Source organism: Homo sapiens, chromosome 6 (genome assembly GCF_000001405.40).
Source record: "Homo sapiens chromosome 6, GRCh38.p14 Primary Assembly".
NCBI classification, from domain to species: Eukaryota; Metazoa; Chordata; class Mammalia; order Primates; family Hominidae; genus Homo; species Homo sapiens.
In genome coordinates this window covers 110,087,756-110,376,113 of record NC_000006.12, presented here as the reverse complement: position 1 = coordinate 110,376,113, position 288,358 = coordinate 110,087,756, and the positions used below count along the sequence as shown (strand labels likewise).

General features: G+C 38.6%; 3 protein-coding genes and 2 long non-coding RNA genes across 12 annotated transcripts, besides 9 other annotated features; 2 read left to right on the top strand and 3 right to left on the bottom strand.

Moving 5' to 3' along the window:
- Positions 15,134 to 15,428: an enhancer, noted in NCBI's record as "tiled region #3191; HepG2 Activating DNase matched - State 8:EnhW". NCBI's record gives its function as "activates a minimal TATA promoter and a strong SV40 promoter by Sharpr-MPRA in HepG2 cells {active_cell/tissue: HepG2}" and the evidence as "EXISTENCE:reporter gene assay evidence [ECO:0000049][PMID:27701403]".
- On the top strand, positions 17,765 to 132,174 carry METTL24 (methyltransferase like 24). Of its 3 annotated transcripts, NM_001123364.3 has the most exons (5): positions 17,765 to 18,159; positions 53,242 to 53,340; positions 60,633 to 60,772; positions 76,964 to 77,192; positions 129,854 to 132,174. In NM_001123364.3, exons 1-5 carry the CDS (start codon positions 17,842 to 17,844, stop codon positions 130,166 to 130,168), a joined length of 1,101 nt encoding a protein of 366 aa, NP_001116836.1. In that variant the 5' UTR covers positions 17,765 to 17,841; the 3' UTR covers positions 130,169 to 132,174. The 3 variants fall into 3 exon arrangements, with proteins under 3 accessions (NP_001116836.1, NP_001341523.1, NP_001341524.1); NM_001354594.2 differs by lacking the exon at positions 60,633 to 60,772; NM_001354595.2 differs by lacking the exons at positions 17,765 to 18,159; positions 60,633 to 60,772 and adding an exon at positions 46,056 to 46,141.
- LOC102724586 (uncharacterized) lies at positions 22,964 to 40,860 on the bottom strand. 2 transcript variants are annotated; one of them, XR_428004.3, is made up of 5 exons: positions 40,764 to 40,860; positions 33,693 to 33,869; positions 32,171 to 32,299; positions 23,392 to 23,500; positions 22,964 to 23,226 (listed from the first exon to the last, which is right to left on the bottom strand). It is a non-coding gene; the product is annotated as an uncharacterized LOC102724586 (long non-coding RNA). The 2 variants fall into 2 exon arrangements; XR_001744291.2 differs by lacking the exon at positions 40,764 to 40,860 and having other exon boundaries at positions 22,964 to 23,500; positions 32,171 to 32,307; positions 33,693 to 33,757.
- Positions 45,514 to 46,014: an enhancer, noted in NCBI's record as "H3K4me1 hESC enhancer chr6:110651303-110651803 (GRCh37/hg19 assembly coordinates)". NCBI's record gives its function as "activates a minimal SCP1, AML or CMV promoter by ChIP-STARR-seq in naive H9 embryonic stem cells {active_cell/tissue: H9 hESC(naive)}" and the evidence as "EXISTENCE:reporter gene assay evidence [ECO:0000049][PMID:30033119]".
- Positions 52,667 to 53,274: an enhancer, noted in NCBI's record as "NANOG-H3K27ac-H3K4me1 hESC enhancer chr6:110644043-110644650 (GRCh37/hg19 assembly coordinates)". NCBI's record gives its function as "activates a minimal SCP1, AML or CMV promoter by ChIP-STARR-seq in naive H9 embryonic stem cells {active_cell/tissue: H9 hESC(naive)}" and the evidence as "EXISTENCE:reporter gene assay evidence [ECO:0000049][PMID:30033119]".
- Positions 105,583 to 106,084: an enhancer, noted in NCBI's record as "H3K27ac hESC enhancer chr6:110591233-110591734 (GRCh37/hg19 assembly coordinates)". NCBI's record gives its function as "activates a minimal SCP1, AML or CMV promoter by ChIP-STARR-seq in primed H9 embryonic stem cells {active_cell/tissue: H9 hESC(primed)}" and the evidence as "EXISTENCE:reporter gene assay evidence [ECO:0000049][PMID:30033119]".
- Positions 120,481 to 120,681: a silencer, noted in NCBI's record as "peak6023 fragment used in MPRA reporter construct". NCBI's record gives its function as "represses an SCP1 promoter by STARR-seq MPRAs in K562 erythroleukemia cells {active_cell/tissue: K562}" and the evidence as "EXISTENCE:reporter gene assay evidence [ECO:0000049][PMID:32103011]".
- LOC105377937 (uncharacterized) lies at positions 128,339 to 132,044 on the bottom strand. Its single transcript, XR_942858.3, has 2 exons — positions 131,972 to 132,044; positions 128,339 to 128,584 (listed from the first exon to the last, which is right to left on the bottom strand). It is a non-coding gene; the product is annotated as an uncharacterized LOC105377937 (long non-coding RNA).
- Positions 132,175 to 143,881: 11,707 nt separating the features above from the next.
- CDC40 (cell division cycle 40) lies at positions 143,882 to 195,687 on the bottom strand. Of its 2 annotated transcripts, NM_015891.3 has the most exons (15): positions 195,481 to 195,687; positions 182,846 to 182,932; positions 174,427 to 174,556; positions 168,525 to 168,608; positions 166,891 to 167,030; positions 165,311 to 165,407; positions 163,842 to 163,981; positions 162,954 to 163,028; positions 160,783 to 160,828; positions 158,311 to 158,412; positions 156,635 to 156,750; positions 156,245 to 156,378; positions 149,871 to 149,947; positions 147,138 to 147,282; positions 143,882 to 146,160 (listed from the first exon to the last, which is right to left on the bottom strand). In NM_015891.3, the coding sequence occupies exons 1-15, from the start codon at positions 195,667 to 195,669 to the stop codon at positions 145,983 to 145,985; spliced, it is 1,740 nt and encodes a 579-aa protein (NP_056975.1). In that variant the 5' UTR covers positions 195,670 to 195,687; the 3' UTR covers positions 143,882 to 145,982. The 2 variants fall into 2 exon arrangements, with proteins under 2 accessions (NP_056975.1, XP_047274818.1); XM_047418862.1 differs by lacking the exons at positions 174,427 to 174,556; positions 195,481 to 195,687 and having other exon boundaries at positions 182,846 to 182,917.
- Positions 196,415 to 196,524: a silencer, noted in NCBI's record as "silent region_17466". NCBI's record gives its function as "represses an Ori minimal core promoter by ATAC-STARR-seq in GM12878 lymphoblastoid cells {active_cell/tissue: GM12878}" and the evidence as "EXISTENCE:reporter gene assay evidence [ECO:0000049][PMID:35858748]".
- WASF1 (WASP family member 1) lies at positions 196,444 to 276,295 on the top strand. 4 transcript variants are annotated; one of them, NM_003931.3, is made up of 11 exons: positions 196,444 to 196,675; positions 197,372 to 197,516; positions 215,382 to 215,479; positions 248,485 to 248,645; positions 262,654 to 262,788; positions 267,433 to 267,586; positions 268,920 to 269,037; positions 270,535 to 270,707; positions 272,557 to 272,736; positions 273,898 to 274,526; positions 275,435 to 276,295. In NM_003931.3, the coding sequence occupies exons 4-11, from the start codon at positions 248,513 to 248,515 to the stop codon at positions 275,590 to 275,592; spliced, it is 1,680 nt and encodes a 559-aa protein (NP_003922.1). In that variant the 5' UTR covers positions 196,444 to 196,675; positions 197,372 to 197,516; positions 215,382 to 215,479; positions 248,485 to 248,512; the 3' UTR covers positions 275,593 to 276,295. The 4 variants fall into 4 exon arrangements, with proteins under 4 accessions (NP_003922.1, NP_001020106.1, NP_001020105.1 ...); NM_001024935.2 differs by lacking the exon at positions 197,372 to 197,516; NM_001024934.2 differs by lacking the exon at positions 215,382 to 215,479.
- Positions 196,765 to 197,084: a silencer, noted in NCBI's record as "silent region_17465". NCBI's record gives its function as "represses an Ori minimal core promoter by ATAC-STARR-seq in GM12878 lymphoblastoid cells {active_cell/tissue: GM12878}" and the evidence as "EXISTENCE:reporter gene assay evidence [ECO:0000049][PMID:35858748]".
- Positions 259,079 to 259,622: an enhancer, noted in NCBI's record as "H3K27ac-H3K4me1 hESC enhancer chr6:110437695-110438238 (GRCh37/hg19 assembly coordinates)". NCBI's record gives its function as "activates a minimal SCP1, AML or CMV promoter by ChIP-STARR-seq in naive H9 embryonic stem cells {active_cell/tissue: H9 hESC(naive)}" and the evidence as "EXISTENCE:reporter gene assay evidence [ECO:0000049][PMID:30033119]".
- Positions 259,623 to 260,168: an enhancer, noted in NCBI's record as "H3K27ac-H3K4me1 hESC enhancer chr6:110437149-110437694 (GRCh37/hg19 assembly coordinates)". NCBI's record gives its function as "activates a minimal SCP1, AML or CMV promoter by ChIP-STARR-seq in naive H9 embryonic stem cells {active_cell/tissue: H9 hESC(naive)}" and the evidence as "EXISTENCE:reporter gene assay evidence [ECO:0000049][PMID:30033119]".
- Positions 276,296 to 288,358: the final 12,063 nt, after the last annotated feature.

Genomic DNA, 288,358 nt, shown 5'->3' with positions numbered 1-288,358 from the left:
CACTCGTTTTTAAGTCCTCCATATTTGCTATTAAGAATTTTAAAATCTGGGCTTGGTGGCTCACACCTGTAATCCCAGCACTTTGGGAGGCCGAGGCCGGTGGATTACCTGAGGTCAGGAGTTTGAGACCAGCCTGACTTAACATGGTGAACCCCACCTGTAATCCCAGCTACTCGGGAGGCTGAGGCAGGAGAATCACTTGAACCCCGGAGGCGGAGGTTGCAGTGAGCTGAGATCGTGCTACTGCACTCCAGCCTGGGCAACAAGAGTGAAACTCCGTCTCAAAAAAGAAAAAAAAGAATTTAAAAAATCTGTAACTATTCAGATGTAACTACAGCTTTGCTTACATATTCATCACGTCTTGCAGTTAACCTCTGCCTGAGTTCAACGTCCTTCTTGAAGTGTACTATTCTTTCCTCAAGGGTCCACGACTGTTAAACTCTCTTGGTAATTAAAAAGTCTTAATTTTGACTCCATTTCTAATGATGGGTGAGTTGTGTATGAATTCTGGGTTTGAAGTAATTTCCCTCTGCTTCTTGAAGATATTATGCTGTTTCTGTGGCTCCCATTGTTGCTATGGAGGGGTGTGCTGTCAGTCTAACCGTTGTCCTTTGGTAGGTGATTGGTTTTTCCTCTCTGATTGTTTTGAAAAATATTTTATCTTTGTCTTTGATGTTTGTTCTGCAGTTTATTTTTAAATAATACGTCTAGGTGTGGATTCTGTTTTTCTAGACTGCTTCTTCAACCTGGGGATTTAGGCCTTTATTATTCCAGAAACTTTTCATCCACTATTTGTTCAAAAATGTCATCTCTTCCTTTCTCTCTATTCTCTCCTTCTGGATCTCCTATTAGACCTTCTCCGGGCTGCATGCCTATTAATTTCATGTTTTAAAAATCTCTACCTCTTTGTGTTCCATCTGAGTAATTGCTTTAGATTAATTTTCCATTTTTTAGTCTGTTCTCGCCTGGGTCCAATCTGCTTTTTAACCTATCTAATTAGTTTTACGTTTCAGTAATTGTATTTTAATTTTAGAAATTGTATTTAATTGTATTAAAATTATTTCTTATTTCATTATATCTTATTCTTTTCCTGTGGTGTTAATTATTTCTTTTATCTCCTTAATCACTTTGAATATACATATTGTATAATCCAGTGTTCAAAAAAATTCTAGTTTAAAATTTATTCTATTATCTGAAGACTTTGGGGGAGGGTGCTAATCTTCCTATTTGATTTACATGGAAATTAATACATATGGTGGATTACGTCTTCATGTATTTTGTAATTTGGGAGTTGTGGGACTATCTTCAGTTGATATTTTCCACTGTGGAAATCCTGTAGCCTGGGTTGGGGAACTGCCTTTCCAGGAAAGTTTTGAATTGACTTCTGTCAACACAATCACCAATCTAAAACCAGTTTTTATATTAATTTCTGTTTGGGAATTTCTGCATCACAGGAGATGCCCAGAATCCTGTGTTGAGGTAAACTTCTTTGAAATTTTCCTCAGCAGATAGATAGAGTTTTTATGGTTCTCCTCACAGATAGGCCCACACTTCACGGGTTTCCCATGCCTCATGCAGGGATGTCATTTCTAATCCTTTCTTTGTGCAGCTTCAAGCCCTCTTCCCTTGAACCTTTCCTGGATATTGGAACCCAAACCCCCAGCCATGTAGCCATAGGGTCGTTCTCTGCACGTGTTGCTCTAGTATAAACAATCATTTTGAGAGTAGGACAGTCTACACCCAGAATTAGAAAGAAAATGATTTCTCTAATTCTGCAGGGACATAGTTCTACAAATACATACCTTTAATCTGTGAAACAAGACACTTCCATCATGCTAGGAATCTTTCTTCAGTCTCTAGAAGCTACTCCATTCCTTCCAGCAGGGAAAAGGGCTTCTTTGTGATGCTCACTGGTGTAACTCCAATATCTAGTCAGTGCTTGGTACACAGTAGGTTCTCAACCACTATTGTGGGATGAATAATGACCACCAGGTTAATATCTGTAAGACTGAGAGAGTCCTTACGAGTCAGTAAGATTTAAAAATGGGCAACCCAATAGAAAAATATGCAAATGATATGAACAAGAAAGTCACAGAAGACTAGTCAAGTGACTGATACATCTGTGAAAATATGTCCAATGTTACTTTTATTTAAATAATTATAGCTCAACAATGAGATTTAGTTTTCCACTTACCAAACCAAAAAAGATTATAGGGAAAGTTGATTTCCAAGGTTGTGGAGAAATAGACATTTATAAACTATAGGTGAATGTATAAATTACTTTTTAGAAGGAAATAGTCTCAGTTGTTTTAAAAATTAAAAAATATTTGTTCCCTTTGACCCTATATTTCTCTCCTAGTAATTTATCCTAAATAAATTTTGGTACATCTACATGATGGAGTGCTATGAAATCATTCAAAACATTGTAAATCTATATGTACAAATATGAAAATGTGACCAGGATATGCTAAATAGAGCAAGTTGCAAATAATGATGTACTCTAATATCTTTTTTGAAAAAATATTAATAACGAAGTATAAATATTTACATTTCATTGTATACCAAAGAAGAATTGGAGATATATCCTCAAGATGTTAACCTTGATTGTTTTGGAGAAGAATTGTGGGAGATGTTTGTTTTCATCTACACATAGATTTACCGTGATTACATTTTGTGTTATAAAGGGATGTTAATTGTATAATTTTTAAAAAGAATAATATAAAAAGAGAAAAAGACCTACTGTTTTTGGTATTTAGGAGGATACTGGGGACTTTGCCCAGTAGTTTCTCTGGGAGGTTGCAAGTGAGAACCAAAATGCAGGGGATTGAGGAGTGAATATGTTGTGAGGAAATGAAAACGGCAAACATAGCTCTTTCAAGAAGCTCATCTGTTGGTTTCTTTTTTTTTGTGAGATGGAGTCTCGCTCTGTCACCCAGGCTGGAGTGCAGGGGCGCAATCTCGGCTCACTGCAAGCTCCGCCTCCCGGATTCACGCCATTCTCCTGCCTCAGCCTCCCAAGTAGCTGGGACTACAGGCGCCTGCCACCACGCCCGGCTAATTTTTAAAAAATATTTTTAGTAGAGATGGGTTTCACCGTGTTAGCCAGGATGGTCTCGATCTCTTGACCTCGTGTTCTGCCTGCCTCGGCCTCCCAAAGTGCTGGGATTACAGGCGTGAGCCACCACGCCCGGCCCATCTGTTGGTTTCTATGGGAAGCAAGGTACAGGGAGAGCCATTTCAGATGGGAGAGACTTGAAAATGCTCAGATGCTGAGGGAAACAGGCCCTAGGATGGGAGAAAAGGAAGATCCAAGCCACAGAGGGTTAATGTGGGCAAAAGTCAAGGGACCTTGATGTACAGAGTCCCTTGGGGAAGGCAGGGGAGAAGATGGTAGAGAGAACTCCTCCACTGAGGCGGAGGAAGGCTAGCAAGGGGAAGTGGATGTAGGCACATTTGTAGGCATGTGTAAAGACTCTGCTGGAGTTCTCATTTAATGACCTTGGTTATTCCCTGTAAGGTGGAAAGCAGAATCATTTGCTGATAATGGGTGGGATACTGCAGGATGGAGAAGGAGTTTGAAGAGAGGAGTGAAGTTTTAGAAGAGCCATATGAAAGATATCTGACCAGGGGCACATGAAATTGATCACCAAGTAATGCTTGGAGGTTGGTGATCCTAGATTCGTGGTGCCCCAAGTCTGCAAAATTAACTAATTAATTAAACAAAGACATATTTATTAAGTGCCAGTGGTGAGGTCACCAATGTTTTCAAACAGGGGGAAAGAGTGGTGAATGAGACAAAAGTCTAGTCTTCATGGAGCTTATATTCAACTGGAGGAGACACCATACATAAGTACATACCCTAATTTGAGGTAGTGGTAAGTGCTGTGAAGAAAAAAATGTATTTTTAATAGGGAGAATCAGTGTCTGCTATTTTACATAGAGTGCTTTGGTTGGGCCTCTCTGAGCAGGTGGCACTTGAATAGAAGCCTGAGTGAAGTGAGGGAATTATGATCCATGTGAATATCTGGGGAAGGACATTCCAGGCAGAAGGAACAGCAGGTGCAAATGCTCTAAGAGAATGAGTGTGTTTGGCATGTACAAGCAACAGCAAGGAGGCCAATATGGCTGGGTGCAATGAGCAAGAAGGAAGTGGGAGAAGATTGGGTCAGAGATGTAGACCCAGGTCAGATCCTGCAGGATTGGGGCCATGGTAAGGCTTTTGGATTGTGTACTAAGCACAATGGGAGGCTGTTGGAGAGTTGAGGATAAAGAAATGACATGATCTCATTATTCTGGCAGCTATGTAGATAACTAACTGAAGATGGGGCAAGAAAATGAAAAGAGAGAAAGCAGTGAGGAGGCCATTGCAACAGTCCAGCAGGAAGAGGAGAATGGGTTGGCCTAGAGTGGCAGAGGGGACAAGAAGTGGCTGCATTCAGTATGTATTTTGAAGGTTCGAATTACAGGATTTGCTAATGGATAGATGTTGGATGTGAAAATAAAAAAGGAGGTAAAGCTGACTCCAAGGCTTTTGGTTTGAGCATCTGAATGAATGAAGCTGCTGTGTTCTGAGATGGAAAACATTGAGGGAGGAGAAGGTTTAGTGAAGGGGGTGGGAGGTACAAATAATCAGGTGCCAGAGGAGCCATCACCACCATTCAGTTCTCAGTGCCTTGGAACCATGTAACCCTGTAATCAGGGCCAGGTTAGCCTGCAGGCAGACTAAAAAGCACCCAAGCCCAGTGACTTCAGGGTCCTCAGAATATCCTCTGTTTCTTGACTTTACTGCCCTAAAATTTAACCTGAAATTTTATCTGTTATATGTAGTGACTTTTAATAGGAAGAGAATTTCCTCTCCGTTCTCACTGGGGGTAAGTTGTGGGAGAAAATATACAAGGAGACTTCAAAAAGTTCATGGAAAAACGAAATTAAAATGTAGAAAATATAAACTTGATTGGCATCAGAAATTTCATCAAGTTCAAGACACCTTTGTAAGTCATGATACCAGCCATTTAGTTCACCCCTAGAGAACTGGGGGCCCTGGGAATTTACCCATGTCAAGGCAGTCTATTTTACATTATTAACTGAGAAAAAATGCGTGCCTTTTACACATTTTTTTGAAGAATTAGGAAACAGAAAGAAGTCAGAAGGAGCTGCATTGTACTCCTAAGTCTAAGGGGGATGCCTAATGATTTCCCATCAAAACTCCACAAAATACCCCTTGTTTGATGAGAGGAATGAGCAGGAGCATGGTCATGGAGGAGAAGGACACTCTAGTGACGTTTTCCCGGGCATTTTTCTCCTAAACCTTTGGCTAACTTTTTCAAAACACTCTCATCATAAACAGGTATTATCATTCTTTGGCCCACCAGAAAAATGCCTTGAGCATCCCAAAAAACCATTGCCATGACCTTTGCTCTTGACTGGTCCACTTTTGCTTTGACTGGACCATGGCCACCCCTTGGTAGCCATTGCTTTGGTTGTGCTTTGTCTTCAGGATCACACTGGTAAAACTGTGTTTCATCTCCTGTTACAATTCTCCTAAGAAATGCTTCAGGATCTTGATCCCACTTGTTTAAAATTTCTGTTGAAAGTTCTGCCTTTCTCTGCAGCTGATCTGGGCACAACTGTTTTGACACCCATCAAGTGGAAAGTTTGCTCAACTTTAGTTTTTCACTCAGAATTCTGTAAGCCAGATCAATTGAGATGTCTGTGGTGTTGGCTATTGTTTGTGCTATTAATTGTCTGTCCTCCTCAATTAGGGCATGAACAAGATTAATTTTTTCCTCATAAATTGACATGGATGGTCTGCCGCTCTGGGTTTCATCTTCAACATCATCTCATCCCTTCTTCAAAAGAGTTATCTATTTATAAACTGCTGATTTCTCTGGGGCATTGTGCCCATCAACTTTTCAAAAAGCATCAGTGATTTCACCATTCTTTTACCCAAGCTTCACTGTAAATTTTATTTTTGTTCCTGCTCCAGCTTTAGCAGAATTCGTGTTGCTCTGATCAGGGCTCTTTTAGACTGATGTCTTATCCTTCTTAGTGCCTCATAACTAGATCCTGTTCAGTCATGTTATAACAAGTTAGTAGGAGTTGATTTTGGTGCAAGAAACTTTTGAAATTCATGCATAATTTTTTCATAATAGGCACTTTTTATGAACTTTTTGGAGACCCGTCGTACTTGAAGTGTGGAGAGGGATGGTGTGTCAGTGTCTGAAGGAGATGCATAAAAGGAACAATGCCTGAGAAGGCACAGCTCTTCAAGCAGACACTAGTGGGTTTACAACTTAATGTGAATGTGTTGCAGGTCTCATCTGAGAGTTGGCTTTGATAATGTAGAGTTGGAGATGAGGAGGGTTGTTGCAGTAAAAGGTGGAAATGTTTGGGAAATCCACATATATTGGCTCTCTGCTCAGGTCAGAAGAGTTTGTTTCCAAGGGGTGGTGGTGTGCTGAGCACAGAGGTATAGGAAGATACGTTTTGTTGAGGATGGGCCATGCCTATACCCATTAAGGCTTATGTGAAAGAGTAGAAAATACTGACATGTACAAATGTAAAGTGGGTATATGAACAGTAGGCAATGCATTTGCTAGTTCTTATATTTGGAAGTAGACAAAGGAAAATGTATTCAGAAGAAAAGATGTGAGGGGGTCACAGGGGAATACTTTCAATCCTAGACAAGGCAGGGCTGCTGAGATTTCTCTGTCGGATAACCCAGGAAGGGTTTGTAGAAACTATGTGTTTTGTTTTTTTTTTTCCTTTTTGTCAGTCATGTATTAAATACTTTTGGGCTATGAGTGGAATGATTTAAAAGAGCTATTCAGAGACGAGGGAAATGACTGCTTGATCAGCATAATCCCGGGCTTTTAACGGGAGAAGGCTGAGTTGGGTTCATTATGACTATTTTAAGCTTGCAACAAAGGGGTTTATCCACAAAGTATTTCTGCAGGCTTTCCTAGGAGAATTAGAAACTTTCACAACTATCTAATTTTAATCTTCCCAACATCCTTGTGAGGTAGGTAAGAAAGAATATTTTTACACTTTTGTTTTTTTTTTTAGCAGATCATAAAATTTCATGACAAGTATTTTCCAAAAAAACCATGTGGGGCCAAAGTGCAAAGCCAGTCAGAGAAGTCTGTCTTCTAAGATCAAAGCTGTTTTTCTTGCTGAAGCATTTTGTTTAGTGTATACTTTCTACTTTCTATTCTGACCTCATGGCTGTTGATGGCTTTCAATATAGTAATGCAGAGTTTAGCGTTGATCACCTTAGTTATAAAGGCTTCCTTATGGTTTTGAGAGTGGAATGTGCATAGTGTGTGTATATATATATGTATATTTTTTTGGCCAGGCATTTATAGGTTTCAGAGTTGCAGAAAATTTCTCTGATACATGAAGCTGTTGAACCTTAGGAGCAATCTTTTGTTCAGCAGCTCAAAAAGCCTTTCCTGGAACATGAACTGCTAATGAAAGGCAGAAATTTTTTTAAGTCATTGCTAGTCATTATCTTCATACTTCCTATTGTCTGAGGGGAGAACTAATTCTATTGATCTGCCCAGCTAAGTTTCACCCCTGTCAGTAACAAAGACTTAAGTTCTAACAATAGTGATGAATAATAGACAAACACAGCCAATTTATCCTGGGTTGTTAAAGCCTGAAACATAATGAAACTTCTCTCCTTTGTTTAACGTGGGATTTGAGGCAGACTACATAGAAATAGTTGTACTTCATTAAGGCATTATGGTCAAAAAGATAAAGACCTTTGTGTTAAAGAGGGTTTCTATGTTTTAAAGAGATTTGATTGTGACGGGTTATGGATTTAGCTTTCATTTTTATTTCTTATCAATGAAAGTTTAGGTACCTCCTTTTCACATTTAATTTGTTAACAAAGCTCAGGGCTGGAGGGCCCCTGTGAAGTCAACATCATTTTGCTGTTAATCCAGAATTAGGCAACATGAAGGATTTATCTGGTCATATTGTAATGCTTAATGCTCACCACATCCCCTGTTATGCTGAAATTGAGTGCTGGAATATGATGATGTGGCTTGCAAACAATTTTCATTATCATCCACCAAACTTAGGAAGGCTCTAATCTAATGTATCAAATGTACGAAATCAAGATTCCCTAGAAATTTCATCAGTGTAGCTTTTAAGTGCTTCAAGAAAGACACTTTAGATGTACATTATAACATTGCTATGAGGCTATTCTTGGTGCATTCTGTGAGGCTGCAAAAAAAAAGTGAGATGATTTATTCTGAAATAATTATGTTACATCATTATCTAATTTTGTGTAAAGAAAATGCACAGTTGGGCAATGGCCACTTTATTTTGTTAAATCTCTGTGTTCAAAACTTATAACATTCTGTAAGTTTCTGGTAGAATGTTCTATGGTAAAGAAAGAGACTCATTTCAGTCTTTGGTGGTAAGAAACAGAAAAAGGCCTGGAAAAAGGTTCTTCTTGGCTTCAGAAGGTCTATCTAGAATCAAGCTTTTTCAATGTCAGCATATCTGATGTTTTGTGTTTTACAGTTTGGTACTGTTTTATTTTGAATAATATAAGGTGGGGGCTTGGGGAGTACCACAACCTGCATTCTTGGAGTCCATGCAGATCTTAATGAGGCCCTGCTTCAAATCATGCCAGTGTCTTCTGCTCAGAAACCATCAGTGACTCCCCGTGGCCCATTTAATGCAATTCAAACTTCTCAGCCTGCTCTTTTCCAGACCTATCTAGAACCATCCCATTTCCATGGCAGGGCTCATAGTGTTCTTTTCAGGCAGGGGGAGTGACAAGTTTCAGAGGCAGGAAAGCACAGCAGGTGCTGGGGTACAGTGAATGGGGGCACCTGAAGGTCAGGTCCACATACACCAAGTTCAGCATTGTGGGTTTCCTGACATCCTCTGCTGCATCTTCTGTTCACTGAGCTCCTCTCGGTGCCAGAGACTGGTTACCAGCAGGGAGGCAAAATGAATAATTCACCATCCACATCCCACCCTGCATCTGCTGTGGGACTGAGACTGGTAAACAGTCACCGCAGAGGCAGCTACATGCTTTCATACCTGGTGGGGCCAAAGTTATAGCAATAATGGGAATTTGTTTCCTGAATTTTACATACTCTTTCCCCACATTAAGGCAGAATTTAAAAACCACAAAGACATTAAAATAAGGACTGCTGTTAAAAACCTTGCCAGTGATCTCATAGTCGGTGGTTGAAGCAGCTAATGTGCACACGCCGGCAGGAAAATAGCAAGACACAGACTCTTCCCCACTCTTCTTTGTCATCCATCCTACAGGGGCTTTTCTCCTGGATGCCCTTTCTGATAGGGAACTATTTCTTCTTCCTTCTGTCTTAGCGACAGCAACATTCTTGCAGACAGCATTTGCCTCCCTCTCTGAACAACCACCTGAGCCACTGGGGTGGGAGAGGCAGAGTAGCCCCTGGCCTTCTGTTCTCTGGGGAGGAAGCTACTCTTGTCTTTAACACTAGAAACATTTTTGAGGGAAGGATGGGGTGAAGTGTGCTCTGTAATTGGATTTGTATCAAATACTGATGCTGCTAACTCACAAATGATCAGGGCTGAAGCTATTCCAAGGGGCCAGTGATAAGGAATCAGGTGATAGAGCTGGAGCAGTGCCAAGAGCATGCTTTGAAGAGAAATAAAGTGTGAAGTGAGCACAGAAAACAGGAAGAGAAAGGTGAAGGAGAGAAAAGTGGTGTGGTTACATGGCACACAAACCCCACAGAAAGCAGAGATGAAAGGAAGAAAGGAGCTGTTTTAGAATAGCACAGGTCGAAAGGGAAGGGAAAGATCCGCTAGTTAAATAGGATCAATGTGCTTTCCCAGAAATAACAGAAACCTTAGTGAGATACTCCCTGGCATATGATGACTCCAAGGAAAAAGACTAGGGATTTGCTAGTAGCAACAGCAGCACAGCTCTGGTTTCCATTTATCTTCTCTCTTGCTCTCTTTTTTTTGTAATTGAGAGAGGGGTCTCACTATGTTGTCCAGGCTGGCCTCCAACTTTTGGACTCAAGCAATCCTCCCACCTCAGCCTCCTGAACAGCTAGGACCACAGGCACACACCACGGTGCCCAGCTTCATTTCTCCTCTTATTTCAGTTGAGTTGAGATCCATTAAGCCCAAGCCCCAAACAATTCAACCTGAAGGCAAGAGAAAAAGGAGCATAAATGGGTGCAAAACTAAAATAAATGTCTTTTATGATTTATAGAGAATGGCAACAATAACAAATTATATATGATAGCACCGTGTGCCCAGTGCTTCAAATATGTTAGCTCATTTAACCATCTCATGACAATACCTCAGTACCCTATGAGGAAGTTACTATTATTACTGTTATTATTATTCTCATTTTAAAGATGAGGGAACAAAGCACAGAGGGTAAGGGTAACTCGTGAGCGGATGGGCATTGCATCCCAGCTAGGGCACTGAAGATTTCTGGGTGCTACTGCCTCATCAGAATAATCAAGGGACAGGCTCTCACTGTACAAGCTACATATGGGTAATCACAACTCCTTCCTTTCACTCTACAGCTTTGGGAAATTCCCAGAGCAAATAGGGGAAGGAAGGAAGAAAGGAAGAAGGGGGAGAGGGAAGGAGGAAAAGAAGGAAGGAAGGAAAGTTCCTTTTGCACTCCCTTCACTTCCCCGTGAGGTTCTGGGGGGAGAACAGAATGGCTGCCAAGGGAGCTCCTGCTCTTTTGAATATGAAGGCCCCTTGTTAATGCCTAAAACTGCTAGTAACTGTGCTTAGAGGTTTGAGGGAGAACATTTGCACCCATGGGTACAAGGACACCTTGTAATAAACTGCTCCCTACATATTGCCCCCTGACCCTCAACCGTCACCATGGTGGGAGCCAGTGTGCCAGGGTTTCTAAAAGTTTGATCATGGACCACCTGTAGCTTAGCTTTGGGGGAGTCACCACTGACTTAAAACTCTCTGGAGGTGGGGCTTTTGAACCTGCCTTTGAATAACTCCCTGGGGTATTCTCATGTACACTTAAGTGTGAGAGCCTCCGTATTATGATCTGAAAATAATATAGTTCTTAGACTTTCCCCAGGGCAAAAGCAGTAATGCGATGAGAAAGAAAAATGGCTTTTGACCTCAGGATTTTTAGTACATTCACAAGCTAAGTTGAAATGACACAGCCCTGAGATTTTTGCCTTTAAGCATGCTGTGCCTCACTTTATCCTGTCAGTTGCCTGGTAATCGTTTCTGACCTTAAAAGGTTTTTTTAAAAGCCCTTGACTTTGGGAAAGTTTTAACCAGGAATGTTTTTGACTTCAAAGTGATCTGTAGCTGGGAGATTATTTCTGGCATGTGTTATAATGCTGAGATGAGTGGAAGGTGCAGGAGGGTCCACACTGTGTAGGTGGTCCTATGAAAAAGATGTTTTGATCATTCCTAACCTAAGCCCTTTCATTGTCATAGAATCCAGGAATGCCTCATTGTGGGAGCTAATGTTTGTAAATAAACCTCTCTAACAATGCCTCAGATGTGTTTTCCGAACACATCCAAGGAAGTGGGTGTGTGTGTCTGTCTGTGTATGTTGCGTCTTTCATCAGAACTTCCTGCCCAAGGGCTCCAAAGCCTAGGGTTCCCTCAGAGCCACCACTGCAGTGTCCACCCTGTCCATGCACTGTTCTCCCCACATCCACATCTTTGACCTTAGTTCTTTGTCCCCCAGTGGCTTATGTGATGCATTCCCTGATTCTTTCCAAGTTCCTTCAGGGAAACAAAAAGGTACCAGGTTGGAGGTATTATTATTTGTGAGCCAGCCAATATGGGTTTGACTATGATTCTTTTTAGGTTAGGATGGATTAGCAACAAGAACTGTGGTATCTTGAGTCTGACTCCAGCAGAATTGGGGTGCGATGTCTGTTGTCTGTTAACAATTCCAGAGACATGATTAAGGCCTGCCCCATACAAGGCATTGCTGGTGGTGCAGAAGTGATTAAGACCCCCATCCCAATGCCTGAGAAACATCCCCGGTAGAGGAAGGATAAAACAAGTCCACAAATGTTAGAGTAAGAATGGGAGAACACGGGTGTAAGGGGGAACTAAAAAGAGGCAGGGAAGCCTTGTGCTCTCTTTCCCTGCCAGGCCTGGGCATTAAGACATTCCCCAGGCATTTTCCATAAGACCAGCCCAGAGCCAGCCTTATTTGGTTGTGGAATAGGCAGTGGTGTGATTTTAGGCAGGGCTCCCAGCCTCAAATAGCAGTTCCAGTGTCTGTCATTCTATTATAACTTTGTTCTAGGTCTCGAAAGCTTTCATTGTGGTGGGTTCTTTCTTGAACACAGATGTTTCTGTTAGGGTCCTAAGTCATGGTGAGCTAGTATCTTTCTTATTTATTTATTTATTTATTTATTTATTTGAGACAGGGTCTGACTCCATCATCACCCAGGCTGGAGTGCAGTGGCATGATCTCGACTCACTGCAGCCTCAACCTCCCAGGCTCAAGCAATCCTCCTATCTTAGTCAGCCTTTCGAGTAGCTGGGACCATGGGAACACAGCACCATGCCTGGCTAATTTTTTGGTATTTTTGGTAGAGATGGGATTTCACCATGTTGCCCAGGGCGGTCTCGAACTCCTGAGCTCAGATAATCCACTCACCTCAGCCTCCCAAAGTACTGGGATTACAGACCTGAACCACCTTGCTCGGCCTGAGCTAGTATCTTAACATTTAGCTACACCTTTAGGGTGGAGAGGAGAAAACTAATTGACAGCCCAGTGAACACAAATCCTACCTGGGATGTGGCTTGGGATTGGCATTTGAGGGGAGTTGAAGAATGGGTTCAAGTGTAGCAACAGGAGAATAGGAGGAAACTAAAAATAAACTGTGCTTAGTTCATCCTTCTGTTAGGCGCTGGCTTAAGGCTATCCTTTGAGGTTTCCCAACAATAACAAAGGAATATTTGATGGCTTTAAATGGGATTAAAACAGCCTTTTTTGGTGGACTTAAAAATTAATGATAGAACTTCACACTGAAAGACTTATGATTTTGCCTTCATGTAGCATTCTACTCTTAAGAATTTAATGTGACAAAATAACTATGAATGCACACAGACTTGATTCATTCCTCACTCTTTAATTCAACAACTATTTATTGAGCATATACTACATGCCAGATACTGTTCTAGGCACCAGGATTATAGCAATAATCAATGGAAACAAAGTCCCTGACCTCGTGGAGCTTACATTCTAGTTGGGGAAGACATCATAAACAAGGCATTATGTTACCAAATCTCAGAGTCAGTTTCCAGTCCACATCTTATTAGACCTCTCAGTGTGTTCCTTCTAGAAATACTCTCTTCATTTGGTTTCTGGAACACCACATTCTCTTACCTTACTGCTTACCTATCTCAGTAGCCTTTGTTGGATGCTCATCTTCCTGACTTTAAACTGGTGAACCCCAGAACTAAGCCTTCAGATATTTCACACCTGTATGCTGACGATCCAGTTTTCTATTTCCAGCCCTCACCACTCCCCTGAATTTCAGTCTTTTAGATCCAACTGCCTATGCCACATCTCCATTTGTATGTCCAATAGGTTTCCCAAACTTAACGGGACTACCAAAATCTTACTGGATTTTCTACTCTAATTGCTCTTAGTTGAGTCTTTCCCTTCTCAGTTAACAGCAACTTAATTCTTCCAGTTACTCAGGAAAAAACCTCGGAATCATTCTTGACTTCTTTCTTTCTCTCACACTGCATATCTGCTCCATCAGATTTAGCTACAAAGATGTCCATCACAGCATTGTTTATAAAAATGAAAAACTGGTAATTATCCAACTGTTCGACAATGGAAGAATGGTTAATATGGTACATGTTGTAGTTAACAGGTTACTGTTTAAGGACATTTTCCATATGGAAAATTTCGTACATGCTCAAAAATAAAGAGCTGTGAACCCATCATCTAGCTACAACAATGATCAACTCACAGCCATTCTTGCTTCATTTTTACTCCCACTTCTCTCCCATCTCCCCACTAGATTGTTGTTAAGCAAATTCCAAACAACATATTATTTAATACATAAACTATATAACATATTATGTTACAAAAGCACATTATAAAGAAATATATATAATATGATTTCATTTTTGAAAACCATCTACATGTGTAGGATAGCTATATCTGAATCGTGTTATGAATGTTGGTATCTTCTTTTGCTTGTGTATATTTTCCACAGTGAGCATGTACACTGAGAAAAGGTGATGAGAGGATGGCGGATGTTGATGTCAGACATTCTAACTTCATTCTTTTGTAAATTTGATCACTTTAATTCAGACTGGGTGATATGGTTTGGATGTTTGTCTCCTCCAAATCTCATGTTGAAATGTGACTTCCAGTGTTGGAGGTGGGGCCTAGCGGGAGATATTGGATCATGGGGGTGGATCCCTCACGAATGGCTTAGCACTATCCCCCCTTTGTGATAAGCGAGTTCTTGCTCTATTAGTTCATGGGCGATCTGATTGTTTAAAAGAGGCTGGCAGCTCCTTCCTTTCTCTCTTGCTCCCATTCTCACCATGTGATGCACTGGCTCACCCTTTGCCTTCTGCCATGACTGTAAACTTCCTGAGGCCTCACCAAAAGCAGATGCTGGCACTATGCTTCATGTACAGCATGCAGAACCAAGAGCCAATTAAACCTCTTTTTGTTATACATTACTTAGCCTCAGGTATTTCTTTATAGTGACACAAAAAAGGACTAACACACTGGGTATGTCACATTGTGAGATATAAATAACCACTTGATGAAGGTGAGGATACTATCGGCTCTGTTTTCTCTTTGGACAGTCTATAATTTAAAATGACCACATTGGCATCTATAGTTACAGCAGGTTTTCTCAACTTAGGCTCTCCTGACATTCTGGGCTGGACAAGTCTTTGTTGTGGAAGGCTATCTTTTGCACTGGAGGAGGCTTAGCTGCATCCCTAGTCTAATAGGTAGCCATTAGACGCCAGTAGCATCCTCCAGTGGTAACAACCAAAAACATCTTCAGACATTGCCAAATGTCCCCTGGGAGGCAAAACCAACCCTGGTTGAGAATCACAGCACTACAGCAGGTGTCCAAGTTGAAATGCATGTTGTTTAGGAGATTAGAAATGTTCTGTTTCACACATTTTTCTGGCTAAAACCTCTAGGAGGATGTAATCTGTGATCTGATGAAAGCCGCTATTGTGGTTTACTGACCTGCTTGTTTAATTAACCAGCCTATGACACAGCGGTTAATGATTATCTGCATTTTTGAGACACATCCAGAAAGGACTGAGACAAGTTCAACTCTATAAGAAAAGCAAAGGTCGTGAATGAAAGATTGCTTGTCAGCTACAACAGTGATCCATTAGATTTGCCTCTTCAGCCCACAGACTGACCCATTTTACTATTCATTATCATCCACCACACAGGAAAACACTGTGTGGAAGTTAAAAATAGGTTTCTTCCAGAAAATTGATGCTACATACATATAAACGGTTCTTTTTTATTAGTAATAAACACATAGACATAAACACAACTGCAAAAGATAAAAGGCTATTTAAATATTCCATGTAATTTGAATTTTTTTCCATAATGAAAACATTTTATTAGAGAACTGTAGAAATGAGATAAAGGAAAATATGAGGTCATCCTGCCCATTCTCTTCAAGAGCTACACTGTTTTGTATGCACCCCCACTCCATCCTCCACCCCCAGCCCAGAGTCTTATTAAATATCCCCATTTTAATAATATAGGAGAGTGCTTATGCTTCCCCACCCACCCCCAGAGAGAAACTCAACAGAGGAGCAGAGGGTACGCACTAGTGGCACCATGATCTTCAAAATATGACTTCTCTAGTTAGCGGCACTGTGTTGACTGCATAGAAAATAAAACTTCCAGCAAAGTCTACATCAGACATTACCAATCCAGGTTTATCAAGCACCCTACAAACTCTGTCTTAAAGAGCCTTATACAACTTAACAGAGTTCGTTTCTTGATGATTAATTGTTATTTTCTTGAAATTATTGGGTACTCTGAATTCCAGAGAATGCTGTATAAATTATTTGTAAATTTCCTTATACTTTATCTTTGCCCACTTTGGAATCAATGCTTACCTTTTGTTTTTCATGACAACATCCAGGATTTTCTTCCATGGTAAATAACAAAATAATTACTATTGAGACCCTTCTGTGAGCCAGTATTATTTGGGCATGAAACATATAATATTTTATGCAACATTTATAATCCTGCCATATATATAGATCTGTTTATTCATGGGAAAACGGAAACTCAGAGAGGTCCAGTACTTCGTTGAAAGTCTCATAGTGCTTGAACGGCAGGGTCCTGGTTCAAACACAGTTCAAGTAAATAGTCACAGGATGTGAGGCTGGCTCTCAGTTTGTGTAAGGAAAAACTCGTACTTGTTTAAATTTGTTAAAATAGAACCCATCTGCAATATCCCCTGGACTCATCTAAGAAAAAAGCAAAAGTCAATCCTAATGGAACGTTCAGGAGCCTGAGGATCTGGTGTGGCCAGGGGGTGGACTAGACTGGGTGGAGATATTTTGTTACATGTAGAGAAACAGCCCAAGTGCTTTGTTCACTAGCAGGGAATAAATTGGGTCTTTCTTAAGCCAGGAAGAGAAGAGGATTTTAGAGACGAGGGCTTCCTACGGAAAATACCCAACATTCAAAAGGGCAGGGGGGTAGGGCCCCATATTTGTTCTCTCTTGTCCATGCTGTAGGCTGTTACGGGGGAAGAGGATAGGTCTACAGGCGCAGTCTCCCATGGAAGCATGGAAAATGCAAGAGTAAAGCAAGGAAAAAAAGAAAAGTGACTACAGCTTAAAAAAATCTAAACCCAAACTCAAACCTAAAACCCAAACCCACCCCAAATGGGTTGTGGGAAAGGATTCTACTAACAATTGAAAATGGAACATCCACCACTGGACTTCAGGCTGTGAGAGTTCAGTCTGATTAATTAAGGTCAAGGTGGTGATGGAAATACCAGCTGGGGAGCATTTTGCCGAAAGATAAATTTGTCCCTCTGTATTTCTGCGAGACAGCAGGGAGGTGTGTGTTTGGAGCTAAATTAATTTGATTTACATCATGCCATGGTAACTTCTGTTCTCTCTCCCCCCTCCTCACCAACCCGCTGTCAGATGTCTTAGCTGGCTTTTTCCCTCTTCTTCTTCACCCCCACACATTTCATAACACGGAAAGAAAGCACGAATTGGCTTCAGGCAGAATTTAGACATAGAATAACTCTAATTTGATTATTCTGCATTGAGTGCTATTCTCTTCGCCCCCCAATCCCTTTCTTTCTTGAGAGAGAGAGAGAAGTTGTAAGCCCGGGCATAAGTGCTATTTATTTTTATATTGTGCTTAATGGTGCAAACTGCTTGACTGTTCCTTGTATGCTCACCTACCCTCCTCCTGTGTTTCTCCAACAACACTAATACCAGAAAATGAAGTTATGGCCCGGGATCCCGTTAGGAATGCGCTTTTTCTGGCCCTATGTCTTTCAGCTCCGTCAGGCTTTGGAGGCCGGGGCGGAGGGCACCTCTTGAGGGACCCTGTACAGCCGGGCCCTGGCACCTCCGGAGGGGCGGAGAGGGCCCCCTGTGACCGCGTTCGGCCCACCACCGTTCCAGCGGCGGGGCGCGCTCGGCAGGGCAGGATAAGGTTACGCCGGGGCTTCCTCGGTCGGGAGGGAGGGAGGCGGGTCCGAGCCCGCACCCCGGCCCGCGGGGGAGTTCCCACAGTTGGCCGCTCCGGCCTGTGGGGCTACATCCCTGCTGCCGGCCAGGCGCGGCCCGCGGGACCCCGAGTGTAGCGCCATGGCCCGGGAGAGGCCGCCCGGGAGGGGCTGCGGCGTCCTGCGCCGGTGTCTACTCGGGGCTGTGCTGTTGTTCGGCCTGCGGCTCTGCGCAGAGCTGCGGCGCGCCGGGCCCGGGTCCCCCACCCGCAGCGCCCCGCCGGGCCCGGCCTGGCGGCCACCTGGGCCGCACCTGCCGCCCGCGCCGGGCCAGCCGCGCGGCGCCAGCAGGAGGCAGGTGACCTACGTGCGCAGCGGTCGCCGGGCGCCGCCGGGGGGCGGCGGGAGCGGGACGCCGGAGCCTGGCTGCTGTGCCCCGCGCGGGCGCCCCCGCCGGAAGGTCAGTTGCAAAGCGGTCGGTCTTGGGCCTGGGACCAGAAGCCCCCTCCCGACCGCGCTACGGAGCCCGGCGCTCAGGTCCCGCAGGCCGCCTCGATGGGACCTCCGGAGGCTTCCGCTTCTTCTCTTCCCCCTGTGCTCTCTTAGGCGGCTCCACGGGTCGCATCTTTCAGTGCCCAGATAGACTGAAGTGCGGCCAAGCGGAGTTCATTCACTATTCAGCCAGTACTTGGGGGTCGCCGTGGCCGGGCGCCCTTCTAGGCTCCGCGCATCCCGTGAAGAAGGACGGAGCCCTGTTCTCACGGAGGATACACTTTAGTAGGGGAGTGTTTGCGTGATAGGCAGGGAAAGGGAAAGGGAAAGGAAGGCGTTGTGGCTGCCATTGATGTGCTGTGCTGCTCCCAGCCTTCTGCTTAAGGCCTGGACAGAGTTGGGTGGGTATCGCCGTGAATGGCCTGTCCACGCCACTGCCTTCATCTCGCTGAAGATCCACCAGCTGGCCGAATTTCCCTGGAGTCTCATTCCAGGCGTTGGCTGGGGGCTGGGAGGCTGGCGCCAGTTGAGAAGCCGAGCACCCAGCCCCACTTAATGAGAAGTTAATTGGATCCTCGAGGACCCAAGTAATAACCTGGGTTTGTCTTATAACTCTCGACCGTGTTGTGCCTCCTACCTCATTAACTTCTTGGCTTACACCTCACTGATTAGTCCATTTTTAGCCTCTGATTGTTAAGGTTTTGGGCTCATCTCCTTTTTGGAGCTCGGTAATTTGCGTCGTACATGGAAATGAAAAGAACTACAGGTATGAGCTCTCCTCATCCTTTTACCCATCAACTCCTGCTTCCAGCCTCAACCACGTTCTCCAAAGCAACTACTTTCCGTTGCCCGGCTGTTCCTCGTTTCTTTTAGACATCCACCCCAACCTCCACCCCGCTTCCCATCACCGGTCCTGGAGGGGAGGGAACAACTCTTCCTTTGCCTCGCTGCTGTCTTCGGCTGCCCAGTGCTAGCCTACTTTTCAGCACCACAACCCAGCACTCCTGCCGGGCTTCACTTCCTCGCTTCCTTCGGGCCTCGCCCTCCGTTTTTCCACACCACTGCTGTTCCTTGCTGGGCCATCGTGCTAACTTCCTGGATAAACTGAAATACCTTTTTCTATCTCGCAAACCTCACCTCCTGTGTAAAGTCTTGATTAGATCTTCCAGAAGAAAGCAGCCACTTCCTCTCCAAGTTCCTAATTCACTGTCCGTGATACCATGTTAAACATTCAGCACAGTTTTGCCAAGGGCTTACCAGGTAGGCATCTGGTGCTGGAGGCACAAAACGAGTTCAGATTCTCGTGGGGGAGGCTCTTAGCACAGGCATCCGGTGATTTCCAATCCTGTAATTGAGGCCTTCAGCTCTGCCTGGGGAGTCAAGAAAGGCTGCTCAAGGCGGGGGACATATTTGAGTTACAATGTGATGTTTCTTTCTTTTCTTTTTCTTTTCTTTTCTTTTCTTTTTCTTTTTTTTATTTGAGCCGGAGTCTTGCTGTGTCGCCCAGGCTGGAGTACAGTGGCTTGATCTTGGCTCACTGCCACTTCCGTCTCCCGGGTTCAAGCGATTCTTCTGGCTCAGCCTACCGAGTAGCTGGGATTACAGGCGTGCACCACCACGCTGGGCTAATTTTTGTATTTTTAATAGAGATGGGTTTCACCATGTTGGCCAGGCTGGTATCGAACTCCTGACCTCAAGTGACCCACCCGCCTCAATCCCCCAAAGTGCTGGAATTACAGGCGTGAGCCACTGCGCCTGGCCAACACTGTGATGTTTCTTAAGAGTGGGGCTTCTTTTATTCCCCTCTGGATGTCCTCAATGTTCCATCCTTGACACCCTCAACCCCTCCCTGCAGTTTTCCTTTTAGATTCACTCAGCATCTGTTGTTTCTGCTGTCATCTGTCAAGTAATTACTCTTAACTCTTTGTCTGTACCTCAAACGACAGTACTGATGGCTGGAGCCTGTCCTACAAAGGACAGGTTTGGAATGCATAGACTCAGTGGGGCGCTGGAGGGGAGGTTCACACTCATCCCTGCTAGGAGCTAGGAGGCTGCCACAGTGATTCAGGCTGGAGATGGGGGTGGCTTGCTGTGGTAGGTGTGGAGGTGGTGAGAAGTGGTTGGTTTCTGGATGTGTTTGGAAGGTGGATGAGGAGGAGCAGTTATTTCTCTCTTGTTTGTTTTGTTTGGGGGATAGATGGAAAGCAGGAATTCAGTTTAAGATATCCTTCAGGCATGCATGTGAAAATGTCAAATAGGCAACCGGACGTGTGAGTCCAGAGCTTGGAGGAGATGTCCAGGCTGAAGGTGGTGATTTGAGAATCATCCAAGTACAAATGGCAGTAAAACTGAGAGATCGTATGTGGTCATCTAGGAAGTGAGTGTGGCTAACAAAGAGAAGCAATCCGAGCCTGTGGCCTGGGGCTCAGTTTTATTACAATTAAATTAGGGAAAAAAGTAAAGGAAATGTTTAGCTTTGTGCCTGGCATGTTTAGCTCTCAATAATGGTAGCTTTACTTTCTACAGTAGGCCCCAGGTTTTTAGCCTCAGCCAGTCTCCAAACGTCATTCACTGTAACCTACAAAGGTGGCTTATGCTCACTCCTCTACCTGCAAGGCCCCATCCCCCTTTCTTATGACTCCTGCCCTTTTCACCCTTGGACATTCCTCAGGTCAAGGTTCATAGCCCAGAAACCTTCCCATAGCAACCCTGCTTCATGCTGACCCCTCCCCCACTTGGAATGACAACAGAAAGAGTCTGATTTGTGCATTGCTTTGTACAAGTTGAGGCCTGATAATCCATTTCGGATGGAATGTTTTGTCTCCACAGTTGTTCTTGATGGGAAGGATTGTATTTCCCATAGTGACCCCTAGTAAATGTTTACTCCTGAGACCCCAGTATGTGAAAGTATAAGAATCTTACTATTTCAGCCTATTCAGTAACTGTAAATGTCTTTGGTTAAAAATTTATAAGAAATAAATGGGCCTTTTGCTATTTCTAAAATATTAAGTTTTTAGTCTCCTAAGGTAAACATTTTCTTAGATTTCCTTCTCGCTAGCTATTATTTTCGGGATATACATCTAACCTTCCCAAATCCCTAGATAGTGTTGATCTTGAATTTGTTTTATTCTCCCATTATTTCACAGTTGAATTAAAATATTCCTTAAAACTATAGAAAGATCAGTTATCTAATCCATCCTCCCACTTCTGGGAACAAAGCTCAATAACCCCATATCTCTCTAGGGACAAGTCTTGTTTCTTTTCTGCCTCACATCAAGACAGCACTGTAATGTAAGCTGAATGTACCATTAAGTAATTGAAATAAAATTAGGAAGCTATTTGTTAAACTCCTTGGATCACAGTGTATTTAGATTTTGTTTGTTGAGAATACTGATCAACAATATTCTTAGGTTCTTGGTTACTTTGCCCCAGGCACCTCCCAGATTGATAAAGGAGAAAAAGTTCCATTCTATTTTGAGGACAGCTTTCTGGGTAGATGAAAACCTGCATGAAATAATTGGGTTGCCAAGTATTTCTTGTTACTCTGCTTCCATTCCAGGTGTTAGAGGCACCAAAATTCTGCCACTTTAATCACAGCTTATGCTCCTCTTAAAGAAAACAATCTGCTATAAAAAAGAGTAGTGAAGTGTAGTCCTCATATAATTCTTTCTTTCCTCGTCCCCTTCTTCATGGAGCCATGCAAGAACTAGCTCTAAATATTTTCAGATCTTTCGACATCAGGGGTTCTAATCTTCAAGCTTTGCAAAATGAGAGCCAATGATAGATGATGGATAAATACTGCCCTTTTTGATTATGCCCACCCTGGAACCTATATATTCTTGTGTATTACAGATTCTTTAAGCATTCTGTCGGGACTCTTCATCTCCAAATTTCGCATACTATGCATGCATAAAAATACCACTGTGATTCTTTTATTTTCTCTCTGTTTTCTATCTGCATGTGTTTCTGTTTGGGTTTTTTTTCTTTCTTAAATGAAACAGACCTTTACTATGATTACAGATAAAGTTCTTTTTGAAGGGATTTATAGAGGACTAGATATGGTCTTCATGATTTATGCTTTTTAATGCAGCTCTTGGGTGGATGTTTTATCTCTTATAGGTTGGCAATCCACCTAAAAGACAGATGCAACATACAGGGCCCATTTGCAAAAGAGAGACACTCACTCAGTGGCCAAGCTTCCCGAAAAAGTTTCATCTCTCTTATCGGATATATTTTACTTGACATTTAATATGTTGGATAGAAAAGTGACTTCTGAGTCACAGAGCTCCAGAACCCAGCAATGTGCTGGCTTGGTTCGTTAGTTACAGATCTTTTGGAACCATGTGTCAGGCGGAAAAAAAAAAAAAAAAAAAAAGAACTGTTTCCTCTTCTCCTGAAAAACCATATGGCAAAATTTGGTTTTTCTTTCTCACTTCTTGTCATCTTCTTAGTTTTCTAATTCTGTGATTGTCATCAAGAAGAAAGAGGAAAAATGGTATGGGATGCCCCCTGATATGTCCAACTGCCTTAAGAGTCCTTATTCTTTACAAAATACTTGAAGATAGGTTTGAATTGCTTGTGAAACATGGCCCAGCAGTAGTTTCTAGCTCCTCAGGTTTTTGCCTGTGTACCTACACTTCTGTTCTTCAGGGAGCAACATTAATCAGTCCTCTCACACTGTCCTTAGGAGGCAAAGCATTTTCATTTTAAACAAAGTCATTGAGGGTAATTGAATAAGCTCCAGCAATATGTGGGTGTGAAATAGCAGTTGCTTAGTCGCACAAAGAAAAGCAGGTTTTTATTACAACTTTGATGTGTCGTGGATGAAGAATAGAGGCCTGCACTTTTTCCAAACCCCGTAGTTCCTCAGAGAGCATTCTGTGGGCAAAGGAACTGCTAATGGAGGCTCGATTGTTTTTCAACCACTGGTGGTGGAGATTTCAGCTTTTTGTGTGTAATTTGTCCCAGTCCATTTTCTCCAAGGAAAAGAATGTCTTGTCAGTTTTCTCAAATAGAATTGGATTTCCTTTTTAGTCTGTGAAGAGAATCAGGTCAAGTAGTTAAACCAAAGACTGTCAAGGGTAGGCATTTGAGTTTTTCCATCTGTGCTGTAATACTTTTGGAGTCCTTGTGTTTCTAAGGAGTTTGGCATGCTTTGTTCTGTGGTTCGTAGAAAGTAACATGAGCCTGTTTTACTTACCGTGGGACACACACCGAGGCAGGAATCTGCCAGCATTGATAAGCTTCTTTTAAAAACACCACTTGGGTCCTCTAGATACCTCACATGAGCTCCATTAATGTCTTATGTTCTGATAAAAAAAAAAAAAAAGATATGAAAATTTGCTGTGCAAGAAACATTTTTATCCTGTTCAAATAATTGAATGAAAATTGAATTTTAAGAGCCTTATAATCTAGACCCATATGTAATATAAACCAATAGCAAGGTGGGTTGCTAGTTGACAGTTCAGGAGGTAAATTTGGCCCACGAATTTTATTTGAACCACACAGTGTTTTAAGTATTTGAACATAAATATCTTTATATGGGGCATATAGTGAGTCCAGTGAGGTCCAGCTCACCATTCTCTCCATTTACCTCACCTGTCTGATCTCTGAAGGCATTTGAAGTTACAACTATAAGACAGAGGTTGTTAAAATTAGCAATTATTTTCCTAAAAAGTGACAATCAAGGCTAAGATTGCTAAGCTCAGTGACGGCATGGCACATGACTACTCGGTTCAGAAAAGCCAAAGGTCCTTTTAAATTGCTCCCGTTAAGGAAGATGAGTTACCTAAGGCTGTAGCTGGATACTGGGGAGGGTAAGATCGTAGGGGAATAGACTTAGTTAACCTAACATTCTTTTGGTTATGAACAGGAACTGGGCTCTAGCCTAACTTAAACAAAAAAGGAAGAAAAAAAGAATTAAAGAATAAACAACTGTATGTGCCTATAATAATTAACAATTAAATTTTTTTAGAATTAAATTTATTGGGAAACCTTGGGATTTCTCACTGAATTGGAGGAAGAGTTAATGACTGCCATGTGGAATAGAGAAGGAATAGGGCTGTTACGGAAATCCCAGCTTTCTGAATTCTTTGATCTTCTCCCTCAAGTGCTATTATAATACAGGTCACCTCACTGGATTCCAGGGCTTGGTCTCTTTGACATTCACACTGGACCAGCCGGCTCAGGCCACTTGACCTAAACAAAGGCCTAGGGCGCCTGCCCAATCCTGGAAGCCATTCTTAGAGAAAAGAGAAACTTTAAGTTACTCTAAGAAGTTAAGTCCTTGGCATGCCTTAAGTATTTGGTATAATTTTTATGCAGTTTTGCCCTTAGGTTTTTGTTTTTCTCATATTTTATTCTATTATTTCAACCAACCCTTGGACTTGAGCACCTAGAAACAGAGTATAGGGTAGCTTTGGTTTTACTAATCCTAGACCCTAACATCAATGTGTGTGTGTGTGAATATACATATGTCTATACCCATCTAGCTAGCTCTATCTTTCTTTAAACATTAACTATTTCTCTATCTACATGTAGTCTTATAGATAGCCTTATTTCCAAGTAGCATTGGCAATAAGTTGGCACTTTGGATATACTACTGACATTTTTAATTTAGTGAATATACGCCTACAAGATCTAGGTATATGTAATATTTTTTAAAGTAAAAAGTCATTTGTGAAGACATTGATTAATTTTTTACTTATTTGTTTATTTTTTTAGAGACAGGGTCTTACCCTGTTGCCCAGGCTGGAGTGCAGTGTTGCGATCATGGCTCACTGCAGCCTCGACCTCCCAACTCAGGCCTCCCAAGTAACTGGTACTACAGCACTGTCACCCGGGCTGGAGTGCAGTGGCGCGATCTCGGCTCACTGCAACCTCCGCCTCCCGGGTTCAAGTGATTCTCCTGCCTCAGCCTCCCAAGTAGCTGGGATTACAGGCGCCTGCCACCACGCCCAGCTAATTTTTTGTATTTTTAGTAGAGATGGGGTTTCACTCTGTTGGCCAGGCTGGTCTCAAACTCCTGACCTAGTGATCTGCCTGCCTCAGCGTCTCAAAGTGCTGGGATTACAGGCATGAGCCACTGAGCCTGGCCTAATTTTTTATTTTATTTTATTTTATTTTATTTTATTTTATTTTATTTTATTTTATTTTATTTTGTTGAGACAGGGTCTCACTATGTTGCTCAGGCTGGCCTTGAACTGCTGGGCTCAAGTGATCCTCCCACCTTGGCCTCCCAAAGTTTTGGGATTACAGATGTGAGTCACCGCACCCGTCCCCCATTTCGAGGACATTTAGTAGAGAACGTAAGTATCAGTATTTAGCCCATGATACCAATTAGGGTTCTCAAACGAAACTTAGAGTCTCATATTCTTTGATTTTTTTTTTTCTGTCATGCATAGTTACCTTGCAGGAAAAAAAAATCTGAAAATTTCTTCAGGGCATCTGAATATTCACAGCCCCCCTTGCAACTGGCTAGCCTGGAATTCTTTAATGCATGATTATTTCTGTATCAGTTAGGACTCTCTGGGTTGCAAGTGGCAGACCCAACTGAAACTAGTACAAACAGGGACTGATTGAAACCCTCCTGGAGAGAAAAAGAAGAGCTGCAGGGACCAGGAAGGCTCTGGAAGTTGATTATGACTAAAATGAGCACTGAAGACCTTAGTTGTCCATATTAGGCACTACCACAGATATAGTGAGTATTTACTATTCTTTTTGGTCACACCTTTGAATATCTTTCCCATGTGTGAGGAATTCTCTGCCTTTCTAAGAAACAAAACAAAAAATAATTGCCACTTGTCTTTGCACCCAAAGTGCATTCATGTGACCTAGGCTTCACCATTTAGACACACCTGCATGAGAGTTTGGATTGTACCCTACAGATGCAAAGCAGGTGGCACGAGGGCCACAGAGTAGCTCAGTGGCCGAGGTTCTATCAGAGGCATCCAGAGCTCAGGGTGGTGTCCATGCCCAGCAGTGAAGCTATGTCATCTACACTGGCATATCTGGAGGTGGTATTCCTGCCCTTGAGATTCTGTAAGCTAATAAATCTTTAATCAATCCTTTTCTGCTTAACTAGCCAGGGTAGTTTCTATTGTTTACAACTAAGAACCTTGGCAGACCAATAAATTAGAGCTGGCAGTTTGGAAGGTTACAACTGTAACTTTTCCTTTTCAATTTTGCTTAGGTCTATTTAATACAGATTTTGGAACATGGTGATCGGGGCCCAAGTGAACTATGGGCTGAAGGACCTTTCCCTGACAAGATAATAACATTTTACTTCAGATACTAAATTACACCAATCTGCTAACTTATTACTAGATCAACTCAATTTAATCAACACCAAGCCCTTTTTCATGGCACTATGTGCCTGAGGCATTGGGTGGGAGGGGCCAGTTTATGCTGTGGTCACAAACAATGCTCCGGACTCATGCTAGCAGAGGTTTATTTCTTGCTTGTGCCAGATATCTGTTGCGGGTGTGGGGTGCTGCTCTGTGCTGTCACTGCATCTCTCTGGACCCCATGCTAGCAGTGTGACTGCCATCTGGAACATTGCTGGTCACCTTGGCAGAGGGATGAATGCTCTGGAGGATCTTTGCATGGCATTATTAAAAGCTCTAGCCTGGAAGCAACACACATTGCCTCTGCTCACAATCCAATGGTCAGAGCCAGTTGCTCAGTCCCACCCAATGCTAGAGGGACCATCCTGCTGTGTGCCGTAGTCAGAGAGTTGGAGACGGGTAGCAAGCAATGCCAGCGGTCACCACAGTATAGTAACCCTTCAATCATCCGTGTCTAAATGGACATCGTCTAGGTCATGTTTCACGTTCGCTGTTTGGGATGCCTCACTGAATCTGCACATTTGACAGTATTGAATACAGCACGGGAGCCTCTTTTCAGGGGACCGAGATCTAAAATGAAGCAGACACCTGAATTTAGCAGAACAGTGAACTAAAACAAGACCCCATTTACATCTTACAAACAGTGCTGTGGTGCATCCTGGAGTTTGTTAAATGCAATGATTCTTGTTGACATTGTTTATGTTAGATTCTTTGCACAGAGCAGAGGTGGGATGATGGTCTGCTGGTCTTTTTCTCTAGGGGGGTGGAATAAAGCAAATTATTTGAATAAATAAAGCCATGAGTGTAAGTGGGCCAAAGGCCTCTGATGAGATGAATCAGACTCCAAGTCAATCCATCTTCACGGCCATCACTTACTCATTTTTAGTTGGAGCTGGTTGAACGACCTCCAAACATGTTTTCAGAATCCGTCCCCAAATCAGAGGCAATATTCGTGTTTTATAGCATTTGCTATTGTGCACAATGCGACAGCAAGTCATTTTAGTTTATTTTTCATGTACTTTGACTAGAGCACGATCACTTAAAAATCCTGATTAGCAAAATACATGCTCATTGAGCTCAGAGTAATTAGGCCATAGAAGGGGGCCTTTTCCTTCAGCAGTTTCGGGAGTAGCGTATGGGAGAAGTCAGTGAAAGTAATACGTGGGATCTAGGAGTCCTGTTTACATGGTTTTACAAATTTCATGAAAATACTTCAGTATGGTGCAGCTTCATCTATAAGATGGGCTCATATTTTCATACTTGCAGTCAGCAGTTTAAATTCTGCTCCCTTGCTTAGTGGATATGGACAAGTGGCATATCCTCTCTGAACTTGAGTTTCTTCCTTTGAAAAAAAGTTACTAATACTTAACTCACAGGGTTGTCGTGAAGATGAAACGAGAGCAGGAAGGTGAAAGCACCTTGCAGGTGTTCACATGGAAAGAGTTCAGTCAATGAATACGGTCTGTGTTCAGCCTTGTGTTTCCAGCTGGGGCACTGGCCTGTAAGTACCAAAAATGTATCGATGTGTGTGCTTGTGGTGGGTAAAGCCCAATGTTCACTGCAATTTTAAATATTTATTTTATTATTCTTGAAACGTAATGCATATATAATATGCTCAGGGATCAGAGGAGTTGGAATTTTTCTTTTTAATCTGAAATAAAAGCTAGCCATAACTAGTATATTTTTGTTAGTGTTTGTATTATAAATGTATTCCCCATATAACTCATTTATTATGAAATTGGTTGAGGCTTATTGTTCACATTAGTTTGTGATTTTTTTTCCTCTCAAAGCTAATTACAAATATCTTTTACAACATGCTGTTCAATGATTTTGGTCCATAGTAGGATTGACAGTATAAATGGGATTCCAGGCTTTTTAAATACCATTTTCCCTCAAAAGAATGTTTACAAATTTCCTATTAACTGGGTCACTTACTACCACTCTGTTACCTCTTTAGTTCAAGGGAGGCCAGTTGGAGCAATTGTGGGTTAAAGAGCTAATTGCTAAATTGTTTTTCCAGTCTTGTCTTCCACGTTTTAGTCAATTAAGTGCATATTATTATACTTGGTACTTTATATGCATTTTAAAGATAAACTCAGTCAACACAATAAAGTCTAAGTATCAGTGTTGCACATGGTTTTATGCAGAATATAATTCCTTCAAGCAGCTTATAATTTAAGAGTGGGGTAGGAGAGGCCTACTGTACTAGGAGAGTTGCATATATTTTTTCATTTAATTCTCAAAACAAAACCGTGAGGTAGGAATTGTTCTCATTTTGCAGACAGGGAAGTCAGGGCTCAACATTTTAATAAATTTGGGCAAGACACAGCTATAAGGCATGAAGTGAAGGTTTAAACTTAAAATCCAGGCTTTTTTCTATATTTGCCTGCTGAGAAGGGAGCTAACAACCAATTCTCATATACAGTGGATTCTTTACCAGATAAAAATTAAAATCTTGTAAACAAGAGGCACTACAAAGTTAAAAGACAAGTCATAGTCTGGGCAAGGATATCTACAATGTATAGCACCAATAAAGGATCAATGTCCAAAATTTTAAAAGAACGCCATCAAAGTGAAAAAGAAAACTGAACAGAAAAATAAACAAGAAATCAGTCAGGGATTAATAGAAGAGGAAACCTGAAAAGTCAAAAAAAATGTATTTACATATAACGATGATTAATAAGGGGAAGAAAATCAAAACACAGTGAGATTTCTATTTCACCTCCATCATACTGGAAAAAATACAAATGTCTGATTGAAAAAAAGGATTGATGGCCATGTGTGCTGACTCACGCCTGTAATCCCAGCACTTTGGGAGGCTGAGGTGGGTGGATGACTTGAGATCAGGAGTTCGAGACCAGCCTGACCAACATAGTGAAACTCTGTCTCTACTAAATATACAAAAATTAGCTGGGCGTGATGGCACATGCCTGTAATCCCAGCTACTTGGGAGGCTGAGGCAGGAGAATCACTTGAACCGGGGAGGTGGAGGTTGCAGTGAGCCAAAATCATGCCATTGCACTCCAGCCTGCTGGGTGACAGAGTGAGACTCCATCTCAAAAAAAAAAAAAAAGAGAGAGAGAGAGAATAATATAGGGACAAAGGAACTGCTTATTACACTGTATCACCTGAAGTAGCTCCCTATCCCTACTCCTCCAATATAGTCTCCTGTTTTCTCCATAGCATTACCGCTCTCTGACAATTTTTTCTTGCTTTAACTTTTGTTTGCAGTCATTCCCTATGAAGGCAGGGAGCTCATCTGTCTTACTCACCATGATATCCCCAGTGACTATGATAGTTCTGGCACACAGTAGGTTCTCAGGAAATACTGGCTGAAAGAATGGTTGTTTCTATCACTGGGTATAGACCAATGGGTTTGAGGAACAGCTGGATCTTTCAAGCGCTACTTGAAAGTCCATTTGAGGTGTCTAATTTCTGAATCAGGGTATTGCATTACAGACTCTTTACACAGATAACCCAGCATTCACTTTGCTTCAGGTAACAGTGGCTGCAGAACAGAAGTTGAGAACCACATGTAGCTTATGTATGGCCCATAAGCTAAGAATGGTTTCTACAGATGAACATTTGTAATCGGTTTGATGTTAGGAAAAACTAACTTTGTTTTTTGTTTTGTTTATAACTTTTGTTTCAGGTTCTGGGGTACATGTGCAGGTTTGTTATACAGGTAAACTTGTGTCATGGGGGCTTGTTGTACAGATTATTTTGACAACCAGGTACTAAGCCTGGTACTGAATAGTTATTTTTTCTGCTCCTCTCCCTCCTCCCATCCTCCACCCTCAAGTAGGTCCCAGTCAGTGTCTATTGTTCTCTTCTTTGTGTCTATGAGTTTTCATCATTAGCTCCCATTTACAAGTGAGAATATACGGTATTTGGTTTTCTGTTCCTGTATTAGTTTACTAACAGTAATGGCCTCCAGCTCCCTTCATGTTCCTGCAAAAGACATGATCTCATTCTTTTTTATGGCTGCCCAACAGTCCATGGTGTATATGTACCACATTTACTTTATCCAGTCTATCACTGATGGGCATTTAGGTTGATTCCATGTCTTTGCTATTGTGAATAGGGCTGCAATGAACATTCATGTGCATGTGTCTTTATGGTAGAATGATTTATATTCCTCTGGGTACAAACCCAATAATGGTTTTGCTGCGTTGAATGGTAGTTCTGCTTTTAGCTCTTTGAGGAATCGCCACACTGCTTTTCACAATGGTTGAACTCATTTACACTCCCACCAACCGTGTATAAATGTTCCCTTTTCTCCATAACCTTGCCAGCATCTGTTACTTTTTGACTTTTTAATAATAGCCTTCTTACTGGTGTGAGATGGTATCTCATTGTGGTTTTGATTTACATTTCTCTACTGATCCGTAATATTGAGATTTTTTTTTCATATGCTTGCTGGCTGCATGTAAATCTTCTTTAGAGAAATGTCTGTTCATGACCTTTGCCCACTTTTTAATGGGGCTGTTTTTTTCTTATAAATGTAAGTTCCTCATAGATGCTGGATATTAGACCTATGTCAGATGCACAGTTTGCAGGCATTTTCTCCCATCCACTACAGGTTGTTTGCTAACTCTGTTGATAGTTTCTTTTGCTATGCAGAAGCTCTTAAGTTTAAGTAGATCCCATTTGTCAATTTTTGCTTTTGTTGCGTTTGCTTTTGGCGTTTTTGTCATGAAGTCTTTGCTCGTTCCTGTGTCCAGGATAGTATTGCCTAGGCTGTCTTCCAGAGTTTTATAGTTATAGGATTGACATTTAAGGCTTTAATCCATCTTTAATTGATTTTTGTGTATGGTACAAGGAAGGGGCCTAGTTTCAGTCTTCTGTATATGGCTAGCCAGTTATGCCACAACATTTATTGAATAGAGAATCCTTTCCCCATTGCTTGGGAAACACTAACTTGGGGTATATACATTCCAGGTATATACCCCAATGGATTTGCTATCAATAAACTTCATTCTTCTCATTAACAGATCTGTATTACTAAAATTTGTGCACAATTATTATTTTTTTATTTCATCAATAAAAGTTGTAGAAATTTATCTTTTTATATAACTACCTATTTATTAATAATATTCTTGATTTTGCTTCTTGGCTCACAAAGTTTAAGTATTTACTGTGTGGCTTTTTTCAGAAAATTTTTGTCAACCCCTGCTACAGAAGTGGCCTCAGGGCCCCTTAGCTGTGACTGTTGCAGGAGGGTGGGTGAGAAAAAACTTCAGTAGACCCAGTCATGTCCAGGAGACTCTCGTGCTAGAGTTTTTTTCATCTGCAGCATGAGAACAGTCCTTGACTTCCATAGGGCACTGAGAATGTTTTGGGACTTTCTGACCATTTATGGGAATGGCACCGCAAAGTCTCGAAGGTCATGAGTCCATTGTCATGCAGTGAACATTGAAGGGGTAAATCTTGGATTTGCCTCCTACTCCGTTACCCACCCTTATAACATAACCGTTGCATTGTTGGGCAGATTACAGTATGAAAGTCAGGTGATCTCATCTCTTCCAGCTTCTGGGGTCACCCTTTCCCCTAATACTTAAAATGGCTTGAGCCATGTACTATAAGTTCAGTACCTTTTCTTCTCTCCAATATTCTGATAATAATGGGGCTTACCTTTCCTGGTCATCTTTCTTTGAATTTCTGCTGCTACCTCAGTGTTTCACCTCTGGCCACTGCTGTCTCCTCTTCGCTCTGCACTGCCCGCTTCTCTAATCTTCCAGACTGACACCAACACAGGCCTTACTGAAGGTCTCAGGGAAAAGGAGGAAAATATCAACATGGTTCAAAACAGAAATCAACTAAAACTGATTAAAGTTTTCTTGGCCATTGGGGTTTCTTACAGGCTGTATTTTCTTCTTAGGCCCCTGCTCCATTGTTCCTGCATTCTCTTATCTACACATCAATCCCTTTTCCATTTTCAGGCCTTCAACACCCCTACTCCCTACCTGACTCTAGCAAATAAATGTCATTTTCTTCCTCAGGCAATTTAGCTTCCTCTGTTTTCCCCTTTCCTTCCGGGCCTGTCCTAGGCATGAATTATGCCACTCTGGCAGAAGGCAGAATTGGCTGCAGTGAGTGTTTGTTTTCAATAATCCTGTTTCTCCTTTCCTCTCTACTACTAGACAATTCATAAAATGTGCTCAGCACAGTGCCTTGTCCATAGGAAGCACTCATTATATGTTCATTGTTCTTATTATTAAGAGGATTGTGCCAACTTAGGCCCAGTGCTGGTCCCCTCATCCTAGCTATGGCTACTGCTGTGTTATGGTACAGGGGAAATATATTATTAGTGGTACTTTGAGAGCAGCAATATATTGCTTCATGCAGAACCCCTTTTTCCCTTTCTTCCTGTCTTCATTTTCTCCTTTGGCTTTTGGGGTTCCTGATGAACTATATTTATTTCTATCTGCCATGGAAATGGGTACACGGAGGGTGATGACATAAACGTTAGGGTTCAAAAGTGCTCAGAAATGACCCAGCAATTGCATTCCAGGTATATACCTAAGACAACTGAAAACATGTTTACACAAAACTTGTCCATGATTATTCATAGGGTCATTATCCATAGTAGCCAAAAGTTGGAAACCATCCAAATGTCTATCAGCTGACGAATGGGTACACAAGATGTGGTATACCCATACAGGGGAAACTTACTCAACTATAAAAAGGGATGAAGCACTGATACATGCTACAACATGGATGGACCTTGAAACCTAATGCTAAGTAAAAGCAATCACAAAAGGCCACATATTGCATTACTCATTTTTTAATGAAATGTCCAGAATAGGCAAATCTAGAGAGACAGAAAGTAGATTAGTGGTTGCCAGAGGCTGGGGGTAGAGGGGAATGGGAAGCAACTGCTACTAGGAAAGGAGTTTCTTTTTGGGGTGATGAAAGTATTCTGGAATTAGATAATGGTGTCAGTTGCACAAGCTGTATATATACTAAAAGCCACAGTGAAATGGTAAATTTAAAATAGTAAATTTTGTGGCATGTGAATCATATCTCCGTTTTTCAAAAATGCTCAGAAGCCCATGGAATGCATGACAGGTGTGAAAGTACATGATATTCTCTGTTCAGATAAAGAGAAATGAACTGTGAGCGTACCCTGGGACCTCAGCCTGATGGTACTCACTTGTGGGCACAGGCGTCTTCAGCAGAAATGTGGAGCCCACATGCTGGCCTCTCTAGGTAGCACTTGGCTTGGCCTCTCAGGAATCTTCTTCTGGCTGCTGGTGAACTTCATGGTGCTCCCTCTCCCAACAGCTCCCCAGGCATGGCAGACGCATTGCAGAATCAGATACACACAGCCCTGCATTAGAAACATAGGAGCTTGCTGTTTGCCAGAGCAGAGAGAGCCTCAAGCTGCCATCGCTGTGAGCTTGCTGACCTCCTAGTGCATTAGCTTTTTGCACAAAGCACTGACACTGACCACCAGGGGGTTGTCAAAAGATGTGGCCAGGAAGCTGTCAGCCCATTGCACCTCTTATACAAGGGAGCGCTTGTTCTGCTAAGGATTTCAGCTACCTTGGCCCTTCTTTCTCACCTTCATTCTCACTCAGATGACTGTTGTCACCTCATTCTAATGACTTGTGTGCCAGAAGCATCCTATGCATTTTGGAGGGCTTTTGCGTTAAAAAGGGAACAGCAGCTACAGTATCTTGCTTTTAAATAGCTCCTCCCAGCCTACAAAGGCTTGCTCTGTTGTTATCCCAAGTGATTCTCATCATAGCCTTGTGAGTGAGACGGACGTTATGTCCATTCTACCAAGAAGAAATCTGGTTAAATTACTGGATTGAGATAAATTGCGATTATAATCCAGATCAGATGAGGTCAGATTTCATGTTCTTTCTGCTCTATACTGAGACTGCCTCTATGCTGAAATCTGGATCTCAGAAAAATATGTTGATTACTATACATTTTAGGTTTGATATTAAGGCTTCTTAGACATTTTCCAAATGAACGAATATATCTTAAAGCTTAATTTCAGCAATTTTGTCAGGTTAGAATTTCAAGTATATCTTACATTTCTTAAAAAAAATTTGAACTGGTTATATAATTAGGATAGGGCATGTCCTTTTGAATAGTGAATATTCATTTTGCTCAGAAATAGCAGAAAATGGCTTATTTAACTAATGTGCACTTAGAGGAACCTCAATCAGGAGCAGATAGCTACATCAGTTTTGAAATTGAAATGCTTGAATTTATTTGGATATCCTGGTTACAGAGAGTTGTTTTGGAAAATCCAAATGCCTGGGCCTTATTCCTGGACAGGGAATGTTCTTATTTGTAAAACCAAACTACCAGCACAGATTGGAGCCTGTTTAACACATACAACATTGTATCCTTTCTTGTTATGGTCATGTGTTGAGACAAGACACAGGAGAAAAGAGTGCCATCTATATGTATAATTTGTTATTTTAAAAACATAGGTAAGCCATGATGCTGACAATTAAAATAAATATGTGTATATTTGTTCAAGCCATTAACTTAATAGGAAAAACAGACATAAAGTGCCCTTCATTTTTTTGGAAAAAAAAAAAGTTTTAATAATAAAACCATACAGGAATGTGAGAAGTAGGGTAAGGGAAATTGGAAATTTACTTTTCTGTGTCTTTTATCTGAGGAATTCTTAGGTTATAGTTATTTTGAAATCCAAACTTTTCAATGTAAAAATAGAAGTGAAGAAAGAGGAACAGATTGGAGTCTGGAAAAAAAAATAGAGAACGTACAGCAGGAAGGCTGTGTACGGGGGAATGCTGTGTTCAGCCTCATCTCAGATTTCCTCCGTACTGTGGAGATAACCAGGACGGTGAATACTTGAACGGTGTTCAGAACAGTGGTTCTCCATGCTTTTGAGTTACAAAATTTTGATGAAAACAATTTGATGGAAGCTGTGGACAAGTGCTCCAGAATACTGAACATTTGCACACATGCACATTCATTTGCAGTTGATTTCAGCATATTCATGATCCTCATGAAGGTCGCTCATGAAGAGTGGGTCAGAATCGGCCATAGGAGTTTTCAGATTACAGATACCTAGGTCTCCCCTAGCCCAGGGCTCCTGTGATGGACCACTCTGGCAGGGAGGCATGAGTGCCAGGTTAAGACATGGCCAGGGATGGTTGTGATGGTTGATTTCTAAACTTGGGGTAGAGAGTTCAGTAACTGGTGTTCATCTTTAACTGAGAGCTGCCCCAGTGTGATGGGCTTCTCTCTCCCGGAATCACTTCACTGCTGGCTGGGCTGAACCCTCAGGAGGTGGGCCTACTGTCCTGGACAACAGCCCCTAGAGTCAGGACCCCTCCTCACCACCCCCATGCCCCTGCCCCTCAGCAACCCAGGCCTGGCCTAGCTCCATCCTCCTTGTGCCAGATGTGTGAGCGCCCTGGACTCCTTAAGTTAGACCTTGAAGAAGAGCTGTGTTTTCTTTTCAGGATAGTAGCCAGTTGTTCCTCCCTCCTATTGATTTTTGTGTTGTTTCATTTGTAAATAAGTGCCTGTTCTATGCTGTTAAAATGATGAATGCTAAAACAGTCTTTAAAGGTGGGAAAATTCATAGCTTCTTGAGAAAATAAATATAAAGGAAGTTATGGGTCATCTCTTCAACCTTGTCCACATCCTGGTTTATGTTCGTATTCCTCCAGCTAGGCACCAACATTACTCTGGCATCTTCTAAGTTAGTTAATAACATGGCACTGTCTCTAGCTATACACTTGTGTCATCTCTACAATCGTTTAATTGACAAGTTGAGTAGAAGCCCCATATCCAAAGTCACCAATCTGTAGTAATTGGTCAGTTATATACAATAAAGTATGATTGAAACAGTGAATCACAAAAACATATACATAGACCATCTATTTTAACTGAAAACATATACGTGTACATTTGTTTGCCAATCTTTTGTTGTGTGTATTGCCCCTGGCTGGAGTTCTGATCTTTCTTGCCCAAAGCCATCTATACTATATCACCCACCCTTCCCAGTTTTGGTTTCTTTAAAGTGGAGCAAGAATTTGACACTTGTAAAATAGTCTAAGTGCAGAACACCTCCAGATTTTAGTGATTTTGTTATTCTTTTTTGCAGTTACCTCACCCATACCTAATGCACAGTATTTAGAAATGGCACCTAGCCTTTATTGACTTGTTTTTTCTTAGGAAAGAGAACTCATTTTCTTTCTATGCACACATTTCATTGGTTTACCTAATTTTCAATTAAATTATGTCATTTCAATAACTTGTACAACTGATAGAAACTGGTTTGGGAGCAAGCCAAATGACTCCTAGCGGGAGAATGAACCAAGCTGTTAGCTGCAGGAGTGCACAGATAGGGAAAATTCTGAGTTGGTTTTGTAGAGACAGATTAAGAGTGCTTGTACTGCAGTATGTGTTGAAGAAAATAAAAGTTGTGGCACCATGTTTTAAGGTACACTGAAGCTACTTTATTTTACTTGTAAAATAAATTCCTATAAGGAGGAATGCACTTACTTAACTTTAAGAGAATCTGCACAACATCACTATCCAGGATGAATGATTAGAAGTAGACCAGAACAGTTATGACCAGGAGGTTATCTCTGGGAGGTCATCTCTGTGGGATCAACCTCCCATGACAAACACTGTTTTCATCTTCACCTTTACCAACTACTTTTTCTGCATTTAACCAATAAAATTTGCAGTAACAAATATCGATAGTTGCAAGGTTACATACAAACAGTCTTTGGAATTACGAAAGCTAACTTTCAATATTATAGACTAATTAGCTCAGTGCTGTTAAATGATTTGGACAAAACCTAACCTTAATGATTTCAAGTAGAGAACTTATACAGATTTAGCTTAAAGTTTATGATAACTGCTATGTAAATACTTAACTTTTTAATCTATTAAAACAAATGCTAATTTTTAATGAAGTGTTTTAAATTCTCAAAAATGCTTCCTTGTAGTTTTTCTCAGGGTTCCTGCTAAACTACTTGCCATCTCTGGTTTTAACTTTAATTTGAACAAAGCTGAATCGAAGACACGTTGGGGTTTTTGTTATTGTTGTTTTCCTTTGGCTTTGTTTTTTGAGACAGAATCTTGCTCTGTTGCCCAGGTTGGAGGACAGTGGCATGATCTCAGCTCACTGCAACCTCCACCTCCCAGACTCAAGTGATTCTCCTGCCTCAGCTTCCTGAGTAGCTGGTATTACAGGCATGCACCATCACGCCCAGCTAATTTTTGTATTTTTAGTAGAGATAGGGTTTTGCCCATGTTGGCCAGGTTGGTCTCAAACTCCCAACCTCAGGTGATCCACCCACCTCAGCCTCCCAAAGTGCTGGGATTACAGGTGTGAGCCACCACACCCAGCCAACATGTAGGGTTTATAATAATTTATTTCCACCCAAAGAAAGAGTATGTATATTTAGCTAGATTAAGGTATTACTATAAAGTCCAGTTAGTGAATTTCCCTGCTTTCTTCCAAAGTCATTAAAACAAATTGTCCTCAGCCCTGAGGATTATATCATGTTCTTTCCTCCCTGGCATTTAAATCAGTGTAAAAATGTCCCTTGGAATCATTTCTGTGGGGGACTGTAAAAGCAGCAAAACACATGGCATCTTCACAGAGCTTGTAGTCTGGTTAGAGAAACAAGATTGACACACTTGAAACAGATTTTACCAAATGTTTGATTAAGTATAAAATGGGAAGTAAAAGTAATAATTGCTGAAGCACCTGCTTTGCATGGTCTATTTTGCACATAGTAGAGGCTTGAAGGATTAAGAAATTTGAGGGAATATGTGGAACTAAAACTAGAGTCTGAAGAATAAGTGGAATCTGAACTGACTAGTGAATAAGCGGGAGAATTCTGGGCAGGAGGAAAAGTATGTTAGGGTCATGATGCAACAGGATTTGTTTTGTAACTGGAATTTCCTTATGGTCTATCTGGGCACTTCCTAACTTCCCTGAATCTGATCTTGACACTGACTTGTCCTTGGTTATACTTTTCTTTCCCTATCCAAGAATCTGCATAAGACCAATGGTCTGTTCTAGCCTACCATTCAATCTCTGATGGTGTGGCATTGGGAAAGTGCTGTAGGGGTACATTCATAATGATAACCACCTCTTTTTTATTATTCTGTGCACTCTTTTTTTCTAACTTTTATTTTAGGTTCTAGGGTACATGTGAAGGTTTGTTACATAGGTAAACTCATATAATGGGGGTTTGTTGTACAGATTATTTCATCACCCAAGTATTGAGCCTAGTACCCAATAGTTATTTTTCCATTCTTCTCCCTTCTCCAACCCTCGACCCTCAAGTAGAACCCAGTGTCTGCTCTTCCCTCCTTTGTGCCTATGAGTTCTCATCATTTAGCTCCCACTTCTAAGTGAGAACATGCAGTATTTGGTTTTCTATTCCTGCATTAGTTTGATAAGGATAATGGCCTCCAGCTCCATCTATGTTCCTGCAAAAGATATGATCTTGTTCTGTTTTATGGCTGCATAGTATTTCATGGTGTATATGTACCACATTTTCTTTATCCAGCCTGTCACTCATGGGTATTTAGGTTGATTCCATGTCTTTGCTATTGTGAATAGTGATGTGGTGAACATTCACGTGCATGTGTCTTTATGGCAGAATGATTTATATTCCTCTGGGTACATACCCAATAATGCGATTGATGGGTTGAATATTAGTTCTACTTTTAGCTCTTTGAGGCATCACCACACTGCGTTCCCTAACGGTTGAACTAATTTTCACTCCCACCGACAGTGTATAAGTGTTCCCTTTTCTCTGCAACCTCGCCAGCAAATGATAACCATCTTTTTGTTTTTTTTTTTTTTTTTTGAGGCGGAGTCTTGCTGTGTCGCCCAGGCTGGAGTGCAGTGGCGCAATCTCAGCTCACTGCAAGCCCCGCCTCCTGGGTTCACCCATTCTTCTGCCTCAGCCTCCCAAGTAGCTGGGGCTACAGGCGCCCGCCACCATGCCTGCCTAATTTTTTGTATTTTTAGTAGAGACGGGGTTTCACCGTGTTAGCCAGGATGGTCTCTATCTCCTGACCTCGTGATCCGCCCACCTCAGCCTCCCAAAGTGCTGGGATTACAGGCATGAGCCACCGCGCCCAGCTGATAACCATCTTTTATCGAGTGCCTTTTAGTAGGTGCTTGCATGAATCAGGATAGGCTAGGTTATGATGCAGTAACAAACATTCATGTGGGTGTTTGATTTCAAATTTCAGTGGATTAAAATGAAGAACTTTTATTTCTTGCTATGCTACATGGCCAGTGTGGGTTGGTAGGGATGAGAGGCAAGGCCTCAGCTTGTTGCTGTCATTCAGGGACTCGGGCTGGCCCCTGCCCCTACTTACATATACCACTGCCACTCATCAGAAAGGCCCAAATCCTTTCCCGTGACACATTGTAATCCTCCTTTCTAACTCACTAAGGATTTATCCTCCATGACATTTTCAGAACCACTAGTGAACTTTTTAGTGTGTTCTGTATCTTCTGGAGAAAGAATTTCATGGATTTCTTACCTGTTGCACTGAGTTTATCAGTGCAAGACAGCCATTTTGGTTTTTACCTGGGAATCCTTTCTGAAGTACTACTGGGCATGCCATGTCTATATTATCAACTAGCTTTGGGGACGATAAAACTCAGACCTGGGTTGGAGGCAGCATGGGGTAGTGGAGCAAGTATGGGACCAGCAGCCTAGAGGCCTGGGCCAGAATCCATCACTGTCACCTCCTACCTGGGTGACTTTGCCATGTCATTTCACCTCTCTGAACTTCGTTTTCTTCAATTATAATATGAAGCAGCTAGTCTTGATTATTATTAAGGTCTCTTTTAATGCAAAGACCCCCTACCAGTACAATAGGTGCAGTGTAGGCCCAGCTACTTGGGAGGCTGAGGCAGGAGTATTACTTGAGTCCAGGAGTTCAAGTCTAGCCTGGGCAATATAGTGAAACCCTAGTCTTAAACATTTTTTTCATAAAAAAAAAAAAAAAAAAAAAAAAAAAACAATGATTCCCTACAAGTACAAAGCAAGTAAAATTTAAAGCTTGAAATTGTTTGTGTCTTTTGTATTCTGTAACTGCTTTTTTCATTGTAAGTTTTTACTTATGGATGGAAGGTTGTTTTTCTTTAATGAAAGGAATATTAGTCATTTCTCATACAATTAAGAAATATATTCGAGATTTCATCAGCTTAGATCTGCTATGTTATACAGTTTGTCACCTGTACTCTCGTTATTTCCAATCTGAAATGGGGAGAGGGTCCTGGGCTGAGGTCAGTTGCCACTTTGGCAGCTTCGCTTCTAACTTTGGAGATTCTTGCTCCCATTCACCAAAGAATCCTGAGTCCAGAGAGTTCCACAGCAGCAAACCCAATCAGAATGGATTGACTTCCAAAAAGGTCTGCTTCCTTCAGCAATTCTTCATGTCCCTGAAAAAGGCCACTTCGTAATAAAGACTGTGGATTTTTCCTTCCATTTAGGGTTGAGGTTGAAATACTTTTGGTTCCAGAGGAGTCCAGTCGACTCTGCCTGCCTTGTTCTGCCCTGGTGGCAGCTTCCCAGAGATTCAAAAGAAGCTTTTATGTGGCTTCTCCTAACTTGTCAGCCACTATAACTTATAGTGCATTCAGACAGAAAAATGTTCTATAAATATAGAATCATGCAAGGAATGTCCTGGAACCAGAGCGTTATCTGTAATTGTCAGGTAGGATTTACTGAGACTACCAAATACTGTATCATTGTCAAATGGCAAGAGAGTAGGATAGGTCAGTATGAAACATGAACAATATGAAAATGACAAAAGAGTTAATGGATGAATGAATGCTGAGAACTGAGAAATACATATATGTATACCTGCACGGTTACGTGCAACCAATGACATATTCAGTGGGATGTGATAGCCTCATGAGGAAACCGCTGCTACTCTTTAACCATGTGATAAATGGTGTGTGGCTTTGCTCTCCCCCATCCCCCAACCCCTGGGCCTGTCTACTCGTGGCAGAGCACTTTATGTCCTGCTTGCTTTTGTCCTGTCTCAGAGGAGAGGATTCAAGCACCATCCAGTGTCTACAACTGGTTTCCAAGAAAGGCTTTGCTTCCCGTCAATGTCCTGTGCCACGTGTGGCCTCTGTCCCCTTGTCAGCCTTTGGGGTGGCTGTGGGATGCTGCTGCTCTGTGTTTTGGGTGCTCTCTGTGGCCTCTGGGATGCATTATTTCTGCCACGGTCCATGTTCTCCTGCGCTTGCTGACTAGGTGAGGCATTTTAATTCTTTTCCGTGATAAAAATGACTTCTGGTTTAAAGCCTGGAAAGGAAACACTTTCCCTGGTTTGAGTGAAGTTGAGACTGATGTGGGCTGAGAGCCACCAAAGAGACCTCGGGGAGCCCTGTGGGCCCCCGGGTTGCAGGTTCTCTCGTGGGGAAGATGGAGATTGCTGTGCAGGTGTTGCGGGAAGACCCCCCTTTCCTCTGTTTTCTCTCAGGCCCCCCTTTTCCTGTTCTCGTCTCCATTCCTCCCCCCACTTTTTTTCTGTCTGGCTTATTTACTTATAGAGAACACTACTCTAAAATGAAAATAGAATATATAACTTCTAAGTTACTCTTATTAAAAATGATGAAATACAGAAAATCTGAGAATGACAACATGTAGAGAGTGGATGGGAAAAATAAAAAGAAAAGCCTCAAAATAAAAGTATAAATAAAGTAATGTAAATGCACTTAAGTGTGTCAGTTATCAAGAAATATAACTATTGAAGGGAAAAGTTTATAAAATTAAATCAACTCAGTGCTGTATACAAAAGAAGTATTCAAAGTAACATAGGTTAAAAATCAAGGCTGGGCGTGGTGGCTTACGCCTGTAATCCCAGAACTTTGGGAGGCCGAGGTGGGCAGGTCATTTGAGGTCACGAGCTTGAGACCAGCCTGGCCAACATGGTGAAACTCCATCTCTACTAAAAATACAGAAATTAGCACCCACCTGTAATCCCAGCTACTCGGGAAGCTGAGGCAGGAGAAATCACTTGAATCTGGGAGGCAGAGGTTGTAGTGAGCCGAGATCATGTCACTGCACTCTAGCCTGAGCAAGACTCCCCTCAAAAAATACATAAATAAATAATAATATAATAAAATAAAAATCAAGTGAAAAATATGCCAATAAAATACAAATCTCAAATAAAAACACGGTTTACAAATATCGACAGACAAAATTTCAAGGCAGGAAGCATTAACTGGAGCAAACTGGTGGCTTTTATGTCCTCCCCACCCTCTGCCAACCCCCATTTCCCTTTGGTTTTAATAGCAACTCAGGATCCCAAGCATCTTTGAAATGGGTTTATAGGGGTGCAGCAGACCTTCCTCCTGAATACACTGACGTCTCAGGGCTGGTAAATGTTTGGGGGAAGGGTAACTGACTGAAGTAAGTCGATGAACATAGCAGATTGGTGTTGATTCAGATGATGTTAAACTTTTAGGATTCTGAGTTTCAGAAAGTCCAGGTAACCTTACGTATTTTGAATAGGGTGTGTATACATGTGGAGGCAGGGTGTGTGAGAGAGACAGACAGAGACAAGAAGAGGCAGAGAGAGAGAGATAATCCTTACAAATATGGTTAGTGTTTTTCTAAATTCCCTTTGCTTTCTTAGGCACACTTGCTTTTTTTTTTTTTTCGATAAATGTTGTCCTTCTGTTGCCCAGGCTAGAGTGCAGTGTTGCAACCATAGCTCACTGTAACCTTGAATTCCTGGGCTCAAGCGATCCTCCTACCTCAGCCTCCCAAGCAGCTGGGACTACAGGAGTGTACCACCACACTTGGCTAATTTTGTAACTTTTCATAGAGATGAGGGTCTTGCTTTGTTGCCCAGGCTGGTCTTGAACTCCTAGCCTTAGGTGATCCTCCCACCTCAGCCTCCCAAAACTCTAGGATTACAGGCCTGAACCACCGTGCCTGGCCGAAACATTCTTATATAAACTTACTTTCATAAGAAAACTGAAACTCGTCCCTCCTTTCCAGGTTGATGTGCTACCTCAATGAAACCCATAATTTGACATCTGAAACTTTACTACGTATGCAGACACTGTGTAGTTTCCACCTCATGAAAACAAGTGAAAATCTCGGCTTTCACTGGATCCACTCTAGGTATATGGCTTCTGTTTTTACTGCCCATGATAAAAATCTAAAATATATTACGTTTTATTCTCTTAGCCATCCCCTGGTGTGTTTCAGTCTTGCTCACATTTGAACCATTTTGACCTACACAGAAAATGTGGTGAATTTAAAGATGTCAATTTAAGAACAAACTCCAACTCAAATTTGTTTAGCCACTCTTTCCAACTTATCAAAATAACTTAGAGGATAAATCCAGAGTTGAGTGTTTATTCCTTCTTGTCTTATATTTTTTATTCCTTCCTAAAAGTTATCAGGACCTGCTTGAATTATAATGCATTTTTTCTTGTCAGAGCTGATTTGATTTCTGGCTCCCCTGCCTCCCAGCCTACCCTCTGTGTCATGCTGCAGAGGCGGCAGATTGGCGCTCTGGATTTGAATTTCAGCATGCCTGCTGTCTGCTGCCAGAGACATTTAGCAGATGGGCTTGCAGAGAGAGAGAGCTGGGTCTTGACAGGGAGGGGGCCTGAGGGGAAGAGGCTCCTATGGGACGGGCTGGCTCTGCCCGTTCTCACCTTGTTGTTTTGACCCTGGCCCACTACTGGGTCTGTCACAAGATTAGCAGAGGCTCAGTTTTTTATTGTTGTTGTCTTTAATATCCAGCACTTTGCTTATGACACATAAAGGTGTGGAATTCTTCGAGTTTTCCTCTGAGGGGTTTGCAAAGCTTCTTGAATCTTTAGGCTATATTTTCCATCATATTTGGGGGGTCTTTCAGTCATTCTTTCTTCCTTTTTTTTTTTTTTTTTTTTTGAGGCAGGGTCTCACTTTGTCAGACAGGCTGGAGTGCAGTGGCACAGCATGACTCACTGCAGCCTTGACCTCCCAGTCTCAAGCAATCCTCTCACCTCAGCCACCAGAGTAGCTGGGATTACAGCTGGGATTTACTACCATGCCTAGCTAATTTTTATATTTTTGTAGAGACAGGGTCTCGCCATGTTGCCCAGGCTGGCCTTGAACTCCTGAGCTGAAGTGATCTGCCCGCCTCAGCCTCCCAAAGGGCTGGGACTGCAGGTGTGTGCCATCGTGCCTGGCCTCATTATTTCTTTAATTTTTTTTTTTCCTGCACTGCATTCTTTCTTCCCCTCCTCTGGAATATCAGTGACATGAATGCTAGACCACTTGGTATTGCTGCACAGGTCCCCAAGGCTCTTTCCCCCCTGCCCACAATAATTTTTCTCTCTGTTTTTCACATTGGATACTTTCTATTGATCTGTCTTCAAGTTCACTGGCTCTTTCTTGTGTCAAATTCTTTCTGCTATTGAATTCATCCCCTGAGATTTTATTTCAGTTATTGTATTTTCTGTTCTGGAATTTCCATTTGGCTCCCTATGCTTCCTATTTCTTTGCTGAGACTTTCTATCTTGCCCTTGGTTTCAAGCATGTCCACCTTTACTTCATGGATTATTTTGTAAATGTTGCTCTTAAGTCTTTGCCAAAAATTTCAACATCTGTATCAGGCCTACATTGGCATCTGCTGATTGTCTTTTTCCCACATAAGTTGGGATTTTCCTGATTCTTCATATGCTTAGTAGTTTGGGACTGTATCCTGAAAATTTGAATATTATAAGGCCGAGTTTTGTTTAAATACTGTGGATAATGTCGATATATTTGTTTTAACAGGCAGTTATCCTGGTTGGGTCCAGGCCTCAAGTTCCCACCAGCCTCCTGTGGGTTGTAATTTCCATGTCAGCTCTGTTTTCAAAGGCTTGGTAGGGGTTTCACCTCTGTCCCATGTGTATCCCATGTATGCCCAGGCCAGTCTGGGGCTTGGGCAGAGGTCTGTCTGTCTGTTAGCTCCAGAGGTCCATCTATTAGCTCAGTTCTCAGTCTTTGCTGTGCCAGGCAGGATCAGATCCACACATGCACAGTTCTAGAGTGAGCCCAGGTGCTTTACAAATCCGTTAATGGGGCTGCCTTCCCAAGCTACTCCTTCTCCCCAGTTTCCCCAGTATTATCCAGTTCCCTACGGTTTTTGAATCTATGACCAGAAAGTTTGGGCTTTTACCCCTGCTTTGCCTACGCTCTGCTTCACACTTCCTGTGACTGTGCCTGAGTCCAAGGCCAAGCTGCGGGAAGAGAGAGACAGACATAGTCAATGAGGATTCACCCCACTCTCTGGGGTCCACTGCCTCAGAGAGGAGAGGAAACTTCCGTTTTCGCAGAGTTCTAGGTGCCTTCAGGCCCCCACTGTGGCTTCTACCATCTTAGTGGGATTACTTGCAAGAACGGAGAAAGGAAAAAAAAGGAGGAAAAGTGAGGATTTCCTCTACTATCCCTGAGCATCGGGAGACGCCCCGCCTCCTGGAGCCTGAACTGCGGGGCTGCTCCTGGTGCTTCCTGGCTGCGCCAGTGCCCACCACCGGTGCCAGGCAGCCTAGAGTAGGGCGGGCAGGACACCAGAAGGAAAAGCAATGGTGACCTGGCTTCTAGTTTCGAGGTACTTTGAATTCTGGTCTTCTTCTCCAATCTGCCTGCTACTGTTTACTTTTCAGATTCCTCAAATAACCGCTCTGTGCATTCTGTCCAGGTTTTACTGCTGCATTCCGTGGGAGGCGCGGGGTGGGAGTGTGCTTACCCAGAACGGAAACTGAGATCCTTTGTTTTTAAATGAAATTTTTGCATGGGTTACCTGAATTTTAAACATCACTGCACAATGTATAACTGATTCTTGCTCTTTCTGAAGCAGGGCCGGGTCTGAGAAACAGGCCAATTACAGGAGAAGGCTGAGGGGAAGGCACGTGAAACTGCACCCGGCACTCCCCTCGCAGCCTTCAGAAGCGCTGGGCACACACTGAGGGCGTTACAGAAACGTAACGGCAGTGCTCACAGCCTCAGCCAGGGCTAGAGTCATGTTCTGTCCAGATACCATTTTGTGCCTCTCCCTCCCCCAACTACTCCCACCCCCACCCCCTCTAAAAAGGAATAAACAGTTTCCTTCAGTCATTGTTTCCTGCCCACTAACAGATGCTCTTAATTAGCACAAAATTGCAGCAAAATTGCTAAATAAATCTATTTTACTTGTTTTGGATTTGTTTCTCCCAGAAAGCTTAGGCTTCTCCATCGTCAACACATCAACACACACTCACTTTATTGCTGAGTTGGAGTCGAGGACTCACAACCTAGTTCCTTGTTCATTTCCACGCACACAACTGTGATGCACAGAATTGATGGTTAGCCATCTTTCCCAGCAGAAAACTGCTGGTTTTAAAACCCTTCAGGAGCTCACTGGGGTGGGAACATGCATTTGGGAGTATTGAGACTTTATAAAAAATATCCCAAACACTCTATCAGTTATCTATTGTGATAAAGAAACTGATCATTTACATTAGTCATCATATAATTTCATCCTCCAAAGGACTGTAGCCTTGAAACACAGAGGAATGGGGCATTAGAAGCATCCTTTTGGTTTATTTTATACAAAAAATGTAGAAACATGCTTGTCAAGCTGATGGTGGCACCATTTTTTGGTAATTTCTTCATGGGCTGCCTAAGGTCATTCATGGGTGTGAGGATATGGTCTGTGAAGGAGGAAGCTGTTATTCCAAATTTTACAACAAAGAAAGCTTTTGCATAACACAGAATCGATAGCTCTCTTTTCTAGGTCATGAGTGGGCCTGCTTTTTTTCCTGTAAATTTTTTAAATGCTACATGGTCTTGAATTAATATATTTCTATTATGTACATGAGTGTAAGCTGGTAGGCAAAGGAGTATTTTAAAATATTCCCTTTTTTTGGCATTATCTTTTAGGAGTAAAATCTTGGAATTCAGCTTCATGGCTTGAGAGAATCACTTTCTTTTTTTCAAGAAACAAAACTTTATGCTGAGATCACAAATGACAAAAATATCCCAAAGCCTCATGGCTGTGCTTGTTGCAGTCTTTTTGAGTCAAATCCATTATCTCCATGCACTGAATGACTCAGTGATCACTTTTTACCCTTCGGGAAGTAGAATCTCAGATATCTGCAAAATAGCCACTAAATAACATGAACTAGTTGCGTATGGAATCTTCTGCTGTCCTTAATCTGAATTTTTGGAATTTTTCTCTAGTAATGAAAACATTTGCCTCTCATTAGAAGAAGCCTGCTCACTTTTCAATGCACATTGTCTGGACAAGGTGCCAGATAAGGCCTTTGCAAAACTGAAAGGAGGCTGCTTCCTTACATTGGAAATCAGGACCACGCCTGCCCTGAGAAATGCTTGTCTGAGGTGGGGCAGGCCCCTCTGTATGAATGCCCTGGTGGTTTAGAAATAGAGGGGGTCCCCACTCCTGCAGGAGCTCAGGAACAAAGCTGCTTCTCTGTGGCAACTCATTGTAATACCTCATTTGACATTTCAGCTCAGGCCTCCTGGGGACAGACAAACAGACCAATCCAAAATGATGTTATTTCCAGCCACCTCTGCTTAAGCTGCTGCTTTACCTGTCTGAAGAGGAAGTACAGGTGGCAGGCAGGATTGGGAATCCACGTTCCCACCTCCTGGGAGCAATAGGGGTGGCGTTGTTATGGCCACTTGATATTTGAAACACGTGGATGATAGGCATTTAATGTACCCTGGCATTTAGGGAATTGTTTGGAGTAAAATCACAATGATTAAAAAGAGGTTTTAAAAAGGGAAAGATGATTTTTGTCCTTTTCTATTTAACCTGCCATTGACGTTTTAAGGTGCTCAGAGAATTCTCTTTGTGGGAATTTGGGAAGGACAAATGTTGATGTATACACTAGAGAATTAAGACAAATGATAATTGAAAGAGATGATAAAAGCTAGCGGTTTCCATGGGGAAATAATCACAAACTGCTGTCAGACTGATTCCAATAAGAACATTGCTTTATGTGAAATGTTTTTTAAACAGCTCAACCAAAGCATTAAGCCAGAGCACTTCTGAGGGCATCTATTTGCGGTGTTTCTATTATATCCCCATCTGAGACTCCTCAACTTAACATTATTCACTGTTCCAGCTGCTGTGCTTAGCTTCTTTGTGGTCAACACTCAGTTGGAAATGAAAAATATTAGGTTGCAAGAAGAATACTATTTGTGGACCCTTAAGATCATTCTATAGTTTCACCATATTGATTTACCATATGGATTCTAAATTATTGATCTGTGAAGTTACTTTTGTATGTTAGCTCAGGTTAAATGCTGCTACTGTGTTTAAGATGTCTTTAATAATGCTGGAAAGACCTTTGATGTGCTTTTGGGCTTCTAGTAGTGGAGACTGCTTCCCATGCTCTGCCTTTGTATTTTCAGTCATTTATTTTGGAGTAATACTCAGGCGCTGTACCTTTTTGTGCCCCCAGTGTACCCTGTAGAGATCTCTGTCAGAGCCCCTATAACCGTTATGGCATTTATTGGTTTACACAGCTGTGGCCTATATTAAATTGTGACACAGAGCCTGGCATGTGGCACAAATGCCCACTGAATGAATGAATGACTCCTTGGTCAAGTCTCACTGCCTCTTTCCAAAGAATGCTGGAACAAGAAGCCTTCCATTTGCCCCTGCTGGCCCAACCTCCACCCTGCTCCACCCCGGGAGGCTGACCTGCAGGGACCAAGCACAGCCTCAGTCTTCCCTGCTTTCCCTTTGAGTTTGGCCAACAGGAGGCAGGAGATTGGTGGGTGGGGCAGACAGGGTGGAGTATGTAATAGGATTGGCTGTATTCCTGTACTACAGACTTCTCCATATAGTTCCCTTTAGACTTGTAAGGGCTCTCCGGTGTTACCAGACACAGGTATTGCATTATTTATTCTTTATTGGTTTCCTTAAGCCCTGCCCACACCTTTGTAAATAGACTTTTTGTTAAATTCTCTCAAATTAGCCAGTTTGAATGAGCCCACTGGATCCTGCTGGGTCCCTGACTGATTGCCCAAGTCACCCAGTTAACAACATTGGTTATAATCTAGGTGTAATACCTTTCCTCACTCACCATAAGCATACGGCCAACACTCTTAACAAAAGACAGGTGAACAAGAGAAAAGCATAACACATTTATTTAATCAAAGTTTTACATGACATGGAAGCCTTCAGAAATGAAGACCTAGAGATGCAGGGAAAATGATCTATTTTAATGCTTAGGTTCCATGAAGATGGACAGCTACGTGGAAGTGTGATTGGACAAAAGGGTCTGATGTAATGGTAATAGACTGAGCGGGGAACCCCAGCAAGGCCTGTCTGTTCAGCTTCCTCTTGGTCTCTCTGTGTAGTGTTTCTTCCTCCTGGGTATGGGGCAAGATCCCTCTGGAACAAAGGTATTTGGGGAGAAGGGAGAGAGTGACCTTTGTAGATTTTATGGCTTGCTTTGGGAAGAGGGTCTCCAGTTTCTCTCACCTGCCTTGCGGAAGAGGAATTCTGGTTTCTAGAACTCACTTTGGGGAAGAAAGAGGAGTGAGAGACAGGAGGGCCACAGAAGGTCAGAGAGAACTCGCCTTTGAGGCCCATCCAGTGTCTTTTTGAGACAGTCAAGTATAAAGGGGACCCCAGAGAAACTCTGACCAGCCTGTGCACTGGGAGGAATGCACAACGGGCCAGAGCCCCTGGGAAGTTTGCACCATTTGCAGTGGGGAGGAGCCTGGCCTCTCCTCTTCTGGGGTGGAAACTGGGATTCAATCTGTGAGGCAGGAAGCCAGCTAGCAGAACTTTTGCTTTGCTGAGAGTCCCTGTTTCTCTTTTTTCCTTTTTGCCCAGTAAATTCCATTTTTCTCACCCTTCAAAGTGTCTGTGAGCCCAGTCTCTCATGGTCATCTGACAAAGACCCCATTTTACCTGAACTAAGGAGAAAGTCCTACAACACTTTAAAGTTCATACCATGCCAAAGCACAAGACTTTGGGAAATCATATTCTGAGCCCCAACAACATCATAGTCTGTCTCCCTTGCATTATTTCAGTCAACCCCCCCTTTTAGGCCAGCCTACCTCTGAATTAGGATCAGCTGGAGCAGGAGTCAGCAAACTACAGCTTGCAGGCCCAATCCAGCCTGCTGCCTGTTTGTGTAAATGGAGCTTTATTGGAAGACAGCCATAACCATTTGTTTACTTACTGTCTATGGCTGCTTTTGAGCTACAACAGGAGGCAAAGAGTTGCAACAGAAACTGTGTGGCCTGCAAAGTCTAAAACATTGGCTATTTGACCCATTATAGAAAAGATTTTCCAACTCCTGATTTTGAGGAAAACCATAACATGTGAACTTCATCATTTTCATCCAGGGACTCCTGGGCCAGATGCTCGGGGCCCTTGTGAGTGGTCCATGACAGTGAAGTGGGAGGTTTTAAACCCCGGGCCTAGCTGAGTGCTCCTGGGACATCATATTGCTGTGCTGGCTGCTGCAGCAACCTGGGAAGCACTCACTCTGTCAATGTGACCAAGCAGGACTGGAGGCATTTGTGTTTAAATGTGTTGATAATTTATGATTTCAGAATCGAATAATTTCCTAAAGAGAACAACTCTCCTGAATATTTTAGCATTTTACTATCGAAGTTATTTTGTACATATCTGTCTCCCCCACCTGACCATGAGTGCCTCTTGGGAGAGCCTGGGTTTTAGTCATATCTCTATTTACCAGTGCCTGGCACAGAGTGGCTAAGGCTCAATAAATATTGTTTGACCAAATGGTAATCAACATCGAATTCAGAGAAGGAAAAAAGAAATGAGGGTGTGGGAGGCATTAACTGGAAAGATGTATGACTTAATGTTCTCCAGCTCTCTTACTAGAGTCTCTGCCTGCTCAGCCTGCACAGAACAAGAAGAGCTACAAGAAAAGGCTGTTCTTTCAGAAGGTGTCCCTCAGGGAAGACTGGCTACATGATTCGTGGGCCCAGTATAAAATGAAATGCAGGGCCTTTTGTTCAAAAATTTTTAAGAATTTTGACTGACTCTAGGCACACTGCCTGTGAGTTAGCCCTGCTCTGCAAGGAGCAGTAATAAAAAAAATAATAAAATTACTAAGAATTTCGAGACAGCATCAGCAGAGCATTAAACTGAGCATGGCCTCCTAAGACTGCACAGGTTGCATGCCCATACAGCTGGCCCTGCCCTATGGGTTCCTGAAAAAAGAGGCAGTCTGCGGGAAACCAGGGAGGCCTCCTTCAATCTAGAGGGACTGCGTGAGGCTCAGCCCCCACAAGGGTAGTACAGGCTGTGGGGATGTGAGACTGTGGGCTCTACAGGGATTCTGCAATGATGTGTGTCTAATAATGCCAAAACTGAATAACCCTTGATCACTTCCAAAGCGCTGGTATTGATCTCAGACGCCCAAGTGAGAATGGATTCCTCTTCCCCAAACCCAGACCGTCTGGCTTCACATAGACTAACCTTGTTCCCCACTACTTTCCTGTTTTCTATGTAACCCCGAGTCACCTAGGCCACCCCATCTAGGGGCAACAAACCACATTTGTACTAAAGCATCTCACGGCTGGCCTGTCTAGATGTTTCTTTCTTGGGTGCTGAGAGTTCCCACCACAGTACCTGACTGGAGAACACTGTGTATATGTGAATGATCCCTTTATCTTGCCCCCAGAACCCTCCCCTGCCTACTTCCTCACCATATAAAAAGGGGTTTAGGGGCCCATTCTCACTACACTGCAGGAAACCTATGCTATGACGCCCAAAGCCTTTCCTGGCACTAGACATTGACCCCGCCAGCTGCTGGAGCTCTCCCTTCCCCCAGCCCTTCCCTACCCTGCACGAGCCGTCCCCACCCCTGGGAATTGCAGCAAACCTCCTGGAGGTCTCTTGGTGTTGACAACTATAGGTGGGAGTTTTGAGCTCTAATAAGGATTTCCTGACTAGTGCCCCCTTTTTACTGGAGGGGCTACCATTTTTGTTTCCTCCAGACCATTGCATTCCCCCAACCCTTCATCCACCCATCCTTGCTACAAAAGGGGGCTGAGCGGGTCATCCTTAACCACTCTGTTCTTGGGAGCACCTCGTAACCTCTGCTAACAGGTGGTGGCTGCCTCACAGTGCTAGAAAGCCACCCTCCCCAGCCCTGGTGATGACAGTTCTGGGGTCCTCGCTCTGCCTGTGCAGGGTCCCAGCAGCCAAGGGCCGTGGTCCCATCTCCCTGCACTGAGGAAGATAAACAAATGCCCAGAACAAAGACAAGCCCCCAGCATTATGGTGCTTTGTTTAGAGAGGCACATATTCTTGAAGCTCTAAGCTTTGGGAGACTGTCGTCGATAAGGGAGTTTCTTTTCCCGGAGGAGCACAGCCTCATATAAAATAAGCTGCAGTTAAGGGAGAGCCCAATGGGGTCAAGTGGAGTTTGCCTTTGATCATACATGCAGAGTCAGACAGTCCTGGGGCCTTTGCATTCTCCTGCAAATTCCCCAACCTGGGAGTTGTGCTGTCTCCGGCCTCATTTGTCTCCCTGCGACTGATGTGGCCTTAATGACAGCAGCTCGCAAAGAGCCTCCTGCTGCCTGTGTGCATATGTGTGTGTTTTGCTGACAGCCAAAGCAGCCTTGCTTCCTCTCTGATACTGTGTCCTTCTCCTCCCACCCAGTTCCTCTTCCTTACACACAACCTATGTTTTCTGTCTCTTGCAGGGTCCCCGGTGGCATATAGATCTCCAGCCTTGGGCAGGCTCTGCTCAGTCCCTGGATGAAGAAGCCTGGAGGTTCCTGAGATATATCAGCACCACCCAGGTTGTGTTTCAGGCTCAAAGAAGTTAGAGAAGAATGTGAAAGATCCTGATTGCCTCTTTTGAAAGAAGGAGGTGGGGGAGGTTCTCAGCGACTCCTGATGAGGACTTGATGGGGAAGTGTGTTCAGAGGCATTGTTGCTTAAACTCATCCACTCACTTGGAGGCAGATAAGATACCTTCCATTTGCTAGGGCATGTTCCTTCCTCCAAGAGTGTCACCAACCTGAAATGTTTAAATGATTCATCCCAAAGTGTTTTAAAGATCCACTTTAGAAAATTGCTTTGGAAAACCATTTGAAATGACAGATTGGTCCCCGTGAGTAGGCAGTCGAGTATGTCACAAAACAAAACCATCATCTAGAGGTTCAAGCACCATTTTGTATTTGGAGGAACTTGCCTTTCCACTCTTCTGTCACAGATGCTTGGCAGCCAGGGATGTGCTAGGCAAGAGAGCAGAGGAGGCTTTGCAGGCAGTGTGCTGAGGAGTTAATGAATCCAAAGGCTCTCTATCTCAGAGCACTTGAAATCATTACTGAGCACGGGCCTTTATTAGTGACTTAACACATTGTGGTAGTTCCTGCCCAGCTCCAGGCTGAGCCAGTGCCCCGAGCAGGCAAAGAGACTGTCCATTAAGACAGTCTATGGCTCTTGACATGTTAATCAGAAGGTTCCATTCTCAAGTTGCCTGATCCCAGGGGGAAAGAGAGACAGAAAAGGAAATCAAGGCCCAAGGGAAATTTAGCCCTGAACTGAGAGGTGCTAGCAAATTAGCAGCTCAGACTGCCTGTGAGCTGCACAGAGGCCCACTCAGGAAGCTGCACAGTGGAGCTGGTGCTGCACGGGGGATCCTGGATTTTTAGAATCTCCCTCAAGCCCACTCTTGACATCCCTGTTCTCCTCCCCAGCCTCTCTGGCAGCAAAGCGCTTTTCCTCCGTAGGAGAGAATATATTTCCAGATCTTTAGGAGGTTAGTTAGTTTAGGGGTAAAAGAAAGTCTCATTTATCATATAATGCAGTGAGACAATCATAGGAATTTTAGTATTTGTCACCCAAACATGGACGTAAAAGCTTGTTGAATTAATCATGAGTGATGGGCTGTTGAATTAGTCCCTGTGCTTCTCATGATTTTATCTTATTTTGCTGCTGCAAATTAATTTGATGGACTTAGGCAGACTTAATTAAAATACTGAAATTTTAGTTTTGTAGTTTGATTTTACATGAACGATAAGAATCTGGACCTTTTAACTGTGATTTTCAAAAGCCCTTAAAGGCTCCAGAAGAAAATAAGAGGTTTTAATTTTATGAATCGGATTTGAGAACTATGGGCTTCACTCGCCAAAATAAATTTATGTAATGCAAGCTACCAAATTCCATTCTATATGTATTTCATGTTAATGTTCCATAACTTATAAAAGGCATGTTTGCTTAGAAGAAGCTATTGAGGCATGAAATGGTCATTTTTAGATCTCTCTTGGATCTTTCCCAGAAACTATGGGCTGAGAGGAGAAAATTTTTCTTTTCTTTTCTTTTCTTTTTTCAGAGACAGAGTCTCCCTCTGTTACCCAGGCTGGAGTTCAGTGGCACAATCTCAGCTCACTACAACCTCTGCCTCCCAGGTTCAAGTGGTTCTCCTGCCTCAGCCTCCCGAGTAGCTGGGATTACAGGAGCCTGTCACCATGCCCGACTAATTTTTGTATTTTTAGTAGAGATAGGGTTTTGCCATGTTGGCCAGGCTGGTCTTGAACTCCTGACCTCAGGAGATCCACCCACCTCAGCCTCCCAAAGTGCTGGGATTACAGGTGTGAGCCACTGCGCCTGGCCAAATTTTTTTTTTTAAAGCATCCTCCGTAGTCTGATCTTGTAAACCTGGGTACTTCACTTTGCTTCTCTGGCTCTCCTTGTTCTGATCCTGAAATGGAAGAGATTGTATCAAAATTATTTCTAAGGTCCCCCTCAGTTCTGTGAGCTTGTACTGTGCACAGAGCAGTATAGAATGGTTATTAACCAAGTATTTTTGAGTGTCTACAAGGTGCCAGGAACTGTTCTGGGCCCTGAGGATATAGTCTCTGCCCTTAAGGATCTAACCAACTCTTTGTGAAGGTGGATAACTGGATGTATAATTATTATTCAGCTTGATGAGCGATAATAGAGAATTTGTTGTTGAAGCTCACTAGAAGGATTTTTGTCCTCCAGAAAGAATGACGTAAAATTCCGGACCTCACAATGGTTTTTAATGCGGGGCCATTTTAGCCAGATAAGGTTCTGTGCTTTGATGTACTTCCGGGTTACTAGAAGGCCAGCAGATGGGAGTCACCAGAGATGACACTAAATGGTTCTTAATCAGAATCTTTTACTAACCAATGCTCCCTCCCCCTCCGTATGTAATGCAAAGCTTTATGGTTGCTTTTGGGGCTTATGCCTCATTTAGAACTCATCTTGACAATGAAAGCCTACGAAACTGGCAGAATATTAGAGTCACTGTTACCTAAAAATTTCAGTTAGCAGAAGTGAGTCATAATGGGCAAGGAAAAAAATAAAAGCTCTGAAGGTACTAATGCAAAATCCACCCCCATCCTCTTATGCTGCTTTTTAACATTAAGAAATATACTTCCCTCAAATCTGTGCTCAAGCTTGTACAGCAAGGCCAGCATTTGGTATGTGCATCATTGATGTATTCATTCCTCAATCCAGAGGGTATTTGTTGAACACCTGCTTTATGGCTGGCACTGTGCCAGGCCTTGGGATATTAAGCCTCAATAAAACACCCCTCCACACTGGTAAATAGGTAGGGTGCAAGAGAGTTGGGTGTTCTCTAACAGGGGGGAGACAGATGGATGGGGAAAGCTTCCTAGGCCAGAGGAGCCCGGGAGCAGAGGCATAGGGCATAGGACAGCATGGCATGAGACAGCAATGGGCGTGGCACCCCTAGACTTGTGCATTGTGGTCCTGGAGGCATGGTTGGGGTCATGCATTTTTAAATGAAATTCCAGAGGATATGGTGTTTGGGTAGAGTGTGCGGAACATCAAGCTCAGCTTAATTAGGTACTATTTTTTTTTTTCAATGTGAAAGACCATGATACACGACAGAGTTCTGTAGTCCGTGGTACACTGTCTGCTGCTAACAAGAAATAGTTAAATCATAAATACAGTGCTCTGTTCTAAGGGAAGTCTCCAGATTCAGCTTTTCATGGCAACCCCCAAACCATATGCCTCCAGGAAACATGCCTTGCAGTATAAAATTAATCTAAGCAACAGTGGCTGTTTTTAAAAAGAAAAAATAAAATATGTTTTAAAGCCTGTTTTTCTGTCTGTCATCTATCTATCTATCTATCTATCTATCTATCTATCTATCTATCTCTACCTCTCTACCTAGTTATCTACCCATCTATCAATTTGTAAGAATAACCTAAGAATAAGAACCCATGCTCTGGATATTCAGAATATAACTTTACAACAATAGTATCTGTTGTATTTACTGCTACACACACACACACACACACACACATACACACACAGGGATAAAAACAATAAGCATACAATTCTGCCCTCGAGTCTTTCAAAAATAGTGGTACTGTATAAACATAGAGCATAGAGTTGATCGTTCTGTAAACACGCAGATCATTGAAGTGATTCTTAAGTTCCAAAATTTTAAGGGCTCCCTTTGCCAGATTCTACTTATGGGTTGGCAGAAATACCATTCAAGCTTTTGGGATACAAAATGAAATGAAAATAAATTAGATCCCTTTAAGTTAAATAATTAAAAAAATTTCACAAAATATTTTTTCCTTTGTCTAGGCCTAATTTGCTTTATTTGGCTAAAATTACAAGGGGAATTAAAGAGAGACAGAGAACATAATTAGTTGAGTTGGAACTTAGCTAGAAGTTACTGCCCTCACTTATTTTGCTTACAAGAGAGCTTATTGAAGCCCTGGCCATAAATCTTAACTAGAAAGTTTGAAAAATCAATAATTAATTTTTAGGAGCAGAAGTTTATGGAGGACTTTCAGTTGTTTACAAAAGCTAATGTCTATCAATGAGGTGTTTAATAAATGGTTAAAATTGAATAATTTTTGTGTTTTATTTCTTTTCTTTTCTTTCTTTCTTTCTTTTTTTTTTTTTTTTTTGAGGTAGAGTCTTGCTCTGTTGCCCAGGCTGAAGTGCAGTGGCGCAATCTCGGCTCACTGCAACCTCCGCCCTCCCGGTTTCAAGCAATTCTGCCTCAGCCTCCCTAGTAGCTGGGATTACAGGCACATGCCAGTATGTCCGGCTAACTTTTGTATGTTTTTTTTTAGTAAAGGCGGGGTTTCACCATGCTGGCCAGGCTGGTCTCAAACTCCTGATCTTGTGTGATCTGCCTGCCTCGGCCTCCCAAAGTGCTGGGATTACAGGCGTGAGCCACCACGCCCGGCCCTTGTGTTTTATTTCTGAGCTAAGAAAGGAAGAGGGGACCTTATCAGGGGGAGTGAATGAAAAAGAATGTCTCTTCAATAGAGATATATCTGTCCAAGATGAAATCTGTAGAATAAGAAGAAATGCTTAAAGTAGACAAAGTGTCATCTTTAATAAAATAAAACCCTAGTTCCTGACTTTAGCAAAGGAGGAACTGCTGGACCTGAAAGCCCTCACTGCGGATCTTCAATGCCTACCTGACTTTTGGAGGCCTCTGGCTAACTGTCAGTGCTAACCCCTTCAACCCATTGTTAGGGTTGGGAGTCAGAGGGGCTGATGTTTTCAGTTTAAAGCTCTGGCCCAAGTATAGCCTCTTTTAATTTTCTGAGGCAGAGATGTGACTAGGCTGGAACCTTTCACTGGGGCTTTACAAAAGGCCTCCAGTAAACTCAAAAGGCCATCTGCATAAAAATCACCTGGGGGAGCTTATTAAAATGCATGTTCTCAGGTATCAGCCTCAAAGATTCTGAGTTTGTAGATCTGGAGGGAGGCCCAGGAATCTGCATTTTAAGTACCTCCCAGGTGATTCTGATGTAGGCGGACCGTATGTTGAGAAACACTGTGGGAAAGGTTAGAGCTAGGTTTGGATGGCATTAGGAGGGAATGATGAGCAAGGTCCTGCAAACATCACATCTTCATCTGTCATTATGGAGGTGTTTAGGGAGATACGTACACAAAGAACAATAGCAAATGGGGATCATCATACCATTTTAATAAAAATATCCCAGGAGACTTCCCCCAAGCAGATGGCTCTGGCTTATAAGGTCCAGGCATGCTTTGGGGGCACACACAGCTGCCCTGGACTAACTAGTTTCCCACTGGAGGTGGAGCTCAGGAAGGTGCCCATGTTTAAGACACAGTAATCTGTCCACTAGCAGAACAGGGTCCAATGAACACACTGAGTTCTGACTAACTAGATTAGCAACTTCTCTTCCCTTAGGTGAGTGGGTGGAGAATAGGAGGTGGGCAGGCAGAGACATAATTTCCATTTATCTGTGGGAGAATAGTAGGAGATGAATTATCAAATTAACATGTTGACGCACCCAGTTAATAAATGTATTCTGTAGCTGTTGCTTCAGAAAAGATTCAATTCCATTTTCTCTGATTATTTTGTCCTTTAAACAGTTGTTGGAGATAGAGAAGTAGAAAAATAGTGGATTCCAGGAAAAGATATATAGGGGTTTCACTTTTTCAGCTTTCCTCTGAGATGTCCAAATCCTACCAGAAGACTTAACATTCACTGATAAATAGTGCAGGATGATTTTGCCAGGCCAGCCGGAGGGGATAGCAAGAGTAATGCAGATGCTGTGTTAGTCGAATAGGCTCCACGTAATATGCTCTTCTTAGATTAAAATTTTGGAAAATCAGTTAAAGGATTAGGCAAGCCTAGAATATCTTTTTTTTCTTTTCTTTTCTTTCTTTCTTTTATTTTTTTGAGACAGGGTCTGGTCTTGCTCTGTTGCCCAGGCTGGAGTGTAGAGGCACAATCATGGCTCACTGCAGCCTCAACCTTCCAGGCTCAATTAATCAACCCCCCTGAATAGCTGGGACTACAGGCACATGCCACCATGCCCAGCTAATGTTTATATTTTTTGTAGAGATGAAGTTTTGCCATGTTGCCCAGACTGGTCTCGAGCTCCTGGGCTCAAGCGATCCTCCTGCCTCGGCCTCCCAAAGTGTTGGGATTATAGGCATAAGCCACCATGCCTGGCCCTAGAATATCTTCTTAGGAAGAAAATTACTTGCTGTTAATGTTTTCCAATGGATGAAAGCAATGAATCTCAAAACGTTCTTTGCATCTGGAGCGGTCTGTGGTCTATGCTGTGACAGCAAAAGCTGCTGCATTCATGGAGCATCATGATGACTATGAGAGTTCTAAGGGATTGGGGGAAAATACTGTTGCTCAGTAAGGTAAATATCTTGGCCACAGAACTTATTTTCCTTATTTTCTTTGGTTTCAACAGCCTCAGCTGTGCGAAATGTACTAGCCTCAAATACAAGTCAGAATCCCTTATGAAGTATATTTGCTTTGTGTGCAGTTGAAATTAGAGACTTGCTTTTGCTTGACTTACTCATATATTCCTTTGGTTTTCTTATCTAATTTTGATGGATGAGTTAAGAAAAGTGCTTCTGTTAGCTCAGGAAGAGCCTCCTGCCTGGGGCTGTTGCCCTTCTCCCCCAGGAGGAAGCGCATTAGAGCAGTGTATCACAAGGAACACTGCCTTATCAGCAGGGACTGCCTATTACTTTCACTTGACCCATGATCAGCTGTTTACCTTGGATAACACCTGCCATCCTTCTGGACCTTAGTGGCCCCACCTTATCTGCCTGAAATAAGGGATAGCTAATCTTGGGAGTATGCTTCTGAGATCTATGCCTATCATTGTGCCTCACATCTTATAGTAGGGACTCTGTGAGTAACGAAGACATCTATGCATGGTGAGCACTGTTCTCTGTGTCTGGACTGCCCTTCTTGGTCCAAGCCTCTCGGTTCATCCTCCAGGACTAGCACCCCTCTACAAAGGCTTCCTGACACAGCCGCTCCTCCCACCTTTTGCTCCTGATTTGTTCTCTCCTGCACACCCTGTGCACATGGCTACAGCAGCTCTTAACTTCTCTCCAAACCTGCATATAGTCTCCATGAGATTACTTATTATCTAGTAATTGAAATTTCTCCAAACACTTTATAGCAGTCTTGTGGTTCCCTGGGGAGGGGAGTTGTTAGCAGTGGAGGAGATTATAACTTTCCTATTACGGTTTTCAAGGATGGGGAAGCAATAAGTCCCTACCTGCTATTTATCATCCAACATTTCAAATTATTCACATTGATTTCCAATCTTTACAGATTGCATGCAATCACATGAATACAGACAGCCTGGCTACTGACTCTAGTCCTACACACAAGCCCTGGTCAGTGTGTCTTGACGACAGGTTCAATTTAGCTCATCAAATCCGCAACAAGCAGTGCCGCCTCTACTCCTTAGGGTGAGTACATTTTTTTACAGCAGAAGAAAACACAAACACTGCTTCAGGCAGCTCAGACCTTTTCAGCAATACAAAGTTAGAAATGGTTGCAGTTTGTAACAGGTGCCATGCTTTGCCTCCTGTCATCATTTCAGACTGATCTGTCTGTTGTGTAACTGGAGGCATGTATGGATCACCGAGGTCTCCTTGGTCAGAGGCACTTTCCCTCCCATTCTGCTGATAGCAAGTTGGAAGCCCCCGTTCTCATCATGTGGATAAACCTCTTGGTGAAACCAGTGATTTCCAGCTAGACTAAGAGCATCCTTAGTATAAAGAGAGAAGAATATTACTGCGTGCAGCAAAAAAAAAAAACACAAAAAACTTAGTTTTCTTTCTCTTGAAAGGGGATCTCACTCTGTCGCCCAGGCTGCAGTGCAGTGGCATGATCACGGCTCACTGCAACCCCTGCCTCTCAGGCTCCAGTGATCTTCCCACCACAGCCTCCCAAGTAGCTGGGACCACAGGCATGCACCCACCACACCCGGCTAATTTTTTGTATTTTTGGTAGAGACAGGGTTTTGCCATGTTGCCCAGGTTGGTCTTGAACTCCTGAGCTCAAGCAATCCACCTGCCTCGGCCTCCCAAAGCGCTGGGATTACAGGTGTGAGCCACTGCACCCAGCCATATGTTAGAAATTTTATGTACAGTTATGATGTATAACCCAAAACAAATAATGGCTATTGTTAGATTTGTATGTTTTATACCAATGATAAATCTATATCTAGTTACATTTTTAAAAAGGATAAAAGGGAACTCATAAAAAACTATGTCATTTTGTCAAAACTGTTTGAGAAAAATTGATATCGAGTTATTCAGGTTGAAAATGACCTAGATGTACAAATGAATTAAGTGAGCTTTTTTGTGAAAGGATGGCTACAAAGTAATGGGACTATTTCACCAAATGTACCCGTATTTATATAAAAACAGTTCTGAACTTACGAATGATATATGGCTTAAAAAAAAGAAGACAGGAGGAAATTATTTTTGTTTGGAACATCCTGTTCCATAGACTCTTTGTAAGGGCAATGTAGATTCTCAGGCTAGACCACTGAAGTCTTTTTACAAACAGTGCTGGGGACCCTAATGTGACATCGATCGTTTCCATGTCACATGCTTCCTCCTCACCTGTAGGTTTCATCACCTCTAGAGTCTACATTCAGGCCCAGGTATGACAACCACCAGCCAGAATCCTAGGTGGTCAGGGTTAGGGGCAGACATCTGGGTGATGTGGAGACCTACCCAAAGATTCCAGTGTAGAGAGGATCATCATCACTGTCAAACTATAACAAACAAGAATTACCGGTCATTGTGGATTTTATTCTTTAAAAAAACAAAATAAGAGTTTAAAGATAGGAAACATTCTCATATGGGTTAAATGAAGAGCAATGGTGTATATTGGTGGAGCTTGGCACATACTAGGCACACAATACATACTTGCCATGTAGAAGATCACTTGAGAGGAGAGACTAGGGAGGGAAGCTGGTTATGCTGTGATGAAAGTGTGGAGGCCGTGGATTAGAAGATGAGATGCTCAGCCAATTGATTAGAACAGAGCTCTCTTTCTGGAAGCCCACCAGCTATGCTTCAAGATTGGAGGGAGGATGGGAAGTTGTGAGAGCAGAATTTATTTCATGTCACATTAAAAATGTCTGAAAGTGGGTCATAAAAAATTGCATAGTACCACGTGCAAGTTGGTCCTATTTTCTTGCTCCAAATTGCCTCTATATTTTACTTAATATTTTACGCCCTGGGATAATTTCATTTAAAGGATATAACTGAGTAAAATCAAACTTAAAAAGCTGTTTGGGGGGAAAGTTTCTAAATTCCTTTTTGCTTTCCTTATACTTCAGAGCTGTTGGATAAGATAGCTCTGCAGTAAGAGTTCAGATTATTACATATAAAAAGGTAGTTTCCTATTTTAAAATATTTTTATTGACACATAATATTTGTACAAATTAATGGGGTACATGTGATATTTTGTTACATGCGTAGCATGCATAGTAATCAAGTCAGGGCATTTAGAGTATCCGTCACCTCCAGCATTGATCATGTCTATGTGTTGGGAGCATTTCCAGTCCTCTCTTCTAGCTATTTTGAAATATAAAATTTATGGTTGTCGACTGTAGGTAGTCACCCTACTCTGCTTTCGAATATTAGAACTTATTCCCTCTGAGGGAGGAAAATAGGCTCTGGAGGCAGGGAACATAAGGCCAATTCACACTTCAGCTATGACAGGGGATGTCCTCTCCATAGGGCATATGCCCAGTAAATGACTTTGTAACTTTACTTCATCCTCTTCATTTACATAGGGTGTGCACCAAGTAACCAATGTAAATCTCTAGAGGGAATTTAACCGCTCAAAAATTCTGTAACAGGGCTCTTGAACCCCTGTGCTCTGGCCTGTTCCCACACTGTGGAGTGTACTTTCATTTTCAAAAAATCTCTGCTTTTGTTGCTTCATTCTTTCCTTCCTTTGTTTGTGCATTTTGTCCAATTCTTTGTTAAAGATGCCAAGAACCTGGACACCCCTGCACCGGTAACACTTTTATCTAACTGTATGTTTGTACCTGTTAAACAACCTCTCTTCACTTCCCCTCAAACACCCTTCCCAGCATCTGATAACCATCATTCTACTCTCTCTACCTCCATGAGATCAACTTTTTAGCTCCAGCATATGAGTGAGAAGATGCAATATTTGTGTTTCTGTGTCTGATTTGTTTCCTTTAACATACTGTCCTCCAGTTCCAAACATGTTGCTGCAAATGACAGGATTTTATTCTTTTTTTATGGCCAAATAGTATTCCATTGTGTATATATGCCACATTTTCTTTATTTATCACTAATGGACACTTAGCTTGACTCCATGTCTTAGTTATTGTGAATAGTGCTGCAATAAACATGGGGATGCAGGCATCCCTTTGATATACTGCTTTCCCTTCCTTTGGATATATACCCAGAAGTAGGATTGCTGAATTGTATGGTAGTCCTATTTTTAGTCTTTTGAGAAATCTCCATACTGTTTTCCATAATGGCTATACTAGTTTACATCCCCAAAACCAGTGTGTAAAAGTTCCCTTTTCTCTAAATCCTTGCCAGTATCTGTTATTTTTTGTCTTTTTAATAATAGCCATTCTAACTGGGATAAGATAAGATCTCATTTTGGTTTTGATGTACATTTTCCTGATGATTAGTGAGGCTGAGCAGTTTTTCATATATTTATTCAAAAGAAAAATAGACAAATGGGACTGTATTAAACCAAAAAGCTTCTGCACAGCAAAAGAAACAATCAACAGAGTGAAGAGACAACCTGTTGAATGGGAGAAAATATTTGCAAATTATTTATCCATCAAGTGACTAATATCCAGAATATACAAGGAACTCAAACAACTCAATTGCAAAACAAACAAAAAAATAATTCCATGAAAAAGTGGGCAAAGGACAGGAATAGACATCTCTCAAAAGAAGTTTCTTATTTTCATTTAAATGTTTACCGTTGAAAATTAACTTTGGGGCCAGGCGCAGTGGCTCATGCCCACTGCTCAAGCCCACATGCTCAAGCCCAGCACTTTTTGAGGCTGAGGCAGGCAGATCACTTGAGGTCAGGAGTTCGAGACAAGCCTGGCCAACATGGTGAAACCCTGTTTCTACTAAAAATACAAAAATTAGCCGGGCATGGTGGTGCACGCCTCTTGTTCCAGCTACTCAGGAGGCTGAGGCTGGAGAATCACTTGAACCCAGGAGGCAGAGGTTGCAGTGAGCTGAGATTGTGCCACTGCACTCCAGCCTGGGTGACAGAGCAAGACTCCGTCTCAAAAAAAAAAAAAAAAAAAAAAACAAAGAAAGAAAAGAAAAGAAAAGAAAATCAACTTTGTAAAGAGCATCTGAATTCCACTGGGAAAAGCAATGAATAGATTACAAGGGCCAATATTTGACTAAAAACATGAAAGCACTTAATTGAAAACTGAAACTAAAGAAGATATTTCTGACGCCTAGAAAAAGAGGCTTTGGGTTGTGGGTAATTATGTTGATTGCACTTACTAAGGCTCCAGGACCCAGACAAGTATGCCCCTGTTCAGGTGAATTGCTTGCCTGGGGCACAAGTAGATAGCTGGCTGACAACACCTCAACTGATAGTGAGGGAAGAGTGAGACCCAGACCAGAATTGGTGGTCCTGAAATTAGGAGTGAGAACAGGGAAGGTGGCCCCGGGTTCCCAGCACCAGGGAGTGTTGGAACAGTTTTGAGCTAGGTGGGGAGGGCAGGTAGTAAGTGAATTCTGTGGCCCTCCATACAGGCAGTGTGTGCTCCTTGTCCCAGGGCCACAGCAGCAACAAGACCATGCCACTGCTATACCCAGTAATTCCCAGGCAAACCGAAGACAATGGATGCAGCTGCAGCTGGGAGTAAATTCCTGGCAGGAGGGAAAGAAGGGTTCCAAGGACACAGGGAGTCAGAAGACAGAGGCTGATGGCCCCACTTTCTAATCTGTCTCATCTCCTTTCCTCCACCTCTAAGAACTGAAGCAGATATCACCTCCATCTTCTCTTTGATGGCTGAAGTTTATTTACTAGGAGTCAAAGCTTTTTATTCCACAGTTAATGGAAAAGGCATTTGTCTGTGAGTGTGCACTCTGTGTCATGTTCAGTTGAAAATGAAAATTAGATCCTTTTCAGTTTTGAAATGAGGTAGACTAGACCAATTAAGATAGGGGAAGGCACTGAAAAGATACATATTATGGAGAAAGGGATAGAGAAGAGAAAAAAGGAGAGGCTGTGGGTTCAGATGACAATATCATCTACATAATAACTTCAGACAGGGCCTGGCCTGCAAGTCTTCTCATGTCTGGAGTGGGGAAGGGTGATGGTGGAGCAGTGGAGGGGAGGGGAGGGATGAGAGTCGTAGATAAAGTGAAAGGGGAAAATCACCTTTTCTCCTTTTTATGCCAAAGATTGTATTTTAGGGGTAGGCGTGGGCATGAGAGGAAAGATTTGAAAAGGGCTAATACATAGGTACATATTTTTTGTCTCTTTTTTAGTTTTGTAGTAGGTTGTGCCTTTTGTTTCAAGACATAAATTCTCAGTCTAAGATAGTAGATGATTTCATAAGTGATACATGGTTAGATAGCAAGAGCCCATATTTTATACCGAAAATCTGGGAACTTTGGTTACCATGAGCATTTCCAGAAGAATGAAAGAGCCAAATATTTTCATCTTATAATAGTTTAACACAGCAGGAAGAGTGTTTGTCTAGTGTATGTGAAAACCATGGACCTCAAGCTTCCTTTTTGGGCATGTTTCCCCAAATTACCCTTTTCATGAAAATTTAAAACCATAGATAATACTGTACATCTATTTATGTAATACGTGCATATCTGTGCTTCATACATAAAAAGAGGAAAGGGTTTTTTGTTTTGTTTTGTTTTGTTTTGTTTTGTTTTTTTTGCTCCTAAGAATACATTTTACCCCTTTGGGAGTGATATTGTCTGATAAGGTTTGGCTGTGTCCCCACACAAATCTCATCTTGTAGTTCCTATAATTCCCACATGTTGTGGGAGGGACCTGGTTTGAGATAATTGAATCATGGGCGCAGGTCTTTCCCATGCTGTTCTCGTGACAGTGAATAAGAGATCTGATGGTTTTAAATACAAGAGTTTCCCTGCACAACCTTTTTTTGCCTGCTGCCATCCATGTAAGACATGACTTGCTCCTCCTTGCCTTCTGCCATGATTCTGAGGCCTCCCCAGACACGTGCAACTGTGATACAATTAAACCTCTTTCTTTTATAAATTGCCCAGTCTTGGGTATGTCTTTATCAGCAGCATGAAAACAAACTAATACATCGTCCCTGTTGAGGATATGTTTTAGATGAAATGTGGCATTGCGTGTAAGTTTATTTAGTAAAAAATAACAATTATAAGTGTTTTTACCCACTAGTGTGTCATTTATGCTTTAGGAAGCCTATTTCTCCCCCTCTAATAGTTGGCAGCTTGAAGATCTAGGTAGTTATTTGGCCAGATTCTGTGGTTCCTGCTAGGATGAAGAATGGAGGACTGAAACTCCTAGGGAAAACACCAATTGTGTTACCTCTTCTAACCCTCTGCCTTCAATGGGAGGGTTAAAAACTTTCCCTGTCTTTGCTCTGAGTTCATTTTATTTGTTTTGTTACCTTTTAAAAAAATGCTTGTTAAGATATATTTCACATGCCATACAATTCATCCATTTAAAATATACAGTTCTATGGCTCTTTTAGTCACTATAGTCAATTTTAGAACATTTTCATTACCCCAAAAAAGAAGCCTCTGTACCCAGTAGCAGTCACTCTCAATTTCCCTCCAACCCTCTTCTCTCCATCCCCAGTCTGCCATCCTTAGGCAATCACTATTCTATTTTCTGTTTGTGTAGATTCACCCATTCTGGACATTTCACATAAATAAAAGCATATAATATGTGGCGTTTTGTGACTGGCTTGTTTCACTTAGCATAATATTTTCAAGGTTCAGCCACATTGCAGCATGTATCAGTACTTCATTCCTTTTATGGCTGAATAATATTCCATTGTATGAATTTTGGTATGGTTACATCACATTTTATTTATTCATTCATTGGTTGATAGACATTTGGGTTGTTTCCACTTTTTGGTGTTTATGAATAATGTTGCTATGAACATTCCTGTACAAGTTTTTATGTGGACTTATGTTTTCATTTCTCTTAGCTATATACCATTTTGCATTCCCACCAGTAATCTATGAGGTTTCCAATTTCTCCATATCCTTGCCTACACTTACTATTATTGATCATTCTGATTACAGCCATCTTAGTGGATGTGAAGTGGTATCTCACTGTGGTTTTGATTTGCATTTCCCTACTGACTAATGATCTTGAGCATCTTTTCATGTGCTTATGTTGTGAGTTTTTTGTTCCTGGAGAACATCAAAGCCCACTCACTTTAATACTTTTGGGAATATTTTTAAAAGAATAATCAAGGGCCTGAAACAGTGCCACAACCCACCCCTTCTGCCCTTCAGCAGTGTTAAAGGGCATGGGACTGCAGTACTACTTGCAGCTTGTCCAAAGAATACCTTCATACAATTTGGGAAAGGGCACCCCTCCCTCAAGAACTTTTACTGCTAGAAAATCATTTTTATGGTGATTATGATGGAAATGACATCTCCCAGAGTTGTTCAGTGCACAGTCCACACAACTGCCTGCAGGGATCCTGGTTGTTTTTCTTTAAGACATCAGAGAAAGAGGATCAAGATGGCTCCACTATTATTCTATTACCTTTGAAAATTTAGCCCTATAAATCTCCCCCTTCCTATTTCTTCAACAGCTCTCAGATTTAATGGTCCTTCTATGTTGAAAAGTTTGCAGTTACTTCTAACCCCAGCATTAATATATGCAGAACAATATTGTCAGGATGAATTACATAATTTTGTTTCTTCCTCATAGAGAGGGAGAGGTTGCTGTCTTAATTCAAAGGTATATAGCTTTGAATATACGTGTTAACTGCTTAATTATTTCAGAAATGGGTTGTAGCAGGAACTACTCATTGTCCCTCAATATTTATTCTCCCTTTCTTTTTTTGGTAACAGAACTCCTGAGATTAGCAGGGCGCATGGCCACCTTTCTGATGGCTGTATTTCCTAGCCTTCCATGTAGCTGTAAATGGCCATATGAATAGCTTTAAGCAGTGAGCTATGAATGGAAGTGATGTGTGCAACTTCCCCAAGAAGACAGGATGAGACTATCACTTCCCCTTTTACCTTTCCTCGTGGCCAAGATACAGACAGATTGGCAAAAAATGGACTAGTTGTCTAAGACCTTGAGATGGAAGCCATATGATCTATACTTCTTGCCTCATTAAATAAACATTAAATAAAATATTTCTTTCAAGCAAAATTTTCTATAATGTATTCTCCTTCTAGTTAAATAGCAGCAGAACATGATTTCCTTATAGACTAAATACATTTTTGCTATAAATAATGGTTGTCTTTTTATTATAATTATTTGTTCAAAAATCTTTCTTCATTACTACTTTGTGAACCTCTTCAGATCAAGGACCATGTTTAACTTATCCATTTGTCCCTGGTGTCCAGTGTAGTGCCTTGCACATGTAAAATGCTCTATAAATATTTGTTTATGAACATGAATAAGTCAGTAAAATATAGCTTACCACAGGCAACATTTGGATACTGAATATTGTACTGTGTGTTCTGAGAATTCCAGCCCCTGCCTCATAGTTTTATTTCACTTAGGGCAGCATTTTGTAGGTCTGTCTGTCATCACTCATCTATTCAGCACTGCGGACTTAGAAATGAGCAAGATTGACATAGCCCTTTTCCTCATGGAGCGTTATTGTCTGGTAACTGACAGTTCCCTAGACCTGAGATCACAAATATTCCTTCCATGATCCTGTGTCCTGTGCTCATCAGCAACGAGGTGGCATATAGAGAGCACGTGCTCTGGATCTACCTGGATTGGATTTGACTCCTGGTTTACCGCTTTGGGCCATGTTTTGTAACACCTGTGCATATTACATTTACTTCTCCTCTTGCTTTTTACGTGACCACAAACTTGACCAATTTCAACTATGCTTGAAGAAGTACCATTGCAAATAAATGAAAGTAAGAATTTTATATATCAATTAAATGAATATAGTTTATTACATTCCAATGTGGTACATGTTTATATATTAAGATTATAGTAAAAGTATAACATAAATTAATCCAAAAAATTACAAATAGTTTTATGTTATCTAATGCATTATATAAAAGTTTCCCACTATTTAATGACTAACTTATATGTGTATGTGTGTGCTTATGATATTTATAATAGAGAAACACTTGTATATAGGTAGAAAATTTCTGGAAAGATATATAAAAAACTGCTAAACATGATCATCTCTGGAAATTAATGGCTAAAATTTCTAGTGGTAAAAAACTGTTTTCTTTTTTTTAGTTTTATTTTATTTAAATAATATTTATTTATTTATTTATTTTATTATACTTTAAGTTCTGGGACACATGTGCAGAACATGCAGGTCTGCTACACAGGTATACATGTGCCATGGTGGTTTGCTGCACCCATCAACCCGTCATCTACATTAGGTATTTCTCCTAATGCTATCCCTCCCCTTGCCCCCCACCCCCCAACAGGCCCTGGTGTGTGATGTTTCCCTCCCTGTGCCCATATGTTCTTGTTGTTCAGCTCCCACTTATGAGTGAGAACATGTGGTGTTCGGTTTGCTGAGGATGATGGTTTCCAGCTTCATCCATGTCCCTGCAAAGAAAATGAACTCAACCTTTTTTATGACTGCATAGTATTCCATATTGGATATGTGCCACATTTTCTTTATCCAGTCTAACATTGTGGGCATTTGGGTTGGTTCCAAGTCTTTGCTATTGTGAATAGTGCTGCAATAAACATATGTGTGCATGTGCCTTTATAGTAGAATGATTTATAATCCTTTGGGTATCTACCCAGTAATGGGATTGCTGGGTCAAATGGTATTTCTAGTTCTAGATCCTTGAGGAATTGCCACACTGTCTTCCACAATGGTTGAACTAATTTACACTCCCACCAACAGTGTAAAAGCGTTCCTATTTCACCACATCCTCTCCAGCATCTGTTGTTTCCTGACTTTTAAATGATCACCATTCTAACTGGCATGAGATGGCATCTCATTGTGGTTTTGATTTGCATTTCTCTGATGACCAGTGATGATGAGATTTTTTTCATGTTTGTTGGCCACATAAATGTCTTCTTTTGAAAAGCGTCTGTTCATATCCTTTGCCCAATATTTGATGGAATTGTTTGTTTTTTTCTTGTAAATTTGTTTAAGTTCCATGTAGATTCTGGATATTAGCCCTTTGTCAGATGGATAGATTGCAAATTTTTTTTCCCATTCTGTAGGTTGCCTGTTCACTCTGATGATACTTTCTTTTGCTGTGCAGAAGCTCTTTAATTTAATTCGATCCTATTTGTCAATTTTGGCTTTTGTTGCCGTTGCTTTTGGTGTTTTAGTCATGAAGGCTTTGCCCATGCCTATGTCCTGAATGGTATTACCTAGGTTTTCTTCTAGGGTTTTTATGGTTTTAGGTCTTATATTTAAATCTTTAACCCATCTTGAGTTAATTTTAATTAATGCTTCCTTTAGGAGCTCTTGTAGGGCAGGCCTGGTAGAGACAAAATACCTCAGTATTTCCTTGCCTGTAAAGGATTTTATTCTCCTTCACTTATGAAGCTTAGTTTGGCTGGACATGAAATTCTGGGTTAAAATTATTTTCTTTAAAAATGTTGAGTATTGGCCCCCACTGTCTTCTAGCTTGTAGGGTTTCTGCAGAGAGAGATCTGCTGTTAGTCTGATGGGCTTCCCTTTGTGGGTAACCTGACCTTTCTCTCTGGCTTCCTTTAACATTTTTTTCTTTTGTTTCAACCTTGGTGAATCTGATGATTATGTGTCTTGGCGTTGCTCTTCTCAAAGAGTATCTTTGTGGTGTTCTCTGTATTTTCTGAATTTGGATGTTAGCCTGTCTTGCTATGTTGGGGAAGTTCTCCTGGATAATATCCTGAAGTGTTTTCCATTCTCCTCGTCACTTTCAGATACACCAATCAATTATAGGTTTGGTCTTTTCACATAGTCCCATATTTCTTGGAGGCTTTGTTCGTTCCTTTTCATTCTCTTTTCTCTAATCTTGTCTTCACACTTTATTTCATTAAGTCGATCTTCAATCTCTGATATCCTTTCTTCCACTTGATTGATTCAGCTATTGATATTTGTGTATGGTTCATGAAGTTCTCGTGCTGTGTTTTTCAGTTCCATCAGGTTATTCATGTTCTTCTCTAAACTAGTTATTTTAGTTAGCAATTCTTCTAACCTTTTATCAAGGTTCTTAGCTTCCTTGCATTGGGTTAGAACATGCTCCTTTAGCTCACAGGAGTTTGTTATTACCCACCTTCTGAAGCCTACTTCTGTCAGTTTGTCAAATTCATTCTCCATCCAGTTTTGTTTCCTTTCTGGCGAGGAGTGGTGATCCTTTGGAGGAGAAGAGGTGTTCTGGTTTTTGGAATTTTCAGCCTTTTTGCGCTGGTTTTTCCTCATCTTCATGGATTTATCTACCTTTGGTCTTTGCTGTTGGTGGCCTTCAGATGGAGTTTTTGCCCGGTCTTCCTTTTTGTTGATGTTGATTCTATTGCTTTCTGTTTGTTAGTTTTTTTTCTAACAGTCAGGCCCCTCTTCTGCAGGTCTACTGGAGTTTGCTGGGGGTCTACTCCAGACCCTGTTTGCCTGGGTATCACCAGAAAAGGTTGCAGAACAGCAAAGATTGCTGCCTGCTCCTTCCTCTAGAAGATTTGTCCCAGAGGGGCACCTGCCAGATGCCAGCTGGAGCTCTCCTGTATGAGGTGTCTGTCGACCCCTGCTGGGAGGTGTCTCCCCGTCAGGAGGCATGGGGGTCAGGTACCCACTTGCAGAGGCAGTCTGTACCTTAGCAGAGCTCGAGTGTTGTACTGGGAGATCCACTGCTGTCTTCGGAGCCAGTAGGCAGGAATGTTTAAGTCTGCTGAAGCTGCACCCGCAGCCGCCCCTTCCCCCAGGTGCTCTGACCCAGGGAGATGGAAGTTTTGTCTATAAGCCCCTGAGTGGGGTTGCTGCATTTCTTTCAGGGATGCCCTGCCCAGAGAGGAGGAATCTAGAGAGGCAGTCTGGCTACAGCAGCTTTGAGGCGCCGTGGTGGGCTCTGCCCAGTCCAAACTTCCCAGAGGCTTTGTTTACACTGTGAGGGGAAAACCGCCTACTTAAGCCTCAGTAATGGCAGACGCCCCTCCCCACACCAAGCTTGAGCATCCCAGGTCAACTTCAGACTGCTGTGCTAGCAGCGAGAATTTCAAGCCAGTGGATCTTAGCTTGCTGGGCTCCTTGGGGGTGGGATCTGCTGAGCAAGACCACTTGTCTCCCTGGCTTCAGCCCCTTTTCCAGGGGAGTGAATGGTTCTCTCTTGCTGGCATTCCAGGCACCACTGGGGTATGAAAAAAAAAACTCCTGCAGCTAGCTCAGTGTCTGCCCAAATGGCTGCCCAATTTTGTGCTTGAAACCCAGGGCTCTGGTGGTGTAGGCACCCGAGGGAATCTCCTGGTCTGTGGGTTATGAAGACCATGGGAAAAGCGTAGTATCCGGGCTGGAATGCACCATCCCTCATGGCAGGGTCCCTCATGGCTTCCCTTGACTAGGGGAGGGATTTCCCGACCCCCTGTGCTTCCTGGGTGAAGCGACGCCCCACCCTACTTCTGCTCGCCCTCTGTGGGATGCACCCACTGTCTAACCAGTCCCAATGAGATGAGCCGGGTACCTCAGTTGGACATGCAGAAATTGCCCACCTTCTGCATTGGTCTTGCTGGGAGCTGTAGACCAGAGCTCTTTCTATTCAGCCATATCTTGCCAGAAACTCTTTTCAATTTACATACTTCTTACAACTTGAGTATTTCTATGTGTATTTGTTTAATTATAAGCAACTAGTTTAAATAGAAAACATATGAATATATAATAAAGTGTCTTAAACAGTTACAGAATTGTATGTGGCTAATTTAATTACCTTTTTTGAGGCATATATGTGTATATATATACACACGTGTATGTGTGTGTATATGTGTATATATATACACATATGTGTGTGTATATGTGTATATATATACACATATGTGTGTGTATATGTGTATATATACACATATGTGTGTGTATGTGTGTATATATACACATATGTGTGTGTATATGTGTATATATACACATATGTGTGTGTATATGTGTATATATACACATATGTGTGTATATGTGTATATATACACATATGTGTGTATATGTGTATATATACACATATGTGTGTGTATATGTGTATATATACCTCAATATTGTTCCTTGAAAACAACATTCTGACAATTCAGAGGAAGAAATTATTCACATATTTCACTCTAGATTTATATACAAATTATATGTAATGAGTACTTTTTTTGACATAATGTTCTCTTTTTTTTTTTGATGGAGTCTCACTCTGTCACCCAGGCTGGAGTGCAGTGGCACGATCTCGGCTCACTGCAAGCTCTGTCTCCTGGGTTCATGCCATTCTCCTGCCTCAGCTTCCCGAGTAGCTAGGACTACAGGCGCCCACCACCACGCCTGGCTAATGTTTTTGTATTTTTTTAGTAGAGATGGGGTTTCACTGTGTTAGCCAGGATAATCTCGATCTCCTGACCTCGTGATCTGCCCACCTCGGCCTCCTAAAGTGCTGGGATTACAGGTGTGAGCCACCGCATGCAGCCATAACGTTCTCTTAATGAAAATATAAAATTGCCCTTTTCTGCTGGTGACCTAAAATAACACTGCTTTGTTCATCTAAGTTTTGACAAATTTAATTAAGTGAAAATTCCTTTTGGATAGGTGAGTTCTACAATATTCTGATCTATATAAAAGCAAATCTATCTACTAAAAAAATGCTTTGTAGTTTCAACTGCAACTCTTGAATTTATATTTAATGCCAGGTATATCAGTTAGCTATTGGTTGTGTAATCACTCTAAAACTCAGTGGCTTAACAATCACCGTTATTTACTGTTGCTTGTATGTCTTTACTGTTGCTTGTATGTCTGCAGGTCAGCTGGGCTTCAGTTGATCCAGGATGGGCTTAGCTGTGAGGCTTTCTTTACTTCAGGCTGAGATGGCTAAGGGAGGTTCTGTATTTTACAGAGGGCCGGTGGACTGGCTGGAGTGCAAATTCTCGAGGGCACGTTTTTATCATGATGACAGTGTAAGAGAGAGAACAGAAGCACTGAAGGCCTAGGATCTGGACTGGCACACTCCCACTTCCTTCCATAAAGCAAGGCACATGGCCAAGCCAAAAAGTCAAGGGGCAGGGAAGGACTCTTTCTCATCATGAGCATGGAGTAGTGTGGATGGTGCAGGGTTGAAGGAGCAGAGTCGACAAGTCAATCTGCCACACCAGATTAGATCATGGAAAACTGGGGTAGAGACTTCAGTGGTCTGAGCTGTGTGGATTCAGTAGGTGGTAGAAAATAGGGAATAGGAACTGTTAGGTGGAAGAAATGGAAGTGCTTGTGAGAGGAGTGCTGAATTTTCTCCAGGCAAAAAGTGTTGGAAAAGCTATGGCGGAGGGACATCAGAGGGCTGACTTACCATGGGATGCAGTCGGAAAAAGAGCAGTGTAGTTGGGTGAAGGGTGAGGAAGAGGCAAATAAGACTATAATCACCCCTCAGCACCTGTGGAGGTTGGTTGCAGGACCACTGCAAAGACCAAAATTTAGGATGCTCAAGTCCTGGATATAAAATGGTGTAGTATCTGTATATAACCAATGCACATCCTCCTGCATAATTTAAATCATTTCTAGATTACTTATAATACCTAATACGATGTAAATGCCATGTAATAGTGATTATACTGTATTGATTTTTATTTTTACTATTTTTAATGTTGTATTATTTTTTTATTTTTGTTTTTTCGAATATTTTCAATCTGCGGTTGGTTGAATTTGTGGATCAGATCTGTGGATACAGAGGGCTGCCTGTATTAAGAATGTCTAGGTGGGGTGCCATGGCTCATGCCTGTAATCCCAGTACTTTGGGAGGCCAACGAGGGTGGATCACCTGAGGTCAGGAGTTCGAGACCAGCCTGGGCAACATGGTGAAACCCCGTCTCTACTAAAAGTACAAAAGTTAGCCAGGCATGGTGGGGCACACCTGTAATCCCAGCTACTTGGGAGGCTGAGGCAAGAGAATTGCTTGAACCCTGGCGGCAGAGGTTGCAGTGAGCTGAGATCACGCCACTATGCTCCGGCCTGGGTGATGGAGCCAGACTCCATCTAAAAAAAAAAAAAAAAAGCATGTCTCGGTGGATGATCTCTGAACTGAAGGCTTATTTTAGTTAATTAAAATAAGGTAAATAATTATTATCCACTGAACTTGTGTATTTCCAGATTATGCAATAGTCAGTCATCCCTCCGTATGGGGTTGGCGGTTGGTTCTAGGCCACCCTCTCCCCACCAACGGATACCAAAATCCACGAACTATCAAGTCTGGGTGTGGAACTCACAGATACAAAACATTCGCCCTTCATATCAGTAGGCTCCTGCATCCTATCAATGCTGTATTTCTGATCCATGTTGGTTGAATTTGTGGACGTGGAACCCACAGCTATGGAGGGCTCACTGTATTTATTGAAAAACATCCACTTACAAAATACTTGTAGAATCTATGAGAATGAAGTATTTCTGCACTGGGTTTAGGTTCGGCCAAGTAGTGTAGCTACTCTGTGGGATTTTGGTATCCTAAATCACATATGAGTACAGTATTGGGGCAGAAAAGCCATAATCACCATTAAAAAAATCATTCTCAGTTAATTTCATGCTTTTCATTAAAACTGGTGTTTTAATCAAAGTGACGATCCTTGCACCATTAAATAGGGAATATTTCTGAGTCAATTCAATATTTGGAAGTTTATTATTTTCCGTATGGTGTGCTACCTATTGAGTACTTAAGTACAATTAATTCATAATTTCTTCCCCTTTTGATGTGAATTTAGGTGAGGAAACCGTCTGCTTCTTGAGTTTTGGATGCAGTAGAATCACATACATTTGCCTTTTTTCTTATTTGCACTATTTAAAAATATATTACATTTCTAAGAAAACAGCTGTTGTCTTTAAGTCAAATTGCATACACAACACTGTGGCCATTAGAATGGAGACAAATTACCTCATTAGTAGAACACATCTCTCCTCAAGAGAACTAATCCTGGGGCTTATATTTGTGGACATATTCTAAGAAAATCTAAGACTACTGGATAGTCTTCTTTGTTTCATTGCTACTGTGATTTACATCACTTAAAAAAAAAACAATTTGATGATGCGCCTACATGTTTGAGTATGTGATTCTCTGGTCTTTGTCTAGCAGATAATTTATCTTTTATCCAGAAGCTTTGAGCAATAATGCTTTTTTGTGAAAGAAAGTTTATTGAATGTGTACATTAGCCATGGGTTAAAACAGGAGAAGGCTTGATATAACTAAGAACCTTGGCCTTGGAACTGTCATCTTGTTAGTCCAACACTTTGCTTCATTGCATTTTTTGTTGTTGATTTCCGTCCTCTTTCTTTATAGGCTAGGAAGTGATGATACCCATTTTGAGGTTAGCATGGCCAACAACGGATGTGAAGTGCATCGTTTTGATCCTAGTGTCAAGTCAGCTCACATTCTGGAGAGTCAGCACCTTTGGTATCACCGCTTGTCCATTGACTGGCGGGATCCCCATCCAGCTGTTGCTGCCCAAAAACCACATAGCAACACCAGAAAACTGGGAAGCATTTTGAATGAATTTGGACATCACAAGGTGAGGTTTTTCATTTGATTTTATACTTGAATAAAGTAAACAAACCCATCAGCTTTTTAAAATGCAAACCAAGAATAGCAACATTGACATTGGATAGCTGAAGGTCCGATTTTAATCTTACTAATCACCCAACATTATTTATAGAGTCAACTCTAGACATAAAGTGTTGGCAAGGATAGAGATATTTAAGTTGATGTGAAGATTTTAGTTGCTGTTGAGTAATGTTAATGGTCTTGTCCAAGACTAGGCAAGAAGACTAAGAAACTTACTTCTGGCACAGGCTGAAGAATACCATTTTCATTTGGCAACTGACTTACACTTTCCAGAAAGAGCAAACTACTTATGTTGACCTCAAATACAAAAAAAAAAATCGGGGTTATGTTTACTAAGATATTGCTTGTGTATCATGTTTCTCACTGTTGTGACATGTTTCTCACTATTTTGAACGTCTAGGCTCTACACAGAAAATATATATAGCTTTGATTAAGATTTACTTTATAAAATTGAATGGACATGTACATTACAAATTATATAATTATACCAAAGGATGTCAAATCTCTGCAAACATTTTATTATGAATGGACAGCAAAAAAGAAACAATCTTTGAACTGTGTTCTTTGAAAGCAATTTTTAGTGTAGTATACCCGAGCTAACTGTATTCTGTAGGCAGATACTAGAGAATTTCTCCTGAGTGCAGTTGGCTTGTGTTTGATCTTCAGCCTTTCTTGGGTTTGGCTATTTTGGCCTGTGTTCCCAGCCAGAGATGCCATGTGATTTAGAACAGGTCAGAATGGGTGTTTCTGTTTGAGAAACAGTGTGCCTGAGACTCAATTTTAAACTTGAGTTGGCTTCTTGATTTTCAGTAAGAAGCTTTTCCCTGCATTGCCGTTCCTCCTCCTCCTCCCCTCTTCCTCCCTTTTCTCTGCCTCCTTTCTTCATCTTCCTCTTCCTTGTCCCTCCTCCCCCTCTTCTTCTTCCTCCTCCTCCTCTTCATCCTTTAAACAACCTTTAGATAGCCCATGCTTCTTCAAGAACAACTTCAAAGAATTTGCTGTTCTTTTAACACGCAATTAACTATTAATTTGTATTTTGCTTTGCCACCAAGGGTAACTGGTGGCATTTAATAGTCAGGAGCCTTAGTGAGACACATATAGGATTTTTGGGTAAAATCTCAGAAGAGAACTCCTTTTTACATGCTGTTAATGTTTTTCATATGTGTGGGAAGAAGCAGAAGCATTTTTCAGAACTTTATTTAGGGTTTTGTTTTTTTCTTTTTTGCCACTCGTTACCTTTGTAGATCTGTTTTTTACAGCTGAGAATTACAGGCCTAATTCTCTAATATGTCAACTTTAGATTATTCAAAGAGTTAACTACTTATTCTTTGTGTTCAGTTAGGAGTCTTGCTGTTCCTGCTTTATGCTCTTTACATCCTAGCCCTCTCCAGCACCACTCTTCAAAGAAAAGACTGAGTAGGAGAAAAAGAGAAACTCAATGCCATTTTGCTTATTTTTTTCCCCAATAATACTGTAGCAAAAGATTTGGTAAAGGTGAGGATAAAATAAGACTTTGAAAAAGTGATCTGCGGATATAATTTATCTAATTTTAGATAACAAGGTATGTACCTGAATTGTGTTTGTTTAGCTCCATGGGAGCTGCAGTGGGCCAACTTTTATGCTAAGGATAAAGCATGAGACCTTTTGCAATGCTGCTCCTGAGATAGCAGAAATATTTACAATGATGCCTAGAAAGGAGAAATGCTTATGTTTCTAAGGTTACTTATTTTTTAAAAAAATATTTACAATGAAAGTGATCTGGCACAGAATTGCCAGGAATGCATTTGCTCCTTTTTTGTTTTAATTCCTTGTTGAAGAATTTAAAAGATATTGATATTCTTCCATAGAGATTTTTTTTTGGTGAATGCTTTAAAACAAAAACAACAAAACTAAACCCGTCAGCGAGTGATTGCTTTCCTTAGGAAAATGCTTCTAGGAGCTATGCGGGGCTAGATAAATGGAAACCTTGTTTGTGTCGTGTAGCAAGCACGATCTGTTTTCATTTTTCTGTATGTACAGACAGTGGTAAATAGGATGTGGCTGCGGCAGGGGAAGCAAATAGTAAAAAACACGCTAACAAATGTCAGCGTTTCTGCCTTCACACCTTCACTCATTTATTCTGAAAGTGAGTGTAGAAACCAAAGCGTTTTTAGCTGTTTTATTTCAGAACTTTAAAATATCTCATATAGTTTTGTAGTAATTTCCCTATTCCGCTGTTAGTTTTCCTATTCTGTATATCCATACGTAGATTCCAGCCACTCAAGAAAAAATATGGGCAAAAATGAAAGCAGTATTCTGAGATAGTGACAGAAAGATGCAAATGGCTTTTGTACTGCTTTTAAAACTCTTTGGTAATTTTAACCTCAAACTATAAATCAAAAGCCTGTTCTAAAGCATCAGGCTAGAGCAGCTGCATCAGCAAAACCATGTGGATTAGAAGCCCAGTCTGTCAGGGAGTAATATCACTTGGATCCAGCATTATGTGAAATGATTAACTGTCTACTCTTTGCAGAAGTGGTTATTGTTAACTAAGCATACAGTTTTTTCAGAATGCAACTAGAAATATTGAATCTGAAGTTTCTGCTCATATTAATCATAATGTATAGTTTTTTTCTAAAGTCTTTCTTACTTTAGACTTTGTTACATTCAGAGTATCCTCAATGATCCGAGCTAGTTAATGAGGAATTATAGCTATTATTTTTGGTCTTAACCATGCTGCTGATAACTCTGAATAACAGAGCTGCCTGAGGGTTTCTCTATGTAAGCTCATTAATCTAGGTTTGAAGCATGGTCCTCTTATTGGCTTTTGGCGTTGGGCGAGTCATTTAACCTCTCTGGCACTCAATTTGATTGTCAGTTAAATGAGGACAATGATACTTTCTAAATTGTGGGTTTTTTTTGAGAAGTAGGTCTGAGAACATAGTGTGAAAGTCTCCAGCAGAATGCCTGGTGTGAATTAGTCACTCAATTGTTTTCAGTAAACTCAAAGGGTTTTTATTAACAATTTTAGTACATTTTATAGAGAACCTTCCTTCCTTCCTTCCTTCCTTCCTTCCTTCCTTCCTTCCTTCCTTTCTTTCTTTCTTTTCTTTCCCGGGGAAAATATATCAGACATTTCTCTGGAAGTTGCTAACCACCTAGTTCCACTCAAGAGTTTTTAATGAGAGCTTTGTGTGAAACTGAAAGGCAATTGGTCCTTCAGACTTGGTTGTAGAGAACTATTGTTTGCTGCCTCCAGGCGCTGAACAGCCTTGTGGGTGATTGTATAGAAAGTAAATACTGTGCTGTATAGAAATTAAATAAACTGCTGAGAATTAATTGAGATTCATGCCACACAGAACAGATGTAGACCTTGGGGCTGGGGCCCTCTGGTCAGACGCCCTGGGGGAGCTGGCCTCCCTGCCTGTCAGCTCAGGGAACTGTGTCTTCCTTCACCTGCCCTTGTCACCACCCAGGCCAAGGCTCAGTGTCCACTTGAACCCTCACAGGACTACCAGTTTCTGCCTCCCTTGGCTGGGAGCTCGCCATTGATTCCAGAACATCAGTTTTGTTGTGTGGTCACTATGATTACATTTGAGAGAATATGGGCTTTGAAATTAAATTACACAGCTGGGGCAACATAGCACATCCCATCTCTACAAAAGATTTAAAAAATTAGCTGGGCATAAGATTTAAAAAATTAGCTGGGCATGGTGACATGTGCCTGTAGTCCCAGCTACTGGGGAGGCTGACATAGGAGGATTGACTGAGTCCAGGAGGTGGAGGCTGCAGTGAGCCATGATTGCTCCACTGTACTCCAGCTTGGGTGACAGAGCCAGACCCCTCTCTCAAAAAAAAAAAAAAAAAAAAAAAAAAGAAAGAAAGAAAAAAAGAAAAGCAATTAAAGACTCACTTTTTGTTTTTCTCTTTACTTATCAAATTGGTAAATATAAACAAGAGATTGATACTGCCCTGTATTGTAATGCTTGTTGGGAATAATACACTTTGCTGCTGGAAATGGAAAATAATATACTCTTTCAGGAAGAAAATTTGACCATGTGTATATGGTGTGTCAGTTTTTATTCCTAGAAATATTTTTTGCCTTAAATTTTGTTTTATCTGATGTTAGTTCTGCCATGCTAGCTCTCCTTTGATAAGTATTTATGTGAAATAACATTCTAGATTCTTTTATTTCCATTATTTTGATATAGTTTTAGTTTATGTATAGCTTATAAGAGCAGTGCATTCAATATATGCCTGGATTGTATTTTTAAACCCAACCTGATAATGTCTTTAAATAGGTGTGTTTAATGCTTTTATATTTATATTTATTGGGATTACTGGCATATTGGGACTAACTTCTACTCTCTTAAATTTGGCCTTTGGTTTTCTGCAGTATTCCCCCCTCTTTTTGCTAAAGCTTATATTTCTATTCTTCATGGTTACCTTTAGATTTAAAAAGTATATAATTAACTATAAAATTTTAATATATAAAATTATCCAGTATTTCTATATTCCTTCTAAACATGATAAGGATCATAAAAAGTTAACTACCCATTCAACCTGGGTGCCCACATTATTATTATCTGGAGTTTTACATATTTTTATTTTCAAAAAATTTCAAATGCCAATGTTGCTGGAATATAATGAACCGTCACATATTTTTCACTGGAATTCACCATTTGTTAATATTTTGCCACATTTGCTTTCTCTCTCTCACTCTCTCTCACCATACACTTATCTCTGCAACATAAAAAAAATAAAAAATGCAATAGAAAGCAATGGATGAGTACTTCCATAATAAATCTATCTGTGTATGTGAGTTTAATCCATTTGTATGTATTGTTTTTGCTGATATAGTTGAATTAATTGCTTCTTATTTTAGTGTATCTCAGTCCAAGAGCTGACATCATAATTAATGTGGAAACAGTGGAAATATCCTTATTAAAGTCGGGGAAAAATAAGGATTTATATCATCACCATTAAAAAAAAAAGATTAGAGCTCTTTAAAAAAAAACTGCACATTTTGAGATAGATTCACATGCACTTGTAAGAAATGATACAGAGATTCCAGATACAGAACATTTCTGGCACTTTAAGGATCATGTTTCCCTTTTATAAAAACACCTACCTTCTTCCCCTTACCTCCTTCCCTAACCCCTGGTAACCACTAATCTGTTTTCTATTTCTATAATTTTGTCATTTTTAAGAATGTTTATAAACAGAATCATACAGTGTGTAATCACCATTGTTATTTAATATAGTTCTTAAGATAACAGCTAATACAATAAGAAAAAAATTTAGGAGTATAAATTAAGAAAGAGGTAAAAATTTTATTATTTGCAGATATTATTATTATTGAAGGACATATTAATTGAAGACAATATGATGGTATACTAGAAAACTCAAGATAATCTAATGAAAAACTATCAAACAATAAGTAAATTTAATGAGTTGTCTGAGTACAGTATACAAAAAAATTTTAACTACACTTTTGTGAATAAAAACCAGTTAGAATATAAAAAGGAAGCAAAGTTTATTTACAAAAGCAACAAAAATAAAGCTAAAGATAAACTTAATGAGACATGTGCAAGGTCTACAAGAAGAAAACTTAGCCACTCAAAGACTTAAAGGAAAACTTGAACGAATTCAAAGGCATAGTACATGCTTCGATGTAAATGCTCACCATCATAATGATTAACCCTTTCTTATGTTAATCTACTGATTTAACATGTTCCAAATAAAATTGCCAATAGGATTTTTTTTTCAGAACTAAAGAAGCTGATTCTAGAGTTCATACTGAATTAACAAGCAGAAATAACCAATCAAATTCTGATAAAGGAGTAATAAAGGTGGTTTACTAACCCAATGGGATAATAAATCTTCTTATACAACTATAATAATAAAAATGGTACTATTGCATGAACAGATAAACAGATTAATGGACAGATTTTAAAACTCCAGAAATAAATCCACATACCTCCAGAGTTGATATATGATAAAGGCACTATCTCAAATCATAGAGAAAAGATGGATGTGTCAGTAAAATTATGGATATTTATTTTAAAAATGTTTTTTCAGCTTTATTTGATGCCTTTTACCAAAAAATTTAAACCAATAAAGTTTTTTTAAAGACCATAAAAATATTAGAAAGAAAACTATGGGGATTTAAAAAAAAATTCTGGAGTTAGGAAGTCACAAAAGAAAAGAATAATTAACTTGATTACATACAAAATTTCCACATGGTAAAACTACCAAAAACAAAATTAAAAGACAAATAACAAACTGCGAAAATACTGACAATTCATTTTATAAGTAGAGAGTTAATTTCACCGGTATAGAAGGGCTTCAACAAATCATTAAAAAAAAGATCCACAACTTGATAGAAAATTGGATGAAGAAATAGTTGATGAAAAACAGTTCACAGAAAAGGAGATTCAGATGGCTTATATGAAAAAATATTAAAACTTGGACATATTAAGAGAAAGACAAATAAAACTATAGTTAGATACAATGTTTTCATCAGATTATCAAAGATAAAAAGTCGCAGGAATATAAATTGCTACAGCCTTTCTGCAGGGCAGTTTGGCAATATCTATCACATTGCAAATGCAAATCCAGCAATTCTACTTCTGTGAGTTTGCCCCAGTCATATCCCACATGTGTGAACAGATATATGAATAAAGTTATTGTTTTTTGCAGCATTGTTTGTAATAGCAAAGGGTAGAAAACAATCTGCATAGCCACCATTGTGGAAGTAGTTAAATGGAGAATTGTATATCTTTTCATGGACAACTTACAAAACCACTTAAAAAAACGACAAACAAATTTTTATGTACTGATGTGGAACAATTTCTGAGATACATTTTTAAGAAAGAGAATTTACAATGCAAAGCAATTGCTGAACAGTTTTGAAAACAAAGAACAAAGTTAGAGGCTTACGCTACTTGATTTCAAGACAATGTAAGGGATAGCAATCAAGATAGTCTGGTACTGACATAAAGATAGACATCAATGGAACAACAAGAGAATTTGGAGATGGAAACACATATATACATTATCCTTAGCAAACTAACACAGGAACAGAAAACCAAATACTGCATGTTGTCACTTTTAAGTGGGAGCTAAATGCTGAGAACATATGGACCCATAGAGGGGAACGACAGACAGTGGGGCCTATCAGAGGGTGGAGGGTGGGAGGAGGGAGAGGATCAGAAAAATAACTAATGGGTTTTAGGCTTAATACCTGGGTGACGAAATAATCTGTACAACAAACCCTCATGGTACAGGTTTATCTATATAACAAACCTGCACATGTACTCCTAAAAGGAAAATAGAAGTTTTTTTTAAAAATCTGCAATGAAGAAAAAAAAGAGAAACACGTATATAATTAATTGATTTTTATAAAGGCATCAACATAATTCAATGGGAAAAATTATAGTCTTTTCAACAAATGGTGCTGGAACAACTGGTTATCTGTATGGGAAAAAAGTAAAACCTGACTTGAATCTCACATCATCATGAAAATTGTTTTGAAGTGGAACATAGACCTAAACATAAAAGCTAAAATTATAAAACTTCTAGAAGAAAACATAGGAGAAAATCTTTACAACCTTGACATATGCAAACATTTTTTAGACAGTATATTTCTTAGCATAAACCATAAAAAAATTTTAAAAAGATAAATTGGACTTTATAAAGATCAAAACTCTCTGCTCATCAAAAGACATTGTGAAGAACATAAAAACTAGGAGAAAATATTCATCACAAATATATCAGAAAAGGACTTGTATCCAGAATACATAGAGAACTCTCACAACCACAAATGAGGAGACAAACAATTCAATTAACAAACAAAAGAGTTAAACTGGCACCCCACCAAACAAGATACACAGATGGCAAAAACACATATGAAAAGATGCTGAATATGATTAGTTATTAGGGTAATGAAAATTAAAGCCACAATGAGATATCACTTCATAACTACCAAAATGGCTAAAATTTAAAAGATTGATGTTACTAAGTGATGGTAAGGATATGGAGTAACTGGAAAGCTCAAACATTTGTAGTGGGAATGCAACCTCTTAGGAAAAGAGGTTGACAATTTCTTAAGTTAAACATATATTTACCAATTGATCCAGTAAACCCATTCCTAGATATTTACCCAAGATAACTGAAAACATATGTCTGCACAAAGGCTTGTAACTGAAAGTGTATAGAAGCTATATTCATGATAACCTCAACTGGAAACAACTCAAATGTCTGTAAATATGTGAATGGGTAGAGAAGTTATGGTATGATATATCTCTTAAATATACCATATACCTACCACACATCCATATAGGATGAAATACCACTGATCAATGAAAAGGAATAAGCTTTGTGACACATACTACACAAATGAGTCTCACAGACTTTATGATGAATGAAGGAAGCCAGATTCAAAAAACCACCTGTTATGTGATTCTCTAAATAAAGTTCTAGAATAGACAGAAGTATTCTATGGTGATAGAAATCAGATCAGTGGTTGCCTAGGGCAGGTGGTGAGGGAGCAGAGTTGGAGATTTATTGAAAAGATCACAAAGGAACTTTTTGGGGTGATGGAAACATTCTATATTTTGAGTACGTTATGGTGGTTACATGGGTATATACATTCGTCAAAAGTTGTCAATTGGCTGGGCATGGTGGCTTACACCTGTAATCCCAGCACTTTGGGAGGCTGAGGGGGGGTGGATCTCTTGAGGCCAGGAATTTGAGACCAGCCTGGACAACATGGCAAAACCCCATCTCTACAAAAAATATAAAAATTAGCCAGGTGTGGTGACACACACCTTTAGTCCCAGCTACTCAGGAGGCTGAGGCAGGAGGATCAATTGAGCCACTGCACTCCAGCCTGGGCAACAAAGCAAAACCCTGTCAGAAAAAAAAGTAATTGACCAATATCCTTAAACTGTACGAATTTCCTTGTATATAAATTATATTTCAATAAAAGCAAATTGCAGAAGAGTGTGTGTAGATTTCCACCATTCTACCACTCACATAATTGTTTTTGAAATTATATGCAAGAAACTAGTGATGCTGGGAAGCTCCAGGGAGAAGAACTAGATGGCTGAGGAAGAAACTCTGTACTCTATATCTTTTGAATTTTGTACCTTGTTAATATTCAAACAGTTAAAATATTTTCCATGTTTTCTTATCCATTTTTTAATTCTCTACTTTTGGAGTTCTTTTTAGATGTATTTTGGAGCCTCTAAGTCTATCCTTCTTGTCTCTTCATTGCTTTTTCATTCACTCTGACCTATGTTAGGGTAAATTCCTCACTACTAGCTTCCAATTCTTTAATTTTCTTTTTAACTATATCCAGGCTAGAGTTTATACCATTTATTGGTATTTTTACAAAAAAAAAAGACTATATTTTTCACTTCCAAGGTTTCTAATTGGTATTTTTCCTATCCATCTGTTCTTTTCTAGTTTTGCATGCTTTTATTTAAAAGTGTGTTGCCACTGCTTGCATGTTTGTGAAAGCTGATATTCTTCTTGATTGAGCTGAGCATCCTAAACATACTTATTTTAAACTTTTGTCAGATTTTTCAATAAAATTAGTCTTGGAATGAAGTAACATTCTAATTATTGCATTGGTTGACTGTTTCTCTTAGCCTTTGACTTCAGTGTGTATTTTGGAATTTTGGTTTACTGGTGTATTTTCAGTAGAAGGTTTTTGGTTTGGTTTTGCTTTTCTCTTTCTTTTTGGCTTGCCCTTCTCTGCCTAGTGACTTTGCAGTAACCTTCAGGACCTGGTCTTCTAGAAGCATTTGGCTCTTACTCTTCCCAGTAGTATGTGGACTATTCAGACACTGAACCATCAGAGGTCCAGCTCATTTGCTATTTGCTAGAGTGTGTCACTCTCCTCCCATCTTCTTAGGCCAGCAGCTAGTTTTATGCTATAGCTCCAGCCAGTGGTTGTTAGTTTATTTCAGTCTCCTTTCTGCAGCCAAGGAGTTCCACTCCCGCCCCTGGCTTTAAACAATGAATGGGCTCTGGCTGCTCTCTCAGGGGAGCACCTTGAGTTCCTATGTCCTGTAGGAGATGCACACCCAGCACCACTGCCACCTACTTTAAGATGGAAGCCCACCATTTCCGGCCTGCCATCCTGCTCACCGCCCTGTGTTCATTCATGGAGATGTTCATCTTGGTTTTGAGCTCTGCTGTGTCCTTTTTGTTTCTTTTTCTCTCTCTCTCCCTCTCAAATAGTTCTCCCTATTTTTGCTTTGTGTTTGGCATGGGGGAAAGGGGTGCATCTCACCTTCATCTTTTTCTTTAAATCAACTTTAAATAGAGTCACCTTTCTTACTTAGAATTATCTGAACAAATAATGTCCATAGACTTGTGAGCCAGTTGTCGTAGGTTTGTTTGTTACATTTTTAAAATACCTAACAAATGAAAGATTTTGAAATGTTGCCTCCAAATCATATTCAACACCATTATTTCTCAAATGTAATGTATATGTGAACCACCTTGGGAATGTAATTAACATGCAAGTAGTGATTCCGGAGGTCTGGGGTAAGACCTGAGGTTCTGTATTTCTAGTAAGCTCCAAGATGATGCTGATAGTGCTGGCTGGGAAGCTGTACTTTGAGTAACAAGGTGTGTACCACTCTTGGAGAAACAGGACCAGAGGAGAAACACATTGCCCATGACTATGGCTTCATAGTCATGGGCAGTGCTGAGACTTGAACGCAGTCCCTGCAGAGCACAAGCACTGGGCTACTCTGTGCCCTGTTGATGTCTTCTGCCTTCAGCCTGAGACCCTGGTGTGAAGGACAGACACTGTCATAGTTTCATTGTTTTTATTCCCATGCAGCCTATCGTATCTGATTTCTGTACTAGCTGTTGTACCGGAACACATTTTTTCTCAGGAGGGAAGCTCCTTTATAAAAGTGTTCCCTGCTGGTCTGCCACACCAGGTCAAGGTCCAGGCATGCCTGAGTCTTAGATAATGATTTATCCTCAAGCTGGAGCCTTGCTTCTGAGTTCTGTGTTCCTAGGTGAGCTGTGTGCCTCACAGGCAGAGACCCCTTATTGTACGGATTCCCATTCCAAGTACCTAGCAGGCACTCTGGAACTATACAGGATACATGTTGGCCTTTTTCTCCAGCACCTTGCTAAACAAAACGTACAAGGCATGAAAATTTGAATACCTTATCTTTGGGCACAGTCTACCCTAGAGTTAACCAGCAGCAGCCTTGAACGTCCAGAGACCTTAGCTCCTGATGTTTCAGAATGCTTGGGCAGGAAACCTTACCGAAAACCAGATATGCTGTGGTAAAGGTGGAAGTCCAGGTGATTCTTTCAGGTCCCAGGGCAATTTCTATCTAAATTTGTTTAAATTCCTTTTTCAAAGAGAGGTGTCTATCTTTCTGTGTATTTGAAGGCAATTTCATCGTGCAGAATTGTGATTTAATCAGGAAGGTGCTGTGTTTCTGTGAAATAAGCCAGTGGCAATTTAGCAGTAATGAGTCATTCATGGTGCTGAATTGCAATTTGAAATGCAGAGACATCTGTCGGTCTCCGTCAATCTGCAGTGGACCCTAAGGACAAGCCATCTTGGGAAAATGAGTCAAGAACTTCCGAACTCAACATTTAGGAAATGTTTGTTGTTTTTGTTTTTGTTTTTGCCAAAATTCATCCATAAAGGTGAGATTTGAGGTGTAGCAAAATGTCTTGGCTCTTCTGAATATTTTTCAAACCATTCAGTGTTTAACTAACATGGAGCTGCAATAGAGTAGAAAGCCCATCTGATGACAGAATTAACTACATCTGGATTTAGCTGTTGTATTAGAGTTCTCCAGAGGGACAGAGCCAATGGAATAGATACATATATATAAAGGGAAGCTTATTAAGTATTAACTCACAAGATCACAAGGTCCCACTATAGGCCATCTGCAGGCTGAGGAGCAAGGAGAGCCAGTCGGAGTTCCAAAACTGAAGAACTTGGAGTCTGACGTTCAAGCGCATGAAGCATCCGGCTAGGCCAGTCTCTCCTTTTCACGTTTTTCTTCCTGCTTACATTCTAGCTTTGCTGGCAGCTGATTGTGCCCACTCGGATTAAGGGTGGGTCTGCCTTTCCCAGCCCACTGACTCAAATGTTAATCTCCTTTGGCAGCACCCTCACAGACACACCCAGGATCAATTCGACATTGAGTTGACATTCAGTATTAACTATCACAGCTGTGGTGATGTTTTCTTTGAGGTGTTCTACCTTCCATTTTCCCTGGGCAGAAGCCATGAATGGCAAGGTTGTATGTACATGGTGTTCTGGAATCTGGAGACCACTCCCAGCTGTACGACTGTGTGCGGCTTAGACTCTCATGTTAGAATGGGGGACGCTGGACAACAAACCAAAACAGTATCAACAACACACCATAAGCAAAGAATTCCACCACAAAGGGAGCTTGATTAAAATGTCACTCAGGCAGGACCAACCCCAGAGATTGTGATTTAGTTGTTCTGAGATAGAGCCCAGGAGCCTGCATTTTTAACCAACCCCACCCATCTCTAACCCAGGTGATGTGAAGATCATCCCTTTGAGGAACCTCTGTGCGTAGAAAGGACTTAAATGGCTCAGCCTTCCCTTTGCAAATCCCGCACCCTCTTTTGTGCATAAAGCCCTTGAAACAAGACGGGGGTCAGGAGCCTGGCTGTCAGTTTCTGCAGCATCCCCTCTCTCTCCCCACCCAGTCGATGAGTTCCCCATTCCTCAGTTTCTCCTATTGTAAGGTGCATGATATGAACCCTTGCCACTGGAGAATGTTGTGGAAGCAAACGAGCACGTGTTAGTGAGAGAAAGGAGCAAGGAATTTTCATGAGACCAGATTTGTGATTTTATGGAGAATGATGACTGACTATGGCTTCTTTGAGATTTTTCAAAGGGCCCGGTATTATTACAAAAGAGGAAGATTTCACATATGGAAGGAATCAGCCCCCAGGGAGCTGGCATTTTTCTTTGTTGCTGTGTACAAGAAGTGGGTGTACTTGTCTGAGAATCTTGCCATTTTCAAGAAGTTTGGGGAATGAGAACCAAGTGCCTCTTGAGGGAGCAGAGGGCTGTAAGCCCATGTAGTTACCTGCGTTTCCCTTTGTGTGACTTCCTTTCCTAAAGGAGACAATGGGTCTGTAGAGGAATGTTACGTTCAGTGAGCACAGCTCAGATTTGCAAGGTCATGCCACTCTGCAATTCCTTTATGAGTGTTAAAAAAACAGCTAATGCCTTTTGACAGGAAGGGCATGAGAACCTGCTATCATATTAGTGAATTATCTGAGGGAAAGTGTATTCCTGAGCAAATCCTTCCAGGTCACACCCATGCTGGCCATTTCTGCCTTGGGAGCTCAGCAGTGCCAGTTTCATATGTACCCAAGCATAACAGACACACCCATGAAACAGGCTCTAGGTGCTTGGGAAAAGGCGATCATAGTTTCATTCGGAGGTAAAACCTGATTTATTTTCCAGCCAGTGAAAATATCAGGAAAGGAAGGTTTCATTTCCCCGTTTTTAGTTAAAAACATAAGCACCTTTTAAAAAACACAAATTTCCTAGCATGGAGTGGCATTCAACAGTTTTGCAGTTGAAATGATAATGAAACATTTCTTACAAGAACTTCTCTTTAAAATCACCATGATGGGTTCACAGCACACTATTAGAAGGAATTATGTAAAGCAGCCTCTCTGTTCCCAGTTTTATTTTAAGATTTAATTTATTCCAGATTCTGCAGGAAAAAACCACCCATGTGACAAGCCTGCTAACAGATGTCAATTTAGTTTTATAGCACATGCCTGCACTTCAGAGTCAGAAAATGGAGATTATTCTTTTTGCCTGCTGTTTATTACATGATGCAGCTTCATAACACTATGCCCCAGAGGCCAGCTGATTAATAACCTGTGGGCCACCAACTCATGCTTGCTTCTATCTGTCTTCTGCAGTGTTAAGTGTAAGCTTTCTTTCACATTACCCTTTTGGATTAAGAGAGGTGCTGGAAAGAGCAAAGGTGACAGAAAATGGATTTTTTTTTTGTTTTAATGTCATCTAGCTCAGAAGACAGATTATACTGTAGTATAAGTAGCGGAAGAGAAATAAGACTAAAAAAATAAAAATTATTAACTAGACAGTACCAGATTTATACTAAAATTTTTTTGTGGTGTTGGTGGGTAAAACAGTAAAACAAAGTAATTCTACATGATAAATATTATGTCAAATTCAACCATAATAAGAAACCTTCACTTCTTCATATTCACAGGGATCGTTTCTCTATGTTCCCATGATCTAGTAATTATCAGCTTATATGTACATTTCATTTCTGTTCACATCCCCATCCATCTTTCTCTCCATCTGTCTGTCTGTTCATCTATTCATCCATCCAATAAATATTTATTAAGCATCTTCTATGTGCAACGTCCTGTGCTTAAATAATAAATGTGGAAGGATAAAGAAGTCTCTTTTTAATTTTTAAAAATTTTAATTGAGGTAAAAATACACTTACCATAAAATTTATCAAAGTAACCATTTTTAAGTGTACAGTTCAGTAGTGTTAAGTACATTCACATTGTTGTGCATTCAGTCTCCAGAACTTTTTCATTTTGCAAAACAGAAATCCTGTACCCATTAAACAATAACTCCCCTTGCCCCACTCCTTCCTGGTAACCTCTAATCTACTTCCTGTCTCTATGAATTTGCCTAATCTAGGTACCTCGTGTAAGTGGAATCACACATTATTTTGTTGTTTTGTGTGTAGTTTATTTCACTTTGCATAATGTTTTCAAGGTTCATTGGGGTTGTAGCATGTGCCAGAACTGCCTTCCTTTTTAAGGCTAAATAATGTTCCATTGTATTAGGTTAGTACAAAAGTAATTGTGCTTTTTGCCATATGTATAGATTGCATTTTGCTTATCCATTCATCTGTCAATAAACACGGGAGTTGCTTGACCCCTTGACTATTATGAGTAGTGCTACTGTGACTGAGGTTGTACAAATGTCTCTTCAAGGCCATGCTTTCAGTTATTTTGGGTATGTTCCCAGAAGTGGAATTGTGGATCACATGGTGATTCTATTTTTAATTTTTTGAGGAACCACCATAACTGTTTTCCATAGCAGGTACATAATTTTACACTCCCATAAACAAGTCTTTTAAGATGTAGCTGAAAAGACAGAAGTATGTTGAGTGCTATAAAGAAAAAATACGGTGTGCTATGGAAATGTTTAATAGAGAAAGCTGGTCTCAGCTGTCATCGGTTCCCATATTTCTGATGCCTAGTCCACAGTGGAGGCTTGGTAAGTGTTGAGTGGGTGGGCGAATGAGCCATCCAGACCCTTGGTCATTAGACCTCTCTCCCTTGTTCCATTCCTGCTATTCAGCTGCCCTCCTTTCTATAGAATGGCTCTGGGGAGCGGTGAGAGGATTTGTTAGCTTCTTCTTGGTTGCCTCTGTTGTTTTCTGGCAAGATTATGGAAAAAATTTTTCTAGTAATTTTTTTTCTTATTCTGCATATGATGTAATATTCAGAGATGTTGGGATAGTTTTTACCAGATATGTCCCTGCCTTTTCTTTGGGGAGAAAAAGGGAACCTGCCTGTGGATGTAAGATGAAAGTGTAGTGTATGTAAGATAAAAGTGTAGTGGATATAAAAGTGTAGTCTTGTTAGGAAGAGGTGGGGTATTCAGGGAGAAAAATGTTCTTTCTATTCTTAGAGCATTGCTTCTATTTTCTAAAGAATTTTGTTCTTTAAAGACAGCAAAAAGGTCTCTTGCTCAGTTTCTCATTTGGCTTAAATCAGTAGCATTTTATGTTATATAGCTAGTTTAAATGGAAATTTCATTCTTGAGATTTTTCAAGAGAATTCCAGATATTTAAAATATATAGACATTATATTTGAAGACTTAAACTTCTTGTTCCTGATGTTATAAAAAAGAATCCGTTTATCAGATCCCCAAACTAATGAAAGACATAATTATTATTCTGTCCAATTTTTCATTTTGCTAGCAATTCAGGCAAAGAAAGAGGCTGGCCACAAAAAAATATCACAGCTCTTTCTTTAGAAACTTGTATTGGTTTTGAGGTTTGCTGTGGTGTTATTATTCTGATCAGCTAGAGGGATCAGTTGTTGGTCTGAAATGAGTCCTGAGGGTTTCTTATAATTACTCTGGTCTTGGTATTGGCACAGGAGAGCAATGTTAATGACATTTTCAAGATGCTGGCTTTGGGTCAGGTAGCAGGCATTGGGCCGTGGTGCCCAGTGGGAGTTGCTGGCTCTCAACCCAAGACCTGAATACCAACTTTACAACCTGTTTGTTGTGTGAATAGCAAGGTAAATTAAGTTCTTTGAGCCACATTCCATTTTTTCCATGAAATGGGGGTGATGATACCTTTCATGAAAGACTGTTGAGGGGATTAAAGACAAAAAGGACTATAAAAAAACTAGTACAGTGGCTGGCCAGTTACTCCCCACATGGGCACTATTTATTAAGTAGTTATTGGGTTGGATTTTTTTGAATTGTTTAAGGCCAATATACAATTACTGGGGATGAAGTATCATGGTATGGATGATTTGGTATATTTTATTGCCTTTCACTTTCTTAGTGATGGGGGAACTTCTATTAGTTTAACCATTTACTGCAGAAAGTGTTAAAGAGCGCCAATTTTCTGGATTGGATTCGGAAAGTATTTAAAACAGCAGCAGTGTGACTCTGATATCCAGACATCCCTTTAGTGCCCTTGGGACTCATCTTTCTCCATTGACAGCCATGGATGTAACTGGTGTGTGTTTCAAACAGTCCACCTGCCTCATGGCATTGGTAGGCATCTTGTTATTTAGTGATCTTTCCCCTGTGCATCTCCTGGGTGTAAGTATTTAAAGTCACACAGGCTTATTGAGGATATTATTGTGAAACAATGTAGGTGGTGAGTATTCACATCTTTGAAAATATTTTACTTAGTGACAGTTTGATACTTTTCACTACATTTGCCTTATGTCATTGTATTTCCCTTGAGGTTGAACTCCCTCTTTCTGATAACTTCCCTTATGTCATTTTGACTGCTTTTGGGGACATATCAAGTATAGCACCAAGTGTTGACTGAACTAAGTGCTCAGGAATATACTGGATAACCAAATTCTCTGACTACATGAAAGTGGTGTTGCTGCACACCTCTGTCTTTGTTGTTGTTACTCCCCCCGCTCCTTTTTTTTTTTTTTGAGACAGAGTCTCACTCCATCGCTCAGGCTGGAGTGCAGTGGTGTGATCTAGGCTCACTGCAACCTCTGCCTCCTGGGTTCAACCTCTACCTCCTGGGTTCAACCTCAGCCTCCTTAGTGGCTGGGATTACAGGTGTGAGCCACCACACCCGGCTAATTTTTGTATTTTTAGTAGAGACGGGGTTTCACCATATTGGCTGGGCTGGTCTCGAACTTCTGATCTCATGATCCACCCGCCTCGGCCTCCCAAAGTGCTGAGATTACAGGTGTGAGCCACTCAATGTGTTAAATGTAATCACCCCATTTGATGTGCAAGGTCTCAATTCAATTTCCCAACCTCTTTATTTTCCACTACTTTCCTATGGCTATCCTATGCTCTAACCTAACTAGATGGTTTTTCTTCCAACTTGCCTAAACTTTCTCATCTTATTTAGCTTTAATCATAAATCCTATTATCTTTAATATTTTCTCGTATCTGAACAAGTTAAAAAGTCACCCATCTTTCAAGTCCTATCCCAAATGCTGTCTCTTCCATAAAACCTTTCTCTAAACCATTTAATATTTTTAATCACATAAGTGGCATATGTTCACTGTAGAAAATTTATATAATAGAGAACTCCAAAGGAAAAAGGATGAAAATTAAAGTCACCTGTAATTCTGCTGCTAAGATAACTACTATTAATATAGATAATCTCAGGCCAGGCATGGTGGCTCATTCCTGTAATCCCAGCACTTAGAAAGGCTGAGGTGGGCAGATCACTTGAGCTCAGGAGTTTGAGACCAGCCTGGGCAACACAGTGAAACTTTGTTTCAACAAAAAAATTGAAACATTGGTTGGGTGTGGTGGCACAGGCCTGCAGTCCTAGCTACTTGGGAGGCAAGAGGATCGCTTGAACCCAAGAGGCCAATGCTGTAGTAAATCACAATAGCATCACTGCATGCATTCTAGCCTGGGTGACAGAGCAAGACCCTGCCTCAAAAAAAAAGAAAAAAAAAAAAGAAATCTCTGCTTCCACACTTTTCTCTCAGTGGTATATATATTTTAACAAAATTAAGGTGGGATGGCCATATATACTATTTTATAGTCTGAGTTTTTTTAACTTAAAATATCTTGAACATTTTTACATAGTATTAAACATTTCATCTACATATATTGCAACATTGTTTGTAATAGCAAAATTCTGGAAACAACATATTTGCTCTTTAATAGGGAACTGAATACGTGAAGTATAATAAAACCCATGCGATTGAATACCTGGTGACTATTGAAATACGTGGTATATATCTATATTTTGCTGATATGGAAAAATATCCAAGATAATTCGTTAAGGGCCCAAAGCAAAGGGCCAAACAGTGGGTTCATACAGCACATGCCTGTTTATGTACTCTGAGGCACAGGTCTTTGAGAAATGGTTTTGGGTAAAAGTGCTGATATAGTTTGGATATGTGTGTCCACCCAAATTGCATGTCAAATTGTAATCCCAAATGTTGGAGGTAGGGCCTGGTAGAAGGTAATTGGCTCATGTGGGCGGGTTTCTCATGTAATATTTAGCACCATCACTCTTGGTACTGTCCTCGCAATAGTGAGTTCTCATGAGATCTGGTCACTTAAAACTGTGCAGCACCTACTTCCTGTCTCTTGCGCCTGCTCTGGCCATGTGACATGCCTGCTTCTCCTTTGCCTTCTGCCACGATTGTAAGTTTCCTGAGGCCTTACCAGAAGCCAAGCAGATGCCAGCATCATGCTTCCTGGATAGCCTGTGAAACTGGGAGCCAATTAAACCTCTTTTCTTTATACACAGTGCAGTTTCAGGTATTTCTTTAGAGCAACATGAGAATGGACCAACACAAGTACTTTGGGTTTTGGGGTTAAGGGGTGTCTTTGGGTCAAGGCAATTTGGGTAAAGTTACTAGGGATTCTGGGGTGGGAGAAAGACACTTCATTGTCCTTTTGAAGAGTTTGAACATTTTTCTTACCATATGCACTAATATTTTATAGTTTTTCCATAAAATCTTATGAAATACTTATCTACAATGTAATTTGTAATGCCTACTTGTATTCTAATGAGTAAATGTATTGTACATTATTTAACCACTTCCCAATTGTTGGATATATAGATTATCTCCAGTTTTTTACTACCATAAACGGTACAGTCTTAAGGCTTTTTATATGCTTTGCTAAATTACCCTCAAGAGAGTTCGTACCATTTTACTCTACTGGGATTCTTCCAATGGATGTAATTGCTTACTCATTTGAATTCCCATAAAGCTTTGTTTTTGTGTCTTTTATCGAAGTTAGCTAGTTCCTTGCATCATAATTACCTGGGTACTTAGGGTATCTCTTTGATACACTATTTATCTGTCTGTATAATACACCATGTATCTATTTATACCAAACACTTTGAAATTTTTGAGATAGCAATTTTGTCATATTTGCCTTTTTCCATAGCAGCTCACAGCATAATGCCTAGCCCATGTGAAATGCACAGTAAATAAATACTGGATGCATTGAGATGAACTAGTTTTCATGCTGTTAGTGAGCATCTTTCTAAAATGAAATGATAGTAGTGAAACTTGTTCAGCTGGCTGAGTATGCTATGGTCATAACCTTGTTACAGACCACCATACTCTTTGTGGAACATCACTGTTTCCCAGGCTGAGTGCAAAGGCACAATTACAGCTCACTGCAGCCTTCACCTCCTGGGCTGAAGCGATCCTCCCACCTCAGCCTCCCAAGTAGCTGGTACTACAGGTGCATGCCACCATGACTGGCTCATTTTTCTATTTTTTGTAGAGATGACGTCTCACTGTGTTCTCCAGGCTGGTCATGAACTCCTGGGCTCAAGTGATCTTCCCACTTCGGCCTCCCAAAGTGTTAGTGTTTCAGGCATGAGCCACCATGAACAGCCTGTTTTTATTTTTAAAGTAAGATTTCCTATATGAATCTGTTCTCTTATAATGCAACTCCCTTATAATTGATCTGGAGAAAAAATTATTTTAGCATATTTTTAAGCAGTGTCCAAGGCAGTGCTTTGTGATAAGTAAGAGTTTTTCTATTATGGGTGAAATTCTGGTTAATTGTGAGTTTTCTCTTCAGCTAATGGCTATTATTTCAGACATGTTCTACTAAAGAATACATATTTGAGGACAAAAGTCTCTGGTCTCAGGCCTAGTACAGCCAGGCTCTAAAATTTCACAGAAAAATTAAACTTACCAAATTACCGATTATCACCACTATAGCCATCGCTTTCAGTCTCATCCCCTAATCTAGATTTTAATGCAAGCTGTTCCAAAGAGGAAAGTGCAGAGATAAAGTTTAGCCTCTTCTAGCTTTCGTGTAAAAAGTGATCATGTGTAGAGAAGCCTGAGGCATTAGCAAGGAACATAAACAGAAGGAATATTTCACCTGCAGGAGAGGTAGCATTCAGAATGCCCTTTTCACAATTCACACACGGGAACCAGAAATGAAAGACTCAGCATGCCTGTGAAATAATTACCTTGGCCTGAAAGAATTACAGAGCATAGGAAGGATAGGAATTTGGTCAATAGTGTTGTTACAAACAATGCTAAAAAACAAACACACTAATATCATCATCGGTGGCACTTTCAATATGCCTCTCCCTGACAATAACACAAACTTTTCTCTCTCATGGTTGGGCTTATAACAGGCAAAATTTGAGGAAAATTTATCATGTGAAGAATGCCAAACACCCTTCTTTTTGCTTCTTACACATTCCGTTATCAAGGATATTTTTTCTTGAATGTTTGGGGGTAAGCTGGAATAGTTTTGCATGGTTTAGTTCAGAATAGAATATTCCTATTTATAGTTTTTGACATGCTAAGATAAGTGTTTGTAATCTAAACAAATTGGTTTATTTATAAGAAAACTCTACATTGAGAAATCAAGATGTAGAATAAGAGATTATGGATTTAAAAAATCTTATATCCAAGTAGAAGAAGGTTTGTTGGGACAGCCAGACATATTAAAGGAACTTTAGATTTCTATAACGTTTTCCTGACAAAGATTTCTTTACTATAACTTAAACAGCACTTTCTTGAGGGCCTTTTCCATTTAGAGTGAATTTAACAATCATAGATTTAATATGGGGTAGCAATTTCCAAGAAATTATTGGACAGCAAAGGATAAATGAGTCCTGTTCCCTAGGCAACCTCATGGAGGGGTATAACATTCTTCAGGCTCCTAAAATGAAGTTTAGAGTTGCTACTATTTTTGGTTTCAGCTTCCTCTGGAAATGGTTTTTATTCCTTGAAATTATTCTTGTATATAATGAAGTCTGAGCTCTTTCCAATTCTTTTCCCTGTAACGTTAGTCCTGTATGTAACAGCATCTCCCTCCTTTGATCTCAGCATGTATGGCTATAAGAGGAAAGGCTGCCCTGGAAATAAGATCAAATTGGGGATAGCAACGAATCTCATGAGAAGCGAGGGAAGAGCAGGGACATTTGCAGCCATTTGTCAGGCTTTTGTAATTTCACGAAGAAAAGCGCTCTGGGCTTTTCTGACCCACGCAATCTTTTGTGATTTTTTTTAAAAGCTAATGTACTATAGGACACTCAGCTTTAGGTGGAAAACATTTTAAATAGAAAAAATGTTGGAATGGGTGCATTTCTGATTCTTTCAGTAGGCTTCTTGTGTGAGTGCCAAGTGCCATCTATTTGGGTGTGGCAGCTTCTATGTGGTTCCCCCAGGATTGTCATTCTTCTTATCTGCCACCTTTCTCTTGGCCCTTTTTCCCTTGTTCTTTTTGCCCTAATTCTATTTGTATTATAATGGTGTTTTTTTGTTTGTTTTTTGTTTTTCTTTTGTTTGTTTTTCCCCCACTAGGCTGGCAGTGAATACTGAGTGATTGCAATTTTAGGAACACTCATTCCCTAAGGAAGGTGCACTGGGAAATCCCTGCAGAAGGGCCAGGTGTCGGCAACCTTTCAGAAATGGGGGGAGGTCCTGCTGCTGACCCCCACCTCTTCAACATGTTGGAGCTGGTGGTATCTTGTGGCCTAGAAAGTCCAAGGGACTTCTGAAAGGCCTTCCAATGAAAATATCTCTTTAGCGTATTCTACCAGTTAGATTCATTTGAGCTATTGAGCTAATCTTTGAAAAAGATATTCCTCTCTGGGAGACTGAGTTTATTCTTGACAGAGTACAAGTCATGTAATGTTTTTTGTTTGTTTGTTTTTAAGACACAGCCTCACTCTTTCACTTAGGCTGGAGTGCAGTGGCGTGATCACAGCTCACTGCAACCTCAAACTCCTAGGCTCAAGGGATCTTCCTGCCTCAGCCTCCTGAGTAGCTGGGACTATAGGTACATACCATCACACCTGGCTAATTTTTGATTTATTTATTTTTAATTTTTTTTGGTAGAGATGAGGGTCTCACTGTATTGCCCAGGCTGGTCTCAAACTCCTGGCCTTATGCAATCCTTGGGCCTTGGCCTCTTAAAGTGCTGGGATTATAGGCATGAACCACCACACCTAGGAAATCATGTAATCTTATTGGTTTCTCACATAGTTGTTCATGATGCTTGGCTAAAAGAATGGAAGCTGGCTGAGGTGGAAAGGGAGAAATGTTGGTGTATGGCTTGGTGTGTGCATTCTACAATAACAGCTGTGGCCAGAGGGCATCTGACAATGAATGCTGTGGCTGGGAAGGCACAGGAGGTGGGAGAGAAATGCAGAGGAAAGGAGAGACACTTGGGGATCATTTGCCTTCTTTGCCATTTTGGCTGAGGATATAGACATGTCTGTCTGCAGAGGTTCATGGTATGATTTCCTCATGCAGGTGAACCATACATTGTTAATTAATGCTTGTTATATATTAACTACTATCTAGTTCATACTCTATGCCATAGGTAAAGAAGAGAGATTGAATTTTTTTGTTGTTGTTTGCTTTTACTGGATAATACTGAGAATTATTTAGGTATTCTGTAAACACTTTTTGAAGGCCTCCTGTCAGTCAGGAACTCAACCAAGGACAGGGAATGCATGCTGAAGGTCCTTGCCCAAAAAGACATCATGGTCTCTAGGAGGAGACAAACATTTGTTTGAAGATTATATAATAAAGTACTTGGTGCCACCACAAGGGAAGCAGAAGAGAGGTAGCTTATTTGGCTTGGGGAGTTAAGGAGGGGGCATAGAGGAAGTGATATTTCAGATGGTTCTTGGAAGTTGAATAGGAATTTACCAAAGGTAGAAGAAGGAAGGGGAAATGGTAAATGCAAGGGCATAGAGGCAAGAGAAAGAATGAGAAATTCTGAGAAAGGTAAAAAACTCAGCATGGCTGGCACAGAGGGTAATTTGTAGAGGGAGCAAGGACATGAGGCAAGAAAGGGGGGTTGGGCTTAGGTTTTGAAGAGCTGGAGTGGCTGTAAAGGCATTCAGATTCATATGCAGTTGCAGGGAGCCAGCAGGGGACTGAAATAACTAGGTTCAAAATTAGATAGATAATTCTGGAAACATTGTGGAAGGTGGACAATTCCAAGCTAAGATCTCTTGAGAGAGTAGACATAGGTCATTAAAAATATCAGGCAAGCAGACAGGCATGGTGGCTCACACCTGTAATCCTGGCACTTTGGGAGGCTGAGGTGGGAGGATCACTTGAGCCCAGGAGTTTGAGACCAGCCTGGGCAACATGGTAAAGCCCCGTCTCTACAAAAAATACAAAAATTAGTTGGGTGTGGTGATGTGCGCCTGTAGTCTTAGATCCTCGGGAGGCTAAGGTGGGAGGAATGGTTGAGCCTGAGAGGTGGAGGTTGTAGTGAGCCAAGATGGCGCCACTGCACTCTGGCCTGGATGACAGTGAGGCTGTCTCAAAAAAAAAAAAAAAAAAGAAAGAACGAAAAGGAAAAAAAAAAAAAAAGCTACCAAAATGTAAAATGTGGGTGGGCATGAGGGACCTTTACTTTTTGCTTTATACGTTTCTGCCTTAGTTGTATTTTTACAACCAATTATTTTTAACTTAAAAAAAATTTTTTTATGTCAATAGTTTTTGGGGAGTGGGTGATTTTTGGTTACATGGATAAGTTCTTTTGTGGTGACTTCTGAGATTTTGGTGCACCCATCTCCTGAGCAGTGTGCACTGTACCCAATATAGTCTTTTATCCCTTATACCCTCCTACCCTTTCTCCTGAGTCCCCAAAGTTCATTGTATTATTCTTATGCCTTTGCATCCTCATAGCTTAGTCCCACTTATAAGTGAGAACATCTGATGTTTGGTTTTCCATTCCTGAGTTACTTCATTTAGAATAATGGTGGCTCACGCCTGTAATCCCAGCACTTTGGGAGGCCGAGGCAAGCGGATCACCTGAGCTCAGGAGTTCAAGACCAGCCTGGCCAACATGGTGAAACCCTGTCTCTACTAAAAATACAAAAATTAGCTGGGCATAGTGGTGGGCACCTGTAATCCCAGCTATTTGGGAGGCTGAGGGAGGAGAATCGCTTGAACCCGGAAGGCAGAGGTTGTAGTGAGCCGAGATCATGCCACTGCACTCCAGCCTGGGCAACAGAGCAAGACTCCATCTCAAAAACAAAACAAAAGGCTCCAACTCCATCCAGGTTGCTGTGAATGCCATTATTTTGTTCCTTTTTATGGTTGAATAGTATTCCATGGTGTATAGATACCACATTTTCTTTATCCACTCGTTGGTCGATGGGCATTTAGGATGGTTCCATAATTTTACAGTTGCGAATTGTGCTGCTATAAATGTATGTGTGCATCTGTCTTTTTCATATAATAACTTCTATTCCTTTGGGTAGATACCCAGTAGTGGGATTGGTGAATCAAATGGTAGTTGTACTTCTAGTTTTTTAAGGAATCTCCATATTGTTTTCCATAGTGGTTGTACTAGTTTACATTTTCACCAGTACTGTAAAAGTGTTCCCTTTTCACCACATCCATGCCAACATCTATTACTTTTTAATTTTTAAATTATTGCCATTCTTGCAGGGGTAAGGTGGTATCTTATTGTGGTTTTGATTTGCATTTCTCTGATAATTAGTGCTGTTGAGCACTTTTGCATATGTTTGTTGGCCATTTGTATATCTTCTTTTGAGAATTGTCTATTCGTGTCCTTAGGCCACTTTTTGATGGGATTATTTGTTTTTTTTTTCTTGATGATTTGTTTGAGTTCCTTGTAGATTCTGGATTTCAGTCCTTTGTCAGATGCATAGTTTGAGAATATTTTCTCCCACTCTGTGGGCTGTCTGTTTACTCTGCTGATTATTTCTTTTGCTGTGCTCATGTTCTTTGCCCACTTTTTAAAGGAGAAAAATCAAATCTCATTGCAAGAAAATTTTGTGCTTTAGCAGAAAACACTTAAAATCTCCATTTGAAAACCTAGAAATAAAGCCAAATACTTACAGCCAACTGATCTTCAATAAAGCAAACAAAAGCATAAAGTAGGGAAAGGACGCTCTATTCAATAAATGGGGCTGGGTAAACTGGCAAGCCACATGTGGAAGAATGAAACTGGATCCTCATCTCTCACCTTATACAAAAATCAACTCAAGACAGATCAAAGACTTAAATCTCAGACCTGAAACCATAAAAATTCTAGAGGATAATATAGGAAAAACTCTTCTAGACATTGGCTTAGGCAAAGAATTCATGACTAAGAACCCCCAAGCAGATGCAACAGAAACAAAAATAAATAATTGGGACCTAATTAAACTAAAACCCTTCTGCACAGCAAAAGAAATAATCAGCAAAGTAAACAGACAACCCACAGAGTGGGAGAAAATATTCATGAACTATGCATCCAACAAAGGACTAACATCCAGAATCTACAAGGAACTCAAATCAGCAAGGAAAAAAAAATCCCATCAAACAGTGGGTGGTAAAGGACATGAATAGACAATTCTCAAAAGAAGATATACAAACGGCCAACAAATATATGAAAAAATACTCAACAACACTAATTATCAGGGAAATGCAAACCAAAACCACAATGAGATACCACCTTACTCCTGCAAGAATGGCCATAATTTAAAAATTGAAAAATAATAGATGTTGGCGTGAATGTGGTAAAATGGGAACACTTTACACTGCTAGTGGAAATGTACATTAGTTCAACCACTATGGAAAACAGAATGGAGATTCCTTAAAGAACTAGAAGTAGAAATACCATTCAATCCAGCAATCCCACTACTGGGTATCTACCCAGAGGAAAAGAAGTTATTATATGAAAAAGACACATGCACACACATTTATGGCAGCGCAATTCACGATTGCAAAAATATGGAACCATCCTAAATGCCCATCGACCAACTAGTGGATAAAGAAAAGGTGGTATGTATACACCATGGAATACTACTCAGCCATAAAACGGAATGAAATAATAGCCTTTGCAACAACTTGGATGGAGCTGGAGGCCATTATTCTAAGTGAAGTAACTCAGGAATGGAAAACTAACTATCTCATGTTCTCACTTGTAAGTGGGCTAAGCTATGAGGATGCAAAAGCATAAAAATGTTATAATGGACTTTGGGGACTTGTGGACGGGGGAATGGGTGGGAGGAGGGTGAGGGAGACAAGACCACATACTGGGTACACCAAAACTTCAGAAATCACCACTAAAGAACTTATCCGTGTAACCAAAAACCACCTGGACCCCCAAAAACTATTGAAATAAAATAATAATAATAAAGCTCTGTTGAATGATTTATTTTTAAAGGAAATACTCATTCCTAAAGTATTTAAAAATTCCTATAGGGCTTGGTATAAACAAAATTTGAACTGGGTTTTTGTCTAGAAAGAAAATGGACATATGTCTCATTCTCCACAAACAATGAAATCTGTTTTTGCACTATCAGCGATTTATTATTTCCCCAGGAATCCTATTAATCTAAATTGCAGATAACACTGAATAAATACTTTATATTTAGCTATGAACTGTGCATTTATAATTGCATTTAAATGTGGGTTTGGAAATCACCCCATAGATAACTGAAAATTGACTTTTTTAGAAAAAAATGTAGATTATATAGATTTTTTACATGGACTATGGACTCGCTTTTGTTGATCCTTCCCTGTGAACTGTTTTAAGTTCAAATGTATGTGTGGGTGAAAATTTTCAGCACACAGATCAAGAAGCTCACCATTAATATAACCTTATTCATCACACTGAATTTTTTGGAAACAAAAAATTGAAAATGTATGCTCTTAATTAGCCAGGTGTGGTGGCATGTGCCTGTGCCTATAGTCCCAGCTACTCAGAAGGCTGAGATGGGAGGGTTGCTTGTGCGAGGGAGGTGGGGGTTGCAGTGAGCCAAGATTACGCCACTGTACTCCAGCCTGGGCGACAGAGCGAGACCCTATCTCAAAAAAGAAAATAAAAAGACAAAGAACGTGTATGCTCTTAATTGAAGATACTAGAAAGCTGTCTTCTGCATGAACTTATTAGATAAACATCCACTTACAGTCCTTCAAAGTAAAGTAACCAAATTTGGCAACTGCACTTCAAAAGAACCAAGATGGCTGGACGCGGTGGCTCACGCCTGTAATCCCAGCACTTTGGGAGGCCAAGTTCGGTGGATCATCTGAGGTCAGGAGTTCGAGACCAGCCTGGCCAATGTGGCAAAACCCCATCTCTACTAAAAATACAAAAAAAAAAAGAAAAATAGAAAATAATTAGCCAGGCATAGTGGCGCACGCATATAGTCCAAGCTACTCGGGAGGCTGAGGCAGGAGAATCACTTGAACCCAGGAGGTAGAGGTTGTAGTGAGTCAAGATCATGCCACTGCACTCCAGCCTGGGCAACAGAGCAAGACTCCACCTCAAAAAAAAAAAAAAAAAAGAATCAAGATGGTGCTGTTCTTCCTCTCCTCATGTAATGTAAGACAAGACAATTAGAACTCATTTGTCTCTTTTAAGACATTTATGGAAAACAGTGGTATGAGGATCCTTAGTAATTTAAAAAACCTAGAGTAACTTAAACTTGCTAATATAACATCTTGTAAGAGATTTGGCTTTACAGGAAGTTCAAATATTATTATATGCCTGAAGGAAGCCGTTATTTAGGCTGTGAGGTAACAATTCTCATTCTATGTAACTAAATTCAGAGCTCTCTTTGGCGCCTGAAAAATGTCTGCCTGAAACCACCCACTCCTCAAAATGTAGTGCATACATTTTATTTTGGGAAGGTGTTCATGGCGACAGGTTAGCAACTGACTGTCTGCTTAGCCCCATAAATGGTGTACGCACACTGGGGAAGCTGCATTCTACCCTTTGTTTCCATTGAAAAAAATGCCATTGGAACCCCCACCCCTCCCCCCACAACCAGCTCCAGTAAAACTGCATTGCCTCATGGCTGAAACCTCCCAGGCATCAGCAATTCCTTTAAGGAAGGAGGATGAGTAAGAGGATAGAGGATCCTGGAAACCTCAGTCTAAAAATTTTAAAACGAGCCACCACTGAAGTCAAGTAAGATGACACAGTCCCTGGTTGACAACCCATAAAACTTTAATGATTATCTCTACTCTCTGTGTTCTGAGCCAACATATGCACTCAAAAAAATCCATTATATGTATTGATCTCTTCGATTCAGTTAGAAGTATATATTTTTGGATGATTTTCAAAGGATCATCGTTTGCCAAAATCCCCAGCATGTCGATTCATATCAACAAAGAAATAAAAGTGTCTTTTTACTTTAACTATTAGACAGCCATCCTACTCTTTTCTCTGTTGTGGGACTGAGGAAAAAGAAAGAATTTAGGGCGGTCAGAGAGGAGAAATCTCAATCAGGAGTCCTCTAGAACACTCCTCTTCCTTGTTCTTTTCCTTTATATGCTCTTCTTCTACCTCCTTCTTGTCAAACAAATGAGGCTTTTAACATCATATGAATATTTAGATTACTCATTCCTCCAGTCCTCCATCCCTTCCTTCCCTTTGAATTTGCAATCTTTCTGCTTCCGCAATTCAAAAATTGCCAAGTGTGAATCAGTGGATGTTATGAAACATGAAAAACAAAACAAAACAAACAAACAAACAAAAAAACTTCTTCCTAAATTCATATTAGCATAAAAATACAATGACCACAATATTTTTTCAGGAAGAAAGATCAGCTCTCATTTTTTATCATAGCTCTATGTAGGTTAAATTGTGTGGGTGCATTTTTACTACTATGGGATCAAAAAGTCTCGGGACAGCCTACTGAATTATGCCTAAGAGGAGCTTAGGCTGTTTGCAGTCATCAGTGGAATGCTGAAGTCAAAATGTTGAAATGATCTTTTCCTGAAATATAAGAGAGCTGTTCATGAGTATTAAAAAATGACGCCCTTTTAAAGGGAAAACAACAACAACAGCAAAGAACTCACCAGAAACAGATTTCAGAATTATATGTACTATTTGATCCCAACTATTAATATTTTCTAAAGTAGATAGAATACTGTAAGAAATATAACCAAAAGTTGATAGACATTTCCTCTTGGGACTGGGATTTTGGACAATGTTTTTCTTCTTTATATCTTTGTTACTTTTCTGATTTTTAACAATTACTGTATCTTAAACAGCAACCGCTTCCCAAATTACTGTCCCTTCCTAAGGAATGGAGAGGCTTGGGGTGGGGTTGGGATGTCATACGTTTGTTTCTTGGTATATTGGGTCTCAAATAATTTTTTCTTTTTGACAATTTAACATGTGATATGATGTGGGCTGTAGACCTGGCCTCTTACAATTAGACCTAATCCTGAATCTAAGAATGAAAGAGAATAGCATAATCCATTTTTGGTGTGGAAGGGGATGAGTTAGAGGGAGGAACCCCTGTGTAGCAGAACAGGGAGGGGCTTTGTGGCAGTTATTCCAGGTTCTACAGTTGAAAATGATGGCTCTCCTATTATGTGATTATATTAATTTGTATGGAGTTTTATAAAATGTGAAATGGCAAAGAAAATGTCCCAGCCCCAAATTATGCCATTTGGTCATACAGAACCTATGAAGTTAATAGGAATGGCAATGTCATTACTCTAAAAAAAAGTCCATGGAACAAGGAGGTGGGAGAGGAGGCACTAGTTCTGATGATGTAGTGAGCTACAACTGCTGAAATGTGTGTGTCTTGTTTGCAGCCAGGCTGGATTTCTGCCGCTTACCCCCAGGAATGGCAGCAAGCAGGCCATGCACATGCTGGAAGTTCAACAGAGACTCAGATTAATAGCTACTCCACATTTGCTTTTCTTCTATCATTTTTATCAAAGGAACTGTTAAGTTATGAACCCTCACCAATGTTGTATTTTGTGCTTGGATCCTTCAATATTATAGGGGTGTTAAGAACATGCTGCAAGAACCCCTGTTTTGAAGTCAGACCCAGTTAGAATCCTGATTCCACCACTTAATAGATATGTGTGATCTTGGTGGATTGTTTAATGTCTCTGAATCTCAGGTTTGTATGGACACTGTTTGCTATTGGTCTTGGCTTCAACTCTCACAAACTGTATGACCTTTTTGGGCCTCAGTTTTCCCATCTGTAACATGAGGATAACAAAAGTGCCTATTTCATTTGCTTGTTTGAAGATTGATTGAGGCATTCCATGTAGTGTTTAGCCTGCTGACTAGCTGGTTACATGATTTGGATGTTTGTCCCTTCCAAATCTAATGTTGAAATGTCATCCTCAGTGTTGCAGGTAGGACCTGGTGTGAGGCGTTTGGATCATGGGGGTGGATGCCTCATGAATGGCTTGGTGCTGTCCTTGAAATAGTGAGTGAGTTCTTACTGAGTTCACACAAGATCTGGTTGTTTAAAATAGTCTGAGATCTACCCCCTTGCCCTCTCTTGCTCCCTCTCTTGCCATTTGACATGCCTGTTCCCATTTTACCTTCCACCATAATTGTAAGTTTCCTGCAGCCCTCACAGAAGCAGATGCCAGTGGCATGCTTGTACAGCCTGCAGAACTGTGAGCCAAAATAAACCTCTTTTCTTTATAAATTACCTAGCCTCCAGTATTTCTTTATAGCAATGCAAAAATGGCCTAATACAGCTGAACACAGAGCAAATGCTTAAAGTTAGCTATTAGTTGTGTCATTATCAGTAGATACAAGATAAACAGATAAACATCATGTTCTGTGGAATGGTGCATCCAAAACAAATGTTAGGAACTTTTCAACAATATCCAGTGAGAGCTGATGAACGATTATTTCTGCAAGTAAATTGTCTAAGCATGTTTACTAAGATGAAGTTTTTTTATCTAATCTATATCTGATATCTGGTATATTTGTTTGGTTATCGTATGAGTGATATATATAAGTAATAGGTACTGGTCTTTCTGTGTAGAAAGTTTTTCCCCTCTCATTCTAATCACTACATAAATTTAACAGGAAGTTCAAAACTTGTACTGCTTGAATTTTTTCTTGCAGGTTTTTCTTTCTTATTTCATGGCCTTTAGCCATACATCTGTTTATAGTTTGCTTTCACTTAATCCTTCCTTTTCTCTTGGGCTGGGCCTTGTATATATGTGTTGATGATAAGCAGAGGGGACTTACCATAAATTTAGTGAAACTCAAGCTTTAGGGCCTGTCACTTGCATGGGCCATAGGCCCCTTCCAAGATCTTCACTTAATTCTGTATTAGATGTTATAATTTTGTATTTTTTTTTAAAAAAAAAGCAGGTCCCTCAAGTGAAGCTTGAGGCCCCACAAAATCTGGATCTGCCCCAATTATAACTTACAGCTTTTTTTTTCAGGTTAAAGACTTGACACATTCAACTTAAAATTGTTAAAAGTGAACGTTACTATGAGAGCATTATGAGACTAAGGATGTTTTTGTTTTCTTGTTCTACTTGAGGTCCTGATTACATTTTGCTCTGCTTCTTCAAGAAAAATAATCTATGCTTTCATTAAAGTCCTTTGGCTGGTCAAAATAATGTCAGTATCTGGCTGCTTAAGTATATTCCAGAATTTCAAATGAATAGATGAAGAGGACATCTAACTTTGTGAACATGCTGCCTCAAACTGAGATTTTTCAGCCCAAAGGAAGTGACCAAGTATGATTTTGCAGCCCAGTTTTGCTAAGCATTGTAGATTTCTAGAGTAAGAGAGGAGGGATAGGACAGTGTGGTGGTCATGAGAACTGTCGCAGGAGAACTGCCATGATCCTGGAGGAAAGGAGGAGGAGGCAAGAGGGAAGGATGTAGGGAATCTAGCCAAAGAATAGAGATCCCAGAATTAGAAAATTGCTTACCAATTTGGCAGTGCTAAATAAGAACAGTAGACGTTTAGGTGGGAACTTTAACCTTCAAAAGACACAGATTATTGGTCTATCGCACATCCACTAACCACTTCTTTACAAAAGCTTTGAAATCCCAATAATGTTTCTAATGTGGATATCACTCAATAAGTAGCCGAGAATACTAGAATATGTTGGATGTATTTCAGATTAGGTTGAGTTGCATGTGAAAAAAAGTAACAGTAGTTTAAAAATAGAAGCATTTTTTTTTTCCTGCCAGACACAGTGGCTCATACCTGTAATTGCAGCATTTTGGGAGTTTGAGGTGGGAGGATCGCTTGATGCCAGGAGTTCAAGACCAGCTTGGGTAATATAATAAGACCCCATCTCTACAAAAAAATTGTTTTAAAAAGAGCCTGGTGTGGTGGTATGCACCTATAGTCCCAGCTACTCTGGAGGCTGAGGTAGGAGGATTACTTGAGCTCAGGAGCTTGAGATTGCAGTGAGCTGTGACTGTACCACCACACTCCAGCCTGGTTGGCAGAGCAAGAACCTGTGAAGAAGAAGAAGAAGAAAGAGGAGGAGGAGGAGGAAGAGGAAGAAGGAGGAGGAGGAGGAGGAAGAGGAAGAGGAGGAGGAATAAAAAAGAAAAATTTTCTTCCTTCTCTTACATAAAAGAACTCTGGAGGGAGGTAGTACAAATCTTGTAAGGAGACTCCAGAGTCATCAAGAACCCAAGTTCCATCCAGCTCTCCCTACCTCCTCCCCTGGCATATAATCCTTCTTCTTATGGTTCAATATTACTGCTGGAGCTCCAGCCATTACATCCTCACTCCAGTTGAAATGATGGAGGAAGCACTAAGTATAGCCTTTTCCTTTAAGGAAACTTTCTAGAAATCCCACATGACACTTTTACTTATATCTTATTGCTCAGATTTTAGTTACATGACCACACAGTCATAAAGAAACTAGAAAATATAGTCATTTGTCTGCGCAGCATTGAGGTCAGCTAGAAGTCAGGGTTTTGTTGTTGAAGAAGAAGGAAGAATGGATACGTGGGCAAGCAACAGTCCTGCCATGCTATATTTGCCTTTAAACCACGGTATGTATTGCTGTTTTCTTTATTTTATAAAATGCTTTCCTCAGTACATTTCATAGGATCTGAATTTGTATTAATGTGCAAACTGGTATTGATCAGAAGTTAATTTAGAAAACACCAGTTGTGCTTTTCTGGGCACTCCTGGTGCAGAGAGATTCTTGGCATAGAGGGATATTAACTTTCTTTCTTTCTTTCTTTCTTTCTTTCTTTCTTTCTTTCTTTCTTTCTTTCTTTCTTTCTTTCTTTCTTTCCTTTTTTATTATACTTTAAGTTTTAGGGTACATATGCACAACATGCAGGTTTGTTACATGTGTATACATGTGCCATATTGGTGTGCTGCACCCATTAACTTGTCATTTACATTAGGTATATCTCCTAATGCTATCCCTCCCCACTACCCCCACCCCACAACAGGCCCCAGTGTGTGATGTTCCCCTTCCTGTGTCCATGTGTTCTCATTGTTCAATTCCCACCTATGAGTGAGAACATGTGGTGTTTGGTTTTTTGTCCTTGCAATAGTTTGCTGAGAATGATGGCTTCCAGCTTCATCCATGTCCCTACAAAGGACATGAACTCATCATTTTTTATGGCTGCATAGTATTCCATGGTGTATATGTGCTACATTTTCTTAATCCAGTCTATCATTGATGGACATTTGGGTTGGTTCCAAGTCTTTGCTATTGTGAATAGTGCCACAATAAACATACGTGTGCATGTGTCTTTATAGCAGCATGATTTATAATCCTCTGGGTATATACCCAGTAATGGGATGGCTGGGTCAAATGGTATTTCTAGTTCTAGATCCCTGAGGAATTGCCACACTGACTTCCACAATGGTTGAGCTAGTTTGCAGTCCCACCAACAGTGTAAAAGTGTTCCTATTTCTCCACATCCTCTCTAGCACCTGTTGTTTCCTGACTTTTTAATGATCGCCATTCTAACTGGTGTGAGATGATATCTCATTGTGGTTTTGATTTGCATTTCTCTGATGGCCAGTGATGATGAGCATTTTTTCATGTGTCTTTTGGCTGCATAAATGTCTTCTTTTGAGAAGTGTCTGTTCATATCCTTTCCCCACTTGTTGATGGGGTTGTTTGTTTTTTTCTTGTAAATTTATTTCAGTTCTTTGTAGATTCTGGATGTTAGCCCTTTGTCAGATGAGTAGATTGCAAAAATTTTCTCCCATTCTGTGGGTTGCCTGTTCACTCTGGTGGTAGTTTCTTTTGCTGTGCAGAAGCTCTTTAGTTTAATTAGATCCCATTTGTCAATTTTGGCTTTTGTTGCCATTGCTTTTGGTGTTTTAGACATGAAGTCCTTGCCCATGCCTATGTCCTGAATGGTATTGCCTAGGTTTTCTTCTAGGGTTTTTATGGTTTTAGGTCTAACCTTTAAGTCTTTAATCCACCTTGAATTAATTTTTGTATAAGGTCTAAGGAAGGGATCCAGTTTCAACTTTCTACATATGGCTAGCCAGTTTTCCCAGCACCATTTATTAAATAGGGAATCCTTTCCCCATTTCTTCTTTTTGTCAGATTTGTCAAAGATCAGATAGTTGTAGATATGTGGCATTATTTCTGAGGGCTCTGTTCTGTTCCATTGGTCTATATCTCTGTTTTGGTACCAGTACCATGCTGTTTTGGTTACTGTAGCCTTGTAGTATAGTTTGAAGTCAGGTAGCGTGACGCCTCCAGCTTTGTTCTTTTGGCTTAGGATTGACTTGGCGATGCGGGCTCTTTTTTGGTTCCACATGAACTTTAAAGTAGTTTTTTCCAATTCTGTGAAGAAAGTCATTGGTAGCTCGATGGGGATGGCATTGAATCTATAAATTACTTTGGGCAGTATGGCCATTTTCACGATATTGATTATTCCTACCCATGAGCATGAAATGTTCTTCCATTTGTTTGTATCCTCTTTTATTTCGTTGAGCAGTGGCTTGTAGTTCTCCTTGAAGAGGTCCTTCGCATCCTTTGTAAGTTGGATTCCTAGGTATTCTATTCTCTTTGAAGCAATTGTGAATGGGAGTTCAGTCATGATTTGGCTCTCTGTTTGTCTGTTATTGGTGTATAAGAATGCTTGTGATTTTTGCACATTGATTTTGTATCCTGAGACTTTGCTGAAGTTGCTTATCAGCTTAAGGAGATTTTGGGCTGAGATGATGGGGTTTTCTAGATATACAATCATGTCATCTGCAAACAGGGACAATTTAACTTCCCCTTTTCCTAATTGAATACCCTTTATTTCCTTCTCCTGCCTGATTGCCCTGGCCAGAACTTCCAACACTATGTTGAATAGGAGTGGTGAGAGAGGGCATCCTTGTCTTGTGCCAGTTTTCAAAGGGAACACATCCAGTTTTTGCACATTCAGTATGATATTGGCTGTGGGTTTGTCATTAATAGCTCTGATTATTTTGAGATACGTCCCATCAATACCTAATTTATTGAGAGTTTTTAGCATGAAGGGCTGTTGAATTTTGTCAAAGGCCTTTTCTGCATCTATTGAGATAATCATGTGGTTTTTGTCGTTGGTTCTGTTTACATGCTGGATTACGTTTATTGATTTGTGTATGTTGAACCAGCCTTGCATCCCAGGGATGAAGCCCACTTGATCATGGTGGATAAGCTTTTTGATATGCTGCTGGATTCGGTTTGTCAGTATTTTATTGAGGATTTTTGCATTGATGTTCATCAAGGATATTGCTCTAAAATTCTCTTTTTTTTGTTGTGTCTCTGCCAGGCTTTGGTATCAGGATGATGCTGGCCTCATAAAATGAGTTAGGGAGGATTCCCTCTTTTTCTGTTGATTGGAATAGTTTCAGAAGGAATGGTAATAGCTCCTCCTTGTACCTCTGGTAGAATTCAGCTGTGAATCCATCTGGTCCTGGACTTTTTTTTGGTTGGTAAGCTATTAATTATTGTCTCAATTTCAGAGCCTGTTATTGGTCTATTCAGTGATTCAATTTCTTCTTGGTTTAGTCTTGGGATGGTGTATGTGTCGAGGAATTTATCCATTTCTTCTAGATTTTCAAGTTTATTTGTGTAGAGGTGTTTATAGTATTCTCTGATGGTAGTTTGTATTTCTGTGGGATCGGTGGTGATATCCCCTTTATCAATTATTATTGTGTCTATTTGATTCTTCTCTCTTTTCTTTTTTATTAATCTTGCTAGCAGTCTATCAATTCTGTTGATCTTTTCAAAAAACCAGCTCCTGGATTCATTGATTTTTTGAAGGGTTTTTTGTATCTCTATCTCCTTCAGTTCTGCTCTGATCTTAGTTATTTCTTGCCTTCTGCTAGCTTTTGAATGTGGTTGCTCTTGCTTCTCTAGTTCTTTTAATTGTGATGTTAGGGTGTCAATTTTAGATCTTTCCTGCTTTCTCTTGTGGGCATTTAGTGCTATAAATTTCCCTCTACACACTGCTTTAAATGTGTCCCAGAGATTCCGGTACGTTGTGTCTTTGTTCTCGTTGGTTTCAAAGAACATCTTTATTTCTGCCTTCATTTCGTTATGTACCCAGTAGTCATTCAGGAGCAGGTTGTTGAGTTTCCATGTAGTTGAGCGGTTTTGAGTGAGTTTCTTAATCCTGAGTTCTAGTTTGATTGCACTGTGGTCTGAGATACACTTTGTTATAATTTCTGTTCTTTGACATTTGCTGAGGAGTGCTTTACTTCCAACTATGTGGTCAGTTTTGGAATAAGTGTGGTGTGGTGCTGAGAAGAATGTATATATTGTTGATTTGGGGTGGAGAGTTCTGTAGATGTCTATTAGGTCCACTTGGCGCAGAGCTGAGTTCAATTCCTGGATATCCTTGTTAACTTTCTGTCTCATTCATCTGTCTAATGTTGACAGTGGTGTGTTAAAGTCTCCCATTATTATTGTGTGGGAGTCTAAGTGTCTTTCTAGGTCTCTAAGGACTTGCTTTATGACTCTGGGTGCTCCTGTATTGGGTGCATATATATTTATGATAGTCAGCTCTTCTGTTGAATTGATACCTTTGCTATTATGTAATGGCCTTCTTTGTCTCTTTTGATCTTTGTTGGTTTCAAGTCTGTTTTATCAGAGACTAGGATTGCAACCCTGCCTTTTTTTGTTTTCCATTTGCTTGGTGGATCTTCCTCCATCCCTTTATTTTGAGCCTATATGTGTCTCTGCACGAGAGATGGGTTTCCTGAATACAGCACACTGATGGGTCTTGACTCTTTATCCAATTTGCCAAGTCTGTGTCTTTTAATTGGAGCGTTTAGTCCATTTACATTTAAGGTTAATATTGTTATTTGTGAATTTGATCCTGTCATTATGATGTTAGCTGGTTATTTTGCTCATTAGTTGATGCAGTTTCTTCCTAGCCTTGATGGTCTTTACAATTTGGCATGTTTTTGCAGTGGCTGGTACTGGTTGTTCCTTTCCATGTTTAGTGCTTCCTTCAGGAGCTCTTGTAGGGCAGGCCTTGTGGTGACAAAATCTCTCAGCATTTGCTTGTCTGTAAAGTATTTTATTTCTCCTTCACTTATGAAGCTTAGTTTGGCTGGATATGAAATTCTGGGTTGAAAATTCTTTTCTTTAAGAATGTTGAATATTGGCCCCCACTCTTTTCTGGCTTGTAGAGTTTCTGCCGAGAGATCACCTGTTAGTCTGATGGGCTTCCCTTTTGTGGGTAATCCAATCTTTCTCTCTGGCTACCCTTAACATTTTTTCCTTCATTTCAACTTTGGTGAATCTGACGATTATGTGTCTTGGAGTTGCTCTTCTCGAGGAGTTTCTTTGTGGCCTTCTCTGTATTTCCTGAATTTGAATGTTGGCCTGCCTTACTTGGTTGGGGAAGTTCTCCTGGATAATATCCTGCAGAGTGTTTTCCAACTTGGTTGCATTCTCCCCGTCACTTTCAGGTACACCACTCAGACATAGATTTGATCTTTTCACATAGTCCCATATTTCTTGGAGGCTTTGTTTGTTTCTGTTTATTCTTTTTTCTCTAAACTTCTCTTCTCGCTTCATTTCATTCATTTCATCTTCCATCACTGATAACCTTTCTTCCAGTTGATCGAATCAGCTGATAAAGCTTGTGCATTCATCACGTAGTTCTCGTGCCATGGTTTTCAGCTCCATCAGGTCCTTTAAGGACTTCTCTGCATTGGTTATTCTAGTTAGCCATTCGTCTAATCTTTTTTCAAAGTTTTTATCTTCTTTGCCGTGGGTTCGAACTTCCTCCTTTAGTTCGGAGAAGTTTGATTGTCTGAAGCCTTCTTCTCTCAGCTCGTCAAAGTCATTCTCCGTCCAGCTTTGTTCCATTGCTGGTGAGGAGCTGCGTTCCTTTGGAGGAGGAGAGGCATTCTGACTTTTAGAATTTTCAGTTTTTCTGCTCTGTTTTTTCCCCATCTTTGTGGTTTTATCTACCTTTGGTCTTTGATGATGGTGACGTACAGATGGGGTTTTGGTGTGGATGTCCTTTCTGTTTGTTAGTTTTCCTTCTAACAGTCAGGACCCTCAGCTGCAGGTCTGTTGGAGTTTGCCAGAGGTCTACTCCAGACCCTGTTTGCCTGGGTATCCACAGTGGAGGCTGCCGAACAGTGATTATTGGTGAACAGCCAATGTTGCTGCCTGATCTTCCTCTGGAAGTTTTGTCTCAGAGGAGTACCCAGCCGTGTGAGGTGTCAGTCTGCCCCTACTGGGGGATGCCTCCCAGTTAGGCTACTTGGGGTTCAGGGACCCACTTGAGGAGGCAGTCTGTCCGTTCTCAGATCTCAAGCTGCATGCTAGGAAAACCACTACTGTCTTCAAAGCTGTCAGACAGAGACATTTAAGTCTGCAGAGGTTTCTGCTGCCTTTTGTTTGGCTATGCCCTGCCCCCAGAGGTGGAGTCCACAGAGGCAGGCAGGCCTCCTTCAGCTGTGGTGGGCTCCACCCAGTTCAAGCTTCCTGGCCGCTTTGTTTACCTACTCAAGCTTCGGCAATGGTGGGTGCCCCTCCCCCAGCCTCACCGCTGCCTTGCAGTTTGATCTCAGACTGCTGTGCAAGCAATGAGCAAGGCTCCATGGGTGTAGGACCCTCTGAGCCAGGCGTGGGATATAATCTCCTGGTGTGCCGTTTGCTAAGACTGTCAGAAAAGCTCAGTATTAGGGTGGGAGTGACCTGATTTTCCAGGTGCCGTCTGTCACCCTTTTCCTTGGCTAGGAAAGGGAATTCCCTGACCCCTTGTGCTTCCCGGGTGAGGCGATGCCTCACCCTGCTTTGGCTCACACTTGGTATGCTGCACCCACTGTCCTGCACCCACTGTCTGACAGTCCCCAGTGAGATGAACCCGGTAGCTCAGTTGGAAATGCAGAAATCATTCATCATCTGCATCGCTCACTCTGGGAGCTGTAGACTGGAGCTTTTCCTATCAAGGGATATTAACTTTCAAAAGATATTGGGGGAAAAGAGGGACTGTGATTCTTTCTAAAATATTGTGGCTGTCTTTAAGTTTACCTAGCTAGCCCTTAACTTCCAAGGAGAATGAAGACTTAGAGTTGCAGACTTGCCTCAAAGCTGTGTTTTGTTTTGTTTTCTTTTGTTTTGTTTTGTTGTGTGTGTGTGTGTGTGTGTGTGTGTGTGTGTAAATGCATCTAAGACTCAGAGCAGAGGAATGATGTTTGGGATGTGGAATCCCTATCACTAATTAATTACTTTGTGATCTTGAGTATATTATTTGGTTTTATGTGTTAAATAAGGAGTTGGATCAGATTTTCACAAAGTCCCTACTGGCTCTAATCTTCCATAACCCAGAACCTGTGAGGTCCATTTAACCATCCACCTATCCACCCATCCACCTATCTACCTCTCCATCTGGTCTGTTTGTCCATACATCCATTCATCCACCCACCCACCCATCCATCTACCAAATATTTTTGAGCACCTGCCAAGTGCCTATAGTGTGATAGAGGCTAGGTATTCAAAAATAAATAATTATCAAGCATAAGGTCCAGTATAAGGCATAAGGAATATATACCTCTTTTGCCTCTTGTCAGATGTAAATGCAGTTGAAGAAACTGTTTTCAATTTCATCTGCTAATGTACTTATATAGATGGCTTTTGGCTATCATGTTTGAGATACTTCTGTATATTTCTTGTACCAAATTTTAATTTTGCCTCTGAGACACCTCCCAAAATATAGCTGCTGTTATTCACAGAAGGCACATTTTGATAGTAACTTAAATCAGACCATCTTAATATTTTTTGGATTATGGAGAATGAGTGAAAATAACAACAGCTAACACTGATGGCACTCTTACTCTGTGTTAGGTTCTGTGCATGGTGCATTTCTTGTTTAGCCTCAACACAGCCCAATGATATGGATGATATGGGTCCTATTGTTTTACTCTGAATCACTGAGGGTCTAAACAACCTGCCTGAGAGTCAAGGCCCCAGCCACCACACTGTTCTTAGAAAAGTGCTTATGTGCACAGACATACATTTTTGCACACAGTTCCAGAGACTATAAGCCTCGCTGAAACCTTGGCATGTGTTTAGGATATTCCAACCTCATTATATCATAATTAAGAAAGCAGCTGGTTAGAAAACTATCTTATACCTTCCAAGGCCAAAGATTACCAGCATGTGGATATTTTCTGCATCTGATCATGGGCTGAGGCTGAGTGCTGTGCGCATACACCATGAAAAGCTCACCTGGTGTTATCAGCCAAGGCTAGTGATTCACAAAGTGTGGTCGTTGTACCAGCAGCATCATCGGCAGCTGGGCTCTTAGTAGAAACACAAGTACTTAGGCTCCACTTCAGATCTACTGAGTGAGAAACTGTGTTTTTACGAGCCATCTCGGTGATGCTGCTGTGTGTGATCCTCTGAGTGGCACAGTCCAGTAGAACTTTGTGTGGTAATGTAGATGTCCTGTGGCTGCACCATCCAGTATGGTAGCCACTAGCCATATATGGCTATTGAGCACTTGAAATGTGGCAGAGAAATTAATTTTAATTTGATTTAATTTTAATGAATTAATTAAAATTAAAATGGCCATATGTGGTAAGCTTCTACTGTACAGGAGAGCAGCTCAGTGGCTTTCCTAAACATTCCAGTTTAGGAACAGTTCACTTCCTTGTACACACCCACAACAAAATAAAAAACTGAATGCCATTTGGAGAATTAAATATTGATATTATCCATTTCCTTATTTCAGTGTTGATCTCATTTAACTAGAAAACATATTTGAGATGGGAGCCTTGTAGTTTAATGCTAATGAAATATTCCATAAGATAAAACCAATTTGTATCTATTTCCAAGTCCTGTCAGAATTTATGTTAAGTCATCTTCTCTCAGATTATTGCCCCTGCTTTAGATCATGGTGATAAGAGTTTTAGAAAAATCCAACAATGCAAATTTCTTGATGCAGTGCAGCCTGTACTTGAAGGGCAGTTGTGGTGCCCTGTATGCTGTCAGAGGGGGAGATGACCAGCAGAAATTCCTGGTGTTCCACAAGAAGGAAGTGACATGAATAGAGAAACGGGCACACAAAAAGGAAGTGACATGAATAGAGAAATGGGCAGAAAGGTTTTAGTGGCATTTTGAGGAATGACAAAGAATTACATTTGGCTAAGTGTCGTGTGCATAAAGAGTTGAAAATCAAGACCCGAACACAACATTTGTGCCCTGTGGGAGAATGGAATTGATAACTGCTGTTATTCCTAACTCCCAACCCTTGACCTCTCTTGTCTCCTCTCTTTCCATCAGTGAGGTCTGAAGCAAGGTGATCACAGAGGTGGAGGATGGAAGGCCAGGGGGAGGGTGTTATGGAGGCAGAATAGGTGGGACTCGTTATCTGATAGGATATCATACCTGCTGTGAGCCAGGACCTCTGATAGGAACTTGATACCCAACAAGGAGTTAGATTCCTGCCCTAAAGGAACTTACAGCCCAGGTAAGGAAATCAAAAGATCAACACAAGAGTGACCATGCTACCTACTTTGCTAGAACTCTGCATGGGGTTCAGAAATGGAGGACATCAAGTTGACTCTGACAGGTCTAGCATGAGTCGTGCTGGGGTTAACTGCAGCACTGGGACTCATATCTTATATGACCAGGGAGGGAAAGTTGAGACTTGGAGATTGTTTAATTAGAGGTGATACTAAAGTCTGAGGTGAAGCTAGGCTCAGTGGTAAAAATAATTTCCTGTATATATTTTTCAAAGCTGCATTCCTCAGTCATGTGTGTGTGTTGTGTGTGTGTGTATGCACATGTGTGTGCACACACATCCCGAGACTTCTTAATGTTTTCTCACCCCCTCTCATTTCTGGCTTCTAACACTTGACCCCACTCACTGCTGATTCTTTCATTATTTTTATTCCTAGTTTCTTCTCACTTATATTTTAGTATATGCTTAAAACACAAGCAAAAACTAAATACCAAATGCGTTTGTTTTGTGTCCCTCTAAATTAGTGCTTGCTTTTTGCATTGGGGCTGTTTTTTTTTCTTTCTTTTCTTGCCTAAGTCACATTACTGGCTCCAGCATGCTCTGAGGTTGACCCAGTCCCACCATCTAAGGGCAAAGATTCTCCCACTGAACCCCAAGAACATGTCTTCCTGAAGATTTTATTTGGATGTTTACTTGGGTTATTTGTTTATACATCTATTCATTTAGGAATCATTTATAGATGTCTGAGTTTTATGTCCCATCTCCTTCCAAAAATACTTTGGAACACTTGCAAATAAATTAACCAGGTAATGTAACTTTAAGGCATTGAGTTCTGATCTTAAGATCAGAGATTTGTTTTCAGCTGCCCAGGGAAGTAGGGTAGAAATGAAGACAGAAAAGCAGCTGCCGGGAGCTGTCCGTGGTTCTGCCATTGCCCTTCTGCCTGACTCTGCCCTCGGTCAGGTCCCTTGCTACCGCCTCAGTCCTGCCTACGTTTGTGCTGCTTGGTTCCTGCTTAGTTCTTTGCTGTTGCATAGGAATCACCCTGCTGACCTCTGACATCTTGGCTGGTCACCAGCTCACCCATCATCTGTCCCTGACTTGGGTTTCTAGGCTGTGTATTCTATCACCTCACCCAGCTCAGGAGATTCTTGCTCAGCAGTCTCAGGTTGGATTATTTCATCAAGCTCCATATCTGGCCAGAAAAAAAGAGCCTTTGCTTGTAAATGTTTTCCTCATTTCCTTTTTAATTCATTTGTAGAGTGTTGTTCCCTGCAGGAGTCATTTTTGTGAGCTAATTACTACATAAAATTATTTTATTTTATTATTAGTTCAGAATTGGTCCTACATTAGCTTAGAGTGACCCTTCATATTTCTCATAATCTGTAGGGCAAACCTCATCTCTTTCTTCCCTAGTGATAGCAGAAGTCTTGTACCGTTACATTTCTGCCAGTTGACAGTGATAATTGAAACTGATTTAGGGTGTTTAAAGTCTAAGGCTCTCAAAAAGACTTTTACTATTCTTGTTCACATTCACAATAGATTAATTTATTCTATTTTTCTACAACAACAAGACCCTCTTTCTAATGCATTTAGCTTCTAGTTTTGCAGGTACACTTTAAGTAAACTTGATATATAAAAACCTAGATATATTTTATCATTAAATAACAACTTTTCACCAGTAGACTAAAAAGCAAGAAGTTGTATTGATGTAATTATTTTAAAATTGTGATTGAATATTGACCCAAACTGTAATGAATATGGAGAATGAATGTTGATTTGTTGGGGTGGTAGGGAATTGATGATAATTCAAATTTTTATTTATTTATTTTTATGTATTTATTTTATTTCTTTTGAGATAGTCTTGCTCCGCTACCCAGGCTGGAGTGCAGTGGCATGATCTCGGCTCACTGCAGCCTCTGCCTTCTGGGTTCAAGTGATTTTCCTGTCTCAGCCTCCCAAGTAGCTGGGATTGCAGGTGCATGCCACCATGCCCAGATAATTTTTGTATTTTTAGTAGAGACAGCATTTTGCCATGTTGCCCAGGCTGGTCTCGAACTCCTGGCCTCAAATGATCCACCTGCCTCAGCCTCCCAAAGTGCTGGGATTATAGGCGTGAACCACGCCTGGTTGATAATTCAATTTTAAAAAATATTCATAAATAACTAGATGATGTGGCCAAATAAATAACAATTCTTAAAATATGAACTCATTTACAACACTTCTTTTCAGAATTCTGTTTTACAAAATGACAGAACACACACACAAACTTAGTTGCCCAGTTTGTTGATAACATCAGTTTGTAACATCATCCATTTGGGAAAATATCTATATGGCCACCAGAAGGAGGACTGATTAAATAAATTAAATCATTACAAAAGCTGTTAAGAATAAATTATTGATAGAGGCTTTCATATTTTTTTTAAGCAGGAGAGCTCTTTTCCCAAATGCAAATTTGTGAGGGATTCCAAATATGTCAAGGAGATCAAAGGGGAGCTGCTCTTGAGTTGAGGTCTGGACCTTCACCCACTTGCCATCCTCCTCACCCCTCCTGGGGACCTGCAGTCACCTCCTTCAGATTCTGAAAGCTCTGAGGGACTCTGTTTGAGAGAAAATTTTAGAGGAAAATTTATTGACATGGAAATATATTCATAGTCTGTTATGTTAAAAAGCAGATTTGAAAACATAGGATAATTTCAATTTTGTAGAAAATGTGTGTTTCAGTTATGCTCGTGTGTTAGAATTTGTCTTGTGTGTTTGTGTGTGCATGTGTACGTGTGTGTTTACAGCAAAGAAAAATGTTTGGGAGTTCAGAAGTAAACTGTTTTAAAATTCTGGATTATAGGTATTTTACTTCTTTTTTTGTTTATCTATGATTTTAATTTTTAAATAATGACCATGTATTGCTTTTATAAGAAAATATTTTTTGGTTAAATGCATATTAATTTCTAGAACTCACAGCTTTAGAATATATAGTACTTGACACAATACAAGTAACTTTTACCTTTTTAAAAAAAGATTTTCATGAATAGCACTTAGTCTCTGTTCTAGTTATCTATTGCTGCATAATGAATTAGCCCCCAAGCTTAGCTTTTTAACCCAACAATTGATCCTTTGATGCTCTCTCGTAGTTTATGTGGGGCAGAGTTTTGGGAAGGGCTTTGCTGGGTGCTTCTGGCTCAGGGTCTCTCATGCAGTTGAAGCCAGTTGAAGGCTTGCAGCAGCTGGGGTTGGCCAGACATCTCTCTCTCTCTATTCCTATTGACTCAGGACCTCTTTATTGGTCTCTCTGCAAAGGCTAGTTTGGATTTTCTCATAGCAGTACCGCCTCGGGGCAGTCAGACACCTTTCCTGAGGGCCAAAGTTTTCAGGAATGAATATACTCTTGAGCAAAGTAGAAGCTGCATCACCCTTTACGGCCTACGCTTGAACGCCACTTAGAATCACTTCTACCAGACTGTGTTAGTCAATCAGTCATTCACAGCTCATCACAATTCTGGAGGATGGGCTACATAATTTGTGGGGCCTAGTGCAAAATAAAAATGAGGGGTCTCTTGTTCAAAACTAGTGAAGAATTTTAAGACAGTGACAGCAGAGTGTTAAATCAAGCATGAAGCCTTTCTAGGCTTGGGGCCCTGTGTGACCACATAGGTTGATCCCATGTCTCAGTGGTGGGGGTGTCAAGGCCACATGCAGAAAATCATGTTAGATGGGAGATAATGGTGTTACATCTTTGGAAAATAATACCTACTACAGTCTCTGTGACTCACCTCCAATTAATTTGATGGCTCACACTTTTACTAGCTAAAACCAGAGTTAGCCATTAACTATAGAGGAGACACTACAGGCTGCCATAATAGTAAAAGGATGTATTGTAAAAATGCTTATGGAGATAGTGGTTGCCTCTAAATAGAGCATAGCAAAAATACCTGTTTTAGATTTGTTATGGGTTGAAGAAATTCATAGATTGAAGCCCTAACTCCCAGTGTGACTGTATTTAGAGATAGGGCCTTTAAGGAGGTGATTAAGGTTAAATGAGGTCATAAGGGTGGGACCCTAATCCAACAAGACTAGTGTCCTTGTAAGAAAAAGTGGAGACACCAGGAATGCATGCAGAAAGGCCACAGGGACAAGGCAGCCATCTGCAAGCCAAGTCGGGAGGACTTAGGAGAAACCAAACCTGCTGACACGTTGATCTTGGGTTTCTAGCCTCCAAAGGTGGAGAAAATAAATTTGTTGTTTAAACCACCCGATCTGCTTTGGTTTAAATGTTTTTGTCTCCTCCAAAATTCATGCTGAAACTGAATCCCAATGCAGCAGGTTTTTTTTGTTTTGTTTTTTAAGGAAGAGTTTTGCTCTATCTCCCAGGCTGGAGTATCATGGCGCCATCTCAGCTCACTGCAACCTCTGCCCCCCAGGTCCAAGCAATTCTTCTGGCTCAGCCTCCTGAGTAGCTGGGATTACAGGAGTGTACCACCTCACCCGGCTAATTTTTGTAGTTTCAGTAGAGAAGGGATTTCGCCATGTTGGCTAGGCTGGTCTCGAAATCCTGGCCTCAAGTGATCCACCTGCCTTGGCCTCCCAAAGTGCAGGGATTACAGGCGTGAGCTACTGCACCTGGCCCAATGAAGCAGTATGAAGGGGTGTGGCCTTTAGGATGTGTTTGAGTCAGGAGGGCTCTACCTGCATGAATGGGATTAGGTGCCCTTATAAAAGGGCTTGATGGAAGGAGTTTGCCCGTTTACTCCCCTTCCATCCTTTCTGCCATGTGAGGATACTTAGGTGATGCTATCTCTGAAGAACAGGTTCTCACCAGTCACCAAACCTGCCAACCTTGAACTTGGACTTCCCAGCCTTCAGAACTGTATGATATACATTTTTGTTCTTTATAAATTACTTAGTCTAATGTATTTTGTTATGGTGGTGCAAACACACTAAGACACAGACCTAGCAGACTAATACAATATCTAACTAAGACTTACAAATATTTACTTTACTTGTCCTATTTATTATTTTCTTTATTAGTCATCTTAATCCATTGAATATCCCAGGTTCTATGTCAACTGTCAAGTAAAACCAAATCTAATAACAGATGCCATGTTTTATTAATATTCCATCTTTAAAAACATTCTGATGAATAAAGGCTTTATTATTCATTTTTTCTGGAGTATTATTTGTGTCCAGTAAAAGTTCCAGTCCACTGTACTACTGTAGTTGATTTATGGATTTAGATAAAGTAATATTGCTTTTAATTACTAGGGTCAATTGTTTGCAAATTTAGCCATGAATAACTTCTCTTCCCCTTTCTGTGTATGCCACTCCTCCTCTCAAGGGCTGGAGTCTATTTCACCTCCCCTTGAATGCGCGCTAGACTTGCAATTTGCTTGACCAATGGAATGCAGTGGAAGTGACGTTTGTGACTCCCAGAGCTAGGCTTTACTTAAAAGGTGTTGCATTTTTGCCCTCTGCAGGCCAGCAGGCATGTCGTAGAATCTACGTGTTTTGCTTGAGAGCCCTCTTAAAGGGGAAAAGGCTCAGATTAGAAACTGTAGATGTGAGGATATTGAGTAGTCTGAATGAGTTCCCATATAGGGAATGGGAGGGGGCCAAAGACAAAGTGCCCCTACTGGGCCTGATCATGTGGCTGAGAAGGAACCAAGGCATGAAGTAGAGGGGTTTCACGATGGTGGTTTCAACTGGCTTTGGAAACTTGTTGACCTGCCTTGGGTTTGGCACTTGGCGAGGTCAGAGCAGTCAGTGTTGGCTGATGTAAGGACTTATCCATTAGTCAGAGTGATAACCGTAATTGTCTAAGATGGTTGCTGGCCCTTGGATCTCTGGAGTAGGGCGCTTTTCCTAACTATTGGCCCTGGGAATTGGCTCCTAAACACATTGCAAAAGCCCTATTGCAAAAGCTACCCCAAACACTGTTATGGGTTGAATTGTGTCTCCCCCAAATTAATATGTTGAAATTCTAAACCTTCATACCTCAGAATGTGACCTTATTTGGAAATAGTGTGGTTCTAGATGTAATTCGTTAAAATGAGGTCATACTGGAGGAAGGTGGTCCCTATTCCAATCTGACTGATGTCCTTATAAAAAGAGGAAATTTGGACACACAGAGAGAACACCATGTGAAGATGAAGGCAGAGATCAGGTGATGCAGGAGCCAAGGAATGTTGAAGATTGCTAGCAAGCCACGGGAAGCCAGGCAAGCAGCACAGGACACATTCTCTCTCATGGCTCTCAGAGGGACACTTGATCTTGGAATTCTAGTCTTCACAACTGTGAGACAACACAATTCTGTTATTTAAACCTCCCAATCCATGGTCTTTTGTTACGGCAGCCCTTGGAAATGGATACAAGCACCCATGCCTCTTCCTCCCCTTTCCTCGAATCTCTGCAGTTCTGGGTGGATGATCACAGGGATAAACTTGTGCCTATGATGAGGAAGCTGCCAGATGGCATCAGGTCTTAATCCAGTTAAAAATGAAAATTCTCATTTCTTCAAAAGGTTTGTGAAAGTCAATTGATTGGATATTTCAGGTACAAGGAAAAGGAGATAATTTTTGATAGGAGGACCCCTTTAATACACTGGAAATCATACCAATTAAGTTGTTTCACCTTCTTTCTTTGAGACCTTTCTACCCAAGAATGTCTTCGCTTATTCCAGAGTTTTCTGGGAGTTAACCTTAAGTTGTTTTTCTCCACAAACCTGATTTATCCTAACTGTATTAGGATCGGCACTTGATTATTCCCATCTAATAATTTGTATGATTTTTAGTGGCATAATTGTTGAAAGCTGATATTAGAATCTTAAAAGTGGCATATCCTATTCAGCAATGTTTAGTGCTTTATAATAACAATAATATTGGATGCATTATGGAGTAATAATGGAAATCACATTTGCAAAATCATTGCAGTAATGGGACGTTTTAAAATGTGAGAAACAGAAAAAGCACACTGGAAGAGCAGAGCATGTTTTATTCACAGCCTTTTGGCTGCCTGCACTCTCAGGTCAGAAGGCAGAGAAGAGCTTCTGTGCTCCCCCTGGGCTGCATGATTTAGATCAACTTATACAATTCTGATTGAAGTGGGGGATTTTCAGTCACTGGAATCAAAAGAGGGTGGGAGTGTTGTTGTGTTTGAAAATACTTTTTGCTCTTTAGAATAGATTAGCATTTTATAAATGAAAATTGGATTTTCAAAGAAAGCCTATGTTTACTATGATTTAGCCTAATAATTTGGTTCCCTTTGATTTGCTCATAACTTCTGATTGATAGTTTATTTTTAAGACGTTTGGAATAAATATACAAAATATATTCCTTATACATCACTAATAGAGTTTTTAGGTTAATTTAAAGGTGATGAACTTTACTCTGTCTTTTTAATACTTCGATGTATTCCTCACATTCAACATAAGCAAACTCACAGAAAACCATGGTGAACATGAATCTGTAAGGAACCTAAGACATTCTTGGCTATGTGAATTGATAGAACAAATGCTGGTTTTGGGTTTTGGATACTTTCTGTACCAATTAGAAAATTTTACAAAGTTTTGATTAAATATTTCCTTTGGCAGCTTAATTCCCCTTAATTCAGGAGTATTCTGTTTAAAATTTGCCAAGATTAAACAAACCCATGGACATGCCAGGGCAGGAGAGATGGAAAAATGAGTGAATTAATTTCTTTATTAATAATGTTTTATTTTTATTTTTATTTTTTTTTGTAGAGATGAGGTCTCACTATATTGTCCAAGGTTGTCTTGAACTCCTGGGCTCAAGTGATCCACCTGCTGGGATTACAGGCATGAGCCACTGCACCTGGCTAAATTTCACTGTGTCTGATTCACAAGAATTATTTTAGCCTGGTGTGTATTCACATGCAACCTGTCTTTGCTCAGTTCCTCTCATGAAGAAAGGTTTTGTTTTGTTTTAACTTTTTCTCTTTGAGTTTGGAACTATTGAACGGACAAACTGGTTTACAGACACCCAGGCTTTCCTAAGGCACTCAGTATTCTTCGGGTATTACCATCACTTTTTCCTTGGTGGACCAGGAGGTACAATCCAAGGCAAGAATGTGAAACCATGTCCTACAGAGTCTCAGGCATCAGGACAGAGCCCATTTTCTTGTAGCTGTTATATGTAAATTCTGTGTACCTTCTCTTGCATTCAACTCTGAAATCACCCAAGGAATGTGTGTTAGGCTGTTCTTGTGTTGCTATAAAGAAATATCTAAGGCTGAGTAATTTATAAAGCAAAGAGGCTTACTTGGCTTATGGTTCTGCAGGCTGTACAGGAAGCATGGTGCCGGTATCTGCTCCTGGTGAGGCCTCAGGGAGCTTACAAACATGGTGGAAGGCGAAGAGGTGCCAGCCTATCAGATGGCAAGAGAGGGAACAAGAGAGAGGGGGGTAGAGGTGCCACACTCTTTCTAAACAGCCAGATCTTACGTGAACTCAGAGCTAGAGCTCACTCACTATCTCGAGGACAGCACCAAACCATTCATGAGGGATCCACCCCTATGACCCAAACACCTCTCACCAGACCCCACTTCCAACATTGAGTATCATATTTCAAAATGATATTTGGAGGGGACAAACATCCAAACTACGTCAGAATAGTTTGGATGTGGCACAAGGAGCCTCACGTTTGAGCCTCATATGAGAAACTTATCAAACAGACATGCAATGAGAAAGGAAAGAATGGGTAGCATACGTCTTGTTGTTTATCTGTTTTTCTAAACAAGCAAAGGTATTTTCACTTTCATGGGGCAGGATATTCATGACTTCAGTCAGCAGCTTCCTGAAGGGCTGCTTAAGGTTCTGCTGTCCCCTCTTGGGGCTACAGCCTTTGCTCTTTTGCAATGATTTCCTCCAGCCTCGTTATTCCAGTTTATGTCTGAATGCTGTCAGCTTTCCTCCATGTGGTAGAATTATCCCCCTTGAAAAGTGCTCTGCAAATGTAAAGTGGCAATATTGATAATAATACTTTACTCACTGACCCATATTCGCTCTCCAGATAGCACCTTATTTTCCAAACTCCAAACCTCTTTGAGACTCTGAGTTACCCATTTTTCCTCTTGGGTGTATTGGAAGAGGCAATGTTAGGTAAGGGTTAAGAACACAGGCTCTGTAGACAGACTCTGTTCAGAGTTCATCACTGCCTCTCTAGCCATGTGACTGGGAATGGGTTCCTCACTGAGTCTGGTTTCCTGAACTTTAATTAGGGATACTCACAGAATCACCCTTACAGCATTATTGAGAGGATTAAATGGATATTGCAAGGGGAAGCCCTTAGCATGGTGTCAGGCACATATAACTACTTGGTAAAAATGAGCTTTCATTGTGTTTAGGGTTCTGGTGTTCTAACGGATTTTTTGCACAGGCAGCGAAAAGGAGCTGATTCTCATAACTTGATTAATTTGCAAAATATTGATATTACAATCCTCTTCTTCCTTTATTCTGTCTCACTTGAATGTGAACTTGTGTTCATTAAATAAGCAGAGGATGGTGTTACTGCTTTTTTTTTTTTTAAGAATGCTATACTGGTATATACATTGTAAAGAAATCATAGAATAATAATATTATTTTTTTATAGTCCAATATTCAGATACTCAATAACTTTTTCATTGATGTCCAGTCTCGATGAAGTTGGGGTTGGGGGGATGAGGCCTGCAAGATAGTCCCTGCAGGCAGTAGCCCTTTGTCACTTCCTTTCTATAGACACCTTCTGTCAGGACTTGGCAGAGTTTCCTGGGGTGGCATAGTTTGTGGGGTACACAGAGGTCTGTGATACACTCACTCTAACTTCTCCTTCTCAGATATCCATTCCCACTGGGCAGAAAGCAAGAGGGTCTGTTGTGATTTTTGCCTGGTATTTCATCATTTGTATATTAACATATATTAACATAACAGGCTCACGCCTGTAGTCCCAGCTACTCAGGAGGCGGAGGCAGGAGGATTGCTTGAACCAGGAGTTTTATACCAGCCTAGGCAACATATCGAGACCCCCATCTCTTAAAAACAAGAACAAAAAACCAAAACATTTAGTAGGGAATGGGGTTAGAAATTCATGTCATAAATGCAAATGGCCACTTGAAAACCACCCTCAGCTCTAAAATTTTAAAAATTCTGTTTCCTTCAGAGGTAGCTATAATGTGAAACTCCTGATATCAAGATAGTTTTACTAAATCTGCTAATCTCATTTCATTGCTTTGTTACAGATTGACGTTCTCAAGGCAGATCTGGAAAGTGCAGAATGGAAAGTTTTGGAAAATCTTATTCTGGAAGATGTTCTTGAGCAGATTGGACAGCTCATCTTTGAGATCCATCTCCACTGGCCTGGGTTTGAGGTCAGTGGCAGTGACAGCAGCGTTGTGCGGTTCTGGTACAGCCTTCTCAAAGAGTTAGAACAAAAGGATTTCAGGCTTTTTCACAGTTACAAAGACTTATCTAAACCTCAGCTATTCTTGAAGAAAGACATTTTCAATGCAAGTAGCTGTTATACTCTGAGTTGGGTGAATACAAGATGGAAATAGGATGCAGGATGTCATCAAGAGCACAAGAAAATATTTGCAGAATGCAGCATGTCCATAATTCTAATCATGAGTTTACTCATCCAGTCTCCTGCTAGCCTGTGCCCTGCTTGAGGCAGGGAGTGTGTTATTGCGGGCATGCAGCCTAGTGCTTGGCATGTGATGGGGCACAGTCAATACTTGTTAAAGGGATAAACACAGTCACCCCTATTTGCCCAGACTCTTCCTTCACCTTAACTTGGAAGATTATCCCCAGCTCATCACAGTTTTCCCTAAAATTCTCTATGTATCTATAATCTATGAATTCACCAACATTGAAATGAAATTATATAAATTTCCTATTTTTACTAGGTTGGTGAGATTTTTAAGTTCTTCCCCTACTGTTTAAAATAGGGTTTTAAATTTGAATTTGACCCTCCTTTTTCAAGGTTTTTCTTATTTACCTTGTTAATGATATTCTTTACAACCTTGTAGATTTCAGTCATTCCTTCTCAGCCTTTGCTGAGGCCATGCTGTGGCTTTCTAAGCAGCAATACTTCTGATTTCTGGGAACTCGGATGCACCAAATTCTGTCACTGAGTTAAAGAGACTAGACTATCAAGAGCTTCAACACGAAGGTGTAAGTTCCAGTTCGAGACCAAGTCTGAAGGTCTTGACCTCACCAAGACCCATGTCCCAGCTTGAAGACAGCCAGACAGAGAATTAATTCTTCCTTACTGCCTTAGGTTCTATTCAGGCCTTCAACTGGTTGAATGAGGTCCACTTACACTGAGGTGAAGAATCTGATTTATTTAGTCTACTGATTTAAATATTAATTTCATCTGGAAATATCCTTACAGATACACCTAGAATAATGTTTAACTAAAGATCTGGACACCCTTTAGTCCAGTTAAGTTGACACATAAAATTAACCATTGTAGGTAGGTAGGTAGATAAATAGATAGATGATAGATAGATAGATAGATAGATAGATAGATAAGATAGATTTTCCTACTGGCATGTTTCACCATTTTCTTGACTCACATATTCTGGTTTCCATCTGGCTCCTTCGGTCTGTGCTCTCCTCACTGAAGTAAGGCCTTTAATGATTACTTCATTATAAGTCCATGAGTAATATGGTTTGGCTACGTCCCCAACCAAATCTCATCTTGAATTGTAGTTCCCATAATCCCCACGTGTTGTGGGAGGGACCTGGTGAGAGGTAATTGAATCATGGGGTTGGTTTCCTCCATGCTATTCTCATGATACTGAGTAAGTTCTCATGAGATCTGATGGTTTTATAAGAGGTGTCCCCCTTCACTTGGCTCTCATTTTTCTCCTTCCTGCTGCCATATGAAGAAGGATGTGTTTGCTTCCCCTTCCACCACGACTGTAAGTTTCCTGAGGCCTCGCCAGCCATGCTAAACTGTGAGTCAATTAAATCTCTTTCCTCTATAAATTACTCAGTCTCAGGTATATCTTCATAGCAGTGTGAGAATGGACTAATACTTTGGGTATTACACTTTTTAGATTTTACGTATTTGAAAAAGCACTTGCTTTTTATACCTGAATAAAGTTTATTTGTTCACAGAAAAAAAAAAGAGCTTCAACTCAAGATGCTTTTTATACTCAGCCTTAATTCCCCTTCACTTCCTATTAAACTAAGCACAGAGCAGAATCTGGGTATCTTTGCTGTTGCCTCTTCTGCCTTCAAACATGATTTACCACCCACAGACTTGCCTATGCTGTCAAATCTTTTTTAAAAAAATACATTATCTCTAATAATGTTAAGTGCATTTTTCTTTACTCCCAGTTGGCATCACTTACATGATTGTGGCCTGAAGACCATCGTCTCACTTTCGTAGGATAGTTAGACAGTTTTTCAATAGCACCGATCCTTTCTACATTAAAAGTTAAGTGGAAAGTTTAGGTTCTCAGCGGTTCAAATGCTCTCTCTCATTACTATTTACAGGATTAAACACGTGCATAATTTTCTAAAATTCTATTTCAAATAAATAGCATAAAAACCACATTATTACTTTATTGTCAATTAAATATATTTTTTGGCATTTTTATATCCTGAGTATAAAACTGTATGTACATTGCTCAAAAACTGGGGGGAGAGAGTAGAATGCCGATTATTACTAGACTTTACCCCTTTTCCCAATTTGTACTTCCTTCTACCCTCAGACATTCCCCAGGTTAGCTCTTTGTTTCTTGAAGTGGTTTGAAAATGCCATTCCTCAAGTGAGAAATCAAATCGTCTTAGACTTGGATGACCTCACTAGCTTGAGTTGAAAAGAGAACAGGACTTTCTGAGTTAGTTGTGATAATTAAAAAATATATACACATGAGCTTTTTATTTTAAAACTCATAGTCCACTAATAAAAGTTGTTGAGCTGAGAGGACTGGCTTGAGTAAGTGTGATCTGAAAAGGCAGTTTAGTCATTTCAATGTACAGAGGTATTTCAAATGTGCAGAAGGGTCCACACACACTCTAAATTGGTTTATACTGTTAGTTATATGGTGTCATCTCCAAAGCAAAGCTAACTTTAGCCCAGTTCTGTTTGGATTATATAACAGATTTATTTTCATAAAATGTTTATATACTGAAATATATAAACATTTTTATACATTAAAGTGTAGAAAGTGTATTCATCTTAAATGTCCAGTCTGATCAGCTTTTAGATATGTAGCACACCCATATTAAGATTTTTAATTCGTGGAATTGGAGATTTAGGGTATTACTGAAAGCCCCTTTGTCTACGGCAAGTTAACTATTTATTTCAGGTTGGTGGTGTTGAGCATTGACTTCATCATGCTATATGTACCTGAAGCATGAATGAATGTACTGTTAAAAAAGAATATATCATGAACACATCCAGCCACGCTGATTGACCAGGCAGCCTGTTTAATAGTTATCCATACTTATTTTATGCTTATTTCTAAAATGGTCCTTCATTCTCTTCATGTATAGTTTCAAATTTGTGATGAATATACTGATGGTTGTTAAGGTTTTCCTGCCTCTAGAGTTTATTATGTTTATCATAAATAAACATAATAAATTTCTTAACCTCAGCACTATTGCCATTTGGGCTGGATAATTCTTTACCGGGGGAGGGCTGTTCTGTGCATTGTAGGATATGTCCCCGAGGGGGCAAGATCACCCACTGTGGAGAACTACTGGTGCAGGCCATGAGAAGAGGACCAGGCTACTATAGCACTGTTTACTTGTGAACAGGCAAACACAAGATCCTCTTATGAGGAACGGGCAAAACCATAATCATCACCACCACAACCACCACAAGAGCAACACAAACAACACATAACAAACAAACAAAACCAAGAGTTACTCTTTACTGAGAGCTAACTGTCTGCCGGACCATGTGCATAGCTTATTCCTAATTCTCACAACAAGGAAGTTTATTTTTTTCCAACATCATGAGTAAAGAAATTCTGAGAGAGGCCGGGCGCAGTGGCTCATGCCTGTAATCCCAGCACTTTGGGAGGCCGAGGCGGGCAGATCACGAGGTCGGGAGATCGAGACCATCCTGGCTAACACGTTGAAACCCTGTCTTTACTAAAAATACAAAAAATTAGTGGGCGTGGTGGCATGTGCCTGCAGTCCCAGCTACTCGGGTGGCTGAGGCAGGAGAATTGCTTGAATCTGGGAGGTGGAGGTTGCAGTAAGCCAAGATTGCGCCACTGCACTCCAGTCTGGGCGACAGAGAGAGACTCCATCTCAAAAAAAAAAGAAAAGGAAACTCTGAGAGGTTAAATGGCTTATTCAGATTACTCAAGTTGTAGATGGAGGAACAGTCATTTACATTTTGGTCTGTCAGATCCCAAAAAGCTGGTGTTTGGTCCCATCCACAATGCAGCTTCCAAAGCCTGTACCAAACGTAAGATGCTTTGTCCAAAGGACTCATTTTTGCCTCCCTATTAGTAAAACGGGAGTAGGGGGAAACTACAAATAGAAAAGGCCTGCAAGTTTGAGTCAGAATTATTTTGTAGCATGCAGGTTTGCTGGACTTAAATCATCTACTTGATTAAAGTATGCCTGCCAAATGGAAGCTTACTGAAGAAATATGGAGACCCAACAACTTCTCTGTCAATATATTTAGGTTGCCAGAAAAGCTCTTGCAGGCCTGGAAATGACTCTTCTTCTGGCTTGTCCCAGTACTTGTCACTTCCCTCCTGGGTTTTAGAAATGGCAGTCACTTGGAGTTGCTTAAGCAAAGTAATTCTCCTTTGCTTAAAACTAGTCTTTGACTTGCAGATAAATGAGCTAAGATGTGAATATCTGTGACATGCATCTCTTAACATTTTTACTAGAGCAGTGTTCATAAATGATTCTGAAAATACACATTTGATAATGCTTTTATCAAATGAGTAACAATGCTCTTTTGTAGGTGTAAGGCATATGAGGATGAAAGAGATTCACAAGTTGCCTTTTAGCATAAACTCTGTATCATAATTTGTTAAAGAAAAACAATTTTCCCCTTCTTTTCTTACAGTGCTTGTATTTGATGCAGCTATAATATAAAAGGTTATCATATAAATATTTGTAACTATTTGACATGTTCAAATGAAGAACCAGGGAGAAGTGAACAAATTTCTACTAGAATTGACTGAAGGTCCAAATTTACCTCAGGATAGGGCATAAACAAACTCACGGGTTTACAGTGTTTAGTCCAAATCAGTTATTCATGTAAGCATTTCTGCCTTAGTTATAAGATCTTTTAGTAAGTATAAGAATTGCATTTTTTAAGCATTAAATGTTTAGATTTTGCAAAGCTTGGGTTAGTCCCAGGAAGCCAGGCTTACCATATTTTGCTAGTGTAAAAATGATGACTTCATTGGCCGGGCGTGGTGGCTCACGCCTGTAATCCCAGCACTTTGGGAGGCCGAGGTGGGCGGATCATGAGGTCAGGAGATCGAGACCATCCTGGGTAACACAGTGAAACCCTATCTCTACTAAAAATACAAAAAAATTAGCCGGGCATGATGGCTACTTGGGAGGCTAAGGCAGGAAAATGGCGTCAATCTGGGAGGCGGAGCTTGCAGTGAGCCAAGATCACGCCACTGCACTCTAGCCTGGGCGACAGAGCGAGACTCCGTCTCAAAAAAAAAAAAACAAAAACAAAAGACCTCATTTAAATAGATCATTCTACTTAACAATACAACAGTACCTCCAAGCTCAATTAGTGTAATTGTTCTTTTCTGGTGGAGATAAATTTATGTTTGATTCTTAAGCAGTAACATAATTCATTTTGTACTAGCCAATTGCTGATACTTTGTGGATTCAATAATACATTTAACCTTATGCTAAAATGTCTTACTTTTTCTTACATTGAAAGAGGTGCCTGAACTTATGAGATAAAATCATAACCCAAAGATTCAATATATTCTTAGAACTGCTTACATTTAGAGATTATTGAAATTCTTTAAATGACTTGATTATATTTCTTAAGAAATATAAATCAAGCATTCTTAATGCTGTCACACTTTATAACTATATGGAGGCTGGGTGCAGTGCCATGTGCCTGTACTTCCAGCTACATGGGAGGATCACTGGAGTCCAGGAGTTTGAGATCAGCCTGGGCACCACAGGACTCCATCTCAAAAAAAAAAAAGAACCGTGTGGAAAAATGGTTTCCAACACATTAAAATTTAATGCTTTCTTAAAACCAGCAACTTATTTTCTCAGACTATTTTAACTTTTTCTTAGTGATTAGTTTTGTACAATATGGCTATCTGAAATAATAAGGGATTTAAACTTGGGAGATCGAATTTGACTAAACTATTCAAGACTAGACTAGAGAATTTCAATAGAGAAACCAAGTGTGCATAGGACTGATATCTAATCAGTATGTACCAGTAGAGAAGAGCTATGTGCAACATGGTGATTATAGTTAATAGCAATGTATCATATACTGGAAAATTGCTGAGAGAGTAGATTTTAAATATTCTCACCACAAAAAATAAGTATTTGAGGTAATGGATGTGTTAATTAGTTGATTTAGTATTCCACAATGTATACATATAACAAAATATCATGTTGTGTGCCATAAATATATACAATTTGTTTGTCAACTAAAAAGTATGTCCCTTGGAATACACTGGACATATTTATGCTTTTTTGAAAAGTACCAGTAGAGATACAGTGGTTCCCCAGTGGTCCCTCTGCACTGGAGACCCTCTCACAGGATGCCCAGGCCTTTCCCCATGACTGGGCAATTAAAGGCTAATGCACAGCACAAAAGGCAGCTTCCAGGATCCTGACACAGCACTGTGGCTTGCTTCTATTCTAACTGGCCTATCTTCTGCCTTACTTGTCATTGGATATTTTGAATATCACTCCTGGGTGGATCTATATAATAAATAAAGGTCCAAGTGTGTTCTATAACATGAGAAACTGCAACTATGTGTCAATAAAAATTATCAGTACAAGAAAATATTATTTCTCAAGGTTTGATGTCAGATCAAACATCATTTTCTCAGGGACCCCTCTTATTTAAGGCTCCCAGCTATATGTCCCCACAATGTCCTCTATTCTTCCTAACAGTGTCTGTACTTTCTCTGCTTGTATAATGTCTGGTTTTCCCAGCAGACTGTATGCTCCATGAGGATAAGGGCCATGTCTACAGCCCCAGTGGCTAAGTAAAAAGGGCTCAATAAATTTTTGTTGAATATAAATTTAAAAAGCTATTTCCATATAATTTTTCTAAAAAATTATTTCATCATTTGTTACTGAAGTTTTTTCTGGCATTAAAAATACCTTTGGAATTTAGATGGACCACTGTATCTCATTTTGTTATTTAAATTTGGACACAATTTGTTCTTTTCTCGACATGGCTGTTCATTGCACTGCATGTGGTAGTCCCTATTCCTGATTAAAGGATGCCAACCTGGAAATCTTCTTGGCCTTGGAGAACTGAGAACCATAAAATAGTTGAATTGAATGAATACAATAATAATTGAAGGTTCAATTATTATTAGAAGATATCTGAGTCCTAGGATATTAAACCTCAATCTTTCTCATTGTCCTTTCTTTGTAGCAACTCCCCGCAGTCTTTTTTAGAGTCAGTATATGGAACCACAATTCATAGTATCATGGAGACATTTTTCAGTTAATGAGAGAAGGAAGGAAGGATGATGTGAGACTATTTCTACCAAAGATAGGGGTTAGTATTTTTACAAAAATGATTTAAACCATAGTTTTTATAGGACATGGAGTAGAAAGTGCATAATAAAAACAATAGTTGAAAGAGTAAAATCAAGGTGAGAAGAGGTACTGTAGAGACTGAAATATGAGCCAGAGATTTCCTTTTGGGCAAAGAGAAAGTGATGGGAGCACAACTCTAATGGAAGGAGCCATGAGAATGTCCTCAGTTACAGGTTTTGTTTTACTAAGGATGAAATAAACACTATGTAAATAGCTGTTTCTTTTAAATTACCTAGCTCAGAGACAGCAAGCCTAGAAGCCACAAAGGTTATAACACAAATCCAACAGTTTTAAAAATATACAATTAAGTGACATTATATAGAGGCAGGACAGTAGGAAGAAATAAGAGACTCTTGATACTGCTGCTAACTAGCTGTGTTATATCAAGCAAGTCTTCACCTTTCTTGAAGTATTTCCTTAGGTTAGAATATTTAATTTCTAAAGTTTCTTCTAGCTTGAAAATTTCATTATTTTGACTACTGTGATTAGATGAGGCTTAGACAATGGTAAGATAATTTCTTAATTTGTATGCTGCTATGGTCTGAATATTTTGTGACCCTCCAAAATTCATATGTTGAAATATTCCCAACATGTTGGTATTATGAGGTGGAGCCTTTAGAAAGTAACTAGGTCATGAGGGCAGAGCCCTTGTGAATGGGATTAGTGCATTTATGAAAGGCCTGAGGAAAGTTTTTCCCCCTTTTACAATGTGAGGACACAGTGAAAAGGCACCATCTTTGAAGAAGAGAGCTAGCCCTCATCAGACATTGAATCTGCTGGCACCTTGATCTTGGACTTCTCAGCCACCAGAACTGTGAGCAATACATTTCTGTTGTTTATAAATTACCTAGTCTAAGGTATCTTGTTACAGCAGCCTGAATGGATTAAGACAAGTGCTATAAAGGGAAGTCTTCTGATAAATTCAAAAGAATCCAAATGATGTGCTTATGCAGAAAAAGCCCAGATGAAAGGTGAATCCATTATGATGGTTCTCTGGTCATCAAGATGAAGTACCCTTAGGAAAGTACCTTTTAGTATCACACACTTAAACTCACATGGTTCTAAAAATCAGAATGTACGTTTTTTAGACTGCACTAGATTACATTCCTGTTTTTAGATTTTTCCAATAACATGGTGACATCTAAAGATACAAAATACAATCATACATAGATCCCTAGAGATCCTTCCATATATATACATGTATGTGTATATATGTGTTTGTATATATGCGAGTACATACGTGTGTATATGGTATATAAGTATGTGTGTGTATGTGTGTGTGTGTGTATGACTGAATGTCGAAGAAGAAAACATTTTCCAGATACAAAAGCCCAGAGGGAGGGAGCCTAGAGCCAGACAGGTAGACAGGAACCTACACTGTAGTAGCCCTTGGAGTTTAGTTACACTAACTCCAAGGATAGAGTAATGGATAGAGATAGTAATGGATAGAGGCCTAAAGCACAAGATAAGACCTGGTACTGGGGAGAAAGGATTGGGACTAAGGACACCTACAGCAAAGAGGGAGAGGGCTACAACCTCAGTGAAAAATGGACCTAAAAATTCTACATCCACCAGCACAAGGACGCTTATCTCTGCTTATAGCTCTGAGTACAAAGAAAAGTTTTCAAGAGAAATTGAAACCTCAGGCCTGTGCAAGGAGTTGAATAGTTGAATTTATCCTAATCACATGATGAGGAAAACCATAAGCTGAGAAATTAAGATAAAAACTGGTTCTACCTAAAACTATAAACACCCTATAAGAAAACCTAGGAAATATCATTCAGGACATAGGCACGGGCAAAGATTTCATGACGAAGATCCCAAAAGCAATTGCAATAAAAGCAAAAATTGACAAATGGGATCCAATTAAACTAAAGAGCTCTGCGCAGCAAAAGAAACTATCATCAGAGTGAACAGATAATCTACAGAAAGGGAGAAATTTTTGCAATCTATGCATCTGACAAAGGTCTAATATCCAGCATCTATAAGGAACTTAAACAAATTTACAAGAAAAAAACATTAAAAAGTGGGCAAAGGACATGAACAGACACTTCTCAAAAGAAGATATACATGTGGCCAACAAACATGAAAAAAAGCTCAACATCACTGATCATTAGAGAAATGGAAATCAAAACCACAATGAGATACCATCTCACACCAGTCAGAATGGCTATTATTAATAAGTCAAAAAACAACAGATGCTGGCACGGCTGTGGAGAAAAAGCAACACTTTTACACTGTTGGTGAGAGTGTAAATTAGTTCAACCACTGTGGAAGACAGTGTGGCAATTCCTCAAAGACCTAGAGGCAGAAATACCATTCAACTTAGCAATCCCATTACTGGGTATATACCCAAAGAAATATAAATCATTCTGTTATAAAGACACATGCACATGTGTGTTCACTGCAGCACTATTCACAACAGCAAAGACATGGAATCAAGCTAAATGCCCATCAATGATAAGCTGGATAAAGAAAATGTGGTACATATACACCATGAAATACTATGCAGCCATAAAAAGGAATGAGATCATGTCCTTTGCAGGGACATGGATGGAGTTGGAGGCCATTATCCTTCGCAAACTAACACAGGAACAGAAAACCAAACACTGTATGTTCTCACTTCTAAGTGGGAGCTAAGTGATGAGAATATATGGACACAGAGGGAAACAACACACACTGGGGCCTGTTGGAAGGTGGGGGATGGGAGGAGGGAGAGGATCAGGAAGAATAATGGATGCTGGGCTTAATACCTGGGTAACAGGATGATCTTTGCAGCAAACCACCATGGCACACATTTACCCATGTAACAAACCTGAACATCCAGCACATGTACCCTTGAACTTAAAAGTTGGAAATTAAAACAAACAGGCTCTAGGGGTGATACCTCAGGGGTGTATGGCAGAAGCAGATGCAAAGCCACTCTAAAAGGACTTTTCACCAATCCAGGCTACAAAGGATTTCCTTAGAAAAACAAAACCCATAATAAAATATTAGAACGGACAAGGAAATAAACAGTCCCCCATGAGGTAGAGTTAGCAGACACAATAAACCACGTGGTTTTCAGCCCAAGAACTTGACATAACAGAATAACAATCTTAAAGAAAGTATAATATACATGATTTATCATGATTAAAGGCATAAAGGACTATATATGAGCCATAAGAAAATACGACACTGTGAAAAAGAACAGGTAAATATAAAAAAGTACAAATACACCTTCCAGAAAAGAAAAACAGCCATGGAAATAAGAAGTTTAATGGAACAATGGCACCCTGGACACAACTACAGAGACGTAAAATGAACTGGAGGCGGGCGCAGTGGCTCACGCCTGTAATCCCAGCACTTTGGGAGGCCAAGGCGGGCGGATCATGAGGTCAGCAGATCGAGACCATCCTGGCTAACACAGTGAAACCCCATCTCTACTAAAAATACAAAAAATTAGCCGGGCGCGGTGGCGGGCGCCTGTTGTCCCAGCTACTTGGGAGGCTGAGGCAGGAGAATGGCGTGAACCCGGGAGGCGGAGCTTGCAGTGAGCCGAGATCCAGCCACCGCACTCCAGCCTGGGCGACAGAGCGAGACTCTGTCTCAAAAAAAAAAAAAAAAAAAAAAAAAAAACCTGGAAGACAGGCCTGAGGAAATTACCCAAAATGTAGCAAGAAAAATATGAGCATTTGTATTTTTTATATGAGATATTTTACGATCAGATTGAACCTTACAATATTTTTCAGAAGATGAGGCAGTATACTGAATATCTGAGCCACTCTTATGTAAAATGTGGTACTATAACTGTACTGTGCAATATGGCAGCCTCTAGAGGCATATTGCTACTGAGCACTTAAAACTGTGGTTAACTGAGAAACTAAATTTTAAATTACATTTACTTTTAATTAATTTAAATTAAAATATACAGTCACATACCACATAATAACCTTTCGCTCAGTGACAGACCACCATATGATGGTGGTCCCCTAAGATTATAATGGAACTATGCAATGGAGTAGGCTATACCACCTAGGTTTGGTACATACGTTAACTCTATGATGTTCGGACAACAATGACATCACCTAATGACACATTTCTTAGAACGTATCCCCATTGTTAAGCAACACGTGACTGCACTTGATTTTGTTATTGGAAAACTTCTAAGTATGTTTGAAACAATTTGGGCATGTAAATCTACTTTGTATGAAAGATAAAATACTTTGATGAAAATGTAGTGTCTGAATTGAGATGTGCTGTAAGTGTAAAATATATACCAGATTTCAGACTCCATATGAAAAAAGTAAAATATTAATTTTTAAAATAATTGAGTACATCTTCAGATAAAATTTTGGATATGTTAAAATATATTATTAAGTCCCTTTTAAACCTGGCTATTAGAAAATTTAAAATCACATATATGACTGACATATATCTATTGGACAGAAGTATATTAAAACAAATAAAACATGGAGATCTGAGTTGCTCCCCCAGACCTAAAAAGCTGGAGGCTGGAGAGTGGGGAATGAAAGAAACTCATTTGATGACAGCTATTGCAGATGTAAGAAGCTGTAGAATCAAGAGTTTCACTTTCACTTACTGTCACTAAAAATAGTCACTCTAAGGGTGCTGGCTGCAAGTCTGTGACTTCTTTTAAGTTCCAGATAAAATTGCAATTAGGTTTAGAAAGTTGTTTCCACAATTATTAAAGTGACTATGAATATGGAACATGTACACATATACTATGTGCATACATTATACACACATATACATGCACATACACATGTGTACAGTGCATATTTTTGACCAGCTAAATTTCTCTTTGACTTTACATGTCCCACATAGTCTAGTTTCCCAAATGCCCAAGATAAATTTGGGACTCTACCTCAGTGCTTCTCATTTGGGGATCTTGCTAAAAGTGCTGACTTTGATTTGAAGATCTGAGTTGGGAACAAAAATTCTACATTAAAAAAAAGCTGGCCGGGTACGGTGGCTCATGCCTGTAATCCCAGCACTTTGGGAGGCTGAGGAGGGCAGATCACCTGAGGTCAGGAGTTCGAGACCAGCCTGACCAACATGGAGAAACCCCATCTCTACTAAAAATACAAAACTAGCTGGGCTGTGGTGGCGCATGCCTGTAATCCCAGCTACTCGGGAGGCTGAGGCAGGAGAATCGCTTGAACTCGGGAGGCAGAGGTTGTGGTGATCTGAGATCGCACCATTGCACTCCAGCCTGGGCAACAAGAGTGAAACTGTCTCAAAAAAAAAAAAAAAAAAAAAGCTTTCTAGTGATTATTTGTGTGTCTACATATATATATAAATATATATTTTTAATTTGAATCTTCAGTTAGTTCGTTCATTTTACTCAGTGATCAAAGAAACATTTCATAACCTGAATTTTGAGCCCAGTGCTGCAACAGACACTTTCCTCCCATTGGATCTTCTCTTCTTCTCAGGCCCTTCGTACTTGCCTTGTTTTTACTGTATTTCATCAATTATTTTATGATATACTAAGAAAAAATTAAATGCTGCCCATTAAACTAGGACATTCATTTATTTTAACTAGAGCCCTATTCAAAAATGTCAAAATGTGAAAAATATGCATCTGTGATGATACATGGAATCAGTTTCCCCAGGTCTCACTTTGAGACCCACATTTAATACTGCTGAAGGATACTGGGTGCCTGGATGCCACTTTATACCCCTTCCCATACCTGAATTCACAATGGCTCCCCCAAATAATTCCTACTTTTTTCTGAATTCTACATCTCAGTAAGCAACGCAACCCCTAGGTAATTCAGATGCAGAGGTTCTCAGTCCATACCCTGAGAAACAATGTTCTCCAAGAAAAGTCTCTATAATTGTTCCCAGTGTTGTGATATTTATGGTTACCATCTAAGGGTTTGCTATTTCAAAGTCAATGTTTTCTTACAGGTATTTTATAAATATACCAAGGATACCAGGCAGCCCCACAATGTAGCCTCAAGAACTACTTAGAAATGTGGCTGTGTAACACTACTCCCGTTTTTTAATCTTAAAATTTGTTCCTTGTTTAGGACAAAATATTTCCAGCTTGTGACTCAATATTTAAATATTCATTCCAGTAAATATTTCACTAAAGCATCACTTTTATCGTAACTTTTAGGAAGGAAATCTGTCCTGGATATGACAAAAAGGCTGCAATAAGGAAAAGGAGCCAGATGGTAACCACCTAAGTCCAGTAACAATGTGATCTTGAGACTTTTTATGCTGAAATATAACCCCACTCATTTATGTACTCTAAAATGTTGTGTAGTCATGACTTAGTGCCACCACTAAATGAATATGGAATGTGTTAATGTGCTCTGAGGGTACTGCCATGTATTTTATTATATAATTATAAACCCACTGATATACCTGAATAAACCACATCCACCTCTAAAGCATTATTTCTCTCCATATGACCCATTTAAAACTGCAAATGGCTTAATCTAGTGTCTCAATACACTTAAGACTCAAAAGGAGACTAAAGATGAACAAGATGAACATTTTGATAGCACTTTCTACAAAAAATGCTTTATTTAAAAATATGATCTTTTTAAAAAGGAGACTTTTATACACACTTACTTTAGAAACAGTCAAAAACACAACAGAATCAATCCAGATTTAGAAATGATGATTTGTAACATACAATATTGGTATGCTGAACAAGACAGTTTAAATGTATGATTCTTTTTGTCCCTTCACATTTCAATAATTCACATTTGTTAAAACTAGTGGTTGGGACTAAAGAAAAGGTCATATCTGAATCCTTTCCCCTTCAGAAATCTGTCACCCTTCTGGGCAGTTACAGAAATGGCAGCAGCTAGGCAATGTTTGTATTTCTTTGGGTGCCTCTGTGTCAAAAAATATATCTCCGCTTTTATTCTTTTTCTATGAAATTTATATTTATGTGGCTATAGGGCCTGGTCGTATGTCCCACGCCTTTTAAAATCTAAATTTCTAAAAACAGACACTCCGTAAGGGCAAGGAGCATACACTGCTATGACCTCACTGGACTCAGAGCTTAATGCTCTTAGGTTATCAGCAAGAGACATGATTTTGATCTTCCAGTTAGCACTCCAAGCTGCTATCAACCAACCTTTTTCAGCACGGTAGTGAAATATTTCAAACCATATTCAAACATCTAATATAGATTTATAATAAAACAGGAAAAATGGCTTGCCAAATTAAAGTGCTATGAGCTATTACATTCAAGAGGTTATCTTGATTTTATTTTTTGAGGTGGAGTCTCGCTCTGTCGCCCAGGCTGGAGTGCAGTGGCATGATCTCAGCTCACTGCAACCTCCACTCCTGGGTTCAAGCAATTCTCCCTGCCTCAGCCTTCTGAGTAGCTGGAATTACAGGCGCCAGCCACCAAGCCTGGCTAATTTTTGTGTTTTTAGTAGAGACGGGGTTTCACTATGTTGGCCAGGCTGGTCTTGAACTCCTGACCTCAGGTGATTCACCTGCCTCAGCCTCCCAAAGTGCTGGGATTACAGGCATGTGCCACCGCGTCCGGACTATCTTGATTTTATAATCTGATGTTTTCAAAAACTATTTTTCACCATGGCCACTGCTTCTCAAACTGGGGAACCCTAGCCATCTTCCAGGAGTGTCATTTTTTTTTTCAGACATAGAGGTTTAAAAATTTTTTAATCTTAAAAAGTTCTGTTGTATATATTCACAGGTAAAATAAGAATAATTTTAAAGATAAAACATATGACTTCAAAGAAATTACAAGTTGACATCTTGGACTCTACCCCTCGTACTTTATCTCCTATGAGGAGGATTTCAGTAATCACAGCTGCGAAGCAATGACCTAGGAGATCCTGATTTCTCAAAGCGTAGCCAGGTCTTTACTGACAGTGAATGTAAATACAATTCAAAGTCTTGGTGCATTCTCCTGAGCTCCATCTTCAGATATAATGTAATTCTCTGATTAAATATATATAGTCCTGTCTATACTGATCAGGAATTAAGTCAACAAAAGAACTCTGGACTGATTTTGATTTTTCACTGTTTATAATTAGAGGAATGCTACAGTTAAAGATTACTGCTTTACAACTAAAAATATACAACATATATCATCAAAGGGAGTGGAACTCATGAAGCCAAAAGATTAAAACTTGACCCAGTGAAAATAATAGGGAGAGTAACTGTGGGTGATTTTATCCTTCTTCCAAATTTACATTAAAATATATTATCCCTATTCTTTACTGCCCTTTTGGTTGAAGAGGTAAATACATGCATTTTTCTGAATAATTAATTATAACACCTCCTCTAGAATCCCAAATCCACTAGGGATTCTTTCTTGACCCCAAAGAGATGCTTTCAGTATGTCATGAGTATAAACTCAAACTGCTTGCCAATTATAACTACTTGTCAAATAGAAAGTCAATAGCCACTTTCTGTATAAATAACATTTATAAAAAACAAAATGAAGTTGCAAATGAAATTATGTCAAATTTACAGTTTCTTTTTTTAAACAAAGGGTCAATGTCATCAACATTATCTGTAAATCAAGTTATCATCAGATACATTTAATAATTAAATATAAATATGACAATGGATCAAAAATGATCCCAGCTAGTTTAAGGATTAATCTCATTAATCCCACAATTTAATGAGACCATCCCAACCACATGTTATGACCTTAGAAGTTTCATGAGGATGCCACACTGCACCTATACACACTTTATCATGAGCTTTAAATCGACTGTAGAGTTTTGTGGTCTTCCAGTCCCAAATGTTTAATTTTCCATTTCCATCTCCTGAAATCACATAACTATAATGGGAAGAAAGATAAATTCAAATTATTAAAATACCTTAAATTGGTAAGGCGAATGAGGAATAGGGACGTTATCTTTTCACGTTAACATTAAAAAAAAAATCCAATGCAAATATACAATACTCAGAATAAGATGGTAGAACATGAAGCAGTCTATAATTTGAAATTCTATTAAAAAAACCTCCCAACCAATCTAAGAGTAGAAAATTATTTTTAACTGGGAAGACTGGGAGTCCCAGGAGCCACAGTGAATGAGGTTACACAATCAGTCTCTAGATAGTCAGAAACAGAGACTGGAGAACCAATTCCACATATAGCTAGGGAACACCTTTAGATCTATTCTATCACAGTAGGCTCTAACACTTTCATAATTACTTTTTGGCTTTAATATCTTTTGAATACATCTAAGACTGAATCAGAGGTAGGCCCAATTACTAGGCTAAACAAACAAAGTTACTGGGATTTCTAAATTACTTCTGCCTATACATTTTAACTAAGAACCATGCTGTAGGCTTCACAAATCCAGTGTGACCTAGAAATATTCAAAAGCTGGATTTGAGGTTTCAGCACAGACAAGCTGTAGTGAAGCTGTAACTGCAACACTGTAATACACAATTAATTCTTCTGGTGTTCATTCAATCATAGCAATACAGTGATTATAGCACTTCTAGTCTTGCTTAGAAAAGCAGAGAAAATAAGGCATTGGTTATATAGACAGGGATTTATTAGGTGGCTAAAGGGCATAAGCCTAAGTAATAGAAGGGAATATACTGAAGCAAGAACCTAAAAAAAGCAAAATGTAATTTTCCTAATTTGTTCTTGCCTTTATATCCAGCATTTTGACAATTTTGACAGATCATCGAGTTCTCATAAAAACATATTATGTGAGAGTGATGTGTCAAGTGTTATTTGTACAACAACAGTTTATATAATCATATTTGAATACGAGAATGGATTAGAAGATTTAAACTTACCTCATGTCTGGTGAAAAGTCCACCTGACAAGCATAGCCTGCTACCATATGGCCCTTAAAAATTTTTTTCTTATTTAATCTAAATCTGTTCTGTGCTCCAAAAATTAAGATTTGGTTGTCCATTGATTGGCATGCTAGCCATTTTCCTGTAAATTCAATAAATGAGGTATTTTAGAGGAAGACTAAAACAATTTTTAAAACTTTTTATTTTAAATATGTTCACTGTGATTAATATAAGTTTTGCTCCCAAATACTTTATAATACTAAAAAATAAATTTACTATACCACCTGTAAAATGTTATAAATATGTCACTGGCAAGAGGTATTAATATATAAACTAATGGCTTTTGCATATACGATCCTATATCATTGAGCACTCTCATATAAAAGTTTTTAAAAAAATAAGGAAATATAGAAATTCCAAGCTTAATGTTAAAGAAATAAGCTAAAAGTTGTGAAATGAAATTAATTTATAGTAAGTATAGACAACAGAACTATGGGAAATAGGAGAAAGAGACTTATCTGTGGTAATTACAGAATAAAGAAAGATTAAGGGGTGAGAAAGCCTAGGGTTATTAAATAAAACTATACAAAAAAAGATATATTAAAAATTATAGTAACTTTTTAAAAGGCTACAATGCTTTTCTCTACTTAGGATTCATCAAAGCCCCTAGAGCCTAAACTGCAGCGTCTATAGTCATGCACCACTTAACAATGTTTTGGTCAATGATGGACCGCACGTATGACAGTGGTCCCATAAGATTATAGTGCTAAATTTTAACTGTACCTTTTCTATGCTGAGATTTTACTGTACCTTTTCTATGTTTAGATACACAAATGCTTACCACTGACTACATTATTCAGAACAGCAACATGCCATACAGGGGTAAAGCCTAGGAGCAACAGGCTATACCATACAGCCTAGGGTAAGTAGACTATACCATCTAGGTTTGTGTAAGTACTCTGTGTGATGTTCACAAAATGACAAAATCACCTAACACTGCATTTCTCAGAAGTACCCTTGTTGTTAGGAATGCATGACTATACTTGCATCCTATATATAGTCATCCCTTGGTATCTGTTGGGAATTGGTTCCAGGATCTGCACCCCTACCCAATACCAAAATTCACAGATGCTCAAGTCCCTTATATAAAATGGCATAGTATTTGCATATAACCTACATATCTCCTGTATACATTAAATCACCTCTCGATTACTTATAATGCCTAATGCAACGTAAATGCTTTGTACCTAGTTGTTATGCTGTGTTGTTTTTAATTGTTGTATTGTTATTTTTTATTGTTTATTTTGTTGAATATTCTGGATTCGTGCTGGTTGAATCCCAGGATATGGTGCTCATGGATACAAAGGGCCAACTGTACATGTAAACATTACTTACTAAGGAAACAGACTTAAATAATGCCTGAGTGGGTAAATGGCCTTGTTCAAGATGGGCACAAAATCTGTAATAGGTGGTTTAAAAATACGCTACATGAAATATAGATGCACAGTGACGAAGTATATAATCTAGCAATGATCAAAAAAAGGTTCAGTTAGGTTTCTCTTCTCATAAAAATGATAGAGCATTTGACAACTATTACCATTTGCTTGTGTCAGAGGCCCTGATGGAACAGCAAATTCTTCCTTGCCCTACACTTGGAGTTAATTATGTGAATTGACAGTGGTTTCAATGACAAGGTCCCCCAAACATCAGAACTCCCACTTTAAGACTCTCATGTAAAGCTATAATTACATCAGTATATTGTCAGTATATCTGTAGCACAAATTATCTTGTACGTAAAAGACAATGGATTAAACAATATTAAATAGATTTATCTTCTTAATTTTTGCCTGAGAAAATCTTTTATAGTGAATTGCTAAAGTGTTCTCTCATTATGGAGAATCAGACCAAAACTTCCTATCCCCTGAAAGAGTTTACAGTAAATCACTATTACTATTTTTTTTTTTAGAGAGAAGGGTCTTGCTCTGTTGCCCAGGCTGGAGTACAGTCACATGATCATAGTCAATCTCCTGGCTCAACCAAACTGCCCATCTCAGCCTGACCAAGTAGCTAGGGCTACAAATGTGCACCACCATGCCAGCTGATTTTTAAAATTTTATTTTGTAGAGATGAGGTCTCTCTATGTTGCCCAGGCTAGTCTCAAACTCTTGGGTTCAAGTGATTCTTCTGCCTTGGCCAAATCATTATTAAATGATTTACTGAACGTGATTCTGTTTGGAAGGAGAATTAGAAAAGAAAACTCTGGCCGGGCATAGTGGCTTAGGCCTGTAATCCCAGCACCTTGGGAGGCTGAGGAGGGAAGATCACTTGAGCCCAGGAGTTTGAGACTAGCCTGGGCAACAAAGGGAGACCCTGTCTCGAAAAGAAGAAAAGAAAAGAAAAGAGGGGAGGGGAGAGGAGAGGAGGGGAGAGGAGGGGAAAAGAAAAAAGAAAAGAAAACTGATTGTTAAATAAAAATCTGATGTTCAATCAATGTTAGCTGTAAATCATTGTTTCTTTTATTTTTATTTAAAAAGAGACACAGAAAAGTAGGTGAGGTGACTTGCATATGAAAACCAGTAATTCTTTCTAATATTGTAAAGATTACCTTATACAAATAATGGCACAGTGACAAACTTCCCCAAGAAGGAAGGGGCCAAAGTTCTTTTGAATAAAGAAATCACACTGTATCTTAGAAGCTCATTTAAAAATACAATCTACATACTAACTCACCATTTGGAGACAAAGTCACTGCAGGCATTGAGTGCATACTGGGTTCTGCTATGTACTTGAAATCCACAGGGATATCCCTAAAAATTTTAAATAGCATATCAGAATAAGCAACTTTTAAAAAGTACCTTCAGAATTATCTCTGGAACAAAGGAATAATATGCAAATAAAAGCAAACTCTTGATATTATATATTTAATAAATCTTTCATGAAACTTTCTGGAAGAAGAAAAATCACAAGATGACACTGTACTGCTTATGGTAAATCCTGTACTTCATAAATCACTTTCCATGATCATTATAACAGTGGTGGTGATTTTGTTTTCTATTTCATTTAAACTTTGGCCTTTATGTTAAAAAATCTGTTACTGAAAGAAAGTTCTTTAATAATGTACCATGGTGATGGATACACTAAAATCTCAGAATTCACCACTATATAATTCATCCATGTAACCAAAACCCACTTTTACTCCAAAAGCTGTTGAAATAAAACCAAAAATTAAATTAAAAATGTACCATGGTAGGGTGAAGCAAGATGTCTGAGGTAAGCCTATGGGGAAGTGTTATTTACTGGCTAGCCTACCTTAACTTGAGGAGGTGAGAGTGTTAAACAGCCTGCAGCAATGCAGGTGGATGGCAGGCAAAGCTGTAGGGATCTGTGAGCTGATCTAGCCCATCCAGAAATGATGATAAATGATGATAAATAAATGCTTGGTACCTGGACTATCTTCAGTTTACATGTAAAGCATTTCAAATGTGTTTGGTGAAGGAGAAAAAACATAAAAAAAAAAAAAAAACCTCATGTGAGTGATGAAAGAATGAAAAAAAAATTAAAAAGTAGCCACCTAAATTTAGAACCATCAAAAGTTCTAAGTGCCTTTTCATTTTTAATATTCTCCATGCTAAAAATTCTTTTCTGAAAGGAGTTTTCGTCTTGTTGCTTTTCATGAGACCAGAAATATTTTTTTTGTAATCTGATGAATAACACAGATTATACAGCAGCAATTTCAATTTCAAACCCTGTTTCAAGTTCCAATACTTTGATTAACTGGAAAATAATAGTAATTTGCCTTAATATAAGGATTTTCTCTATTTATCCATCCATCCAGCAGAAGGAGGAAATGACTAGAAAAAACTTCTATCAGGGTCATGGTCAGAGGAAAACATTTTCAGGTATAACCTGGGGAATAACATCATTTGTCAGATCTCCAACCCTTTATACCTCTATGGTACCAATGAGAACTGACATTTATAATGAACCAAAAGTATTAAAAAGAGCTGCAAATGAAAAAAGGCTTGTTTCTTCCCTCCTCGTATTGTTAGTGGTTAATAATTTTACAACATGAATTAAAACATGAGAATTTTCTAAATTAAGCATAGTCCAGGTTCATATTGATCAATGTGTTAACAAAAGTAAACAAAAATATTCAAATGGATACCTTATTTCAAGGAATCTTCATACCAGGAGCTGTGGAAGAAGAATTTGAACTACCCGGTGGACTTCATTATTTCTAGCAAAAATGCCTGCTAGGCATAGTTATATTTAATAAACACAACATGGCTGGGCGTAGTGGGTCACATCTGTAATCCCAGCACTTTGGGAGGCCAAGGTGGGTGGATCACCTGAGGTCAGGAGTTTGAGACCAGCCTGGCCAACATAGCAAAACCCCATCTCTACTAAAAATACAAAAATTAGCCGGGTGTGGTGGCACATGCCTGTAATCCCAGCTACTTGGGAGGCTGAGGCAGGAGAATTGCTTGAAGCCAGGAGGTGGAGGCTGCAATGAGCCGAGATCATGCCATTGTACTTGACACTCTAGCCTGGGTGACAGAGCAAGACTCCATCACAAAAATAAATAAATAAACAAACAAACAAACACAGCACTAATTGGATACTGTAATTCAGTATAATAAGCTAGTAACTCATATCTTGCAAATAATCTCCAGTTTAAAAATGAATTCACGAAAAAAACCTAATAAAAGTCTGAATTTTTAAAGCTAAATGATAAACAGTAGTGTCAACTTCTATAAAATTTTATTTAAAAAATATTTTACCAAAATAAATGCCTTCTGGAAAAAACATGCCTATGATATTTCATGCATTTGGTCGATTAAAATACCACAAGTTGGCCGGGTGCAGTGTAATCCCAGCACTTTGGGAGGCTGAGGCGGGTAGATCACAAGGTCAAGAGATCGAGACCATCCTGGCCAACATGGTGAAACCCCGTTTCTACTAAAAATACAAAAATTAGCTGAGCATGGTGGCGCATTACTGTAGTCCCAGCTACTCGGGAGGCTAAGGCAGGAGAATCGCTTGAACCCAGGAGGTGGAGGTTGCAGTGAGCCAAGATTGTGCCACTGCACTCCAGCCTGGGTGACAGAGCGAGACTCTGTCTCAAACAAAACAAAACAAAACAAAACAAAACAAAACAAAACAAAACAAAACCCTACAAGTTGCTGAATATCTAATATAGCTTTTATTCTCCTTTAGAACATAAGAGTTAGTTTGTGTAGTATTATTTAAGAAAGCCGTTTCCTTTGTTTTCTTTTATCATTATGGTACTCTAAGCAGGTACAAAGTATAAAAGTTTGGCAAACACCACTTGTCTGAAGGCCCCAGTGTTGCTAATTTTCCCATAGAGGAGGTCAGCTGTCACTTTGAGGAGGTCAGGGCCTCCCTTCCTCTCCTAAGCAAGTGGCCAGTATCACTAGTAATTGCTCTTTGGGATGATTTATGCAGTGAAGCACAGTTCCGGGGATCCTGAGTTGGTTTTGCTTCCTATTTATCTTTGTAGCAGGACAGACCCTCACATTTATTACTTTCTCACTAATCAAATCAAATACAAGTTATTAATTAATACCTTCTCTCCTTACCAGTCCCCTCATTCATCTAACCATCCATTCATATGATCAAGAATTCAAGCTTTGTGAGGCCAGGAGTTTGTGACCAGCCCAGCAAACAGAGTGAGACCCTATTCTTACAAAAAATTTAAAAATTAGCCAGGCGTGGTGGCACGCACCTGTAGTCCTAGTCACTCAGGAGTCTAAGGCAGGACGATCGCTTGAGCCCAGGAGTTCAAGGCTGCAGTGAGCAATGACTGCACCACTACATTCTAGTCTAGGCAACAGAGTGAGATCCTGTCTCTTAAAAACAAAAAACAAAAACAAGCTTTGGAATCAGTTTGATCAGAGTGTGAACTCTGGCCCTTTCGTGTCCTGTATAACCTTGGGCAAATTACTTAAACTATCTTATTTCCTTATACATAAAATGGGAATAACAAATGTACCTATCTTATAAGATTGCTTTGCACACTAAATCAGATAGTTCACGTGAAATGCTTAGGATAGTGACTGGCATATAGAAAGAGCTCAATCAGTGTAACATCATTGATAATTACACCAATAATGACTTCTTTACAGATTCAGCACTATTGTGTGCCAGGCACTGTGCTGGGAACAGACAGTAAGCATGACTCACACTGTTCTTTCTCTCATGGTTAAGAACTTGTCAGGAAAGAGAACAAATAAACAAGTACTTGAAGTATGCTAAAAACTGTGGAAAGCCAATGACAGTGTGGGACGATGGAGAGGAGGCACCTAATCTCATCTGTGGGCTGGTCAGGAAGGCTCTCATAGTAAGGGTTAAACTGAAAACTGTTTTTTGTTGTTGTTGTTTGTTTTTTTTGTTTTTGAGATGGAGTCTCACTCTGTCACCCAGGCTGGAGTGCAATGGCATGATCTCAGCTCACTGCAACCTCCACCTCCCGGGTTCAAGCGATTCTCCTGCCTCAGCCTCCCAAGTAGCTGGGATTACACGCGCCTGCCACCACGCCCAGCTAATTTTTGTATTTTTAGTACAGACGGGGTTTTACCATGTTGGCCAGGCTGGCCTTGAACTCCTGACTTCGTGATCCGCCTGCCTCGGCCTCTCAAAGTGCTGGGATTACAGGCGTGAGCCACTGTGCCCAGCTTTTAATTTTTAATTCTTTTATTAAGATGGGGTCTTGCTCTGTCACCCAAGCTAGAGTGCAGTGGCACAAGCATAGACCACGGCAGCCTTGACCTCCCAGACACAAGCAATCCTCCTGCCTCAGCCTCCCGAGTAGCTGGGACTACAGGCCTGTGCCACCACACTAGCTAATTTTTGTATTTCTTGTAGAGATGGGGTTTTACAATGTTGCCCAGGCTGGTCTCAAACTCCTGGGTTCAAGTGATCCACCCAACTCAGCCTCTCAAAGTGCTGGAATTACAGGCATCAGCCACTGCACCCAGCCAAGTTACAGTAAAATCTAAAGAATGTCATCATTTGTAACAAAACAGTATCATGACTTTTTAGGAGTATTTCCTAAGATCTGAGAGGAAATGAAAAAAAAAAAAAAAAAGAAACATACTAACATTATCTGCTAGTTTAATAAAAATTCTTTCCTGACCAATGTTTTACTTCAGAATACCCACATACACATGTCCTTAAGCCCTGTAATTGCTCAATTATTTAAATATTTACCAACTTCTTTTATACCACTCTATATTTAAAATTGAAAATATCTGAAGGTAGAAACATCAGAAAGTTTGAGTATGATCAACCTGTTAAAGTATATAAAACAAAACAGAACATGTATATGCATCCAGAGTTTGTGCAAGTGATCTAAGGTGGCTCATATAAAACTTGGGGTCCATATTAGATTCTCTGTAAAAAAATATTTCTGAATTAAGAAAGATCTTAGCTGTAAGGTACCCTCTAACATGGGCTATATATTAAGACTACTCTCTACTAATTGGGGATAATCTGAAGGGGTATAGTGGTGGTGGTGGTGAGTGTGGGAGAAACTACAATTAAATTACATTAAATGCTCAGTCACCCAGATTGTCCTGACAATGGTTAGGGACCTGCTGAGGTCCCCAAAGGGACTTAAGTATAAAGAGGAAACCACTGGCTGTGATTCAAGGCTTTCCACTTGTTAAAGCAGAAAAGCTTCTGGGGATGGAAAGACACACTTTTTAGTCTTTGCTAGGAGGACTCATGGTTGAGCTGTGCTTCATAACTGACTGTAAAAACATGGCGGCTTCCATCCAATCATTCGTTTTAACAAAAAGGTTAGTAAGCATTTTTTTTGCAACTAAATTATAGAACACACTATGATATGTAATGAAACTAGTATATTGCTTAACTTTAGAAAAATATTTTTTCCCTAGTAAAGTACAATTAACCAATATAATATGACTATATTCCATAAGTAAAACATTTGTACCAGAGTCATGATATGGGGTGATATGGTTTGGTTCTGTGTCCCATCCCAAATCTTATCTTGAATTGTACTCCCATAATTCCCATGTATTGTGGGAGGGACCCTGTGGGAGATAACTGAATCACGGGGACAGTTTCTACCATACTGTTCTTGCGTGGTAGTAAGTCACATGAGATCTGATGGTTTTATAAAGTGAAACCCCTTTCACTTGGCTCTCATTCCCTCTCTTGCTGCCGCCATGTAAGAAGTGCCTTTCTGGCTGGGTGCAGTGGCTCACGCCTGTAATCCCAGCACTTTGGGAGGCCAAGGTGGGCGGATCATAAGGTCAGGAAATCGAGACCATCCTGGCTAACACAGTGAAACCCCATCTCTACTAAAAAATACAAAAAATTAGCCGGGCGTGGTGGCGGGCGCCTGTAGTCCCAGCTACTTGGGAGGCTGAGGCAGGACAATGGCGTGAACCCGGGAGGCGGAGCTTGCAGTGAGCTGAGATTGCGCCACTGCAGCCTGGGTGGCACAGCAAGAATCCGTCTCAAAAAAAAAAAAAAAAAAAAAAAAGTGCCTTTCTCCTTCATCAATGATTGTGGGGCCTCCCTAGCCATGTGGAACTTAAGTTCATTAAACCTTTCTTTTGTAAATTGCCCAGTCTTGGGTATGTCTTTATCAGTAGTGTGAAAACAGACTAATACATGGGGCATTTTCAGTACTGAAAAATCATAAAAAGTAGACATTTAAAAAATTAAGATATACACCACTATTTTCTTTGGGTGGTTCTAGGGCCATGATCTTATGCTCAGTCCCCCTACTGCTTGCCAGTTATTTTACAGAGATGAATAAGGTACCTAATAAAGAATGTAAGACAGCAAAATACAAATCTGTCATCCGTATAAGAAAAACAACTCAAGATACACATCCTTTGGAAAGACTATCCAAAGATTATAAATGGTAGCATGTTTGGATTTAATCTGCATATTGTCAGTACTTAAATAGTTAAAACAGTTTGATTGGCAAGCCAGGATCACAGTTGCAAAAAATATTCAAATGGTTGCATATTATCAGGCTTCATCTTTGTCTATATAATTTTTAACTGCTTGCTTTATGTAAATCAGATTTTCTACTGATGGAAACTCACCATTCCCAAACTCTTAGGCTTTTATCATCAGATGTGCTCACAAATCTCCTATTCTCATCCACAAAAACAATGGTGTTGACAGCTCCCAAATGCCGATCATATTCCTGCACAATTTCTCCACTTCGAATGTCCCACTGTGTATCAGGCAAGAAAAAAGGTAAAGACAGAAGTAGAGTGGATTTATGAAAGACCATAATTCTGGAAAGTGGAGAAGGAGAAGATCTTCAACACGATATTTTTATAAATGTAAATTTTTCTGCTAAGAATGGTGCATTAGCCGTCCCTAAAAGTAGCAAACATTAAATGAGTAATATTAGCTTATTAACTTATTCCATCCCCTTATACAACATAAAGCTTAGGAGTCTTAACAAAATACTGTGAAAGACTTACTTGCACAATCTTCTTATCAGACATCCCAGCCACAAAGAGATTTTGCTTATCTTCATCAGGATTGAATTTGACACAATAAGGTACTTTTCGGTTTGTAAATCTTGATATACACTGTCCTAAAACCAAAGACTCAAATTAAATAGGTAAAATAAATTTGACCACTTAAAGATGACTGTGAGATTAAGATCTAGAGGTCACCTGCTTAATACATTTTGAGGAAGGGCTGCCTGCTTGCTCTTTACTGTAAACTACATTTGTTCTTTTTCACAGATTTTTAATGATTAAAAATAATTTTTTCAAAAGTAAATCGGTACTACCAATTGTAGAATAAATAAATTATAACTTCATTCATATAATGGAATAGTGCAAGCAATAAAAAAGAACAAACTACTGGTACAAGCCATGAGGGAATCTCAGATATTATGCTGGAGCTAGAAACAAAAGAGAAAAAATGGTATGATTTCGTTTATAAGAAGTTTAAGAAGAGGAAAAATGAAGAGGAAAATGATGACAAAAGTGGTTACTATGGTTACTGGCAGTGGGCACAGACTGGAAAAGGGCATAAGAAACCTTTACTGAGTGCCGCAAATGTTCTAGATCTTGATCTTTGTGGTAGACAACTGCATAGATATGTTTACCAAAAAAAAAAAAAAAAAAATCACTGAATATTTAGGCACTTCATACATTTTACTGTATGTGTATTTTATCTTGATTTTTAAAAGAATCTGCAAAATAGTAGTCTCTCAGCCTTGGCTACACAGTACAATCATCTAGTCTATAGCCATACCAATTATATAAATACCTTTGAAGGTAGGACTCAGGCATCAGTAATATTAAAGCTCTTCAGATGATTACAATGTGTGGCCAGAATTGAGAACCACTGCTAAAGTGCTGAAGAATATGGGCTTTGGCATCAGAGAGAGCTTCGTTTGAACCCAAGTCTGCTACTTATTAGCTGTGTGACCCTGAAAAAGTTAGCTCTTTAAGCCTCAGTTTCCTTATCTATAATATAATAATAGTACTTACCTCATAGGGATAAATTAAGATTGAAGGAGACACTGAATATCAGTGCTTAGCAATTATGCCTGTTAAATGATGTTTAATAAACATTAACTATTATCATTACCCTTCAGATGCAGTAAGGGTAATGACAGTAAGACAATAAGATAGTAAGATAATTTTTATAATTACATAAAATTATACTAGCCACAACATATTAATGTGAATCAATTAATAAACAGCAATTAGTATGGCTGTGAATATATAAAACCAACTGGCCTGTGAAAGTTGAGACCTACATTTTAATCAATTTGCGCAAATACATTTAATTTTGTTCATTAGACATTTATTGCACTTCTGTTATGTGCAATGCACAGTGCTAGGTGATGTAGGGGAACAAAAAAATCAATTAGATGGCCTATACAAGATTTCCACTTTGCTTATTTGTCAGTACGTTTGCTTTATAAAATCTATCTGGTGGAAACAAGTTTCACAGTGAAAGAGCTACTCATGCTCAGTTTCGACTTACAAATGTATTTTGTGATATTTGCTGACAGTGAATGGTATGAGAATCAGCAGTTAGAGAAGGTGCCATTTTGCCACAAAAGACTACTCACACCATTTCAAATATAAATAACTTGTAAGATGAATGTGTATTAGCATAAGTGAACTCTTACCTGTCTCAGTGTCCCAGAGCTTAAGATACCTGTCATAGGCTGCACTGAGGAACTGTGTTCCTGCAGTATTGAAGCAGATATCCCTAACAGCCTTACTGTGACCTAAAGGTGGAGTCAACAGAAACAGCAATGAGGTGAAGTATCATATATCTTCTTCTCTTAAAACATTAACACCATAAAGACAAACAGCACTAAGCAGTGGTTCTCAGCTGTGAGTCAAGATCACTGGAATGCCACCGCCTGATTTACTGACTTAGAATATGTTATGTGTGGGCTTCAGAATGTGGGCGTTTTTTTCCCCTTGAAGAAGCTCCTCAGGTGATTCTGATGCATAACATCTTGGTTAAGAACCAAGAGGAAAAGGTTTAACTTTTCTTTTAAGTCTGCCATAGCAATTACTTAATATGCAGTACATACAAGTGATGACTAGCTAGCCAAGAATTTATGGAAATGTAAAAGACCAATTATTGCCAGTGAAAGAAATGGCTGCTGGAATTTTGGAGGTTCACTCTCAGAATGTCCACCAGGCTGCAAGTGAAAACAAAGTGCCCCAAACCTAAAGTTCAGGAAACTGTAGCCCTTGTTCAATAATTGTATATTTCTGTGATCACATTACCAAATTTCATAGAAACTGATTCAGAATGTAGGAGACTTTCTGAAAACTATATTAGCTTGCATGGTTTTTTATTTTTATTTTGAGATAGGGTCTTGCTCTGTTGCCCAGCCTGAAGTGCAGTGGCTGGATCTCAGCTCACTGTAAGCTCAACCTTCCTGGCTCAAGCGATCCACCCACCTCAGCTTTTCGAGTAGCTGGGATTACAGGTGCACACCACAACGCCTGGCTAATTTCTGTATTTTCTGTAGAGACAGGGTTTTGCCATGTTGCCCAGGCTACCTTCTTTTGCTTTAAGATGATATTTTGATAATACACTAATTTTAAGGTGCTGATTATTATACTTTACTTAAAAATGAATATTGCCAGTTCACTCAACTCTTTTAAAAGTTACAGGGAAAAATAAAATGTGGCTAAACAAAAGCAAAAATGTTCCTATTTTTGCCACCCCACCATGACCAAGACACGTACAATTGTGCAAAATGAGCATGGCACAAATTGTTAACCACATGCAGCAGCTCTAAACCATCACCTCCAGTGAACTCCCATCAGGAGGTACGTGTCATGGTAATTAGGCATCCTTTTCTACAGCTGGAGTCCCAGTCAGAGCTTCTATCATCTCCTTCAGGAGGAAAATTTCAGTTTTCCACAGAAAAATGGTCTGCCAGTAGAGGGGAGACAGATGCGGACCAAATCCACTCTATCTGATGGAGACATTTTGTTCCCCTGTACACAGCTGAGAGCCTTCCACAAGTCTTCCTTTAGGCTGCGGTGACATCTTAGGCAGTATTAATTTGTGCAGGGAGGCCTTAAAATCATAAAGCACTGCTGAACAGACTCCCACTTTAATCTAAAAACAGAGCCACTACGAGTCACACCGTTTCAACGTGGTACAGTTAAATTTGGAATGAGTAACTAGCCTTCACATGAAATCTGACAAAGACAATAAACCTTTCTCTACCAAAAATCTGGTTTGTCACAAAGCTGTCCTCCCTTTGGCCTTCTTTCTTTCTTCAAGGAGTTCTCTCAATCTCATCCTTTTTTTATGCTTTAGCTGTCAATTCCCAGTCTCTCTTCAAAGCTCGACCTCTGGCTATCTAATTGCTTACTGAACATTTTTACCTCAATATCCCAAAGGCAGCTCAAATTTGGTGTATCTAAAACCTTACCATCATCTTATGTTCCTTCTTGGTGAATGGCACCATCGTTCATCCAGCCTCATGGGAGTCACTCTAGATTCCTGTCTCACTGTGATCATTCACATGCCGTTACTAAATCTCACTGACTTTAACTCTAATACGTAGTTCCTTTCTTTTCTCTCTCTGCTGCTTTGGTTCAGGCGCTCATCATCTCTAAACCAGACCTATGAAATAACTGTGTAATTAATTTCCCTTCCTCCAGGCTTGCCCTACCAAATCATCCTGCATATTGCCATTTGATCTTTGTAAACTTCAAATCATGTTGCTTTCCGGCAAGAGCTCTTTAATGGTTCCCCAATGCCCTCACAACAGAGGCTAAACTCTTTATTAATGGCACAGGAGGTCTTCCATACTCTGGTCCCTCTCTTGCTACTTTTCTCCGCTTTTGTCTCTCACCATCCCCCATACTCTGACAATCCTGAAATGTACGTGGATCCCCTCAGCAGCACGCTGTCTCACACCATTTTTGTTTTGCATCCGCTGCTCTTGCTTCCTAGTTCTCTTTCTTTGTCTAACTGGGGACACTGACTCCTCCTTCCAGATTCAGCTGAAATCTATGAAGAGTTTACTTCCTATCGGTGTAGTAAAGTTATTGTCAATGATGTTATCTTACTTTAAAAATTCTTCCCAGATTTATGTTGGAGAGAAAAGAAGCATTACCAATAAATGTTCTCAGACAGCGCCGTTCTCCATAAACCTCCCATAGCTGGGGGAGAAAAAAAACAACACATGGAAATATTACATTTAATAAAGGTCCTTCAATTAATAACAACAGCCCTATGCTGGTTATGTGTGTGCACATCTGTGTGTGTAAACGCACAGCTTCAATCATTAAATATTAAACACTGAATATCATTAAATATAGCTTGGTGCTGCCAGTTTGTGTTATATTATTTGGAACACACACACACAGAGTCACACACGCTCAAAACTAAAGAGTTTTAAAGATATTTACATCAAAAAAGAGACTTAACTATAGATGGAGTTAATTCAGGTAAGTTTTCATTTTCATATTGTTCTTTTCTATTTCATACATTTTCTAGGATGAAAAGTTTCTACTTTTGTAGCACTACAAATGACGTTTAAAGGAATTGTTATTAAAACTGCCATGTATATAACATTTTGATACTGAAAGCCTTTTCTGTTTACTTTTCTGAATAACAAGTATTACAGAAGCTGTAAGAAAATGATGATCTAGACTAAAATAAAAGGCTCATAATTCTCAGCATATCTAAGGTGGATTAATACAATAGCTTCAAGGCTAGCTTTATTCTTGACTGCCTTGAATCCAATTCTCAACAATGTTGCTAGTACTCTAAAATAGAAAGCATTTCCTTGCCACTGGTGCCAATAGGACACAGTCTCAGTTACTGTAGCATACTAGGAAACGACCTCTGAGACCTGGTTTCTTGCTCATGACTGCAATCATTCCTTGTCTCTTAGATGTTATGCTCCAGCAAGCACAAAACTGTTATTTTCAGCACACACCATGCTGATCCATTCTCTTTTCAAGCATACTCTACTCCTGTTTCCTCATCCTTTACTTAGTTAACCAACTTACTAAGGTATGCTTCCTCTTTGAAACCAGCATATCTTGTGCTTGCCTCTATAATAATCATTTATATCATAATAAAATGATCATCCTAAGGGGAGGGACAGTGCCTTTATAAGCTTTTACTTTCAGTCCCCTGCACATAATAGAATGTTTATAGAAGTGAACTAATTGAATTCTATGCTTTTTTGGTTGGTCAAAGAAAAGACCAACATCTCAATTAACATGGTTTGTACAAAGTAAAAGTAAAAGTTAAGTAAAATGGGGGTTTTTACTCCAAAATGTTGGCCTGTCATTTTAAGCTATTAGAGACAAATGCCTAAATGGTTGCTCTTATAAAAAAAAGTGGCCTTTTTTATTGTTAATATCCATGAATTATTTACAAATGATAAAATTTTAATGACTCAACTTTTCAAGCCCCAAGAGCACTATAGGGTTGGTATTTATTGAACCATCATCATGGTCCGGACAAAGAGAAGACACAAAACTGGTAAGAACTATCCTTTCAGATTCAAAATTTTTTTCAAGACATCCTGCATATTCAGGTTGAGATGCATTGGCAACGGAGTTTTTTCTACCACACATTCTATGACTGAACAGAAGCTAAAGATGGAGCTTCCCAAGACTAGAAAAGGTGAAAAGAAGGGGCTGGGAGCAGTCCAGTTACTTGGTGTCTACTAGTATTTAGAAGAAAAAGGATGAATTACATTTTCTACTTTCTAAAAATGGGATTTCTAACCTATGTCCTCTCTATTTCATAAGGTTTGGAGAAACAAATAAACTATTACATATACAAAATCTCTATAATGATTAGTGATTAAATATTTATATGTCCAAAGCCAAAATGATTGGATTACATTCTCATCAGTTGTCTAAGCTTAAAAAGGGGCCTAGCCACCATGGGTGCCTGTAGTCCTAGCTACTGGGGAGGCCGAGGCAGGAGAATGGCATGAACCCGGGAGGCGAAGCTTGCAGTGAGCTGAGGTCGTGCCACTGCACTCCAGCCTGGGCAACACAGCAAGACTCCATCTCAAAAAAAAAAAACAAAAAAACAAAAAACAAAAACAACAACAAAAAAAGGGGCCTAGCCAATTGGACCACAGAGCCATAGTTGATTTTATGTTTGGAAGTAGTTCATAAATTGCTGCATTTACAGGATCTAAGAGAAAATAATTAGCTTCTAATTGCCTAACAAACCCAAATTTATTTATAATTAATCAAACAGATTTAAACAAAGAACTAGCTTTGCAGCACTCCTACTCTGTTACTGAAAACTCACCTTAATTTTACAGTCCATGGAACAAGACAGCAATAAATGGCCAGAGAGAGGAAACAATCTGACTGCACTGACGCCCTATAAAAAGGTATTACAGTTATCAACCAGAAGCATTCAAAAGATCAGCTCAAATGAAGCATCAAGAAAAGACAGTATATATTAAGCAGCCTAATTTGCTATTTTTCTTCATTCCAAAAATCTCACCCCAGAATAACTTTCATTAGCATTCCAAGAGCAGGCCTTATTGACACTAAGCTTTTGAAGATTTTTTTTTTAACCTTTAATATTGAGTTCCTCACCCAATGGAATCCTGAGTCAATCAAATTGCTAATACCCCCACTTCTCTTCCTTTTTTTACTTAGTCCTTTGCTCTTTGCAAAGAGTTGGAAATTATAAGTTGGAATAGTACAGATGACAAAGAATATCAACATCAAAATTTTTCATGACCCTTATCTCTGCATTAGTTTAAAAATTACCATAGTTTATAAACCAGGGCGCATCTAATCTCTGAAGTGTGATAACCACAGAGCTAAAGCAAAATTACTGAAGCTAAGCAGGAGACTTGGTGCTAGTACCAGCCCATTACTCACTGATTTGGTGCCCAAAAGGAAGAAGACTGTAGCAGGAGCTTGTGGGGAAAGGCCTGGCTACAAGGATACAGGACACTAAATCATGAATGCTATGTCATGGCCAATTCAGATGGCCTTGAAGACTGATTAGTCACTTGTGATGGATGTGTGGGCATCTCCAAAGCATAACTCAGGCTTACATTCAATTTGACTTCCCTGTACCTTTACCAGAAATACTAAATGTTCCACATCAACAGCTAAAACTTTACGTTGGCTTCATTATTATAACATTACAGCAAACAGAAACAACCAACTTGCTTACCTTTGTGTGTCCAGACCACACATGAATTTGTTTTTTGGGAAGATAACACTTCTCAGGTGGCATAGTTGACCGTAGATTAACACCAACATCCTGAGGTATGTGAAGATAGGACCTGCCTTGATAGTCATACATTTCTTTAACTGAAACAAAAAGGCAAAGAAAATCAATAAACAAATACAACCCATAGTCATGAAACCTAACATTCTTAAAATAACATTTTATTCACAGGTATATCATTCCATATTAAGGTTTAGGTAATAACACTCCAATGATGTCAAGATCATGAGTCAGCTAAGATTTAAGTGCTTAAAATAACTGCTATCATTTACAACTAGAGGTAGTATTTCGAAATTCCTAAATATCCAGAGATTATAGACCTTTAGATAATATCTATACTTCTTTTCATCACTTACACATCTTAGTGATCTATAAAGACTTCACTGTGGCATAATTATAGCAAGGGAAGATAATACTTGGGCCTTGTTAGTCACTGGTAAAGAAGCAGAAATAAAACAGGTTAAGAAGGAAGTTAAAACAAAACAAAATATATCAACTATCCTTTTCCCCTGCTTTCCTCTCTTATGCCCTTCCAGTTCCTTTTCATTTATCTTTTCCCACTTTCATCACAAATTTTACAATAAAGTCACCTGTGAGAATTAAATGACATAGTATATATACAGCAATTAGCAGCATGCCTGGCACAGAGTAAGTACTCAATAAATGTTATTTTTATATTATTGTTATTATAGTTTTAAGTACCATAGTACTAAATAGACTCCTTGGAGATAAAACTGAAGCTTGAAGAACCAAATATGGCTTCATCAAACCTAAATATCTGATGTAATATAACATTAGAATAAGCAACACTGTAAATGCTAAGCTATTCTTTACAGTTTTAGATAATCACTATGTATTTTCCTAAATATAACTAATTATTAACAGGTACATTCTAGAATACTTACGATTTGTTTTGGTGAATATGCATTTCCTTCTACAAGTCAAAATAAGTATGAGAGCCTTAAGCTCCATCTTTTCACACGAAAATCCAAGTTTATTCTGAATATAGCTGAATAACGATTATGAACTGTGAGGATACCTGAGTATTTGGCTTCATTAAAAACATTTAAAATGACTGGGGCACTATTAATACACCAAAAGAGTCAACTTTATCTTACGAAAGAATAGATTGTGGACTATTCAAGTTTCTTTTTATCTACCATTTAATAAAATTCATTCACACTTGGAAAAAAATTATCTGTGGCTATCATTAATCATGCTATTTTTTCTCCTTTATCAGTATACAGAAGTCTGCTGTAATTTCCTTGGGATACAAATTGTCCAACACAATTATACTTAACATAATGATTTTATTACAGCTGATAGTAAGGGTAATTGATATTGTATGAACAGCGAACAGAGTAAATATGAAGGTTTTTCATAAAAATGAAGATGTACAAAAAATATGTTACCATGTAAGATTGTCTTCTCCTCCCCAGGTTTCTCTTCTTCCTGTTTTCCTTTTTTCTGCCTCTTTGCTGTGATTTCATCCAATTCTTTTTGCTCTTCCTAAGAAAATTAAGGAGTGAAATTTAAAATGAATGTTCTAGAACCTCATTATACCTAAAGTTGGTTATAAATTCTTTATAATGACTTCTACATATCTGGTCCGAGTATGTTCCCAGGATAACAAGCTCAACACTTTTTTTTTTTTTTTTTTTTTCTGAGATGAGTCTCGCACTGTCGCCCAGGCTGGAGTGCAGTGGCGCGAATCTCTGCTCACTGCAACCTCCCTCTTCCTAGTTCAAGCAATTCTCCTGCCTCAGCCTCCCGAGTAGCTGGGACTACTCGGTGCACACTACCACGCCTGGCTAATTTTTTCTGTTTTAGTAGAGACAGGGTTTTACTGTGTTGCCCAGGCTGGTCTCGAACTCCTGAGCTCTGGCAATGCGCCCGCCTCGGCCTCCCAAAGTGCTGGGCTTACAGGCCCGGCCAAGCTCAAGTCTTCTATAAGCAGAGACTGATTACCTCTTCCACAAATTATGAAATGGTACTAAATACATAATGGATACTAGATAATACTTTTCAACTATATAAAATCAGTTTTCAAAACTTATCCTTCTGTGACACCTAGAAATAAATTTTAACATGTTATACTAGTTATACAAGTAAAAAGACAAGGCAATCAGAAAATCTAGTTTCAGAATGGAAACTGAATTTTAGCACATAATGTTGTTTTTCAGTTAATTGTTTTTACATACTCCTAAGGATATAAGTGATAGCTATACATTTGTGACACAATTTTTTTGGGAGGAGCTGGGGACAGAAGATGGGGTAGTAGTAAATCTCTATCTATAATAACAAGTCAACAGATAAAATCTAAAATAAAAAATAGTAGAATAAGTTTATTCATCTTAGATATCACCTGTTTATTTCTATTACTATAAACATGGATTTACTGGATGTAAGTAACAGCTAGAATATAAGCTTCATGAGGTCATGATTTTCTTGATCTTGTCCACTGCTGTATGCCTGGGACCTAGAACACTCTCTGGCTCATGGAGACAGTGAGATTAGGAGGTGAGGAAGGGAACGGCAGAGCATTTACTTTACAAACTTTATAGTAGTTTTTAAGATATATATAGAGATAAAATTTGTTGAAAATTTTAAATAAATTCATAAATCAATAAAATTTATAATCAATTCTAGTGTCACAGAAGGCTGATTTTGTAGTTACTATCTGAATGTCTAGTATCAGAAGAGTAGCTACCATGGCAGCTTAATAGCAATATCAAGGAAATCTTTATGAAAATTGTTCAATATTGTATTTTAATAAAAAAGCATGAGAGAAAACAAATCAGCAGAAAAGGTAAATAAAAATATCCCAAAGAAAAACAAATAAATTTTATTGTATATTTTCAATCAACTAAAGGCAGAAAAATTTTGATGAGTCATTTGGTTCTCTAAAGAAATCTCAAGTTTATTAATGTAGATATCCTTCATAGAGATACAGCGTATACCTGAATTGACAATTAAAAACATCAAAGCTTACTTCTGAAGGTTTGGCTACATCTTTTTCATCCACATATTTTGCCCATGGTCCCAAAAAACCATCAATATTGGATGCATCATTTTCTTTAAACTTTTTCCTCTTTTCTGTTTTCTTCTGACCAGTTTCAAATACAGTTAAACCTACGTTAACAAAAAAAAAATTAAAAAAAAAACTGAGAGATTACAAAGATGTACATTTTCTAAAGAAATATGAACATATGTTTAATTTTATTTTATATGGTTAAAGAAAGATGATTGTTCAAGTGACCCCAGAGTTATTAAAAAACAATCTACATGAATCTACCATATACGCTGACTCATGCTACAGAAAAAGGGATTCAACCTTCTGGGCAAAGACACTTAAAACTAATTCAATATTCTGCAAATTCTAATACTGTATACTTAAAGAAGAGACCCAAATATGTACTCCTACAATGGCGCACAAGCCTTTTATTGAATCAAAAAGCTGTGTCAGTGGATTTGTACGACTTTCTGGAAAAAACTCAGAAACTCATTATTGCTAAGTAATAATAAAGTGACATTTGGAAGCAAGAATAAACTGTAATTTATCATTTTAAAACTAAATTAAACTAAATTACTGTAAGTACTTAATAACTTATCTTCACTTCACTTGTAATGCAAAAATGTAAATCAAACAAGGTTTCACCAGAAATGGTATTCCTTCCAAGTGATTTCAGTCTCATCTTGACCTCTAATATCATTAACGTTAACAGTAAAAGAAAAGGAGAAGGAGGGTGTTTCTGGTTGAGATTTTGATTTGATTAGTAGGAGGTGGCATACTGTGTATAGTCATTAACTTGGAAAAAGAAAGGTTTGTGGAATCATAGTCACAAGTTAACTAAGAATCTAGCTACCTTTAGATGGGACTTGCAGAGGTCTAGCTTAAAGAAGAAATGTCTACCTATATTAATTCAGGCTATGTTTTATAGCAAAAGCCTGTTAAAATTCTATTTTAACAATAATCTAGCTCATATACAGAGACCAGCCAGATCACATAGGATCTATAGCTACTAAGCACAAATGTCCCATGCAACCAACCAGCAAATTACTTTTTAAATTGCATTTTATGGATAATATTCTAATGGACTGATGAGGCTTGTGACAAGTTAGCGTTTAGCGTATGATGTTTTGTCTTATTGTAAGTACAAAATGAATATGAATACAAGCATACATACAACACATATTCAAACTCAACCTTCAAAGCAACTCTTCAAAGACAATCTTCACAGACTTACCAAATAAAGTATTTCTACTCTGTTAAAATGAAGCTTGACATTAATGTTGAGAAATCAATTGCCAAAATTATCTATACATTAGTTGTAATTTATTGAGTGATTTCTACAGGGTTGGCATGGTGCCAAGTACTCAAAGTAACTCAAAGAGATATGTATCATTATTTTCCCTACAAGATTCCACAACTAGTAAGCGGCAAAAGCAAGCTCTAAACTGTAACATTTCTGAACTATATTGCTCTAAACTGTATCGCTCCATTGTTTCAACTTTAAAAAAAAAAGCGCTAAATACTATTTTTTACTGTCTAATTAAAGTCACTCTGCAAGACACTAATTATAGATGTGTAGGTATATATGATATCAAATGTTTCAAATAAATTACCTTGATTTTTTTCAGCTTCTTCTACAGAACCAATATATTTAGCAGACACTTGATGATTATCTAATGAAGGGTCTAATGCATAACCTGAAAGCAAAAAAGTGAAAATTATTAACTCCATTTTGCTGTTTAAATTCATTTTATTATTATAATACAAATATACACATTTCACATTTTCTTTCCCAGATGTCAAAAATGATCTCTAACTCAGGACCAATCAGGACCAATCATTCTGCCCTGAGCTATATTGCTTCCTTTTTTTTTTTTTTTTTTTTTTTGAGATAGGGTCTCACCCTGTCACCCAGGCTGGAGTGCAGTGGTGTAATCTCGGCTCACTGCAACCTCCGCCTTCCAGGCTCAAGCAATTCTCCTGCCTCAGCCTCCAGAGTAGCTGGGATTACAGGCATGCGTCATTACCCCTAGCTAACTTTTGTATTTTTTTGGAGAGATGGGGTTTCACCATGTTGGCCAAGCTGATCTTGAACTCCTGACCTTAAATGATCCACCGCCTTGGCCTCCCAAAGTGCTGGCATTACAGGTGTGAGCCACCACTCCCGGCCCCTGAGCTATATTTCTATTTAGAACCCAAAGCTATATTTTTCTATTTAGAACCCAAAGCTCAGGCTAGACTCCAGCATAATATGTTTCTTATAGGATGAATTTTGCATACTGACATTACATTACTAAGAGCCTCTCTGGCCAACACATCAAACTTTAGTTTTAAATATTCTAAGAGCTTGAAAATACATGTACATGATGCACTTGGAAATCTAGAAACCATTTTCCTTTTCTTCTTGGTAATAGATATTGCAGGGCTAAGTTTATCAAATTATGTAAATTATTAAATAAAAAAGGGTAAGAAGATTACATAAAATCTAGCTATTATTTTGAAAATACCATTTGCAGTAAGGACAGTCTTCCTTCCCAATCTTAATATATTTCTATTTCATCAATCATTCTTTATATTTCCTTAAGAGAAGGAAGGATATCTACCAGCATACGAATGTGCTTTTTAAACTAATTATAAAGTATGTAGCTACATATAAATGTGGTCTTCAGTGGTCCATGGGAATTTAAGGAAAGAAAGTCTACCTAAGTTAGCTCAAATCAGTTTTTTTCTCAAATGGGTGTGCTAGCACAGTAAATGTTTGGTAACATTAGTCTGGTATATTCACAAGAGTGCTAAATCACTGATCACTTTATGGCCTACAACTCATGTGTACGATAATAGAATACATAAAAAAGTACTAAGCCCATTTTTTCTAAAGGGCACATCCTAGAGGATAGACTTATTATTTTCATTTTTCATCCAAAGTAGTCCCAGCTACTCGGGAGGCTGAGGCAGGAGAATGGTGTGAACCGGGGAGGTGTAGCTTGCAGTGAGCTGAGATCGCGCCACTGCACTCCAGCCTGGGCGACAGAGCGAGACTCCATCTCACACACACACACAAAAAAACAGAATATAGGGAACTTCTTTTGGGGAACAGAAAAAGATTCATCATGAAGCATGCTTTTCAAACAAGCTAAGGATGTAAGTGCTGAACTCACCCTCATGATATGCTATAACAGAACCAACCACCTGGCTATTAGCTGATTTGCATATAGTTTTTTTCAGCATTAAAATATGTTCTTAACCAGAGGAGAGAGCTTGGTGGCAGAAAATCAGCCTTTGGAGTAGAATCTCTGAAATCACAGGTTCAAATCCCATGAGTTATTTTGTCTTTAATCTCTTTGATGTACAGAAGTGTTCTGCACATAACTTTTTCCAAAAAATGAGACTTTTATAAGCTCATACCATGTTAAAAGTTTCCATTTCAATAATAAAAAACGTATCTAGCTAGAATGTAAATTTCTACTTTGAAAGGAGACTTAACGTCTACATAAATAGCATTTCATGACGCGTCTGGAAGGGTGAAGGAGTAGACAGAGAGGGAAGAGGTATCCCTGGTCCTTGTCTCTGTGTAAGCACCATTCCCCAACTCATCTGGCCACTGTCTTGTTACTCAGAAAAATAAGTTATGCTTTCCTCTTGCTCCACATCCTCTGTGGTAAAAATCTTTACTGCCATACCACCATCCCCACTACTGCCTTCCACCCCAGGTGATTAGAAAACAGTATTATTTTCCTTTTACAAATAAGAGTTAAATATTTGGCCTTATGTCTTACTACAAATCAGCCAGTGATAGAACAAGATCTAATTCTAACACTACTAAATTTCAGTCCAATTTGTTTTCTCACTATCTTGTGTCTCAAATAAGTGAATATTTCTACATTTCTTAAATATTCTTATCTATCTTCCTGAAGCTTGTTTTCCCTTTTATCTTTTTAATGGAATTAATGTCTACTTTCTTCCCTTCGGCAGTCTTATTTGAAATGGCCATAATATTGATTTTATTATTATACCCTTAAGATTATTAAACTAATAATAATTATTAAAACTAATTCCATTAGGCAAATGAAAAGAGACTATAAACAATTTGCAAAAGAATGGTCATAAATATATGAAAAAACCTTCGACCTCACTAGTAGTCCGGAAAAATCAAGTTGCAATAAAGAAATATAATACTTTGATTATCAAGTAAACAAAGGAAAAACAATCATATGGATCTTTGATGAAGAGAAATAGGGCCGGGCATCGTGGCTCAGGCCTGTAATCCCAGCACTTTGGGAGGCCAAGGAAGGCAGATTACTTGAGGCCAGGAGTTTTGAGACAAGTCTGGCCAATATGGTAAAACCCCATCTCTACGAAAAATACAAAAAAAAACATTAGCTATGTGTGGTCGTTCATGCCTGTAATTCCAGCTACTCAGGAGGCTGAGGCATGAGAATTGCCTGAACCCCAGAGGTAGAGGTTGCAGTGAGCAGAGATCCCACAACTGCACGGCCTGAGTGACAGAGCGAGATCCTGTCTCAAAAAAAAAAAAAAAAAAAAAGAGAAATAGGACTTTTATACACTGTGGTGGTAGAGTAGGTTGAGAGAATTCTTTTGGAAAGCAATTTGATAATATATACCAAAAGCTTTTAAAACACATATTCTTTTACCTACGTTTGGGAACTCATTTAAGAAAATAGTATAAAATAATATAAGAACATGTAAAGTTTTATGTACAAAAATATTCACTACCATGTTTTAAAATGCACTTTGTAGCATAACATACATCACATTTTTAATAGTGAAAACTGGAATCAAACTGAAATCTAAATGATACAAGTAATTCTTTTAAAAATTATATCTTTGTTCAGTAGACTGTTTTTAAAAAATCATTTAAAAATGTTAATAAGGGCGGGCACGGTGGCTCATGCCTGTAATCCCAGCACTTTGGGAGGCTGAGGCGGGTGGATCACAAGGTCAGGAGATCGAGACCATCCTGGCTAACATGGTGAAACCCCGTCTCTACTAAAAATACAAAAATTAGCCAGGCGTGGTGGCGGGTGCCTGTAGTCCCAGCTACTAGGGAGGCTGAGGCAGGAGAATGGCGTTGAACCCAGGAGGCGGAGCTTGCAGTGAGCTGAGATCGCGCCACTGCACTCCAGCCTGGGCAAGAGAGTGAGACTGTCTCAAAAAAAATAAAATAAAAATGTTAATAAAGGATTTCAAATATTGAAGTTAAAACTCATGTTAATAATTATTGTGAGACTAAAAGTATTTATTTAAAATTCTATTTTCCACTTCTGTAGGTGGGTGTAGAGAAAATTCTAGATGAAAGTCGAACAAAAGGAAGAAACTTCATTGAGAAGCCCCAAGTAAGACTGGCAGGGGAGCAGGCAGAAAACAGGACAAAATTCACACAACCACTGAGGGGCTGAGAAGTCAGGAGAAATACCATAAATGCAAGCTAAAAGCAAAACTGTAGAGTAAGTAAACGGGATGACACAGTAAATGAGACTATTTTCAGTGATAAGGACTCTACAGGTGGGCTCTATGATAAACTAACTGCATTGTAGAATATAAATCTTCCAGAAATAATTCACTGAGATTATAACAATCTTACAACTTTTAAAAATGGGAAGAAAATTAAAATAAATATTTGTATTATATTCCAGCAGTGATAGCCCAGGGTTATGAGATTGAGGTAAAACTGAATTCATGTGTCACCTCCTGTATGTCTGTTAGATAACACCACTACAAGGTATAAGAAAGGTTTGCTTCCTTGCACTTTGCAAATGAGGGAAGGTAACGGAAAGGTCTCACAGCCTTACATTTCATGTGGAAAGATTAAAAAACAAGAACAACAACAACAAAAGTTGATAGGAATCTGGTATAGGAATTACTATCAGAAGTCAGATAAGAACTTTCTATAAGAAAATTATAGGACAAACTAATAGAAGTCATATACTTGCTCAGTACCTGGGGGCAAAGAAAAAACAGACAGTGTTAAAACTAAGGTTTAAAGAGACAGTTGTTAAAGCTTAGACAAGACTGATCTTATTTACTAAGTTCACTTATTAAGTTTACTTGAACTTAATAAACTGTCTCTTTAAACCTCAGTTTAAACCTAAATCTTACTAAGTTCACTTGAACTTAATAAATAAGATCGACCTTATCTAAGATCTATCATAAAGGAGACAAACCAAAATTTTCTTAGTTTTGTAACTGGCCATTCCGTTTATTTTAGGCTGCCTAATATACTATAGCCCCAAATTCATTTTTTGTCTTTAACTCAATAGTTCAACCTGTGTCCTAGCTCTCCACTTCCTAGTGGGAGAGGCAAAAATCTCCCACTTTATTTTATTTTAGGCTGCCTAATATACTATAGGCTGCCTTTATTTTAGGCTGCCTAATATACTATAGCCCCAAATTCATTTTTTGTCTTTAACTCAATAGTTCAACCTGTGTCCTACCTCACCACTTCCTAGTGGGAGAGGCAAAAATCACCAGATACTTAAAACAAACAAACAAACAAACAAAAAAACACAACCCATTTCTGAAACCAGGTCTAAAGCCAGCTGAAGAGTTTTAAATCCTTATTCTTGTTATAAGGTAATTTAAGAAGAAAAGTAGGTATCGGTATAAACTTACTTGGACTTTTGTTTTGTTTTAAAGGAAACAAGAGAACTAAATTATTGCTTAAGGTCCTTCTAAAGTCGAAGACAATAAGTCTTTAAAAGTCTCTTATTATAGGTTAGAATATAACAAAATCATGATGTAACAGTTTATTTTTATGTGCTGCACATTACTTTAGATTTACATGGGACCCCTTATACAAGCAATGGGTATAACATATTTGTAACCATTTTATTGGACTGGAAGTGTCATAGAACTGTTTTGGGTGATTTAAGTGGTATATAGCCTTGGCTGTGATATTTGGTACATTCTAAGTCTATTACAATCTTACCATGGTGAAGTATGATCTAATACATGATAATCCTCTATACAAGCAGTTTCCACGCACATTAAATTTTTAAAATCCCACCACTGGTAGGATGTAATTATTTTACATAATGAATTTTTCGCTATTCTCTTTCCTGATACCCTTCAGTGATCAAGAGAAAGCATTTCCAAGATAAGATTTGAGAAACAGAGTAAAGTTAAATAGCCTATAATAAGATAAAAAAGTAACCTCTTAACACTATCTTTTCATTTGCCAACTTTAACAGCAACCTACATGTAATGGATATAAAATAACAAATGTCCATTACCTAGTACGACAACAAAGAGCATTCTGGTTAAGATCACAGAATATTTCCAGTACTCAGAAATCACAGTGGATTTACAATGACAGCTAAAAATATGAGTTCACCTTCCCATTTATATAAATATTTAAGGATATGTATAGGAAGGCATACTATCCTTTCTGAAGGAATCCAGTGAATTTTAAAAGCCAGAAGATAAAACAGACTAACACACACAGATCACACTTCTAATAAAGCCAAAATTGAAACTGCTTAAGTCTTATCACCTTACCATATGTTGCAAAAGTTCTCCTTTGCTGCTCAAACATGAAATCATTGATATGAGCTGGTTCGGCATATCCAGAAAGCATATTTCTAGGGGCAGCCATTTGCTGTGTCCTAAAGGGATTTTCTGGTCCAAACTGCAATGTTACAAGAAAAAAAATAAAATAAAATAAGAAAGACACAAAAGTTCTGAGTATATGGAAGTTAGAATTACTGGAATAACTGTACAAAAAAAGGGCCTATTAACCTATCTGGGAACACATTAGCCTGATACGGTTCAGTGCAGCTGGGCAATGGCTGATTAGCACCATTTGTCAGCCCCTGGGACAGAAGGAGAGGAACCCCTCTCACTCAAATCTATATGTAGCTATTTATTTCAAGAGCTCAGTAGCCCCATGTGGTTGTCAGCTACTACATTCACATTATTGCAGAAGTTCTACTTCACAGTGATGCTCTAGATAATTGAGAGTTACTATAGTTTCCCCAAACCATGATTTCGGGGATTTGGGGTGACTTTTATATCAACAGTGGTACTGTCATATAATTTTTTTTAAAAACTACATGTTTCTTTTCCACTAGTTCCTCAAAGTGGGAGACTCAGAATACTCAATATTTACCACAGTGCCTGGCATATAGAAAGTACTAATGAAGGAAAGATTAATCAGAATTCCATTGGGGGTGGAGGATAGAAAAACAGACAACAAAAATAAAGTGCTTGAAAAAGTCCCTAGGAAAAGATATTGCAAATGTCAATAAAATATCTCCACTCTGAGAAGTCACACTATGAAGAGTCACATTACTTTTCTTATACCGAATAGTGCCAAATTATTATTTGCTTATAATACTTTTGAGTTTCCAGAATGTTTTTCCAAATGCTATTTAATCCTGACAAGTTAAACAAGTATTCTCCTTCTCATGCTGCAAATGAAGAAAAAACCCCCAAAGGCAATGTATTTTACCTGCCCTAGGATCAAAAGTTTTATTAATTGGCAGAACCAGGGCTAGAACAAACAGCAGTCAAGCATTCTATTACATCATAAAGTTCCTTAAATGCACCATCAGAGCCTCTAACTTTTAAAAATTGAGTAAAAAATTACCAGAATATATTATGTCAAGTGCTATTAATTTAATACTATTATAAAAGGTACTGGGAAAATCCAACTCTTTTTTTGTTTGTTTTTAAATAAAGAATCAAATGAGCTTCCCACTTTGGAAAGGGCGAAAATAATAGGATATTTTCATCTGAACTCTGTAAGACCCACCGTCATGATGAATTATTTTGACATTAGAACATTGTAGGTCATTACCATTAGAAACCATCTCTTCTACGATACATTTCCAGAGCCACAAATAAAATTACTCATCTTCTCTTAACCAGTACATTGCATTCTCTAGATATCAACATTATACTATGTATGAAAATCTGAATTTAAATGTTAGCTGTGCCTTACATTTTTTTCTGCTTTAGAAGAAAATAAATTGCTACAACATTCCTATATATTGACAGCTTCCATTTATATGTTTAAAATGATTCAATTTTAAAATATCTGATTTATATACAAAGCTTTTATTAGTACATATTCTTAATTATAATGGATAGTGCAAGACTTTGCAGCCCATATTAGTCCTTCCTGTGCCTCCTGATGGGTGAAAAATGTCGGGGAAAAAAATCTAGATTGCTGAATGCTAGAAGTAGCAGTCAACTTCATTCAGTCATGAAATTTATTACAAAAACAGGAACAGCCATAAAATTACAGATAACAAAATGATTTAAAAGTTTCCTAGATTCTCTACCCGCTACGGTCAGCTATCATCCACAGAAGCTATCATCCACAGAGCAGCATCTGCTATTTCTGGTCAGAGGTGGGGTGGAGGGGGCATGGTGGGGAATCTAAAGTGATAAAAATCCCCATTGTTCTTAACTGTTACTCACATCACAAATAACAGATGACCAATCATTGTGCTTTAAGTAACTTTCCATTTAAAAAAAGGAGACTACAATTTCCATATTCTTATTTAATTCAGATTTTACTAAAAAAGAAAGAACAATTTTTCTACAGGCCATACATACCAAACTAGCTCCACTTTTTTTTTTTTTTTTGAGACAGGGTCTCCCTCTGTCACCCAGGCTGGAGTGCAGTGGCGCAATCTCAGCTCGCTGCAAGCTCTGCCTCCCGGGTTCACACCATTCTCCTGCCTCAGCCTCCCGAGTAGCTGGGACTACAGGTGCCCACCACCACACCCGGCTAATTTTTTGTATTTTTTGTAGAGACGGGGTTTCACTGTGTTATCCAGGATGGTCTCGATCTCCTGACCTCGTATCCGCCCGCCTCTGCCTCCCAAAGTGCTGGGATGTCTATAGGCATGAGCCACCGCGCCCCGCCACTAGCTCCACTTTTTAAAGAAAAATTATCAGTGTAAAAGAACTGTGATTTCTATACAAAGACAGATCCATATATTAAGGCTATGTATAATATAAGGTACTATACCGAAAGCAATCTAAAACTTCACATATGCCTACTACACATAAAGCAATCTAAAAATTTACATATGCCTATGTCTCACACAGATTTAAGCTGAGGCAACAAAAAAATCTTCCAGTGATACAAGGAATCAGTGGGAGGAGGATTCATCTACTGGTAGCTATTGGAGCTGACCTTAAAGACATTGAATATTAACAGAGGAAGGCAGCGAACGCTACTTAGCAGGACTCAGCTCTTCCCAATTACTCAAGATAGGTTTCTCAGCTGTTCTTGGTCCCTGTGAATATGCAACTCGCTTAGTTCTGGAACAACCATTAAAAAAATACAACAGAACACATGGAAAACACACAAATTTGATTTCCAAACACTTCAAGTTTTGGTAGTTAACTGAGTTTAAGAGTAAATTTGTGTTCACGTGATTTATAACAAGATATAAGTAAATACATAACATAAATGTGAATGTATAATATATTCAAGTTCATATGCGTATTTAACAATTTTTAGCTCAAACAATAATGAAGAACAATATAGTAAATTATAATTGCAATCTCCTTACATAAAACATACACATTTAAGTGAGAAAATGTTTGCAAACCATACATCTGGTAAGGGGTTAATATCCAAAATACACAAGGAACTCAACTCAACAGTAAGAAAATAAATAACTCAATTAAAAATTGGCAAAGGACTTGAATTTCTCAGCATTCCTCAAAAGACATATAAATAGCCAACAGGGGCCAGGTGCAGTGGCTCATGCCTGTAATCCCAGCACTTTGGGAGGTCAAGGCAGGTGGATCACTTGAGGTCAGGGGTTCAAGACCAGCCTAGCCAACATTGTGAAACCCTATCTCTATGAAAAATACAAAAAATTAGCTAGGCATGGTGGTGTGTGCCTGTAGACACCTACTCAGGAGTCTGAGGTGGGACAATCGCTTGAACTCAGGAGACGGAGGTTGTAGTGAGCTGAGATCACACCACTGCACTTCAGCCTGGGTGACAGAGCGAGACTCCTCTCAAAAAAAAAAAAAAAAAGTCAACAGGTATTTGAGAAAGTACTCAACATTACTAATCACCAGAGAAATGCAAATTAAAATCACAATATCATCTCAAACCTGTCAGAGTAGCTATTATAAAAACGATAAAGGGTAACAAGTGTTGGCAAGGATGTTCTGGAGAAAAGAGAATACTTGTATACTGTTGGTGGGAATGGAAATTAGTGCAGCCACTATGGAAAATGGTATGGAGGCTCCTCAAAAAATTAAAAATAGAACTACCATATGACCCCAGCAATTTTACAAGTGGGTATATGTCCAAAGGAAATGACATCAGCATGTCAAAGAGATATCTGTATTCCCACGAATCAACCTAAATGGCTGTCAATGTTTGAATGCATAAAGAAAATGTGGTATGTCTGCACAACGGCCTACTATTCTGCCTTGAAAAAGAAGGAAATCTTGTCATTTCTGACAGCATAGATTAACCTGGAGGGCATTATGTTAAGTGGAATAAGCCAGGTGCTGGGACAAGTATCACATGATCCCACATGTGGGATTCAAAAAGTTGACCTCATAGAAGCAGAGAGTGAATGGTTAGCAGGAGCTGGGTGGGTGGGTGGGGATGGAATGGGATGGAGGGGTTTTGGGTGATGTTGGTCAAAGGATGTACAATTTCAATTAGGAGGAATAAGTTCAAAAGATCTATTGTACAACATGGTGACTACAGTTAATAACAATGTATTCTTGAAAACCACTAAAAGTAGATTTTAAGTGTTCTCACCACAAAAAATGATCAGTACATGAAGTAATGCATATGTTAATTAGCTTGATTTAGCCATTCTACAATGTATACATATTAAAAAACACATTGTACATTGTAAATATATACAATTTTTGTTAATTAAAAAATTAATTTATTAAAAAGTATGTAAGTACTAATTCAGATCACTACACCCAAAGTATGTATGATGTTCCCAAGAGAAAAGTATTCTTAAACATCTGTCAACTGAATGAAGTAGTGGTTTACTTATAGAGTTGGGAGAAAAGCACTCTTAATTTGTGAAGATGCTGGTTGATAACTCTCAGAGATCTGATACTATAAGGATGTGGATCTCAAAAATCTTCAGTCGGTAGAGTATTGGTGAGTCAGCATTTTAGCAGCATATTATAACATTGCAGGAATTAAGACAATTTATACTACTAAAAATGGGCTAAATAAAATCATAGTTGTAAGTTCACATAAAGAAAAATAACCCAAATTACTGAACATATAATAGTATACTAGATTGTTGGTACATTTTTCATTCATATTTACTGCAGTCATTATTGTTTAAAAGATTTATAAACAAATTTTAAGGTGAGAAGAGTCTGTTATTTCCTGCAAATTAAGAGAAGATCCCCACAATTCAATTTTATTAGTGGATATCATGTCATATCTAGTAAGGCATAAAAATATTAGTATGAGAAAATTTCATTAGTGCTGGTTCTATGATCTTTGGTCTCAGTTTCCTCATCTACAAATAGAAGATTTGAGCTATATGATTTCTAAAGTTCATCATAACATTAATATTTACAGCAGCCTTTATAGCCAGATTTTTAACAGTAACTGGTGTTTTTGTTTCTCTTAACTTTTATATTTTTTCTATTCTGAAGTACTACTATTTTAAAGAGTCTGGAATTCTTCCTGAGACTTACAGATTTTATGAGTTTATAGAAGCTAATTAATACATTTTTGTCTAAGCAGATTTAAAAAGAATTGAGTGAAATGAAGAAATTACTAGACTAAAACAATGGCTACTATGTCTTCGAGTTCTATCCATTATGTGAGAAAAATTATCTATATAACCAGCTAGACAATTTGGGAAAAGTCCTTGGTCAGAAGAGAGAAACAATATTTTATAAAATAAAATAAGCAATTGAGTAAATGTTCAGAACTAGCAAAGTCAAAGGCATAGGGGTTACCCTGCAAACTCCACAGTGGCCTTCAAACTGGTCTTCCAATTATAGGGAGATAATTAAGAGTGATCTGGACTCAAATCTCTAAATTTGCCACTTGCTGGCAGTATAACTTAAGACTTGGTTTCCTTGCTATAAAATAAGGACACAGGTACTTACTTCATAGGGTTTTAGTGAGGACTGAAGGAGATGAGGTATGTAAATCCTTCAGTATGGTACCTGGCATACAGTAATAATTGGTGGCTTTATTTCACTAATCTATATCCCTGTTCTTTTCCATAATGCAAACGCATACCAAATAAACCTTCTTAAAAATTCAGCTTTGATTATGCTACTCCCCTATTTAAGACCCTCACAAATCTATTTATCATTGATTAAATCAAGATAAAACTCTTCACCTTGGCCCCCAAAGCCTTGCGCAATGTTATACAAAGTACCATCCTAGTCTTATCTCTCAATTCTTTCTTCTGGTAAGGACTCGGGCATTCCTGTTCTTTAGATCTTTTATGATTCGGCTCATGCTGTTTGTTCTCTTCTTGAAGTCTCTCCTCATAAAAGCCTACCTAGCCACCAATGCCAATAATTAATAAAAATAACAATGATGACTACCATTTGTTAAATGCCTACTCTGTGCCGGAAGGATTTTTTAACTATATCATACATTATCTGATTTATCTTTATAACTCAATAAGATAAAAATTATCTTCATTTTACCTACGAAAAAACTAAGAACGTCCAAGGTTACACAGAGCTAATAAGTATTCCGCTTAACTCCAAATCTCATGTTCTTGACCTGGATTGAATTGCCCAATTCAAACATTACTTCTTTCAGGGAATTTTTAAAAGTATTTACAACCAGATGCAATTTTTCCTTAAGCTTGAGTAGTACTTTAGAGGCATAATAAGAAATAGTCTGGTCTCTATCTTTTTAAAAAAAACACATTTGACCAAACCAACAAACAGCACATACTCTCTGGTAAACACTAGCTTGAGGAGAGGGATTATATCTTGTTTCTAACAATGGATACTCAAAATACAGGAATTTAAAATTTAAACTGGTGAAGTTCCTAGTGATACTTTTCCAGACTTTGCCAAGTGATACACATCCTAGTCATAGAAGACAAAAGTTCAAAATTTGATAAGTTACAGAGGATTCATTTGGCAACCAGGAACAATTATAATTTTGCTTCCCTTTTAAGTCCTATCAGTCCTTTTTTACCTTGTAAAGAAGTACTGTAGTGCTCCTCACATAAACTAATTTATACATTTAATGTGAGGTTCTCTAACCCGAGGAAAAAGAACATTAAAGGACTGAAATCCCACAAAGAGAACGACAAAAAAATTTTAACTGGTCTTTTAAATTTTTCTTGAAAGTTTGGAAACTAATTACACAGCAATGTATTAGTTATGCATGAAATTTAAGAACTCATGAAAAAAGCAGGCTTCAGAGAAAATAAAATGACATGAGAATGTTACATATCAGAATGCTTCCAAATTTTCTTATTTTCCTAATTCAATGGCTCCATTTTATTAAAGTACTTTTCATTTAAAAAATCATGAAACATATATTTACATATAATACACAACCTCTCTTCAGTGGGGTGGCTAAAATGGTGCCAATGGATATGAGACCACCAGTAGTCTGACATGCTAGAAGGATTTAAGACACAATGGAATAAAAATTAAAATGTGCCGTCGTGTCAGAGCATGGGAAGATTTTTGCTAAGTGCAGACTCAGTGAATCGCTGGAGCTCTGTCTAAACACAAGCACTGACAACTCTGGCTGTGCTACACATTTCAATGGTCATCTTTTAAGTGAATACAGAAACCTAGGCAGGAAAAGTACTATATGAAACAGCTCTGACTCTAACATGTCACAAAAGGGCTAATTTATGCTACAAAATGAAAAATGTTACATCATTTTCCCCCAAGATACCATAAGATATAGCTCCTCACCTCCATCTTGAAAGTGCTTCTTAAAGATTCTGATATCAACCGAAGCTGTATTTCTTGGTTTTATAATTACCATTTTCTGGCATCTCTATTTCATCAATCAAGCATTCTTTTCCATTTTAAAAGGCAAAATATCTAGAAATTTAATCTTTTCTGTAAACTTCCCTAAATGGATAATATTCAAAGACTTTCTTAAATGAACAATATTTGCGGTTTCTGGTTTTTTTCATCAGGAGACAGAAAAAAAAATCCAGTACTTTGTTTTATTCAGAGCAGGCATCAAACACTGTGACTACTTTCTGGCAGTGCATCAGTATGACACTTCAGGGGCATCTGTAATTAGATGTTTTGTAATATACTACATATTGATGCTGGTAAGCCCCAATATTTTCCTTTATGGTTAATTATAATACTCCCTCATGAAGACTGAGAGGAAGATGTCAACTAAGTTCATATTTAAGAATCAGATTTCCTTTTTCAAAAGACATAGTTCCATGTTATCAGACATCTGTATGTAGACAGATAAGCAGCTAGTGGATTTTTAAAAGTATTTTCACAAAAGCACACTACCTGAACTTTTGGAGAATAGAAGGATGTATTTTCGGCTGGGCGCAGTGGCTCATGCCTGTAATCCCAGCACTTTGGGAGGCCCAGGAGGGCGGATCATGAGGTCAGGAGATTGAGACCATCCTGGCTAACACAGTGAAACCCCGTCTCTACTAAAAATACAAAAAAATTAGCCAGGCGTGGTGGTGGGCGCCTGTAGTCCCAGCTACTCGGGAGGCTGAGGCAGGAGAATGGTGTGAACCCAGGAGGCGGAGCTTGCAGTGAGCCGAGATTGCGCCACTGCACTCCAGCCTGGGCGACAGAGCGAGACTCTGTCTCAAAAAAAAAACAACAAAAAAGAAGCATGTATTTTCTAAAAACTTAAATAGTATGCTTATGTGATAAAACTTTTAAAAATTCACTGCTGCACCTAATTATCTACTATGATTTAAATTCTTTAGCAAAAGTCAGAACCTTAAGTATGTTTTCTTACCTCAGGAGCAAACATGGTCTCATAGGTAGGATTATACTGAACTTCTTTGACGGCAGGGTCAAGGTGAACTCCAGTCTCCAAATCTTCCTAAAAAGAATACCAAATAAATATTAATGATCTGATAAATGACTATTTTATTTTAGAAGCCACATTAAAGTCACACTAGCCATCTTTAACATCTATTTTATGGTTATAACTTATCATATGATTAATAATTCTAATAAAATTAATGTATACAGTTAGAGGTTAAAATACATAAAAAAGTTTCTTTTTGAAATACTGACTTTATTAACAATTTAAAATTTTTTAATTTAAAACTAAATAAGTTAACATTACTCAAAGCCTTAAATTAGTTTAAGAGATTCCAACTCTTCTTTGTTATTAACTCAAAAGACCCGAACCTCTACTGCCAAATTCAAAAGAGGTATTTCTTTTTTTACTCAGCAAACTGTATTAGATATGCAACCAAATTGCACTTGGTTGGGTACTGGAGAGGAAACAAAAGGAAGTGACAGGGCCTGAATCTTCTAAATCTAAAGTCTTATAATCTCAGTTAATATTTCAAACATCTTAAATTCATTCCCCAGATTACTGAAAATAAACATCTCATCTCCACTGAAGAATCACTGGTAGTATAACTTTTGTATAACTCCACCACTTACAAATACGATAATTCTCAAATTGGTATCTTTAGCCTGGACCTCCCCTGATTTCTAGAGACTTGTATATCCAACCTTCAACCTGACATCTCTTCTCCCAGGATATCTAACAGACATCTCAAACTTAATATATCCAAAAGGGAGCTCGTGGCCTCCCCTCCCACAATGAATCCTTCCAGCCTTCTCTTAGTTAATCACAATTCCACCCTTACAGTTGCTCAGGCAAAAATCTGGAGTTTTCCTTGATTCCTCTTTATTTTATAGTTTGTATCCAATCCATCATCAAGTCTTCTACCTTCTACATAAATCCAGAATTCAACCACTTCTGAAGTCCTCTATTGCAGTGGTTCAACTTAACATCTTGTATCTGGGTTTTTGGAGTAGCTTCTTACCTGGTCTCCCTGATTTCTGTCCCTGACCACCTACAGCCTCACTTCCCACAGGAGATAGTATGATTCTTTCAAAATATTAGTCAGGTTATGCTACTCCTATGCTCTAAACCCCCCAGTAACCTCCCCAGTCAGAGTAAAAGCCTAACAAAGGCCTGACAACCACTGGTTCTCAGGAAGTAGGCAGGTTCCCTAGAGTAGTTTTACAGGGCATTTTTGTTTTCCTGTATTGTCTGTCTGAACATTCACTATTAAAAACATATTTGATTGTAAGTACCTTTCCTTTAAATAGTGCACTCATGTTCTATTTTAAAAATTGTAAAGAAATTATATATCATCTACAAATTATATTTCAATAAAGTCAGTATTATAACATTGCTGTCATAAAATGACGGAGTTGAGTCTAACTGGTTGAGAATTTCCCCTCCATCATCAGCCCCCTGCCCCTACCAACTTCTGTCTTCATCTAGCACTATGCCTGTGCTCACTTTACCCCAGCCTCACTGACTCATTTGCTATTCCTAGAATAGGCCAAGGAACAATCCTGCCTTGGGGTCTCTATACTTACCGTTATTTCCTTTTGGAATGAAATGTTTTTCCTGTGGATATCCACATGATTGTTATCTCTCTTTTTAAGTCTCTGCTCAGTTTTTCTGCTTCCCCCTTATCTTGCTTTATTTTCCTCCATTACATTTATCCTCAGTGGATATATATATTATCTCTCTCTCTCTCCACTAAAATGTAAACTACACAAGGCGGATTTTGCACACACAAATGTATAACCAAACCCTTGAACTATCCCTATCATATCACCATCTTTAATCTGCTGGCCTCTTGTTCATGGCAGGATATATCCCCTAACACAATGCAAAGATAATGCAAAGTAACATCAGACATTCTGCAAAATAGGTGGGATTTCATGAAGCTGATATTGATGTTGGAGAAGCAGCAATGCCACAGACAAGTGAAGATCTGGTAGAGTTAGACCAACTGATGACCAAAGACTAAAAAACCAACAAGAAAAATAATACCATACCATAAGCCCACATTCACTGTTCCAAAATTTGACCACTCTAGAAAGACTTTACCATGGCCCCTGTATCAAAACAGGCAACTTAGTTTCTCTACTTCTTAAAGATTCAGAGCCTATCAGGTCCCTTGAGCTTCTCTCCTCTCTAAACTGCCCATATCTTTACCCTATCTTATCCTTTTCATGACTTCAATTACCACCCCCTATTTTTATCTGCAGCCTTAATCACACCTAACGATGACAATGTGGTGTGTGGTATGGGAAGCCAGGGTTGTCAGCGCCCGAGGAAGGGTTGGGGGAGATCAGCTGGAGGAGGTCATGCCGGGCAACTGTGTAATCTAAGACCCTGGGGAGTTGGGGTCTTAGTTGAATATTCTGCCCTCCCAGAAGGCCAGCAAGGCTGACTCACCACCAGCCTCGTGCCCACTGGGCTCCCACCCCTTCCCAGGACCCTCCCCTAGCTCGGTCCCCCTGAGCTTGGCTTCCCACCCTGCAGGTGTCCTACTACAACCAGGCCACCCCAGGTGTTCTCAACTATGTGACCACCAACGTGGCAGTTGGATCCACATATCCAACTGCTTACTAAATTTCATTATATGAATGTCCCACAGCATCAAACACTATGCTGTGTCCAAAACAGAACTTACCATTCCCCCATGACTCCATCTTCACTAATAAATCAGGCATAGTCTTGCTGATTCTACCTCTGAATACTTCTCTAGTAATCTCACTTCTACCCTCCTCTCTTTGCATCCCAGCTACAATGGCCTAGTTAGGGCTTCATTATATCTTGCCTGGCCTATTGTAATACTTCCTTATCTGCTTTAATACACCCTCACTTTTGTCATATTAGACTAATTGCTGATTTTTAAAAATAGCAAGCACTTTGATGCTTTCTGTGCTGTAGGCAATGTTACCGCCTTGTACCTTAGGCAATGCCTTTATTATTTTATGCCGCCTTCTTATTTTTCCTGATACCTTCCCTCCTCCTGCCTCAGGAAAACTGTTGGGTTTTTGTTTGTGGTCCTAAAAAAATGCTGTACTCTATTTGATAGTACTTGTGATATATTATTTGTTGCACATGGCTTTTATGTACATCATATATCCTCACTGCCCAGTAGAACGCAGGGCATTCAGCACATATTCAATAAATATTTGTTAAATTAAATTGAAGACAGAAAAGCCAAATCTGTAGAGAAATTAAGTAGGATAAGGCTGACCAACAATCATTGGATTTGGCAATTATGTCACAAAAAACCTTTGTGAGAGTGACTGTTAGTAAGGACTATGGAAAGCCAGCTGCAAGAGGCAGAGGTGTAAATGAGGATCTAGAAAAACACCACCATATAAATCTGTACTGAAAATATTTGGTGGTAAAAAACAGAACAGATGGGGTGTCAGGTTGAAGGATTTTCAGGGTCAAGTTTTTCTTCTTCCTTAAGAAGAGACTAAGTCAAAGATGTGGTCAATCGTAGGCTAGAAGGCAGGTGATGGCAGGGAGAGACACATGACAAAAAGGACCAGATAAAGGTACAGTTGCCCTAGAAGAGGTAGGAGGGAATAAAATTCAGGACACAGTTGGAAGATTAGCCTCTGAAAAGAGGAGTGCTCTCTTTGGGATGAAATAGAGATGACAAAGGTAAGAATGGGTGATAGATGACAGATGTTTGGAGGTGTTGGGAATCATAATTGATCCTTTTATTTTCTTGGTGTAGTCAGGGTACAGGCAAATTTATAAAGCAAGCATGGAGCTCCAGATTCATATATTCATTCAACAGATTTTGATTGTGTGCCTACTATGTGCCAGGCACTGTCCTGGGCCCACAGAAATAGACAAAGATACCTGCCCTTGTGGAGTTTATATTCTAGTGGAGGAGACAGACAATAGACTATATAATATATAAATAAGTTTACAGCTCTCTAGAAGAGGCTAAATAATATGAAAAAAAAGAATTTAACAACACTAACATGCTAGCACCAGAGCAGACACACTATTTCATATAATCTGTGAGGTTAAGTGTTAGCAGGATTAAGTCACTTAACCCAAGCTACTAATAGAATAAATGGGAAGGGGAAGAGCTCAAAGTAACCACAATGAACAATGTTAAAGAGATCTAACTAGTGACAAATTAAAAAATCACTGGCAGAGTAACTAGGTGTATCAGTCAGGGTTCTTAGTTGCAAGCAGCAGGCTGATTCAGCATTATAAAATCCTTATGAGTTTCTCTTAGAATTACCAGGAAGTGTGGAGAATCAGCTTTGACAAGTAGGCAGAAATAAAGGGTCAGTATACACTTAATAGATGAAATCACAATTCAAAATTAATCATCACAGAACCCATCCAGTGAGGATAATTGTTTACCATGACTGAACACCACTACTAAACTGCTATGGCTACCACTGGATGCTGCTATTGAAACTGCTGGCCTGAGAAACTAGAAAACATTGACCATCATTGCCAGTTTAAGTCCTCTTTCCTGGCTTCTTTGTGGATAAATTTCAGATTAGAAAGCTTAGGTTGGTACATCTGTTTGGCTGAGCCCAACAGATACACCCACCCAACAGTCCTGAGCCTCAGCTGAAAGGGAGCTGAATTAGAATAATCTGGGTTTTCAGCTTCTGAAGATGGGTGATGAACAGGGATGTTCTTCAAATTAAGACCCTTAAGAAAGGGGTTTCAAATGCTAGGCCATTGAAAAGATGACAAATATTATCTATATCACCCTAGAATGAACACTAGAATCTTTACTGATGAAAGATACTATCTTGCACATGGCCCAATAGCAAACTCAGTACTATAAAGTTAACAGGTTACATACAAATTGTTTAAACTGCATAAAAGCTAAATTAAATGCTTTTCCCGCTTAATATTCAACCCCTAGTGACAAACTGCTTAAAATAACATGAGGCTTAGCCACATTCATATCTTCCCAAAGGATTTTATAGTGTATAGTTGCTAGAACCACTTTATAATATGGGATATGAGATCTTTCCAATTAAGGGTATTTAAAATATTCCAAATTGAAATTATTTTGAAGAGTATCATGACACATCAATTTTTAAATGCAAAGTACAATTTAAGAAATTACTGTTTATATAAGCAACACTGGCAGCCAATAAAAAATATAAGTAAGTCCCAGTCTCTGACTCCTGCTAAAATTATAGAACAAATTGAACAACTCTCAAGAAAACGAAGGGCTGTTATTTTACAGAAATTTAATTAGAAAACTTGGACAATACCACAACCTTGTTTTAATACCCATGAGGCATTCAATACCAATTAGGTATGCAATTGGAATTACCACAGAATAACAAATTATTTCTATTCAGTTTCAATTATCCACAAAAATTAAAATGCAGTAAGTGAAGGGCACCCTGTGGGTCAAATAAGTTTAAATAGTTTATCTTTTTGTTGATTCAAAGTAATTTGAGAATAAAACTGGGTAATATTCACTTTTCAGTCTTTTCCACATTTCTTCCTGTGCCCAAATAAGAAAAGAGACATAAAAACACCATGTAAACTGTAAAGCAGATCACAAATATTATTATTATAAGTTACTTATCAATTTATGGCATAGTTTTTTTTCCTCCCAGAAAACAGAAATGACTAAACTTCCTAATAGAAGAATTTAGGTGAATGATATAAAAGAACAGAACTTCAGATAAAGATATCCTCTGAGTTTGGCCCTTAACAGATTGCAGAGGGAAAAGGTCGTCCATTTGAAGCTCACAAATATAGGAAATACCACACATGAAAAAACTGAAAAATATGCCTCAAAATTAGAGGCAGAATTTTTATTTTACTTTAGTTGGCTATGCTAAGGCAAAGAATACATTCGGGGGAAGTAACATAGTCACTGGTTGAAATGAGAGAAAGCCAGATCTGCTTTTGTTTTTGTAACCTTAAAGTCACTTAATAACCAACTCTTGCAATCCAATAGGGTCCACTGCATGATTTCTAAAGTGCAAAACCTTACAATGTTGCATGTAAAAATTTTTATTGGCTAACATGGTGAAACCCCGTCTCTACTAAAAATACAAAAAATTAGCCAGGCGTGGTGGCGGGTGCCTGTAGTCCCAGCTACTAGGGAGGCTGAGGCAGGAAAATGGTGTAAGCCCAGGAGGCAGAGCTTGCAGTGAGCGGAGATTGCGCCACTCAACTCCAGCCTGGGAGACAGCGAGACTCCGTCTCAAAGAAAAAAAAAAATTTTATCCAGAAAATACTCATTGTCATACATATACTGGAGAACACAAATATGTGTAATTGGCGTTCCAGAAGAGGAGAATGGGACTAAAATAATATGTGAAGTGATAAGAACTGACAACTGCTAAGAAATGTCCAAAGGTCCACATTCCAAACCAATTGATCCACAATTAAAGAAATCCAACAAATTCTGAACAGAAAAAATAAAAAGAAATCTACACATGTGTATCCTATAATAAAACTAAAGAATGAAACCATATCTCAAAAAAATGGGGTGCGGGTCTTAAAAGGTGTCAAAAGAAAAAAGAAAATCACTTTCAAAGGGAAACAGCTACACCAACAGCTGATTTATCAGTAACAATGAAAATCAGAAGACAGTAGAATATCTTAAAAGTGCTGAGAGAAAACTGCCAGCTAAGGAAACAACCCAGTGAAAATATCCTTCGAGAAATACAGTTAAATGAAAGCATTTTATGTATTTATTTATTTATTTATTTATTTATGAGACAGGGTCTTACTCTGTCTCCCAGGCTGGAGTGCAGTGGCGTGATTCTGGCTCACTGCAACCTCTGCCTCTTTGGCTCCAGCGATCCCCCTACCTTAGCCTCCCAAGTAGCTGGGAAGCACACACCAACACACCCAGCTAATTTTTGTATTTTTTCTAGAGACAGGGTCTCTCCATGTTGCTCTGGAACTCCTGGGCTCAGGGGATCTGCCCACCTCGCCCAGCCAAAACTTTTTAAAAGACAAACTAAAACTGAAAGCATTTGCCACCAGTCAATCCTCACTAAAGGACATTCTAAAGACAGAAAGTGGTATCTTGCATATGAGATGTAAGAATCATCATCATTCACCATCATCTTGTGGAGGATGTGTGTGTATATGTAAGTGCATGTATTATACCAGACAACAACAGCTAAAGTAGGAGTACAGGGGATGTGAATAAAATTCAAGGGTTCTAAGGTTCTCGCATTGCTCAGTAGAAGGTGAAAGTACTGATCGAATGTGCTGTGCTTTCTAGGGGTAACCACTTAAAGAATAGAAACTGACTGCATGACTTAAAACAAGCACAGGGAGATAATGTAATGATTTTAAAAATCCAAAAGAATGGATGCCTAGCATACTAACTTTCTGCCTTTCTTTTTTTCTGTGATATGTGTTTATGACTATACTTTTAAAAAAATTGCCATGGCTGCACCTCACATGTTCTGATGTATAGTTGCTTAGAAGTGCAATTTCACAATTTTCAAATACGGAAATTTTATAGCTATCTTTTTGTGGTTAGTTTCTAGCTTAGGTGCACTGTGGTCAGAGAATACAGTAACAAGATTTTAAATCTGTTGAGACTAATTTTATGTTCCAGTTCAGGGGTGGCTAACTACAGTGTGTGGGCCAAATCCAGGCCACGGTCTGCTTTTTTGTACCAACAAGCTAAGGATGGTATTTGTATCTTTAAAGGGTTAAGAAAAAAAGATCCAGCACTTTGGGAGGCCGAGGCGGGCGGATCACGAGGTCAGGAGATCGAGACCATCCCGGCTAAAACGGTGAAACCCCGTCTCTACTAAAAATACAAAAAATTAGCCGGGCGTAGTGGCGGGCGCCTGTAGTCCCAGCTACTTGGGAGGCTGAGGCAGGAGAATGGCGTGAACCCGGGAGGCGGAGCTTGCAGTGAGCCGAGATCCCGCCACTGCACTCCAGCCTGGGCGACAGAGCGAGACTCCGTCTCCAAAAAAAAAAAAAAAAAAGAAAAAAAGATGAAGAAAAAGAAAGGGTGAAAGAGAGAAAGAAAGAAGTGACAGAAACTACATGGGGCCAGCACAGCCTGAAATATTTACTGTCTGGCCCTTTACTGAAGTTTGCCAATCCCTGGTCTAGCACACGGTCATTTAAAAAATGTTTCATTACGTTTCAATGTTTCAAAATGTTTCCAGTGCCTGAAAACAACATTCTGTGTTGCTAAGTGCCATATTCCCTAAGACCTTTAGATGCAGTTTACTAATTTTGTTGTTCACATATTCTGTATCATTACTGATATGTTTTTACTTGTTCTATCAATTATTGAGAGATATAAAAATCTCTCACTGTAATTGTATATTTGTCCATTTCTCTTTGTAGTTCTGTCAATTTTTGCTGAAATATTTTGAGCTTACATTGTTTTATATCTCTTTGTGAACTGAACCTTCTATCATGATGAAGTGACTCTTTTGTCTCCAGTAATGCTTTCTGCTTTAAAGTCTATTTTTATTGATGTTAACACAAACAGTGCTAGCTTTTTCTTGGTTAAAATTTGCCTGGTACATCCTTTTTATTTTTATTTTAGATCTTCCTGGAGGCGGTAGTAAGCATGGCAAGGCAAGAACAATAAATAAAAGAAATAATGATTAAAAGAAAGAAAAAATACTGTCATATTTGCAGCTGATATGGCTATGTAAGTAGTAGAAAGTACTTACATAGTAGTTAAGTTAGAAAGTTAAATAAATGAAAAATACAATACTGTTTATTAACAGCATAAAAATAAGATCCACCGAGAAATACCTCCAATAAAACTGTACAAGATTTTGATACAGAGACAATTACAAACTTTGGGAGAAAAAAAAAAACAAAACTAAAAAAAGGCCTAAACAAATGAACGGACATAACATTATCTCCAAGTTGACCTATGACTCAATGTACTCCCAAACAAAATCCCAACTGGGTATTAGCAGAACTTTCCAACTTAATTCTAAACTGTATATAGAATTACAGGGCCAAGAAGAGCCAACAAAAAAGGGCAAGGGAACTGCCCTATCACCTATCAAGCCATATTATTAAGAATGTTCGCACTATAGACAAAAGTTAATTTCATATGGATTAATGACTTAAATGTGAAAAGCTTTCAAGAGATAATACAAGAGAATATTTTCATGACTATGAGTTAAGGATTTCTCAAACAAGCAACAGGAACCCGATACATAAAGGAATAATTTGACAAGCACAGACTACATAAATAATTGTTTGTAAACAACAGGGAAAAGTGAGAAGACAAGTCACAAAAGAAAAAAAATTTGCAACACACACAATTGACAAAGGATAGTATCCAGAATATGTAAAGGTCTTCTAAAAATCAAAAGGAAATGACAACCCAATAGTTGCTTCCAAAGAAAAAAAAATTAAATCACCAATAACATATTAAAAGATACTCAACTGCAGGAAACAGCTCGGAAAAAACATAGATTAAAAACGCTGCAAAAATGTATTCTCTGCCAAAATGCTTGCTATTAATCATAATACAATTAGTCAACTACAGATGAATATATTTGCATGCTTCACATCTCCCTTGGTCATTTTCCAATTTTCCAATCATTTGCAATCATTATATTTACTATGTGTAAGTTTGTTTTCCCTTCATATAAACAAGTGTTGGTTCATAAACCAACAATGAGCAATGCCCTCTACGCTCTCATAGAACCCAGACCACTGGGTGGACTAGCCCCAGCTCTACCTCTAATGGACTTCTGGTACCTTACGCAGCCTTTCCTCCTGGGTTCCCTTATTTATTCGTGATTGCACTAAGTGAGCTCTAGACAAACACCCCCATCCCTGCCACTGCATGTCCAGCTCTAAAATTCTGATTCTTAATGTGCATACTTTTACAAGACTTTCTTTTTCATTCCATTCTCTTACCAAATATACTTCCCTAATCTTGTGTACTAGGCACTGGAGACACAAACGAATGGATACAACAGTCTCTGGACCCCAGGGTCTCACAGTCCAGAGGAAAGAAAAAGATGAACAAGTTACAGCAATGTGCTAAGTGCTATAGTTAAGATATGATAAAGGGGCTAAGGTAAAATAGGAGGAAACATATACACTGAGACTGAAGGACCACAGTGTTTGGAGTGGGGGAAGGAGGCACTAGGCAAGGGATTTCCAGGCAGAAAGACTAGCGTGGGCAAAATCTTCAGAGGAAGAAAGAAAATTCGGCTTTCAGGGCTTTGTAAAGAGTTCAGCATGGGAGAATAGCAGGACTCACATGCTACCAAAAAAACTTAGAAATCACCCATTGGACAACATGGTGTCTTTGGGCAGGGAAGTGATACGATGTAAGTGGAATTTACAAAGATCATTCTAAGTGCACTGTGGAGAAAAGAATGGGGTATAAAACTGGGAGACAAGAAAGGAAGAAGTAGAAAGATCAGTTAGAAGGCTACAACTGTCTGAAGAGAAATGATGAGAATCTGAACTAAACAGTGGCAGCAGAAGAGAGAGATTTGATGAATATCATTGAGTTAAAGTGGACAGAACCCACTACCCAAAAAGGCTGAAAGAGAAAGAAAAGAATAACTCCTGGGAGAAATAAGGAAGATATGAAGCCTGCACCAGTGAAAATAGCAAGGAAGGAGTTGATGTGAGAGAAATTAATGAAACAGCAATGTTAGAATCAATTGAATGACTAGCTTCAGGGGCTGAGGAAGAAGGAAGAGAAAAGGATACCTTCTTTGTTCTCGGCTTCAACTAGTGGGTGGATTGTGGGATGACAGATCAAAATAGGAAAAACAGAAGTGGATTTTGAGGGAAAGAAAATAATTTTTCGACACACTGAATTGGAGGTGGCTGAGCGCCAACCTGCAAAAGACAAATGTACAATTACTGTGGGAGATTTTTATATACCTCTCAAGATCGTAAGCTAGCAAGGAGGATAGAACTGGAAATAAAAGGATAGCAAGCATTTAATTAGTGTTCATTGTGTGTGGCACTGTTAAAAGGGCTTTACATCTTTTATGACAATTATTATAATTCTGTTAGATAGGTACTACTGTTATTCCTACTTTACAGATCAGCAAAAATTAGGTACAGAGCATTTAAGTAACTTATCCAAGGTCCCCAGGTGGGTAAGTGCTGGAGGCAGGATTTGAATTACAGTCTTAATTCCAGAGCCTGTGCTAACCATTTCACGGTGTTCACCTTGAGCTAGAAGCAGCACAGCCTGAGGTTGAAGGTATGGGAGAATATGTGGAATGCAAAGAGGACTAAGAGCAGAGTCCTGGGAAACACCAGTATTGAAAAGGGAGAGTAAAATAATTGGAACAGAATGCTGAGTAGAGCCCCATGGAAGCGAAACGGAGAGAAAGTTTCAAGAAAGAGGAACTAATGAACAGTGTCATTTGATGCAGACATTTAAGTCAGATGGCTGAACTTGACAACTGGAAGGCCTGGGACATCACTCACAGACAGTAGTTTCCCAAGAGGATAGGGCCAGACTGCATTGGGTTGAGGAGAAAATGAGACGAAGACAAAAAGAGAGCTCCAAAAAGCTGAGCTGTGAAAGGAGAAGACTCAGGAGGTTACTGGAGGGGCTTAAGTTTGGAAAGTTTTGTTTTGATAGGAAGTTAGGAGGATTCTAAGCATTCTTTCATGACAGATGTCCATTTTTAAAAAGTAAAATTCACATACAGCTTGTTAAAAACCTGTAAAACACTTCTTAAGTCATTAAACTAGACTTGGGGACATGATACAAAGGAATTTTTGGACACCGCCTCCCCTCTTCACATCTTGAGCTGATCACCTACCTCGGGCTCTACTGGGCCTACACTACCAATTGGTAGATGCTCTCATCAGGCTCCAGACACATCAGCTTTTCCTCAGTTCTTCAAACCCACTAGGCTCTTTGCGTTCTCAGGCTTGCCTGTCACCTCTGCCTGGAAACTCTTGCCTTATTAATCAGCTTCCTCCATTGAGATCATGCAGCTGTTTCTCAAATCCAAGGCCTTTTTCTCACTGTATTAACACACACAATCATAAAACATTTACTGCACTCTCACTAGTTGGCTCTGTGCTATATGCTTTATTTGTGTAATTTCACTCAATTTTCACACTCATCTTTTCATGTAGACAGATGTTTTGAAAATGATCTCCACTGTACAGGTGAGGAAAGAAAGGAGGCTGCATAACTTGTCCAAGTTCACACAAGTGGTGGTGCCAGGATTAGAACCTAGTTCTTCAAAAATAAGACAAATCGAGGCCACTGCTCACACAATACTCTAGTTTGGGAAGTCCTGATCTAATTTCACTTATGTTCCGAGATTACACCTGCACTTTCCAGGCTATGTCCCTAATCCACAAATTCAAATTTCATCCCCTCCTTCCACTTGCTTTCTGATGGCGGGAGGCAAGGGCAGAGAGCATCGGAGGGCTATTCCGAACTTCCAATTCTGCCTCTCCCGAGGATGCATGTGGGAAGGAGAAGAAATTCAAACGTTAGCAACTTATCTCTGAGCACTGAGAAAGAGGTAACCCGGTACCTAACAAGCGGCTGGCAGTTCTGGAGCTGAAGCCAACAATTCCCACACTGCATTAGTAGCAAAAGTGCTTACCTTAACTGCCACCTCCGGAGCCGAGTCCACTGCCACTGCTAGAGACGGCTTTGATGAAGGCGATTTAGTCAAGTGCATGAGGGAGTCGGCGGCTGGCAGCGGACACCGACTGCTCTCACTGTCCGAGTCCGATTCGGACCCTGAACCCGAACCATAGGAAGCGGCCAGAGCTGCAATCGCAGCCGACATGACGGCAACAAATCTTCTGCGGAGACCCTGCCAGGGCGGAAGAAGAAGAGGCTCCCAGGTCCTGACAGATTGCAATGGAACACATCATTAACTTTCTTTGCTAAGAAATAATGTCTTACATTTTGAAACAATAAGCTAATTATTATTAGAATAACTACTGTCGAGCTGAGAGCTTAAAAAAGTTTATCTAGGGAAAAAGGGAGAATTATAATAGTTTATAACATTTAGGACCTAGTTGACTAAAGAATATGAGTTCCAAAATACCTTGAGGCCTCGCGGTCCTGCACTCCCAGCGTGCAGCGCGGCAGGAAGCGCGAGAGGGCACAATGGGAAGTGTAGTTTGCAACGAGGGGGCGGAACGGGGGCGTGTCCCCCTTTGACCCCGCCCCCGAATGGATGTTCCATTCAATTGGCTATCATCTTCCCTCATTCCCTAGCCAAGCAGTGTTCTCTTCGTCCCCCTCCCCCAAACTGAGGATTGGGCAATACCACAGAACCTCAGGAAAGGGGGGAAGAGCGAGCTTCGGCCCCACTAATGGGGGAGTGGGCGGAGGCTGGATTTCCCACCTCGGCTGCACCTGGGCACTGGAGGCTGAAGAGGAAAGTGAGAATCTGAAGTTTTGAGACCTCTGACTGGCCAGGAATAGCTCCTGGGGCGGGGGGCAAGGATGGGACCATAGGCGGAAAGAGTCTCGCGGTCCCCCCTGCTTCTGGCGCGGGTCCCTGCGCCCGGTTGTGGAGCGTCTCGCGCGGGGAGGGGGCGGGGGGAACGGCAGCTCGCGGTGTTGTTCACTCGCGCGTCGAGCACACGGTGGGTCCGGCGGCGGGTTGGCGCCCCAGGCGGCGTTCCCTGTGGCCTGGCGCCTGGGCCGCTGCCCTGAGCGGGTTCCGCCCCAGAGCCCGACCCTCCTGGGGGCTCTAGGCGGAGTCCCGCGAGCCGAGGGGGACCGGCGACCGCTGCCGAAGCATGAAGAAGGGGTAAGGCGTGAGCCCCCAAGATTTCACGGTGAGCGCGAGTCCCTGAGGAATTGCTTTTTTCGGGGAGGGGGTGTTGGGAGAGGAACTCTTCCTTACTGGCCGGAGCAGACCGAGTGGTGTGTGGCCCGCAAAGGTGACGGGGATGGATGGGCGCGCCTTCCCCGCCCCGGCCCCCACCCCCATCCGCGGGTTTTCCGAGCGCCCACCGCCCACCCGCCAGCGGGGCTGGGTGCCGAGGGAGACGGCGGCGGGCGCGCCTGGGGCTTGGCTGCAGGGACCGCCCCGGGGCTGCTCTCGCTGGAGAGACTGTGGGTGTCACCTGAGGTGCCACCGCCCGGGCTTCCCTGCCCACCCGCGCCCGCGGTCCGCCCCGTGCCTCTTTCCGGGGGAGGCGGTAGCCCCGGGCGACAGAGAATCCCCTGCTCGCCCTACGTGCGCGAGGCTCGGTAAAGCGAGCTCGTGCGTTTGCGTGTTTGCTCCGCGAGTCGGTGTCTGAAAACATAACGGTAAAGCGAGTGCGGGCATCCTTTTCTTCGTTGGAAGGGGAGGCGAAGCGGTGCTGTCGCTTCTGGTGCCTGTTCATGGGGGCTGCCTTGGGCAGAGTTACGGAGCCGCTCACTCAGCGCTCATGTCGGCAGGACTCGCCCATTGTGCCACCCAGATAATTATTCAACTATGCAGCATCCATTGCACCTTTCCCATTTTTCTTTTCCCCTTGCTACAGCATGCCCCCTAGCTTCGGTACTCTGACACCTTCTCTTGCACTTGCGGATGATGAACTGGAATAACGATGAAAGAAAGCACATCCGATCTCAACATTCACGTCCTGCCCTATAACCGATTAATTAATTGATCCCCAGCTAGACTAGGTACTTAAATACGACTTACTCTAATCATTTCCTTTTCTATGTAATAAGATGTGCGGTGGATTCGACTTAAATTTTTTCTTTGGTGTTAGATTCACGATTAGCTAAGGTCTTTTTTCTGTTCACTAATTGATGTAATTGACTTATTGGTTATTCAATCCGTCTAATGTTCTTAAATTTAAATTTGCATGGTAGGTAACATTCATTTTTCTGATTGTTCATAGCATTATATCATAATTAGAAATGCAGTCTCAATTTGAACTCTCAGGAACAGTTTATCCTTTATGCTCTAAGTTTCTGTTAGGAAACATTTTTGTTTATATTGAATATTTGAATGAAGTATTTGATATAAAATTTCGGAAGTTTTGAATAAGAAAAGTTTTGTATTTGTTTTTCGGTAGCAGAATATGTCATTACTAATCGTTGCCTTCCATTGAATGGAAGGATTTAATATTTAAGATGAGGATTTTAACCATCATATCAGTCATTCCCTAATTTATCTGATTTTATTTTTTATTCACTTTTTTCTTTGCAATATCATGTATTTAATTACTTGTTTTAGAATCCAGTTTTTTTTTTTCTAACTTGAATCTACAAGTATGAGTAGGCTTCAGTTTTGCGTGATCTACCTGAAGGATGAAATTTTTTTTTTTTTGCAAATATAAGAAACCACTGTTGGTTACTTGATTTTTATGTTAAAAACTGTTTACATCTCATTATTTAAAAATAAATGATTCACTATAAAAAGTAAGTGTTGTATTTTTATAATTTTCCTTTTCCATCTTTCCTTGTTTAAGCTTGTTGCATTTACCCTTTTGATAAAAGAGAATCACATAAGCATTGCAGAGGCAGTTTTAAGGTATAGTAATTGTTTTATGGCACTTGGAAGTGGCGTACATATAATATAAGTTGATGGTGTAGGATTAGTTGCTTGGTTAGGAAATGACCTTGCAATTTACAAAATGGACACCTTTGTGCCTTGGTTTCCTTATATGTAAATGGAGATAATATTTAGTAGGTAGTGTGCATAAATTCAGGAAAGGTGTGTTTTTGTAGTCCTTTTAAAGAAAATTTAAATCTTTTAGCTGATGAATGATTAAAAAATTTCTGTGAAAAATACAATGAAAAAATGTCAGGATTTTCCATGGCATATTAGAATGGCTGATTAACATTGATTTTTGCTTTGGAGAGGTATGCCTCTGAACTGAAAAATGTTTCTCATCTATCAAGGGTTTTAAATAATTGCAGACATAAAGGTTATTACAGTTAATACCTACATATAGTTAAACATATAGATAAAATAGTTAATAGTAAACAAAAATTATGACTTGATAATAAGTAGAATATTGAATTAAGTTAGTGAAGAATAATATATTCGAAAAATATTAAGGCCCTTTTTGTTACAAATTTGCAGGTGTTACAATCCAAAATACATAGTTGTGATCATTTATAAGGTATGCTATAGAGTTACTTTATTACTCATGTTTGTAAATATTCATATATTCAGAGACAGTTTTAATATTGTATAAGACTATATTTAATTATACATTTTGCTTTATTTTAGGAATAACTTAAGATATCTTTTCCAAGTGTTGGATTTTCATTATCACAGTACATAGTACCTTGTGATTTCCTTATTGGACTACTATCAAAAGATTATGTTATTAGCACTTTTACCAAAACAGTGCTTTTGGTTACTTTGTGAGAAAACTTCATATAGATAAGACTATTAAAGTGTGTTTAAAGTTACTATTGTATGGTTTCGTTTTTGAGAATTTGTTTTATAATGTTTTCTTAAATGAATTAAAATTTAGCTGACACCGTCACTTGGGTAAATGCAGTAAAGTCGTGGTTTTTCTTAGTTCTTTGAGGAGAGAAACTGACCTGCAGCTTATTGTCATAAATCCAAAGTTGTTAGTATAGTGTTTAACAAATAGCAGGGGCTCAATTTTCTTTGTTGAACAAATAAAATGAATGGGTAAAGAATATCCATTGAATTAATATATTTAGTGAAACATTTTTAAAGATTTATCAAACATTATAATTAATGAAATGTATAACTTTATCTCAGGAGAAAAGAGAAAAATGAATTTCAAGGTTCTTTGAACTCCATTTACCTGCTCAGATATAATTCCATTACCTGTACACTTTTGAACTGGCACTAGATACTTAATAATGTATATGTTAGTAGTCTTTGATTTATGAAATATTAACAATTTTCTTCTTATAGCTCACTTTATGAAGATGTATGTTAACATATTTTTTGTTTTTCCTACACTAGATAGAAGTGTGTTTGATTCTTTGTGACTTACGTTTTCTAGTGAAATAGTAATAAAAAAGATATATGTAAATTAAATCCTATGCTGAATGCTTGAGTACCTAGTTGTTAAAAATAAATGACCCCTGAAGTGGAACTTTTTATAAAATTAAGAATCTTGTGTTTTAAGTTTATCACATTCAGCTTATAATTTTGAGTCTTTGTGAATTGGTAGTTCTAACTTACTACACAATTGATTACATTTTACAACTTGTAAAATGGTTTGGAACTTGAGTCTTATTTTCTCAGAAACAGTATACTTAGTGGTTAGAGTCACAGACAGCCCACTAAAGCCTATTTAAATAATAAAATACCTGAATTATAGGATTATGTTAATACTAAAGAAATTATAAAATTATGTTAATAATTAGCATAAGTATATTAAAATACCTATAATAATTTGTATGACAGTCTTTCTATGGGAAAAATAAGTTTCAGATGTACCCTGAAATGCTAGGATCTGTAACTCTTGTGTTAGACATGACAACATTATTAGGAACTTGTTCTCTTTCACCCAGTGGACTTGAAGAGGAGGCTGTTTCTCAGTTCAGTGAGTGGCATAGGCTTACATTATCTGGGACAAGAAGTTAGGGCATGACAAAAATTAGAAGGAAATGCAGTCTTCTGCGTGACTTTACTTCTCAAGATGTTTGATTATAAAATGAAAAGGTAGAAGTAGATGACTTCGGAGATCTGTTTTAGCTACAAATAAAATTCTAAGATACTTCGAAGCTTGGTGTAACCCCCTTTTTTTCCTGAGAGTTCATTTTCCCTAAAGTTACCGCTTACGTCCCTCTTATGAGGACATTTCTTCTTTCTGGACCTACCTCTGAAAAAGAAAGTAGTCTTGATCCTTTCACACGTGCCTGTTCTCAGAAGCAAGATTTTTTAGTCTCTTAAAGGCGTTATTTTTGTGATGGGTTTTTTGTTTGTTTTAATTTTTAAAAATAAACTCCCAGCACTGTCAAGAAACAGGATTTTTCTTTTGGATTGTTTCCTTTGTTTCCTTATTTTGAGCTATTGGTAAAGTCAGGGTAGATTTTATTCATACTTTGAAGAAAGATCATATCCAGTCAGTCTCCATAGAATTTTTTTAAGGAAAAAATTTTGGAATGAGGTCATGAAGTGGGAGTATGAAGATATAAAGATGGATTATTGCCCCATAAAATACGGGGCATCTTGTATTTGTAGCAGCCTTACCTGGGGTGCTATGGAGCTTTGGTATGGATGTGATGGAGCTGAAGGCAGATTGAGAAAGTGAATCTGTGAACTCCTTGAGGACAGTTTTGTTGTAAGCGTTTGGTTGTTTTGTTTTGCTTTGCTTCATTTTTGTGTTCCCAGTGCCTGTTTTTGGTTTAAGCTAAATGGATTTTGAGTGTATGCAATTACTACAGAATAAAAGAGAAGTCATTCTGTTCCATGTGGAAAGATCAGGGTGCTGTGAGGGAAGAGGTCATGAAACAGCTATTTTTGTCATATGCATTGGAGTATTTAATAATTATTTGGAGATCAGTGATATTCAAAAATAATGTGTAACATGGTCCAAAAGGAAAAGAAGTGACATTGCTTGCTTGCTAGATGTACAAGATTCTGTATAGATGCTGTCACATTTATTATTTATCTTGTTTAATTGCTATCATAGCCCTATAAGGATTTAATTGAAGAAAAAGGTTAACTGAATTGAACAAGTTGTTTGTTCTGCCTAGCGGAAGCCCAGATTGTTTCAGAACTGCTTTATCTCCCCTTTTACTGATAAGTTTCTGTTGGAGCAGTCATTTTAATAACTTGATAATAACAATTCTGCCTGCCTGCTACTGTCCCCTCATTTGTAATTGGTTCATTTAGTGGGTCCCCCTTGTTAAACCAGTGATTCATAGTTCATAATCAGCACATAATTATTGAGGGCCAAGTAGGTGCTAAAAAGGACAGGTCTCTATTCTCTTGGAGTTAACAGTATAGTAAAAAACAGGTGTTGAACAAATACATTTGTACTTAGAAATTTTGGTGAATGCTGTAAAGGAAAAGAAGAGGGAACTGGATTTACACTGGGAGTCAGGGGAGGCTTCTTAGAGGCAAGATTAGTGGAAGTTAGCTAGGTGGAAAAGGAAGAGAATTCAAAGAACAGGTGAAACAGTTAAAGCTTAGTGTAAGAGGGATTGTGACTTGATATGAGGTTGCAGAGGTAAACAGAAGCCAGACTATGCAGAGGGCCTACGTGAGGTTTGGTTTAACGAGGTTAAGGATTTTAAGTCTATTGGGGAAGGCCATGAAGAGTTTTAATCGGGTTAATTACTGGATCAGATCTGTCTTTTGTAAAGATCACTTTGGCTTGGAAGGGGCCAGAGATACCAATCACAATTCTGTTCATTTCTGTGGTTTATTGGCCTGGTTTTAGACACTTTTTTACTAAGCCAAGTCACTCAGAACTTTTCCTGGGTCCTCCATGCCCAGAGGTTGAATAATTTGTTTTCTCTTCAGTTGCTGAAGCTGTGAGATACAAAACTCTGGAACTGTTAATGGCCTTGTTTCTTGCCCTGTGGGCTAGATAAGCCAGGGCTTCTAGAACAAAGAGTGCAAAGAAGCAGATGCACAGAGTCCTGACTGTATTTGAGTTCCTTTGTCCATGGTCCTGAGATTGGGTTCCAGAGACATCCTAGTTACCTTTGTCATAAGTCCTCCTTTTTGCGTAAACTGTTAGAATTGTATTTGTGGTACTTGTCAACCAGCAAACTGAGTCCTCTCATAGATCAAGTAATTTGCTCAAGGTCACATGGCTAATAGAAATGGAGGTGGAATTTGAGCACAGATATGTGTGATTTCAAAGTCCCATTTTTTTCCTACTCCCTTATGCTGCAAAGGTACCATTTCTTAAACTAAAGGTCCTAAAGAAATTCTAAGTAGGTGGGTTTTGGGTGTGATGACATCTGTTGGATGATGATGACAGCAAAGTTTTTTTGTTTTTTTGTTTTTTTAATTTGGTGTGCTTGATAGTAGTTAGTCCAGCATGTAGCCATTCTTTATTCCTAACCTAGCCAGGTCTACTCCAATAAAGTTACATTGACTAACTTATTTGAAAAGAAGAAAAGCTTATGTGTCAGGGCATGGAATAACTTGTTTGATTCCTTTACCAAAAAAGTCAAGTGTGTTATGTTTTCACCTTATGCTACAAAAGTAAGTTTGTTTTCTAGTTGTTTTAATAGGGACATCTTGCTAAATTTGTTAAATTTGCTAAATTTTTATAACATGCATGTGCTACAGGTTATGCCAGAGAATTGTGAAAGGGTTAAACGAAAAGGGAGGAACAGTGAAGCATTTTATATTTTAGTCGAGGATGAAGACTAGCACTCACTTCTTAAAATTATTTTTATAGATTTAGAGGGTACACGTACAGTTTAGTTACATGGATATATTGCATAGTGGCAAAGCCTGGCTTTTTAGTATAGTGTACATTGTACCCATTAAGTAATTTCTCACCCCTCACCCACCATCTATCCTTCCACTCTTCAGAGTCTCCATTATCTATTATTCCACTCTTTATGTCCATGTATACAAATTATTTAGCTCCCACTTATAAATGAGAAAATATGGTATTTGACTTTCTGTTTCTGAGTTAGTTCACTTAGGATAATGGCCTCTGGTTCCATCCATGTTGCTGCAAAAGAGATTATTTCATTCTTTTTAATGGCTGAGTAGTATTTCATTGTTTGCATTTAAATTTTCTTTAATTATCCATTGATGGACACTTAGGTTGATTCCATATCTTTGCTATTTTGAATAGTGGCACTGATTTTTTTTTAAACCAAAATAAAAGCCCTGTGTGGTACATCATAATACACAACTACAAATTTATCAATTTTGTTATTTTCAAGGAATCTTCATTTAGTTTCATTGTTTTTTTCTCTTGATTTCCTGTTTTCAATTTCATAGATTTCTGCCTTAATTATTCCATGGTGTATATGTGCCACATTTGCTTAATCCAGTCTGTCATTGATGGACATTTGGGTTGGTTCCAAGTCTTTGCTATTGTGAATGGTGTCGCAATAAACATACGTGTGCATTTGTCTTTATAGTAGCATGATTTGTAATCCTTTGGGTATATACCCAGTAATGGGATTGCTGAGTCAAATGGTAATTCTAGTTCTAGATCCTTGAGGAATCGCCACACTGTCTTCCACAATGGTTGAACTAATTTACACTCCCACCAACAGTGTAAAAGCGTTCCTATTTCTCCACATTCTCTCCAGCATCTGTTGTTTCCTGACTTTTTAATGATTGTCATTCTAACTGGCGTGAGATGATATCTCATTGTGGTTTTGATTTGCATTTCTTTAGTGACCAGTGGTGATGAGCATTTTTTCATGTGTCTGTTGGCTGCATAGACGTCTTCTTTTGAGAAGTGTCTGTTCATATCCTTTGGCCACTTTTTGATGGAGTTGTTTGTTTTTTTCTTGTAAATTTGTTTGAGTTCTTTGTAGATTCTGAATATTAGCCCTTTGTCAGAAGGGTAGATTGCAAAAATTTTCTCCCATTCTGTAGGTTGCCTGTTCGCTCTGATGGTAGTTTCTTTTGCAGTGCAGAAGCTCTTTAGTTTAATTAGATCCCATTTGTCTTATTTTGGCTTTTGTTGCCATTGCTTTTGGTGTATTAGTCATGAAGTCCTTGCCCATGCCCGTGTCCTGAATGGTATTGCCTAGGTTTTCTTCTAGGGTTTTTATGGTTTTATAGATCCTTCTACTTTTCTAATACAGACTTCATGATATTTTCAACTTAAAATAGGTTTATTGGGATACAACCCCGTTATAAACTGCGGACCGTCTGTATATATACTTGGTGCCATAAATTTCCCTCCAAGCACTGCTTTTGATGTATCCCACACATTTTGATAAATTGAATTTTCATTTTCACTTAATACAAAGTATTAAAAAATTTCTCTTGAGACTTTGAACCATGTGTTATTTAGAAGTGTGATGTTTAATCTCCAAATGTTTTGAGATTTTCCCATCTATCTTTCTGAGATTGCTTTCTGGTTTAATTGCATTGTGGTCTGAGAGCATATACTGTATTAGTTCTGTTCTTTTAAATTTTTTCAGGTGTGTTTTATGGCCCAGAATATAGTCTGTCTCAGTGAATGACTTATGTGAGCTTGAGAATAACATGTATTCTGCTGTTGTTGGTTGAAGTACTGTATAAATATCAGTTAGATCCAGTTGATTGATGGTATTTAGTTCAACTGTATTGTTACTGATTTTTTGCCTGTCAGTTAATTACCGATAGAAGGATGTTGATATCTCTAGCTGTGATCATGAGTTCATGTTTCCCCTTGTAGTTTTATCAGTTTTTGCTTCACATTTTGATGCTCTGTTAGGTGCATATACATTAAGAATCATTAGGTCTTGGAGAATTTGCCCCTTTATCGTAATGCAATGCCTATCTTTATCCCTGTTAATTTCCCTCGCTCAGAAACCTACTTTGTCTCAAATTGATACAGCTACTTCAGATTTGTTTTGACTCGTGTTAGCATGGTATATCTTTCTCCATTTCTTTACTTTTAATCTATTTCTACATTTAAAGTGGGTTTCTTGTATACAATATATAGTTAGGTCTTTTTTTTTTAATCTACTCTGTCTCTTATCTTTTAATTGGCATATTTAGACCATTCACATTTAAAGTGATTATTGACATAATTGTATTAAAATCTACTGTATTTGCAACTTTTTTTATTCATTGCACTTGTTCTTTGTTTCATTAAAAAGAAAAAGTTGGCTGGGCTGGTGGCTCACACCTGTAATCCCAACACTTTAGGAGGCTGAGTCAGGCCAATCACTTGAGCCCAGAAGTTTGACACCAGCCTGGGCAACACAGTGAAACCTTGTCTCTACAAAAAAATACAGAAATTAGCCAGGTGTGGTCACATGCACCTGTAGTCCCAGCTACTTGGGAGGCTGAGGTAGTAGGATCACTTGAGCCTGGGAGGCGGAGTTTGCAGTGAGCCAAGATTGCACCACTATACTCCGGTCTGAGTGATGGAAGGAACCTCTGTTTCACCCCCTCCACCCCCAAAAAATGTCCTCTCTTTTTCTGCTCTGACTTTAATTGAGCACTTTGTATGGTTTCCTTTTCTCTCCTCTCTTAGCATATCAATTATACTTCTTTCTCTTTAAAATGTTTTGTAAGTGGTTGTCCTAGTTTGCCTCTCTTTTTGTATGATTACCGAGGAGAAGTCCAATCTAATTTTTATCCTTGTCCCTCTATAGGTAAAGTGGTTTCTCTCTGTCTTTCAAAATTTTTCTTTGTCTTTGGTTTTCTGCAGTTTGAACATCACATGCCTAGGTGTAGATTTTCTGGTATTTATCGTGGTTGATGATCTCTGAGCTTCATGGATTTGCTGTTTGGTTTCTTAATTTTGGAAACATTTTGAGCACCTGTATATGCTAGGCATTGTACTAAATATCTTACGTATTTGATTTAATCCTCACAACAACCCTGTGAAGAAGTATGATTCTCATTATTTGTGGTGGAAACTAAGTTTTAAGTATAGACCACTACAGAATTTTTTTACAATAGTCACTAAAATTTAACTGCCTTGGGCTTACCCCTGACTTAAGCTTCCTCTAGATGTAATGAAAAAATGGGATTATTTTGATTTACTTGTTAGGTCGCAATACTGGAGGTGAGTGTTGGGGACTGATTTCAGAGTTCAAGTCATGTGCAGTGTATCAGATTTGTGTACCATCAAAGGAGTTGAATGAAAATGGCTGTATTGTGTCCTTTTGATGAGATGCAACTGTTTTACCAGCAATTTGCATACATTTGAAAGTTGACTGAACTGGTTAATGGAGAATCCAGTACTTTGCTTTAATTTAAAGATGATCTCAAATCCTAAGTGATTTGGTGCTGTTACTAGAAATAGAGAAGCCCAAAGAATAAGTTTCCTTTTTGGGGAGAGTGGGGAATGATGGATAATGAATTTGATTTTGGATATTTTGAATTTGAGTTAGTGAGATGTCCCTGTGGAGCTGTCTGGCAGACTGATAGCACAGGAGTATATATTGTCAGGACTGTTAGGGTTGATTGTTTAAGTTTGTGTAAGTAATTTAGAATTGATGGTTAAAGATCTAGCAGTGATGGATTTATGAAGAGGAGAAAGTGTAGAACTAGGTATAACAAAACTGTTGATGCCTAACATTTAGTGGAAAGAAAAAGGAGAGACAGAAGAGGATGCTGAAGTTGTGATCAAAGGATATAATGTGTTGCATTCTTAATATGACTGTTCTGTTGGGACAGGGGATAAGGCCTTGTGGTCTGGCCAGATCTCTGAAGAGGAATGTGAGATGCTAGTGAGTAGGAAGGGAAGCAAAGCAAAAGTGTGTTGATGGTTTTGAAAGTAGAGGAGAATGACAGGATTGCAGGAACTTGGTAAGGACAAAGTTGTTTTATAATAATGAGGCAATGAATGGATAGGGTAGAATATTCATGTCAGAAAGAGACACTTCGGAGATGGAGATCTCATAGGCAGAACTATTAAAAAAGTCTGTGCACAGACACTTGATGTGCTTAGTAGTAGAAGGAAAGGTGCTACTCCTCAGGACTGGAAGTACTGGCAGTGGAGTACTCGAGAGAGATGGGGTCCAGTTTTAAAAGCCTTGCTCTTGTCTATATACTTCTAACAGTTGCTCTAGGCTTGGCAAGTAGTAAAGCCACATCATTTGAAGTGGGAATCTTGGAGGGATGAAGGTGGTTATGTATTGCTGCTGATTCCTGTATTTTAAAATGTATTCTTCTTGCTTGCAAAAGCAAGTCTTTTTCATTGTGATAGAGGCAGTGCACAACTGCATGCCTCATATACAGTAGTGTTAACATCATAAAAATCACCATTTTCACTATCACAGAAGGAAATGAAATAGAGCATGTCTTTCAGAGGATTTGTACATACAGAACTTAATTTCATTCATTAGCATTAAAAATAAAATGTAAATTTTTTGGTAATGCTATACTAAGTACAGAAAGATGACATTAATGACTTCTTATCAGTTAAACATGAATTTCAATATGTATTTCATATAGTAGGGATGGATTTATGAGTTCCTCAACAATTTTAATTAAATTCACTCGTTATTAACTGTTATGTGAGAGGTCATGTTAGGACCAGAAAGTGTGGTGAAAATAGTATTTATTTTACTATTCTAATTAAATATTCTTTGAGGTATAAGAGATAATTGTTATAAAAGGGCTTTTGGAAAAAGTCTATATTAACATAAGATGCTACTGTTAAATTTTAAGGCTAGGGAACTAGGACCGTAGACAAAATCATGATTTACGTTTTTCATTAAATACTCAGTGTGGTATGTAAATGTTTCCAATGTAATCAGTGACTAGAATAAACAAATATTTGTTTTGGTTATCATCAATTTAGCTTTATTATTTTGAATTTTAAGTGACTATACCAATCATATTGAACTTAAACTACAGAAAGATGGTGATGATTTATTGAAAATTAAGTCACTTATTTTTAATTATGTTGTTTCTATTTGAATTTGTTTTTTATTTGTAGCTGCCTCACCGAATATTAGTAGAATTATCTATGGTTGACCTTATTTGAGGGTTATAGTGAAACATGTAAGTTATAGATGTATCTCATCTTAAGAAAACATAATATGAATGAGATTACTAATGAAGTGAGCTTAGATAAAAATAAGAGAAAAGGTACCAGGACTAAGTCCTGGAGTCCTCAAAGAATTAGAGGTACAGAAGTTAAAGAAAAGGATGCACTAGCAAAGGAGACTGAGAAACACACACCTTATCCTAGGCCTACGCAGGGTCAGAATAATTGATATCACTGTCTTCTACCTCCACATCTTGTCCCACTGGAAGGTCTTCAGAGGCAGTAACAAGCATGGAGCTGTCATCTCCTATGATAACAATGCCTTCTGGAATACCTCCTGAAAGAGCTGCCTGAGGCTCTTTCTAACTTTGAAAAAAAAAATAAGTAGAAGGAGTACAGTGTAAAATAATGATAAAAAGTATAGGATAGTAGATACATAAACCAGTAATATAGTAGTTTATTATTATCAAGTATTATGTAACTATACTTTTATGTAACTGGCGGCACAGTAGGGTTTTTTTTTCCAGTATCACCACAAATATGTGAGTAATGCTTTGCATTATGTATGATGTCTACATTGTGTATGATGGCTAACACTGCATGATGGCTACAGTGTTACTAGGTGATAGGAATTTTTTTTAGTTCCCTTAGAACCTTATGTGACTACCAACATATATGTGGTCCATCACTGACTGAAACTCATGACTGCAACTCCAGTTATATTAAGATAGCATAGCCCTTTATCCTTGGAAGATTCTGCTTTAAGAAATACTTTAAAATTTTTTTCACACAAAAAAATAAACATTTTTGAGTTTTGTGTGTTATATGCCAGGCTTTATGCTAATCATTGTATCTTATTTGATCCTCATAAACAGCCAGCCAAAGAAGGCAGGACTAGCCACAGAGGGACGGAGAAGTTAAGATTCTTTGCACAGTTTGTAAATGGCAGAGCCAAGATTCAAACCCATCTGATCTGTGGTCAGACTCTGTACTCCTAACTGCTATTTTGTCTACCTTTAACTGCTATTTTATCTACTCTGCTTTTAAATTTTACAGATTAAATACAACTAGCAATATTTTTGCTTGAGGACACAGTAAATAAAAAATTCTCATCCATTGCTAGAGTATAAAATACCAATATTAGTTTATTATTTTAATGAATGTAACACTAAAACTGAAAGACCTTTCATTTCATGTTGACTTTCTGGTGTCCCTGGTCATTTTTTGAGCCTTGCTCTCTATAAAATGAGTAAGCTAACTGTTCTCATTGTCTTCAGGATAGTCTTGGTAAAGACTGTACTTTGGTGTGAAAATGTAATTTGGGGAATACCACTGATATTTTTAAAACATTTAAAATCTTTTCAGGGTAAAAGAGTTCAGAAATATTTTGGTCAAAATGAGGACTCAGATTAGGAGAATTATTGTAGGGCATTTTTTTTTTCAATTGGTAAACTCTCTTCTTAGTCTTTTTTCTCCCTGGTTTCCTGATCCAAGACACTGTTTCTTTTTCATAAGCATTCATCTGCTTTTCCATTTCCTTTATTCCCTAAATAATATAGAATAAATGGCTTATCGTATTTTGGCTTGGTGTATCACTGATTTTTTCATGAATGATTCTGTTTTCCCATCTATATCCTTGACATCTTTAAAATATAACTTTGCCCTACTGCATTTTTACCCCTTGTCCTTTTACAAAAACTGTACCTATCTATTTGACTTTTGTGCTTTGCTTCCTTTATTCCTGGAATTCATGCATCTTGCCAGGAACATAAAGGGAGCTAGAAGGGTGCACGAGAACTAAGGCTTCTAGAACATTGTACTCAAACTTTATCATGCATCTTGTTAAAAAGCAGATTCTGATTCAGAAGTTCAGGGGTGATACCAAAATATGCAGTTCTTACAAGTTCCTAGGTGATGTTGATGCTGCTGATGCTGGTTTAAGGACCACACTTTCACTGGTACAGAAGATCCATGTCAGAAAGAAGTAGTTAGAAAAAGTTTTGCTTTATGTAACAATATATTATAAAAAAAGAAAAAGTATTGGTTTAAAGGGAATACATTCTTAAATGATCATGTTTATAAAATAGATGAATTCAAAGGAGAGGCAAAAGGTCAGGTAGGTAGAGTGAGAAAAGATAGAAGGCAACAGACATCTGAATAGAATCCCTTCTTAGTTCCTAATGTTGCTAGAACTCTTTTATGACATTTAAAATTTTAATTGTGGTAAGATACACACGAGTTAAAATTTACAATTTTAATCATTTGAAAGTGTATATAGTTCAGTGGCATTAAGTACATTCACATCTTCCAACTTCTTTTTTAAGATACTTTTATTTTTTAGATCAGTTTTAGGTTCATAGCAAAATTGAGCAGAAAGTACAGAGAGTTCCCATATATTCTCTGACCCCACATATGTATAGCCTATTAACATTCTGTACCAGAATAGTACATTTGTTACAACTGATGAACTTACGTTGATAAATCACTCAAAGTTAATATTTTATACCAGGGTCACTCTTGGTGTTGTACATTTGATGGGTTTTGATACGAGAAATGTGTAATTTCACATGTCTGCCATTTTAGTATGATACAGAATAGTTTCAGTGCCCAAAAATCTGTACTCTGCCAATTTATCCTCTCTCCTTTCTAACCCCTGGAAACCACTAATCTTTTCACCCTTTATAGTTTTGCCTTTTCTATCATGCCATGTAGTTGGAATCATAGAGTATGTAGCCATTTCAAATTCGCTTCTTTGACTTGGTAATATGCATTTAAGGTTCCTCCCATGTATTTTCATGGCTTGATATTTCATTTCTTTTGAGCGCTGAATATTCCATTATTTGGGTGTACCACACTTTATTTTACTTACCTACTCGAGGACATACTGGTTGGTTCCAAGTTTCAGCAGTTATGAATAAAACTGCTAAAACATCGATGTTGACATTTTTGTATGGGTGTAAGTTTTCACCTCTTTGGGTAAATATCAAAGAATGTTTTTGCTGGATTGTATGGTAAGAGTTTGTTTCATTTTATAAGAAACTGCCAAACTGTCTTCCAATTATGCATTCTCAATAGCAGCGAATGAGAGTTCTTCTTGCTCTGCATTCTCTCCATCATTTGGTATTGCCAGTGTTTTAGATTTTGGCCATTCTAATAGGCATGTAGCAATATCTCGTTTTAATTTGCAATTCCCTACTGACACATGATGCATGATGTTGAGCATCTTTTCATATGCTTATTTGCAATCATGCAGTCAGTGTATCTCTTTTGGTGAAGTATTTGTTGAGGTGAGAACTTTTTCCCAATTTTTAATCAAGTTGTTCATTTTCTTGTTGAATTTCAAGAGTTTTTTGTATATTCTGAATAACAGTCTTTTATTAGTCTTTTGCAAATATTTTCTCCCAGTCTGTAGCTTGTTTTCTCATTCTCTCAACATTGTCTTAACAGAGCAGAATTTTTTAATTTTAATGAAGTCCAACTTACCAATTATTTTTCATGGATTGTGCCTTTGTTGTTGTATTTAAAATGTCATCTTCAAACCCAAAGTCATCTTGATTTTCTGCTATGGTACCTTCTAGGAGTTTTATAGTTTTGGATTTTATGTTTAGATTTATAATCAATTCTGAGTTCATTTTTGTGAAGCGTGTAAGGTCTGTGTCTAGATTCAGTTTTTTGCATGTGGACGTCCAATTCCAGCATCATTTGTTGAAAAGACTATCTTTTCTCATTTGTATTGTCTTTGCTTCTTTGTCAAAGATCAGTGACTATTTGCACGGGTCTGTTTCTGGGCTCTTTATTCAGTTTCATTGAACTATTTTTCTATTTCTCCAAAACTACACTGTCTTGATTACCGTAACTTTATAGTAAGTCTTGAGGTTGCATAGTGTCAGTCCTTCAATAATGTGTTGGCTCTGCTGGGTCTTTTGACTCTCTATAATAAACTTTAGAATCAGTTTGTTGATAGTCACAAAATAACTTGCTGGAATTTTGATTAGGATTGTGTTGAATCTACAGATCAAGTTGGGAAGATCTGGTATCTTGACAATATTGAGTTTTCTTATCTGTTATGGACTGAATATATGTCCCCATCCCCCACCCCCAAATTCATATGATGACATCCTAACAATGTGATAGTATTAGGAGATAGGACTTTGGGGAGATGATTAGATCATGAGAGTGGAGTCCTCATAAATGAGTGCCTTTTTTAAAAAGTCCCCATAGCACTCTCTCGAGCTTTCTGCCATATGAGAACACAACAAGAAGTCTACAGCCTGGAACAGGACTCTCACTAGAACCTGACCATGCTAGCACCTTAGTTTCATAGAATTCCAGCCTCCAGAACTGTGAGAAATAAATTTCTGTCATTTATAAGATGCCTATTCTGTGGTACTTCATTATAGCAGCCCCAAATAAGAAACTATCCACAAACATAGAGTATCTCTGTATTTATTTAGTTTTTTGATTTCTTTCGTCAGAGTTTTGTAGTTTTTCTCATATAGATTTTGTACAAATTTTATGAGATTTATGCTTATTTCATTTTGTGGGGCTGCAACATATGTTATTATGTTTTTAATTTCAGATATGACGTATTCGTTGTTAAGATGTTGGGAAGCAGTTGACTTTTATATATTAATCTTGTATCCATGCTGTAATTGCTTACTAGTTCCAAGAGTTTTTTGGTTGATTCTTTCAGATTTTCTGTGTAGACAATTATGTCATCTTTGAACAAAGACAGTTTTATTTCTCCTTCCCAATCAGCATACTTTTATTTTCTTCTCTTGTATTAACTAAGACTTTCGGTGTGATATTGTAAGAGGGAACATCCTTTCCTTGTCTTGACTTTAGCAGGAAAGGTTGTAGTTTCTTGCCATTAAGTATGATGTTAGCTGTAGGTTTTTTGTAAATCTTCTTTTCAAGTTGAGGAAGTTACCTTTTATTCCTAGTTTGCGGAGAGTTTTAGTAATGAATGGGCATTGGTTTTTGTCAAATGCTTTTCCAGTATCTTTTGATAAGATCATGCAGGCTTTTCTTCTTTAGCCTGTTGATACGATAAATTATGTTAATTGATTTTTGTATGTAGAACCAGCCTTGCATATCTAGGATGAATCTCACTTGGTCCTGGTATGTAATTATTTTTACACATTGTTGGAATCGATTTGTTAATATTTTGTTGAGGATTTTTGCATTTTTGTTAATGAGAGATATTGGCCTTTAGTTTTTTGGATTTTTTTTTTTTTTTGCCTTGTCTTTATCTAGTTTTGCATTAGGGTAATGTTAACCTTATAGAATAAGTCTGCTTCTGTCTGTTCCTTTATGCCTTTTGAAGCAAGAAATACGTTGTCTGCGTGACAAATCTTAATTTATATCTTGCTTGTTTTGAGAATGCTGAATAATGAAAAAGTTAAGTTGTGATTAGGTCAGAGTCGACTCTCAGAAGAGTCTACCAAACAGTAGGAGAGGAGAAGCAGAATTTGTCTATATTCTAGGACCTGTCCCCAAAAACAAAGTTTTTTATTCTTAAGTATTAATACTTGATATGTTTGTATTATTTTTACTCTTTGAAAAGTACATTGAATGTATTTTCTTAAAATATATTCACTGAAGTGCCCAGTTTGTACTTCAGATATATCAGTGATACAGATAGAATTCTGAATTTTACGACTCGTACGCTTTCAAAATTGCTTAATAATAAACTTTAGATTTATTTAAACTCATTTGGTGATAACAAAGTCCTCCATTTTGTTTTGTGTTAGACCTCTTTTCTTTATTTGCATATGTGGGTAATCATATTATTTGAATACTTTCTATAGGGATTAGGTTCTTGCTGAAATTGTGGTCCTTTCATAGAGGTCAGGTTAAGGCTGGGCCTTGGTTCTTCCTTTCATGTAGCTTGTTCATAAAGTGCAAAGTAACATGGTTCATCATAGTAAGTGAGAAATCTGGAATGTAAACATCATTGTAATAATTCATTGTAAAAGGTATAATTTCTCCCCAGTTTTTTGCTGAATGGCAAGGAATGGGTGATTCCTATTTAGTTTTTTAAAAAAGCTATAGAAAGCAACATATACTATCAGTTTTCTTCAGGGAAAACATAATACAGTGCGATAAATGAGGTCTCACATATCTTGACCATGTAAAAATATCTGGACAAGTAAAGTTTAATCTGGTAAAATAAGGTACTCTTAACTGAAGAATGGTCCACTGCTATCTAAGAGGCTCATGTGAGTATAATAAGCTTATTCGGGGGATCAATATGTGGAAGAAAGAGGGATAGCCAAATTTATCCAACATTTGGTAGGATTTTTGGATGAGTTTCATTGCTAGTTAAATGAAACTTTAGACTAGTTAGTTCCTCCCTCCTAAGAACATATGTTTTCTTCTAAATAAGATGGTGATAATGAGTAAAATGAGGTTAGTTGGTAGAAAATGTAATACACTATTTAGTACAGTTAAACAGTACATCGTGAGTAAAAGACTATAACATAAGTAAAAAGGTACTTAAAATATTTGTTGAATTAATGAATTTAGAATACCGCTTTTTTATCTTCTGAACTTAGAAGTTAGAGGAAGACATCTTGAAAGGACTTTGTGATTTATTGAGCCTGAGTTTTAACAGCTAAAGATTTTCCAGTCAGATACGGCTTTAGTAGCAATAGGTAAAGTTTTTTTTAATGAAAAAATGTTTCAGACTTCTGGGTAAGCAAGAATTGCATTTATTTCATCGAGATAATTTCAAATTCATAATTGGTAGAATATGATTAATGAGGATTTTACTATATTGATCCTCTCATTTCCTATTATAATTAAAAGTAATTGGCTAAGCTTAAATTACTCCTCAGGCCTCATGTTTCATTGTTCTAATTATTCAAAGAAAAAGGTAGGTTCTTTGAGTATTAGAAACAAGGAATAATAAATGTTGGATATTATTTTTGTTCTCAATTTTAAACAGTGTTGGAGAAATCAGCATGTTAAAACAACTGTTGATGATAGCTGTTGGAGTAAAGTTGCAGTGGAAGCTATGGCTGCAAAATCGTTAAAATCTTCAAGGTAAAATTAAGAAGTAATGTATCTCAATGGCAACTCCTGATAGCAGGTGTCAATTTAAAGCTACTTCTCATTTCTGCTTCAAAAGTTATATACTAATAAAAGTGGACTGGTCTTGAAAGCATCTTCTGCATTTAAAAATTAAGTGTGTAGGGACAGGATTAGAAAACGTTGGTGGTTTTACAATAGATTTGGAACCAGCTTCTCATTTCTGTTAAAGGTAGCACACTCTCCTAGGCTCAAAACCTTTCTTATTCTGTATCTAATGATTTTTCTTCTCTTGTTTCCAACTACCAACAGTCTAAAACCCGAATCCTCATCAATTCTTCAGTGGTAAATTATAAGTGCTCTTAAAAGAGTCCTATATCTCGTTTTCCCATTCTTTTTAGTCCATCCAGCAGTTAGCTAACATATTATTCTTCCTTGCTCATAGTTTTCATTAGACACTTGATTTTAAATCAGCTGTTTTTCTTACTATACTGTTTTTTACTGTGATGTAACAAGTATAACTAACATTTTTAATATAATTTTGTGTATGATGGAAGTGTATATTCTGTTTTTAAATTAGACTTATTCTAACTAGATAAAACTTTCAAGATGGTATTTTTGAATGTAAAAGGTTATTTTAATACTAAATAGGAGTTGAAAAATTGCTGAAGCCATTGTTCTTTTAGAGCTATGTTAAAGAAATAGATGCTTCCCAAGGTATAGGTTGAGCATCCCTAATCCAAAATCTGAAATGTTCCAAAATCCGAAACATTTTGAGCACCAACATGATACCACAAGTGGAAAATTTCACGTGTAGGTACTTAAAACCACTTTAATGCACAGAATTATTTAAAGTGTTACATAAAGTTACCTTCAAGCCATGTGTATAAGGTATATATGAAACATAAATGAATTTCATGTTTAAACTTGGGTCCTATCCCCAAGAGATCTCATTACATGTATGCAGTATTCAGATATTTTTGAAACTGGAAACACTTCTGGTCCCAAGCATTTCAGATAAGGGATGCTTAACTTCTAACTGTGTCTCATGAATAGTGATATTTATTTGGTTTGCTGGCCATAGCCCGGCATTAGGCTCCAACAGGTACCGTCTGGTGTCAGTTGGAGTTGCTATTTGAAGACCCCTATCAGGTGCCAAAAGATAAAAGTAAAGGTGTGGAAAAAATATTGTAATGTCACTTCACTTCAGTGATAATGTTCCTTTTCTCAGATTCTGGCAGTGTCACACGGTTATCCCCTACATCAATGGTTCTCACCTTAAGTATGCATGGAGCTTAGTCTAGAACCTTACTGTCTTTAACTCAACAGACTGTTTTTTGTTTTCGTTTTTGTGTTTTTTCCAAATGCAGGGTTGACTCTAGCTACTAACCTGTGTATTATTTTTACTTATTTGCTCTTTTTTCTTTTCCTGTGCTTGCATCTACCGAATTTGCCTTCCCCAGTTTTTAAAGTAATCTGTAATTTTCTGTTCTTATTCAACTAATTCTGAATAGTCAAAACGCAAAATGCTGTTAGTTGCTATGGGACATACGGAGAAATGTAAGATATGATCCCTGTCTTCAGGGAGCTTATGGTATGACTGAATAGACAAGATGTAAGCATGGAAAACTGAAATAGTGTAAGAAACAATTCAAGAAAGATCACAATGCAGTAAATGGCTATTTGGTTAATAATAATAATTACTAGCATAGAAAAATAGAACTCTGAATTCAGAGGAAGGACTAACTCACCATGAACTGGGTTTATCAAGAAGGTTTTCATGGCAAAGGAAGGATTCATTCAGGACATTGAAGGATTAATTGGATTGAGCTAGATAGGGAAGAAAGTAGACATCCATTCTAAATAGAATAGTAGCTGGTTCTAATCTTCATTCTTAACTCCAACATGAATCATATCTTTTTTTAAAAAAAATTGCTATGCTTATGGAGTTAACATTGACTCAGACAAGTCACCTGAGTGAATTACTCACTTATTTTATCTTGGGGTCAAAGAAGCTCATGTGAGGGTTCCTCATTCCCTAAGATTCTCCTTTTATATAAGATTGTAAACAAGAAGGCACTTTAGGGGAAGAGCCAAGATGGCCGAATAGGATCCTCTTCAAAAAATCAATGAATCCAGGAGCTGGTTTTTTGAAAGGATCAACAAAATTGATAGACCGCTAGCAAGACTAATAAAGAAAAAGAGAGAGAAGAATCAAATAGACACAATAAAAAATGATAAAGGGGATATCACCACCGATCCCACAGAAATACAAACTACCATCAGAGAATACTACAAACACCTCTACGCAAATAAACTAGAAAATCTAGAAGAAATGGATACATTCCTCGACACATACACTCTCCCAAGACTAAACCAGGAAGAAGTTGAATCTCTGAATAGACCAATAACAGGCTCTGAAATTGTGGCAATAATCAATAGTTTACCAACCAAAAAGAGTCCAGGACCAGATGGATTCACAGCTGAATTCTACCAGAGGTACATGGAGGAACTGGTACCATTCCTTCTGAAACTATTCCAATCAATAGAAAAAGAGGGAATCCTCCCTAACTCATTTTATGAGGCCAGCATCATTCTGATACCAAAGCCGGGCAGAGACACAACCAAAAAAGAGAATTTTAGACCAATATCCTTGATGAACATTGATGCAAAAATCCTCAATAAAATACTGGCAAACCGAATCCAGCAGCACATCAAAAAGCTTATCCACCATGATCAAGTGGGCTTCATCCCTGGGATGCAAGGCTGGTTCAATATACGCAAATCAATAAATGTAATCCAGCATATAAACAGAGCCAAAGACAAAAACCACATGATTATCTCAATAGATGCAGAAAAAGCCTTTGACAAAATTCAACAACCCTTCATGCTAAAAACTCTCAATAAATTAGGTATTGATGGGACGTATTTCAAAATAATAAGAGCTATCTATGACAAACCCACAGCCAATATCATACTGAATGGGCAAAAACTGGAAGCATTCCCTTTGGAAACCGGCACAAGACAGGGATGCCCTCTCTCACCGCTCCTATTCAACATAGTGTTGGAAGTTCTGGCCAGGGCAATCAGGCAGGAGAAGGAAATAAAGGGTATTCAATTAGGAAAAGAGGAAGTCAAATTGTCCCTGTTTGCAGACGACATGATTGTTTATCTAGAAAACCCCATCGTCTCAGCCCAAAATCTCCTTAAGCTGATAAGCAACTTCAGCAAAGTCTCAGGATACAAAATCAATGTACAAAAATCACAAGCATTCTTATACACCAACAACAGACAAACAGAGAGCCAGATCATGGGTGAACTCCCATTCACAATTGCTTCAAAGAGAATAAAATACCTAGAAATCCAACTTACAAGGGATGTGAAGGACCTCTTCAAGGAGAACTACAAACCACTGCTCAAGGAAATAAAAGAGGAGACAAACAAATGGAAGAACATTCCATGCTCATGGGTAGGAAGAATCAATATCGTGAAAATGGCCATACTGCCCAAGGTAATTTACAGATTCAATGCCATCCCCATCAAGCTACCAATGACTTTCTTCACAGAATTGGAAAAAACTACTTTAAAGTTCATATGGAACCAAAAAAGAGCCCGCATTGCCAAGTCAATCCTAAGCCAAAAGAACAAAGCTGGAGGCATCACACTACCTGACTTCAAACTATACTACAAGGCTACAGTAACCAAAACAGCATGGTACTGGTACCAAAACAGAGATATAGATCAATGGAACAGAACAGAGCCCTCAGAAATAATGCCGCATATCTACAACTATCTGATCTTTGACAAACCTGAGAAAAACAAGCAATGGGGAAAGGATTCCCTATTTAATAAATGGTGCTGGGAAAACTGGCTAGCCATATGTAGAAAGCTGAAACTGGATCCCTTCCTTACACCTTATACAAAAATCAATTCAAGATGGATTAAAGATTTAAACGTTAAACCTAAAACCATAAAAACCCTAGAAGAAAACCTAGGCATTACCATTCAGGACATAGGCGTGGGCAAGGACTTCATGTCCAAAACACCAAAAGCAATGGCAACAAAAGACAAAATTGACAAATGGGATCTAATTAAACTAAAGAGCTTCTGCACAGCAAAAGAAACTACCATCAGAGTGAACAGGCAACCTACAACATGGGAGAAAATTTTTGCAACCTACTCATCTGACAAAGGGCTAATATCCAGAATCTACAATGAACTCAAACAAATTTACAAGAAAAAAACAAACAACCCCATCAAAAAGTGGGCGAAGGACATGAACAGACACTTCTCAAAAGAAGACATTCATGCAGCCAAAAAACACATGAAGAAATGCTCATCATCACTGGCCATCAGAGAAATGCAAATCAAAACCACTATGAGATATCATCTCACACCAGTTAGAATGGCAATCATTAAAAAGTCAGGAAACAACAGGTGCTGGAGAGGATGCGGAGAAATAGGAACACTTTTACACTGTTGGTGGGACTGTAAACTAGTTCAACCATTGTGGAAGTCAGTGTGGCGATTCCTCAGGGATCTAGAACTAGAAATACCATTTGACCCAGCCATCCCATTACTGGGTATATACCCAAATGAGTATAAATCATGCTGCTATAAAGACACATGCACACGTATGTTTATTGCGGCACTATTCACAATAGCAAAGACTTGGAACCAACCCAAATGTCCAACAATGATAGACTGGATTAAGAAAATGTGGCACATATACACCATGGAATACTATGCAGCCATAAAAAATGATGAGTTCATATCCTTTGTAGGGACATGGATGAAATTGGAAACCATCATTCTCAGTAAACTATTGCAAGAACAAAAAACCAAACACCGCATATTCTCACTCATAGGTGGGAATTGAACAATGAGATCACATGGACACAGGAAGGGGAATATCACACTCTGGGGACTGTGGTGGGGTCGGGGGAGGGGGGAGGGATAGCATTGGGAGATATACCTAATGCTAGATGACACATTAGTGGGTGCAGCGCACCAGCATGGCACATGTATACATATGTAACTAACCTGCACAATGTGCACATGTACCCTAAAACTTAGAGTATAATAAAAAAAAAAAAAAAAAAAAAAAAAAAAAGAAGGCACTTTAGAAATAATGTAGTCCTACCTGTAATCTCTTCTAGAGGCAAGTAATTTCCTTATTGGAAATGTCTGGTATAAAAAGATTTTTTTTCTGTTCAAATTAAATGTCTTCTCATCACTTTAAGCTATTGATCCTAGATTTGCTTTCAAAGAACTCTCTTAATCTCATTCCAAGCCAGGAAATGATAATGGCAAAATAGTTTAACCAAATCTACCTTTTTAGTTTCTGTTCCAGTTTGTGCTTATAGCCGATAAAAAGCATACTTAGGTGTACATTATGATGGTATATTGGTATATCGAGGCCAAAAATAATGCTTAAGAGTTACTGAATTAGTAAGAGCCCTGATACTTAGGGAGAACTATAGATTAAGTAAATCTATATTGATTTACTCTATAGACAAAGCTGAAAATATGTAAAGAGTCTGATTATTTCAGGGTATTAGGAGCACGTGGTTCATTACTTTTGAATGCCCTAGCTGGAAGTCTTCCACTGTGAAGGTATCTCTTTCAGAAGTATCTATTTCATTAATACTAGCTGTCCCATTTATATTTTTAGCATATTATGTCCTTTTATATCTTATTTGGCATTAGGATGTTCTTAGCAGAAGTTTTTACATGTGCCTGACTTTCACCAAGGACAACTTTACATAAGATCCAGGCTTTGGATCCTTTTAGTCTTTGCATTTCAATTTTTATCCAAATTCCCTGATTTTTTTTAGTACAATAAAGTTATAAACCATGGCTGAAAAATATTTAAAATCTTCAAATGACTCCGTTGCAATATTTCCAAATTTGTGGTGTGTTTGTTTGTTCCTATATAAAGTAAAATATCAATCAAAGGTAATTATATTCAGGTGTATAGTTAGGATAGTTAATTTTATTAATCAACAGAAAAGTGTATAATCTTCATAATCATGTTTATTAAAATGTTTATAATAATGGGTAAATTGTGAAGTCTAGGGAACAACAATTTTTATGCCCATTGCTTCTGTATGGAAATTCAATCAAGTGAAATTTTGTGGAACTTTCTATTTATATCTTTCTCTTAAGGTACTTTTTTATAATACGCAATTACTGTCCTGGCTCAAACCATGCCTGTATTAATATATTTTAGGTATTACCTTTAGAATTCTTTTCTAAAGGAAATCAATAAATTACTTGCTTCATCCTCTTCCATTTTGATATTAAAAGCTGTTTTTAAGTCCTGTGTTTCCATATGATATTGTTAGGTACTTCAGAATGTTCTTTAGGAGTGTTCATTCACATCGTTGTAATCCATATGATATTGTATTGTATTAGGTATATAGACCACAAAATAAAAACATTGAGAATTATGTTGGAAAAAAGTAAACTTAGAGAAAAGAGACTTAAGTCTCTGCCTGTGAGTCCGTCTTCCTTGCCGTCATTCAAATAATTTGTAGAACCTCACTTCCTCTAACATGGTTTCAGATATAGAAAAGGAGAGTTCACAACTTCTCCTGAAATTTACTTTTGGAACTCAAAGAAATCCCTCTAATTTTTCACTCCAAATGTATCCTCAACTCTTCTTCTCCCTACTTAAAACAAACTTAGGTATGTTATTGTCACATTTAAATACAAGCACAGTCCCTCTTATCAAATGTTTTATAATATTCTATTCATTCTAATTGAGTATTTTTAAATCCAGGCGTATAGCATAAACCTCAAATTACCAGACACACACAAATCCAAGTTTTCCTATTGTTGGCTTTTTTTTTTTTCTTTTTTGAGGCAGGATCTTGTGTCACCCAGGCTGGAATGTAGCAGCACATTGTAGAAACCAGGTTTTACTATGTTGTCCAAGCTGGTCTCGAACTTCTGAGCTCAAGCGATCCTCCCACCTCAGCCTCCCAAAGTGGGATTACAGATGTGAGCCACCTTGTCCAGTCTTGTGTTAGCTTTAAGCAGGATAGAAAAATGCAAATTAAAATTATGAGATACCACTGTACATGCAGTAGATTGACTAAAATTAAAAAGGTTGACAATGCCAAGTTTGGGTGAGGATACAGTGAGAAATCAACATAGATTGATTTAATCTATGGCTTCTTTTAAATATTAGGGCTCTTATTAAATCAGTCTTAAACTTTCTTTTTGGACTCAAAATGTCAGTTTATCATTACATTGTACAGCTAGTTATTTTTATCTGCCATAAGGTCAAACTGGAACAGAAACCAGAACAGTAGATTTGGTTAAACTATTTTGCCATTATTATTTCCTGGCTCCCTATCTTCACCTAGAACTCTGTTGGTGGAAATGTAAAATGGTTAAACTGCTTTGGAAAGCAATTTTGTAGTTTTTTACAAAGCTAAACGTATAACCCAACCGTTCCACTGCTAAGTATTTACCCAAGAAAAACAAAACCATATCCACATAGAGACTTGTATAAAATGTTCATAAGTTACTTTATTTACAATAATCAAAACCGGAATATTACCCAAATTTCCATAAACAAGTGCAACAACATGGATGAATCTCAATCATCTCAATCATTAGGCTGAACAAAAGAAGGCAGACAATAGTTACTACTCTGTGAATCCATTTATATAGAATTCAACAAGCAAATTAATCTATGGTGACAGGTCAGTGGTCCTTGGAAACATGAGGGGAGGAAGGGATTACAAAGGAGAAAATTTGGGGGATGATTGTGATGATTTCACAGTATTAAGCCATGTTAAAACTGTTATAAACCTAATCAAATTTTACACCAGTATGTGCAATGCATTAGTTTTCTATCACTGCTTAACGAATTACCACACATTTAGCAGGCTAAAACATCTCTAGTAATTATCTTATAGTCCTATAAGTCAGAAGTATGAATAGGCTTGGCTGGATTCTCTGCATAGGGACTCAGAAGTCCAAAATCATGGCACTGACGGCTACATTTCTTTTCTGTTGGCTCTGGGGAACAATCACCTTGCAAGCTCATTCAAGTTCCTGGTAGTTGTACAATCTTAAGCTTCTCTTTTAATATCTAACAAGTACAGAGGCAGATTCTATTTTTCCTGATGGATATAATTCTTCATTGTATTGTGAATTGTTTCTGTTGGACTAAGACAAAATCAAAGTTTAGAAGAATTTTGATAATACAGACATATATGAAATAATAACAGAATCCCAACTTAAGGAGAGTAGTTAACCAGAGTAAGTTTTTGTTGGATTTAATATTATTGTTCCTGGTTTCCAGGTTCCTGTCTTCTCCCTGGGTGTCAGAAAAAGGTTTCTAGCTCCTAGAACTGCTTTCAGGTTCCCTCCATCTTTAAGCCAGCAGTAGCTGCCACATCTCCCTCATGCTTCAAATCTTTGCCTCCTTTCTCCGTTGTCAGCTGGAGAAAGCTCTACTTTCAAAGGGCTCATGTGATTAGGTTAAGCCCACCCATATAATCTCCCAATTTTAAGGTCAGCTGATAATTGACCATAATTATATCTTTAAAACCTCTCTTAACATGTAATATAATCATAGGAATAGTGCTAGGGACTGGATATCATGCGGCCATCTTAGAATTCTGCCTGCCACATGCTGTATGTTGTGCTTCACTTATACCTCAATAAAGTTTATATTTTTTTTCTAAAAAGGACAAAAATATATAATAATATGTGCATATAATGGGATGGTTGTGACACCCAAATAAGATGTAAGTTGATTTTTCTCACTGATTTGATTTGGCATAGCATTTCCATGTCCAGTGGGGAAATAGAACTAAGATAATAATATACTTACCACTTTTTCTATATTTTTTAATTTTCTTTCATCTATGATGTTAAGAAACAGTAGAAAGTTGAGGAAGTAGCTAAAAAGTAAACATAATAGAGGTGATTTTGTAAGTTTTTTAAGTTCACTCAAAATTGTGATTAATATTGTGATTTCATGTATGTCTACAAATATAAAGTAGTATTTAAAAATTACTATTACTTTATTAAACTTGTGCAAGAGATGAATGAATGTAAGTGTGCATTTTGTTGATCCTATTGTTTAGACCAATCTTGGAATTCTTGAGTTTATAGAATTCTTATATTACAGAATGTGGGAAATAATTGTTTTTATAACATGTAGGATGCTTTTATCTCCACCTTGTTTATTTCCTAGAAAGCATTCAATCAAGAGTAATACATTTAATATTTTATTATAGTTATTTGTGGCCAAAGATTTTGGAAATTAAAAATTTTAGTAGACTAGATGAAACTTTAGAATGAAATGTGGTTAGTTTTGCTTGGATCCTCAAATTGCTAGTGTGTGATACCAAGTGTTACCAAGAATGTCAAACAGCTGGAACTCTCGTAAGTTGCTGATGGGGGTATAAATTAGTTCAAGCACTTTGAAAACTATTTGACAATAGTTACTAAAGCTGTATGTATGTATGTGTATATATACCCTATGACCCAGTGGTTTACTCTCTCTAGTCATTCCACATTTACTCCATAATACACATTAAAATCTTTTTAAGATCAAATGTTTGTCCTCTTTTACTCTTTTATTTTGAGACAGAGTTTCACTCTTGATGCCCATGCTGGAATGCAATGGCGTGATCTCAGTTCACTGCAACCTTCGCCTCCTGGGTTCAAGTGATTCTCCTGCCTCAGCCTCCCAAGTAGCTGGGATTACAGGCTCGTGCCACCAAGCCTGGCTAATTTTTTGTATTTTTAGTAGAAACGGGGTTTTACCATGTTAGCCAGGCTGGTCTCGAACTCCTGATGTAAGGTGATCTGCCCGCCTCAGCCTCCCAAAGTGCTGTGATTACAGGCGTGAGCCACTGTGCCCAGCCCTTTTACTCCTTTTAAGGAACTTATTTGTTCCTTGTTGACCACCAAAGTTCAAAATCTTCAATTTGATTGCTTTTTTAAAAAATCTTTTATTCCTGCTTCTGTTTTCCTTTCAAGCAAGTGTCCTTATTTTTCCTCTCTTATTCTCAACTTGCTGTTTTACTTGTGATGGACATCAGTGCTGTCCAGTACAACTTTCTGCAGTGAAGGTAGTGTTCTGTAACTACCCTGTCCAGTATGGCTATTGAGCACTTGAAATGTGGCTAGTGTGACTGAGGAACTGATTTTTAAATTATTTACTTCGTTTTAATTTAGCAACTTGTGGCTAGCTGGTTAATTTATTGGACAGAACAGGTCTAAATTACTGTCTTCCTTTAACCTCTTTAGCTGGTTTTGATTTCATTCTCTCTACATGCATAATAATTTACCTTAGTCTACTTTAGACCTTAGCTATATGTTCATTTTTATTGTTTTACATTTTCTGTTACATATTTTTGCTTCCTGATTATTTTGTAAGCTGCTGGGTGGTGAAGCTATTTTACTTCTTTTCTATTCCTTTCACTTTCTATATTTTAACCATAATATGTAATCTGTAAATATTTATTGAAGGAAGTAGTCATCTGGGAATTGAGGAACATTATTTGGAGCTTCAAAATACCATTGAAAATCTTTTAGGGTATTGTGAAATTTGGGAGGCCAATTTGTCGAGAATACAAAATAGACTTAAATACAGTAACAAGGCCAGGTATAGTGGCTCACATCTCTAATAGGAGGCTGAGGCAGGAGGATTGCTTGAGCTCAGGAGTTCGACACCAGCCTGGGCAGGCAAGTTAGGGAGACCCCATCTCTACAAAATAATAATAGTAATAATAAACAGTAACAGATTAAGAGGGTGGGAGGGGGCTGAGGGATAAAAGACTACATACTGGGTACAGTGTACACTGCTCAGGTGATGGGTGTACCATAATCCCAGAAATCACTACCAAATCACTTATCCATGTACCCCAGAAACTTGAAATAAAAAATTAAAATATGTATACTGACAAAAATACAGTAGAGCAAGCAATAGATGCAAAATCTGAAGACAAAATCTAGTCTCATCTCTGCCACTGATTTTGTGAACTTAGAGAAGTTTCTTAGCTTTTTCAGGTAAGTTTGCTAATCTACAAAAATCGGATATGAATTATTTGGTGTTTTAATTTCTCTTCCAGGTTAAGATTCTTTTCTTTTTGTTTTTTTCTTTCTTTCTTTCCTTTTTTTTTTTTTTTTTTAAGACAGAGTCTTCCTCTTCCATGCTGTCTCCTACAGAAAGAAGATGACATTTCATATGAATTGTGGGGCATTGGAAGGTGAAATGCCAGGAATATTGTGTTTACCCTGGCTCTCTATTCTAGAAGTCAGGTGGACTGAAGTTACAGGGCATAGAGAATGGCAACGATGTAGGCGAACAAAGCAATTAAGTAAATCTAAGATTTATCCTTCAGGCTGAAATAGGTAAAGCGGGCATATGCCATACAGAATAATGAAATGTAAGGAAAAAAATGAAAGGGGGAAAAAAAGGAAAGCCACTAAATGTTCTCTTGCTTTCTCAATTAATTTTGGCTTTAAAACTCATCATTCTCCCACTACCCCTGTCCCAAATACCATTAAATTACTCTCTCCATGAGCCCAGTTACTTGGTTGTACATATTACTAGAGTTAGTCATAAGTCTTTTCCTAATCCCATAGACTTTGTGGATAGGGAGTCATATATTGATATAATTGATCTGCTTTAGAAATAATTTTCAGTTTTTGGCTGACTATAGAAAGTTTCTTAAGCCAAGAACTTGGGCTTCACCCCTTCTGGTGATCTAATTAATTATTAGCCTGTTTCCTTCTACCTCCAGAATATATCTTGAGTTGACATGCTTCTGTATCACTATCACATAGTCCAAGTGACTACCATCTCTGTCTCTGGACTACTTTATTCATCTTCTGTCTGGTCTACCTGCATTTATTCTGCCATTCCCCACTGCCCAAGTCTCCATAGAGCAATTAGAATGAATGGTCATTCCTGATCTTGGCACTCCTTTGCTTAAAACCCTTCAAGGGTTTTCCATTAGGACAACATAGAAAATCGTCAATATGACCTTCAAGGTCCTACCTAATCTGACCCCCTACTAACCCTAGAGTCTCTGATTGCACTTCACCCATGATGGCTTGCTCTCATTATTATTCCCTGTCCACCTTTCATTCTAAGAATGAAAACACACGCACAAGCTTCAGTTTCCCCAGCTTAGCTAGCTTAGCTAATAATCCTTTTGTTCTTAATTTAAATATTACTTCCTTAAGGAGACAGGTCCCCTTTATAGTGTCCCCTACTTTTACTCCATTATACTTATAAGCGTAATTAGATACTAGATTCTAGGAAATACACGGGGGATTGTTTGGTTTTGCTCACCCCTTTATCTTTAGCACTTGGCACACAGTACTTATTTCACTGATGTTCAGTAAATGGTTGGTTAGATGAATGAATGAATGGATGGCAGTGTGTCAGTACTGCCGTTTTTCATATAAAGTACAATGTATTTGATAGGTATATGTTTTTAGAAATACTTGCAATATGAAGAAGACAATCTTGTTTTTCAAGTAGCTTAGTTCTGCATTTGTGGTTTAGATGCCTCAAACTTCAATTTTAACATCTTTTAAACCACTAAAAATAAACTTGGTGGTTGGGTGCAGTGGCTCATGTCTATAATCCTAGCACTTTGAAAGGCTAAGGCAGGAGGATTACTTGAGCCCAGGAGTTTGAGGCCAGCCCGGGCAACATGGCAAAATCTCGTCTCTTCAAAAAATTTAAAAATTAGCCAGGTGTGCTGGCACACCCTGTAGTCCCAGCTACTTGGGAAACTGAGGGTGGGAGGACTGCTTTAGCCAGGGAGGTTGAAGCTGCAGTGAGTTGTGATCACGCCACTGCATTCCAGTTTGGGTGACAGAATAAGACCTTGTCTCAAAAGAAAAATAATACAGTAATAACCTTGGTGCAGTATTATGCTTGTATAATGATTTGTCAAGTAAGTTTCAGTAGTGGTTATATTAATTTAAAGGAAGTACATATTTTCTTTGAGAGTAACATGGAATCACATAAGAAAATACTACTATTTAGTGGATTTTATTACTAAGATGACTATATACAGTCTTCTTTCCACTCTATAGGTGTATAATACTATTGATTATTTCATTAGCATACAGTTTTCTTGACTCTGTCAGAAATGTCAGTGTTATGAATTGCTGAGTATGTAGCTTATTTCTTCATTTCCTTTTTGCTTTAGTTTGCTTAGCAATGTGTTATTTTCGACTTTAGTAGCCTATCAAAATTTAATGCTTTGCTATTGTGACTTCAGGTGACATAATTTTTTTTTTTTTTTTTTGAGACGGAGTCTCGCACTGTTGCCCAGGCTGGAGTGCAGTGGCATGATCTCGGCTCACTGCAAGCTCCGCCTCCCGGGTTCACGCCATTCTCCTGCCTCAGCCTCCCGAGTAGCTGGGACTACAGGCGCCCGCCACCACGCCCGGCTAATTTTTGTATTTTTAGTAGAGATGGGGTTTCACCGTGTTAGCCAGGATGGTCTCGATCTCCTGACCTCGTGATCCACCCTCCTCGGCCTCCCAAAGTGCTGGGATTACAGGTGTGAGCCACCGCGCCTGGCCTCAGGTGACATAATTATTTATATATTTATTTTTGGTAAAGATAGCACTGTTCTTAGGGCAGTTTTTTTTAAACCAAGAGCCAGAGTACCTCAGAGCAAATAACTGGAGATGTTCAGCATGATGACTAGTTCTTTAGTCCTGTGAGTACCTAAATTGGTTTTGTCATTTTCCTATGAATCTCCTTTAGAGATTCATGAGTAGTGAGTAGTTTTAAAGTTTGCTTCTCACAACAAAGAGGAAATTTATGATTTCTATATATTCCTGAGGTGGTTTTACACAAGAAACACAAGCTTCTATTTCACTGGTAAGTGAAGTTATTTTGAACTTCAGTTTTTTAGTTTACAATAATGAAACAGTTTGAGATAATGTGCATTATAGATTTAGGGAAAGGTAAATTATAAAATTCTGTTTCTGATACACTTCTAAACAATAACCTTGCAAATATATTTTATATTAAATCACCGTTTAAAGACCTGTGGTTTTGTATAATTGAAATATGGTTTTAAAGTTAGATATATATATTTTTAAATAAAAAATTAGATATATTTTTAATGTACAGTTCTTCATGCATTCTTATTTTAAATTTTTATATTTAATAATATCTGTCACAATTATAAAGTATTTTGTCATTGGCATGGGAGTTTATTAAGAAAATTATTTCTATGAAGAGCAAAGCTCTATTTAAACATTCTTATACTCAAATTATTTAACTTGCCAATTGTGCAAAATTAAGTGGCTTCTATTCTTAAGAAGGGAGGACATTTCTTAATAAGTATTTGCCCTACCCAAAATTCTTAACATATTTGAAATATTGAAATTGTTTTTATTAGAATACTTATTTTAACCTGTTCCTTTAGGTCACATAATGTAATCCTTTAGTTTGAATAAGTATTTAATACTGTATTGTGAAAAATGAAAATTATATTTTTTGTTATTATACTTTAAGTTTTAGGGTACATGTGCACAACGTGCAGGTTTGTTACATATGTATACGTGTGCCATGTTGGTGTGCTGTACCCATTAACTCGTCATTTAGCATTAGGTATATCTCCTAATGCCATCCCTCCCCCCTCCCCCCACCCCACAACAGTCCCCGGTGTGTGATGTTCCCCTTCCTGTGTCCATGTGTTCTCATTGTTCAATTCCCACCTATGAGTGAGAACATGCAGTGTTTGGTTTTTTTGTCCTTGTTATAGTTTGCTGAGAAATGATGGTTTCCAGCTTCATCCATGTCCCTGCAAAGGACATGAACTCATCATTTTTTATGACTGCATAATATTCCATGGTATATATGTGCCACATTTTCTTAATCCAGCATATAAACAGAACCAAAGACAAAAACCACATGATTATCTCAATAGATGCAGAAAAGGCCTTTGACAAAATTCAGCAACCCTTCATGCTAAAAACTCTCAATAAATTAGGTATTGATGGGATGTATCTCAGAATCATAAGAGCTACCTATGACAAACCCACAGCCAATATCATACTGAATGGACAAAAACTGGAAGCATTCCCTTTGAAAACTGGCACAAGACAGGGATGCCCTCTCTCACTACTCCTATTCAACATAGCGTTGGAAGTTCTGGCCAGGGCAATCAGGCAGGAGAAGGGAATAAAGGGCATTCAATTAGGAAAAGAGGAAGTCAAATTGTCCCTGTTTGCAGATGACATGATTGTATATCTAGAAAACCCCATTGTCTCAGCCCAAAATCTCCTTAAGCTGATAAGCAACTTCAGCAAATTCTCAGGATACAAAATCAATGTGCAAAAATCACAAGCATTCTTATACACCAATAACAGACAAACAGAGAGCCAAATCATGACTGAACTCCCATTCACAATTGCTTCAAAGAGAATAAAATACCTAGGAATCCAACTTGCAAGGGATGTGAAGGACCTCTTCAAGGAGAACTACAAACCACTGCTCAATGAAATAAAAGAGGATACAAACAAATGGAAGAACATTCCATGCTCATGGGTAGGAAGAAACAGTTTCGTGAAAATGGCCATACTGCCCAAGGTAATTTATAGATTCAATGCCATCCCCATCAAGCTACCAATGACTTTCTTCACAGAATTGGAAAAAACTACTTTAAAGTTCATATGGAACCAAAAAAGAGCCCGCATCGCCAAGTCAATCCTAAGCCAAAAGAACAAAGCTGGAGGCGTCACGCTACCTGACTTCAAACTACACTACAAGGCTACAGTAACCAAAACAGCATGGTACTGGTACCAAAACAGAGAGATAGACCAATGGAACAGAACAGAGCCCTCAGAAATAATGCCGCATATCTACAACTATCTGATCTTTGACAAACCTGATAAAGAAATGGGGAAAGGATTCCCTATTTAATAAATGGTGCTGGGAAAACTGGCTAGCCATATGTAGAAAGCTGAAACTGGATCCCTTCCTTACACCTTATACAAAAATTAATTCAAGATGGATTAAAGACTTACACGTTAGACCTAAAACCATAAAAACCCTAGAAGAAAACCTAGGCATATCCATTCAGGACATAGGCATGGGCAAGGACTTCATGTCTAAAACACCAAAAGCAATGGCAACAAAAGCCAGAATTGACAAATGGGATCTAATGAAACTAAAGAGCTTCTGCACAGCAAAAGAAACCACCATCAGAGTGAACAGGCAAACTACAGAGTGGGAGAAAATTTTTGCAACCTACTCATCTGACAAAGGGCTAATATCCAGAATCTACAATGAACTCCAACAAATTTACAAGAAAAAAACAAACAACCCCATCACCAAGTGGGGAAAGGATATGAACAGACACTTCTCAAAAGAAGACATTTATGCCATCAAGAAATATATGAAAAAAAGCTCATCATCACTTGTCATTAGAGAAATGCAAATCAAAACCACAGTGAGATACCATCTCACACCAGTTAGAATGGCAATCATTAAAAAGTCAGGAAACAACAGGTGCTGGAGAGGATGTGGAGAAATAGGAACACTTTTACACTGTTGGTGGGACTGTAAACTAGTTCAACCATTGTGGAAGTCGGTGTGGTGATTCCTCAGGGATCTAGAACTAGAAATACCATTTGACCCAGTCATCCCATTACTGGGTATATACCCAAAGGACTATAAATCATGCTGCTATAAAGACACATGCACACGTATGTTTATCGCGGCACTATTCACAATAGCAAAGACTTGGAACCAACCCAAATGTCCAACAATGAAAATTATATTTCTATGACATATAATTTTTTAGTTAACATTAATGTCATTTTAAAAATACTGAAACACCTTTAAATGATCGTAAATTATTTCATTGACCATGAATGTAAAGAATTAATCACTTGTCATTGATTAGGTAATAAAATACTTTTAATTCTTATGTTCTTTGTATAACCCATAAAGCAATTATTAACTGTTAATGTAATTATTTCTGTGACATCTTAAAATAAGCAGCTATTTTATTTTCCTCTGAATTGTTAACTACAAGGAGTCCTTTAAACGTTTTAAATAAACTTTACAGGCCATTTTTTGAGTTCTGAAATCAGAATTTAGATAGTGTACTTTTCTGATTTCTCAATTCATAAAATCATTATGACATCTGATCTTGGGTTATTTTTAATACTTTATATATTGCTTATACTCATACATATATATGCCTCATTTTGAATCAAGAGAAGGCATTCTTTAACAGAGAGTATATTATCAATATTAGCAGTAGTCATCAAAATAAACAATTTAGAATTCTGTCAAACATTTTGCTATGGTTAGATTTCAGTAGTTTCATTTTCCTTGCCTTCTTAAAAGAGGGCTTTCAATATAAGATATTGTGAGATCTTATAAACAGTATTGTAGCTCATTTTATTTTTAATGTTAAAATCTATATCAGGATTTAAAAGTATACCCATGAAAAGGTTTTTTTTAAAATTAAAAACAGATTATTAAGATTTTAGCTAAGTTATTCTTAAAAATTATTTTAAAATCTTTTTAGGGGATATATTCTTTAGTTTACGTACTCTCAACAATCTATTGATGTTTGCTTCAGCAATTGATAGTTTAATTGATAAGAACACAGGAAAATAAACGAAGAAACTTGGGAATTGCTTTAGTTTTTTTTTTTTTTTTTTTTTACATCATTGGGAAACCAAATTACTTTTGGAACCACATGTGTTATATAATAGTCGGGAAATTCAAAAATTGGTTATTTTATGTTATAGCACCGTATAATTTAGCCCTTTTTAATAAAAAAGTTCCCCCTTATTAAGCAAGTTAGGCACTGATGGATTAAAAGATGTTAAATTATATGTAATTGGTTCATTCTATGCAATGTTTAAATTCTTAAACAGTGTATCATTTGCAGTATTAAAAATACTGAGATGAATTTGATTTTATATTTGCTTGATGATTAAATTATACCTTTTAGCATTTAGGGTTTCTTTTGTTTTTTGATTTTTTTAAAATTCTTTTCTAGCCTGACAAAGGATCCCATGAAAAAGATGGTGTTGGGATTGCTCTAAAATGGGAATCAGGCAGTTTTCTCAGGATTTAGGAGATAAAGTTATTAGGCTTTATTTTACTTTCTGCCACTGAGATTTTGATAGTTGAGTTAGATAAATGACATTAGAAATCACCAAGGAATAAGGTAGAGAAATAAGAAAATGGATCTGGTGTTGAAACTGAAGTAAAAAGAAAGGATGAGGAAAGGTTTTCTCTCTAAAAAGCTTTTGCATTGTACCTAAAGGCACTATTTTAATCACAATGAAAGCCATTTTTCTTTTGCGATTTGGATAATATTTCAAAACTAGTCTGTATGCTGTACATTCCTTTCATCAAAATGTGTGTGATTTTATACCCTTGAACTCTGAGCTAGCCCATAAAGATGAAGAAATGAGTAAGATATGATCCATCCATGCTTTTTCTTGGGAGAGTGAAACAAGCAAGCCTATGATTCCATAATACATTTGTAAGATATTATTTTTCTCAAATGTATTTCTTTTCCATGCACATACAAAAAAGCAGCTCCTTAGAATCATGATTAAGTAGTTGCTTTAGAAAGTGTATGTGTGAGGCGGGTGGATCACGAGGTCGGGAGTTCGAGACCAGCCTGACACGGTGAAACCCTGTCTCTACTAAAAATACAAAAATTAGCTGAGCGTGGCGGTGCGCACCTGTAATCCCAGCTACTCAGGAGTCTGAGGCAGGAGAATCGCTTGAACCTGGGTTGCGGAGGTTGCAGTGAGCCGAGATCATGCCATTGTACTCCAGCCTGGGTGACAGAGCGAGACTCCGACTCAAAGAAAAAAAAAAAAAGATAAGTGTATGTGTGTCTGTCTTCCCGCAGCAACCTATTTTTTCTTTTTTGGCTTCCTTAAAGCTCATGATTTTGTTATTTCTTCCATTTATTTATTGATTAGCTGTTGAACATCTGTGTTCTAGATCTTGGAGATACAAGTTGAGTAAGGCGAGTAAGGCAAGATTTTTGCCTTCTAAAAGCTGACATTCAGGCATGGATGTGTAAACAAATAAGCACAGTATAGTAAAGTATAATTGGTAGTAATTCGGTAGATGCATTTGTGGATCCATGTTGAGGGCATCAAAGAGTAGATGGTTACATCTGCCTGGGGGATTCAGTTAGTCTTCAGAAAAGAGTTGCTGCCTGAGTCTAGTCTTGAACAATTATATATTCTCTCTGAGGATAAAAAAGTGAAATACATCCCAGGCAGAGAGCAGCATGAGGAAAGGCAGGACTATAAAACAGTAAGATATATTTAGAATAATTAGAGTATAATGTAGGAGTGTAGTGAGAAATGAGGGTAGAAGTGAGGAGGTGGGCTAAATCCTGAAGAACCTTGTATATTATGTTTGGACTTTACCCTGACAACAAGGAACCAAGGAAGGGTTTGATTTTGCAGAAGGACATTTCCAGATTCAAAATTTTTATAATGCAATAGTCCCCCTTTCATTCATGGTTTTGCTTTCTGTGGTTTTAGTTACCAGTGGTCAACCATGGCCCAAAAATATTAAATGGAAAATTCCAGAAAAAAAAATTCATAAGTTTTAAATTGCATGTGATTCTGAGTAGCATGATGAAATCTTGTGCCATCCTGCCTGGAATGTGATTCATCCTTTTGTCTAGCATATCCACACTGTATATGCTTCCTTCTCATTGGTCATTGACATCCTCAGCTCCTGACTTTCAACCGTTGACATTGTCATGGCTCCTTCTGACATAGCTTAACACTATGTCACAGTAGCTATGTCATTCACCTCATTTCATCTGATCCTGTAGGCATTTTATCATTTCACACCATCACAAGAAGGGGGAGTTCAGTACTGTGAGTTGAAGAAACACACTCAATGTGTTTTTCCTCTGCTCTCACACCACAGCAACAATCAACACGGAATACTTGTGTGATCAGTTGTGTGGGGTTTTTCCCCGCACACCAAGCAAGCAATTAATTCTTCAGCAGACACTGGCTGGGTGTTCTTCAATTCAATTCTGACACTATCTACCTGGAGATAGTGTCAGATCCCATAGATTGAGGGTTCAGTCCCACAAGACTGCCACCTCTTGAGATACCAGTTGCAAGTTCAGGCCTCTGGAACTTCTGTTCCTACCCACTTCAAGTTGGGTTCCTATGACTCCCCCTTTGGGTTTGATTAATTTGCTGGAGTGGCTCACAGAACTCAGGGAAGCACTTATACTTACCAATTTATTATTAAAGGGTATTACAAGGAACATAGATAAGAATGCATGGGGCAAGTTATAGGGGAAGGGGCATAGAGCATCCATGCCTTTCCAGGACATACCACTTTCCAGGAACCTCCATGTGTTTACCTCTCTGGAAGCTCTCCAGACCCATCCTTATGAGTGTTTAGGGAGGCTTCATTACATAGACATGATTGAATAAACCTTTGGCTATTGGTGTCAACTTAACATTCAGCCTGTCTCAGCTCCCTGGATGTTAGGGGGATGGGGCTGAAAGTTCCAACCCTCTAATCATGCATTTGTCTTTCAGGTGACCAGCCCCAATCCTACAAAAAAGCAATGCTTTAGATATTCTAAGGAATTTAGAAGTTGTATCCCAGAAAATTGGGTGGAAAGCCAACCAAATAAATATTTCATAATATTACAAGTACAATTAGATGTTTTGAGAGAGCGAGAGGTCATATTCATGCAACTTTTGTTATAGTATATTATTATAATTTTCTATTATTAGTTATTGGGTTATCCTCTTACTGTGTCTAATTTATAAGTTAAATGTTACAGGTATGAATAGGAAAAAACATAGTATATATAGGCTCAGTACTATTTGTGGTTTCAGGCATCCACTGGAGGTCTTGGAATGTATCCTCCATGGATTGGAGGGGATCTGCTCTATTCTTAAAGCAGTGGTGTGGGATGGATTGAATTGGTGGGAGTGGTGGTGTAGATGGAATGACAAGGAGAAAATATAAGACTGGAGGAAGAAAGTCTAGTCTGTCAACCTAAGATAATTGAAAGAATCAGAATCCAGTTTAAAGAGTTTATTCAAGCAAAAAGCTGGGAATAGCCATTCAGGAGATGCAGACTTCAGAGAAATGGGGTCAGTGCTCTGAAGTTAAAAGTTAAGGTTTTGCTTATGATGGCGGCAGCAGCCCGTATGTAGCAGCTGCTGCAAAGATGCTGGCTGCAACGGGGGAGGAGCGGTCAGGGCTGGGAACAGGTGGGAGCCCTGCGCTCTACCAAGTTGGTGGGGTGGGAGCCCTGTGCTACTGGGCACAACTGCAGCCACCCAGCCACGGGCTGTGGTCCTGGCCATCCCCGTGCTCTTGGGGGCCTGGGAAATCTCTTTGCCCCCACAGGCTTGGAAGTGCCTGCTCCCACTCCCTGGTCTCTCCCCGATCCCGGCACCTGTTCCAGGGCAGAGCAAAGTTGTGGCTAAGCCCGGGTGGTGTCACAAGCTGGCCAGGTGTGTGTGTGCTCAAGGCAGTACTGACACACCAACCCCTGCCACCTTGACCCCCTCCAGACTTTGGGTGCCTATGAGCATGGGAGGAAAATGGAAGTGAGGCTGAGGGAAGCTCGGCTCAGGCCTGAAGGCATCTCTCAGCATGAACAGCCTGGGTGCCATGGACAGCATGTTGATGGTGACAGGAGGCAGACAGGCTCCTGAGTGGAAAAGGGTGGGTCCCAAGTGAAACCCCATCTTTAAGCCAGGGAAGGCCTGTAGCCTGGGGGCTGGGCTCTCAGTTCTGTGGACCACAGTGAGAACTTATGGTGTCTTTTCCAAGCCCACCCATGGCCGCCTATGGACCAATCAGCATGCTCTTCCTCCCTTCTGAGCCCATAAAAACTTCAGACTCAGCCAGATTCACACAGACATTGGGACTACTAGCTGCAGGAAGGAGCTACCCACTTTGGGTCTCCTCAACTCATTGGGACAACCTCCCTATGGAGAAGAGCTACCCACTCCTGGTCTCTTCTCTGCTGAGAGCTGGACACTCATTGGGATGATCTGCCTGTGAAAAGGGACTACCCGCTTCCGGTGTCCTGAGAGCTGTTCTGTCGCTCAGTGATGCTCCTCTTCACATGCTTCATTCTTCCCAGACGTGGGACAAGAACTCGGGACCTGCTGAATGGCAGGACTGGAAGAGCTATAACACAGAGCTGAAACATGATCCTCACTTGCCACATTGCAGGCAATGAGAAGAAGAGAAGAGAGAAGGTGAAAATAGCTGTGGCCTTTGGAGATCCCAGACCTAGGAGCTTCCTAAGCCATTGCTGTGACACTCTCTTTGGGGCTCTGCAGTTCCTGGTGTCTACAAGCTTCTGGGCACCACAGTGTTCCCTGGTTCCTGTGGTGGAAGCCACTTGTGGTATACCTAGTCCAGCCGCAGCCTCTCAGGGAGCCAACACCTGTGCCAGCACCTGGAGCTCCCTGCCCCACTGCAGCCAGCATGCTTGGCTATGCACAGTGGCCAGACCCTGTGCTTGCTTACACACCCCTTGCCACTCCGTGCCTGGCTCACCCTTGGCAGGTGTGGGATCCAGGCTGGTAGTATGAGCTGCGCAGCCTGCCAGGCTGAGTGAGCGGAACAAGCCCAGTGGCCCTGAGCAAAACTCTGGCACAGGTGCCACTGGCCACAGAGGTTTCCAGCTGGAAAAGTGACACACCCTAAGGACCCTGTGATACTTACATAGGAGGAAAACAGAAATTTAATAGGATTGCAACTTCTTTTTAATAGAAGTCTGGTTTATGAGTTACAGTAATTAGTTACAGTTTATTTTCTTTTCCACCTGGCTTTTCTTTCCTTTACAGATGTTTTTTAATTTCCTTTCTGATTTTAAAGAGTATGCTTAACATTCCATCTTATGACAGTGTGATAGCCACAAAGTCTTTGTGTGAGAAAGGTCAGAGGGAAGTTAATCCATAATGAAAATCAGCAGTGAAGAAGGAAGAGGTCTTCCCTGGGGTCCTTTCGTCATGTGCAACATTTTATAAAACAGTGTAGGTAAGGAAGGAGGCCAGTATATAATCAGAGAAACAAAGGTTACAGCTGCATAAGTTACAGCTGCCTGTCACGTGACTGAGGTCCCATAATCACATTCCTTTAAGGCGCAAAATAGAGTCCAACAGCTTAGATTTTGAATTACCTGTTTTCATAAGTCTAACCAAGTGAGAGAGGACTATGGTTTGAATTAAAGTAGTAGCAGTTAGAATAGAAAAGGATTATCAGAATATGAGAGATGTTAATTTAGAATTAATAAGGCTTGATCCTCTATTGGATATAGAGAAGAGATTGCAGTGGTATGGCAGAATTGAAGATGATGCCTAGATTTGAAGGGGAAAATATAAGGAATTCAGTTTTGAATGTTTTGAATTTAATAGGTTTTATGGAACCTCCAAGTAAAAATTTCTAGAAGTCAGTTGCATATGCATAGCTGCAGCTTTAGGAGAGAGATATGAACTGGAATTAAGAAATTTTGAGTTATTCAGCAGATACATATTTAACATTTCTTATGTGCCAAGCATGTACCAGGCACCAAGGATACTGTAAAACACATGAAACCTGCTTTATGACTAATAAAGGAGACAGAAATCAATCATGAAGATACATAATTACAAACTGAGACAAGTGTCATAAGGAAAAATTAGAGGTTGATGTGAGAAAATTTTAACAGGAGGACCACATCTCATTGAGACTGGGGGATCAGGGAATGTTATCATTGGAGCTAAAATTTGAAGAACAAGTAGGAGTAGGGCAAGTAGAATATCTTGGGCAGAAAGAACGTTAGCATTATACCAATAAAAGTAGTCAGATATTAACAAACTAAGTTAAAGAAAAATAAAGCAAAAGGCAGCAGCTAACTGTATTCTGTGAAGAGACATGTTTAAAACAAAGATAGGAGAAGGTTGAAAGGAAAAGCTCTATCATGCAAACACAACCAAAAGAGCTGGTACGGCTACAAAAATTAGACTTTTAAGCAAAAACCATATTATTAGAGATAGAGGAAACTTAATAATGGTAAATATACCTAATAACATAGTCTTGAAATATATAAATCATATGGAGAATTTAACAACTGTATAGTCTTAGTGGGCAGTCTTAACATGTCTCTCTGATAGACCAGTAGACAAAACTCAGTAAAGCTATAGAAGATGTAGGTACATTAGCAGATGTAACTAATGGACATACGTAGACCACTGCAACCACCAATAACAAAATGTATATTCTTTTTCAGTATCCCTGGAATGTTTACAAAAATTGACTATTTTGGACAATAAAGTGTAAATACATTTTAAAAGGATGAAGTGATACAAAGTGTATTTTCTGACCACAATGTCCTTATTCTAGAAATTAATACAAAAACAAAAAACTTTTCAAGGACATTACATTAAGATAACGGACCATTTTGGCTGGGCGCAGTGGCTCATGCCTGTAGTCCCAGCACTTTGGGAGGCTGAGGCGGGCAGATCACGAGGTCAGGAGATCGAGACCATCCTGGCTAACACAGTGAAGCCCCGTCTCTACTAAAAATACAAAAAAATTAGCTGGGCATGGTGGCAGGTGCCTGTAGTCCCAGCTACTCGGGAGGCTGAGGCAGAAGAATGGCATGAACCCGGGAGGCGGAGCTTGCAGTGAGTTGAGATTGCGCCACTGCACTCTAGCCTGGGCGACAGAGCGAGACTCCATCTCAAAAAAAAAAAAAAAAAAAAAAAAAGATAATGGACTGTTTTCTCTCATGGATGTAAATGCAAAAAACTAATTATATTAACAAACCAAAACTACACTTGATCTTAGCCAAAAGGCCAAAAAGTAATGACAAACCCAAACTAAATCCAGTAATTGGTAAAAAAAAAAAAAAAAAAAAAAAAAGATAATCTTCCTATTTTGAGGTCAGCTGATTAGAAATCTTAACTCCATTGACTACCTTAATTCTAAGCCCTTTGCCATATAATGTAACATATTCATAGATTCAGGAGAATAAGATCATGGGTAGCTTTAGGAGACCATTATTCTCCCTACCACATACATCTCATACAATTAGATTAATTCCAAGGGTGCAGGGTTGTTTACCAACAAAAAAACCCCACAGTCAATATAATTCACCACACTAACAGAGTAAGAGTAACATGATGATAAATGTAGGAAAAACATTTGATAGCATGATTTTTTTAAAATCTTGGGCAGGTAGTAATAGGAACTTTGTTAGTCCTAGCCAGAGCAATCCAACGAAAAAGAAAGGGCATCCAGATCAGTAAAGAGGAAGTCATACTGTCGCTGTTCACCAATGAAATGATCATATACCTAGAAAACCCTGAAGACTCATCCAAAAAGCTAGAACTGATAAATGAATTCAGTAAAGTTTCAGGATACAAAATTAATATACACAAATAAGTAGCACTGCTATACACCAATAGTGACCAAGCTGAGAATCAAATCCAGAACTCAAACCCTTTTATAATAGCTGCAACAAATAAAATAAAATACTTAGAAATATACCTAACCAAGGAGGTGGAAGACCTCTACAAGGAAAACTACAAAACACTGCTGAAAGAAATTATAGAAAACACAAACAAAATGGAAACACATCACATGCTCATGGGTGGGTAGAATCAGTATTGTGAAAATGACCATACTGCCAAAAGCAATCTACAAAATGCAATTTCCATCAAAATACCACTGTCATTCTTCACAGAACTAGAAAAAAAACTCCCAAAATTCATATGGAACCAAAAAAGGGCCTGCATAGCTAAAGCAAGACTAAGCAAAAAGAACAAATCTGGAGACATCACATTACCTGACTTCAAACTATACTATAAGGGCATACTAACCAAAACAACATGGTACTGGTATAAAAATAGGCACATAGGCCGGGTGCGGTGGCTCACACCTGTAATCCCTGCACTTTGGGAGGCCGAGGCAGGCAGATCACCTGAGGTCAGGAGTTTGAGACCAGCCTGAACAACATAGTGAAACCCTGTCTCTACTAAAAATAAAAAAAATTAGCCAGGCGTGGTGGTGGGCACCTGTAATCCTAGCTACTCAGGAGGCTGAGGCAGGAGAATCACTTGAACCCAGGAGGCAGAGGTTGCAGTGAGCTGAGATCGTGCCACCGCACTCCAGTCTGGGCAACAAGAGCGAAACTCCATCTCCAAAAAAGAAAAAAAAAAAGGGCACATAGAACAATGGAACAGAATAGAGAACCCAGAAATAAAGTCAGATACTTACAGCCAATTGATGTTCAACAAAACAAATGAAAACATAAAGTGGGGAAAGGACACTCTGTTCAACAAATATTGCTGCGATAATCGGCAAGCCACATGTAGAAGAATGAAACTGGATCCTCATCTCTCACCTTATAAAAAGATCAACCCAAGGCCAAGCATGGTGGCATACACCTGTAATCCCAGCACTTCGGGAGGCTGAGGTGGGTGGATCACCTGAAGTCAGGAGTTCGAGACCCAGCCTGACCAACATAGTGAAACCCCATCTCTACTAAAAATACAAAATTAGCTGGGCGTGGTGGAGGTTGCAGTGAGCTTAGATCATGCCACTGCTCTCCACCTTGGGCAACAGAGCGAGATTCTGTCTCAAAAAAATAAAAACAAGACAAAATTCTAGAAGATAACATCGGAAAAACCCTTCTAGACATTGGCTTAGGCAAACAGTTCCTGACCAAGAACCCAAAAACAAATGCAACAAAAACAAAGATAAATATATAAGACTTAATTAAACTAAAAAGCTTCTACACAGCAGCAAAGTAAACAGACAACCCACAGAATAGGAGAAAATCTTCACACTCTGTACATCTGACAATGGATTAATATTCAGAATCTACAATGAACTCAAATATCAGAAAAAAAAATCCCATCAGAAAGTAGTCTAAGGACATGAATAAACAATTTTCCAAAGAAGATATACGAGTGGCCAAAAAACATGAGAAAATGGTCACCATCACTAATAATCAGGGAAATGCAAATCAAAACCACAATACCACCTTGCTCCTGCAAGAATGGCCATAATAAAAAAAATCAAAAAACAATAGCTGCTGTTATGGATGTGTTGAAAAAGGAGCACTTTCACACTGCTAGTGGGAATGTAAACTAGTACAAACACTATGGAGAACAGTGTGGAGATTCCTTAAAGAACTAAAAGTAGATCTACCATTTGATCCAGCGGTCCCACTATTGGATATCTACCCAGAAGAAAAGAAGGCATTATATAAAAAAGATACTATAAAAAAGTCATTGTACAAAGAAGTCATTTTACAAAAAAGATACTTGCACTTGCATGTTTATAGCAGCACAATTTGTAATTGCAAAAATATGGATGTATATAGCATGTATATAGCAGCACAATTTGTAATTGCAAAAATATGGATGTATGTAGTATGTATATAGCAGCACAAATTTATAATTGCAAAAATATGGAACCAGCCCAAATGCTTATCATTCGACAAGTGGATAAAGAAAAGTGAGTGAGAACACACGATGTTTGGTTTTTCATTCTGGAGTTACCTTACATACAGTCATAGTCTCCAATTCCATCCAGCTTGCTATGAATGTCATTATTTTCATTCTTTTTTATGGCTGTGTAGTATTCCATGGTGTGTGTGTGTGTGTGTGTGTGTATACACCATGGAATACACACACAAACACCATGGTGTATATGTATATATATATACACAGACACACCATGGAATACTACACAGCCATAAAAAAGAATGAAAATAATGACATTCATAGCAAGCTGAATGGAATTGGAGACTATTACTGTAAGTGAAGTAACTCCAGAATGAAAAACCAAACATTGTATGTTCTCACTCATAAGTGGGAGCTAAGCTATGAGGATGCAAAGGCATAGGAATGATACAATGGACTTTGGGGACTTGGGAGAAAGGGTGAGAGGACGGAGAGGGATAAAAGACTACACATTGGGTACAGTGTTCCCTGCTTGGGTGATGGGTACACCAAAATCTCAGAAATCACCACTAAAGAACTTATACATGCACCCAAATACCACGTGTTCCCCCAGAAACTTATTAAAATAAAATAATAATAAAGGAACTTCCTTAATCTATTAAAAGGTGTCTATAAAACAAAATAACCACAAAAAAAACCGTATTACAGACGCCTTGTGAAATGTTGAAGCCTTTTCTGCTTGAGTTAAAAAGACAAGGATGTTTGCCATCATCCTTATGTATATGAAATACGTATTTCACATTGTATTAAAGATTATAGCTAGTGTGGTAAGGCAAGAAAAAGAAATAAAATATATAAAATGGATTAGAATGGAGGAAATCGTCACTATTCACATATGATTGTGTACATTTAAAAATCCAAAATAATTGCAGATAGGTTAGAGATTAGGAAGATCTTGGGATATAGGGTCAATATTAAAAAATCAATTTATTTTCTATATATACAACAATATATATTGTGGTTCCAGTATTATAAAAACATCTACATACAAATAAATAATGATGTATAAGACTTCTCTTTAGAAAACTATAAAACATTAAGAGACTTTTAAAAATCCTGAAGTAGTTGGAGCAATGTATTATGTTCGTGGATAGAAAGAAATGTATAAATATCAGTACTTCCCAATATGATAGGTTTAATAACAGTTCCAGTCTAATTCCCAACAGGTAGAGGTGGGTGTATGTGTTATGTGTGACTTGATAATCTTATTCTAAAAATTTACATGGAAATACACAGGGTCAAGAATAAACAATATTTTTGGAGAACAAGATTGGAGAGCTTGCCCTATTGTGTATCAAGACTTAACTATAAGCCAGGCACAGTGGCTCAAGCCTGTAATTCTAGCACTTTGGGAGGCTGAGGTGGGTCAATTGTCTGAGCTGAGGAGTTTGAGACCAGCCTGGACAACATGGCAGGACCCCATCTCCTAAAAATACACAAAATTAGCCGGGTGTTGTGGCACCTGTAGTCCCAGCTGCTCCGGAGGCTGAGGCAGGAGAATCGCTTGAACCCAAGAGGCGAAGGTTGCAGTGAACCAAGATTACACTACTGCACTCCAGCCTGAGCAACAGAGCGAACTTACTATAAAGCCTGATTAATTCAGTTTGTCATTAGCTCTAGGTTAGTCAAAAAGAGCAATGGAATAGTATGTAGCTCAAAATCTGATTTAAAAATACATAGAAACTTGATTTATGACAAAAGTGCCACCATAGAGCAATAGAGAAATACTAGGCTTTTCAATGAGTGGTGCTGAAATAATATATAAGAAACCTAACTGCTACATCACACCATTCACAAAATTAATTCCACATCAGTTACAGATTATAAGAAAAAACAAAGCTAAGAGATAAAGTGAAAGGTCATATTTATGATCTTGGTGTAGAAAAAGATTTTAGAAACTATGCTTTTGTTCTAAACTTGAAAAGATTGAGAATATCCCTACCACATGGAGCGTAAAAACTTCTGTTCATTAAAAGACATCACTAAGAAAGTGGAATAGCAAGTGAAAGAAGAGATTCCCATCACCTATAACCTTCAAATGGCTCATATCTAGTGTTTCTACAAATCAGCCCTAACACAACAAATGGCCAAAAATGGACAAGAGGATTGAACAGGCACTTCCCAAGAGAAAAACCCAAAAGATCAAGAAACATGAAAAGGTGCTTAAATTCAATAATTGGGAAACACAAATTAAAACTATAACAAGTAGCCACAACATACCCTCAAGAACAGCTAGAATTTAAAAACTGACAGTGTCAAGTGTTATGGGGATGTGGAGCAGCAGCCTCTTAACTGCCGAAAGTAAAGTGTTGGTACAGTCTCTGGAACAGTTTGGCATCATTTCCTAAAGATGAAGTTGTGTGTATCCTTAACTTGGCTATTCTTGTCCTGAAGTATATTCACAATAGAAATGTGTACACTAAGACACATGTGCATGAATGATCAGTATAGTCCTCTTCATAATAGCTTCAAACTGGAAACAATTCATTAACATTAGAATGGGTAAATAAATTGTAGTGTTGTCATATAGTGGACTATTATACAGCAATGAAAATGAACAACCTGCACAGAGCAGTATGGATGAATGTTACAATGTGGAATGAAAAAGGCAAGGCATAAAATAATATGTATCATATTAGTCTATATAAACTTCAAAAAGCTATCAAAACTATAGTGTTTAAAGTTGCCTATGTAAGTTGTGAAAATAAAAAGAAAAACAAGGAAATGCTTATTATAAAAAGAATAAAGGTTACCTATCTTGGGGAGGTAAGCAAGAATGGGAAGAGGACCAAAGTGGACGGGTTCTGGCAATTGGTACAGGCAATATTTTATTTCTTAATGGGGTTACATGAGAGTTTGGTTAAATTTTTGAGGTGTACAATTTTGTATGCTTTTTTTCTCTACATTTCATGTTGCACAGTTTTAGAATGGATTAAAAATGTGGAGAGAATGCTAAACAAATAGGTCAGAGGAAACAAATTTATGCAAAAATTGTTAAAAGCATGTTGATAAGTAACACTTAACTGCAATTAGGTTTATCCCAAACTTCTCATTTGTTAGTCATTAAAGCTCAGTAATTAATAAATTGTCTCCTTTAGTAACCGTTGTTCACTGATAGTACAGTCAGTCATTTCCCACTTTGCAGTAGTGCAGGACTGTAAAAAATGACAGTATAAGTTGAAACCATGAAAAATGATCTTAATTTAAAAATGGGGAAAATTACAGTATTTTAACGTACGCTCTTTAAAAATTTTTGTCAAGACAGTAAAACCTCTTCTATTGTAGGTTAAAATGTATAGGGAAATTTAGAAGTATTTACTTAGCACAATGTCATTGAAGATATTGGAATCAATTAGAATTAGTGTTTTATTTCTTTGTAAAAAAAACTTATCAAAGGCAGTTTGAGCAGTTCTCATTGTGTAACTTACAATAGCAGAGCTAGCAAAGTGAGCATCTTTTCTGTGCCTTGGCAAATTGTCACACTCCTTTCTTTTAAATTAGGATTAGCTTCCAACGTTTTATCTTTTGTGCTTCCACTGTCATGAAGTAGCTCCAAGAGTTTCTTAAATGTGAAGGTTTTTTTGCTAGTGTCACTTCCTTTGGAACATATTCCTTCTTTTTGTCACAACCACATTCCTCATTTATGTCTGTAGGTTTGCCTTCGCTAAGTTCCTCAGGCTGCATATCTAGAAGCTCTCAAACAGTGGCAGTGGCAACATTTCCACAGTCAGCTACTTCATCTGTTACTCCACTTATGTTGGATTTGAATTTCATTTCCAGTGTTACCATTTTTTTTGTTTGTTTTTTTGTTTTTTGCTGCACTTCTGTCTTTGTTGGCCAATTCCTGCTTTCATCTACCTATTTAGTAAAATTTCATGTAGACTTAGCACTGGGAGGCAAGAAGGCAACAGATGCATGCTTTGCTGTCTGTAGGTGAATTGACTAACAGATGAGGGTGTAACCAATCATCAACTGACTTTGAAAGAAGTGGTGATTGGTCACTGATCATGACGTACAGCTCTTCTTAACAGTGATTTGTAGACTAGAGCAGCAGTCTCCTTGTTTTTGGCACAAGGGACTAGTTTCGTGGAAGACAGTCTTTCCACGGGCAGGGGGTGGGGGTGTGTGGAGTGGGGGATGGTTTCGCGATGAAACTGTACCACCTCAGATCATCAGGCATTAATTAGATTCTCATAAGGAGCATGCAACCTAGACCCCTCACGTGTGCAGTTCACAATAGGCCTCGTGCTCCTATGAGAATCTAATGCCGCCACTGATCTGACAGGTGGTGGAACTCAGGCAGTAATGCTTGCTCACCTACCGCCCACCTCCTGCTGTACAGCCTGGTTCCTTACAGGCCACTGACCGTTACTGGTCTGCAGCTGGGGGGTTGGGGAGTCCTGGACTAGAGTACTAGAAATGAAGTTTGTATTTGTGCAATTACTCACAGTTAATATGCTGTAGTAAGTGAAATTTGAATCATGGTGTTGGGCAGTGTTGTTACTAACTCGAGTCACTCAAATTTGTGCATATGCGAAGCATGCAAAGTGAGAGCAGCCTATAATTCAAAGATGGTTGAACTTTTTGATCAGTTAAATAAAGATTTGGTAGATTCCAATGAGATTTCAGGTGCAGGGCTACTTGGAGTATTTGATCTGAGCTTTTGAACACCTGATACATTTTGTGTGATAATGTAAATTTGATTTACTCTTACAGCTTCCTTAATCCTTTTATGCACTTCCTTAGAGAGGACATCTCACACTAACTCTCTAGAACAAAATCCCTATTATAGTAAATAAAAACAGTGTTTTTAGGAGAATAATGGTGATAATTGTGAATTCACCATGCAGCAGCTGACATTGAAAGCAAGTTTTTAAAAAACGTTTTGTATAATGTTGATATTCTAGTAATTGGAAGTTAAATCAATTTTGATTATTTTAGTTGGGTAATTTCATTTTTATTGTCTTCATACAAGCAAATACAGTTGGCCCTTGAACAACCCAGAGATTAGGGGCACCAACCCTCTGCATTGCTGAAAATCTGTGTGTAACTTCTGACTTTCCAAAAACTTAACTACTTATAGACTACTGTTGACCAGAAGCCTTACCGAGAACATAAAGTGTTGTTTAACATATTTTGTAAGTTATATGTATTATATGCTGCATTCTTACAATAAAATAAACCAGAGAAAATAAAATGTTATTAAAAATCATAAGATAATTAACTATTAAGTGGAAGTGAATCATCATAAAGTCTTCATCCTTGTCATTTTCACCTTGAGTAGGCTGAGGAGGAAGAGGAGGGGTTTGTCCTGCTGTCTCAGGGAGGCAGAGAGGGAAGAAAATCCACCAGTAAGTGGACCCAGGCAGTTCAAATCCATGTTGTTCAAGGGTCAACAGTGCTTTATTCTTCAATGAAAAATAAAGTCTCATTCTGTGTTGGCTGAAATTTAATATTGTTAATTTATTTTTGATTTCCTACAGGTGAACTGGCACAAAGGTTAATCTCAAGATGCCGCTAGTGAAAAGAAACATCGATCCTAGGCACTTGTGCCACACAGCACTGCCTAGAGGCATTAAGAATGAACTGGAATGTGTAACCAATATTTCCTTGGCAAATATAATTAGACAACTAAGTAGCCTAAGTAAGTATATATCAATTAAAAATATACTCACAAACCAGAATGTTATGCTTTAGCGTATTAAGAAGTTGTGCTTCTGATTAATTTGGGAGTATGATTTGGTGAGAAGAGTACAAAATTATCCTGAAAAATATAGTCACATGAGTATAATTATTGAGTTTTACAAGAACCTCTTCTGCATGATGTTTCTTCTGGGAAAGGAAAATACGGACAGAATCTCTAGGAACAGAAACACATGATGAATGAAAATTATTGAGATTGTTTTAAAAATATATAATCTGCGAAAGGACCAGAGTTGTACTTTTCCTTGGTTATTATCACTATTTACTCTGTTTAGAGGCCTCAACTATTTGTGTTTTCAAACACTAGTATCCCTCTCTTTATATATATATTTAATTAGTTTAGGGAAATATTTTTATATTAGCAAAGATCTAAGGTGAGAGGTATGGGGTCATTATTAGTCAGAGGGGTAGGCTAGTCAAGTGGGATGTCTAAGAGACATTAGGATATAAGTCAGGAATCTGATATGCAGCATTGTGTGAAAACAGCAAATGAACTTGGCCTCTGGCAGACAGAAGTCAAGCAGGTTGGCCAGAGAATAAAGGCCAGTGAAAGAGGCAGATTAGGGAGAAGGAGACAGGCAATATGTTCTCATTGCAGATTTACAGAATAGAGCAACTTGGTTAAGGAATTAAACAAATTATTTTCTATTCTAAGTTTATTTAGAAAATTTAAAAAATCTGGTCTGTCTTTTGCATTGAAGGATTAGCTTTTTCATAAGACATTGATATTTCATTTTAAAGGTGAAACAAGGTGTTCTTGGCAGAGATAATATCCACCAAGTGGTCCTAGATTTATCTCATCAGCCATATAAATTCTCCTGATAAGCAGGCTTGGCTTTTCTTTTCTTTTCCTTTTAACTTTTGTCCTTTCTTTTATAATTGAGTACTTAGCACAAGAGGTTGTTAATCTAATTTGTTTCCGGTAAGAAAGTTTAGGCATACCTGTAGCGAGAGCAACATAAAAAGTTACATTTGAATATTCTCTGTGAGAGTACTAAATTTTTGCATTGCCTGTGAAATAGTAAGAATAAATAAAAGGCTATTTTATTTGAATTTTAAGTATATTCCTTGTTCCATTCAGTGGTCATTTTTTTCAGGTTAGTGAATCACTAAAATATTGTATTGTTTACTTGAGGCTAATAAAAAAAGTGTTAGAGTTCCCAGTTTAAATATGATTAACTATATTGTTTAAAGATATTTTGCAGATTTTTTGTGACCTAGCACGGATTGAATCAAGTATAACATGATGTCATATAAAATTTGTTTTATATATGTTATGTACATACATAAGTATATAAGCATGCTAATATTAAAATACATGTTAAGAACATAGAAATGGCATTAGTAATTTTGTATAACATATTTCTTAAAATGAATTGTGGATCCAGTACAGGCATCTTATTTTAGGTATATACCCAATATAGAATTTAGAACTAATATTGTGATTAAGGGTGATAATTTGCAGTACTAACCCATTTGTTACAAAACTTAAAGATGAAAATTTAAGGAATTTTTAAGTCTATATAGTCCATATAAGCAACATCTATCAGCAGGCACATGGTTATGCTGTAGCGAAACTCTGAAAATTATAAATACCTTGTAACAATATAACTAAATTAGGTGTTGGGTGCTTCACATTTAGAATCAGAGACCTGGAAGGCATTGTTTAAGCAGTTTGTAGAGATTCAAAAACAAAGAGAAAACCCATAAAATATTCTAGCAAGGTGTGACAATAGCTTACTGCCCTGAAATTAACTTCTCTGGCAGCTTTCCCACTTGACATAGTTGAGAACCTGGAATTAAATTTAAAAGGCCTCTAGATAGCCAGAATAAATAAACTCATGCACTAAAGACCATGCACATAAAATAACCAATTGATCCCTCTCTCAAAACCTGTTTACTTTTACCTTGATAGTTCAAACAGATTTGATGATGTGGTTTCCAAACAGTTATGCTTCAGAGGATAAAAGGAGGAAGCATGGGAGGAGATACTAGAAGGAGGCATCACTGAACCCAACCAAAAGGAGGTAGTTCACAGGAAAGGACAAAGTGATGTAAGGGAAGATGCAACATAAAAACTGGAAAGAAGCCATTTAATGTAAAGCAAATATCCTTATACATTTCAAGGCTGTTTTCTGGCCTAGGATAATATTTGATTTTCATAATTCATGCCCGTGAGTCCCTAAGAAAAAATTAAATTATGTTTAATTTTATATTCCATTTAAGAAGAGGGAAGCTTAGAATACATTTCACAAGTTTCCATCGAAAATAGTTAAAATAACAATTGATGTATTAGATAATAAAATCTGAATTACTTAGAAAACTTGGCTATCCAAAATGTTTCTAGATAATGGAGATTTTCACTTTGGTGCTATTATTAGTACTGAAAGTGCTTGAGAATATAGCAATGAAAGTAAACTGCAGGGATCCACATGGCTCAGGGCTGGATATCTTCCTGACCTTTTCCTCACAAAAATGTACTTCCTTTTTTTATTTTTTTGAAACAGAGTCTTGCTCTGTCACCCAGGCTGGAGTGCAGTGGTGCGATCTTGGCTCACTACAAACTCCACCTCCCAGGTTCAAGCAATTCTTGTACCTCAGCCACCAAAGCCGCTGGGATTACAGGCGAGTGCCATCATGCCTGGCTAATTTTTGTATTATTTTTAGTAGAAATGGGGTTTTGCCATGTTGGCCAGGCTGGCCTTGAACTTCTGGCCTCAAGTGATCCACCCGCCTCGGCCTCCCAAAGTGCTGGGATTACAGGTGTGAGCCACCATACCCAGCCAGTACATCTGTTTTTTGTGAGATTTTTCCTAGTAGAACATAATTCTGTTTTGTATTAGGTAATTACCACAAACCTATAATTCACTTTATATCAATTTCCTCTTTCTCATTTTATTGCTTTCTTAATGATGCAAGGTTTTTTACTCCTTAGCTGAGCTAGGTCCAGGTTCTTGTCTCACGATGAGGAAGAATTAGGCACACAGATACTCTAAGAGTGAATGGAGTAGAATTTATTAAGTGAAAGGAAAGCTCTCAGCCAAGAGAGGGGTCCTGAAAGCAGGTTCCAGGTTGCCCCGTCACAGTTGAATACAAGGGCATATATATATATATATATATATATATATATATATAGAGAGAGAGAGAGAGAGAGAGAGAGAGAGAGAGAGAGAGGAGAGAGAGGAGAGAGAGGAGAGAGAGAGAGAGAGAGAGAGAGACGCTGATGGGGCTGGGTTCCCTATTTGTATGAGGCACAGATTACTGGTGGCTTCACCACATTTCCCTAGTGCACATGCAGGCCCTTAGTCTGCTGTGGGCATGTTTAAGCAAGCCCCCTGTGCAAGTTCCCTTATCTGCACAAAGCATCTGGTGTAAGCCCTTGTGGGGTGGGTCAGAGGTTCTCTGGGGACCCTTCCCTTACTGTCTGCCTAAAGCAAGCTAGCTAACTCCTTTCATTAACAACCACTGGGATTCTGAATACCTAAGGGATCTCTTCCCCTGGCTTTTCTCTTATGGAATATAGTCAGTTCTTATTGCCAAGATTAGTCTTTTCCATCTCTGTATCTACACCTAGCATTTGTATCCCTACCAATTGTTGAATAAATGAGTAACTTTATACCTGCTTTTTCTTCCATTTGGGATGCTTCCCTTATCTGCCAGAGAAACTGTCTCTGGAAGTATCTTGATCACCAAATAACTTTTGACACCTGAAAGTGAGGTGCTTCTATCTCTGCTGTGTTGCTCTTACCTTATATTAAGAGCTGCCTGTTATTGGGCTCCTCTGTATGAGGTGCACTTCAAGGCTCTTTTCTTGCTTCTTTTAGAGACAGATGTTTTTATTCCTATTTTACAGATAAGGAAATTGATACCAAGGTCTCACAGTGAATAGAACAAATATTAGGACTTATCTATTAAATTGCTTTAAATATTTGCTTAAATGTCTGGTTCTCCCTCTGCTCAAAATTCAGTAATGGCAGGGATCTTCTTCAAGTTATTTTGGCTTACTCTTTTCAGTAATAAGAACTTACACAACTAGAGGAATACAGTGATTTTAGATTTATGATTTTTTTTTTTCAGAAGTTGTAACAAGAGGGTGTAAAAGATCTCCTAAATTTCTGAATCTATATCTTGGGCATCCCTGGGACAGATAATCTTCTAGGTCTTTGATGAATCTTGGGTTCTGCTACTTGGCCTAAAATTTATTTCTAGCTAATATAAATGCTGATTATATATAAATGCTGATTATATATAAATGCTACAGTCTACATATAAATGCTTTCAGATTGACAGGCATATTATTTGCATATACCTTTACATCATAATCTTCTCTAACCCTCATCAGGTGGACAGATATAGATAAAGCAAGTAATTTCCATTTTAGACACAAATCATTTAACAGAAAGTAGTAGAACAAGGTTTAAAAGCAGGCTTCCCAGGGTATCTCTTTTTTTTTCCCCACTTTGTCATGGCTGGGTGACTTTAGATAGGGTTTAAAGTTTAAAATACAGTTGGCCCTTGAACAGTGTAGGGGTAAGGGGCACAGATCCTCAGTGAAGCCAGAAATTTGCATATAACTTTTGACTCCCCCAAAACTTAACTGCCTATAGCCTACTATTGACCAGAAGCCTTACCGAGAACATAAACTGTTGCTTAACATGTATATTTTATGTTGTATGTGTAGTAGTATACTGTATTCCTACAATAAGGTAAGCTAGAGAAAAGAATATGTTATTAAGAAAACCATAAGAAAAAATATACTTACTGTTCATTAATTGGAAGTGGATCATCATAAAAGTCTTCATCCTCGTTATCTTCACATTGAGCAGACCAAAGAGGAGAAGGAAAAGGAGGAGTTTGTCTTGCTGTCTCAGGAGTAGCAGAGGCAGAGAGGTGGAGGAGGTAGAAGTAGTAGAGGTGGGCACACTGGTGTAACTTTACAAAAACACATCTTGATTTCTGACTTTTTTGCTTCTTCATTTCTCTAAAAATGTTTTTATATGGTACCAATCCTCCTTTTATTTGCTTTAGTTTTGGTACTGTATCATAGAAGGGTTCACGTTGTAAAATAAATCAAAAGTAGTCTTGAATAATTGGAACGCTTTTGCCAGATTCTCTAATGTCAATTTGTTTTCTGACACCACTTCTTCTATGTCTTCTTTTTTTTTTTTTTGGATTCCATTTTTTAAAATCGGAGATCTGCTTCTTTACTTTCTTTCTTATTTATTATGATACTTTAAGTTCTATGGTACATGTGCATAGTGTGCAGGTTTGTTACATAGGTATACATGTGCCATGGTGGTTTGCTGCACCCATCAACTCGTCATTTACATTAGGTATTTTTTCCTAATGCTATCCCTCCCCCAGCCCCCGACCCTCCGACAGACCCGGGTATGTGATGTTCCCCACCATGTGTCCATGTGTTCATGTTGTTCAATTCCCACCTAGGAGTGAGAACATCTGGTGTTTGGTTTTCCAACCTTGTGATAGTTTTTTTAGAATGATGGTTTCCAGCTTTATACATGTCCCTGCAAAGGACATGAACTCATCCTTTTTTATGGCTACATAGTATTCCATGGTGTATATGTACCACATTTTCTTAATCCAGTCTATCATTGATGGACATTTGGGTTGGTTCCAAGTCTTTACTATTGTAAATAGTGCCACAATAAACATACATGTGCATTTGTCTTTATAGTAGCATGATTTATAATCCTTTGGGTATGTACCCAGTAATGGGATCGCTGGATCAAATGGTATTTCTAGTTCTAGATCCTTGAGGAATTGCCACACTGTCTTCCACAATGGTTGAACTGACTTACACTCTCACCAATAGTGTAAAAGTGTTCCTATTTCTCCACATCCTCTCCAGCATCTGTTGTTTCCTGACTTTTTAATGATCACCATTCTAACTGGCATGAGATGGTATCTCCTTGTGGTTTTGATTTGCATTTCTCTGATGACCAGGGATGATGAGCATTTTTTCATATGTCTGTTGGCTGTGTAAATGTCTTCTTTTGGGAAGTGCCTGTTCATATCCTTTGTCCACTTTTTGATCGGGTTGTTTTTTTTCTTATAAATTTGTTTAAGTTCTTTGTAGATTCTGGATATTAAGCCTTTGTCAGATGGGTAGATTGCAAGGATTTTCTCCCATTCTGTAGGTTGCCTGTTCACTCTGATGGTAGTTGCTTTTGCTGTGCAGAGGCTCTTTAGTTTATTTAGATCCCATGTGTCTATTTTGGCTTTCTTGCCATTGCTTTTGGTGTTTTAGTCATGAAGTGTTTGCCCATGCCTATGTCCTGAATGGTATTGCCTAGGTTTTCTTCTAGGGTTTTTATGGTGTTAGGTCTTACATTTAAATCTTTAATCCATCTTGAGTTAATTTTTGTATACGGTGTAAAGAAGGGATCTAGTTTCAGCTTTCTTCATATGGCTAGCCAGTTTTCCCAGCACCATTTATTAAATAGGGAATCCTTTCCCCATTTCTTGTTTTTGTCAGGTTTGTCAAAGATCAGATGGTTGTAGATGTGTGGTGTTATTTCTGAGGGCTCTGTTCTGTTCCATTGGTCTATATCTCTGTTTTGGTACCAGTACCATGCTGTTTTGGTTACTGTAGCCTTGTAGTGTAGTTTGAAGTCATGTAGCGTGATGCCTCCAGCTTTGTTCTTTTGGCTTAGGATTGTCTTGGCTATGCAGGCTCTTTTTTTGTTCCATATGAACTTTAAAGTAGTTTTTTCCAATTCTGTGAAGAAAGTCATTGGTAGCTTGATGGGGATAGCATTGAATCTATAAATTACCTTGGGTAGTATGGCCATTTTCACGGTATTGATTCTTCCTATCCATGAACATGGAATGTTCTTCCATTTGTTTGTGTCCTCTTTTATTTCGTTGAGCAGTGGTTTGTAGTTCTCCTTGAAGAGGTCCTTCACATCCCTTGTAAGTTGGATTCCTAGGTATTTTATTCTCTTTGTAGTAATTGTGAATGGGAGTTCACTCATGATTTGGCTGTTTGTCTGTTATTGGTGTATAAGAATGCTTGTGATTTTTGCACATTGATTTTGTATCCTGAGACTTCGCTGAAGTTGCGTATCAGCTTAAGGAGATTTTGAGCTGAGACAATGGGGTTTTCTAAATATACAATCATGTCATCTGAAAACAAGAGACAATTTGACTTCCCCTTTTCCTAATTGAATACCCTTTATTTCTTTCTCTTCTTGCCTGATTGCTCTAGCCTTCCAACACTGTGTTGAATAGGAGTGGTGAGAGACGGCATCATTGTCTTGTGCTGATTTTCAAAGGGAGTGCTTCCAGTTTTTGCCTATTCAGTATGATTTTGGCTATGGGTTTGTTATAAATAGCTCTTATTATTTTGAGATATGTTCCATCAATACCTAGTTTATTGAGAGTTTTTAGCATGACGGGGTGTTGAATTTTGTTGAAGGCCTTTTCTGCAGCTATTGAGAAAATCATGTGGTTTTTGTCATTTGTTCTGTTCATGTGATGGATTACGTTTATTGATTTGCATATGTTGAACCAGCCTTGCATCCCAGGGATGAAGCTGACTTGATCATGGTGGATAAGCTTTTTGATGTGCTGCTGGATTTGGTTTGCCAGTATTTTATTGAGGATTTTTGCATTGGTGTTCATCAGAGATATTGGCCTAAAATTCTCTTTTTTTGTTGTGTCTCTACCAGGCTTTGGTATCAGGATGATGCTAGCCTCATAAAATGAGTTAGGGAGGTTTCCCTCTTTTTCTATTGATTGAAATAGTTTTAGAAGGAATGGTACCAGCTCTTCTTTTTACCTCTGGTAGACTTTGGCTGTGCATCTGTCTGGTCCTGGGCTTTTTTTGGTTGGTAGGCTATTAAATATTGCCTCAATTTCAGAACCTGTTATTGGTCTATTCAGAGATTCACCTTCTTCCTGGTTTAGTCTTGGGAGGGTGTATGTGTCCAGGAATTTATCCATTTCTGCTAGATTTTCTAGTTTATTTGTGTAGAGGTGTTTATAGTATTCTCTGATGGTAGTTTGTATTTCTGGGGGATTGGCAGTGATATCCCCTTTATCATTTTTTATTGTGTCTATTTGATTCTTCTCTCTTTTCTTGTTTATTAGTCTTGCTAGCGGTCTATCTATTTTGTTGATCTTTTCAAAAAAACAGCTCCTGGTTTCACTGATTTTTTTGAAGGGTTTTTGTGTGTCTCCTTCAGTTCTGCTCTGATCTTAGTTATCTCTTGCCTTCTGCTAGCTTTCGAACATGTTTGCTCTTGCTTCTCTAGTTCTTTTAATTGTGATGTTAGGGTGTCAATTTTAGATCTTTCCTGCTTTCTCTTGTGAGTATTTAGTGCTATAAATTTCCCTCTACACACTGCTTTAAATGTGTCCCAGAGATTCTGGTACTTTGTGTCTTTGTTCTCATTGGTTTCAAAGAACATCTTTATTTCTGCCTTCATTTTGTTATTTACCCATTAGTCATTCAGGAGCAGGTTGTTCAGTTTCCATGTAGTTGTGCGGTTTTGAGTGAGTTTCTTAATCCTGAGTTCTAATTCAATTGCACTGTGATCTGAGGGACAGTTCGTTGTGATTTCTGTTCTTTTACATTTGCTGAGGAGTGTTTTACTACAATTATGTGGTCAGTTTTAAAATAAGTGTGATGTGATGCTGAGAAGAATGTATATTCTATTGATTTGGGGTGTGGAGTTCTGTAGATGTCTATTAGGTCTGCTTGGTCCAGAGCTGAGTTCAAGTCCTGGATATCTTTGTTAACCTTCTGTCTCTTTGATGTGTCTAATATTGACAGTGGGGTGTTAAAGTCTCCCGTTATTATTGTGCAGAAGTCTAAGTTTCTTTGTAGGTCTCTAAGGACTTGCTTTATGAATCTGGGTGTTCCTGTATTGGGTGCATATATATTTAGGATAGTCAGCTCTTCTTGTTGAATTGATCCCTTTACCATTATGTAGTAGCTGCCTTTGTCTCTTTTGATCTTTGTTGGTTTAAAGTCTGTTTTATCAGAGACTAGGATTGCAAACCCTGCTTTTTTTTTTTTTTTTTTTTTTTTTTTTTTTGCTTTCCGTTTGCTTGGTAGATCTTCCTCTTTCCCTTTATTTGGAGCCTATGTGCATCTTTGCATGTGAGCATGTGAGATGGGTTTCCTGAATACAGCACACTGATGGGTCTTGACTCTTTATCCAATTTGCCAGTCTGTGTCTTTTAATTGGAGCATTTAGCCCATTTACATTTAAGGTTAATATTGTTATGTTTTATTTTGATCCTGTCATTATCATGTTAGCTGGTTATTTTGCCTGTTAATTGATGCAGTTTCTTCCTAGCATCGATGTTCTTTACCATTTGGCATGTTTTGCAGTGGCTGGTACCGGTTGTTGCTTTCCATGTTTAGTGCTTCCTTCAGGAGTTCTTGTAAGGCAGGCCTTGTGGTGACAAAATCTCTCAGCATTTGCTTGTCTGTAAAGGATTTTATTTCTCCTTGGCTTATGAAGCTTAGTTTGGCTGGATATGAGATTCTGGGTTGAAAATTCTTTTCTTTAAGAATGTTGAATATTGGCCCCCACTCTCTTCTGGCTTGTAGGGTTTCTGCCGAGAGATCCGCTGTTAGTCTGATGGGCTTCCCTTTGTAGGTAACCCGACCTTTCTCTGTGGCTGCCCTTAACATTTTTTCCTTCATTTCAACCTTGGTGAATCTGACAATTATGTGTCTTGGGGTTGCTCTTCTTGAGGAATATCTTTGTGGTGTTATCTGTATTTCCTGAATTTGAATGCTGGCCTTCCTTGCTAGGTTAGGGAAGTTCTCCTAGATAATATCCTGACGAATGTTTTCTAACTTGGTTCCATTTTCCCCATCACTTTCTGGTACACCAGTCAAACATATATTTGGCCTTTTCATATAGTCCTATATTTCTTGGAGGCTTTGTTTGTTTCTTTTCACTCTTTTTTTATCTGATCTTTTCTTCTCGTTTTATTTCATTAATTTGATCTTCAATCACTGATATTCTTTCTTCCACTTGATCAAATCAGCTATTGAAGCTTGTGCATGCGTCACAAAGTTTTTGTGCCATGGTTTTCAGCTCCATCAGGTCATTTAAGGTCTTCTCTACATTTTATTCTAGTTAGCCATTTATCTAAGCTTTTTTCAAGGTTTTTAGCTTCCTTGCAATTGGTTAGAACATGCTCCTTTAGCTCAGAGAAGTTTGTTATTACCAACCTTGTGAAGCCTACTTCTATCAACTCATCAAACTCATTTTCCATCCAGTTTTTTTCCCTTGCTGGCAAGGAGCTGCAATCCTTTGGACGAGAAGAGGCGCTTTGTTTTTTTTTTCGAATTTTCAGCTTTTCTGCTCTGGTTTCTCCCCATCTTTGTGGTTTTATCTACCTTTGGTCTTCGATGTTGGTGACCTACAGAGGGGGTTTTGGTGTGGATGTCCCTTCTGTTTGTTAGTTTTCCTTCTAACAGTCAGACCCCTCAGCTACAGGTCTGTTGGAGTTTGCTTGAGGTCCACTCCAGACCCTGTTTGCCTGGGTATCACCACCAGAGGCTGCAGAACAGCAAATATTGCTGCCTGATCCTTCCTCTGGAAGCTTCATCCCAGAGGGGCACCCACCTGTTTGAGGTGTCTGTTGGCCCCTACTGGGAGGTGTTCCCCAGTCAGGCTACACGGGGGTCAGGGACCCACTTGAGGAGGCAGTCTGTCCGTTCTCGGAGTTCAGACGCTGTGCTGAGAGAACCACTGCTCTCTTCAGAGCTGTCAGACAAGGATGTTTAAGTCTGCAGAAGCTGTCTGCTGCTTTTTGTTCTACTACGTCCTTCCCCAAGAGGTGGAATTTATAGAGGGAATAGACCTTACTGAGCAGTTCAAGCTTACCGGCCTCTTTGTTTACACTTTGAGCTACTCAAGCCTCAGCAATGGTGGACACCCCTCCCCCGTCAAGCTGCAGCGTCACAGGTTGATCTCAGACTGCCGCACTAGCAGTGATCAAGGCTCTGTGGGCGTGGGACCCGCCGAGCCAGGCATGGGAGGGTATCTCCTGGTCTGCTGGTTGCTAAGACTGTGGGAAAAGCATATAGTATTTGATCAGGAGTGTACTGTTTCTCCAGGTAGAGTCTGTCACAGCTTCCCTTGGCTAGGAAAGGGAAATCCCCTGACCCCTTGTACTTCCTGGGTGAGGCAATGCCTCGCCCTGCTTCAGCTTGCCCTCTGTGGGCTGCACCCACTGTCCAACCAGTCCTAATGAGATGAACCAGGTACCTCAGTTGGAAATGCAGAAATCACCCGTCTTCTGCATCAGTTTCGCTGGGAGCTGCAGACCGGAGCTGTTCCTATTCAGCCGTCTTGGAAGTGACCCCCTCTTCTATGTCTTCTTTCTCATTGTCTGGTACTGGTTTGGAGGCACTCTTCTCCATCAAGTCATCTTCTGTTAATTCCTCTGGTGTGCTGTCTAATTGGGTTTTGAATTTCTCCAAGATCCATACCTTGCCACGCTTCATCCCCACCCTTTTTTCTGTATCCACTGTCTATTTCATTATTTCCTTGACTGGCACTGTTAAAAACCCTGTGAGGTCATGCAAAACATCTGGACACAGTTTTCTCAAATTTTATGAATTTGTTTTCTTGAGCTTGATGGTTTTCTTGGCTTTTTCAATAATAACTATGACATCTTTGATGGTATAATCCCTCCAAACTTTCATGATGTTCTCTGTTGGGATTCTCTTCCATAGTGTTGACAGTCTTCCACAGAATACCATGTGTAATGAGTCTTAAATGTCCTTATGATCTAGAGCCTGAATTAGAGCTGTCATGTTTGCGGGCAAGTGGACCACTTTGACACCTTCAGTGTGAAACTAATGGGGTTCTGAGTGGCCAGAGATGTTGTACAGTTATCACAAGAATTTTAAAAGACATTCCCTTACTGGCAAGGTACTTCCTGACTTCAGGGACAAAGCGTCAATGGGACCAATCCAGAAAAAGGATTCTCATTGTCCATGCCTTCTTGTTGTCTTGCCTTCTTCTTTTGGCCTTCTTTTTCCTTCAAGGTTTGAGGTTAGCAGCTTTATAGATAAGGGCAGTTCTGATGATAAACCCGACTGCATTTGCACAAAACAATAGAGTTAGTGTGTCCCTTCCTGCCTTAAATCCTGGTGTTCACTTTTTCTTACTAATAAATGTCCTCTGTAGCAGTTTTTTTTTTTTCTGGAATAGGACACTCTCATCTGCATTAAAACTCTGTTCAGGCAGATATTGTTTCTACTCAATTTTTTTCTTTTTCTTTTCTGTTTTGTTTTTTTTTTTTTCTTTGAGAGAGAGAGAGAAGGTCTCACTTTGTCACCCAGGCTGGGCTGGAGTACAGTGGCATGATCACGACTCACAATAGCCTCGACCTCCTAGGCTCAAGTGATCCTCCTGCCTCACCTCCCCAAGTAGCTGGGACTACAGGCACATACCATCGTGCCCAGCTAATTTCTGTATTTTTGGTTGAGACGGGGTTTCACCATGTTGTTCAGGCTGGTCTCAAACTCCTGAGCTCAAGCAGTCTGCCCACCTCAGCCTTTCAAAGTGCTAGGATTACAGACTGTCATGCCTGGCCAATTTTTTTTTTTTTTTCAAGCAGCATACATGGAAACTAATTATTTTCTTAATGGCATCTGGGAACTCATCTGCTGCCTCTTGGCTGACAAAAGCTGCAGCTTCTCTTGTGACATTTTTGAGGCCAAACCTCTTCCTGAAAGTATCAAAGCATCCTTTACTGCCATTAAATTTTCCAGGTTTAGATCCTTTGCCTTCCTTTTGCTTTAAGTTGTCATATATGGACTTCACTTTTTCTCAAATCATGTTAGAGTCTGTATGTATGCTTTCTTGTAACAGCCATGCACCCACAAAAATTGCATTTTGATACAAGATTAAAAGGTATTCGCAAAAAGTACAAGGTTTTTGTGTCTGCTGGTGTATCTGCAGCAATGGCTTCATGATTTTCCTTTTCTTTTTTTATAATTGCCCTTAAGTTTGATTCATTTATCTTGAAATGCTAAGCAACCACAGCTGTAGACCTCAATCTGGGGTTCATATCAAGCAATTCAACTTTATCTTGTAGTGTTATGACTTTCTTGTACTTGAGAGTACTTCCAGCATCACTGGTGGCACTTTGAATGAGTCTCACAATGTATTCAAGGTTTACAGTATTGCATAAAACATGATGGAAAATACACAAGAACCATGAGAGATTACTTCCTACTCTTATATGCAATTTAGTGGAGAGAGAACTGCTCAAACAGCATTTTAAGTGGATAGTAACAACACTAGAGCTAACTGCAGTATCAACAGAGGGTGGCTATAAAATTGTTACAGTAATACAGTATTACACTTAAATTTATTGTTATGATTTAGTACTATTAGGTTGGCAAAAACTGCAATTACATTTGCACCAACCTAATATATCTTTCCATTTCTTTATATTTCTCTTGACTGTGAATGGCACTATGTATGTTTTTGTTTTGTGTGTAAATTTTGATAAATTTTAACTTTTTATAATTTCTGTATATTTTGTGGTAGTAAATGATAAAATAGTCTAGTATTTACATAGATTTTATGCATTCATATCTTTAAAATATACTTTAAAATTTTTAGTATTTTTAGGCTATGTGGTTCATCTGCAAGTTTTTTCAAATTGTCTCAAATCTCCAAAATTTTCAATGTATTTATTGAAAAAAATCCACATGTAAGTGGACTATTACAGTTAAACGATTTTGTTCAAGGGTCAACTGTAATTCCAAATAAATTCCAAATTCAACAGGTCACCAGTTGTAATATTACATTGTTCATTATTTATCTCTGATCACAAAGTATCTGAGGGCAAATATCATGCTAGATTTCTACTGCTTGCAAAGATAAAAACTCAGTGCTCTGGATGTTAAATTTTATGATATATGTGTCATTTTTGCTTAGGTAAATATGCTGAAGATATATTTGGAGAATTATTCAATGAAGCACATAGTTTTTCCTTCAGAGTCAACTCATTGCAAGAACGTGTGGACCGTTTATCTGTTAGTGTTACACAGCTTGATCCAAAGGAAGAAGAATGTAAGCTTATTAATATTGTATTTTCTTCTACGTATATATTTTAAGTTAGATGAGATGAATGATATACTTAACAGTATTAATCATGAATTTATTACAGATCATACCCATGTCCTTTGGTGTACATATTGTAATAAATCAGTGAATTATCTAAAAATGCCATCAGTATGATTCTCCGGGCTTTTCTTTTCTACTCTGTTTTAAATCTCTTCTTTTTGTACACTAAACAGCTCCTAATTTTTTTGCATAAAGAAGTCATTTTAACCAGACATTTTCCTCCATTCTCTTCATTATCTTTCTCTTTTCATTTCTCCCTTATAATTTATTTGTATACTTTTGTCTTAGAAATAAAAATTATTAGAAAATTACCTGAAATCTTTAGGTTTGATTCTACAAGAATGTAACTGGTTTTTTTTTTGTTTTTTTTTTTTTTTGAGACAGACACTCTGTCACTAGGCTGGAGTGCAGTGGCGCAATCTCGGCTCACTGCAACCTCCACCTCCCAGGTTCAAGCAATTCTCCTGCCTCAGCCTCCTGAGTAGCTGGGATTACAGGTGTCTGCCACCACGCCTGGCTAATTTTTTTATTTTTAGTAGAGATGGGGTTTCACCATGTTGGTCCGGCTGGTCTCGAACTCCTGACCTTGTGATCTGCCCACCTCGGCCTCCCAAAGTGTTGGGATTATAGGCATGAGCCACTACACCTGGCTATGTAACTGCTTTTAATATGCTTTTGTATGTGCATATTGCTAAAGTCTTATTAGTTATTTAACTGAATGCAACTTCCTACTTTAAATGAACATTTCAAAAACAAATTGCCAGTATGTAGGGTGTAAACATTCTATACCAAGATATTAAATCAGGAATAATCAGATAGGCTAAAATAATTGTAGAAACTTCGGTGGTAAAATCATGTTTTATGCCTTGATAGAATACATTGAATGCCGACGTTTCCCAAATGCATCTTTTTGTTTGTTTCACAAAAAGAAATGCAATACTAAGAACATAATTTGCACTTACCTACCACAGAGAATTGTTTAATGGAATTTCTTACACTCTCTTCAAAATATTTTTGTTGCATTAAATAGTATAAACACAAATTATATGATAGATCTAATTTTTAGTATAAATGCAAATTATATAATAGATCTAAACTTTAACAATAAAAATACTAAAGGATGTCAGTGGAAAGAACAAAAATATAATGTAATGATAGATGTCTTAGTGATGGAACCAGCTACTTTTGAAATAATCCAATGTGTAAATAAGGAGAGGCAAATACTTGGCATACTAGATTTGTACCACTTGTAAAATGTAAACTCAGAGCTCTGGATACAAGAAGAAAAGGAAATAATACTTAAAAAATAGCTTTATTAAGATATATTTCACAACCTACGTATACCTTGCAGTTCACCCATTTAAAGTTGAAGTGTACAATTCAGTGTTTTTTAGTATATTCAAGTTATGCAACCGTCACCACAATCAATTTTAGAGTATTTGTATCACTCCAGAAAGAAGCCCTGTACTCATTAGCAGTCACTCTGTTTCCCCTTCAGCTCAACCCCTAGCAATCACTGATCTTTCTGTCTGTATGGATTTGCCTCTATGGATTTGTCTGTATGGATCTGTCTGTATGGATATTTCATATGAATGAATAGTACAGTATGTGGTCTTTTGTGACTGGCTTCTTTTAGCATAATGTTTTCAAGGTTCATTCATATAGCATGTATTTATATCTCCCTGATGGCTAATGATGTTGAGTATGTTTTCATGTGCTTACAGGCCATTTGAATATCTCCTTTGGAGAAATGTCTATTTAATTCCTTAGCCCATTTATAATTTGTATTATTCGTGTTTTTATTTTTGACTTGTTGGAATTCTGTGTATATTCTGGATCTAAATCCTTTATCAAATATATGATTTGCAAATATTTTCTCCCCTTCTTTAGGTTGTCTTTCTTGGTGGTATCCTTTGAAACATGTGCATGTATCAATACATTAATTACACCTCATGGAATTCTTGAAATAAAATCATTGTTAGTGGTGAAAAATATTTTATGGTCATGCTTTCAAATACATAATTTATAGCCAAAATTTGTTTTTCAGATAACTCAACTGCTTATCACTTAAATATAAATTTATGCCATCAAATAATAGAGAAATACACAGGCAGTTCTCATATGTAACAGAAATAAAAATCAACATTTAGTTTCAAAATATTGTTACATTTTAACAAATGTCTTAGAGCCACCATTAAACTTGAAAGTGAAAATACAGATAACAGTAAATAAATTAAGATGTTTGTGTTAAAAAACAAATTTTAATATGTCAACAGCTATACTGTCAGAATTATACCTAGTTTCCTTTAAAATTTTGTGGAGCAGTGGGGGAAGAATTCAGAATCTAAAAGCTGAACTACTTAATTTGAAATTGTTTTGGAGAGGTTGTATTGAAGGAGTTTTCAGTTATTTAACCTAGGTTTTTTAATTCAGTGGGAATTAAAAAAAAAACATCATGTGTACAGTACTAAATAGCACAGTGTGGTATCAGTTTTTTTAACCGTTTTGTAGTAACTAAAAACTATCAATTTTGAAAATATTTTTTAAATGAATTTTAAACAAAGACTTGTACAATTATATTTAAGTCAATTATGTTTATAAGCATTATGCTAATTTATTGCTTTATAATTCTATTTTATTAATATCAGATGTTATTGTTGGCAAGTGGAAGGAGCTTCACCACAATAGTCTGTTAATAATAAGACAAACGATAAATGAGAGGAGTTGAAGATAGAAAAGTACATCATGCTTATTAGTTTACATGTTTCTTACATCCTTTACCAAGGAAGTTTGGCGAGATTAAACACTAGGTTTCATCTTAATTACATACTTATTGATTAATAAGTGGGGCAGGAGAGTGGCAAGAATTGATCCACTTTGACTGCAGAAAACACAACCCACTTCTGGCAGGAGCCTGAGAACAGCGTGTGGTATTGTGGCAAAAAGATTAGCCTCAAAGGTAGACAGATCTGACTTTTCTGTTCTGGCTCTGCTGTTTATTAACTGTTTAACCTCAGGTCAGTTATATACTATTTCCTAGCCTTAGCTTTCTTATATTTCACAATGGAGTAATAATTCCTGTCTTACTGAATTGTAAAGATTAAATGAAATGAAATTTAGTGAAACCATCTAGCACATATAGTATGTACTCATTAAATACTGTATCTCCAGTGCCACTTTTTAGTGATAGTGGGGAAAAACTTTTTGCTTCTCTGAATTTTATTTTAGTATTTATAAGTGTGTTACAGGTCATGCAGCAGTGGAATTGCTAGAAATGGAATTATGGTGCCACCATTGCAGAGCCAGCCTATTGTACCTTCTGTGCCATTGGTCCCATGTTCATGTTGAGTGAATTTACTTGAGGGGATGACAGGAATATTATTTTAAGGAGAAGGATAACTTAAGAATTGTTGGCTGGATGTGGTGGCTCACACCTGTAATCCCATCACTTTGGGAGGCTGAGGCGGGCAGATCATGAGGTCAGGAGTTCAAGACCAGCCTGGCCAACATAGTGAACCCTCATCTCTACTAAAAATTTAAAAAAAAAAAAAAATTAGTCGGCCATGGTGGCAGGTGCCTGTAGTCCCAGCTACTTGGGAAGCTGAGGCAGGAGAATTGCTTGAACCCGGGAGGAAGAGGTTGCAGTGAGCCGAGATCGTGCCACTGCACTCCAGCCTGGGTGACACAGCGAGACTCTGTCTCAAAAAAAAAAAAAAAAAGAATTGTTAGGATTGTTATACTGACCTTGCTATGTTATAGGGCATTTGTCTGTATACTTAAGGCCATATTAAATATCAAGAAATTACCTTATTTTTTAATATCGGGATATCAGTGTAAGAATTAAGAATGCAGCATTTTTGTATGTTTTTTATTTTAACATGCTGCACAGTTCAAAATAAATGAAGTTGTTTTTAAATCATGTATGTGATGGGGCTGTGCTAGTGACTGGGAATACTAATGTACAAGATAGTCTGAGTCTTCAAGAGCTTATAGTTAGGTAGAAATCCTTATAGTACAGATAAAAGATAAGTGAAAAAGAGAATAATATAGATCACCTAATACTTAAAAGTATTTCCTTTACAGTAAAGTTTGTTTTAACTTGAGAGTACACATACAATATTTATAGTATATGTAGCATAGAGGTTAACAGCGTGTTTAGCCCACAGTGCCACTAATAAGTAATTCCTTTCAGAGTTACTGGTGTAAGCTAAAAAAAGGAATAAAGGGAGATGGAAAAGAAGATTATAGGAGAAGAGAACCTAAGTTGGTGGGGGCCCATGATGGCAGGTAGAAGAAAGAAAAAGGTATATTTGGTTGAAATGTAGATATGTTTCAGGTGTCATTAGGGCCCTCTGAGCCTTCAAAATCAAAGGTTAATTAAAACCTATCTGATTGGGAAAATTAGGCGCAGAATGATATGGGTAAATATAATGATAGAACATTTAAAATATGGTTTCTGATTCATAAGCCACTAAGGTCACAACCTCTTGAGCCATGCTGACTTTTAGACAAATAAAGTATGTGAATTTGCCCTTATGTTAAATCATCTTAGTAAAATAAAATAAAATGAATTCTTGATTTTTGTTTTAGTGTCTTTGCAAGATATAACAATGAGGAAAGCTTTCCGAAGTTCTACAATTCAAGACCAGCAGCTTTTCGATCGCAAGACTTTGCCTATTCCATTACAGGAGACGTACGATGTTTGTGAACAGCCTCCACCTCTCAATATACTCACTCCTTATAGGTAGGTAGGTTAATAAATAGTAGCCCTATTATTTATCTCAGACTTCAGATTGAAATGCTAAATCCCCAAACATTCTTTATTTCATTGGGGTTCTAGCCAACACAGAGAGCCCTCTCTGTCCACCACCTTTGGAAAACCTTTGCTTTTATTCATTGGATGAATTCTTAAGATTGTGGCATACAAAAGACAAGACCTATTTAAAAGAGTTGTTTTTACAAGTTTAGAAAAGCCACTGGTAAACTTATTAATGTAAAGAGATAAGGAGTTATTATTGTCCTTTTAATTTAATTTTTAATCAAATGGAAAAAGCTCAAAATTCTGTCCTACTAACAAAATAAACATAATTTTTGCTTGTTTTGTCTACTCTTTTTTTTTTTTTTTTTTTTTTTTGAGGCGGAGTCTCACTTTGTCACCTAGGCTTACTGCAAGCTCTGCCTCCCAGGTTCATGTCATTTTCCTGCCTCAGCCTACCGAGTAGCTGGGACTACAGGCGCCTGCCACCAAGCCCGGCTAAATTTTTATATTTTTAGTAGAGATGGGGTTTCACTGTATTAGCCAGGATGGTCTCGATCTGACCTCGTGATCCACCCGCCTTGGCCTCTCAAAGTGCTGGGATTACAGGCGTGAGCCACTGCGCCCGGCCTGTTTCGTCTACTCTTGATTTGATTTGTATACATTAACTTCTTACATAATGAATAGGTAGTACCTTTATAAAATGCTTTTTACCACTTAGAATAAAATCTGGAATTATTTAGCCTTTCTTTGAAGTTCTTTCACATGGTTTGTTAAATGGGTAATGTACAACACAACCTGAATAAAATAGTATTCAGAGAGTTATTTGAAATTGTAAGTCAGTGTGCAGATAATTAGATATAAATGTGACTGTTAGAATGACTATTACATGATATCTTTTGGATTTAGTAAGATAATAAATAAATCATAGTATTGGCAGAAACTGCAAAATTTCTGTCTTCTAGATGATGTTACTGTCTTTTCAGGCTTTTATCTTTGGCAGAGCTATTTGTAATTATTGGAATTGCCCAAAGGACTTTTTAGAAAATTTGGGATTCAGCAGAAATTAGGGATGAAAATTGCCCAGCTATACTTTAAATTGTTAGTACTAACTTGGAAAAGCATCTGCTTTACCACTTTTCTTTGTTTCCTCATATTTGTGAGAAATTTTCTATTGGTGCAATATTCAGTTTTATTTTGGCACTATTTTAACATGCTGTATTTTATTAATGTAAGAGGATAAACATTTTAGTGAAATTATTTCTATTCTGATTGCCTAAGTCTTACTAATGTGTGTTTTAATTGATATTTTATATTTCAGAGATGATGGTAAAGAAGGTCTGAAGTTTTATACCAATCCTTCGTATTTCTTTGATCTATGGAAAGAAAAAATGTTGCAAGATACAGAGGATAAGAGGAAGGAAAAGAGGAAGCAGAAGGTATTACAAGAGATTAAAAAATTGAGGTTAATTTTTGTATATTTGTGTTTTGTTGCATATATTGAACTTCATTAATCTTGTATTTTGACAGTTTTATTTTATTGGGTCCATATAGTTAAATACTGAAGTCTTTATAACTCCACAGAAAGAACACAGTCTGATGGGGAGCAGATGAGCAATTAGATTATTAGAGTAGGGCATAATAAGTGCCATAGCAGAGGTATGCATAAAGGGTTTAGATAACACAAAATAGCATCTGCTTTAGCTAGCAGGCAGGGTAAACCCTTCCCACAAAGCTTATAATGAATCTTGAAGAACAGATAGGAGTTAGGTGTACCAAGGAAGAGAGGAACATTTTGGTAAGGAGCAATGGAATCTTGTACAGATATTGGTAACGTAGATTAAGCTAGTATTTTGTTGCTACAGAGCACATCCTAAACATTTCTCTCCTAAATGTTTTGGAGAGGTTATTATATTCACATGAAATTTCTGTTATTGTCATTTTCCACTTTCTAATAAAATTCACTTGTATCTGCTTTATATTTCATGTTAATGATAACTGAAAACACAGAAGGATGAAGCAAAGTTAGATTTAGGTTGAATTATGAAGGAGGCAAATTCTGTCTTTATCATCTCTCTGGTTCTCCTGTAGCTATCTCTGCTTTCCCTAATCCCTGTATAATGCCATTGTATTGTCTTCTTTGCTAGATGGTAACCCAGTGTTCTAGCTAACATTTGCAAATTGGTGACTGGCAAGCCAGATTATGCCTGTAGGGAGTGTTTTGTTTGCCAAACACAGAGGTTTTTAAATTTTGGAACTAGAGTGCCTGAGATGGACATGTCTGTCTAGCTCACCTCATGCCCCATCTTACACCCGACTGGCTTCATTCATGTATGTTATCCGCTTGGCCGCTTTGGGCGTTTGAATTTGTTACACTTACTCTAGCCCTTTCTGTACTTTCTCCCCCAGTTTTGAATCACTTTTTGTTTTATTGTTTAAAGACAATGTTTTCTGTTGAGTGATATAGTTATTATCGGTTAATTAGATAATTGGATTTTTTTCTAATGTGTTGGCTAGCTAATCAGTTACTTCCCAGATAACATAACCTTAGTAAATTGTTACGTTTTGATTAGGGGCAGACAATGCCATTCATCGTAGAAATTTCAAACTAATGCCTGTGGAGCAAGGGTTCATGAGTCTTTTTTCATCTGAAAGACTTTCTGACCTCAAATTGTATTCTTTAGGCATACTGTTTTGTGTCTGGTGCATCAGTTCAAATTAGGGGTTAAACAAAACATGGCAGGAAACTGGGATTACAGCAGACTGGCTAAGATTTAACTGAATGTACAAGTAAACCATTTCTGTGTTACTTTTACTATATTATGATGACATTGTCTTTTTCAGTGTTGATGTTAGAGTTTAATTTGATTGTTATAACCTCCTTTTTAAAAATTAGCGCTTAAGCATTTGACTTTGTTTCAATACATCTGTTATAGCAGAAAAATCTAGATCGTCCTCATGAACCAGAAAAAGTGCCAAGAGCACCTCATGACAGGCGGCGAGAATGGCAGAAGCTGGCCCAAGGTCCAGAGCTGGCTGAAGATGATGCTAATCTCTTACATAAGCATATTGAAGTTGCTAATGGCCCAGCCTCTCATTTTGAAACAAGGTTTCTTTACTTTTGTTTTTTTTTTTAAATGATAAAACATTGGCTTTATTTGTAGTATCTGTACTTCTAAGTCTTGAGTCCTAAACTGTTGAACAGGCAGACCCTGTTATAAATATAGAGATTATTTCAAAATCCTGACCACTGTGAGCCTACTAAAGTCAGGCCTTGAGCAGGTCATTTTCATACCTGGACCTTAGTTTTGTCATCTTAGAAAGAAGTGGTTGGAGTGGCTGATCTTTAGGGTTTTAGCTTTAGTGTGACGTCTCAATAGCCTCTCGATATTTCAGGCACAGTCTGCTAGAATTTTGTAATAAAAGTTTAGGGTCTGGGGTTTTTTTGAAATACTGTTGATTTATTGCATATAAAATAGGAGTGAAGAAGGGGTTCTGTTTTGTTCCTTTTACTTTCCCCTGACTTCCTTTCTTTGCCACATTGCCCACCTCAGATATATTAGGACTTTCAAACAAAAGTATTGATCCCTTTTGTAGAAAAGATTTTTTCCTTTCTTAGTGGCCAGGGGCCCTAACTAAATAACATACTACCAGCAAACACATTAAACTGGCATCTGTCTACGAAGACACTTATTTGGGTATAGTCATACGTTTGTTTGTTTGTTTTGAGACAGAATCTTGCTCTATCGCCCAGGGTGGAGTGCAGTGGTGTGCTCTCAGCTCACTGCAACCTCTGCCTCCTGGGTTCAAGCGATTCTCCCACCTCAGCCTCCCAAGTAGCTGGGATTACAGGCACACGCCACCACGCCCAGCTAATTTTTGTATTTTTAGTAGAGATGGGGTCTCACCATGTTGGCCGGGCTGATCTTGAACTCATGACCTCAAGTGATCTGCCTGTCTCAGCCTCCCAAAGTGCTGGGATTGCATGTGTGAGCCACTGTGCCCAGCCTAGTCATATGATTTTTTAATGGAAAAGAGCTTAAGGTTTTCTTTTAAGTAATATACATATAAATGATTGGGCCATAAGTGTGCAACATCTTGACCTATTTTAGGAGAAATATACATCTGAGAGATACTATTTATCTGTATTACTGAAAGAATTGACATTAAAAAATTAATAAACTTTAGACATTTATTTCTACTACAGTTGAGTAATTAAGGTACTTATCTGACTCACTAAATACAATAATTTCTGACTTGCTGTGTGCACATCTGTTAAATCCAACTTTTTCCCAAGAATGTACTAGCAAATATTTATAAATCTTAACATGTTCGAGTTATCTAAAATTTTGCTTACATCTAAGTCACATGTTGCTATGTTACTCAGCTATTTTCTGAGTACCCTTGCACCTTTGAAAACAGCAGAAGGACAGAAACAATATAGCTAGCCACCTCTGTGCTGCTAGTATCTGGGAGGCCTTTCTCTCTGGTGCAAGACTTTTAGAAGTCATTTAAGTTTAAGAGCACACCGAGATATACTAGTAGTAGAAAACTCATTTTCCTATTCTACCTTTCTGTCATTGGCATCTTCTTGTAAAGAACTAAATAGAGGCAGATAGCTTTCCACACAATTTGCTAAAAGTTAATTATTTTCTTGTTTATTAAATTACGTACGTAATGCTTTTCATCCTGTGAGTTGAATTAGTATTCTGTTATAAAATAATAAAATAACCGATGGTCATCATAGTAGATCTCTAAATCAACAAGTAAGGGTTATATTGTGAGCAGCATTCTTTGTTTTAAAAGCAGGATTAATATAATACATTTCTGAAAGTTTCTTAAAAATAGTTAAAATATTGGCATTGAAAGGATAAACTTTAAATATTTAATATCTCATGTAGAACCCTTTCCTCCCAATAATTCAAGAATAATTCACTGATACTATATATTTCTTTTAGACCTCAGACATACGTGGATCATATGGATGGATCTTACTCACTTTCTGCCTTGCCATTTAGTCAGATGAGTGAGCTTCTGACTAGAGCTGAGGAAAGGGTATTAGTCAGACCACATGAACCACCTCCACCTCCACCAATGCATGGAGCAGGAGATGCAAAACCGATACCCACCTGTATCAGGTATGTTGGAACAAGCATATGATGTTTTATCTTAGGAGTCAGTAAGCTTTTTCTTTCAAGGACGATATAGTAAGTATTTTTGGCTTTCGGGCCTTACAGTTTTTGTCACAAGTACTCAATTCTGCCATTGTTGCATGAAAGCCACCATAGAATATACATAAACAAATGAATGTGTCTGTGTTGAAATAAACTCTATTTATAAAAACAGGGAGCAGGTCAGATTTGGTCTGTGGGACATTATTTGTAATCTTCTGGTTAGAGCTGACACACTCTCCTAGGAAAATTTAGCTAATAAGAATTTAAAGATTAAAGCCTGTTTCATTTTATTATAGTGTTGTTATCAAGCATATCATGTGCAGTGTATTAAGAAAAATTAAGGATTTTTTGGAATGTGGGTAACAGTCTAAGAAATGGGAACCAAAGATGTGATTATTAATACTAATTTGGTATTAAGGAAAATACTTAAAGAATTTCAGAGAGGATTGGCAGTTGCTTATAATAATCTTTCAGTAAAGCTATTTTGAAGTTTAATCTTGTCAGTTATTATCCAAATGATAAATTTCTAATAGAGAAATATTAGGGAAATTTTCTAATAGAGATATAGAGATCAGCTTTACAATTTTCAGTTAAAAATCCAATTTTCTATCACTGACTCATTTGGTGTTCCATCCTCAGGAAAAGAGAGAGCTGTAAATTTCTTTTTGTGGTTTGTAATTAGCTGTCATTGATTTAACTGAAATAGCATATGATGAGACTTCATAGTTTCAGTATAAATATAGCATTGTATTGGCCACATGTATTGCCACAAAATTGCATTATGATCAATGTTGAGTCATTATAGAGACTCCTGTCAGTATAGAATTGAGCATTTTATTTATTAAAGTAAGCATAAAATATCTGAGTGGATGCCAAAGTTGCATGAGAGAATGAGACTATTTAGACTATTACAAACCAAAGCACCACTCATTAATTTTTTTATTGATGTGCTTTTAGTTCTTTTTTTTTTTCTAAATACTGTTGAAGATGTTAAATTTCTATAGGAGCATGTTATTGGATCCATTTTGATATAATTACTGATAGTCATTTATAGTTTGTGTGGTTAGATTTTCTCTTTAGGCTTTTCTCTTTTAATAACTTGCTAGAATCTCTTTGTCATTTCAGTTCTGCTACAGGTTTGATAGAAAATCGCCCTCAGTCACCAGCTACAGGCAGAACACCTGTGTTTGTGAGCCCCACTCCCCCACCTCCTCCACCACCTCTTCCATCTGCCTTGTCAACTTCCTCATTAAGAGCTTCAATGACTTCAACTCCTCCCCCTCCAGTACCTCCCCCACCTCCACCTCCAGCCACTGCTTTGCAAGCTCCAGCAGTACCACCACCTCCAGCTCCTCTTCAGATTGCCCCTGGAGTTCTTCACCCAGCTCCTCCTCCAATTGCACCTCCTCTAGTACAGCCCTCTCCACCAGTAGCTAGAGCTGCCCCAGTATGTGAGACTGTACCAGTTCATCCACTCCCACAAGGTGAAGTTCAGGGGCTGCCTCCACCCCCACCACCGCCTCCTCTGCCTCCACCTGGCATTCGACCATCATCACCTGTCACAGTTACAGCTCTTGCTCATCCTCCCTCTGGGCTACATCCAACTCCATCTACTGCCCCAGGTCCCCATGTTCCATTAATGCCTCCATCTCCTCCATCACAAGTTATACCTGCTTCTGAGCCAAAGCGCCATCCATCAACCCTACCTGTAATCAGTGATGCCAGGAGTGTGCTACTGGAAGCAATACGAAAAGGTAATTTTCTCAGCTCCATGAAAAGCATTGCTATAGTAGCATTGGAAACTTTCTAAATATTTAAGACAAAAATGTGTTCCTTATCTATAAAATTTTAGGTGATCATGTTTGTGTACAAATGGCCTTTAGAAAGTAAAGCTATATCCAACTTATATTTAAAATTATTTTCCAGAAAATATATCACATTTGACCATTTTATTTTCATGCTTTGTAGGTATCCTTAAAATGTTTATTGAGTGAATGAGAAATTTAATATATCAGACTTAAATGTTATAGAACATTTAATTAAAACCCTTTATATTATGCTTAATGTGTATATTAACTCCTTTAAAAATGGTATTTTCTTCAATGTTAAGGCTGTTCATTTTGGGTATCCATGACACTTGCTCTACCAGATGCCTTTAGAGGAGTGAGTTTCCTCCCTTAGTAACAAAGGAAAGACTTCTCATATTCATTCATTTATTGTCATTATTTCCTAAGCAATGACTATAGGCCAGGCACTGAGCATATAGAATGAATAATAGTGCCTTTCCCTCAAATACAATGGATAATGAAGCCACAGAAAATATATTCAACAATGTTTAATTTATTTGACCATTGAGGTGATAGAAGAAATGTACCACCTCATTAATTTTTTAGGGGGTGGTGAGCAGGGAGGTATAGTAGACCATGATGGATAAATAAACTGTAGATACCTACTGGGATATCTGGTAAGTTTTACCAACTAATAACACAGATAACATAAAGATTTAATGCCTCTCTCAGTATGATTTCTTCACATTCTTTTCTGATCTTTTTATTTTCCTATAAGTATTTCTCATGTGTATTTGATTTTATTCCAGAAATATTAATAATATCTAGTATCTAGTATTTTGATTTAAATGAATGGTTTGGATTCACTGTATCAGGTATTCAGCTACGCAAAGTAGAAGAGCAGCGTGAACAGGAAGCTAAGCATGAACGCATTGAAAACGATGTTGCCACCATCCTGTCTCGCCGTATTGCTGTTGAATATAGTGATTCGGAAGATGATTCAGAATTTGATGAAGTAGATTGGTTGGAGTAAGAAAAATGCATTGATAAATATTACAAAACTGAATGCAAATGTCCTTTGTGGTGCTTGTTCCTTGAAAATGTTTGGTCATTCTAGTGTTTTGCTTTCTTTTCCTTATAATAAATGACCCTTTTCCTCCATAACTTTTGATTTCTAAGGAAAATATTAGCATACATTTCAAACTAAATGTTTTACAGTGGCTTATCTTTTTTTTCCCCCTGAAAAGACTAATTTGGTCAAATAAACCACTAAGTATTAAGCATGGACAGCTGTTGTTAGAGTAGCAGATTCAGTTTTTTGATATATCTTAATTGTGTACTTTGTGAATTTTAATTTAAAGAAAGCAACTGAAATTGAAATCTTGAGGGCAGCTGTGTCTACTAATGAGCCTTATTCCATTTCCTGATGTTTTAAAAGAAGAAACACTGCCTTGATTATACGAATACACTCAGAAAGTACATTTAGCTTGTAGTGTTGAATTCTCTTAAAGGAATGCTTGAATTTTTTCATTATTGTTTTATTGTTTTTATATACTTGCCTTATTTGAATGTTTAGCAGTATCCCCTTCCCACTTATATATTGTGTGATATGATTTTGCTTGCCTATAGGAGTTAAAAACTTTTCCATGTGAAATACTCTGACTTAAACATACATGTAACTTACATAACTGTTAAGAATAACAGTCTGATTTAATAAATGGTTCATTTTAAAAGTTCATCAGTGTTGCTCTTTGAATAAAATGATTTATCATAATTTATCAAATACTGTATGGTAGGCTTTAAATAGTGAATGAAAATTTGAAAAACACTTAGGCTACATAATTTCCTCTTAATTGCACAGCTTCATATTGTCTACTGTGTAAGGTAGCTTTTATGTCATTTTCCCCCTAAGTTCATAAACTCTGTATTTCTCAACTGCTTGTGGTTTTAAATTAAAACCTCAACTTGTCATCTAATTTCAGCATACCTTAATTTCAGTTTAACAGTGTTCTTGAAATTATGTTTTGCAGCCAGGCATGGTGGCTCATGCCTGTAATCCTAACACTTTGGGAGGCTGAGGCTGGTGGATCACTTGAGCCTGGGAGTTTGAGACCAGCCCAGGCAACATGGCGAGAACCCCGTCTCTACAAAAAAAATACAAAAATTAGCCGGGCGTGGTGGGGTGTGCCTTTAGTCCCAGCTACTTGGGAGGCTGGGGTGGGAGGATCACTTGAGCCTGGGGAGGTTGAGGCTGCAGTGAGCTGAGATCATGCCACTGCATTCCAGCCTGGGCAGAGTGAGACCCTGTCTGGAAAAAAAAAAAAAAAGAAAAAGAAAAATTCTATTTTGCAATGATAAAATGAGTTAATGTTTGCACAGCTTAGATTTAGGGGTGGAGGGGAAGCACCATTAATAGCAGATTACTTCATCTGAAGAAACGACTCCATGAAGTTTGGGTAAGTTGATTGTAAAAGTGACTGTGGTCTTCAGCCTTGCCTATATCTACTCCTTTTGCAGTACAATTTCCAGTTCTTCCATCGAGAGGTGAGTTCTGTTCCATGTCCTTGAATCTGGGTGTCCCTGAAACTTGCTTTGGCTAATAATAGCATGTAGCAAAAGTGACATTGTGCCAGTTCTAAGCCTGGGTCTCAAGAAACCTTGCAAGCTTTAGCTTTCTCTCCCTCCATCTCCCTACCTCCCTCTCTCAAACCTGTCTCTGCCATGAGAATAATCCCAAGCTAGCCTGGCTGAAGATCAGAAACCTCATGGGGGAGAGGTATCTCACGTGAGACCGTCATAGACCAGCCAAGCCCAAACTCGCTTGCTGATGGTAGACAGATAAGCAAGCCTGGACAAGGTTCGCCTAGACTAGTCCAGCCCAGCCCAGTCCACTGATTCAAAATTCGTGAGCAAAAATAAATGCTTATTGTCTTACACCTAAGTTTTGAGCTGCCAGCATTATTGTGGCAATAGATAGTTGATATGTGAGGTCACTTAGTAACTTGATAATTTGGAGGAGGCTATTTAGGCAGATAACTAATGACCTGTAATCTTTATAGAATAGGAATAATGAACCAAGTTCTATTGTGGCAATTCAGTTTGGACATAAAAAAATTTTTCTGATAGCTTTAATAAAAGATTTGATTTGCTCTTTTGGGTAGCTTAGAAAGAACAAGAGATTAGAGAGCCATTTGAGGTTCCTTTCCAACCTCATGATAATGTATATTGTCAAATGTAACTCAAGAAAATATGTCACAGTTTAAAGTCTAAGTGTTCTTATGGTCAAAAGGAGGCAACTAGTATATATATTTTATAAAACTCAAATATATATATATATATTTGGGGCCAGATAACCAAAACATAATAGTACTGGTTTTGAAGCAGCTAAGGATGTTACAAAAGGAAATTGGTGAAGATTTCTTAATAATAGAAGTAGACATGTTAATCAGTAAAGCCCTGCAGTGTATATGCTCAGTAGCCTATGATAGACTTTTTTTGTTTTTCAGAATATTTTTGGAAGATGAAAAAGTGCCTGCAGACTAAATAAGCCAGATATGTAGTGTCCATTTTAAAATCAAAATAAATCTTTTAATCCAGATATTTAGCTTAACTTGCTTAGGGAATTTTGGAACAGAACATTCAGTGGCCAATTTTCATACCCTAAGAAGAATGAAAGTTACTGGGTAACAATTCAACCTTCTTGTTGAATTGATTTACTACTCATCAGGGTCATGCACAAGCATAGAATCAGAAAAAAAAAAATGCATTGTATACCACGGGGGAAACAATTGGCTTCACTTGTTTTGGTCGACATCACCCATTTACCTCTATATTATCAAATCCAGTGAATGCTTTTTAATCCTTAATTCACATATTCTGTGTTTATTCTACCTCCTCGAAGCTTTCAGTCTGTTGCCTTTGTTATGCTGATCCTTCTCCTTCTCCTCCTTCTCCTTCCCAGGAGAATGAGACAGGAGGAGAGGGAAATAACCTAGCAGCAGTGGTGTTTGGGATAAAATGCAATCATTATGGAGGAAAGGGAGTTTTTCTGTATCATTTCCTAATGAAGGATAGTCATAAGCTTCAGATTTATAAGACATTTTAAACCATCACCACTGCTTTTCATGACTTATAATCAATCTGGGCAGATGAGATGACTTCCAAATCATTTTCATGTTGTAAATATTTACTGAAAGATAATAATAATGTTCATTTAGGTTGTGTTCTATAAATCATGAAACGTCTTCCTCTATTTCCACTTTTAGAAAGCTCTGCCCCTTAACAACCATCTCACATCTGTATTTTCATGAAGTCTTCTCTAATTACAACTGGAGCTCATATTCCTTTTGAATTTCTTCTTTGTTTTTTTTAGATAGAGTCTCACTCTGAGCTGGAGTGACAGTAGGTCAGAGTCTCGCTCAGGCTGGAGTGCAGTGGCATGATCTTGGCTCACTGCAGGCTCCGCCTCCTGGGTTCAAGTTCCTTTTGAATTCCTGTAATTCTTTTATTATAAGCTTTTTTCAAGTGATACTCATACCATTTTGCATCACAGTTATTTCCTATTTGAGCTTGCCAAATAGATTTCTTGCCCAATAGCAAGGGTGTTGTCTTAAATACGCAGCTCACAATATCTCTTCACATAAACAGGTTCAGAAATACATTCTTTTTTGTTTGGTCCACTAGGCCTCTTAAAATTATTTCTTCCTAGGCACTGCTCCTGTTTAAAATTTCTTTCTCCACTAATCTCAGTAACATAGTTGATTTAAAACTAATCCTGATTTCATCAAAACTTTGTATGTGTGATTTTAATAAATGAAAAGTATGGGAATGATTCTTCTAACCAAAATGTGAAACTTATTAGTGTTTCTGAAGTCATTTCTTAAGACAGCAAAATTGATCATGTGTTTTAATTTCATGGGAATTCTCATGAATTACTTTCAAAACACAGCTTTAAGTTTGTCCTTAGCAAACATAACACTGCTGTTTATTTTTTCATTTTCACTCCACTATATATATCTTGACCCCAGCTTTTTTTTAAAACCACTTTTCCAAACTGAAGCAAATCTAAAATAAATTTAAAGCTCCTAAATAGTTCAAAAATTCCTTTTAGAATTCATTATTTCTGTAATATCTACTTAGGAAAAAAGTACAAATAAACCAATGCAAGATACTAATCATACAGTATCAGGATTTAAAGGATGGCTTTGCTATGTTGAACTAATGAAATGGAATATCAAATTATGGTATTTCCAAGTTGTGCCATATAGCTTATAATTAATTAAAATAATCTTACTGAAGCCAAACAGAATGCATAGGACCCTTGGAATACAAATAAGTTTTTTCCTCCCTTTATTCACTGCTGTACTAAGAGCAAATTTATGTCCTCCATGATTTGGCCCTAGAATGCATCAGTAATCTCTGTTGCTTTTCAAGCCTGACAACCAGGCTCTGAATAAAGAATGAATACCAGCCTTGAATGAACATTTCAGGCACTTTTTTTTAGAAGGCTAGTCATCAATACCTTTTTCTCATTATTGTAAGGCCAGCTGCTGTGTTTTTCCTTTAGAAAAAAAAAACATAACTGAGCATGTATTGAAGTCATCTTTCGCAAGATATTTATAGTTTCTTTTTGTATATTTGTTTAGTGGTAATGATTTTGAATATTTTATAGTATCTGTATAAATGTAATCCTTGTGTATATGTATGTGTTATACTCAAAGACTTTTTGATAGATTTCTTATTTATCCTGCCTTTAAGCTAGCTTTTTCAATACTACTCTTCTGACACCAGTGTCTCCAGGAGTATTAAAATTCCATATCTTCCTTTCTGGCCTGGAAACAATATAAAAGACACAAAAGCCATTAAGTCACAGTATGTTTTCCATTGTAACAGCTTCCAATATTACTTAAAGCGTCCATTTCATTCTTACCTATGCAAACCATGAAATGTTATACTTCTAATTTTAATGAAAATCTATAGGAACTGTTTATACCATTCCAGATAAAGGAGCACATCTCCTATTATTGATGGTTTATTTAATCTTTTTATTATATATTTATTATATTTCTTTTCATTTATTCAGCAGCATTTGTTGATGCCTGCAGAGTTTTGAGACTGCTGGGTATTGGGGCCACAACAGTGAATAGACAGAGCCCTACTTTCTGAGTATACAGATAAATTAACAAAGAACAATGAATGTTGTCAAGTAGCTCATAGGAAAGAGAACAGTCCTAGTCTAGGAAGTCAGGAAAGGCCTCTAAAAGGAAATGACACTGAAGGTTTGAGATCAACCTAGACAGATAAATGTTGAAGTGAGTGTGGAGTCTCCCAGGCAAAGGAAACAGATGCGTGTGAATGTAAGCAAATGCTTGGTGCAGAGCATACAAGCAATGCAATAGCTGGAAATACATTAGAAAGATAAGCAGGAGCAAATCATGAGAGGATCTTAGGAAACATAGTAAGGAGTTTGTATTTTATTCCATGGGCAATAAAACTGAAGAAGTGAGTTACCAGTGCAGCATTTTGGAAAGATAGCTGATGGCTACAAAGTGGTTAATGGATTAGAGAGAAGTCAGCTTGGAGGTCAAGAGACCACTCAGGCTGTTAGAATGGGTGGACAGATGATAGTTATAATGGTGGCAGAGGAGAGAAATAATGAGATAGATTTAAGAGATATTTAGGATGTGGAATATATGAGGTTTGGTAATTGGAGAGGAAGGAGTCAAGGATGACTTCCAGGGCTGACTTACTGTTGGGTGGAACATTAGAGGAGGAACAGGTTTGGGAGAATGGATGATAAAGTTTGGGACATTAGGCAGGGAGAGGATCACTGCCATGGATGGAGGGAGGAATTAATTTTATATTTGTGGAAGGAAACTATGCAGGAAGGAGAAAAAGATGGTATAAGTAGTTAAATTGAAGGTCTGATGCCAAAAAATTGAGATTTATTTTTTCTTTGAAGTAGATGACAACACTGCTTAGGGTGATTGGGGAATAAGAGGAGTGTAAACAATGTTAAGAAAAGTAGAGATGGCTTAACAATAGTCATTGTGAAAAATGGGAGAACTTTCCAAGGAAATAGGAAATTATCACAATATTGAAGCCATTGTTAAGGTTGCTGACAATGAATTTATAGTGGATCCAATTTACCATGTATGATTTTTTTCAGCAGTCTGAAGACAATTTCCAGAAACAGTTGAATTTGCACAGAGTTTGGGGTTTGAGTGGGGTGGAAGGACTATCTCTTAGGAAGATTGACCAATCTCCTTAATATCTGAATCCCACAATTAAACTCCCATGTAGAAGTTCTTCACATGTAATTTGCTGTAATGCAAGTCTGATCTTGTTTTATGAAGTCCATTCACAGGCTCTCCTGAATTGTCAAATCATGCAGATGACTCTTCCTATCTTTTTAAGACTTTTCATTCCACTCCCCTAGACTCAACGTCATCTTGGTTTTCTTTCTACTTAGGTATATTATGCAGTTCCCCCTTTTTTTCATGTTAACACCTACACAATTTCTGTCTTATTCCCATTTTAACATGCTCAGCTATCCTTTATACCACTATCTTTTAAATCTAAAAATCTTACTTCTAAGGATTCTGTCAAAGATAATTCTGCCTTGAAAGTTATGTAATTTGAAACAAGGAAGCAGCAAAGGGATTTGACTTTTTGTCTGTCCCTTTCGTGTCTGAGTTATCTGCCTAATTTACTCTGTGGGCAGGAATCCTTTTTCCTTTAAAGAAATTTCCTTCCACTCAAAAAACAAATAATTATGCTCGATTCTATTGTGGTTTTTAGAGCATATTAAAAGTAGGCCATATTTTTAGGTTTGATTTTTGGTTTGGTTAATTTTCTACAGCTCTTTGGCAATAAACTTTTTACCTTAGCCAGCCATCTCAGAAATGTCTGGCATAGGGTCTCAGCAAAAGAATGTGGATAATTCAATGTAAACTACGTATTAAGAAAATAACTCAAAGAGAAGGGCCTACTAACCAAATACCAGGCCCTTCATCTTGATTTCAAAAATTGATTCATTCCTTTTGCTTGGTGGTTTAATCTTTGTATTATGGAACATGCATACAGAAAAGTACATAAAATTTTCAACTCAGTAATCTATTATTACAGTGTAACCACCATCCAGGTCAATAAATAGAATATTGCCATCACTCCAGAAGCGCCTCTTGTGCACCCTCCTAATCACCACCCCTTTCCTAACTCCAACCCTAAGGATAGCCACTATCCTGATTAATGGTAATCACTTGTATTTAGACGTTTGCCATCTCAGCATGTGTTCCTGAATACTATAATTCAATTTGCCTCTATTTTGGACTTTAATTAAAGTGAATCTTTAGGTACGTGCTTTTTATTGTCTGACTTCTCTTAAAATTTTGTGAAATTTAACCGTGTTGTTACATGTAACTATTTTGTTCCTTTTCATTGTTTTATAGTAGTCCATGGTATAAACATACCACAATTTACCCATTCTACTGTTGATGAATATTTTAGTATACAATTTGGGGCTTCTTACAAATAATACTGCTGTGAATATTTTTGCATGTGTTTCTTGTTCTTTTGCAGGGATTTCTGTTAAGTGTATGCCTAGAGGTGGAATTACTAGATCATAGAATAAGCGTGTTTTCAGCTTTAGTGGATAATGCCAAAAATGTTTTCCAAAAACGTTGTACAAATTTATACTCCTATCAGCAGTCTGAGAATTCCTGTTGTTCCACATCCTTGTCACCCTCTGGTATTAGTCTGTTTCATTTTAGGCATTCTAGTATGCAATATCTTAGTGTGACTTAAATTTTCATTTTTCTGATTACTAGTAAGGTTGAACATCTTTTTATGTGTTTATTGTCATATCTTCTCCCTCTCTGTGGCTTATTTCTTATTTTAATTTTCTTTGAAATTACTAATTTAATATAATCCATATTATCCAATCTTTATGTCCTGTTTAAGAATTGTATTTTTATGCCAAAGTTAAATGTTTCTCCTATATCATCTTCTGGAGACTTTGTTGTTTTACCTTTCACATTTACTTCTATAGTCCATCTGGAATTAACTTTGTGTGTGGTGTGAGGTGGGAGTTAACTTTCAGGTCTTCTTTTTTCCAGTCAAGACAGGCCCATTTATTGAAAAGATTGTTCTTTCCTCACTGCTCCGCCGGGCCAGTTTATCAAGAATACATAAATACAGGCAACAAATAAATATGCATGTATTATTTATGTTGATATACAACTGTATAATGTTGATGTATAGATACAAATACATGTCTGTTTATAGACTTTATTTTTATAACAGTATCACAGTTTTTTAATCGTCACAGCCTTAGTATAAAAGCTTAGTTTGGTAGCTTACAATGAGACCCTGGTGTCAATATCCAGAAAGCAAGCCTGTCCACCTTATTGTTTTTCTTCAAGATTATTATTCTTGGCTCCTTGTGTATCTAACAACATTTTAGAATCCGATGGGCAGCTAACAGGACATTCAGAGACAGCAGTAGCCATATTGGCCTTGGTAAGCATGGGAGCTCATTATATAGCCTTTATTTCTGTCACTGTGACCACTCTGTTCATGTGCCCTCATGCAAGTTTTCTTGGCCTTAACAGAGCACACCTGCTTCAACTGAGCATTTAAATGTCTCTAGAACTCTCTGATGAACAGATCTTCAGTCAGCTGCTCAGTTTTATCTGCTCTTCCATAGCCAGAAAGAAGGGTCTCGTTGTAAGCTACCAAACTAAGCTTTTATACTTAGACTTTAACTGCCTGTTAACAGCTCTCACTTTCTCATTATCCCTCTCCAGAGCATCATAGCAACTTAGCAATAACCAGCAAACCCTACTGTCCTTGTAGGCATGGTTTTCCCCATTTCATTCAAATGCCTGAATCATTACACATGCAAGGGCATTCTCACCAGTATGTTTTTCCAGGTTACCATTGATGAAATCTTTAGCAATTTGGCCATTGCCTTGTGCCAGGGACTACCCATGCCCCACATACCACTCAGGATGACATTCTCTTTGCCCACCAGATAGTAGAGAAGCCAGTCCAATATTCTAACACATGTTTTTAGACTACTTCTGCCACCACCTGTATTATTAGTGTAGGCCCTTGGAGATGCATATGCCAAGACAAGGATTAGATGTGTAAGAGAATTATTGGAGGGAATGCCTATGACGAAAAAAAGGGAGGGGACCAGAGAAAGCATGTAAAAACCTTCCAATTGGAAAGGAGGGAAAAAGGAGGATTGGTTGGAAAGTGTTGTAGACTGCAGCGCTATTATAAGAAAGTTTGGGCCAGGCATATGGGGAATCCTCAAGCCAAAGTTGCCTGTTAAAGGAATGGGCCAGTATTACTGACCCTGCTGTGCTCATTGGCTGTGAGTAGCATAAGGTAAGCTTGGTCATAGCATAAATGTGGTAGTAGACTCAGAAGGCTGGCAGCTGGGACCATCAGTCAACTATGTTTCCCTCAGCAGGAGATATGAATGGTACATTTTCATGGCCACCACAGATTGCCTCAGTGTCTTTGTTAAGAATCAAATGGCTGTATGAGTATGAGTCTATTTCTGGGCTCACTACTGTTCCATTGATTTGTCAGTCCTCTGCCAGCACCTCAGTTCTGATGACTGGTACATTTTGTAAGTCATGGTCAGGTACTGTAAACCCTCCAATTTGTTCAAGATTGCTTTAGAGATTCTAGATCCTTTGCATTCTCAAATGAATTTTAGAATTAGCTTAATTTGTTTAAAAAAATTCATGGGGTTTTCACTGGAATTGCATTGAATCTATAGCTCAACTTGAAGGAGTGTTGTCAGCTTAACAGTATTGAGTCTTCCAGTTGATAAGGATGGTTTATCTCTGTTTAAGCCCTCTTGAATTCTCAGCAGTGTTTTGTAGTTTTCAGTGTAGAGATTTGGCATGTCTTCTGTTATATTTTTTCCTAACGTATTTTATGTTTTTGACAGTACAGTATTTAAATTTTAAAATTTCACTTTCCAATTGTTTGCTGTCAGACAGAAGTATAGTTGATTTGTTTATTGACTTTGTGCCCTACAAACTTGCTAAACTCACTAATTAGTTCTAATAGTTGTTTTGTAGATTCCTGTAAATTTTAATGTAAACAATCATACTGTGTGAATAGAGGCAATATACTTTGTTTCTGATCTGTATATGCCTTTTATTTATTTTTCTTATTCTATTACCATGGCTGGGACTTACAGTGCAATATTGAATAGGAGTGATAAGAGCAGGCATCCTTGCTTTGATCCCATCTTTAATGAGAACACATTCTGTATTTCACCATTAAGCATGATATTAGCTGTAGAGTTTTTGTAGATGCCCTTTATCAGTTTGAAGAAGTTCTCTTCCTGTCCAAATTTGTTGAAAGTTTTTATGTTGATTTGGAGTTGAGTTTTGTCAGATGTTTTTCTATATCTATTGAACTGATGATATGCTTTTTCTCCTTTTTTATTAATATGATGGATTACATTGATTTTTAAACATTAAATCAACCTTGCATTTCTAGATTAAGCCCTTGCTTGATCATGATCTTTTAAATATATTACTGGATTTGATTTGCCAATATTTTATAAAGATTTTTGTTCTGCTGTTTAGGAGAAATATTAGTTTACTTTTTGGAATGTCTTTTTCAGATATTCCTAGTGGTATTACGCTGGCCTCATAAAAGCGTTCCCTCCTCTATTTCCTGAGAGGTTGTGTAAGATGAGTATTTTCTTTTTTAAATGTTTGACAAAATTCACCAGCAAAACCATCCAGGCTTAGAGTTTTGTTTATGTGATGGATTTTTATAAAAGACTTATTTAAAAGGCATCAGATTATTTGGATTTTCAGTTGTGTCTGTTTCATCCAAATTGTTTATTGGCATAAAGTTATTCATAATATGTTCTTATTGTCCTTTTAATGTCTATAGAATCTGTGGTGACAGGAGTTTCTTTTTATTTATTGTTCTTAGAATCCAAAGGACTTCTTGAATCTGCAGCTGGATATCTTTCATTAGTTTTGTAACATTCTCAGTCATTATCTCTTTAAAAAGTTATCTGCCCTTCTTTTCCTCCTGAAATTCCAGTTACCCACATATTAGACTTTACTACTTTCTCCTTTGTCTCTTAATCTTTCTTCTATGTTTCCCATCTTTTTGTCTGTGTTTCATTTGGATATTTTCTTTTGGCCTCTTTTGTAATTTACTTAATCTGTGTCTAACCTCTTATTATACCTATTGGCCAAGTTCCTAATTTCTGTTACGTTGTTAGCATTCCTGGAATTTCCTATTTTTAAAAAGCTACTAGTTTTCTGTCGATTTTTAATCTTATATTTTATGTCTTTGAACATTATAAGGATAGCTATTTTATAGTCTCTGTCGGATAATTCCAATATCTGGGGCCCCTATTCAGTAAGATTGAATTGCAGCCTTTGGAAGGCCTGTCTGTTTCTGATTCAACCTTAGTTGCAGGGTGCAGCCCTTTAGGGACTCAACCTAAAGTGAGGAGGTTCACCTCACCTCCCACTTTGGCCAGTTCTGTACTTTAGCTCCTATCCTCCTAGCACTCTGAGTGTGTCAGAAGTACTGCTTATTTTTTGAGTAGTCCTCTCAGGAATCATAAACTTATCCAGGAGAAACGTGATCCCCAAAATTGAGCTATCAAATGCTCCCAGATCTTGGCCTGGTAATTCTTTATTATTTGGATATCTCAGGTAGTTTCAAGCATATACCTTTAATAGTTTGTGCAGCTTTTCTAATTGTCCTCAAAAGATAGTAGATCCAAATTACCTAGTCCATCATTATCAGAAGAGATTAGCCAGACCCTTTATCAGGAAAAAGGAAATTAATGTGAAGCCCAGTTTTGATGCTTATAAAAAGTGGTATTAATAGCCAAATGTTTTTTCTACCCTGAGTTATAAAAAATGCAGGCCAGACACGGTGGCTAACGCCTGTAATCCCAGCACTTTGGAAGGCCAAGGCGGGCAGATCACCTGAGGTCAGGAGTTCGAGACCAGCCTGACCAACATGGAGAAACCCCATTTCTACTAAAAATACAAAATATTAGCCGGGTATGGTGGCACATGCCTGTAATCCCAGCTACTCGGGAGGCTGAGGCAGGAGAATCGCTTGAACCCAGGAGGCAGAGGTTGCAGTGAGCCGAGGTCGCACCATTGCACTCCAGCCTGGGCAACAAGAGTGAAACTCCATCTCAAAACAACAACAACCAAAAACAGTTTCCAAATTTCAACTGAGTTCGTTAAGACCACAATTAAACCGTTTGTTGCATGCAGCTGCATTTAAAAACATATCAAAACAAAAAAAGAGAACTGTGAACAATTCAGCTTATTTTTAACTAACAAAAGAAAGTGTTCAAAAGCATAGATACAGAGGCTTACATAAGTGGAGACAGTGCATCCCTGTAGTATTTTGAGGAATAAGAAAAAGCAAGTGACAGACCTGTCAAATGGTTCCCATTTGGCTCCCAATTTACTGCTCGGGGACTTACAGGATGCTATTTGAAGCTGAACGACTTGCAAAACCTTCATCAAAAATCAAAATTCCCCAGTGGCACTTTACTTTGAAGCATTCTTGCTTAAGGGAGGGAAAGTATGTGTGAAACATTTATTTGAACTTCAGTTCTATTTTAACTTTTTAGTGACTGTAAAATCTTCGTTGATTACAAATGATACCCTAGCAGGTATCACTCATCATACTTCTGCTAGAGGTTAGAGACTCTTTCTCATCTTTCTGCTCCCAGTTCTTTGTACAATACATGTTCATTAAAACAAAATATT

Coding starts and splice junctions, on each gene's coding strand:
- METTL24 (NM_001123364.3), top strand. CDS start 17,842: ATGGCCCGGGAGAGGCCGCCCGGGAGGGGCTGCGGCGTCCTGCGCCGG. Junction 60,773..76,963: donor TGCCGCCTCTACTCCTTAGG/GTGAGTACATTT, acceptor CTTTCTTTATAG/GCTAGGAAGTGATGATACCC. Junction 77,193..129,853: donor ATGAATTTGGACATCACAAG/GTGAGGTTTTTC, acceptor GCTTTGTTACAG/ATTGACGTTCTCAAGGCAGA.
- WASF1 (NM_001024936.2), top strand. CDS start 248,513: ATGCCGCTAGTGAAAAGAAACATCGATCCTAGGCACTTGTGCCACACA. Junction 270,708..272,556: donor GCCTCTCATTTTGAAACAAG/GTTTCTTTACTT, acceptor TATTTCTTTTAG/ACCTCAGACATACGTGGATC. Junction 274,527..275,434: donor ACTGGAAGCAATACGAAAAG/GTAATTTTCTCA, acceptor TCACTGTATCAG/GTATTCAGCTACGCAAAGTA.
- CDC40 (NM_015891.3), bottom strand. CDS start 195,669: ATGTCGGCTGCGATTGCAGCTCTGGCCGCTTCCTATGGTTCGGGTTCA. Junction 174,557..182,845: donor AGACCATGTTTGCTCCTGAG/GTAAGAAAACAT, acceptor GTAACATTGCAG/TTTGGACCAGAAAATCCCTT. Junction 163,982..165,310: donor GGAGAAGACAATCTTACATG/GTAACATATTTT, acceptor TTTTTGTTTCAG/TTAAAGAAATGTATGACTAT.